General features: G+C 46.7%; 1 protein-coding gene across 1 annotated transcript; it reads left to right on the forward strand.

The window, feature by feature from the left end:
* Nucleotides 1-55211: 55211 nt before the first annotated feature.
* NOL10 (nucleolar protein 10) lies at nucleotides 55212-218361 on the forward strand. The gene is made up of 21 exons (XM_063915418.1): nucleotides 55212-55437; nucleotides 74464-74509; nucleotides 74893-74991; nucleotides 85058-85135; nucleotides 95638-95675; nucleotides 116882-117018; nucleotides 119626-119691; nucleotides 119894-119954; nucleotides 120797-120882; nucleotides 122487-122565; nucleotides 130148-130297; nucleotides 131529-131595; nucleotides 132635-132687; nucleotides 178015-178141; nucleotides 180042-180121; nucleotides 180239-180337; nucleotides 181215-181301; nucleotides 182102-182272; nucleotides 182947-183194; nucleotides 209294-209396; nucleotides 217722-218361. Exons 1-21 carry the CDS (start codon nucleotides 55372-55374, stop codon nucleotides 217839-217841), a joined length of 2061 nt encoding a protein of 686 aa, XP_063771488.1. The 5' UTR covers nucleotides 55212-55371; the 3' UTR covers nucleotides 217842-218361.
* Nucleotides 218362-288358: the final 69997 nt, after the last annotated feature.

Below are 288358 nucleotides of genomic sequence, written 5' to 3' on the forward strand. Positions count from 1 at the left end.
AGGGCGGCGGCTTAGCGTTTGCACGGCTGCTAAAAACTGCTAGCGAGTGATCAACTCGGAATGACCACCCTTATGTTATACCTATGCCCCTAACCTGCAGCATGTCATTCACAGGGGTGGGGGTGCAGAAATGGCTACCTTGGCCAGCATTCACAAAATAGGGAGTGTGTTTGCCCTGCTTTTCTGGCATTGGCAAGCCCAGGGTCTGTGTGTTCCAATGCAGAATTACTGGCCTCAGCTACAAAGCTGAGATGGTTATTCTGAGTAGCCTTAGGCTCACTCAGATGGCCGATGCTGCGACCGATGGTTGCAATGGAAAACCAATGCACTCGCATCTTCGATGCCAGCAGGGGGCATCTTTTGTCCTCAGATGCCTTCTGTGGCATTACCATATTTTCCCTTGGACTCAGCAGCGATGCAAATCGCGTCCATTTCTGAATCAGGACTTATATCACCACCGCTCTATGCATATTGGCTGTGATACATATGTGGATGGAGGTGTTGAATTATGGATGTTGTTGAATTATTATTATTATTTTATTTATTTTGGGGGGGGGCGGTGCTCACCGAGGGGGGGGAACGCTCCCCAAAATTTCTCACACAGGTTGCTAGTAAACCTGGGGCTGGCCCTGCTACCATGTGTGTATGCAGGGCCATAGATAGCCTGCCAGGAGGCATGGGGATATGGCCATACCCCCTTTTAAAAAAAAACTTGAGAAAAGTATTATTATATGCACAGCGGAATGGTGACAACCTCCACAGGGGGTGCCATGCGCCCCTCAGCCAGGAACAGATTAAGGAGTTGGCCTGATCAGTGTGATCGCTAACCTCCCCTCCCCCTGCAGGCAAAGGAGAATGCTGCACCCAACTGCAGCAGAAGCCTCCCTAACCTACCACAGCAGCACACAGCAGCATGTGCTGGGCTGGAAAGAGAGGCTGCAGTGCTGCAACCTGACAGATAAAAGGGGGGACGGGACATGCACACTCAGTCCCCCACCGGGCCCCTCCAACAGGACTGGGTCCGGGTAGTAGTTAGTACCCTCTCCCTACCCTCTAGGCGCCACTGTGTGTAAGTTTTGTTATTGTTGTCATTGCATGCTACTGCCCTCTAGTAACAGCCTTTTGGAGCTCAGATAACAGGATAAGTGGACTGCAAAATGCAAAATTGTCTTATTGCAAGGAAGTAGGGAAAATGCCTCCCCCAGCTGTATTATCAGATCCCTTCCAGAAATATTTGCAGTTGCATGTAAAAATGTTATTAACAAATATTTTAGATTAAAAGAATATGACATTTAGGTGTAGCAATGCTTTAAATAATATTTCATACAGTCGTCATTGCATTAATTTGATAAAAACAATAATATAAAATAACAATAATAATAATAATAATAATAATAATAATAATCAGGTATGGGCAGGGGCGCCACAATATTTATAGGCTAATTTTATTTTGGCGCACATAAATTTCTAAATGGCATCCCCTCAGTGACATCACCAACCTGACAGAGATGTTTATATAGCTATAGATATCTATATCTATTGGGGAGGTACTGCGAGGGGGGAAGTAAAGGGTGAAGGGGGCGCCGAGGTGGCAGATGGGAGAACATATGAAGTGGGAGGTGAGAAGGGCTCAGAGATGGTCGCAGGCAGAGGTGGATTTAGACCTCATGGGGCCCTAAGCAAGATGTCGATTTACGCCCCCCCCCCTCCCTCAAACAATAAATAGCACTAAATTTTCATTCCTGATTTATGCCTCTTACATTATTTGTTGTTTTTCCTACTTATATTCTATTGCAATATATTACCTTCCCCCTTCACTGATTGTACCATGTCCCCTCACCTCTAACTTCCATTGTTACGCCACTCACTTAAAGCATTTCCCTCACTGAATGTAGCAGGTCCCCATACCGCATTATGGGAGTATTCAGCCAGCCCAGTGCTCCAGCATTTTTGACGGCGATCGCTGTCCCCTGGAAATGCCCTCCATACAGCTTTATCAGCGGGCTCCCCTGGGACCCACAGGGCCCCCTGAGACCCAAAGGGCTCTAAGCAGCAGCCTTGGTTGCCTTGTGGTAAATCCTCCTCTGGTCCCAGGGGAGGGGCCAGCCCACAGTAACTAGCCACACATTGTAGGGGCTGGAGCAGGGTGCAAGTCAGAGGAGGGCTCTGGAGGTGAGCAGAGAAGGTCTGTGGGGAGGATGGAGGTGGAGCAGCTGGACAGGGGATTATGTCCATCCTGACACTGCCCATGGTAAACCTAGATTTCAGCCGCACTGCACACCGCGACCAGTACACTGACTGGCACCTCTCAAATATTTTGTCAGTATCAGTCATACCCGATTAACAAAATAGCCCCCTGCCCAAAAAGGGGGCGTTACCACACACATGGGGAGGGGCATGCCCAGCATTCCCGGAGATGCAGGGCTAACCCCTTAGACTAGTCTGCCTGCATTGTCACAGTCAGCACCTGGCTCCCTGACACTGAGGAGGAGTCGGCATTTGGGTGTCACCCCTCACTTTTGCACTGGTTGAGCCTACTGGCTGAGCTTCTATTTGCTCAGATGTTAGGGCAAGCAGGCCAGTGAGTGGCAGTTCAGCTGAACACAAAGACAAACCACAAACTGCTCCTGTAGCCTCCAGTGTACTAGGCCTTATGTATTCCTGGAGTTGCCAGCTTGGATCTCGTGAGACCCACTGACATTAAAGATCATGCATTTATTGTGTTTTAGAGTTTGCCTACAGTATGAGGATGAAACCTATTGATAGCAATGATGCCATACCAACTTCCATCCATGGTCAGAAGCACCAGTATCTTTTAGGTGGTGCAGGTGAATGAAAGGGGATTAAAAAAGAGTGACCATATTATCCCTTTTACCGGGGACGCTCATGGATTACACAGGTTCTGTGGCTGATTAAAACCAGCTGAAATGTAGGCTTGAAGTCAGCCAGCCACAGAACCTGTGTAATCCATGAGCATCCCAGGTAAATGGGATAATATGGTCACTCTAATTAAAAGAGCATCCTTCAATGACCCCCACCCAGCCTGACAGGTGTAAGTGCTGTTTACATACCACATGTGTGATTCCAATGCATACTTGCTAACATTTGAATGGTGTTCTCTGGGAGATGCAGGGCATGTCACTGTGAATTGCATCATTGCGGCCCCTCCTGTGATTTGCGGCACTGTGCAGCAGGAGGGGGGACCCCTATGATACTACTCACTGAGGAAGTGGTGGATAGCCGAGAGGCTGGTCTACGTTCTCTGAAGTAAGGCAGAGCTTCCTGAAATTTGGGAATCTGCTAAACATAGACAATTATACAGCAGAAACACTGGCATTAACTTAATGCCAATGGCCAATCACCCTCAGAGCAAAGACAATCATACCCTGTTTACTAATCTTAGTTTTAGGGGTAATTCAGTTAGGTGTGATTATCTCGCACCCTCTTTATGCTGCACTTATGTTACCTTCGGACTTGCAAGTTTGTGTTTGCAGTCCCATAGGGACTATGACATTTTTTTTTTCAACATATTTTTATTGAAGCAATATATGTATTACATACAGAAACTTGCATGCTAGAACAGACATACATTAAAAAGGTATCTAGGACTTCCGGGTACGGCGCCGATGCGTGCAGCAGCAGCAGTGTGAGCTCCGTGTGCCGCCCCAGCCCGCGCTAGCCCTCACGCTGCACATAGCGACACAACCCGCTCCCGGACCCCTCACTTGCTTGTGAGAATACCTCTGGCACCTGATGGAACGCTTCCTGACCGCCCCAGAAGCGGCTAAACCCCTTAAACAACATTCTGCAAAAACGAAAGGGGATTCCAAGATGGCCGCCGGACAGCAGACACAGCCGCAGCAGCAGCCAGTACACACAGAACGTGAGTTACATTCCTCATCTGACTCCTCTGTGAACACAGTTCTCTCTGCACATGCTGTCCCCTCAACACAGAAGTCTAATAAGACCACAGAACAGACTGAGGGCCCCATTACATACTCTGACATGGTAAAGGCAATTCAGGACTCCATTAACCCTATCATGGAATCTCATGCTGCAAAAGTCACGCAGGCAGTACATGACATCAAATCACAGTTTAAACAGCTTTCCAAACGGGTGCAAGCTAATGAACAGCGCCTTGGGGAGACTTTTCATGACGTCGCTGATTTAAAGGAACAGTACGCCTTTCTTCAGAAATCCCATTACCAGCTTCTTAATAAGGTCGACGATCTCGAGAACAGATCACGTCGAAATAACCTAAGAGTGGTTGGGCTGCCTGAGGCACTTAAAGGGCCAGCACTCTTTTCCTTCATACAAGATACGCTGCCTGATCTGCTTGACATTCAAGATTCCTGCGCAGGTATGATTGTGGAGAGGGCCCATCGTATTGGTCCGGCAAGGTCTACACAGGATTCCCGACCCCCGGGCGTTATATTCCGTTGTTTGAATTACATCCATAAAGACACTATCTGGTCTGCGTCTCGACGTAAGCGGAATTTACAATGGAACGACGTGAGGATTTTTATCTTCCAAGATTATTCGGCAGAGGTGGCCAGGGCACGGCGTGAATTCACCCTACTTTGTTCCCGCCTAGTCAAAGCAAATAGAAAATTTGCTCTCATATACCCGGCCCGATTGCGTCTGTTCAAAGGATCTTCATTTACAGACTTCTCCACCGTGGCTGATGCGGAAGCATATATGTTGGAGGAGGAGAACGGCCGTTCTTCACTACACCGCCTTCAACGGACTCGACTTCTGATTGCTAACCACGGTTGCAAAATTCCTTAGCGTGGTTCTATCCTCCTTTAATGGCGATTACTTTATTGCTCCGATAAACCTGTTTATGTTATAGCCGTTACTCACTAGAGGTTCTTGAAATTGATTGTGGGAGGAGGCGCCTCTCTTACCGATTTAATTGCTAGGTCGGGTGCCATGTCACCGTTTAACCCCATTCTGAATGGGATGCTCACTTTAAGGCGCCTTACAACCTAAAATTTTCCATATGTTGTTTTTAGTTATGTTTTGTTTATGCCATATATAAGCTATGCTTATTGTCTCACAGTACCAGGGCTGGGGCAAGCCTGGAGCTCTTATCTGGTTCTCCATTTGGCGAACTATAGGTTTATTTAAATTATTTTTGTGCCTGAAGTGCACTTTTGATGTTAACCTCTTGATCCACTTTTTCTGGATCCTCTGTTTTACTTTCCCCCACCTCCTTCACCCATTGTTCTCTCCTCTATGTGTCTTGTCCTGTTGCTTCTCAATGTCCAAGCTAGCAATGTATTTAGTAGATATGACAGTATTGGTTTAACTTATTGCCATGAATCATACCTCTTTTCAACAGTATTATGACCAGTTTAAAAATTGGCACATATAATGTAGGTGGTTTCCACTCCCCCATAAAGAGGAAGAAAATCCTACTTTACTTGTCTAAACTGCATGTAGATGTTGCATTTCTTCAGGAGTCTCATCTCCTTCCCCCTGAGATTGACAAACTCAACTGCCTGGGCTGGAGAGTCTTGGCGTCCGCCCCATTTACTACCAAGGCCCGTGGGGTTCTCATTTTGATTAGACGCTCAGTCCAAGTAGACCTTCATTCCTCCCAATCTGATCCCGGAGGCAGATTCCTCATTGTAGACGTCACTCTAGAGGACTCACGTTTTCTCTTGTGTCATGTATACGCCCCCAATATTGATCCCCAACCCTTCTTTCTGTCCATTGCCGCTAAACTGCACCCACACTCACATAAACAGGTGGTACTAGCAGGTGACTTTAACTCCACTGTATCCAACGCTCTTGATAGAAATACCAAATCCAGATCTACCCGGTATACCCCCAAATATGGTTTACCATATTTAATGTCACAGCTGCATTTGGTGGATGTGTGGCGGGCCTGTCATCCAGTTGACCGTGAATACACATGTTTATCGGCTGCTCATGGTACACTGTCGAGAATCGATTATTTGCTCATCTCGACTTCTATGTTCACCAGGGTGCAGACCTCTGAAATAGAACCGGTGTCCTTGTCGGACCATGCGGTCTGCTGGATGACTCTCGCCACCTTCCCCAATAGAGGTCCTGTCAGACAGTGGCGCTTTCCATCCCACTTGACCAATTCCATTCAATTTAGAAACATGCTGGAGGCATCATGGGCTGACTTTAAACATTGTAATGTAACCGCAGAGAATGAATCACCGCTCCTGTTCTGGCAAACGTCTAAGTCAGTACTAAGAGGCTCTATTATCTCCTTCACCTCCAAACATAAGAAAGACACACAAGCTCTGTATCTTGATGCTCAATCAAAACTCACTGACGCCTACCAAGCATTCACACAGTCCCCCACCCCAAGCTCCAGAAAACTCTACTATGAACAAAAATCCCTTTTTGACAAACTCTTATCTCAAACCGAATCTAAATTAACGTTTATGTCCCAATGTAGATTCCATAAATTTGGCAATCGATCTAGTCGTTTGCTTTCAAATCTCTTGAAAGGTCAACATCCCCCAACACTTATACATGCTTTAACCAAGGCAGACGGCACGGTGGTACATGATTGTGGCCAGGTGTCTGAGGTTCTGCAATCTTTTTATTCCTCATTATACTCTGAACCCTCTGTTGATCACCAACAACAACACTCTTTCTGGTCTTCCCTTACGCTCCCCTCTCTGCCCACTACCTCATCCCAACCCCTACTGAACCCCATTACTGAGGAGGAGGTGCTCCACGCGATTCAAGGTTTGAAACCAAACAAAACCCCTGGACCGGATGGTCTAACCAATGAATACTATAAAATATTGGCCCCTCAACTGGTCAAACCCCTTTGTGAACTATTCAACTTGTTGCTGTCTGGAACACCCCCTCCCCTATACTTCAATGCCGCGATCCTGAAAATTCTCCATAAACCAGGGAGAAACCCCCTGCTTTCCAGTTCATATAGACCTATATCCTTATTGAATACGGATTACAAGATATATACCAAGATCTTGGCAGACCGGGTAAAGCTTCTCTTGCCCTCTCTGATACAGGAGGACCAGACGGGATTTATCTGGGGGCGCCACTCCACGGTAAATGTGCGTAAGATACTGACTGTCATGCAGTGGTTGGAGACTTCAGGAGACCAGAACCCCTATGCCCTTCTCTCCCTTGATGCTGAGAAGGCTTTTGACCTAGTTACATGGGACCACCTTTTTGACACCATGCACAGGTTTGGGTTCCCAGAGGCCTTCATCCATGCAGTACGCCTTCTCTACCATGACTCTTCCTCTCAAATCCTCTCTAACAATTATATGTCCTCTCCCATCCCCCTCCATAGAGGGACCAGACAAGGATGCCCCCTTTCACCCCTTCTATTCGCTATAGCGATAGAACCTCTGGCCACTGCACTGCGCATGTCCCTAAAATATACGGGTATTGTCGTTGGGTCCACTGAAGTGAAACTCAGTCTATTTGCCGATGACATGCTTTTATTTATCTCTAAACCCCAATCCTCCATCCCTGCTATAAAGTGCATTATAGATCATTTTAGCTCCTTCTCGGGATTTCGTGTGAACTATGACAAGTCACGCCTCCTCCCTCTAGGCTCTGGTCATTCTGCAAACCTTCTATCCCCTACACTGACACAATTCACAATTTGCCGCTCTCCACTTAAATACCTAGGCATCATGATTCCCCATAGTCTAGACGCCCTATACTCTGCTAACTTCCACCAGATATACTCCTCGGCGGAGAAAATACTGAACGGATGGATGGATTTACCTCTGTCATTGTCTGGTAGGGTAGTGGTTATTAAAAGCTTCGTTTTTCCCAAATTATCCTATCTCCTCCAGATGCTTCCCCTGCAACTCTCCAAGTCAGATATCCAACGATTTGACTCCCTGTTTACAAGATTCATCTGGGCAAAAAAGAAATCTAGAGTATCACGCCAAGTTTTGCGACTGCCGAGACAGGAGGGTGGTTTTGGGATGCCGGACATCTCTGCTTTCTCAAATGCAGCCATGTATCGCTACATGGTAGATTGGTTCTCTGGTGGCTCTGTATATACCCTCCCGAACATAGAGGAACACCTCTTCCACCCTTTCTCCCCAGCTGCTCTCCTTCATGCACCTACCTCACTGATCCCTTCACATATAAAATCCAACATACTCTTTCAAGACACTTATAAAGCCTGGAAATCTATCAACAAGCGATTACACAAAAACTCATCTAACTCCCCATACACCACCTTTTGGGGCAACCCACAGTTTCCCCCTGGTTTGGACGGCTGTGCTTATCTGACGTGGAAAGAGAAGGGCATCTCGTGCATCCGAGATATCTTTGACCCTGGGGGCAGGATCCACTCTTTCTCTGCATTATCAGATAGATATGGTCTACCCAACTCCCAATTTTACATGTACCTCCAATCCCGTCATTTTGCACAGTCGTTACCACCTGGAATGGCCCTTGATACGGCCATTGACCCTCTTACCCCCCTTCTGCGTCTAAATCTGACCATAGGATATAGGCTGCGTAATTTATATTCCATCCTCATAGACTCAGGGAAAACACCCTTGCAAAGTGTTCTCCATTCACGCTGGAAGCGGGACATACCTGATTTCCTGGATATGTCGGTACTTATGTCTACACTGTCCCCCACATTTAAATATTTAAAGTCTGCAGCTTTTCAAGAGACTCACCTCAAATTCTTAAATAGAGCCTACATCTCCCCGAAACAGCATTCCTATTTCACCCTGGCCTCTACGGGTCGATGCTTTAAATGTGGGATGGCTGAGGCCACCTACTATCATAATTTCTGGGACTGCAGGAAAATAAGAAATTTCTGGAACAAGCTGATAAACCATATTAATGATATTTTTTCAATTCAAATTAACAAGCTCCCTACTGCATGTCTATTCTACTGCTTTTCAGATTGGGACTTAGGACCACACAAACAGAAGATTATACCTGCCCTGACCGTTATCCTTACTATCGCTAAAAAATGAATCCTCACCCATTGGTTGCACAGACAATCTCCGACTATTGCAGAAATGAGAGCCTCCCTACTAAATAACATATTCTATGAGTGACAGGCCCTAGTACCGGACATAGAGTCAGGGGCCCCTAGATTCTATGGGAAATGGGAAACTGTTATTCAAAGCTTTGATAACGCCACGCAACTCAGAATTCAGAAAATCTTTGGACCCACTACTTGGTATTTATATAGACAGCTTTGCTAAGGTAGAAACGTGTTGAACCGGTAAATACTATCTACTTCTCGCTGTCGACTGGACACATATCCAACCTATCAGTCTTATGGTATAAATATTTCTTTAGAGAATAATGAAGATGTATATTGTCCTGTTTTATGTCTTGTCCACCCCCCCCTTCCCTTTCTCCCCCCCCCCTCCTCTCTCTTTCTTCTCTTTTACCTTTCCTCTATAATTTGTACGATTTCAAATTTTTACTTACCCAATCTTCTTTACAAAATAGAAAATTGTTTGAAGAAGGGCTATTCTCTCTTTGTTTTATGCTTTCTTTCTCCTTGTCTGTAATGGGTCCCAGATGCTAAGAGGCTAACTGGTCAGATACTGAGATTTATTACATGTCTCTACTCTCGTTGGATTCCTTCGTGCTTATTGAATACTAAATTTTACACTTCACTGAGCAGGATGGTAATCCTAACCAATAGGAGAGAAATATATCCCATGGATACCACCTATTACCAATCTCTTATATGTACTATATGTAACTCTGCATGTATATTACTCATACCGAGACATTATTGTATGAACCTGACCTACCTCGCCTTTCAATATTTGTACCTTTCCACTGTGATTCCAGACTTGGAAGTTTGTATATCTATTTCTAACCTTCTTCAATAAACATTGTTTTGAAAAAAAAAAAAAAAAAAAGGTATCTACGAGATGTAGCATATCAAAGCATCGTTCATTTTGTGGTCAAAGAACAAATGTAGTACAAAAACAAAACAAAACAACAACAAAAAAAGAAAAAAAGGACCCGTGTCCGTGCACTATTTTCTCCTCCAGCCGTCCCCAGAGCCCAGAGTGATAATCAATGCTATAGTATAATCGGCGGGTCCCCTGTAGCCATTCTGGTTAGAAACCATTCCGTATTGGATAATGAGTTATGGAGCTGCATCCTAACCGCTATCAACAAGGTCGTTATATAGCTCTCCCAAACGGCAAAAAATCTCTGTACCTTAGTATCTTTTTCCAATAGGATTCCTATCCATTCCATGCTGAAGAGATAAAACAATTTGGCCTTAAATAGTGACAGGGTAGGTGGTTCTCTAGCGATCCATACTTGAAGAATAGCTTTTCTGGTTGCTATACTAACTGCAAGTAATAGTTTTCTACTACTTTGAGATAGACGTTGATCCGGTGAGAAAATACCAAAGAGCGCCCATTCCGGATATAATCTTCAATAGTTCACTAAATGAGCCACCAAATAGTTTCTTACGTCTATCCAGAACTTTCTAATTATAGGGCAGGACCATAGGCAATGATAGAGATCCGCCTGTGAAACCCCACACTTCCAACAAGCATGCGTATCAGCAAGTCCTATTATGTATCGTCTATGGGGCGACAGATAAGTTCTGTGTAAAATATTAAGGGACATTTCTTTATACCTAGAAGAGGGAAATAATTTACAAGCTTTAGTGTGAGCCGCAAGCAGGTCAGTTATCTCAATCTCAGGGAGACAATCCCTCCAGGCTATAATACCTCCCTGTCCCGTAGAATAGTCCAGGACGTTTAGAAAAAAACCATATGCAATCGAAATTGCTTTACGAACCCTAGGGGTTTGTTGCAGCATTTTATCTATTGGATTGTCCCAGTCCAGAGACGAGAAGCACCTAATAGTAGATGAAACGTAGTGTTGAGCTAACAGGAAGGCCACAGGATAGGCCAGCAAAACGGGGGAATCTGACGGTGGCCTCCTGGAATGTGAGCGGCCTCAAGCCCTGCATGTCCACCAGGTTACCAATCTTGGAAATACCCCCCCGCCCCCGCCAGATATCAAATGGATAGCGTGCCCTACCCTCTTGAAAGTCAGGGTTAGCCACGAACGGAAGGTGCAATGATTTGTGGAAATTTAGATTAGATTTGTGCCGCATATCCGTCCATAGCTTTCTAACGCTCCATAATAAAGGTATCCTCCTAAGCTCCCCCGCCACCTCCGGTGTGTGCAGATGTAGAAAGGTGACTAGGTCTCCCTCCTGTGTAAATTCCTTTTCTAGGTCAGTGTTCGTGTAATTGTTATCATTGTGCAACCAGTCATGTAAGTACCGTAGTTGAGCAGCCTGTGAGTACCAAAGAATATTAGGAAAATTAATGCCTCCATTCCCCTTAGTTTGCTGCAACTTAATCAATGCTATATGTGGTTTTTTCCCCAGCCAAACAAATCGTCTAAAAAGAAAATTAAGACGTTGAACATCTTTTGGCAAAAGTATATGTGGCATGGCTTGAATAAAATACATTAGACGGGGGAATGATATCATCTTAATCAAGCTAACTCTCCCCAGATATGATAAAGGCATAGATTTCCAGGAATCGAGTTCAGCTTCAATTTTTTGGATGACCGAGGAGAAATTTAGGGTATACAATCGCTCCGGCTGTCTCGATATCCGAATCCCCAGATAAGTTAGGTGATCCGAGCTCCACTGTAGCGGCAATCCCCCCACTCCGTCCCTCAAAAATGAACCACCCCCCAGTCTAAGTGCCACGGACTTCGACCAGTTAACATTAAAACCCGAAACACGCCCGTAAGCCTGCAGTATATTGGATATGTGGGTCAAGGAAGTCTCAGGATTTGAAACATAGAGCAGTAGGTCGTCGGCAAATGCTGTAAGCTTAAGTTCACTGCGGCCTATTTGAATTCCATGAAACTGAGTGTCAGATAGCAGTAAACGATGGAGGGGATCTATGGCTAAATTGAACAGCAGGGGAGACAAGGGGCAACCCTGTCGCGTACCACGATGCATAACAACAGGATCGCTAGTATAGCCATTAATCAAGAGGGTAGTGGAAGGGGAATTATATAAATAACGAATAGTATCAATAAAGTCTCGGTGGAATAATCTATGTTCTAAGACCTTGAACAGATGTGGCCAAAGCACCGTGTCGAAGGCCTTAGTAGTGTCCAGACTGAGGAGTACATTTCTGGACCGGGGCGATTGAGCAGAGGCTATGGTCGCGGCAACAGTGGCCCGAATCCCCTTAACTGAGTGCACATTGCGAACGAAGCCAAGCTGGTGATTAGTTAGAGCGTGGGGGAGAATTGTCTGTAGTCGATCAGCCAGGATTTTGGTAAATAGCTTTATATCAGTGTTCAATAACGCAATGGGCCTATAAGAGGTCACCAGTTGCGGATCTTGAGTGGGTTTAGGAAATAAAACAGTATGGGCTGTTGTGAAATGGTGGAAGGGGGTACGGTTATGTAGTAGGTAATTAAATAATTCGAGCAAGGTCGGAATCACATGAGGTTGAAGGATTTTATAAAACTCATTGGAGAGGCCATCAGGTCCCGCCGATTTATGTAGCTGGAGTTTGGATATAGCGGAGATTAGTTCCTCCTCAGTAATAGCAGACACCAGTAAGTCAGAATGTGCATTCGTTATGGGAGGCAGTATCGTATCAGGCAGAAGTGCTGTATGGGCAGTCTCACTGAAAGGAAGATCAGAATATAGGTCAGTGAAGTAAGACTCAAAGTGTTTCACAACAGAAGGGGAATTAGTGAGGAGTTGCCCCGAGCCCCTATGTTTAATAGCAGTTATGAATTTACGAGACATTCTCTTCCTAGCCATATTCGCTAATAAACGACCAGATTTGTTTCCCCATTGATAATACTTATGAGAGGAAAATACCAGGTCACGCCGTGCTTGCGTTAGCAAATGGTCATTCAATAATTGCTTGGCCTGTAAGTAGAGTTGCAGAGAGTCCTCAGTCTGCAGAGTGAGGTGTTGTTGCAGTGCAGTAGTTAACTCCGAATGTAAAGTGGTATAAGCCGCCAAATTTTTCTTTTTCAATCTATGAACGTATTCAATAATTTGGCCCCGAAGAACCGCCTTTGCCGCACCCCATAAAGTAGTAGGGCGGTCCCAGTATTCTAGGTTATCATCTAAATAGTTGGCCCAATTAGTTACCAAAAACTTCCTAAAATCATCACAATTATAAAGGTAACTCGGAAATCTCCAAGTCCTGGAGCCCCCGGATTGAAGAGTCCTTTCCAACATCAGTGTCACCGGAGCATGGTCTGATATCAAAATGTTGTGAATGTCAGCATTGGTGACCTGAGTGACTAAAGAGTCTGCAACAAAAATCAAATCAATCCTGGACCAGGATCGATGAACCCCCGAAAGAAAAGTGAACGACCTGTCAGAGGGGTTGAGAAGACGCCAGACGTCAGTAAGCTGGAGAGAGATCTTGAAGGTTTGAAGATGGGTCCAGCGAGGAGAATGTGAGTTACGAGGGACAGGACTTTTATCTACACTGGGGTCCTCAACTGTGGCCCTCATTCCGAGTTGTTCGCTCGCAAGCTGCTTTTAGCAGCATTGCACACGCTAAGCCGCCGCCTACTGGGAGTGAATCTTAGCTTAGCAAAATTGCGAACGAAAGATTCTCAAAATTGCGAATAGAAATTTCTTAGCAGTTTCTGAGTAGCGCGGGACTTACTCTGCCACTGCGATCAGTTCAGTCAGTTTCGTTCCTGGTTTGACGTCACAAACACACCCAGCGTTCGCCCAGACACTCCCCCGTTTCTCCAGCCACTCCCGCGTTTTTCCCAGAAACGGCAGCGTTTTTTCACACACTCCCATAAAACGGACAGTTTCCGCCCAGAAACACCCACTTCCTGTCAATCACATTACGATCACCAGAACGAAGAAAAAACCTCGTAATGCCATGAGTAAAATACCAAACTTCCTAGCAAATTTACTTGGCGCAGTCGCAGTGCGAACATTGCGCATGCGCAATTAGCGGAAAATCGCTGCGATGCGAAGAAAATTACCGAGCGAACAACTCGGAATGAGGGCCCGTGTTCCAATCCCCCCCCCCCACTATCAATTGAAAGTTGTCGTGGAGCAGTAGTATAGAATTTAATTCCCGGAGAAATGCAGCGGTCTCGACATTGAGTGCATAGGCATTTACCATCGTGTACTTCGTACCCCAAATCTCCACATCCAAAATTAAATAACGTTCCTCAGGGTCAGCTACCGAATTCAGAACGGTGTATTGTAGAGTCTTGTTAAACAGGATCACTACCCCCCTCGTCTTCCTTGAGTTATCCGCAGAGATACAGTCAGCTAACCAAGGCGCGCGAAGAGCAGAGGAGGAGCCCGATATCCAGTGAGTTTCCTGGAGGAATATAATTTGAGGTTTAAACCGCTTTAAATGTGTGACGACTCTTTTACGTTTAACAGGGGAGTTAAGGCCGCCCACATTCCAGGATATAATCTTAAAACATGTATCCAACGCAGAGGCAGCCATGCCTGAGGCAGTCATGAGTCTATTAACCTACTCCCACCCGAGGGTGACCATTCAAAACAAACATTTCTTCACAAAGTCGCCCACCTCCGTCCCAGCTAGCGGAGAGGGTCAACCAAAGTTCAACTATATCATAGAGCTCTGCGGCAGATCCGGTGAAGGAGGCACGGCACGGGTAAAACAAAAAATATAAAAAAGAAAAGAAAAAAAACACACATTGCTTCACATAATGTTTTTCACTTTTTCCAAACCAAAAGTAGCAACAACGCAAGTGCTAGACCAACCGGTAGCACTGGCGAGGAACACAACAATATTAAATGTTGTCAAAGTCGAAAAATATCCTCTTACATATGCCTTGTACTAACCCCTCATGCACATGCCCGCTGCACGTGCATGCACCCTGCCGTGCGTGCACATATCCGCAAATTGCGTAAGATCGCTCCGGCGATCACGCGCGGTATATGTGCATTTACGGTAGAGTTTGTGAGCGTCTAGCGGGCGACTCGATCATAACATATTTTACCCACATAGCGTGTTTTATAGTGAATATTCCCCTTAACAATGTTAGAAAGTATGTTTAGTGTAAACGGTTCTTGGACAGAGAAATTCCTCTTTGCATGATAGGAAGGGTCAGATAAAGGTAGAACGGTGGTGTTTAGTATCCAGCTGTAGAGTATTTTATTAGTAACATTTCGGTGTTGGTTAGGAAGAGATTGCTCGCTCCTGCGCATAGTTATGTACAAAAGTAGTTTATAGATATTTACTGTATTTGCTGTTCATTACCCATGCGGCGGGAATCCTAAGGATACCTCCCACCTGAGCAGTTGGAGAAAGGCACAGCCCACCTGTTCGAACCCACCTATGACCTTTTGTTTTAATGCAGAGACACATTCCTGTATCCAATGAACCATAAGATTATAGGGACCATTGTATTGTTACTGTATGTTGTGTATATAAAGACCACCATTGCCTGTCCAGTCACTCACTCTCTCTGCAAGGTTTTCATATTGAAGGCTGAGGGCTGGATTCAGGACGCGCCTGCGAATCATTCCCACGTGTGTAACTTCTCTGTAGCCATTTTGTTATCCTTTCTGTTTGCCATTTGTTCTCATTGTGTACACATTCTGTTTTCTTGTATTTGCGATCGTTCGCTATTGTTCATATTTTTCTCGTTATTCTGTTTAGATTTTATGTTAGTTTTGTAGTGTATAAGCTGTACTGTTTTTCCCCTTTTTACTCAAATAGAATCATCCACTGGGTGTTAGAGCCCAAGTGGTTTTTGTATCCTAACCAGGTCTTGTGTTTTCAATAGTTACTGTAAAGGGTTTACTGAGCGTCTCAATCGTTCAATCAGTGTCTCATATTATCAAGGTTGACAAACATTACATCGTTATATTTCATTGCCAAGGTTTAAAGTGTAAAGCGTACCCTTAAGGTGTGTTGTTACTAAGGGTTACTGTGTAACATTCTGTGAGCGTGCATGTCGCTCCTGCGTCGCACCCACGGCCTAGCGTCCGCTACGCTAGGTGCGTACCCTTACGGTACACAGTGCGCCAATAGCGTACTTAGTCCATAATAGAATATAGCTTAATGTTTTTAGGTAATAACTGACTTTATCAATTGGGGGCATCGTCCGGGCCTCCTCATATCTGCAGCCAAGCGGAACCAGGCAGACTTTATCCATCAGCAAAGGGCGGGAAGGTAGTATCCCCTGTTAGCCGTTTGGTGGTTGGGGATACGGTAAGTGCTGATTAGATAAGCGTCTGCTCCGCTTGGTTTGTAGGGATGCTGGTGGGATCCGGAACCAAAAGGTAAGAACGTTAAGCTATTGTCTTTTCTTAAATCTGTTTAAATTTCTGTATTGGTGAAAATTGCGCACGCAACACACGCACACACTTGTATTTCCATTTGCGTATTTTCACATATCTGCCTTTCTGTTTGCCATTCGCATTGATCACGTGCTGAGAAAATTTGTTGCTATTTAGTTAAAAGTAAAAGTAATACTTAAGGGAGTAATTATAAGACACGCACGCAGCCTGACCCAGTTATAAAGGTTATACAGGAGATACTGTGTGGTGTTTGGTAAATGATTATAGTTAAATATCGTTTACATTTAGAGAAGCGTGTTATTTGTGTTACTGCTGACGTATCCGGCCTGTGTACATGTGTCTCTGACCGAGTGCGAGACAGCGTACGCAACGCGTGGTTTTTGTAGGAATTCGCTGAGAAGGCAATACCTGCAAAGAATGGGGGCCAGTTGCTCAAGTAAGGGACGATCAACCAAGGTTTAGGTTGATATTATTCCGCGGCCAGTCGGGTCAGCGAGGTACGTAATGTGTGAGAAATATGGATCACACGCAGAGGTTTTATGCAATGAATGGGAACGTATGACTGTGAACGATGGGGAAAAGTTCCCCAGGGTAGGCAGTTTTAATCCTGAGGTTTTGCAAAATTTAAGGAGAAGGATATGTCTAATAAAGTCCGGCAAGCAACGGATTAGACATTATGATTATTTACAGTTATGGCAACAGGAAGGCGAGATACAAAGGGGATTAGCTCAAGCAGCTAGTTCCCATCTTAGCAGGAAACTGATGGCAACTGGAGAAACAATGGCTACAGAGAATGGCATACTGGGATATGATGATAATAGGGCACTTAGTAAATGTAATAATGATGATAATAGTAAGCGTAATAAATGTAATAATGATAGAAGTAAAACTGATAAATGTACAAATTCTAACCCGTGCAAGTTGCACCCCATGTTAAACTTCCCTCAGGATTACAAGCAAGAAAGTGAGCCCAGCACGATGTTGGCACTTTTTCCAGCAGCCATCATACGAGACACCCAGGTGGGCACGGCCCAATCGGTAAAGGCAGTAGTCAAGCCCTCTTACGGAGGGTCAGGTGAGGTCGTGTCCACAGGTAAGTACGGTATTGTATGTTATGCACAGACAATTGCACCTCACATTGTAGAGTATAGAGAAGTAGCGGTTTCTGTATTAATGGATGGTTTAAAGGAAGTGTTGAGAACAAGGGTACAGACCACTCAACCCAACTGGAGAGGTATGTCGATGGCTGCTTTGAGAGAGACCGCTATTGAGCATGATCGGAACATCGTAAGACACAGGGAGTCACAGGGCGGTAAGCAAATGACAATAAGTAGACAGGCCCTGACAATGAAGCCACATCAGCTTAAGCCCCAGACCCCTGTGGGTAAGTCAAATGTGATAAAATGTTATAACTTGCAGAGGGAAGGGCATTATGCACGGAATTGTATGTTTAGAGACCCACATAAGGTATATAAACTAGTGATGAGCGGGTTCGGTTCCTCGGAATCCGAACCCGCCCGAACTTCAGGTTTTTTTACACGGGGCCGAGCGACTCGGTTCTTCCCGCCTTGCTCGGTTAACCTGAGCGCGCCCGAACGTCATCATCCCGCTGTCGGATTCTCGTGAGGCTCGGATTCTATCGCGAGACTCGGATTCTATATAAGGAGCCGCGCGTCGCCGCCATTTTCACACGTGCATTGAGATTGATAGGGAGAGGACGTGGCTGGCGTCCTCTCCGTTTAGACTAGAGTACTAGAGAGAGACACTAATTTTGGGGAGCATATTATTAGGAGGAGTACTACTTGCTGCTGATAGTGTGACCAGTGACCACCAGTTTAATTAATCCGTTCTCTGCCTGAAAAAAAACGATACACAGTGTGACACAGTCACATACCATATCTGTGCTCAGCCCAGTGTGCTGCATCATATGTAATACTGTATATCATTATCTGACTGTGCTGAGTGCTCACTGCTCACACAGCTTAATTGTGGGGGAGACTGGGGAGCAGTTATAGCAGGAGTACATATTTTAAGTACAGTGCACACTTTTGCTGCCAGAGTGCCACTGCCAGTGTGACTGACCAGTGACCACTGACCACCAGTATTGTGATTGTCTGCTGACCACAAGTATATTGTGATTGTCTGCCTGAAAAAGTTAAACACTCGTCGTGTGGTGTTTTTATAAACGCATTCTGCAGACAGTGTCCAGCAGGTCCGTCATTACATAATATATACCTGTCCGGCTGCAGTACTAGTGTGATATATATATATATATATATATATATATATATTTTAATTTTATCTCATTATCATCCAGTCTATATTAGCAGCAGACACAGTACGGTAGTCCACGGCTGTAGGTACCTCTGTGTCGGCAGTCGCTCGTCCATCCATAATTGTATACCACCTACCCGTGTTTTTTTTTTTTTCTATCTTCTTGATACTAGTAGCTTACTTTAGGAGTCTGCAGTGCTGAGTCTGACAGACAGTGTCCAGCAGGTCCGTCATTACATAATATATACCTGTCCGGCTGCAGTACTAGTGTGATATATATATATATATTTTAATTTTATCTCATTATCATCCAGTCTATATTAGCAGCAGACACAGTACGGTAGTCCACGGCTGTAGCTACCTCTGTGTCGGCAGTCGCTCGTCCATCCATAATTGTATACCACCTACCCGTGGTTTTTTTTATTTTTCTATCTTCTTGATACTAGTAGCTTACTTTAGGAGTCTGCAGTGCTGAGTCTGACAGACAGTGTCCAGCAGGTCCGTCATTACATAATATATACCTGTCCGGCTGCAGTACTAGTGTGATATATATATATATTTTAATTTTATCTCATTATCATCCAGTCTATATTAGCAGCAGACACAGTACGGTAGTCCACGGCTGTAGCTACCTCTGTGTCGGCAGTCGCTCGTCCATCCATAATTGTATACCACCTACCCGTGGTTTTTTTTTTTTCTATCTTCTTGATACTAGTAGCTTACTTTAGGAGTCTGCAGTGCTGAGTCTGACAGACAGTGTCCAGCAGGTCCGTCATTACATAATATATACCTGTCCGGCTGCAGTACTAGTGTGATATATATATATATTTTAATTTTATCTCATTATCATCCAGTCTATATTAGCAGCAGACACAGTACGGTAGTCCACGGCTGTAGCTACCTCTGTGTTGGCAGTCGCTCGTCCATCCATAATTGTATACCACCTACCCGTGGGTTTTTTTTTTCTATCTTCTTGATACTAGTAGCTTACTTTAGGAGTCTGCAGTGCTGAGTCTGACAGACAGTGTCCAGCAGGTCCGTCATTACATAATATATACCTGTCCGGCTGCAGTACTAGTGTGATATATATATATATTTTAATTTTATCTCATTATCATCCAGTCTATATTAGCAGCAGACACAGTACGGTAGTCCACGGCTGTAGCTACCTCTGTGTCGGCAGTCGCTCATCATCCATAAGTATACTAGTATCCATCCATCTCCATTGTTTACCTGAGGTGCCTTTTAGTTGTGCCTATTAAAATATGGAGAACAAAAATGTTGAGGTTCCAAAAATAGGGAAAGATCAAGATCGACTTCCACCTCGTGCTGAAGCTGCTGCCACTAGTCATGGCCGAGACGATGAAATGCCATCAACGTCGTCTCCCAAGGCCGATGCCCAATGTCATAGTACAGAGCATGTAAAAACCAAAACACCAAATATCAGTAAAAAAAGGACTCAAAAATCTAAAATAAAATTGTCGGAGGAGAAGCGTAAACTTGCCAATATGCCATTTACCACACGGAGTGGCAAGGAACGGCTGAGGCCCTGGCCTATGTTCATGGCTAGTGGTTCAGCTTCACATGAGGATGGAAGCACTCAGCCTCTCGCTAGAAAAATGAAAAGACTCAAGCTGGCAAAAGCACAGCAAAGAACTGTGCGTTCTTCGAAATCCCAAATCCACAAGGAGAGTCCAATTGTGTCGGTTGCGATGCCTGACCTTCCCAACACTGGACGTGAAGAGCATGCGCCTTCCACCATTTGCACGCAATTCTGACGAGTCCTCTCCTGCCTGGGATTCCTCCGATGCATCCTTGCGTGTAACGCCTACTGCTGCTGGCGCTGCTGTTGTTGCTGCTGGGAGTCGATGGTCATCCCAGAGGGGAAGTCGTAAGACCACTTTTACTACTTCCACCAAGCAATTGACTGTCCAACAGTCCTTTGCGAGGAAGATGAAATATCACAGCAGTCATCCTGCTGCAAAGCGGATAACTGAGGCCTTGGCATCCTGGGTGGTGAGAAACGTGGTTCCGGTATCCATCGTTACTGCAGAGCCAACTAGAGACTTGTTGGAGGTACTGTGTCCCCGGTACCAAATACCATCTAGGTTCCATTTCTCTAGGCAGGCTATACCGAAAATGTACACAGACCTCAGAAAAAGAGTCACCAGTGTCCTAAAAAATGCAGCTGTACCCAATGTCCACTTAACCACGGACATGTGGACAAGTGGAGCAGGGCAGGGTCAGGACTATATGACTGTGACAGCCCACAGGGTAGATGTATGGACTCCCGCCGCAAGAACAGCAGCGGCGGCACCAGTAGCAGCATCTCGCAAACGCCAACTCTTTCCTAGGCAGGCTACGCTTTGTATCACCGCTTTCCAGAATACGCACACAGCTGAAAACCTCTTACGGCAACTGAGGAAGATCATCGCGGAATGGCTTACCCCAATTGGACTCTCCTGTGGATTTGTGGCATCGGACAACGCCAGCAATATTGTGTGTGCATTAAATATGGGCAAATTCCAGCACGTCCCATGTTTTGCACATACCTTGAATTTGGTGGTGCAGAATTATTTAAAAAACGAGAGGGGCGTGCAAGAGATGCTGTCGGTGGCCAGAAGAATTGCGGGACACTTTCGGCGTACAGGCACCACGTACAGAAGACTGGAGCACCACCAAAAACGCCTGAACCTGCCCTGCCATCATCTGAAGCAAGAAGTTGTAACGAGGTGGAATTCAACCCTATATATGCTTCAGAGGTTGGAGGAGCAGCAAAAGGCCATTCAAGCCTATACAATTGAGCACGATATAGGAGGTGGAATGCACCTGTCTCAAGCGCAGTGGAGAATGATTTCAACGTTGTGCAAGGTTCTGCTGCCCTTTGAACTTGCCACACGTGAAGTCAGTTCAGACACTGCCAGCCTGAGTCAGGTCATTCCCCTCATCAGGCTTTTGCAGAAGAAGCTGGAGACATTGAAGGAGGAGCTAACACAGAGCGATTCCGCTAGGCATGTGGGACTTGTGGATGGAGCCCTTAATTCGCTTAACAAGGATTCACGGGTGGTCAATCTGTTGAAATCAGAGCACTACATTTTGGCCACCGTGCTCGATCCTAGATTTAAAACCTACCTTGGATCTCTCTTTCCGGCACACACAAGTCTGCTGGGGTTCAAAGACCTGCTGGTGAGAAAATTGTCAAGTCAAGCGGAACACGTCCTGTCAACATCTCCTCCTTCACATTCTCCCGCAACTGGGGGTGCGAGGAAAAGGCTCAGAATTCCGAGCCCACCCGCTGGCGGTGATGCAGGGCAGTCTGGAGCGACTGCTGATGCTGACATCTGGTCCGGACTGAAGGACCTGACAACGATTACGGACATGTCGTCTACTGGCACTGCATATGATTCTCTCCCCATTGAAAGAATGGTGGAGGATTATATGAGTGACCGCATCCAAGTAGGCACGTCAGACAGTCCGTACTTATACTGGCAGGAAAAAGAGGCAATTTGGAGGCCCTTGCACAAACTGGCTTTATTCTACCTAAGTTGCCCTCCCACAAGTGTGTACTCCGAAAGAGTGTTTAGTGCCGCCGCTCACCTTGTCAGCAATCGGCGTACGAGGTTACTTCCAGAAAATGTGGAGAAGATGATGTTCATTAAAATGAATTATAATCAATTCCTCCGTGGAGACATTGACCAGCAGCAATTGCCTCCACAAAGTACACAGGGAGCTGAGATGGTGGATTCCAGTGGGGACGAATTGATAATCTGTGAGGAGCGGGATGTACACGGTGATATATCGGAGGATGATGATGAGGTGGACATCTTGCCTCTGTAGAGCCAGTTTGTGCAAGGAGAGATTAATTGCTTCTTTTTCGGTGGGGGTCCAAACCAACCCGTCATTTCAGTCACAGTCGTGTGGCAGACCCTGTCACTGAAATGATGGGTTGGTTAAAGTGTGCATGTCCTGTTTATACAACATAAGGGTGGGTGGGAGGGCCCAAGGACAATTCCATCTTGCACCTCTTTTTTCTTTCATTTTTCTTTGCGTCATGTGCTGTTTGGGGAGTGTTTTTTTGGAAGGGCCATCCTGCGTGACACTGCAGTGCCACTCCTAGATGGGCCAGGTGTTTGTGTCGGCCACTAGGGTTGCTTAGCTTACTCACACAGCTACCTCATTGCGCCTCTTTTTTTCTTTGCGTCATGTGCTGTTTGGGGAGTGTTTTTTGGAAGGGCCATCCTGCGTGACACTGCAGTGCCACTCCTAGATGGGCCAGGTGTTTGTGTCGACCACTAGGGTCGCTTAGCTTACTCACACAGCTACCTCATTGCGCCTCTTTTTTTCTTTGCGTCATGTGCTGTTTGGGGAGTGTTTTTTGGAAGGGCCATCCTGCGTGACACTGCAGTGCCACTCCTAGATGGGCCAGGTGTTTGTGTCGGCCACTAGGGTAGCTTAGCTTACTCACACAGCTACCTCATTGCGCCTCTTTTTTTCTTTGCGTCATGTGCTGTTTGGGGAGTGTTTTTTGGAAGGGCCATCCTGCGTGACACTGCAGTGCCACTCCTAGATGGGCCAGGTGTTTGTGTCGGCCACTAGGGTCGCTTAGCTTAGTCATCCAGCGACCTCGGTGCAAATTTTAGGACTAAAAATAATATTGTGAGGTGTGAGGTGTTCAGAATAGACTGAAAATGAGTGGAAATTATGGTTTTTGAGGTTAATAATACTTTGGGATCAAAATGACCCCCAAATTCTATGATTTAAGCTGTTTTTTAGGGTTTTTTGAAAAAAACACCCGAATCCAAAACACACCCGAATCCGACAAAAAAAATTCGGTGAGGTTTTGCCAAAACGCGGTCGAACCCAAAACACGGCCGCGGAACCGAACCCAAAACCAAAACACAAAACCCGAAAAATTTCAAGTGCACATCTCTAATATAAACCCCCTAGACAACGACATAACGCACGTAATTGTAATCAGGGATCATATAGGAAAAATGTTGGGCCGCACCTGTAATTTGCAGCCAGTGAAGTTGATTATTAGCCTTGATAGTAAGCCTGAGGTTACAGTCGATGTAATTGGTAGGTCATTCCTTGTAGACACAAGGGCGGCCAGGTAAACTCTGTGATTTATCTTTAAATATTTCCTTTTCATCTCTGACGTTCACCAGACAGCTCAAAAGTCACATGTCTACTTGGTCTTTGCAGAAGTCTACCCAACTCCAGTATGTCTTACCAGCATCCTTGTGCCTGGCCACGCACAGAGGGTGGAAATGCTGGTGGGGGAGACTGTGCAGAGATACCGATGGACATGTTGGGGTGACAGCCTGATGGTGAATGGAAATCTGACAATGTTTCTTTTCTATTGTTCTCTCTCTTTGTTCTTTCATGTTTTACGGATGGTATGTCACACAACAGTTAGACAAATGGTAATGCAAGATTTATGCTCCTTACAGAAAGATCGCTGAGTCGGAAAGAATATCGTATCACTGGAGTGTTCGTTTTGGGAAGACTGAGAGACAGCACTGTTGAGACGACATCTGAGCAAGAAGAACAACAAGACTATAGGACAATTATCGTAACATTTTTCTTTCCCTTCAATTAGTTTCGGTACCCCCATTAAAACTTTCTCTTTTCTCCTCCTGTAAGATGGACTCGCCCCAAGAGACTGCAGTCCGTGTTTTCCTGTTGACCCTGTTGTTGACCAGAGCAGTCTGTTTCAGTGAGAGTACCAGTGAGGTCGAGAAAGGATCTGGAATGGGTTCTGATGATCAGGATGGATTCGTAGAATTCCAAGAGCAACACAATCACCGAGCAAAGGCGAGTATCAGAAAACGATCTGGTAGCCATGACACTAACAGACATTGTGAAGGATTGTTAGCTGAAGAGAATTGTATATGTAGAAATTGTGACAACATAGTTGAGGACGGGTGCATCCAGAGATGTCAGTCCAGCATTAATATCAATATGGACCGTCATCCATTGAGTGACTATCACTCATTATTGGGTAAGGTTTTAAACCAAACGGAATGCTGTGTGTGCTCACAAGTACCTCACGGTCATAGAAAGTCAGGACTAGTGCCATACTCTTTAACGATAGATGAGGTACTTGAATTAAGGGATGGGAGACCGGTGGACAAGAAATTTAATATTTCTAGGCCTCCTAGTTTGAAGCTCCACCAATATCATGTGGATAGGTCCCTAATATGTTTTAACATTTCCAACCCCCGAAAGCCGGGAAATTGGGAAGTGACATGGAACAACCGAACCATGACATTCTCACACAGAGCCGATAGAATGCCCATTGACTCAGAGCTTATACACTAAATAGCCAACAGTGGAAGATATTTCCAATATAGGTACACTCTAGGAAGTAGGCCCATGCGAGTTGGAGAAGTATCACCAGGATACTGTGCGCATATCATACAACCTGATACGTGTACTAGTCAGATGAGAGAATTAGGGATAAGATTTTTCACCTGGAAGGTTTGTAATATGGTGATGTCATATTCTGTCCCATATGTCCTCCCCGATGATGCATATTTCATATGTGGGAGGAAGGCGTATAAGTGGCTTGCCCCAAACTCAGAGGGATTGTGTTACATTGGAAGAGTGTTACCGGAAGTAATGACCATTACCCATGATAGAATGAAAGACGTTCACCGCAATGCTCAAGCTCCTTACACTCACACCCATTACGAACACATTGTAAAGAGACACCTTATAGATAGGACAGAGCATGCTGCCTCTGATTTGATCCACGAATCCACCGGGATCCAACTTCTGCTCGCGCTAGATATCACCCGTACCGCCAGAGGAGTTATAAATTTTAGGTATATTACCGCGCTAGCGAACCTGATAGACAATATCACCGAGATGTATGATGACACCTTTAGATATACTGGGAGAGAATTGCAAGCTTACAAAACGGAACTGATTCAGCACAGGATGGTTCTCAATTACATCACAGCAGTGACAGGAGGGTATTGTGTCACCCTAGCAACTCAGTATGGTGTAAAGTGTTGTACGTATATCACAAACAGCACTGAGGACCCAACCGAGGTCATAGATCAAAAGATGGACGATATCTTGCAATTGAAATGGGAGTTCCGAAGGAGACACAACCTTACCCTTGCTTCTGTGGGTAATGAACTGACCGGCTGGGTATCATGGTTGAACCCACGCAATTGGTTCTCAGGTTTAGGAGAATGGGCTCAAAATGTTATCGTTGCTGTAGGGAAATTCCTCTTATGTATCCTAGGAGTTGTCATAATGATTGGATTGATATTCAGATGTGTTTGAATTTTAATGTATTGCAAGCGTAGTACCAAATTGATGAGTTTGAGGAGCGAGGGCATTGTAACAACAACTAGTTTAATTTATGACCCAGCAATCGAGACGATGTTGTGATAAAACGTGATTCCACGGTCCGTTTCTTTCACCCGTTTCTCCTTTGTTTTCCTCCAAGGTAAAAAGACACCGACCCGGAAGAAGATTTTGATGACCCATTATACAGACCATTGATGAACTTTGTCACAGCCATTTGATGAACTGTTAGAGACTGTCATTTTTATGGACACTTGAAGAGCTTTGCTTGCCACTCAGCAAAGATACAGTTATCCGGACAAGACTTCGACAAGACATCAACAAGACATCAACAAGACTCCAACAGACGCCCAAGGACGACCACACATATATATTCATACAAATGCATTTATAACGCATGTTTCTTATCTTCATCTCTTCTATCTTCAGGTAGTGGCACACATAGTCGACAGGTGATATAGACACACATATTAGCACTCACATACTTTCCCCCTTCATGTATCATCAACTAATGTGCACCCCATTTGTTGGAACTAAAAGCCGAAAAGAGCTCGGTAGAGTTTGTTAGCCCACTTACAGACCCTTAATACGGGATAAGAAGGATTCAATGTATACTTCGCAATACCTCGAAGCTTATTTTTAGAACATGTACGGCACAATGATACATGACCCCTCAGACATGGATTTCATACATACATGCTTTTTACTATCTCACTAGGTCATACATTTCCCACCTTCTCCTCTCCTCCCTACTCCCAATCATAGGAAGGTATTTCATGGTAATATATTTTTCTGCTTAATTGTTTAGATAGTGGCAGTTATTGTTGACTGCCAAAGGGTGGACTGTCAAAGTCGAAAAATATCCTCTTACATATGCCTCGTAATAACCCCTCATGCACATGCCCGCTGCACGTGCATGCACCCTGCCGTGCGTGCACATATCCGCAAATTGCGTTAGATCGCTCCGGCGATCACGCGCGGTATATGCGCATTTATGGTAGAGTTTGTGAGCGTCTAGCGGGTGACTCGATCATAACATATTTTACCCACATAGTGTGTTTTATAGTGAATATTCCCCTTAACAATGTTAGAAAGTATGTTTAGTGTAAACGGTTCTTGGACAGAGAAATTCCTCTTTGCATGATAGGAAGGGTCAGATAAAGGTAGAACGGTGGTGTTTAGAATCCAGTTGTAGAGTATTTTATTAGTAACATTTCGGTGTTGGTTAGGAAGAGATTGCTCGCTCCTGTGCATAGTTATGTACAAAAGTAGTTTATAGATATTTACTGTATTTGCTGTTCATTACCCATGCAGCGGGAATCCTAAGGATACCTCCCACCTGAGCAGTTGGAGAAAGGCACAGCCCACCTGTTCGAACCCACCTATGACCTTTTGTTATAATGCAGAGACACATTCCTGTGTCCAATGAACCATAAGATTATAGGGACCATTGTATTGTTACTGTATGTTGTGTATATAAAGACCACCATTGCCTGTCCAGTCACTCACTCTCTCTGCAAGGTTTTCATATTGAAGGCTGAGGGCTGGATTCAGGACGCGCCTGCGAATCATTCCCACGTGTGTAAGTTCTCTGTAGCCATTTTGTTATCCTTTCTGTTTGCCATTTGTTCTCATTGTGTACACATTCTGTTTTCTTGTATTTGCGATCGTTCGCTATTGTTCATATTTTTCTCGTTATTCTGTTTAGATTTTATGTTAGTTTTGTAGTGTATAAGCTGTACTGTTTTTCCCCTTTTTACTCAAATAGAATCATCCACTGTGTGTTAGAGCCCAAGTGGTTTTTGTATCCTAACCAGGTCTTGTGTTTTCAATAGTTACTGTAAAGGGTTTACTGAGCGTCTTAATCGTTCAATCAGTGTCTCATATTATCAAGGTTAACAAACATTACATCGTTATATTTCATTGCCAAGGTTTAAAGTGTAAAGCGTACCCTTAAGGTGTGTTGTTACTAAGGGTTACTGTGTAACATTCTGTGAGCGTGCGTGTCGCTCGTGCGTCGCGCCCATGGCCTAGCGTCCGCTACGCTTGGTGCGTACCCTTACGGTACACAGTGCGCCAATAGCGTACTTATTTCATAATAGAATATAGCTTAATGTTTTTAGGTAATAACTGACTTTATCAATGTGACATTTATGCTTAAGCTGCGTAGCATAGAGCGGGACCTATGGTCCCTGAATTGTGGAAAATAAACCAACCTAAGGCAGTAAACACGTAGTAGCCTCATAGCTATTGTTTGTATTATGGGTTCCCAGGATTCAACATACGTGTAAGGGGGATTTGGCAGTATCAGGATCAGCAAATAGTAGTGTGCGACCATTGTCATGGATACGCAATTTAGCCGGATACATCAGCGCAAACCTAGTATTACTCTCATGGAGCAATTTGCAAACGTCAGGGAACTCTCTCCTCTTTTGCGCAACAGAGGCAGAGAAATCCTGAAAAAGCAAAATACGTTTGCCGTTCACTAGTAATTGCGGGAGTTTGCGGTAGGAGCGTAAAAGATGTTCCATCATGCGAAAATCCATGAATTTCGCAATGACTGGTCTCGGTTTCACATCAGCATCAGGGCGAGTAGGCCCAATTCTATGTGCCCTTTCAATATGTGGCAGAAGTGGGGAATCAGTGATATCGAGAGCTAAGAATAGGTCATGTATTATAAAATCTGACAACTGTCCGTCCCTGATCGTTTCGGGGATACCCACAAAGCGTAAATTCGATCTCATGTCCCTGTTCTCAAGATCATCTATTTTCGCCTGCAAAGCTTTATGGGATGAATCCTGGGAGTCAGTGGAACGTTGGAGGGTGTGTACCTGGTCCTCCCCGTCACTAACCCTTTGCTCTAAAGAGGTTATCCGTGAGGTATTGTGATCAATCTTTGCAAGTGTGGAATCTAGTAGTGTTTGTATCTGTTCCAACCTCTTATCAATTAAAGGGATATTTTCAAGTTTCTTGTCAATTTGGGGCATGAGGAGTCGCGAGAGCTCCTGTGCCATATGCAATAATGAGGGCTGATCAGGCATGGCCTCTGTCTCGAGGCTGGTCCCGGGAACTGCCCACAGCTAGGGGGGAGGGGGGGTTGGGTTTCCCCGTCGTGTTTTTATTCTTACTCATTCTTGTATTCACAGAGGATTGGGAGGGTCTAACCGCTGTAGTCTTATGGACGTACTTGTCCATCCCCCGGTCGCTAGACCGCTATATATAAGAGTTGGAGGGCCTGTATATAAACACACAATGGTTTATGATAATAAAACACCTCACGTAAGAGCATGAGTCGGAAGATATGTCAAAGCCACTCAGCAAAAATAAAAAAAGTAAAACATCAATTCACATAGTATGCATATAAAGGCACGTCATACCCATGACGTCTCGTGGCCGCCAGGCGAAGGCACCACCCAGGGCAGAACAACAGCTTGCTAAGTATAAAAAATCTTGTGAAAATAAACATTGATTGCACAAGACAAACAACTGTATCAGTGCGAGAAGGAAAATAACAACATTTATCTGAACATTCTGCTAGTAGTTAATCACTAATTGATATTATAACCTAGCAGAGAATTGAACACTGAAACATCTCAAACCTCGACTGGTGCACAGATCTGATCCCTGTGAGGCAGGGTAAAATAGTTGTGCCGGCTATAGCAGTATAGGTGGGCAATCAGGAGAGGAGAGAGGAGAGCCAGAGGTAAGAGAAGGAGGCAAACAGGAGGAAAAATAAATTTGTAGATAAGAAACAGGAGAGAGAGAGGCAGAGTCCAGGCTGGTTATAAGAAAGAGAGAGTCACAGTGGTGCTCCTGGAGTGGTGCAGTCCCATCCGCAGGGCCTAGCAGTCAGTGATCCGGAGTCTGCCTGGTGTCATAGAGTCACTGCAGCATACATTAAACCATCTACTGTGGCAGAGAGTGAGTAAAGACGGTCCCCACGTACGGGTTGCAGTCACTCCAGGAGAGCTGCGGCACCAACCTCACCACGCCACCTCAGGAATCCGGAATGGTGTATCGCCCACTTCAGCAGTCCCCTGCCGCCACGCAGAACCAGCAGAGAGTTAGGCGTTTCCGGCAGACGAGCCATCACCACAAAGGCCTCAGGTGTCAGGGCCACAGGGCGTGGGGAAGAAGGGGACAAATAGGGGGCCAAGGGTAACGTTAGGGACTCAGCAGCCACCGCCCACGAGAGTAAAGGATGGAAGCCTCTCACCACCTTCATGAACCCTCAGCTCACAGTGCTGAGTACAATGGAGTCAGATGGAGTCCGGGGTCTTTCAGCGTCACTCACCCAGGGTCAGTCTCGTCCGCCGCACCGCTCACCCCGCCGGAGATCTTCACACAGCCAGACGGGTATAGATATAGGGAGCCGGGTTACAAGCAGGGACCACAGCGGCAGAGGTCGTCTCTCCTCCGGCGCTGTGTCGCAGCCAGCAGCAGGAAGCACGCTATGTCCCCGCGGCGGTCAGCCGGATGGTCACAGGGGAGCCGGAGCTGCGAGGGTGTTGTACCGCTCCACTTAGCCATCCAATACAGGGAACACTACCAAGGGGCGACAGGTAAGGGGGGATCCCCACGAGGGTAAGCAACGCAGAGGCTGGAAAGATAGGCTCGGGGTCAGTCAGCCCGTTTTCGCGCCGAGTGCACGGCGGTCATGAAGACCATCTCGTTGAGGGCCGGCTACCAGGGGCATACAGTCTCGCTTTGGTACTTGCAGGGTATCCCCAGGTGTAGTATGATGTGGGGAACAATCCTGAGAGCCTCCCAGGAAAATATAGTGGAGATATCAGGAGGATGTCCGTGAATTAGTAGCCTGCAAGACGGAGCTCATCTAAAAAGCAGCCATGCTGGATGGCCCGCCCACCAGAAGTCGGGACTATGAAATTTAAATGAAACTCCCTTCATGCGCTTAATAAATCCCTGCCGCACTGGTTCATATACAAATAAAATTAAAAAAACATGTCGGTAGTAAATAATAGGAAACTTTCAAATAAAGAAACCTACTCGCCTTTACGTAAAGAGCCAATAGAACAGATAAAAAAGAATGGTGGACAGATATGTTGATAAGGGTGTTTTAACTGAGAAAGGAAAGGATTTCATTAAGGTATTGGAGCCCATGACCCCTATTATATATGGACTATCTTAAGTCTATAAGGTCCTCCCTTAAGACCGATTGTGGCAGGGGTGGGATCTATCACATCTAATCTATCTCAAATGATAAACTATTGTTTGCAACCCCTAGCAGTAAGGGTAAAGCATATCTAAAGGATACAACTGACATCATCACAAAATTAGATGACGTCACATGGGAGAAAGATGCTTTGCTAGTTACAGTAGATGTGAGGTCTCTGTACACTATAACTGAACAGGAAAGACACATGGATGCCATAAACCATTTTCTTGCATGTAAACAATCTAAAAGATTTTATCTTAGAGTGTATCAGATTCATACTAAAAATTATTTATTTTTTAAGGATGAATTTTATTTACAGTGCTCTGGAACGGCGATGGGTACAAAGTTCGCCCCCAGTGTCACAAACTTATTCATGAGTTTCTGGGAGAAGTTTACTATCTAGCAAAAACAGGGGGTGAACCTCGTAACCTACTGCCATTACATACATGATAGAGGGGGGATTAAATGGCACTTGCCCTCCTTTTGTAATCAGTTTAATCTTAATGATATTGGTATTAAATTGACCTTTGTTATTAGTGATACTGATATAAACTTCCTGGACTTGACTGCATATATACAAAATGATACTATTAATGCTAATAATGATCAAATGCCCAGTGATAGAAATGTTTATTATGATGAGTAGTAACATCACCCCAGTTGGCCAGGGAGCCAGTTCCATAGGATTAAGAGGAACTGCACCAGTGAGGCAAGTCCAGGAGGCAAAGGATCAATTTGTTAATAAAGGGTATAATAACAAAGATTTAGATAATACTTTGGAAATTGTAAAACAAAACAAGAAGATCTTTTAGTCACCAAACACAAGAAGCAAAGTAAAGATTTTTCTTGTTCATTTGTTACTACATATAATAGTAGATACAAAGACATCAATAATATTCTAAAAAAACTTTGGAATATTTTGATGTCAAATTCTATACTTAATAATATTCTTCACAAGAGACCCACAGTGATCTAAAAAGGCCCCCAATTTACCTTATTCTTTAGGGCTTACAGTCATTAGGTCAACATGCATTAGTTCGACATGGTCACTAGGTCGACGTAGTCAGTAGGTCGACATGTACTAGGTCGACATGGAAAAAGCTCGACATGAGTTTTTCACATTTTTTTTTATTTCTTAAAAAACTTTTTCATACTTTACGATCCACGTGGCTACGATTGGGAATGGTAACCTGTGCCAAGCACAGCAAGCCATGCGAGGGGACACGGTGCACTAATTCGGGTTCCCCGTCACTTTATGTAGAAAACGACACCAAAAAAAAGAAGAAGAAAAAAACTCATGTCGACCTTTTTTCATGTCGACCTAGTACATGTCGACATAATGACCATGTCGACCGAATGCATGTTGACCAATAGTGGTCAACCTAAAGACTGTCGACCTAAATCTTGTTGACCTAATGACCCATTCTTTAGTTAGAAGTAGAGATGTGCACTTGAAATTTTTCGGGTTTTGTGTTTTGGTTTTGGGTTCGGTTCCGCGGCCGTGTTTTGGGTTCGACCGCGTTTTGGCAAAACCTCACCGAATTTTTTTTGTCGGATTCGGGTGTGTTTTGGATTCGGGTGTTTTTTTCAAAAAACACTAAAAAAAAGCTTAAATCATAGAATTTGGGGGTCATTTTGATCCCAAAGTATTATTAACCTCAAAAACCATAATTTCCACTCATTTTCAGTCTATTCTGAATACCTCACACCTCACAATATTATTTTTAGTCCTAAAATTTGCACCGAGGTCGCTGGATGACTAAGCTAAGCGACCCTAGTGGCCGACACAAACACCTGGCCCATCTAGGAGTGGCACTGCAGTGTCACGCAGGATGTCCCTTCCAAAAAACACTCCCCAAACAGCACATGACGCAAAGAAGAAAAAAAGAGGCACAATGAGGTAGCTGTGTGAGTAAGCTAAGCGACCCTAGTGGCCGACACAAACACCTGGCCCATCTAGGAGTGGCACTGCAGTGTCACGCAGGATGTCCCTTCCAAAAAACACTCCCCAAACAGCACATGACGCAAAGAAGAAAAAAAGAGGCGCAATGAGGTAGCTGTGTGAGTAAGCTAAGCGACTCTAGTGGCCGACACAAACACCTGGCCCATCTAGGAGTGGCACTGCAGTGTCACGCAGGATGTCCCTTCCAAAAACCCTCCCCAAACAGCACATGACGCAAAGAAAAAAAGAGGCGCAATGAGGTAGCTGTGTGAGTAAGATAAGCGACCCTAGTGGCCGACACAAACACCGGGCCCATCTAGGAGTGGCACTGCAGTGTCTCACGCAGGATGTCCCTTCCAAAAAACCCTCCCCAAACAGCACATGACGCAAAGAAAAAAAGAGGCGCAATGAGGTAGCTGTGTGAGTAAGATAAGCGACCCTAGTGGCCGACACAAACACCTGGCCCATCTAGGAGTGGCACTGCAGTGTCACGCAGGATGTCCCTTCCAAAAAACCCTCCCCAAACAGCACATGACGCAAAGAAAAAAAGAGGCGCAATGAGGTAGCTGTGTGAGTAAGCTAAGCGACCCTAGTGGCCGACACAAACACCTGGCCCATCTAGGAGTGGCACTGCAGTGTCACGCAGGATGTCCCTTCCAAAAAACACTCCCCAAACAGCACATGACGCAAAGAAGAAAAAAAGAGGCGCAATGAGGTAGCTGTGTGAGTAAGCTAAGCGACCCTAGTGGCCGACACAAACACCTGGCCCATCTAGGAGTGGCACTGCAGTGTCACGCAGGATGTCCCTACCAAAAAACCCTTTCCTAAACAGCACATGACGCAAGGAAAAAAAGAGGCGCAATGAGGTAGCTGTGTGAGTAAGATAAGCGACCCTAGTGGCCGACACAAACACCGGGCCCATCTAGGAGTGGCACTGCAGTGTCTCACGCAGGATGTCCCTTCCAAAAACACCTCCCCAAACAGCACATGACGCAAAGAAAAAAAGAGGCGCAATGAGGTAGCTGTGTGCGTAAGATAAGCGACCCTAGTGGCCGACACAAACACCGGGCCCATCTAGGAGTGGCACTGCAGTGTCTCACGCAGGATGTCCCTTAAAAAAAACCCTCCCCAAACAGCACATGACGCAAAGAAAAAAAGAGGCGCAATGAGGTAGCTGTGTGAGTAAGATAAGCGACCCTAGTGGCCGACACAAACACCGGGCCCATCTAGGAGTGGCACTGCAGTGTCACGCAGGATGGCCCTTCCAAAAAACACTCCCCAAACAGCACATGATGCAAATAAAAATGAAAGAAAAAAGAGGTGCAAGATGGAATTGTCCTTGGGCCCTCCCACCCACCCTTATGTTGTATAAACAGGACATGCACACTTTAACCAACCCATCATTTCAGTGACAGGGTCTGCCACACGACTGTGACTGAAATGACGGGTTGGTTTGGACCCCCACCAAAAAAGAAGCAATTAATCTCTCCTTGCACAAACTGGCTCTACAGAGGCAAGATGTCCACCTCATCATCATCCTCCGATATATCACCGTGTACATCCCCCTCCTCACAGATTATCAATTCGTCCCCACTGGAATCCACCATCTCAGCTCCCTGTGTACTTTGTGGAGGCAATTGCTGCTGGTCAATGTCTCCACGGAGGAATTGATTATAATTCATTTTAATGAACATCATCTTCTCCACATTTTCTGGATGTAACCTCGTACGCCGATTGCTGACAAGGTGAGCGGCGGCACTAAACACTCTTTCGGAGTACACACTTGTGGGAGGGCAACTTAGGTAGAATAAAGCCAGTTTGTGCAAGGGCCTCCAAATTGCCTCTTTTTCCTGCCAGTATAAGTACGGACTGTGTGACGTGCCTACTTGGATGCGGTCACTCATATAATCCTCCACCATTCTTTCAATGGTGAGAGAATCATATGCAGTGACAGTAGACGACATGTCCGTAATCGTTGTCAGGTCCTTCAGTCCGGACCAGATGTCAGCATCAGCAGTCGCTCCAGACTGCCCTGCATCACCGCCAACGGGTGGGCTCGGAATTCTGAGCCTTTTCCTCGCACCCCCAGTTGCGGGAGAATGTGAAGGAGGAGATGTTGACAGGTCGCGTTCCGCTTGACTTGACAATTTTCTCACCAGCAGGTTTTTGAACCCCAGCAGACTTGTGTCTGCCGGAAAGAGAGATCCAAGGTAGGCTTTAAATCTAGGATCGAGCATGGTGGCCAAAATGTAGTGCTCTGATTTCAACAGATTGACCACCCGTGAATCCTTGTTAAGCGAATTAAGGGCTCCATCCACAAGTCCCACATGCCTAGCGGAATCGCTCTGTGTTAGCTCCTCCTTCAATGTCTCCAGCTTCTTCTGCAAAAGCCTGATGAGGGGAATGACCTGACTCAGGCTGGCAGTGTCTGAACTGACTTCACGTGTGGCAAGTTCAAAGGGCATCAGAACCTTGCACAACGTTGAAATCATTCTCCACTGCGCTTGAGACAGGTGCATTCCACCTCCTATATCGTGCTGAATTGTATAGGCTTGAATGGCCTTTTGCTGCTCCTCCAACCTCTGAAGCATATAGAGGGTTGAATTCCACCTCGTTACCACTTCTTGCTTCAGATGATGGCAGGGCAGGTTCAGTTGTTTTTGGTGGTGCTCCAGTCTTCTGTACGTGGTGCCTGTACGCCGAAAGTGTCCCGCAATTCTTCTGGCCACCGACAGCATCTCTTGCACACCCCTGTCGTTTTTTAAAAAATTCTGCACCACCAAATTCAAGGTATGTGCAAAACATGGGACGTGCTGGAATTTGCCCATATTTAATGCACACACAATATTGCTGGCGTTGTCCGATGCCACAAATCCACAGGAGAGTCCAATTGGGGTAAGCCATTCCGCGATGATCTTCCTCAGTTGCCGTAAGAGGTTTTCAGCTGTGTGCGTATTCTGGAAAGCGGTGATACAAAGCGTAGCCTGCCTAGGAAAGAGTTGGCGTTTGCGAGATGCTGCTACTGGTGCCGCCGCTGCTGTTCTTGCGGCGGGAGTCCATACATCTACCCAGTGGGCTGTCACAGTCATATAGTCCTGACCCTGCCCTGCTCCACTTGTCCACATGTCCGTGGTTAAGTGGACATTGGGTACAACTGCATTTTTTAGGACACTGGTGAGTCTTTTTCTGACGTCCGTGTACATTCTCGGTATCGCCTGCCTAGAGAAGTGGAACCTAGATGGTATTTGGTAACGGGGGCACACTGCCTCAATAAATTGTCTAGTTCCCTGTGAACTAACGGCGGATACCGGACGCACGTCTAACACCAACATAGTTGTCAAGGCCTCAGTTATCCGCTTTGCAGCAGGATGACTGCTGTGATATTTCATCTTCCTCGCAAAGGACTGTTGGACAGTCAATTGCTTACTGGAAGTAGTACAAGTGGTCTTCCGACTTCCCCTCTGGGATGACGATCGACTCCCAGCAGCAACAACAGCAGCGCCAGCAGCAGTAGGCATTACACTCAAGGATGCATCGGAGGAATCCCAGGCAGGAGAGGACTCGTCAGAATTGCCAGTGACATGGCCTGCAGGACTATTGGCATTCCTGGGTAAGGAGGAAATTGACACTGAGGGAGTTGGTGGGGTGGTTTGCGTGAGCTTGGTTACAAGAGGAAGGGATTTACTGGTCAGTGGACTGCTTCCGCTGTCACCCAAAGTTTTTGAACTTGTCACTGACTTATTATGAATGCGCTGCAGGTGACGTATAAGGGAGGATGTTCCGAGGTGGTTAACGTCCTTACCCCTACTTATTACAGCTTGACAAAGGCAACACACGGCTTGACACCTGTTGTCCGCATTTCTGTTGAAATACTTCCACACCGAAGAGCTGATTTTTTGGGTATTTTCACCAGGCATGTCAATGGCCATATTCCTCCCACGGACAACAGGTGTCTCCCCGGGTGCCTGACTTAAACAAACCACCTCACCATCAGAATCATCCTGGTCAATTTCCTCCCCAGCCCCAGCAACACCCATATCCTCCTCATCCTGGTGTACTTCAACACTGACATCTTCAATCTGACTATCAGGAACTGGACTGCGGGTGCTCCTTCCAGCACTTGCAGGGGGCGTGCAAATGGTGGAAGGCGCATGCTCTTCACGTCCAGTGTTGGGAAGGTCAGGCATCGCAACCGACACAATTGGACTCTCCTTGTGGATTTGGGATTTCGAAGAACGCACAGTTCTTTGCTGTGCTTTTGCCAGCTTGAGTCTTTTCATTTTTCTAGCGAGAGGCTGAGTGCTTCCATCCTCATGTGAAGCTGAACCACTAGCCATGAACATAGGCCAGGGCCTCAGCCGTTCCTTGCCACTCCGTGTGGTAAATGGCATATTGGCAAGTTTACGCTTCTCCTCCGACAATTTTATTTTAGGTTTTGGAGTCCTTTTTTTACTGATATTTGGTGTTTTGGATTTTACATGCTCTGTACTATGACATTGGGCATCGGCCTTGGCAGACGACGTTGCTGGCATTTCATCATCTCGGCCATGACTAGTGGCAGCAGCTTCAGCACGAGGTGGAAGTGGATCTTGATCTTTCCCTAATTTTGGAACCTCAACATTTTTGTTCTCCATATTTTAATAGGGACAACTAAAAGGCACCTCAGGTAAACAATGGAGATGGATGGATACTAGTATACTTATGGATGGACTGCCGAGTGCCGACACAGAGGTAGCTACAGCCGTGGACTACCGTACTGTGTCTGCTGCTAATATAGACTGGATGATAATGAGATGAAATCAATATATATGTATATATAATATCACTAGTACTGCAGCCGGACAGGTATATATTATATATTTATTATGTAATGACTGATGACGGACCTGCTGGACACTGTCAGCTCAGCAGCACCGCAGACTGCTACAGTAAGCTACTATAGTAGTATGTATAAAGAAGAAAGAAAAAAACAACAACCACGGGTAGGTGGTATACAATTATGGATGGACTGCCGAGTGCCGACACAGAGGTAGCTACAGCCGTGGACTAACGTACTGTGTCTGCTGATAATATAGACTGGATGATAATGAGATGAAATCAATATATATGTATATATAATATCACTAGTACTGCAGCCGGACAGGTATATATTATATATTTATTATGTAATGACTGATGACGGACCTGCTGGACACTGTCAGCTCAGCAGCACCGCAGACTGCTACAGTAAGCTACTATAGTAGTATGTATAAAGAAGAAAGAAAAAAACAACAACCACGGGTAGGTGGTATACAATTATGGATGGACTGCCGAGTGCCGACACAGAGGTAGCTACAGCCGTGGACTACCGTACTGTGTCTGCTGCTAATATAGACTGGATGATAATGAGATGAAATCAATATATATGTATATATAATATCACTAGTACTGCAGCCGGACAGGTATATATGATATATTTATTATGTAATGACTGATGACGGACCTGCTGGACACTGTCAGCTCAGCAGCACCGCAGACTGCTACAGTAAGCTACTATAGTAGTATGTATAAAGAAGAAAGAAAAAAACAACAACCACGGGTAGGTGGTATACAATTATGGATGGACTGCCGAGTGCCGACACAGAGGTAGCTACAGCCGTGGACTAACGTACTGTGTCTGCTGCTAATATAGACTGGATGATAATGAGATGAAATCAATATATATGTATATATAATATCACTAGTACTGCAGCCGGACAGGTATATATTATATATTTATTATGTAATGACTGATGACGGACCTGCTGGACACTGTCAGCTCAGCAGCACCGCAGACTGCTACAGTAAGCTACTATAGTAGTATGTATAAAGAAGAAAGAAAAAAACAACAACCACGGGTAGGTGGTATACAATTATGGATGGACTGCCGAGTGCCGACACAGAGGTAGCTACAGCCGTGGACTACCGTACTGTGTCTGCTGCTAATATAGACTGGATGATAATGAGATGAAATCAATATATATGTATATATAATATCACTAGTACTGCAGCCGGACAGGTATATATTATATATTTATTATGTAATGACTGATGACGGACCTGCTGGACACTGTCAGCTCAGCAGCACCGCAGACTGCTACAGTAAGCTACTATAGTAGTATGTATAAAGAAGAAAGAAAAAAACAACAACCACGGGTAGGTGGTATACAATTATGGATGGACTGCCGAGTGCCGACACAGAGGTAGCTACAGCCGTGGACTAACGTACTGTGTCTGCTGATAATATAGACTGGATGATAATGAGATGAAATCAATATATATGTATATATAATATCACTAGTACTGCAGCCGGACAGGTATATATTATATATTTATTATGTAATGACTGATGACGGACCTGCTGGACACTGTCAGCTCAGCAGCACCGCAGACTGCTACAGTAAGCTACTATAGTAGTATGTATAAAGAAGAAAGAAAAAAACAACAACCACGGGTAGGTGGTATACAATTATGGATGGACTGCCGAGTGCCGACACAGAGGTAGCTACAGCCGTGGACTACTGTACTGTGTCTGCTGCTAATATAGACTGGATGATAATGAGATGAAATCAATATATATGTATATATAATATCACTAGTACTGCAGCCGGACAGGTATATATTATATTTTTATTATGTAATGACTGATGACGGACCTGCTGGACACTGTCAGCTCAGCAGCACCGCAGACTGCTACAGTAAGCTACTATAGTAGTATGTATAAAGAAGAAAGAAAAAAACAACAACCACGGGTAGGTGGTATACAATTATGGATGGACTGCCGAGTGCCGACACAGAGGTAGCTACAGCCGTGGACTAACGTACTGTGTCTGCTGCTAATATAGACTGGATGATAATGAGATGAAATCAATATATATGTATATATAATATCACTAGTACTGCAGCCGGACAGGTATATATTATATATTTATTATGTAATGACTGATGACGGACCTGCTGGACACTGTCAGCTCAGCAGCACCGCAGACTGCTACAGTAAGCTACTATAGTAGTATGTATAAAGAAGAAAGAAAAAAACAACAACCACGGGTAGGTGGTATACAATTATGGATGGACTGCCGAGTGCCGACACAGAGGTAGCTACAGCCGTGGACTAACGTACTGTGTCTGCTGCTAATATAGACTGGATGATAATGAGATGAAATCAATATATATGTATATATAATATCACTAGTACTGCAGCCGGACAGGTATATATTATATATTTATTATGTAATGACTGATGACGGACCTGCTGGACACTGTCAGCTCAGCAGCACCGCAGACTGCTACAGTAAGCTACTATAGTAGTATGTATAAAGAAGAAAGAAAAAAACAACAACCACGGGTAGGTGGTATACAATTATGGATGGACTGCCGAGTGCCGACACAGAGGTAGCTACAGCCGTGGACTAACGTACTGTGTCTGCTGCTAATATAGACTGGATGATAATGAGATGAAATCAATATATATGTATATATAATATCACTAGTACTGCAGCCGGACAGGTATATATTATATATTTATTATGTAATGACTGATGACGGACCTGCTGGACACTGTCAGCTCAGCAGCACCGCAGACTGCTACAGTAAGCTACTATAGTAGTAATTATAAAGAAGAAAGAAAAAAACAACAACCACGGGTAGGTGGTATACAATTATGGATGGACTGCCGAGTGCCAACACAGAGGTAGCTACAGCCGTGGACTAACGTACTGTGTCTGCTGATAATATAGACTGGATGATAATGAGATGAAATCAATATATATGTATATATAATATCACTAGTACTGCAGCCGGACAGGTATATATTATATATTTATTATGTAATGACTGATGACGGACCTGCTGGACACTGTCAGCTCAGCAGCACCGCAGACTGCTACAGTAAGCTACTATAGTAGTATGTATAAAGAAGAAAGAAAAAAACAACAACCACGGGTAGGTGGTATACAATTATGGATGGACTGCCGAGTGCCGACACAGAGGTAGCTACAGCCGTGGACTAACGTACTGTCTGCTGCTAATATAGACTGGATGATAATGAGATGAAATCAATATATATGTATATATAATATCACTAGTACTGCAGCCGGACAGGTATATATTATATATTTATTATGTAATGACTGATGACGGACCTGCTGGACACTGTCAGCTCAGCAGCACCGCAGACTGCTACAGTAAGCTACTATAGTAGTATGTATAAAGAAGAAAGAAAAAAACAACAACCACGGGTAGGTGGTATACAATTATGGATGGACTGCCGAGTGCCGGCACAGAGGTAGCTACAGCCGTGGACTAACGTACTGTGTCTGCTGCTAATATAGACTGGATGATAATGAGATGAAATCAATATATATGTATATATAATATCACTAGTACTGCAGCCGGACAGGTATATATTATATATTTATTATGTAATGACTGATGACGGACCTGCTGGACACTGTCAGCTCAGCAGCACCGCAGACTGCTACAGTAAGCTACTATAGTAGTATGTATAAAGAAGAAAGAAAAAAACAACAACCACGGGTAGGTGGTATACAATTATGGATGGACTGCCGAATGCCGACACAGAGGTAGCTACAGCCGTGGACTAACGTACTGTGTCTGCTGCTAATATAGACTGGATGATAATGAGATGAAATCAATATATATGTATATATAATATCACTAGTACTGCAGCCGGACAGGTATATATTATATATTTATTATGTAATGACTGATGACGGACCTGCTGGACACTGTCAGCTCAGCAGCACCGCAGACTGCTACAGTAAGCTACTATAGTAGTATGTATAAAGAAGAAAAAAACAACAACCACGGGTAGGTGCTAGGTGGTATACAATATTATATATATATATTATATACAATTATATATATATATATATAATATATATTAAACTCATAAACTGGTGGTGATTTATTAAACTGGTTGTCAGGTCACTGGTCACACTATCAGCAACTTGCAAGTAGTACTCCTGAGTCCTAAGCAGACAATCACAATATATATTATACTGGTGGTCAGTGTGGTCACAAACAATGGCAGTGTGGCTGGCACTCTGGCAGCAAAAGTGTGCACTGTACGTTATATGTACTCCTGAGTCCTGAGTCCTGCTCTCAGACTCTAACTGCTCCCCACTGTCAGTGTCTCCCCCACAAGTCAGATAATACAGTCACACTATCTCTCTCTAACACTTCAGCAAGTACTAGTAGTAGTAGTACTCCTCCTAATGCTCCCCAAATTACTACTGTGTCTCTCTCTGTCTCACTCTCTTCTCGAATCTCTATAAACGGAGAGGACGCCAGACACGTCCTCTCCCTATGAATCTCAATGCACGTGTGAAAAATGGCGGCGACGCGCGGCTCCTTATATAGAATCCGAGTCTCGCGATAGAATCCGAGCCTCGCGAGAATCCGACAGCGTGATGATGACGTTCGGGCGCGCTCGGGTTAACCGAGCAAGGCGGGAAGATCCGAGTCGCTCGGACCCGTGTAAAAAAACATGAAGTTCGGGCGGGTTCGGATTCCGAGGAACCGAACCCGCTCATCTCTAGTTAGAAGTGCAATTCCTCCTAAAAATTGAGCATTTAATCATGTAAAATCTAAAGGTTTTATTGTGGCCTGTGTATTGGCTTGAGTCAGAGGTTCTCAAACTTTTTTGAATCACAGCACCCTAGAGCATCAGAAACTTTTTCACGGCACCCCTAAGCCAAAAGTTTCTTACTGAGGAGTTTAGAAAAAATATATAAAATTAAATAAATTACGTTTATAACTTTATATGTCACCTTAGGGTCAGTTTTGTGGTGAGGGACAAGATTTGCTTCTGTTTGTCCACATATTTTATGATTGTCCGCCACCGGCACTGGTTTTGCCTATTGCATTGACCATAAATAATTTGAATTAGTCTTGGACCACCATTCCAAGACACCCCTGCAAGTGTCCCGAGGCACACAGTTTGAGAACCACTGGCTTGAGGAATTGCAAGAACACTGAAGGAAACAAAATAGAAACATTTGTATCATGTGTATCGGGCAAAGAATATACATATAACAGTAAGAATGTTATCTGTTTACTTTAGTGCAAATGCAAAAAAAAAAACCAATATACAGGAAAAACTAGTAGGGCTTTTAAGATCTGTATGGGTAAGCATTATTGGTTGTCAATGCATTTCTAATATTCCGTAAGGCACTTACGGAATATTATAAATGCATCTGACAACCACTGCAGGTCTGCTCACTTTAAAAACCAACATGCATGTTCTGTTAAAGATCTAATCAATTTTAAAATAATAGACCATGTTAAAGGAAATTAGTGGAAGAATAATGTGGAGATTGCCTTAGCCCAGACAGAGTTGCAGTGGATGTGTGAGGGCCCCATACACTAGGCCGATTATGCCCGATTTCAGCCCAATTCGGGCATTCGGCCTGATATATTGGGTGAAATCAGGCATTTTCGGGGTGCTTTTCCCCCGATCCGATGCGCGTTTCCGTGAGGAACGGATCGGATCCCCCTAGATCCGACATATCACGAGTGCTGCACTCGTGATATGTCGGATCCTGCAGTAAATAAATAGGAAGGATAGTAAAATATACATTGTATGCAAAAAAAACCTGCATATGATATATCTAATACTATCTTACCAACGGGGAGGCTGTCGGGAGGTTGGACGAAATCTTATACGACATGACGGACCGTCATGTCGTATAAGTGTATGGGGCCCTTAAGGGACTCAATTGTGTTTTTGAGCTCAAGTGGTTCATGTGATTATATTAATATGTATATGCAAACATTTTGTATTTAAATCTTATGGAATTCTAGTGTATTTTTAAATGAAATTTGTATGTGTATACAGCTTTAAGTAGTCCAGGAATGTGCATTAGTTGACGATACCTGTGTCAAAGTCGAAAAATATTGTAATGCATGCCCCACGTACTAACCCCATGCACATGCCCGCTGCGCGTGCATTCAGTTCTCCGTGCGTGCACATATCCGCAATTTGCGTAGGATCGCTCCGGCGATCATGCGCGTGATATGGGTATTTACGGCGGAGTTTGTGAGCGCGTAGAGGGTTATTAGAACATTACATATTCAACCCAAATAGTGCATTTTGTACCCATAGTTCCCTTGCACCACGTCAGCGAGTATTAATAGTTTAAACAGTTCCTGGACTAAGAGATTCGCCTTTGCATGATAGGAAGGGTCAGATAAAGGTTGGAAGGTGATATCTAGTATCCAGCTGTAGGGTATTTTGAGGGTAACATTCCGGTGTTGGTTAGAGAAAGATTGCATGTTCCAGCGTATAGTTATGTGCAGAAGTAGAATATAGATATTAACTGTATTTACTGTATATTATGTATGCGGCAGGAATCCAGAGGATACCACCCACAAGAGCAGTTGGGGAAAGACATCGCCCATCTATTCAAATCCACCTATGACCTCTTCTGTTATGTAAGGACACATCCCTGTGTCCAATGGACAATGAGATTACAGTGACCATTGTATTGTGTATGCATGTTGTGTATAAAAAGCCCATTGTTGCCTGGCCGGTCAGAAGACTCTGAACGCTTTCTATCTGACTAGCGGAGGACCGGCCGGGTTGCGCTTGCGAACATTCTCACGTATGTACATTCTCTGTAGCCATTATTCTGTTTAGATTTATCTTGTTAGCCTGTAGTGTATGATTTGTACTGTTTACCTTTTGGAATTAATCCACTGTGGCCTTAGAACCCTGTGGTTTCAACTACAAATCAGTGTTGTGTCTTCACTTTCCTGCAAGGGTTTTAGAGGGTATTTATCTGTATAAGGTGTATAAGTATTGATAAGGTGTACGCACTGCGGGTACTTTATATCGTCAGCGCTACTTAAGGTTTAAGGTATAACATCGTTGCAGTACTTTGCTGTTAAGGGTTTAAAGTGTGATCTTATTACATTGTATCATTAACAAGGTTTAAAGGTTATCAATTGTGTGTGCGCACGCTGTGTGTACTCTGTACACTCAGCGCGGCGTGTGTACGCCAAGTACGTACCACGTGCAGGACTCTGTACGCAAATAGCGTACAAAGTGTGTAGTACGTGTATTCAGTCTAGCGGCCGTAGCGACTCCACGGTAATAGTGTATCTAAAGGTATAGCTTTTCGGTCTAAGATAATATCGACATTATCACCTGTAATATGCATACCAAATTTCTGGAGCTTTAAAAGTGACCACATGACCACATTCACCTATGCCTTGCAAAGATCCATTTGGGGTCGAAACGTGTCAGTAGATCTGGGTGGACGTGGTCACTTCTTTTAAAAAAAATGTTATGGACCTATTGGGATTTGATCCTCCACAAAGTCGGTACCTGGGAAGGAAGCGGCAATTGCAAGTGACATTCTTATCTGCACCGAAAGCACCTGTATCTCATAAACTGCAGTGTATCCACGCTGTTCATTTTGGGCACTGTATAAAGAGGAGGCAATGGCAGTGTCACTGATCATATTGCTAAAGTTTTGCTGCATATTCTAATTACGAGCATGGCCTTTGCTGCATGAATAGAAAAAGAACAGCAGATAGTGCTAAGACTCTGGGGAATTAAGCCAGCTCCAGCATAGAGTGAGGCAGAGTTTTCCCTATTAGTACAATTGCAGATTCTTGGCTTCTGGAGGTCTGGTAAGCATATAATATCTTAGCGCTCTTTATTGCCTATCGGAAGGATCATTCCTGTTTTGTTTGACAATTTGTATGTGCTTTGGAACTTGGGATACATTTTTTTTATTTAATTATACATCTGGCAGTATACATTTATCCTTGGGCCAATACTTGTGGTGGATTATTTAATCCGATGATATCCATGAATTAAATGTATTATATTTAAAGGATTGAAGTCTAAACATTAGTCCCAGTGTCTAAAAACATCATATTATATACTACTTACAAGTCCCATAGGGCTAAAGCTAAAATGTATGATTCCAATCCATGAGGGGGGCGAGCTCCGATGATTTTTCTGTGTTTACATGCCGGTGCAACAGCAACTTGCCCACCTCGCATGCAGGGGTGACCTAATTGAATTCACCCCATAATGTCATGCTTTGCTTTTGTTTAATATATTTTTTTGTTAACAAAAGGACAGATCACAAGTATTGATATGGAAATTAGATTTAGAATTATTTATTTATTTATTAATAAATTTATTTTACAATACACAGTTATATGAGTCCTGGCCCCAGTGGAGTATACAATCTATATTCCCTACCACATGTACACCAATAAACTTACCTGTATGTTTTTTTGTTTAGTTTTTGTTGTAGGAGGAAACCCATGCAAACTCAGTGAAAACATACAACACAGACAGGGCATTGGAAGGAATCGAACCCAAGACCTCAGTGCTGACAGACAGCAAGCTAGTTATTGCACCATTATGCTGCCCCAATGAGATGCTATATACTGTATGTTGTAGGTGCACTACAACTCTTCTGAAGCTCTAGGCTGCCCTTAATTCCACCCGTGCATTTGCCACAAGGCAGCCGGGCTTCCTCTCAACATTTTAGATGTTGGGACAAAAGGGTGTGGCTTATTAGATCTACTGTACACTAAAATGGTCTACAGTCAATAGGTAGACCACTAATGGTCGACATGCATTAGGTTACCAGGGTCAAAAGGTCAACATGGAATAGATAGACAGTAGAAAAGTTGACAGAGTCATACGGTAGACAGAGTCAAAAGGCCGACATGGAAGTGGGCGACACAAATAAGTCGACACTATTTATTTAGTTTTTTGGGTGATGTTTTGACGCTTTTCTGCCACAAGAAAGCCCCATTAGTGTACCGCGTTGGCTCGCCATGCTTCTCTACTGCTGCACTCCGCATGGTTTACTATTCCCAGTTGTAGTCAGTGTCGATGGTAAAGTATGAAAAAGTTGAAAAAAAAAACAGGATTTTAATACCTACCGGTAAATCCTTTTCTCCTAGTCAGTAGAGGATGCGGGGGTCCACTTCAGTACCATGGGCGTATAGACGGTTCCGCAGGAGCCATGGGCACTTTAAGACTTTTTCAGAGTGTGAACTGGCTCCTCCCTCTATGCCCCTCCTCCAGACCTCAGTATAGGAACTGTGCCCAGGGAGACGGACATTTCGAGGAAAGGATTTACTTTTAAGTTAATGGTGAGATTTATAACAGCTCACACTTCAACCATGCCGCACAACATGGCATTCAACATCACACATGCCAATAGGCATGAACTATTGCAGCAACATGCTGAAATTAATTGTAACACACTTGTGTAACTACAACGAAATAACAACTGCAGGTGAAGTACGCACTGGGTTGGGTGCCCAGCATCCTCTACGGACTAGGAGAAAAGGATTTACCGGTAGGTATTAAAATCCTGTTTTCTCATACGTCCTAGAGGATGCTGGGGTCCACTTCAGTACCATGGGGTTATACCAAAGCTCCAGTACGGGCAGGAGAGTGCGGATGACCCTGCAGCACCGATTGACCAAACTTTAGGTCTCCATCGGCCAAGGTGTCAAACTTGTAAAAGCAAACGTGTTTGTCCCTGACCAAGTAGCTGCTCGGCAAAGTTGTAAAGCCGAAACCCCCCGGGCAGCCGCCCAGGATGAGCCCACCTTCCTAGTAGAATGGGCTTTTATCGAAGTTGGTAACGGCAATCCTGCCGTGGAATGAGCGTGCTGAATCGTACCTCTGATCCAGCGCGCAATAGTCTGCTTAGAAGCAGGACACCCAATCTTGTTGGGAGCATACAGGACCAACAGAGCCTCTGTTTTCCGTATCCGAGCTGTTCTTGCGACATAAATTTTCAAAGCTTTGACCACATCCAGAGACTTTGACACAGCGAAGGTGTCAGTAGCCACTGGCACCACAATAGGTTGGTTTATATGGAAAGAAGAAACCACCTTAGGCAGAAAATGCTGACGAGTTCTTAACTCTGCCCTATCTTCATGGAAGATCAAGTAAGGGCTCTTGTAAGTCAAGGCCCCTAACTCAGACACCCTTCTTGTGGATGCCAAGGCCAACAGCATGACCACTTTCCAAGTGAGAAACTTCAATTCTATCTCCTGGAGAGGTTCAAACCAATCCGATTGAAGGAACTGCAACACTACTGTAAGATCCCATGGTGCCACAGGAGGCACAAATGGAGGTTGGATGTGCAGAACCCCCTTCACAAAGGTCTGAACTTCTGGAAGGGAGGCCAATTGCTTCTGAAAGAAAACGGACAATGCCAAAATCTGGACCTTGACTGACCCCAATCGTAGGCCCGCTTCCACACCCGCCTGGAGAAAATGGAGAACACATCCTAACTGAAACTCCTCCGTTGGAGCCTTCTTGGATTCACACCAAGACACATATTTTCTCCAAATACGGTGGTAATGTTTAGACGTTACCCCTTTCCTGGCCTGAATCAGAGTCGGAATTACTTCTTTGGGAATATCCTTTCGGGCTAGGATCCGGCGCTCAACAGCCATGCCGTCAAACGTAGCCACGGTAAGTCTTGATATACGCACAGCCCCTGCTGGAGCAGGTCCTCGCGAAGAGGAAGAGTCCGAGGATCTTCTATGAGCAGCTCCTGAAGATCTGGATACCAAGCCCTCCTTGGCCAGTCCGGGACAACGAGGATCGCTCGAACCCTTGTTCTTCTTATGATCTTGAGAACTTTTGGTATTAGTGGAAGAGGAGGGAAGACATACACCGACCGAAACACCCACTGGGTCACTAGTGCATCCACTGCTATTGCTTGAAGGTCTCTCGACCTGGAACAGTATCTCTGAAGCTTCTTGTTGAGATGAGTTGCCATCATGTCTACTTGAGGAACTCCCCAAAGACCTGTCACCTCTGCAAAGACTTCTTGGTGGAGGCCCCATTCTCATGGATGGAGATCGTTTCTGCTGAGGAAGTCCGCTTCCCAGTTGTCCACTCCCGGAATGAAAATTGCCGACAGAGCTCTTGCATGTCTTTCTGCCCAGAGGAGGATCTTTGTCACCTCTGCCATCGCCGCTCTGGTTTTCGTTCCGCCCTGACAGTTTATGTACGCGACTGCTGTTACATTGTCCGACTGGATCTGTACGGGTTGATCTTGAAGAAGATGTACCGCTTGTAGAAGGCCATTGTAAATGGCTCTCAACTCCAGAACGACTATGTGAAGACAAGCTTCTTGACTTGACCATCTTCCTTGGAAGCTTTCCCCCTGTGTGACTGCTTCCCAGCCTCGGAGACTTGGATCTGTGGTTACTAGGACCCAGTCCTGAATCCCGAACCTGCGTCCCTATAGTAGGTGAGAACTGTGTAGCCACCACAGGAGCGAAATTCTGGCTTTGGATGACAGGATTATCCTCTGGTGCATGTGTAGGTGGGATCTGGACCACTTGTCCAACAGGTCCCACTGGAATACTCTGGCATGGAATCGGCCAAACTGTATGGCCTCGTAGGTCGCTACCATCTTTCCCAACAACCAAATGCATTGATGGATCGACACTTTTGTTGGTTTCAGAATTTGTTTGACCATTCTCTGGATTTCCAGAGCCTTTTCTACTGGAAGAAATACCCTCTGTACTTCTATGTCCATTACCATCCCCAGAAAAGACAATCTTGTCGTCGGTTCCAACTGTGACTTTGGAAAATTTATGATCCAACCGTGTTGTTGAAGTACTGTCAGGGAGAGTGCAATGTTCTGCACCAACCTTTCCCTGGACCTCGCTTTTATCAGGAGATCGTCCAGGTAAGGAATTATATTTACTCCTTTCTGTCGAAGGAGGACCATCATCTCCGCCATCACCTTGGTGAACACCCTCGGTGCCGTGGAGAGTCCAAACGGCAACGTCTGAAATTGGTAATGACAGCCCTGTATCGCGAACCTCAGATAAGCTTGATGTGTAGGATAAATTGGAACATGTAAGTAGGCATCATTTATGTCCACTGACACCATGAAGTCCCCTTCCTCCAGACTGGAAATCACTGCCCTCAGAGACTCCATCTTGAACTTGAACCTTTGCAGGTAGAGATTCAGAGTTTTCAGGTTTTGAATCGGTCTGACCGAGCCGCCCGGCTTCGGAACGACGAATAGGCTTGAATAAAACCCTTCTCCTTGTTGTAACAAGGGAACCAGGACAATAACTTGATCCTGACACAATTTTTGTATTGCTGCCGCTATCACTTCCCTGTCTGGGATAGAAGCTGGTAAGGCCGATTTGAAAAATCGGCATGGTGGAATGTCTTGAAACTCCAGTTTGTACCCGTGGGACACTATTTGTAAGACCCACGGGACCCGATTTGAACCCAGACCTGATTGAACCCAGACCTGACTGAAGAGTTTCAGACGTGCCCCCACCTGAGCGGACTCCCGCAAGGGAGTCCCAGCGTCATGCTGCAGATTTGGCAGAAGCAGAAGTTAATTTCTGCTCCTGTGATCCTCTAGACGCTGCAGACTTTTTTCCTTTTCCCCTTCCTTTACCCGCAAAGAAAGGGGAACCTTTACCCTTTTTGTATTTATTGGGCCGAAAGGACTGCATCTGAGAGTGATGTGTCTTTTTCGTCGACGCAGGAGCATTAGGCAAGAATGTCGACTTACCTGCGGTAGCCGCAGAAACTAACGCATCCAGCCCATCTCCAAACAAGGCCTCACCCTTATACGGGATTTCTTTTGGAATCTGTGTCAGCATTCCATTGGCGAATCCACAATGCCCTCCGTGCTGAGACTGCCATGGTTGCGGCTCTTGATCCCAAGAGACCAATATCTTTCATGGCCTCTAGCATGTATGCAGCAGCGTCTTTGATATGACCTAACGTTAGGAGTATCTCGTCTCTATCTATTGTGTCAGTGTCTGATGACAAGTTTTCTGACCACTTTTCAATAGCACTACTCACCCATGCACAGGCAATGGTAGGCCTGAGTAGTGTCCCATTGGCCACATAAATAGATTTCAACGTATTCTCCAACTTGCGGTCTGCCGGCTCTTTCAGTGAAGCCGTCCCAGGCGCAGGGAGAATCACCTTTTTTGTTAACCGTGACAGGGCACTGTCTAAAACAGGGGGTGACTCCCACCTTTTCCTGTCCTCTGCAGGGAAAGGGTAAGCTACCTGAATTCTTTTGGGAATCTGAAATTTATTTTCAGGATTTGTCCAGACTCAGTGGCGCACGCAGGGGGGGTTTACGAGCACCCAGAAACCCCCCTCACTAAAAAAAAATATTCTTTTTTTTAGTTTTTTGTACTGCATGACTATTATTATGCCTGCTGTCTTCCTGGTGGTACTTATAAGTACTTACAAAAAGTTTACTTTACTTTAATTATAGTACATATATATCCATGTGCATACATATATACACATGTATATACATACATATAAACACACACACATATGATATATATACATGTGTGTATATATATGTGTACTGTATATATATGCATGTTTAATATGCTATGTATATGTGTATATATATATATATATATATAGAGAGAGAGAGAGAGAGAGAGAGAGAGAGAGAGAGAGAGAGAGAGAGGTGTATATACAGTATATATATGTGTGTAGATATATATATCAGTGACGTGCGGTGAGGTTAATGGCTGGGGAGGCAGTGGCTAGCATCAGATCCAGATTTATACATACATATATACAGGGGCGAATTGGGATCGAATACCAGCGGGGGGAAATTTATGGTAGCAGCCCTAATAGTGATGGGGTCTGTGTTAGGGGAGTGGAGTCTGTGAAGTGGGCTGGATTACTGCTTAGAAGGCTTAATTAAATGAATGTAAGGAAGGTGCGCGCAGGATTTTTTTGGGGGGCGTGGCTTCGTGGGGAAATGGCGTGGCCACATAATAGTGCACGGTACACACTTTGCGCCAGATAGAGCACTTTATACACATTGCACCAGGTAAAGCACGTTATACACTTTACGTCAGGCAGAGCACATTATACACATTGATCCAGGTATACACACAGGGGTCAGTGCCACCACACACGCACACAGGTCAGTGCCACCCTACACACACACACAGAGGTCACCTACACACAAACTCAGGGGTCAGTGCCAGCCCCCCCCCCCCCCCACACACACACACACGTCAGTGACAGCCTACAAACACACACACACACACACACACACACACACACACACACACGCACGCACACACACACACACACACACACACACACACAGGTCAGTGATAGTCTACACACATACACACACAGTATAAGTGGACATGTAATGAGAGAGCTGAGCCTAGGCATTGCCCCACGTCAGCCAGGTACCTGCTGGACTTCTTTTCCCCCATCTTTCGCTGGCAGTGACGGTGTTCACTCCTCTCACTCCCCTGCTGGAGAGACTGAGCTCGGCGGCGGACAGGCGACTCGGGTCTGCGGGCCTCTCTCCTGGCATACGGCCAGGCTTGCTCTGCTAGCTGCAGCAACTTCTTCCTACCCGTATGCGGGGCCCAGCGGTGCAGTGAGAGACAGGCAGCTTCATCCCCTGTCAAAGGTGTGCGCTACTATAACAGCGGGTACAGCGGGTACGGAGCTCCGGTCTCACTTCCTGGATGGTCACATGACATGAGGTCTCCAATTATAGCTCAAGCTCCTGTGAGGCATGCCTCACTTTGCTCTTTTTTAAGTGGTGTGATTGGCCCCTGCGAAACCCCGCCTCACTCTACAGGCAGCGCTGCAGCAGTCCCCAACCATGAAAAGTGAGGCAGCGCTGATGATGCCTCACGTCTCATTTCTCCCTTCAGTTCCAGGGAGATACGTACATCTGGAGAGTTTTAACTAAATAAATGATTACTTTAATACAAAGAAGATGTTTATAAGTTATAAATATCATCTTTGTATTATTGTAATCATTTTTATAGTTAAAACTCTAGAGTATTGACAGGGAGTATGACAGGTGAGGCTCTGCCTCCCCTGCCTCCCCTGACTGCACGTCCCTGATATATATATATATATATATATATATATGTATACATACATACACACATACACACTAGTTTTACGGACCCATCATATACTGGGTCACCTCAGTCCATACCCCCGTGCTTGGCTCCTCCCAGTTCTGGAAACCCCCCCCCCCATGCAAATCCTGCGTTTGCCACTGAGACTCCCTCAAAGAGACTGTTCAGCTCATGAGATGGAGGAAAAGTTACATTAATTTTCTTTTCTTTACAAAAGTAAGCCTTCTCCTGTGGTAAAGGAGGGGCCTCCATAACTTCTAACACATCCTTTATAGCAACAATCATATATTGAATGTTTTTTTGCTAACTTTGGATCTATTCCCCTAGAATCACTAGTGTTGACACAGGAATCAGAGTCCGTGTCGGTATCAGTCTGTACAACTTGTGTAAATTACCTTTTATGTGACCCAGAGGGGTCCCCTGTGGATGAAAAGGCAGAACTATTAAAAATCACATCTTCCACTGATTTTCTCCAGTTTTCTGCATGAGACTCAGACTTATCCAATCTCTTACTGATATGATTCACACTATCACGTAATTTTTTCACCAGTTCAGGCTCGCGGTGTGCCGGCAGCGCCACCACATTACAACTCTGTGTCCCTAAAATGGCTCCCTCAGGGGAAGAGCTCCCTGCCTCAGACATGTCACACACGTGCACAATCACACCACAGACACTCCGGGGCTTAATGGGTACAGACCCACAGTAAAGTCTGTCAGAAGGACACAGAAAGGAATTGCCAGTTCACAACTCAGCGTCAAAAGAAAAAATCCCTGTGTCGCGTACTTTGTACACAGAGACAAAAATCCCTGTGTCGCGTACTTTGTACACAGAGACAAAATCCCTGTGTCATGTACTTTGTACACAGAGATCTTCAAGCGCTTTCTATTATGAATAATAGGTTTTAGCACTGAATATTACACTCCTTCCCCCCTTTTTTGCACCCTGATACTTGATTCAGAAGTGGAGAGGAGGATCAGCGTTTCTTTCCCTGCAGCTGCTGGGAGAAAATGGCACTGAGCAGTGTGCTGGTTGCCTGAAGAAGAAGCCCCGCCTCCTGTAATGGCGCGTTTTTCCTCAGCTTTAGAATAGATATTTATACTGGCGGGGATGTAGGATAGTGTAAATACAAAGTATGCTACCTTCTGCAAGTGAGAGAAGGTTTCATGCTGCCCAGGGCACCCCCCCCCCCCCCGCGCCCTGCCGTGCAGTGCATGTTCGCACAGCATTCCCGCTCGCTGCGCGGTACCTTGAGCCGTCACGATGACCGGAGATCCCTCTCTGCAGATCTCCGGTAATAATACTCACGCGTCTTCTGACTTCTGGCTGTTAGGGGGGTGACGGCGTGCTGTGGGAGTGATCGCGTAGCCGCAGCTAGTGTTCAGTTCCCTTCAGGAGCTAATGGTGTCCTCTCTGCAAGAAGAGAGCCATGAAACTCTTTAGGAAGTTGGTTCCTACTTCTTCCCCCTAAGTCCCACGAAGCAGGGAGACTGTTGGCAGCAGTTCTCCCTGAAAATACAAAACCTAACATAAAGTCTTTCAGTGAAACTCAGTAGAGCTCCACTGGAGTGCGACCAGTCTGCCTGGGCACATTTTCTAAACTGAGGTCTGGAGGAGGGGCATAGAGGGAGGAGCCAGTTCACACTCTGAAAAAGTCTTAAAGTACCCATGGCTCCTGCGGAACCGTCAATACCCCCATGGTACTGAAGTGGACCCCAGCATCCTCTAGAACGTATGAGAAAAATAAAAATACATTTAATAAAGAGTCGACCATATGTGTTTCGACCATTCCCATGCCGACCTTTTTAACTGTCTACCTTTTACATGACGATCTTTTGACCATGTTGATTTTTTGGCCCTGTTGACCTAATGCATGTTGACCATTAGTGGTTGACCTTTTTATAGACCGGATACCGTAGGGAAGCAAGCATAGATTATAATGCATCATACAAAATAAGCGGATTTATACTATTAGTAAATATTTAAAAACAGGACCATTTCAAGGGAAAATAATGCTCAGAAACACATCTTGAAATCTTGGGACTGTCTTCTGAAATCTGTATTAGCGATACATGAAAATGTCTTTCAGTGATTCCAACCACAACATGGCGCATGTGTCGAATTGAACTTCTTCCAGCCAAAACAAGGCGAATTCGTGACCACATTGATAGCGCAGCCAACCACAAGATGGCGCTGCCAGCCAACCACAAGATGGCGCTGCCAGCCAACCACAAGATGGCGCTGCCAGCCAAGCTGAACCTCCGTTTCCTGCTTTACATCCATGTGTGCGAACGTGTTAGGAGGAATATCCGGACAGGGCAGATAGTGATTCGTAACGTGCGTTCCTCCTCCGTCTAATGTTTGCCCGGTAGCTCCCGGTTCCCACAGTCATGCAGGTCTCTAACGTCAATGACGTGAGGATCTACGATCTGAGCTGCGGAAAATCCCTGCCCGAGGTAAGGGGCTGCCACACCATACTTACCTCACCACCACTATGCCATGGGTATAAGGGGCTGCTATCTACATTTACTCCACCATCATGCAAGGGAAGTAAGGGGCTGTCTCACCACAATTACCCCAACACTGCCATGTCGGGGTATAAATGAGCACCATTTCACACATACCCCACCACCATGCATGGATTAAGGGACTGCCTAACCACAGTTAGCCCAACACTGCCATGCCAAGAGTTTGCGATCTGCCACACCACACTTACCCAAACACCACCACCAAGCCAGGATTATAAGGGGCTGCCATATAACACATACCCCACCACCATGCCAGGGTTATAAGGGAAGCCATCCCATACATACTCCACCACACCTGACCATGGTATAAGGGGCTATAACCAACACAATTACCACATTACCCCCATGCCAAAGGTATAAGGGGACATCGCTAACATTCTACATTGACAGGGTGTAACCAAAACACTTACCCCACCACAATGACAGGGGTATAAGGGTCTGCCCCACCATTATTACCCAGCCACAACCATTCCAAGGGTATAAAGAGGCTGTAACGAACACACACCACCACCACCAGGCTAGTGTTGTAATAACCAACCCCCATGCCAAGGGTACAAGGATAAGGGGTTGTTAACAACAGCCCTACACTTGGCTCACCCCCCCCTCCCCTTATGGCAGAGTTATAATAGGTTGTACCAAAACGCTTACCCACCACTCATATACCAGGAGTTCAAGGGACTGTACCACCACATTTACCACATTACCCCAATGCCAGAGGTAGAAGTGACTTTACCACCGTGCTTACCTCATTACCCCAATGCCAGATGTAGCTATGACTGTACCACCATGCTTACCTCATTACCCTAGTGTCAGAGGTATAAGTGACTGTACAACCATGCTTACCTCATTACCCCAATGCCAGATGTAGATGTGACTGTACCACCATGCTTACCCCAATGCCAGATGTAGATGTGACTGTACCACCATGCTTACCCCAATGCCAGATGTAGATGTGATTGTACCACCATGCCTACCTCATTACCCCAATGCCAGAGATAGAAGTGACTGTACCACCATGTTTACCTCTTACCCCAATGCCAGAGGTAGAAGTGACTGTACCATCATGCTTACATCATCACCCCAATACCAGAGATAGAAGTGACTGTACTACCACACTTAACCCCATCTCTTTCATGATGGGTTTAAAGGGCAACCATTCTTACCTCATCTCTCTAATCCCAGGCATATGTGGCTGTATGTAAAGCTTAATTTGCAGTTTGAATTGGGCAGCGATCATGTGCCTGTATGTACCTAATAGGAAATGCGTTGTTGGGACCAATAATAGGATTTTAATTACCTACTGGTAAATCCTTTTCTCGTAGTCCATAAGGGATATTGGGGAGACTTAGTACGATGGGGTATAGACGGGGTCCAAAGGAGCCGGTGCACTTTAAATTTATTCACTTGGTGTGCTGGCGCCTTCCCTCTATGCCCCCTCCCACAGGCAGTTATAGGTAAAACAGTGCCCGCAGGAGAAAGGACATATATGAGAGAATGAACATAATAACAAAGAGTGGTGAGATTTATATACCAGCACACCACGAACATACAACAACCAGCAATGTCTGGTAACAATAACAGCAACAGCTGAACAGGTAACCATAGAAAAGAGAACCTGCAGAAAAGTCAACGCACCAAGGCGGGCGCCCAATATCCCTTATTGACTACGAGAAAAGGATTTACCGGTAGGTAATTAAAATCCTATTTTCTCTGACGTCCTAGTGGATGCTGGGACTCCGTCAGGACCATGGGGAACAGCGGCTCCGCAGGAGACGGGGCACAAAATTTAAAAGTTTGACCACTAGGTGGTGTGTACTGGCTCCTCCCCCTATGACCCTCCTCCAAGCCTCAGTTAGGTTTTTGTGCCCGTCCGAGCAGGGTGCAATCTAGGTGGCTCTCCTAAAGAGCTGCTTAGAAAAAGTTTGTTAGGTTTTTTATTTTCAGTGAGTCCTGCTGGCAACAGGCTCACTGCAACGAGGGACTTAGGGGAGAAGAAGTGAACTCACCTGCGTGCAGGATGGATTTGCTTCTTAGGCTACTGGACACTAGCTCCAGAGGGACGATCACAGGTACAGCCTGGATGGGTCACCGGAGCCGCGCCGCCGACCCCCTTGCAGATGCCGAATAGAGAAGAGGTCCAGAAACCGGCGGCAGAAGACGTCTCAGTCTTCATGAGGTAGCGCACAGCACTGCAGCTGTGCGCCATTGCTCTCCGCACACTTCACACCAGCGGTCACTGAGGGTGCAGGGCGCTGGGGGGGGCGCCCTGGGCAGCAATGTAATATACCTATTCTGGCTAAAATATATCACATATAGCCCCTGGGGCTATATGGATGTATTTAACCCCTGCCAGGTTCCAAAAAAACCGGGAGAAGAAGCCCGCCGAAAAGGGGGCGGGGCCTATTCTCCTCAGCACACAACGCCATTTTCCTGCCCAGCTCCGCTGCGAGGAAGGCTCCCAGGACTCTCCCCTGCACTGCACTACAGAAACAGGGTAAAAACAGAGAGGGGGGGCACTTATTGGCGATATTTATAATATTTGAGCTGCTATAAAGGGAACACACTTATTAAGGTTGTCCCTATATATATTTATAGCGCTTGGGTGTGTGCTGGCAAACTCTCCCTCTGTCTCCCCAAAGGGCTAGTGGGGTCCTGTCTTCTATCAGAGCATTCCCTGTGTGTCTGCTGTGTGTCGGTACGTGTGTGTCGACATGTATGAGGACGATGTTGGCGTGGAGGCGGAGCAATTGCCTGTAATGGTGATGTCACCCCCTAGGGAGTCGACACCAGAATGGATGGCTTTGTTTATGGAATTACGGGATAGTGTCAGCACGCTACAAAAGTCGGTTGACGACATGAGACAGCCGGCAAACCAGTTAGTACCTGTCCAGGCGTCTCAGACACCGTCAGGGGCTGTAAAACGCCCTTTACCTCAGTCGGTCGACACAGACCCAGACACTGACACTGAATCCAGTGTCGACGGTGAAGAAACAAACGTATTTTCCAGTAGGGCCACACGTTATATGATCACGGCAATGAAGGAGGCTTTGCATATCTCTGATACTGCAAGTACCACAAAAAGGGGTATTATGTGGGGTGTGAAAAAACTACCGATAGTTTTTCCTGAATCAGAGGAACTGAATGAAGTGTGTGATGAAGCGTGGGTTACCCCAGATAGAAAACTGCTAATTTCAAAGAAGTTATTGGCATTATACCCTTTCCCGCCAGAGGTTAGGGCGCGCTGGGAAACACCTCCTAGGGTGGATAAGGCGCTCACACGCTTATCAAAGCAAGTGGCGTTACCGTCTCCTGATACGGCCGCCCTCAAGGATCCAGCTGATAGGAGGCTGGAGAATACATTAAAAAGTATATACACACATACGGGTGTTATACTGAGACCAGCAATCGCCTCAGCCTGGATGTGCAGTGCTGGCGTGGCTTGGTCGGAGATGCACAGAGAGATATTTGCACTCTGGCATCAAGAGTAAGTGCGATGTCCATATCTGCCAGAAGAAGTTTATGGACGCGCCAGTGGTCAGGTGATGCGGATTCCAAACGACATATGGAAGTATTGCCGTATAAGGGGGAGGAATTATTTGGGGTCGGTCTATCGGATCTGGTGGCCACGGCAACGGCCGGAAAATCCACCTTTTTACCCCAGGTCACCTCCCAGCAGAAAAAGCCGCAGTCCTTTCGTTCCTATAAGAACAAACGAGCAAAAGGACATTCCTATTTGCCCCGAGGCAAAGGAAAGGGTAAGAGACTGCAACAAGCAGCTCCTTCCCAGGAGCAGAAGCCCTCCCCGGCTTCTATAAAGGCGTCAGCATGACGCTGGGACCTTACAAGCAGACTCAGGGGCGGTGGGGGGTCGCCTCAAACATTTCAGCGCACAGTGGGCTCACTCGCAGGTGGACCCCTGGATCCTGCAGGTAGTATCTCAGGGTTACAGGTTGGAATTCGAGAAGTCCCCTCCTCGCCGTTTCCTAAAGTCTGCTTTGCCAACGTCTCCCTCCGACAGGGCGACGGTATTGGAGGCCATTCACAAGCTGTATTCTCAGCAGGTGATAGTCAAGGTACCCCTCCTACAACAGGGACAGGGGTATTACTCCACGCTATTTGTGGTACCGAAGCCGGACGGCTCGGTAAGACCGATTCTAAATCTAAAATCTCTGAACCTGTACATACAAAAATTCAAGTTCAAGATGGAGTCACTCAGAGCAGTGATAGCGAATCTGGAAGAAGGGGATTTTATGGTGTCCTTGGACATCAAGGATGCTTACCTTCATGTTCCAATTTGTCCTTCACACCAAGGGTACCTCAGGTTCGTGGTCCAAAACTGTCATTATCAGTTTCAGACGCTGCCGTTTGGATTGTCCACGGCACCCCGGGTCTTTACCAAGGTAATGGCCGAAATGATGATCCTTCTTCGAAGAGAAGGCGTCTTAATTATCCCTTACTTGGACGATCTCCTGATAAGGGCAAGATCCGGAGAACAGCTGGAGGTCGGAGTAGCACTAACCCAAGTAGTGCTCCAACAACACGGGTGGATTCTGAATTTTCCAAAATCCCAACTGATCCCGACGACACGTCTGTTGTTCCTAGGGATGATTCTAGACACTGTTCAGAAAAAGGTATTTCTTCCGGAGGAGAAAGCCAGGGAGTTATCCGATCTAGTCAGGAACCTCCTAAAACCAGGAAAAGTATCTGTGCATCAATGCACAAGAGTCCTGGGAAAAATGGTAGCTTCTTACGAAGCGATTCCATTCGGCAGATTCCATGCACGAACTTTTCAGTGGGATCTGCTGGACAAATGGTCCGGATCGCATCTACAGATGCATCAGCGGATAAAATTGTCCACAAGGACAAGAGTGTCTCTGCTATGGTGGTTGCAGAGTGCTCATCTGTTAGAGGGCCGCAGATTCGGCATACAGAACTGGGTCCTAGTGACCACGGATGCCAGCCTGAGAGGCTGGGGAGCGGTCACACAGGGAAGAAACTTCCAGGGCGTGTGGTCAAGCCTGGAGACGTCTCTTCACATAAATATACTGGAGCTAAGAGCAATCTACAATGCTCTAAGCCTGGCAAAACCTCTGCTTCAGGGTCAGCCGGTGTTGATTCAGTCGGACAACATCACGGCAGTCGCCCACGTAAACAGACAGGGCGGCACGAGAAGCAGGAGGGCAATGGCAGAAGCTGCAAGGATTCTCCGCTGGGCGGAAAATCATGTGTTAGCACTGTCAGCTGTGTTCATCCCGGGAGTGGACAACTGGGAAGCAGACTTCCTCAGCAGACACGATCTGCACCCGGGAAAGTGGGGACTTCATCCAGAAGTCTTCCACATGATTGTGGTCCATTGGGAAAGACCAATGGTGGACATGATGGCGTCCCGCCTCAACAAAAAACTGGACAGGTATTGCGCCAGGTCAAGAGACCCTCAGGCAATAGCTGTAGACGCTCTGGTAACACCATGGGTGTACCAGTCAGTGTATGTGTTTCCTCCTCTGCCTCTCATACCAAAAGTACTGAGAATTATACGGCAAAGGGGAGTAAGAACGATACTCGTGGCTCCGGATTGGCCAAGAAGAACTTGGTACCCGGAACTTCAAGAGATGCTCACGGAAGATCCGTGGCCTCTACCTCTAAGACGGGACCTGCTTCAGGGACCGTGTCTATTCCAAGACTTACCGCGGCTGCGTTTGACGGCATGGCGGTTGAACGCCGAATCCTAAGGGAAAAAGGCATTCCGGAAGAGGTCATCCCTACCCTGGTAAAAGCCAGGAAGGAGGTGACTGCACAACATTATCACCGCATTTGGAGAAAATATGTTGCGTGGTGTGAGGCCAGGAAGGCCCCGACGGAGGAATTTCAACTGGGTCGATTCCTACATTTCCTGCAAACAGGATTGTCTATGGGCCTCAAATTAGGGTCCATTAAGGTTCAAATTTCGGCCCTGTCGATTTTCTTCCAGAAAGAATTGGCTTCAGTTCCTGAAGTCCAGACTTTTGTAAAAGGAGTACTACATATACAGCCCCCGGTTGTGCCCCCAGTGGCACCGTGGGATCTTAATGTAGTTTTGGATTTTCTCAAATCCCATTGGTTTGAGCCACTCAAATCGGTGGATTTGAAATATCTTACATGGAAAGTAACCATGCTACTGGCCCTGGCTTCAGCCAGGAGAGTGTCAGAATTGGCGGCTTTATCGTATAAAAGCCCATATCTGATTTTCCATTCGGACAGGGCAGAACTGCGGACGCGTCCTCACTTTCTGCCTAAGGTGGTTTCAGCGTTTCACCTGAACCAGCCTATTGTGGTGCCTGCGGCTACTAGCGATTTGGAGGATTCCAAGTTGCTGGACGTTGTCAGAGCATTGAAAATATATATTTCAAGGACGGCTGGAGTCAGAAAATCTGACTCGCTGTTTATACTGTATGCACCCAACAAGCTGGGTGCTCCTGCTTCTAAGCAGACGATTGCTCGTTGGATTTGTAGCACAATTCAACTTGCACATTCTGTGGCAGGCCTGCCACAGCCTAAATCTGTCAAGGCCCATTCCACAAGAAAGGTGGGCTCATCTTGGGCGGCTGCCCGAGGGGTCTCGGCATTACAACTCTGCCGAGCAGCTACGTGGTCAGGGGAGAACACGTTTGTAAAATTCTACAAATTTGATACCCTGGCTAAGGAGGACCTGGAGTTCTCTCATTCGGTGCTGCAGAGTCATCCGCACTCTCCCGCCCGTTTGGGAGCTTTGGTATAATCCCCATGGTCCTGACGGAGTCCCAGCATCCACTAGGACGTCAGAGAAAATAAGATTTTACTTACCGATAAATCTATTTCTCGTAGTCCGTAGTGGATGCTGGGCGCCCATCCCAAGTGCGGATTGTCTGCAATACTTGTACATAGTAATTGTTACAAAAAAATCGGGTTGTTATTGTTGTGAGCCGTCTGTTCAGAGGCTCCTACGTTTGTCATACTGTTAACTGGGTTCAGATCACAAGTTGTACGGTGTGATTGGTGTGGCTGGTATGAGTCTTACCCGGGATTCAAAATCCTTCCTTATTGTGTACGCTCGTCCGGGCACAGTATCCTAACTGAGGCTTGGAGGAGGGTCATAGGGGGAGGAGCCAGTACACACCACCTAGTGGTCAAACTTTTAAATTTTGTGCCCTGTCTCCTGCGGAGCCGCTGTTCCCCATGGTCCTGACGGAGTCCCAGCATCCACTACGGACTACGAGAAATAGATTTATCGGTAAGTAAAATCTTATTTTTTCTAGCATCCATAAGGGATATTGGGGAGACTTAGTACGATGGGGTATAGACGGGGTCCAAAGGAGCCGGTGCACTTTAAATTTCTTCACTTGGTGTGCTGGCGCCTTCCCTCTATGCCCACTCCCACAGGCCGTTATAGGTAAAACGGTGCCCGCAGGAGAAAGGACATATATGAGAGAATGAACATAATAACAAAGAGTGGTGAGATTTATATACCAGGCCAGCACACCACGAACATACAACAACCAGCAATGTCTGGTAACAATAACAGCAACAGCTGAACAGGTAACCATAGAAAAGAGAACCTGCAGAAAAGTCAACGCACCAAGGCGGGCGCCCAATATCCCTTATTGACTACGAGAAAAGGATTTACCGGTAGGTAATTAAAATCCTATTTTTTCTAGCATCCATAAGGGATATTGGGGAGACTTCGTACGATGGGGACGTCCCAAAGCTTCCAGAACGGGCGGGAATGTGCGGAGACTGCTGCAGCACCGCCTGCCCAAACTGGGTTTCCTCTTTGGCCAGGGTATCAAACTTGTAGAACTTAACAAAAGTGTTTGTCTTACGTCCTAGAGGATGCTGGGGAGTCCAAAAGGACCATGGGGTATAGACGGGATCCGCAGGAGATATGGGCACACTAAAAAGACTTTGACTGGGTGTGAACTGGCTCCTCCCTCTATGCCCCTCCCCCAGACCTCAGTTAGATACTGTGGCCAGGACTGACTGGACACACACTAGGGGAGCTCTCCTGAGTTTTTCTAGAAAATACTTTTATTAGGTTTTTTATTTTCAGGGAGACCTGCTGGCTACAGGCTCCCTGCATCGTGGGAGTGAGGGGAGAGAAGTCAGACCTACTTCTTCTTAGTTAAGGACTCTGCTTCTTAGGCTACTGGACACCATTAGCTCCAGAGGGTTCGATCACTTGGTGCGCCTAGCTGCTTGTTCCCGGAGCCGCGCCGTCACCCCCCTCACAGAAGCCAGAAGAAAGAAGCCGGGTGAGTATTAGAAGAACAGAAGACATCAGACGGCAGTAACGGTAAAGCGCAGCGGTAGCGCTGCGCTCCATGCTCTGACCACACTTCACCAACGGCACTTACAAGGTGCAGGGCGTTGATGGGGAGCGCCCTGGGCAGCAGTTACTGGGGTCAGATTGGACTGGCAGAAGGCATATTCAGTGCCCGGGCACCGTATACTATACCCCCGCCAGTATAAAAAATTAAAATGTTAGCGGGACTACAGTGCGCCGGGAAGGGGCGGGGCTTAGCCTCACAGCTCACCAGCGCCATTTTCTCTCTCTCCACAGCCGCTGCAGAGACGCTGGCCCGGACCTCCAAGCTCCTTCCAAGTAAAAGGGAGCAAAACGGTTGGGGGGGGGGGGGGGGGCGCCCAGGCAAGTTGGTGCTTTTTTATTATTATAGGTCAGCGCTAACAACATATATTATTGCTTGTAGTATATGGGCACTGGGGTGTGAGCTGGCATACTCCCTCTGTGTTTCTCTCTCCGGGCTTCCCTGTGGGTCTGTCCCCTTGATTTGGCCAGTTTGAGTGTAGGTGTGGTACTGCGTGTCGGCATGTCTGAGGCTGAGTATTCCTCCCCGGAGGAAGTTACTGGGGGCGCAGAAAAGGAGTTGGGAATGACTCTGTCGGCACAGCCGACTGCTGATTGGGTGACTATGTTGAGTACACTGAATGCAAATGTGGCTTTATTGCCTAAGAGGCTGGATAAATCTGATTCTCAGACACAAGCCTGGAGGAAATCCATGGAGGACGCTTTGGCTCAGGGTCACAAAAACGTTCATTTACCCAGATGGTAGATACAGATACCGACACGGACTCTGATTCCGATGTCGATTTCAATGAAGCTACTTTACACCCAAGGGTAGTTAAGAGTATTCAGTACATGATTGTGGCTATTAAAGATGTTTTACATATCTCTGACGAACCTGCTGTTCAGGACACAAGGGTTTGCTTATTTAAAGGGAAAAAGTCTGAGGTGAAGTTTCCCCCCTCTCATGAAATGAATGCTCTTTGTGAAAAGACTTGGGAGTCGCCGGACAAGAGGTGGCAGATTCCCAAGAGAATTTTTATGGCATATCCTTTCCTCTCTGATGACAGGGAGAAATGGTAGTCATCTCCCAATGTCGACAAGGCTCTACCCCGATTGTCCAAGAAAGTGGCGCTTCCGTCCCCTAACACAGCTGCTCTCAAGGATCCGGCGGATCGCAAGCTGGAGACGACATTGAAGGCCATTTTCGTTAATACTGGTGCATTGCTCAGACCTGCTGTGGCATTGGTATGGGTGAGTAGTGCTATTGCTAAGTGGGCTGATAATTCGGCTTCTGATATGGATACCCTTGATAAGGATAGCATTCTTTTGACTCTTGGTTATATCAAGGACGCTGCAGATTACCTAAAGGACGCGCGAGGGATGTTGGCCTCTTGGGATCAAGAGCCAATGCCATGGCGGTCTCGGCCAGGAGGGCGCTGTGGATTCATCAATGGAGTGCTGATGCCGACTCCAAGAAAAATATGGAAGCTCTCCCCTTTAAAGGTAGTGCCTTGTTTGGTGACGGCCTTGCTGACCTGGTGTCTACTGCGGGTAAGTCATCTTTTCGTCCTTATGTTCCCACACAACAGAAAAAGACGCCCCATCAGCAGATGCAGTCCTTTCAGCCTAATAAATACAAAAGAGGAAAGGGCTCGTCCTTCTTCGCTTCAAAGGGTAGAGGAAATGGAAAGAAGTCGACTGCAGTGTCAGGCACCCAGGACCAAAAGTCCTCCCCCGCCTCTACCAAGTCCACCGCATGGCGCTGGGGCTCCCCTGCGGGAGTCCGTGCCGGTGGGGGGCCGTCTCCGATTCTTCAGTCAGGTCTGGTTTCAATCGGCCCTGGATCCTTGGGTTTTAGACATAGTGTCCCAAGGGTACAAACTGGAGTTTCAGGAGATGCCCCCCGCCGCTTTTTCAAGTCGGCCCTTCCAGTTTCTCTTCCAGAAAGAGTAGTAGTAAATGCTGCGATACAAAAGCTCTGTCAACAGAGGGTCGTTGTGCCGGTTCCCCCGTCCCAGCGGGGGGAAGGGTTCTATTCGAGCCTCTTTGTGGTACCTAAGCCGGATGGCTCGGTCAGACCGATTCTGAACCTAAAATCCCTCAATCCATAATTGAAAACTTTCAAATTCAAGATGGAATCTCTTCGAGCAGTGATCTCCAGCCTAGAAGGGGGGGATTTTATGGTGTCAGTCGACATAAAGGATGCCTACTTACACATCTCGATATATCCTCCTCAGGCCTTCCTGAGATTTGCGGTTGCCGTTTGGGCTTTCCACGGTCCCGAGGGTTTTCACCAAGGTTATGGCGGAAATTATGGTACTCCTTCGCAAGCAAGGGGTCACAATTATCCCGTACTTGGACGATCTCCTGATAAAGGCGAGGTCAAAGGAACAATTGCTGAGGAATGTGGAACTTTCCCTGTCGGTTCTGCAACATCACGGTTGGATTCTGAATTTGCCAAAGTCTCAGTTGATTCCGATAACTCGGCTGCCCTTCCTGGGCATGATCCTAGACACGGAACTACAGAGAGTGTTTCTTCCGGAGGACAAAGCTCTGGAAATACAGACCATGGTCAAGGAGCTTCTGAGACCGACAAGAGTGTCGATTCATCAATGCACTCGAGTGCTAGGGAAGATGGTTGCGGCTTACGAAGCCATTCCGTTTGGCAGGTTTCATGCCCGGGTGTTTCAGTGGGATCTGCTGAACAAATGGTCTGGGTCTCACCTGCACATGCACCGGAAAATAAGCCTATCTTCCAGGGCCCGGATTTCTCTCCTGTGGTGGCTGCAAGGCTCTCCCCTTCTAGAGGGACGCCGATTCGGAATCCAGGACTGGGTCCTGCTGACCACAGATGCAAGTCTCTGAGGCTGGGGCGCAGTCACGCAGGAAAGAAGTTTCCAGGGAAAATGGTCAAGCCAGGAATCTTGTCTCCACATAAATGTTCTCGAGTTAAGAGCCATTTACAACGGCCTCCTGCAAGCGAAAAACCTTCTTCAGGGTCTCCCTGTTCTGATCCAGTCGGACAACATAACAACGGTGGCGTACGTAAACCGCCAAGGCGGAATAAGGAGCAGGGCGGCAATGGCGGAAGCCACAAGAATTCTCCGCTGGGCGGAACAGCATGTGAGCGCTCTGTCAGCAGTCTTCCTCCCGGGCGTGGACAACTGGGAAGCAGACTCAGCAGACACGACCTCCATCCAGGAGAATGGGCTCTTCATCAAGAGGTATTTGCAGAAGTGACAAGGCATTGGGGAATTCCTCTGATAGACATGATGGCGTCTCGCCTCAACAAGAAGCTTCCGAAGTATTGTTCAAGGGACCCCCAAGCCTGTGCGGTGGACGCCCTGGTAACTCCGTGGGTGTTTCAGTCGGTGTATGTGTTCCCTCCGCTTCCTCTCATTCCAAAGGTGTTGAGGATCATAAGACGAACAAGGGTTCAGGCTATACTCGTCGCTCCAGATTGGCCACGGAGGGCCTGGTATCCGGATCTTTGGGAATTACTAGTGGAAGATCCCTGGCCGCTTCCTCTAAGAGAGGACCTGTTACTGCAGGGGTCCTGCGTGTTTCTGGACTTACCGCGGCTGCGTTTGACGGCGTGGAAGTTGAACGCCAATCCTAGCTCGGAAGGGTATTCCCGGGGAGGTCATCCCCACTCTCCTTACGGCTAGGAAGGAGGTCACGGCGAAACATTATCACTGTATTTGGAGAAAGTATGTGTCGTGGTGTGAAACCAAAGCAGCTCCTCCAGGGGGGGTTTCACTTGGGTCGTTTCCTCCATTTTTTGCAGGCAGGCGTGGATGCAGGCCTGAAATTGGGTTCCATCAAAGTACAGATTTCGGCTTTATCTATTTTCTTTCAAAAGGAATTGGCCTCCTTCCTGAGGTTCAGACTTTCGTGAAGGGAGTGCTGCATATCCATCCTCCATTTGTGCCACCCGTGGCGCCGTGGGATCTTGAAGTGGTGTTGCAGTTTCTTATGTCTCACTGGTTTGAACCTTTGCGTAAGGTGGAGTTAAAGTTTCTCACTTGGAAAGTGGTCATGCTTTTGGCTTTGGCGTCTGCCAGACGAGTGTCAGAGTTGGCAGCTTTGTCTCACAAGAGCCCATATTTGATTTTTCATGTGGATAGAGCGGAATTGAGGACTCGTCAACAATTTCTGTCGAAGGTGGTTTCTTCGTTTCACATAAATCAACCTATTGTGGTACCTGTGGCAACGGAGGCTGTGGCAGTCCCAAAATCTCTTGATGTTGTAAGAGCTTTGAAAATTTATGTCGCCAGAACGGCTCTTATTAGGAAAACAGAGGCTCTGTTTGTCCTGTATGCTTCCAACAAGATTGGAAATCCTGCTTCTAAGCAGACTATTGCACGCTGGATTTGTAATACGATTCAGCACGCTCATTCTTCGGCTGGGCTACCGTTGCCGAAGTCAGTAAAGGCCCATTCTACCAGGAAGGTGGGCTCATCTTGGGCGGCTGCCCGAGGGGTCTTGGCACTTCAACTTTGCCAAGCAGCTACATGGTCGGGTTCAAACACTTTTGCTAAGTTCTACAAGTTTGATACCCTGGCTGATGAGGACCTCATGTTTGCTCAATCGGTGCTGCAGAGTCGTCCGCACTCTCCCGCCCGGTCTGGAGCTTTGGTATAGACCCCATGGTCCTTTTGGAGTCCCCAGCATCCTCTAGGACGTAAGAGAAAATAGGATTTTAATACCTACCGGTAAATCCTTTTCTCCTAGTCCGTAGAGGATGCTGGGCGCCCATCCCAGTGCGGACAGTTCCTTGCAGTTGTATTGTTACTGGTTATTTTCGGTTACACGAGGTTTGTGTATCTGTTATATTCAGCTTGTTGCTGTTGTTAGTTCATACTGTTATCTGGTTTCCTGCTGATCCAGTTGTTCGGTGTGTTTATGGTGTGGGATGGTATGTTTCTTGCCCTTAATTTAAAAAAAATCCTTTCCCCGAAATGTCCGTCTCTCCTGGGCACAGTTCCTATAACTGAGGTCTGGGGGAGGGGCATAGAGGGAGGAGCCAGTTCACACCCAGTCAAAGTCTTTTTAGTGTGCCCATGTCTCCTGCGGATCCCGTCTATACCCCATAGTCCTTTTGGAGTCCCCAGCATCCTCTACGGACTAGGATAAAAGGATTTACCGGTAGGTATTAAAATCCTATTTTTTTCCCCGACCAGGTAGCAGCTTGGCATAGTTGCAAGGCCGAGACTCCTCGGGCAGCCGCCCAGAAAGAGCCAACCAACCTTGTAGAATGGGCCTTCAGAGACTTAGGAACCGGTAAGGCTGCCGAGACATAGGCCTGTTGGGTAGTAAGCCTAAGCCAACGAGCATTGGACTGCTTTGAGGCAGGACAAACCTTTTTCTGTGCATCATAGAGCACGAACAAGGATTCCGTCTTTCTGATCCGAGTCGTTTTCTTGACATAGATCTCCAAGGCTCGCACAGCATCCAATGCCTCCGCAGGAGCAGAAGCGTCAGAACTTGACGGAACCACAATAGGTTGATTCAGGTGAAACGCAGAGACAACCTTCGGCAGGAACTGCTATTTTGTCCTGAACTCCGCTCTGTCCTCGTAAAAGACCAGATACGAACTTTTACATGATAAGGCCCCCAATTCTGAGACAGGTCTAGCAGAAGCCAGGCCAGTAACATCACCGTCTTCCACGTGAGGTACTTGTCTTCTACCGTCATCAGAGGTTCAAACCAGGATGATTGTAGAAATTCCAACACCACATTCAAATTCCAGGGTGCTGTAGGTAGCACAAAAGGAGGTACCCCTTGCAAGAAGGTCTGAACTTCTGGCAACAGTACTAATTTTTTCTGGGGAAAAATGGAGAGAGCTGAAATCTGGATCTTAACGGAACCCAGACGTAAGCCCTTATTAACACCAGCCTGCAGGAAACGTAAGAAACGTCCCAAGTGGAACTCTGCAGGTGGATATGTGCGTTCCTCGCACTAGGAGACATATCTTCTCCAGATATGATGATAGTGTTTTAACGTCACAGGTTTCCTGGCCTTAACCATGGTAGCAATAATTTTTTGGGAAAGGCACTTGTGAGCTAGGATGTTTCGCTCGACCTCCATGCCGTCAAACGTAGTCGCCATAAGTCCGGGTAGATGAACGGACCTTGTTGAAGAAGATCGCTTCTTAGTGGTAGAGGCAAAGGGTCTTCGACGGACATGTCCAGAAGATCCGTGTACCACGCCCTCCGAGGCCAATCTGGGGCAATCAGAATTGCCTGGATTCCTGATTCGCTTGAGCACCCTTGGGAGCAACAGAATCGGAGGAAACAGGTAGACCAGCCGGTAAGGCCAAGGCGACGTCAGTGCATCCACTGCCCTTGTCTGAGGGTCCCTGGTTCGTGAGCAATACCAGTGAAGCTTCTTGTTGAGACGAGAATACGTCATGTCTATTTGTGGGCAGCCCCATCGGTCGATGATCTGCTGAAACACCTGATGATTGCTGACATTGCGCTTGCATTTCTTTCCGCCCAGAGGAGTAGCTTTTAGGGAGGCTAATCCCGAGCCATTTTTTCAATCCCGGGTATCTGGATTGAAAATTGGTTAATCCCGGGATTCCTGGGATACCCAGGATTGGCTTTTATCTATGTGGCCTCGCCCTACACACACAACTCACCGTATACCACGGTGGGAAACTTCATATTCTCTCCCCTAGCGGTGGCTGACGGCACAGCGGGACCTCTCGCTGCACGTCACGCTTCGCTGGGGAGCCGGAAGGAGGAAGCTGGGTGCGTCTGAGTGTCCTGAGGACGCTCAACGCTGATCCCTCAATCCCGTGATTGATTCCCGTCCGTTTTTGACCCGGGATTCCGCCGAGCCCGGGATTGGCCTCCCTAGTATCTTTGACACCTCTCGCATGCAGGCTCTGCTTTTTGTCCCTCCTTGCCGATTGATGTACGCCACTGCTGTGGCGTTGTCCGACTGTACTTGGATCGCGTGATCCATGAGCAGAGGAGAGGCCTGAAGCAGAGCATTGTAGATCGACCAAAGTTCCAGAATGTTGGTAGAAAGGAGGGCTTCATGGGCTGACCACCTGCCCTGGAACTGCTCCTCTTGGGTGACAGCTCCCCACCCTCTCAGATTCGCATCAGTCGTGAGGAGGATCCAATCCTGAATCCCGAAACTCCGGCCTTCCAGGAGATTGGAGGACTGCAGCCACCATAGGAGGGAAATCCTAGCCTGAGGTGAGAGACGTATCATCCGGTGCATCTGTAGATGTGATCCGGATCACTTGCTCAGGAGTTCTAATTGAAATGTTCTGGCATAGAACCTCCCATATTGGATCGCCTCGTATGAGGCAACCATCTTTCCCAACAATCTTATGCAAAGATGGACGGACACTCGAGTAGGTCGGAGCACCATGCGGACCATCTCCTGAAGTGTTTTCGCCTTGTCCTCTGGTAGAAACACTTTCTGGGCCACAGTATCCTTTAACATCCCCAGGAACAGGTGCAGTTGAGTTGGCTCCAGGTGGGACTTCTGTAAATTTAGAGTCCACCCATGGTGTGACAGAAGTTGGATAGTGCGGTCGATATGGAGCAATAAAAGCTCCCTGGATCTTGCTTTTATCAGAAGATCATCCATGTAAAGGACAACATTGGCCCCCTGGACCTGGAGCTGGAGCATCATCTCCGCCTTCACCTTTGTGAATACCCTCGGAGCTGTGGACAGGCCGAAGGGCAGTGCCTGGAACTGGTAGTGGTCGTCCAGCAGGGCAAACCTCTGATGTGGTGGCGAAATAGGAATATGAAAGTAGGCGTCCTTGATATCCAAGGAAACCATGAATTCCTGTTCTTCCAGGCCCGCAATCACTGCTCTCAAGGATTCCATTTTGAACTTGAAAACCTTTAGGTAAGGGTTCGAGGACTTTAGATTCAAAATGGGCCTTACCGAACCGTCCGTCTTTGTGGTACCAAACAGGTTGGAGAAATGATCCCTGCCTCGTTGTGGTATCGGTACTGGAATAATGACGTGGGACTGGACCAACTTTTGGATGGACTGTTGCAACGTGACTTGCGTAACCTCCAAAGCTGGTAAGCTTGATTTGAAAAAGCGTTGGGGAGGATCACCGTCGAACTCCAGCTTGTGGCTCTGAGAAATGAGGTCCCTGACCCAGATATCCTGGCAGGAAACCTCCCAGACGCTGCAGAAGTGATGCAGTCGAGCTCCCACCTCGAGATCCCCGTCATGCTGAGGACTTAGTGGAAGCAGAACTGGTGCTCTGTTCCTGAGAACCGGTATTTGCAGGTCTTTTTGTCTTACCTCTGGTGCCTCTAGTCGCATTGGAGGCACCCCTGGCCCTAGATCGAGATCTGTTAGACCGAAAGGACTGAACAGATGGCCGGTAGGAACATCTAACCGGCGGGGCCCCAGAGAGGAGAAACGTAGGTTTCCTGCAGTGACTTTGGAAATCCACGTATCCAACTCAACCCCAAAGAGCCAATCCTCAGAAAAGGGGAGAGATTCCACACTGCGCTTGGATTCTGTGTCTGCTATCCACTGACGCAACCACAAGGCCCTGCGCGCCAACACTGCCATGGCAGACGTCAGAGCATTAATATTGCCCATTTCCTTGAGCAAGTCACGCAGGACGCGTGCAGTGTCCTGAATGTGCTTCAGGAGAATCACTGTAGTGACCAGAGGCATATCCCCGGAGATGCTCTCTTGAATCTGAGTAGACCACGTATGAATGGCATGGGTCATCCAGCAACCCGCTATGACCGGCCTTTGCGATACACCTGCTGCTGTGTAGATAGACTTTAGTGTAGTCTCTATCTTTCTGTCTCCAGGGTGCTTTATGGTAAAGGAGCCCGGGGCAGGCAGCACCACCTTTTTTGACAGTTGAGAGACTGAGACGTCAACTCCCGAGGGCTCTTCCCAGAATTTCTTACCTTCAGGAGCAAATGGGAAAGTGTGCAAAAATCTTTTTGACACTTGGTATTTTTTGTCTGGATTTTTCCAGGCTAACTTAAACAGGTCATCTAACTGTGCAGAATTAGGGAAAGTGACATTAGGCTTGTTTTGTGTAAAGAAAAACTACTGCTGTGAGGCAGAGTCCTTTAACATGTCACTTATAGCCAGAGTGAGGGGTTCAGTACCCTGAGCGGAAGCGGAATCCCCACTAACGGGATCCAAGTCATCCCCATCCTCCTGTATTTCCTCATCTGAATCAGAGAGTAGAGCAGGTAAACCACGCTTTTGTGGTCCTGAGTAAGAGAGGGGGGGCTGTGTAACATCTGTGGTAGCAGCTAAGTCTGCAACAGCCTGTTATAGCAGCTGAGTTTTCTGAACATTAGCAGTGAGTTGTGATGACATATCAGACATCATAGTCTTAAGAGTCCCTAACCAAGATGGCTCTGGTCCCTCTCCTCCAGCCCTTCACTGAGCTGTGAAGATTGGCTGCATTGTTCACATGAAACAGAATCAGATAAGGGAGAGAATCTGGTGTGGCATACACTGCATAGTTTCTGTTTACCCATGTTTACAGTAGTCACAATGACCTACACACAGACAGTAATACTTAGCAAGCCTGCCCTTACTGTATGTGAGAGGAGACACAGAGAGAGAGAGAGAAGGCCAGCACACCCCAGCTATACAGCCCCAGTGAGGCTGTCAGCTTACTATATCACAGTGAAAGACTTATGATTTCTGTCCTGTAGAGGACACAGATTGGGTACAATAGCGGATCTCCCCCTTTGCTACACCCTGTACCAGTTTTCCAGCGTGTCTTGTGAGTCAAGAGGAGCTGTGTGAGCCTGCTGCTGCTGCATTATGCAGAGGAAGATGCCAAAATGCCGCTGGTCCTGCTCTGAGGTAGCTCCGCCCCCCCCAATGGCGCCAGAGCTATAGAGATTTTATTATTGGCAATGTCTCCTAGTTTGCTTAAAAACATTACACAAGTGCTAGTTTAAGCCACTGCTAGCCAGTTTACAAGGGGGGCTCTAGCGGGTCCCCCACAGAAGGGTCCCGTATGCCGAGCCCACGTTTAGCCGCACTATGAACCGGGGGACCCCCCTAGCGGGGCCTCTTGGCTTGTACTCACCACAGTCGTCACCTTCAGGCATTTGTTAGGGGTGTGTGGCGTGCTGCGATTGCGACAGCTAAGGCGCAGTGCCCTGCTGCACAAACAACCTCTTAGGACGGTGTTCCTGCAGCGGGGAAGCGGCTCTGACACCTCGCAAGGCCGGTGACCGTACCCCCTAACTTCCACGGTGCAGGTATGCTGTTGCCCAAACAGCATAGCGAAAATAACAAAAGTTTAAAAGAAATTGAAGAAAAATCTCTGGAGCTGCAGACATGTGCATTCTCTCCTGAGGGCACTTTTTTCTAAACTGCCTGTGGGAGGGGGCATAGAGGGGAGGAGCCAGCACACCCAGTGAAGAAATTTAAATTGCCCCGGCTCCTTTGGACCCCGTCTATACCCCATCATACTAAGTCTCCCCAATATCCCTTATGGATGCTAGAGAAATATAAAATATTTTTTGATAAACATACTATGATGCTAAATTGTACATAGATTTACAGTACTGTAGATTTAAATGCTAAATTCTTGTTGAAATAACTTTTAACCATCAGTTACTGATGCTCATTTGTTTTTGTTTTTATCCTAGTGGCTTTCTGATCGCAAGAAGAGGGCACTACAGAAAAAAGATGTGGGTAAGTGCTGAACTCTGCAAATAGCCATCACTCCTGTAGCTGTAAATGGTGTATGCCTATAGTGCCTCACTAAGACATATACCATAGGTGTATGCATGCAGTGCCTCACTAACACATATGTCATGTGTGTATGCATGAAGTGCCTCACTAGCACATGTTATGGGTGTATGCATGCAGTGCCTCACTAACACATATGTCATGGGTGTATGCATGCAGTGCCTCACTAACACACATCATGGGTGTGTGCTTACAGTGCCTCACTAACACATTTGTCATAGGAGGTGTATGCTTACCGTGCCTCATTAACACATACAATATGTCATAGGTGTATGCTTACCGTGCCTCACTAACACATGTCTTAAATCTTCTTTGTTGGTGTACAGATGTTCGGAAGAGGATTGAACTTATCCAGGACTTTGAAATGCCCACAGTCAGCACGAACCTCAAAATCTCCCGGGATGGGCAGTACATTATGGCAACTGGTGAGCGTGCTTCCAGTACTATAATGCTGTAAGCGAGCTCAAGCTCATAATAGAGGGACCTTAATAATATCCGAAGGTGGCCTACTGAGATGATCTCTTCATTAGGAGCCAAACACATTACTGACCCATAAATGCACCCTGTCCATTCACTATCAGTCAGTGAGATCAGATTGTAATTCAACCTTCCCTTCACTAGGTACCAGTGACATCTCTGGGCCCGTAATGCAGCCTGTTCATTCACTAGATACTCGTAATATCACTGAGACCTTAAGGCTCTCCCTTCACTTGTTACCCGTGACGCCACTGAGACATTAATGCAGCCTGTCCTTTCACTTTCTACCAATAACATCTCTGAGGCAGTAATGCAACCAGTGCATTCACTAAGTACCAGTGACATCACTGACACAATAATGCAGCCTGTCCCTTCATTAGGCAATAGTGACATCACTGACACAATAATGTAGCCTGTCCCATCTCTAGGCTCCAGTGACATCACTGACACAATAATGCAGCCTGTCCCATCTCTAGGCACCAGTGACATCCCTGAAACAGTATTGTAACCTGTCCCATCTCTAGACTCCAGTGACATCACTGACACAATAATGTAGCCTGTCCCATCTCTAGGCTCCAGTGACATTACTGAAGCAGTAATGCAGCCTGTCTCATCTCTACGCTCCAGTGACATCACTGAAACAGTAATGCACAAATAGAAATGGTTACCACCCTGATTCTCAGGCGCTTTTAAAAGAGCCCAGTGATGTTCAGTCTCTCAAAGTCTTTGGAAAATATTCAACCTTTTAAAATGAAAAAAAGGGCACCAACATAGCGTAATCCTGTTATGACAATTGATTTAAATGTATGTAGGGGGAGGTCCAGACTCGTACCCAAAATGGTGGTCTACCGTAGTAGACAAATGCGCATTAAAGAGAGCGGATCACCAAGGTGACACCTTGAAAAAGATAACGCCTAGTTATCGAAACGCGTTGGTGGAGGTAGCAGGGGACAAGTGGAGCTCTCACTTGGCTGTTTATGACGACTCCTGGGGACGCCTGGTTGTTTTCTCATATAACAAACGCTGTTGTCTACTATTACTGGTAGACCATCTTGTCTGGTGAGAACCCATCTGTCAAAGGGGTTTTTTCATTTTTATATATGTTGTATGTGGAAATAAATTTTTAAATGGTATAACGCTATTTGAGATCCATTTTATCCACATGTTATCACGGTTGATGAAATAAGGAGGATATCCATAAGAACTATAGCAAGTACGGTTGGTGATCCGCTCTCTTTAATGCGCATTTGTCTACTACGGTAGACTGCCCCATCTCTAGGCTCCAGTGACATCACTGAGACAATAATGCAGCCTGTCCCATCTCTAGGCTCCAGTGACATCACTGACACAATAATGCAGCCTGTCCCATCTCTAGGCTCCAGTGACATCACTGACACAATAATGCAGCCTGTCCCATCTCTAGGCACCAGTTAGATCACTGAGACAATAATGTAGCCTGTCCCATCTCTAGGCACCAGTTACATCACTGAGACAATAATGTAGCCTGTCCCATCTCTAGGCTCCAGTGACATCACTGACAAAATAATGCAACCTGTCCCAACTCTAGGCTCCAGCGACATCACTGAAACCGTAATGCAGCCTGTCCCATCTTTAGGCTCCAGTGATATCGCTGAGACAATAATGCAGTCTGTCCCATCTCTACGCTCCAGTGACATCACTGAAACAGTAATGCAGCCTGCCCCATCTCTAGGCTCCAGTGACATCACTGAGACAATAATGTAGCCTGTCCCATCTCTAGGCACCAGTGACATCACTGAGACAATAATGCAGCCTGTCCCATCTCTAGGCTTCAGTGACATCACTGACACAATAATGCAGCCTGTCCCATCTCTAGGCACCAGTGACATCATTGAGACAATAATGCAACCTTTCCCAACTCTAGGCTCCAGTGACATCACTGAAACCGTAATGCAGCCTGTCCCATCTCTAGGCTCCAGTGACATCGCTGAGACAATAATGTAGCCTGTCCCATCTCTAGGCTCCAGTGACATCACTGAAACAGTAGTGCAGCCTGTCCCATCTCTAGGCTCCAGTGACATCACTGACACAATAATGTAGCCTGTACCATCTCTAGGCTCCAGTGACATTACTGAAACAGTAATGCAGCCTGTCCCATCTCTACGCTCCAGTGACATCACTGAAACAGTAATGCAGCCTGCCCCATCTCTAGGCTCCAGTGACATCACTGAGACAATAATGCAGCCTGTCCCATCTATAGGCTCCAGTGACATCACTGAGACAATAATGTAGCCTGTCCCATCTCTAGGCTCCAGTGACATCACTGAAACAGTAATGCAGCCTGTCCCATCTCTAGGCTCCAGTGACATCACTGACACAATAATGCAGCCTGTCCCATCTCTAGGCACCAGTGACATCACTGAGACAATAATGTAGCCTGTCCCAACTCTTGGCTCCAGTAACATCACTGACACAATAATGCAGCCTGTCCCATCTTTAGGCTCCAGTGACATCACTGAGACAATAATGTAGCCTGTCCCATCTCTAGGCTCCAGTGACATCACTGAAACAGTAATGCAGCCTGTCCCATCTCTGCGCTCCAGTGACATCACTGAAACAGTAATGCAGTCTGCCCCATCTCTAGGCCCCAGTGACATCACTGAGACAATAATGCAGCCTGTCCCAACTCTAGGCTCCAGCGACATCACTGAAACCGTAATGCAGCCTGTCCCATCTCTAGGCTCCAGTGACATCGCTGAGACAATAATGTAGCCTGTCCCATCTCTAGGCTCCAGTGACATCACTGTAACAGTAGTGCAGCCTGTCCCATCTCTAGGCTCCAGTGACATCACTGACACAATAATGTAACCTGTCCTATCTATAGGCTCCAGTGACATTACTAAAACAGTAATGCAGCCTGTCCCATCTCTACGCTCCAGTGACATCACTGAAACAGTAATGCAGCCTGTCCCATCTCTAGGCTCCAGTGACATCACTGACACAATAATGCAGCCTGTCCCATCTCTAGGCACCAGTGACATCACTGAGACAATAATGTAGCCTGTCCCAACTCTAGGCTCCAGTGACATCACTGACACAATAATGCAGCCTGTCCCATCTCTAGGCACCAGTGACATCATTGATACAATAATGTAGCCTGTCCCATCTCTAGGCTCCAGTGACATCACTGAGACAATAATGTAGCCTGTCCCATCTCTAGGCTCCAGTGATATCACTGAAACAGTAATGCTGCCTGTCCCATCTCTACGCTCCAGTGACATCACTGAAACAGTAATGCAGTCTGCCCCATCTCTAGGCTCCAGTGACATCACTGACACAATAATGCAGCCTGTCCCATCTCTAGGCTCCAGTGACATCACTGACACAATAATGCAGCCTGTCCCATCTCTAGGCTCCAGTGAGATCACTGAAACAGTAATGCTGCCTGTCCCAACTCTAGGCTCCAGTGACATCACTGAAACAGTAATGCAGCCTGTCCCAACTCTAGGCTCCAGTGACATCACTGTGACAATATATACGTTATGGTAAGAACTTACCATTGATAACAGTATTTCTCCTAAGTCCACTGGTTTCACAGGATAACAATGGGATATGATGAAACGACAGCGGATTTGCACCAATCGGTCAAAGCTTTTCGGCCTCCCATCATGCAACGGGCCCGTCCATATATCCCCGCCTCCTAGCTCAGGCAAATCTGTTGTATTCCCAAAGCTCAAGGCAGGAGCATCATAGATAGCCCACTCTTCCGTACAAGAGTGAAGAGGTTAGTGAGTAAAAGGATCCTCAAATCGGGTGCGTCAGGGTGGGATCCCCGTGGAACCTGTGGACTTAGGAGAAATACTGTTATCAACGGTAAGTTCTTACCATAACGTATATTTCTCCGGCAGGGTCGTCAGGTTATCCTCAGGATAACTATGGGATTTCCCAAAGCAATTTTAGTGGTGGGGACGCTGCTGATTGCATAGCGGAATCCTTCGCCCGAATTCAGCGTCATGAGAGGCAAAGGTATCCATGGCATAATGTCTAATGAATGTGTTAATGGAAGACCATGTGGCTGCCTTACATACCTGTTCTGCTGAAGCATCACGTTGTGCTGCCCATGAAGGACCTACCTTACGAGTAGAGTGAGCAGAGACATTAACCGGAACAGGAAGATCAGCTTGAGAATATGCTTCTGAAATCGTCATCCGAAGCCACCTTGCTAGTGTCTGCTTATCAACAGGCCATCCTCTCTTGTGAAATCCGTAGAGAATAAAGAGAGAATCTGTCTTTCTGATGGCACTGGTACGATCCACGTAGATCCTTAAGGCACGGATCACGTCCGGTGATGTATCTCCCGCAGAAAGGTCCGGTTCCTGGAAAGCCAGGACTACAATTTCATCATTAAGGTGGAATTTAGACACCACCTTGGGAAGATACCCAGATCTAGTTCTGAAAACTGCTTTATCTGGATAAAAAAATCAGAAATGGGGAATGACATGACAATGCCCCTAGATCTGACACTGCTAGCTGACGCCATGGCCAGTAGAAAGAGAACTTTAGCTGTCAACCATTTAAGATCCACTTTATTAAGTGGTTCAAATGGGGCAACTTGAAGGGCCTTTAGGACTAAATTTAAGTCCCAAGGCACTGTAGGAGGAACAAAAGGAGGTTGAACGCGCAGCATTCCCTGGAACAAAGTACGCACATCCTGTAAGTTGGCAATTTTCTTTTGGAACCATACAGTCAATGCTGACACTTGCACTCTCAAGGAAGCCACCTTCAAACCTTTATCCATTCCTGCCTGAAGGAATGCTAAGACTCTTGAGACTCTGAAAGACTTGGGGTCCATTTTCCGTTCACTGCACCAATGAATATAGGTTTGCCATATTCTGTGATAAATGTGAGCTGAGGAAGGTTTCCTTGCTCTGAGCATTGTTTGTATTACCTGTTGTGAGAATCCTTTTGACTTCAGGATAGAGTTTTCAAGAGCCACTCCGTCAAAAACAGTCGATCCAGATATCTGTGATAACAAGAACCCTGCATCAGTAAATCTGGATGTTGAGGGAGCAGAAGTGGAGCATCCATTGACATTCTCTGCAGATCTGTGTACCAATGTCTTCTGGCCAAGCTGGAGCTTTTAGTATCACGGCACCCTTTCCTTGCTTTATCTTTCTCACCACCCTGGGTAATAGGTTGATTGGAGGAAACACATAAGCCAGATGAAAGGCCCATCTCACCGACAGGGCATCCACAAAGATTGCTCTGGGATCCTTTGTTCTTGACCCATATGCGAGAACTTTGTTGGTGTGACGGGACGCCATGAGATCTATCTCTGGCAACCCCCTTTTGTCTACTAGAGTCTGGAAGACCTCCGGGTGTAGAGCCCATTCGCTTGCCTGAATTGTGTGTCGACTGAGAGAATCCGCTTCCCATTTTAGGACTCCCAGAACGAACACTGCGGACAAGACTGGATGATGAAGTTCTGCCCACTTTATTATGTGACTTGCCTCCTTCATCGCTTTACGTCTGCAAGTTCCTCCCTGATTGTTGAGGTATGCTACTGCCGTCGCATTGCCTGAGCGGATCTGAACTGGTTTTCCCCGAAAAATGTCCTTTGCCTGAATCCATGCCATGTATATGGCCCGAAGTTCCAATATATGTATTGGCAGGCAACCTTCTTCCTTGGTCCATTTCCCCTGGAAACACAACCTTCCTGACACTGCTCCCCAGCCCTGGAGACTGGCATCCGTTGTCAGAATTTCCCAATCTGCTATCCAAAAGGGTCTCCCCTTGCCCTTGTCCAGATGGCATGCCTATAGCCACCAGGCTAATGACCTTCTTACTTCTATCGTAAGAACCATAGTCTGCGTTTTTATCGTCTGATGCAATCCATTCCATTTGGCAAGAATCAGATGCTGCAGAGGCCTCGAGTGGAACTGTGCATACTCCACCATATCGAATGTTGACACCATCAATCCCATCACACGCATTGATGCGTGAATGGATACCTTTTGACTGTGTAGCAAGTCCTAAATCCTTGACTGAACCTTGGATATCTTGTTCAGAGTTAAAATTACTCTCTGAAGACTTGAATCCAGTACAGCCCCCAAGTGAGTCATCCGTTGTGACTGAACCAGAGACTATTTTGCCCAATTTATGAACCACCTGTGGGGGAAGCTGCATGTAAGGGATAATCGTGTAACCTGTCTCTGGTACAGGAGTTGGAGGAATTATCCGTTCAGCTATACTGGATTATGTCTGTGCAAACATAGCCCAAGGTGTATCAACCTCCACGTGAATCTGCCTTGTATTTTTCAAGAGACCCTGGTGAAAGCTGAAACAATTTGCACACAAGCCATCCTGAACCAGATCCTGAGAGGATAACACAGCTTTGCAAGACAAACATGATTTGAGTGTTGGTGTTGCTGTGAGTGTATCTTACTCCTCTTTGCCGCTCTTAAACATGATAAATAATCAACACTTCCACAGTGTACTACACAATTTGTGACTGTAATCACTTTAAGCTTTTTAAAGTGACCTACAATCCGACCCTACCCATGCACCAGCATTGAGGATTGGAAAGGGACAGAATATATAGTAAAGTCGTCAATCACATTAGCAGTCAGTCACATGTTATACATTAGTATAATAGGCAATATGAGCACATCATCAACTACATTTCAAGTATGTAGGAGAACATATTACTGAGTCATGTTTAAACAGATCTACCATATTCAGACGCATAGCGAAAGAAACCACAGTAATAGTATACAGACTCATATGCAATAGGCGCTTATCTAACTATTCGTACTCAAAAAGGTAGAGGCTTAGTGCTGTATTACCCGTAATCAGTAGAGTGGGATACAGGGAGACTTGCCTCGCTTCCAGGACCGATCAATATGTTTGCGAACGCTAAGTTGATCCAGACGCTATTAGTGTACACTGCCGCTCCATGAACCTATAGTGAACACAGACGCACCCGTCACACAGCCGCCTATGCTGCAACTGGTTCCCCTTCGTGTACAGCGTCTGAGACGGAAGCTTGAAACTGGTCATGAACCGGGGGGAGGGGCGACCAGGAGAGCATCTGACTCCCCACTGCTGGCATCAACCCTGAGGATCGCGACCTCATACTATTGAAGCCTCTAATCCCTAAGGCCTAGTGCTGGTGCACCCGAGGTGGCAGCCGCGTCAGCGACTGTTTGGTAGTCTCCTCCCAAAACAATGCGGCTGTGTCCGTATTCCCCTTCTAAGCGGTACCGATGCCTTACCTTCTCCCCGTGCTCCGGCCACAGCCTGGTAACGTCTGCTGGACCTGCTAGTAAATCCGACACAGACGCCCGCCAAAACAGCACTATAATCGTGGGTAAGTGTCGCGGCCCGGCGAAGAGTTGCTGGAGCGACTCTTTGTAAGGTACGTATAAGACGCTTTTCAGAAAGATCACTCAAGAAAAAAATAGTAAGACTAAAAAATAAAATAAGAAAGCTTAGGGCTTCTAAAAACCAGCAGCCCTCTGACCATGGTCCGGCTCCTGCTGCACCAAACAAAAAACTGATTTGCCTGAGCCAGGAGGCGGGGATATTTGGACGGGCTCGTTGCATGCTGGGAGAATCCCTCTCAGGAGCATAATCAGTACTTAATTAGAGGGTATTTCCTGGGTCTCATCAAATGAATTTGTTTCAGAATTTGTGCCACACATTAATGTAGCCTGTTCCATCAATAGGTAGCAGTGACATCACTGACACCATGCAGCCTGTCCCATCAGTAGGTATGAGTGACATCACTGACACATTAATGCATCCTGTCCAATCGCTAGGTACCAGTGATGTCACTGACACCATGCAGCCTGCCCCTTCACTAGGTACCAGTGACATCACTGACACATTAATGCATCCTGTCCAGTCGCTAGGTACGTGACATCACTGACACCATGCAGCCACCTGTCCCTTCACTAGGTACCAGTGACATCGCTGAGACATAAATGCAGACGGTCACTTCACTAGGTACCAGTGACACCACTAACCCATTATTTCAGCTTGTCCATTTACTTTGTACCAATGACATCTCTGACACATTAATGCAGCCTGTCCCATCACTATGTACCAGTGACATTGCTGAGGCATTAATGCAGCCTGTCCTATCACTATTGTATGTACCGGTGACCTCACTGAGACCTTAATGCAGCCTATCCAATAACTAGTTACTACTAACATCACATTAATGCAGCCTGTCCCATCACTATGTACCGGTAACATCACGAACACATTAATACAGCCTGTCCCATCACTGACACATTAATGCAGCCTGTTCTCTCACTACGTACCGGTGACCTCACTGAGACCTTAATGCAGCCTATCCCATAACTAGTTACTAGTAACATCACGAACACATTAATGCAGCCTGTCCCATCACTGGGTACCAGTGACATCACTAACACATTAATGCAGCCTGTTCTCTCACTACGTACCGGTGACCTCACTGAGACCTTAATGCAGCCTATCCCATAACTAGTTACTAGTAACATCACATTAATGCAGCCTGTCCCATCACTAGGTACCAATGACATCAATAACACATTAATGCAGCCTGTTCTCTCACTACGTACCGGTGACCTCACTGAGACCTTAATGCAGCCTATCCCATAACTAGTTACTAGTAACATCACATTAATGCAGCCTGTCCCATCACTAGGTACCAGTGACATCACTAACACATTAATGCAGCCTGTTCTCTCACTACGTACCGGTGACCTCACTGAGACCTTAATGCAGCCTATCCCATAACTAGTTACTAGTAACATCACATAAATGCAGCCTGTCCCATCACTAGGTACCAGTGACATCATCACTAACGCATTAATGCAGCCTGTTCTCTCACTACGTACCGGTGACCTCACTGAGACCTTAATGCAGCCTATCCCATAACTAGTTACTAGTAACATCACATTAATGCAGCCTGTCCCATCACTAGGTACCAGTGACATCACTAACACATTAATGCAGCCTGTTCTCTCACTACGTTCCGGTGACCTCACTGAGACCTTAATGCAGCCTATCCCATAACTAGTTACTAGTAACATCACATTAATGCAGCCTGTCCCATCACTAGGTACCAGTGACATCACTAACACATTAATGCAGCCTGTTCTCTCACTACGTACCGGTGACCTCACTGAGACCTTAATGCAGCCTATCCCATAACTAGTTACTAGTAACATCACATTAATGCAGCCTGTCCCATCACTAGGTACCAGTGACATCAATAACACATTAATGCAGCCTGTTCTCTCACTACGTACCGGTGACCTCACTGAGACCTTAATGCAGCCTATCCCATAACTAGTTACTAGTAACATCACATTAATGCAGCCTGTCCCATCACTAGGTACCAGTGACATCACTAACACATTAATGCAGCCTGTTCTCTCACTACGTTCCGGTGACCTCACTGAGACCTTAATGCAGCCTATCCCATAACTAGTTACTAGTAACATCACATTAATGCAGCCTGTCCCATCACTAGGTACCAGTGACATCACTAACACATTAATGCAGCCTGTTCTCTCACTACGTACCGGTGACCTCACTGAGACCTTAATGCAGCCTATCCCATAACTAGTTACTAGTAACATCACATTAATGCAGCCTGTCCCATCACTAGGTACCAGTGACATCAATAACACATTAATGCAGCCTGTTCTCTCACTACGTACCGGTGACCTCACTGAGACCTTAATGCAGCCTATCCCATAACTAGTTACAAGTAACATCACATTAATGCAGCCTGTCCCATCACTAGGTACCAGTGACGTCACTAACACATTAATGCAGCCTGTTCTCTCACTACGTACCGGTGACCTCACTGAGACCTTAATGCAGCCTATCCCATAACTAGTTACTAGTAACATCACATTAATGCAGCCTGTCTCGTCAGTAGGCAGTTATTGTATGTGTTGAGGGGGTGCATCTGTTATCTGTCAGATGGCAGATTAATTATGTGGTCCTCTGTTGATAAAAGACATTGTCTTTCAGGTACATACAAGCCCCGTGTCCGTTGTTATGACACTTACCAGCTGTCTCTGAAGTTTGAGAGGTGCTTGGATTGTGAGGGTGAGTATCCATTTAAACTGATCAGACCCGTATGTGTCTTATCCTCTGCCCTGCTCAATGTATTACTCTCCCAGTTGGGATATTACATTCAATTGGTTAAATGAAGCATTCTACATATTCTGTATTCTTTATAAGATCATGCATAAGGCATTTGATATATGTAAGGTTAAGTATTTGTAACGTGTTTTATTTGACTTTATTACGTTTTTACTATGCTCCATTCCAGAAGAACCGTGTGGTTGAGAAGCAATAGTTATCCTGAAATTGCCCCATCTATGGGGCAGTTTCTGTGCAATTTTCAGTCCATCCCAGGTGAATGTTTGTGATTTATACAGTGATTCTACTTTCCTTCTTCGCCCTATCTGGGGGGCACTGCCAACTGTGAGTTTAGAGGAGATGCAGAGGAGTAGGAACTAAATAATGAAAACTATTTAGAGTTAAAACTCCACCCCCTGAAAGCATTCTCACCAGTAGCAGCATTATGTAGTGCCTAACGAAAGGCACAAAGATTTTAGGGTCGGAGTAGTTATTTCTAGGTTTTTTTTTCTTTTCGTATTCTACATTGCTTGAATCTCCCATCCATCTGGGAGCGTGGAAATTGCACAAGGATGCGTTCATCCTTTTTGTGGAACGCTGGGGTCTTCTGGACATCGCTCTCATGGCCTACAAACTGAACAAGAAGCTGCAGTGTTTGGGGCACAGTCCTGGGATCCTCAGACAGCCTTAGTGGACTCTCTGACTGCCCGGTGGTACTTTCTCCTGGTTTACCTGTGCCCGCCCATCTCCCTGCTGTTGTAGGTGATCCGGCACATAGAGAGAGAGAAGGCTCATGTTCTCCTCATCCCTCCAGACTGGCAGCGGAAGTCGTGGTACAGTATTTGGACCTTCTCACTCTGTTCGTTAAATCACCATGGTGGCTGCCACTGCGGGATGATCTGCTTAGTCAAGGGCTGTGCCTGTATCCAGATTTGCCACAGCTGACTTTGTCGGCATGGCACTTGAAATCAGGATTTTGCGGTCTAATGGGTTTTCTGTGGCTGTGACACAGGCTATGAATTTAGGGCAGCCATTTACCAGTGCGTGTGGAAAACTTATATTGCGTGGTGTGGGCTATGGGGAATCTCGGCTTCTCTGTTCTGATTGATGCCTTTCCTTTCCCTTTTACAGGCTAGGTGTCACGATTCGGGTAACTGGTCGTCATTTCTTACCGGTCAAGTGTCTGCTGAGGCTGGCTCTGCGTTCCAGGGTCGGGTCCCAGCTGTGTTGCTGATGTATATATTCTGCATCGCTTCACTGTTGGCTCGTAGCGCTGTTACAGTGCCCTTCTCAGTATACTTGTCAGGGCCCAGAATGGCGTTCTCATCCTGCCGCGACCGCCGCAGCTGTGCCTGTGCTTTCAGTGTGTAGAGAGCTGAGTGTGACGTCTCATGCTCACTGCGGTCTCTGTCACTGTCCCTGTGGCCTTGCTGCATGGATGAACAGGTGTGGCGTCTCCTGCCCGCCGCGATCTCCGTTGCCGCCGGTCCTGTGTCTTCAGTATGCAGAGAGCTGGGTATGACGTCTTCTGCCCACTGCGGTCTCTGCCGCTGTCCCTGTGGTCTGGCTGTGCAAATGGATAGTGTGGCGTCTCCTGCCTGCCGCGGCCTCCGCCGCCATTACTGTTGTTTTCCACATGGTTTTCCCAGTCTGACTTTCCCTCCAAGTGATAACATGGGCGCAGCCATGTTGGGTCTGGTCACATGTTGTTGTTTCCTCCAATCCACTGCGCTACAGAACTCTGACTAATTGGTGAACCAATGCCTGCATCCCAGCAGGTATAAATATCCTGTTTCAGAGCTGGAGGATTGTCAGTGCTTCAGTTGTCATCCCAGTGATACTAGTCTCTCCTCCTTGTGGTTGTTCCTGTCTTCAATACTCCACTAGAGACTCGCACCAGTTCTATTCCTCATGGTGCAGCCTACCTCCGCAGTGTCTCATCATTGCACCCTGCGTCTGGCAGATTACTAAACACCGGCTTCCAGCATACTAGCTTCCAGCGGTGCCCTGTCTCGGTTCTACATCGATGCCCTTCCATCGTTCTCCAGTAATCTGCGATCCCAAGCATCACCTGTATAGCACTCCAGCACTCCCACTACAGCTATGCAGTTGGACCAGTCCCATCTGGTAAAACCTGGCAGTTTTTATTTTTCATCCACTAGGGGTCACTGGAGTACTCTTGGGATATGGACGGCTTTAGCAGGACAGGCACTGAATATTTAAATTTAGTAACTCTCCTCCCCTCCATACTCCCAGAATACCTCAGTGTTTTTTCGGTGCTCACAGGAGTGACAAGCACGAGTGGTTCTTCCACACATACTTTGATTTTTAACTATTTTTTTCTTTTTTCAATTCAGCACATCCCTTCCTAGCTTAGCAAGAAGCTTGGTCCGGGATAGTGCACGCTGCAAGAAGCAGCTCCTGGCGTGTCGGCCCTCATTCAAGGAGCGCCCTCACGGCTACAAGCAGCTCACTCTCGGAGCTGCAGGAAGGCTGGACGGAGCTTACAACAGAAGCCCCGTCATGGCCGCACGTCTACAGGACTCAGGTATGCTGGGGACAGGGCGGTCAGCTCAAGCTGCCGCCCCGCTGTGTGGGGGGAACGAGCTTACTTGTATGCACTGCCGCCTGGCCGCCAGAGCCGCCCGCCGCCGATCAGAGCCGCGGGGCGCCACTCACAGCAGCCACACACAGCTCCCCGCATCGCAGTCCGTTCCGCCGCTCAGACCCCAGCCGCCGCTCATAGTTCTCTGCACGCCACTTCTCGGCTCCCGGCACCCGCAGCTCCCCGGCCGTTGATAGATGCAGGGAGCAGTGCGGGGGGGAAGAGTCTGAAGCCGTTGATTTCCAGACTGCAGACAGCGCTCACTGCTGCCGCGGTCTGTTCCCATACCAGGCAGCGCAGCTGCAGGGGGGGGGGGGGGGAGAGTATGCCCATAGCAGCAGCATAATATAGCAAAGCTGCATGGGTTTAAAGGGAGTTTTCAGATAGGCTGTTAAGCCTATATTAACAGGTTGTTAGGGGTTATAATTGTACCTGGGCACATAATTATACCCTGGACTGTTACTATGTCTGTAAGCATGGCATGCTTCCTGTTTCTCCTTCCAGAACGTTCCTGTCCTACAACACTACTCCACCGGATGGCGCAGGGGTGTTAGTGGGAATTTTGGATCAGGTTTCTTATAGTACTGGCCACGTGCTCTGCACTTCGGTCATATATAGACACACCTTAGTAATAATTTTACTGAGTCGTGCGAGCTGTCTGTCTTGTCTATTTGTGTTGTCTCTCTGCATAATGAGTAAGGCACCAGCAAAAACAAAAAAGCAGTTTCACTGCAATGTCTGTAAGAGTGTGTTACCGGATAGTTCTACCACATGCACAGTATGTTTTGTAAATTCAGCTACAAATACGATTTCTAGTCCGATTTCTAATCCGATTTCATCCCCAGATGCTCAGTGGGCAATATTAGCGGATATAATGGCTGGGTTGCAATCAGAATTGGCCGCAGCTCGCCACGAGCGGGAGGCGGCAAGATCCGAGTCTCGGGTGAGTCCGCCACAGATACCAGAAGGTTCTCAGCCTTTGCCAAGGTCCAAGTCCACTTCTGGTAGAAATAAATGAAAATGATCCTCTTATAATTTACCAGTTTCAGCTATGTTGCATTCTGACGATTCTATGCCAGACCTCACTGCGCAAGATGAGTATGAGGAGGGCGAATTGGACCAGCAGTCAGATAGTGAGGATATTGACAGCCCGGGCATTGATAATCTCATCGGGGCGGTGCGTCAGTCTCTGAAGTTTACAGAGACTGTAGAACCTCTGACAAATGATGAGGTGGTATTTACTAAACGACAGAGATCCTCCAGTGTGTTTTCATTTTTCGGAATCTCTTAATAAGATGTTAATAGAAACACGGAAGAATCCGGATAAACGGTTTTCTATACCTCACCGATTTAAGTCTAGTTACCCGTTTCCAGAGTCTGTGACATCTACGTGGGAGAATCCGCCAATGGTGGATTCGTCTGTGTCAAAACTTACTAAAAAATTAACCATTCCAGTACCAACTGCTACTACGCTTAAAGACCCTTCAGAGCGTAAACTAGAAGCTATGCTAAAGTCCATGTATACAGCAGCAGGAATGTTGCTTAGACCTGGTTTGGTTGGCATTTGGGTAACTAAGGCGCTAATTGTATGGATAACAGAACTCAAGTCTGCCCTACATGACGATCACCTTATTTATTATTTATTAACAGTTTCTTATATATATAAATTCCGTTGCGCTTTACAGTTTGAAATAACAATAACAAAATGGGTGATAACAAACAGTCATAGAGGTAGGAAGGCCCTGCTCGCAAGCTTACAATCTATAGGGAAATAGGCATGTCTACATAAGGAAAGGTGCTATCTATTGCATAGAATGAGAAGACGTGAGGATATGTGTGGACTGTACAGAGTGGATGCAATTTGATAGGAAGGTTTATGAAAGTTATGTGGGCGGTTCTGGAATTTGGTATGCTTGCCTGAAGAGGTGAGTTTTCACGGAACGCTTGAAGGTTTGGAGACTAGAGGAGAGTCTTATTGTGCGTGGTAGGGCATTCCACAGAGTGGGTGCAGCCCGATGAAAGTCCTGCAATCGTGAGTGGGAGCGAGTAATGAGTGTGGATGAGAGACGCAGGTCTTGTGAAGAGCGAAGAGGTCGGGTTGAGAGATATTTTGAGATAACCTTATATTTATCGCTGATCAAATCTGTGAAGCTGCTGATTATCTTTGTACAGCTTCTACTGACGTCTGTCAGGTGAGTTCTCGCCTTTCATCGTCACTGGTTACGGCACGACGAGCATTCTGGCTGCATTCTTGGCAGGCTGAGGCAGAGGTCAAGAGAGGAATAGAAGCGTTACCTTACGGTGGCGGGAAGTTGTTTGGTCCAGAATTGGACAAATGGATTTCTGAGGCCACGGGGGGGGGGGGGGTCTGTTTTCCTACCATTGTCTCCAACGGTACCTAGACGGAAATACTCTGGACCAGCGTTCAAATCCTTTAGACCTCAGCCCTTTCGAGGCCGTGGTAGAGGAACAACCACACCTGGTAGACGACCACCACCACCACCAGTCGTCGGGACGCTAAGGTCACTGACAAGCCAGTGGCATAACGGGCTCCCAGTCCATCTCGGATCTCCAGTTGTGGGGGCACGCCTTCAGACGTTCCATTTGGCGTGGTTCCAGACATCCACAGATGGGTGGATCTGCAATTTAGTGTTAAAAGGTTACAAAATAGAGTTGAACTGTTTCCCGCCACTGCGGTTTTTCAAGACAGGACTGCCTGTGTCGGTTGACAAGAGGGCGGTTCTGCAAATTGCCATTCAGTCTCTGCTGGATTCAGCAGTTTTGATTCCGGTCCTTGTTCACCAACAAGGTCAGGGTTATTATTCCAGTCTTTTTGTAGTACCAAAGCCGGATGGCTCGGTCAGGCCAATATTGAACCTAAAGGGGCTCAATCAGTACGTCACTTACTACAGATTCAAGATGGAATCCCTGCGGTCAGTAATTGAAGGTTTAGAGCGACAGGAATTCATGATTGCGCTGGATCTCAAGGATGCGTACTTACACATTCCAATTTGGCCACCTCATCAGAGGTTCTTACGGTTTGCGGTACGGCAAAACCATTACCAGTTTCAGGCTCTACCGTTTGGCCTCTCGTCAGCGCCTCGGGTATTCACCAAAGTGATGTCTGTGATGATAGCTCATCTCAGATCCCTGGGAGTGATAATAGTCCCGTACTTGGACGATCTACTCATCTAAGCTCTGTCTCAACAGATGCTCCTCCAACATGCGTTGCTAACATACAATGTGCTAGTTCAGCACGGTTGGATTGTCAACTTCAAGAAATCGAATCTGATTCCGACTTCAATTCCTAGGAATGATTCTCGATACGGTGAATCAAAGAATTTACCTACCAGAACAGAAAGTACAGAGTATTCGTCATCTGGTACAGTTAGTGCTCAAGCCACGCACATTCTCGGTACATTTGTGCATTCGACTGTTAGGGAAAAGGGTAGCGGCTTTCGAAGCGCTTCAGTTCGGAAGATTTCCCTCACGTCCTTTTTAACTGGATGTGCTCGCACAGTGGTCGGGCTCGCATCTGCAGATTCAACAGATGGTACGGTTGTCTCCACGGGCCAGAGTATCTCTACTCTGGTGGCTCAAAGTACACAATCTCACCGCAGGGAAAAGGTTCGGCGTCTGGAATTGGATAATTCTAACGACGGCCGCGAGTCTCAGAGGTTGGGGAGCTGTGGTTCAAAATTGCCAGCTCCAGGGTCTCTTGGCGGATCACGAAAGATTGCTGTCTATAAATGTCCTGGAACTCCGGGCAATTTACAATGCGCTACGACAAGCAGTGCACATGCTCCGGTCTCAGACTGTCCAGGTGCAGTCGGACAACGCGACGGCGGTCGCGTACATCAACAAACAAGTAGGAACGAGAAGCCACATGGCCATGCGGGAAGTAGCTCGAATCCTCAATTGGGCCAAGCATCACTAAGTGATATTGTCGGCAGTGTTCATTCCGGGAGTGGACAACTGGGAGGCGGATTATCTCAGCCGTCAGGATTTTCATCCAGGAGAATGGGCATTAAATCCAGAAGTGTTTCACATGTTGGTTCAGAGGTGGGGTTACCCACAAGTGGACCTGATGGCATCTCGCCACAATCACCAAACGCCCCAGTATTTGGCCAGAACGCGAGATCCAAAGGCAGTGGCAGTGGATGCTCTCACAATCGCGTGGCCGTACAGCCTCGTGTATCTGTTTCCACCGTTTCCGCTGCTCCCTCTGTTGCTGAAACGGATCAAACGAGAGTCCGCCACAGTCATACTAGTGGCGCCTCATTGGCCTCGGAGAGCATGGTTCTCAGATCTCCACGGTCTGCTCGCAGACGATCCTTGGCCACTCCCACTACGTCCGGACCTGTTACAACAGGGTCCGTTCCTTTACCCCCATTTAGCGCTGCTGCGTTTGACGGGGTTGCTGTTGAGATCGCCCTCTTAAGAAGAGAGGGTATTCCGGAATCTGTTATACCAACCATGTTACGTGCTAGGAATCCGTTTATGGCAGCTCTTTATCAAAGAATTTGGCGTGCCTATATCGGTTGGTGTGAAGCTCGGAAGTTTTCGACATAGTCTTTCAAGTTATCCCGTCTTTTGTTATTTCTCCAGACGGGGTTAGATGGAGGACTACGTTTGTCTAGACTAAAGGTGCAGGTTTCTGCCTTGTCAATTTACTTTCAAAGACGTTTGGCTCTTTTGGCGTCTGTACACACCTTCCTGCAAAGTGTCCTCAGAGTACAGCCTCCATTTATACCACCTACAGTGCCATGGGATTTGAATCTAGTTTTAGATTTTTTACAGTCTTCATATTTTGAACCCTTACAACAAGTGGAGGTTAAGTTTCTCACTTGGAAAACAATTTATCTCCTAGCCTTAGCTTCGGCAAGGCGTGTTTCAGATTTGGGTGCCTTGTCATGCAAGCCACCGTATTTGGTGTTTCATGATGACAGAGCGGAACTTCGGACGAATCCCGCTTTCTTGCCAATAGTAGTGTCATCTTTTCACATCAATCAACCAATAGTAGTTCCTGTGTTAACAGATGATTCAGGAACTTTGGATGTGGTACGCGCACTACGCGTTTATGTAGCCCGAACGTCTACAGTTTGTAAGACGGATACATTGTTTGTTCTCTATGATGCTGCCAAGATGGGTTGGCCAGCTTCCAAGCAGACCTTATCCAGATGGATTAAACTGACCATACGTCAGGCTTACCTTCATGCTAGGCTACAGCCGCCTACATCAGTAACAGCTCATTCCACACGTTCTGTGGGAACTTCATGGGCAGCTGGTCGTGGGGCTTCTACGACGCAGCTTTGCCATGCGGCTACATGGTCATCAGTGCACACGTTTGTGCGCTTTTACAAGTTTGATAGGTTTGCAGCATCAGCATCTAGCTTTGGCCGTCTAGTGTTACAGGTGCCAAACAGCTCTCCTGCCCAAGGGGGAAACTTTGGTACGTCCCAAGAGTACTCCAGTGACCTCTAGTGGATGAAAAAGAAAATTAGATTTTGGTACTTACCAGGTAAATCCTTTTCTTTGAATCCATAGGGGGCACTGGACGCCCACCCAGAGCAGTTTTACTTGTTTTGTGGTAAGTTCAGTGGATCTTATGGGAACACATTCTCACAGAAATGTTCAAAGGTTCAAGTTATATCAGTTATGGTGTCAACTGTTTAGTTGTCCGTTACGTTATGTGTCAACTTTATTGTTGTCCGTTATGTTACAATGTTATATGTAATTCTCCATTGTTCATCCTATCTATCGCTCCTGTTCGGCTCAGTAAAAAAACACTGAGGTATTCTGGGAGTATGGAGGGGAGGAGAGTTACTAAATTTAAATATTCAGTGCTTGTCCTGCTAAAGCCGTCCATATCCCAAGAGTACTCCAGTGCCCCCTATTGATTCAAAGAAAAGGATTTACCTGGTAAGTACCAAAATCCTATTATAACACAGTCACCAGCTTCTGCATCACCTCAGCTGGTCATTTCCGGTTTCCCAATCCGCTTCTGAGCGCATAGGTGTTGGTAAAGGACATACCACCTCCAAGTCCTTTAAAGACTGTCTCCTGTTTGTACCACACCTAGGATCTTCCTATTGCACTTCTAGGAACTGTGACTTGTTATTCCTTGTATACCATACTGCAAACTGCGTTCTTAATAAAACCCGTTGAACATAAGTTCAGTTGTTTAGGTCACGCCTTCGGGTACTGGTACTGTAGGTCCACACGCATGTCCAGGGGTCCTTTCTTACCTCCCAGGTTTAAGTACCCCTCAGCCCCTACAACTGAGGTTTTCCATAGTCTGCACCAGCCCTCAGTTGTGACACTAGGTTGTCTCAGGGTCTCATGCGTTCTTCGCTAAAGGGTCATATTTTGTCATTGTTCTTCCTGTTACAAAGGCGGATGTTTATGCAGGTAGTTCTGCATATACAAATGCTGTTTTTCCGCCTGTCCCGCCTTTGGATCTCAGTTTGGTATTTGCTGCCTCCTTTTGAGGCTCTGGAGTAAATTGTCCTGTGGTGGTTTACTTATTTCTGTTACCATTGCCTCCGCTCGGAGGGTCTGAGTTAGCGGCGCTGTCTGCTATTCCTCGTTTCATGATTTTGTACTCTAACCGAGTGGTACTCCGTATTCATCTATATTTCCAACCCAAAGTAGTTCTCCGTTTGAACCTGATTTAATATTGTGTTACTGGCTTGTTATCTATTGGATGCTGATAGCCCTCTGTTCTTCCTGTATATTATCCGGGCGTTGAAGGTTTATGTGGCCCGGACCGTGTACTTTTGGAAGTCAGACAGTCTGTTATCTTTGACGCTCGCCAGTGGGGCTGGCCTGCCTCTAAGTAGTCTGTGGCTATACACAACCCTCACATAGTTTTATGGTGTCTCAGCATTACTCTGAAATGGGGGTGGTATTCATGTGACCCGACCACCGGTCACATGTCCTGAACCAACATCCTGACCCCTCACTATCCCGACGGTCGGCAGGCTGACCAACAGGGACTATTTCCACTCGTGGGTGTCCATGATACCCATAGAGCGGGAATAGAATCCGGTCACCACCGAGCCCACAGCGGGGACTGCGCTCAGCGAGCCCTCAAGGGGCTTGCTGCACTCGCCCCTCCCCGCCGGGACCCCGGCGTCGGTATGCTGACCGGTGGTCTCCTGACCATACCACACCCCTGAAATGGAAGTGCGCAGGATGCCCCAATAATGTCTAAGAGAGAGGTGTTTTTTTTGTTTTCTTTTTCAATTTAATTTGTCAAACTTGCTGATTCTGAGTCGCACACAAGGTGGCTATAGTTTGGGATAGCCTGACTGCCTTACGCTAACTCTGTAACCTCAATTCTGCCTCCTCTTTGCGACTGTTAATCAGCTCCTTAGTCATCACAGCCAATCATAGTCATTAGGACATTCATGGAGAATGTCAGGTTTCTCTGTAGTAGAGATGATGCTCATAGGAGTCACGATCACACTCAGTATGTCGCTTTCCTAGAACATTTTTAAAATGAAGCAAATGTCTGTGTGGGCTGCTGTCGGCAACAGCAATTTCCTATGCAGTAACCTTTAGAATAATTCTCATGTATGTGGCACAGCTGATCGTGACTCTTGAGGGGAACTAGGGCACTCCGACCCCTCTGGTGCTCCTTTAGCCATCCAATTTCTTGTTATATATTGCAGGATGATAATAACATGACAGATTGTTCTATTGTATTTTAGTTAATAGTAAATAGCCCTGTGTGATTCAGGGGAGTAATCGCCTAAAATCCACATAGTAACAATTCGTCTCACATCTGCATGTTAGGTGTCCTGGGGCGATCAACTCTTTCTCTGATCTATTGTGTTTTTTTTTTTTTTTTTTGCAGTGGTTAAATTTGACATCTTATCCGAGGACTACTCCAAGGTACAGTACTGTGTTTAGTGTTCTATTGTTTTCTGTGACATTGTGAAAGGTACAGCATCAGTGATGTGTGTCCTGGAGACCTGCAGAGTACAGCTCTTACTTATTTCTTTCCTGTAAATGAGAATGGAAGTGTTGCCCATTATTTGTCAAAATGCATAAACAGCAGATTATTATACAGGTTGAGTATCCCATATCCATATATTCCGAAATACGGAATATTCCGAAATACGGACTTTTTTGAGTGAGAGTGAGATAGTAAAATCTTTGTTTTTTTATGTCTCAATGTACACAAACTTTGTTTAATACACAAAGTTATTAAAAATATTGTATTAAATGACCTTCAGGCTGTGTGAATAGGGTGTATATGAAACATAAATGAATTGTGTGAATGTACACACACTTTGTTTAATGCACAAAGTTCTAAAAAATATTGGCTAAAATGACCTTCAGGCTGTGTGTATAAGGTGTATATGTAACATAAATGCATTCTGTGCTTAGATTTAGGTCCCATCACCATGATATCTCACTATGGTATGCAATTATTCCAAAATACGGAAAAATCCCATATCCAAAGTACCTCTGGTCCCAAGCATTTTGGATAGGGGAGACTCAACCTGTAATGCATTTGGAACGGCCCCACCTTGTGCTGTTTCCAGGCCTCCCCTGTATTAAAGGCACCGCATGCTACACGTGACTGCAGTATTATGGCATTTGTCACGCATTTAGACAATATTGCCATCTAGCTATTCTGCTATTGTACTTTGCATACACAATGATACATTTCTCTAGCATCCATAAGGGATATTGGGGAAATCTAGTACGATGGGTTATAGTGCACTTTAAATTTCTTCTACTAGGTGTGCTGGCTCCTCCCCTCTATCCCCTCCCACAGGCAGGTTAGAAAAAAGTACCCTCAGGAGAGGATGCACATCTTTGAGCGCCAGAATTTCTTCAATTTCTTTGCTTTCTGTTTGTTATTTTCAGTATGCTGTTTGGGTAACAGCATACCTGCACCATGGAGTTTGGGGGGGGGGGGGGGGGGGGTCACCAGCCTTACGAGGTGCAGAGCCGCTTCCCCGCTGCAGGACCACCGTCCTGAGGGGGGGTTGTTCAGCGGGGCACTGCGCTTTGGCTGTCACAGCCGCAGCATGCTGCACACCCCTAAAGGTGGGTACACACTGGAAAGATATATCTGCAGATCAATTGATTTGCAGATATATCTATGGACGGATCGGGCAGTGTGCTGTGCATACACACTGCCCGATCCGTCGGGGACTGACGTCATGAACTGGGCGAGCGTGTACACATGCCCGCCCAGTTCAGCTGTCAATCACCGCCGGCCGCCGCAGCATGTGTACGGGCGGTCGGCCGACCGCCGTACACACACAGCGACGCGCCAATATATCGTTAGATATATTGGCCGTCGGCTGTGCTGCAGACGTATCGGCCGTACACACTGGCCGACAGACCCGCGATATATCGGCCGTTCAAGAGAACAGCCGATATATCGGCCAGTGTGTACAGGCCATAACGCTGCCTGAAGGTGACATCGGTGGTGAGTGCAAACCGGGGACCCCGCTAGGGGAGTACCCCGGTTCAAAGTGCGGCTGACCACAGGCGTGGCATACGGGACCCTCCCAGGGGGGTCCTGCTATGATCCCCCATGTGGAAACTGGCACAAACGCTTGACTATCACTTGTGAGGTTTTGCGCTAAAACTGAGACTTTGCCAGTATAATAATATTAGGTCCCATTGGAGGAGGTGGTCCCATTAGGCGCCATTGGAGGTGGTGGAGCTACCTCAGAGCGGGATCTGAGGCGTTTTGGCACACACAGCGCTTCCTGATCCTCAGCCACGCTGGATATCTGGTACAGGGTGTAGCAAAGGGGGAGAGCCGCTTGTGTACACTATATAAATCCTATTTAGGATAGAATTTGTTAGTGTTTACAGCAGAGGTTCCCAAACTGTATGCCGTGGCTCCCTGGGGTGCCTCGGGACACTTGCAGGGGTGCTCTGGGTTGGTGGTCCAGGACCAATTCAAATTATTCATGGTCAATATAATAGGCAAAACCAGTGCTGGTGGCTGCCAGTCATAAAATATGTGGCCAAACAGAAGCAAATCTTGTCCCTCGCCACACAACTGACCCTAAGGATGACATATAAACTCGATCTACTTCATGTAATATTTATTTCTAAATTTCTCAATCAGAAATTTTTGGCCTAGGGGTGCCGTGAAAAAAATTCTGATATTCTAGGGCGCCGTTATTTAAAAAAGTTTGGAAACCACTGGTTTACAGTATTATAGTGTGCTGGTGTCCTCTCTTTCTTTCTTTCTTTCTTTCTCTCTCTCTCTCTCTCTCTCCTCTCACATACAGTAGGGTGGCTTGCAATATCACTGTGTGTATGTTGTTGTGCTTACTGTGAAACATGGGTAAACACAAACTGTGCAGTGTATGTCACACCAGATTCTCTCCATTATCTACTGATTCTGTTTCATGTGAACAATGCAGTCATTCTTCACAAATCAATGAACGGTCTAGGGGAGAGGGTCCTGAGTCCCACTGGTTAGGGTCACTTAAAACTATGATGTCAGATATGTCATCCCAGCTCTCTGCTAATGTGCAGAAGACTCAGCTACTACAACAAGCTGTTGCAGATTTAGCTGCTAGGGCAGATGTACAGCCCCCCCTCCCTCATGCAGGTCCACAGAAGCGTGGGTTACCTGCTCTACTCTCCGATACAGATGAGGATATACAGGAGAATGAGGATGACCTAGATCCTGTTAGTGGGGATACTGATTCTGCTCAGGGTATTGAACCCCTAATTGTGGCTATACGGGACATATTAAAGCTCCCTCTAGAGGACGCTGCGTCACAGCAGTCATTTCTTTTTCATCCACTAGGGGTCACTGGAGTACTCTTGGGATATGGACGGGTGTTAGCAGGGATAGGCACATTTAAATATTTAAATTAGTAACTCTCCACCCCCTCCATACTCCCATTGAGACTTCAGTGTTTCTTTTTCATCCACTAGGGGTCACTGGAGTACTCTTGGGATATGGACGGCTTCCGTAGGAAACAGGGCACTGAATATTTAAATTTAGAACACTCCACCCTTCCATATCCCAGAGTACCTCAGTGTTTTTTCTGTGCTCGAAGTAGCAACAGGTCTGTGGCTTGGTCCACAATTCTTTTGAATATTTTTATTTTTTCATACACATCCCTTTCCCCCTTCCATAAGGCAGGGTCAGGGATAGTGCAAGCTGCTACTAGCAGCTGTGGCGTGTCGGTCCTCACTGAATGAGCACCCTCAAAGCCATACTGACTTCCTGCACAGGCTGGCCGGCGCTTGCAGAGAAGCCCCGTCGGAGCCTCACCACAGCAGCAGGAGTCACGGTATGTTGAACGGGGCGGTCAGCTCCCGCTGCCGCCCCGCTGTGTGGGGACATTGTTTTCTTTACGCTGATGGCGCCGGGATCCCTCTACAGACCGCCCACCCGCCGCCGCTGCTCCGGCCCCCACCGCTGCTCCGGCCGCTGCAAGACGCGCTCCCCGCTGTCGGTCCCAGCGCGTCCCGCTGGTGGCCCCACACGCTACTCGCTGCCCGCCCCGCACTGCATCCGCAACAGAGCATATAGGGGGGGGGCATTACAGAACTGCTAGCAGAGGGTGCAATCAGCGGCATGAGGGGGGATAACCTGCAGCAACAGCAGTATGCTAGGCTGCAGGGTTAATTACACAGGATTTTCATATAGATGTCAGTTTATATGCTTGTAACCTGCACTGTGATTATAAGTGTAAGCATGGCAGCCATTTTAACCATGCTTCCTGTGTCTTCCTGCTGTGATTCCAGAACGTTCCAGTACTACATCTCTACTCCACCGGAGGCGCAGGGGTGTTAGTGGGAATTTGGGATCACATTTCATAGTACTGGCCACGTGTACTGCACTTGGCCAGATATATATATAGAGACACCTTCGTACTATTTTACTGAGTCGGCCAAGTGTCTGTTTTTTTGTGTATTGTATTGTCTGTCGCCATAATGAGTAAGGCACCAGCAAAAATTAAAAAGCATCACTGCAAAGTCTGTAGCAGTGTGTTATCGGATGGATCTACCACATGTCCAGTATGTTTTGTGGATTCAGCTACAAATACAATTTCTGCTCCGGTGTTAAAGCCAGTTTCATCCCCGGACCCTCCATGGGAAATGCTAGCCACTGTACTGGCTGGGTTGCAATCAGAATTGACCGCCGCTCGACAAGAGCGGGAAGCGGCAAGATCTGAGTCTAGGGTGAGACCGCCAGACCTTCCGGAGGCATCTCAGCCTTGCGAAAAGGTCCAAATCCATTTTGGGTAGACAGGATAAATTTCATATGTCTTATGATTTACCAGTTTCTGCTATGTTGCATTCTGATGATTCCATGCCAGACCTCACGGCACAAGATGAGGGTGAGGAGGGCGAAGTGGAGTCAGATAGTGAGGATTTTAACAGCTCAGGTATTGATAATCTCATCAGAGCGGTGCGTCAGTCTCTCAAGTTTACAGAAACTGAGGAGCCCCTGACAAATGATCAGGTCGTATTTACTAAACGACAGAGAACTCCAATGTGTTTTCCTGTTTCGGAGTCTCTTAATAAGATGTTAGTAGAAACACGACAGACTCCAGATAAACGGTTTTCTATACCTCGCAGATTTAAGTCTAGTTACCCGTTTCCAGACTCGGTGACATGTACATGGGAGAATCCACCAATAGTTGATTCGTCAGTGTCGAAGCTTACAAAGAAATTAACCATACCAGTGCCAGCGGCTACTACGCTTAAAGACCCTTCAGATCGCAAACTAGAAACTATGCTAAAGTCCATGTATTTAGCAGCAGGAGTGCTGCTGAGACCTGGCTTGGTTGGTATCTGGGTCACTAAGGCGCTCATAGTATGGATAACAGAACTCAAGTCTGCCCTACATGACGAACACCTTATACTTCTTGCTGATCAAATGTGTGAGGCTGCGGAGTATCTCTGTACAGCTTCTACTGACGTCTGTCAGCTCACTTCTCGTATTTCATCGTCGCTAGTTACGGCACGACGAGCACTCTGGCTGCGTTCTTGGCAAGCGGAGGCAGAGGTCAAACGAGGTATAGAGGCGTTACCTTACGATGGCAAGAAGTTGTTTGGTCCTGAATTGGACACATGGATTTCTGAGGCTACGGGAGGAAAGTCGGTTTTCTTACCATTGCCTCCACCGGAGGCACTCTGGACCTTCGTTCAAATCCTTTAGACCTCAGTCCTTTCGCGGACGTGGCAGAGGAACAACCACGCCTGGTAGACGTGGATGTGGTTTCCAACATATCAACACAAGTCGTCAGGACGCTAAGGTTACCGACAAGCCAGTGGCATGACGGGCTACCAGCCCATCTCGGTTCTCCGATTGTGGGAGCACGCCTTCAGACGTTCCATTTGGCGTGGTTCCAGACATCCGCGGATGGGTGGATCCGCAATTTAGTGTTAAGAGGTTACAAAATAGAGTTCGACTGTCTTCCGCCACTGTGGTTTTTCAAGACAGGACTGCCTCTGTCGGACGACAAGAGGGCAGTTCTGCAAATTGCCATTCAGTCCCTACTGGATTCAGCAGTTTTGATTCCGGTCCCTGTACACCGTCAGGGTTATTATTCCAGTCTGTTTGTGGTACCGAAGCCGGATGGCTCAGTCAGGCCAATATTGAACTTAAAGGGTCTCAATCGGTACGTAACTTATTACAGATTCAAGATGGAATCTCTGCGCTCAGTGATTGCAAGTTTAGAGCCAAAGGAATCCATGATTGCGCTAGATCTCAAGGATGCGTACTTACACATTCCGATTTGGCAGCCTCATCACAGGTTCTTGCGGTTTGCAATGCGCCAAAACCATTACCAGTTTCAGGCTCTACCGTTTGGCCTATCGTCAGCGCCTCGGGTATTCACCAAAGTGATGTCTGTGACGATAGTTCATCTCAGATCCCTGGGAGCGACAATAGTTCCGTATTTAGACGATCTGCTCATCAAAGCCCCGTCTCAACAGATGCTTCTCCAACATGCGCTGCTAACGTACAATGTACTAGTTCACCACGGTTGGATTGTCAACTTCAAAAAATCACATCTCATTCCGTCTCAACGCCTTCAATTCCTAGGTATGATTCTCGATACGGTAAATCAAAGAATTTACCTACCACAACAGAAAGTACAGATTATTCGCCATCTAGTACAATTAGTGCTCAAGCCACGCACAGTCTCGGTACATTTGTGCATTCGCCTCTTAGGAACAATGGTGGCGGCTTTCGAAGCGCTTCAGTTCGGAAGATTTCACTCACGTCCTTTTCAACTGGATGTGCTCGCACAGTGGTCGGGCTCGCATCGGCAGATTCACCACAGGGTGAGGTTGTCACCAAGGGCAAGGGTGTCTCTACTCTGGTGGCTCAAGGAACACAATTTAACCGCAGGGAAACTATTCGGCGGCTGGAATTGGATAATTCTAACGACGGACGCGAGTCTCAGAGGTTGGGGAGCTGTAGTTCAAAATTGTCAACTCCAGGGTCTCTGGGCGGATCACAAAAGATTGCTGTCTATAAATGTCCTGGAACTCCGCGCAATTTACAATGCACTACGACAAGCAGTGCACATGCTTCGCTCTCAGACTGTCCAAGTGCAGTCAGACAACGCAACGGCAGTCGCATACATCAACAAACAAGGAGGAACAAGAAGCCGCATGGCAATGCTGGAAGTAGCTCGAATCCTCAATTGGGCAGAATATCACCAGGTGATATTCTCGGCAGTGTTCATTCCGGGAGTGTACAACTGGGAGGCGGATTATCTCAGCCGTCGGGATTTTCATCCAGGAGAATGGGCATTAAATCCAGAGGTGTTTCACATGTTGGTTCAGAGGTGGGGTTACCCTCAGGTGGACCTGATGGCGTCTCGCCACAATCACCAAACACTCCAGTATGTGTCCAGAACGAGAGATCCAAAGGCAGTGGCAGTGGATGCTCTCACAATCGCGTGGCCGTCTGTTTCCACCGTTTCCGCTGCTCCCTCTAGTGCTAAAACGGATCAAAAGAGAGTCAGGCCTTCGAGGCCTCATTGGCCTCGAAGAGCTTGGTTCTCGGATCTCCACGGACTACTCGCAGACGATCCTTGGCCGCTCCCTCTACGTCCGGACTTGTTACAACAGGGTCCGTTCCTTTACCCCGATTTAGCGTGGCTGCGTTTGACGGGGTGACTGTTGAGACCGCCCTCTTGAGAAGAGAGGTCATTCCGGAATCTGTTATACCAACCATGTTACGTGCTAGGAAGCCAGTTACGGCAGCTCATTATTACAGAATTTGGCGTGCCTATATAGGTTGGTGTGAAGCTCGGAAGTTTCCGACATCAGCTTTCAAGTTATCCCGTCTTTTGTTATTTCTCCAGACGGGGTTAGATGGAGGACTGCGTTTGTCTACACTAAAGGTGCAGGTATCTGCGTTGTCAATTTACTTTCAAAGACGATTGGCTCTATTGCCGTCGGTACACACTTTTCTGCAGGGTGTCCTCAGAGTACAGCCTCCATTCATTCCACCTACAGCGCCATGGGACTTGAATCTGGTTTTAGATTTCTTACAGTCTTCATATTTTGAACCCTTACAGCAAGTGGATATAAAGTTTCTCACTTGGAAAACAATTTTTCTTCTAGCCTTAGCTTCAGCAAGGCGTGTTTCAGATTTGGGTGCCTTGTCATGCAAGCCACTGTATTTGGTGTTTCATGATGACAGAGCGGAACTTCGGATGAATCCCGCTTTCTTACCAAAGGTAGTGTCATCTTTTCACATCAATCAACCAGTAGTAGTTCCTGTGTTAACAGCACATTCTGGAACTCTGGATGTGGTACGCGCTTTACGCGTTTATGTATCCCGGACGTCTACAGTTCGTAAGACGGATACGTTGTTTGTTCTCTATGATGCTGCCAAGATGGGTTGGCCAGCGTCTAAGCAGACCTTATCCAGATGGATAAAACTGACCATACGTCAGGCTTACCTTAATGCTAGGTTACAGCCGCCTACATCAGTAACAGCTCATTCCACACGTTCTGTGGGAACTTCATGGGCAGCTGGTCGTGGAGCTTCTACGACGCAGCTTTGCCGTGCGGCTACATGGTCTTCAGTGCACACGTTTGTGCGCTTTTACAAGTTTGATACGTTTGCGGCATCAGCATCTAGCTTTGGCCGCCTAGTGTTACAGGTGCCAAACAGTTCTCCCGCCCACGGGGGAAGCTTTGGTACGTCCCAAGAGTACTCCAGTGACCCCTAGTGGATGAAAAAGAAAATAGGATTTTGGTACTTACCAGGTAAATCCTTTTCTTTGAATCCATAGGGGGCACTGGACGCCCACCCAGAGCAGTTTTACCTGGTTAGTGGTAAGTTCAGGGGATCTTATGGTAACACACTCTCACCGACTGGTTCAAATTATCAAGTGCTGGTTATGGTGTCAACTGTTTAGTTGTCAGTAACGTTATGTGTCAACTTCATTGTTGTCTGTTATGTTATATGTAATACTCCATTGTCAACCTCTCTATAGCTCCTGTTCGGCTCAGTAAAAAACACTGAGGTTCTCTGGGATATGGAGGGGTGGAGTGTTCTAAATTTAAATATTCAGTGCCCTGTTTCCTACGGAAGCCGTCCATATCCCAAGAGTACTCCAGTGCCCCCTATGGATTCAAAGAAAAGGATTTACCTGGTAAGTACCAAAATCCTATTTTTTCTGTGCCTCAGTCGGGATGGTACAGGTGGACGATTCCTCCACAGATTACTTCTATTTTGGACTAGATTTTTAATTTTTCTTTTTGTTTTTACACTCCATCCCTTCCCAGCTTATTATGAATCTTGGGTCCGGGATTGTGGTGACTGCAGACTGCAGCAGATGACTTGTCGGTGCTCAGCAGAGGAGCCCCACCATAGACCACAAATCAGCAGAGCTGATTGCAGCCTGAGGCTGCATCAAGGAGCTGGACAGAGCTTGGAAGAGAAGCCTCCGTTGGATTCCGGTAATGAGCAGTTATGCAGCTCACACTGCCGCCGCTCCTTTGCATGGGGTGCGGGGCGGACAGCTCACGCTGCTGCCTGCCATGCGGGGATCCTGTAGTGCGCTGCTTATTGTGAATCCACAGCCCAGCCGCGGTCAGCCACGCTGCCGCCGCTGGGCGTCCTCCGCTTCCCGGGTCCCACTTGCGCTTTACCGCCAGCCAGACTATGCAGCCTGTAAGTACAGCCACGGACAGCTACATGGCTGCCGCGGCTCGCCTGTCCCTGCACTCCCGCCGCAGACAGCTCCTTGGCTGCTGTGGCTCTCCTCTCCCTGCACTACGGCCACAGACCTGCACTACGGCCGCAGACCGCTCCAGGGCTCCCGCGGCTTGCTTCTCCCGCCGCCCGCGTACAGCTCCATGGCTGCCACGGGTCATTCTATATGCATATGTGTGTATGTATGTGTATATATATATATATATATATATATATATATATATATATATATACAAAACATAGCAAAATGACAGCGCTCAGTAAAAATCAAATAAAATTGACATGGTGGTGCAGGGTCCTGGAAATTGATACAGACACTCACTTTTGCAAAAGAAAAGAAGAAAAGACCAGCACTCAGGTTTCGATTATGAAAAGAAAAAAGGGGTTTATTCCTTACAGAAGAAACATCTGGACATGATCCTAGTACTACAGCCCAAAGGGTAGTACTAGGATCATGTCCAGATGTTTCTTCTGTAAGGAATAAACCCCTTTTTTCTTTGCAAAAGTGTGTGTGTGTGTGTGTGTGTGTGTGTGTGTGTGTGTATAATGCAGAGTAGAACCGTCACTCAGTGCTGGAGTGGTTTTGGTGGGTGCCTTCAGTAGTGGTGATGATAGCAGATACAGAAGACTGGCACTCGCAGAATATAGTCAACACAGTTTTTTACTGAATTGCGTCCATAGTAAATATGCCTATAGCGGACAACGTTTTGGTGCTGCAAGCACCGTTTTCAAGGCAGGCATTAGTGGTACAAATAGACTTAGACAAAAAAAATAAAAATATATATATATATATATATATATATATATATATATATATATATATATATATATATATAACACTTAGCCATAAGCACATGGCAGGACACCATTTTAACATTACTTCCTGATTCTTCCTGCAAGAAGTTGCTGTCGACTACAACACTCGGCCACTGGAGGGTGCAGGGGTGTTAATGGGAATTTCTGTGAAACACATATGTACTAATTTTGTGTGTTTAAGGTGCACTGCATTTCTGACTTTTACACAATTTATTTCAATGACTCAGTCGTGGAACGTGTTTCACTGTTGTACTATCTGTCAATGTGAATGATAAGTAGAATAATGCAAAATTCTAAAAGCAGTTGTCTGCAAGATCTGTGACGGTGTGTTTTTAATGAATTTCCACTTGCACGATGTGTCTTGCAAACCAAATACGAACCTCTACCCTGATCCTCCTCGGGCACTGAGGTGTGATTACTGACTTAACTACAAAGTTGGCTGCTGCGCTAAAGATTGTGAGGCGGCTAGATCTCATGCTGGGTTAATACCGTCTGAGCTGCCAGAGTGGGCTCAGGATATGTGTAGGACGTTGTAGAGTTTACAAAAGTCCAGGTATGGCTCAGTCCTTAGGTCGTTTGTCTCAAAATTTATGGTTTCAACTGTGTCGCATTCTGACTATTCACTGACAAACCTGATATCTCAGCGGGAACATTACTGATAGCCTGGCCACTGATAATCTCAGCAGGGCAGTACGCCAGGTTCTAAATTTTACAGAGACTGAGAAATCTATTTGTAATGATGAAGTAGAGCACCTGGGTGTTTTTCAAGAATCAGTAATCCACATAAGCCAAGGCGGTTTATGTCTAACTACCTGTTTCCACAGTCTATCACAACTAACGCAGAAAATCCACTAACAGTGGATTCCTCGGTGTCAAAACCTTTAAAAAGGTTCACCATTCCAGTCCCAGCTGCAGCTATGCTTACAGAACCGTCAGAGCGTAAGCTAGAGGTTAGTCTAAAGTCAATGTATACATATACAGCAGTAGGGGTGTTGCCTAGTCCTGCTCTAGTAGAACTTTGAGTTAACAAGGCTGTCGTTGCATGGGCAACACAGCGCAAGTTGGGCGTACAGCAGGATCTTCTCTAAGTCCAGCTTATGCTTCTTTCTGGTCACATCTGGTAGACTGCTGAGTATTTAGGTACGGTTTCTATGGATGTCAGCCAGATTGTTCTCGCTTTTCAGCCTCACAAGTTGCTACCCGACGGACGCTTTGCCTGCGTTCTTGTTGGACAGAAGCAGAGTCCAAATGAGAAATGGAAACGTAGCCTTATACTGGCAATATGTTGTTTGGTCCTGAATGGAAATGATGGATTTCTCCGGCTACCGGGAAAAAAAGTCTGGTTTCCTGCCATTCCCGCACCAGTTCCTAAAAGGACCAGTGTTCAGATCTTTTATACCTCAGTCCTTTCAAGGCCGTGTTAGAGGAACAACCATACAGACTAGACGTGGTAGAGGACATGGTTTTCAACAAACCACTAACCATCGTCAGGACACCAACTCCGCTGACAGATATGAGCACTCCTTCAATTGTTTCATTTGGCGTGGTTTCAGACATCCACAGATGGGTGGATCCGCAATTTAGTGATCTAAGGTTTCAAGAAATAGTGCGATTGTCGTCCATCAATGCGGTTTTTCGAGACAGGCATGCCTCTATCAGAAAACAAAAAGGCGGTTCTGCAGACCGCGGTTCAATCTCTCGTGAATTCAGCAGTTTTTATTCAGGTTCCGGTTCACCAACAGGGTCAAGGTTATTATTCCAGTCTTTTGGTAGTACCAAACCCGGACGGCTCTGTCATGCTGATATTGAACCTGAAGGGGCTCAATCAGTACGTCACTTACTACAGATTCATGATGGAATCCCTGCGGACAGTGATTGCAGGTTTAGAGCCACAGGAATTCATGATTTCGCTGGATCTCAAGGATGCATACTTCCCATTTGGCCACCGCATCAGGCGTACTTAAGGTTTGCAGTACAACAAAGCCATTATCAATTTCAGGCATTACCGTTTGGCCTCTCATCAGCGTCTCGGGTATTCACAAGGCTGATGTCTGTGATGATAGCTCATCTCAGTTCCCTGGAAGTGATAATTGTTACGTTCTTAGACGACCTTCTCATCAAGGCTCCGTCTTAAAAAATACTCTTTCAGCATGCCTTACTAACGTACAATGTACTAGTTCAGCACGGTTGGTTGTCAACTTCAAGAAATCAAGCCTGGTACCGTGTCAAAGAATTCAGTTCCTAGGAATGATTCTGGATACGGTGAATCAGCGAATTTACCTGCCAGACCAGTATGCACAATGTATTCGTCATCTGGTACAGTTAGTGCTCAAACACGACCAGTCTCGGTGCACTTGTGCATTCGACTGTTAGGAAAGATGGTGGCGTCTTTCAAAGCACTCCAGTTCGGAAGATTTCTCTCACGGCCTTTTCTGCTAGATCTTCTAGCACAGTGGTCAGGCTCGCATCTTCAAATTTATCAGATGGTGCGGTTGTCTCCAAGGACCAGAGTATCACTACTCTGGTGGTTCCAAGTACAGCATCTCACCGCGGGAAAACGGTTCGGAGTCTGTAATTGGATAATGCTGACAACAGAAGCAAGTCTCAGAGGTTGGGGAGCTATGGTCCTACATCGTCAATTTCAGGGTTTCTGGTCAGACCGAGAAAGATTACTGCCAATAAATGTCCTGAAACTCAGGGCAATTTACAACGCGCTGCGACAGGCAGTGCACATGCTCCAGTCTCAGACTGTTCACGTTCAGTCAGACAACGCTCGCATACATCAACAAACAAGAAGGAACTCGAAGTCGTATGGCCATGTGAGAAGTTGCTCGAATCCTGAATTGGGCCGAACATTATCAAGTGATATTATTGGCAGTGTTCATTCCAGGAGTGGAGAACTGGGAGGCGGATTATCTCCGCCGTCAGGATTTTCATCCAGGAGAATGAGCATTAAATCCAGAAGTGTTCCAGATGTTGGTCCAGCGGTGGGGTTACCCACAGCTGGATCTAATGGCATCTCGCCAAAATTATCAAACACCCCAGTATGTGTCCAGAACACGAGCTCCAAAGGCAGTGGCAGTGGATGCTCTCACAATCGTGTGGCCGTACAGCCTTGTGTATCTGTTTCCACCATTTCCGCTGCTTCCTCGGTTGCTAAAGCGGATCAAGAGAGAGTCCACGACAGTCATACTAGTGGCACCTCATTGGCCTTGGAGAGCGTGGTTTTTGGATCTCTGCGGTCTACTCGCAGACGATCCATGCCGCTCCCGCTACGTCTGGACCTGCTGCAACAGGGTCCGTTCCTTTCCCCGATTTAGTGCAGCAGCGTTTGACGGGGTGGCTGTTGAAACTGCCCTCTTAAGACGAGAGGGCATTCCAGAATCTGTTATACCAACCATGTTACGTGCTAGAAAGTCAGTTATGGCAGCTCATTATCACAGGATTTGGCGTGCCTACATAGGGTGCTGTGAAGCTCTGAAGTTTCCGACACATCTTTCAAGTTATCCCGTCTTTTGCTATTTTTACAGACTGGGTTAGATGAGGACTACGTTTATCTACACTAAAGGTGCAGGTTTCTGCCTTGTCAATTTACTTTCAAAGGCGTTTGGCCCTTTTGCCAACAGTTTACACTTTCCTGCAAGGTGTCCTCAGAGTACAACCTCCATTTATACCACCTACAGCGTCATGGGACTTGAATCTGGTTTTAGATTTTTTTAGTCTTCAATTTTTTAAGCCTTACGACAAGTGGAGGTTAAGTTTCTAACTTGGAAAACAGTTTTTCTCCTAGCCTTAGCTTCAGCAAGGCGTGTTTCAGAATTGGGTGCCTTGTCATGCAAACCAACGTATTTAGTGTTTCATGATGATAGAGCGGAACTTCGGACGAATCCCGCTTGCCTACCAAAGGTGTTATCTCTTTTCTCTAACGTCCTAAGTGGATGCTGGGGACTCCGTCAGGACCATGGGGAATAGCGGCTCCGCAGGAGACAGGGCACAAAAATAAAGCTTTAGGATTAGGTGGTGTGTACTGGCTCCTCCCCCCATGACCCTCCTCCAAGCCTCAGTTAGGTTTTTGTGCCCGTCCGAGCAGGGTGCAATCTAGGTGGCTCTCCTAAAGAGCTGCTTAGAAAAAGTTTTTTAGGTTTTTTATTTTCAGTGAGTCCTGCTGGCAACAGGCTCACTGCATCGAGGGACTTAGGGGAGAGAATTTCAACTCACCTGCGTGCAGGATGGATTGGATTCTTAGGCTACTGGACACCATTAGCTCCAGAGGGAGTCGGAACACAGGTCTCACCCTGGGGTTCGTCCCGGAGCCGCGCCGCCGACCCCCCTTACAGATGCTGAAGATTGAAGGTCCGGAAACAGGCGGCAGAAGGCTCTTCAGTCTTCATGAAGGTAGCGCACAGCACTGCAGCTGTGCGCCATTGTTGTCACACACTTCACACCAAGCGGTCACGGAGGGTGCAGGGCGCTGCTGGGGGCGCCCTGGGCAGCAATATTTTAATACCTTATGGCAAAAGAATACATCACATATAGCCATTGAGGCTATATGTATGTATTTAACCCATGCCAGTTATCTAAAACTACGGGAGGAAAGCCCACCGAAATAGGGGGCGGGGCTTATTCTCCTCAGCACACAGCGCCATTTTCCTGCTCAGCTCCGCTGTGAGGAAGGCTCCCAGGACTCTCCCCTGCACTGCACTACAGAAACAGGGTAAAACAGAGAGGGGGGGCATTTTTTGGCGATATATTGGATATATTTAAGCTGCTATAAGGAACAACACTTATATAAGGTTGTTCCCATATATATTATAGCGCTTGGGTGTGTGCTGGCAAACTCTCCCTCTGTCTCCCCAAAGGGCTAGTGGGGTCCTGTCTTCGATAAGAGCATTCCCTGTGTGTCTGCTGTGTGTGTCGACATGTATGAGGACGATGTTGGCGTGGAGGCAGAGCAATTGCCGATAATGGTGATGTCACCCCCCAGGGAGTCGACACCGGAATGGATGGCTTTGTTTATGGAATTACGTGATAATGTCAGCACATTACAAAAATCAGTTGACGACATGAGACGGCCGGCAAACCAGTTAGTACCTGCCCAGGCGTCTCAGACACCGTCAGGGGCTGTAAAGCGCCCTTTACCTCAGTCGGTCGACACAGACCCAGACACAGACACTGAATCTAGTGTCGACGGTGATGAAACAAACGTATTTTCAAGTAGGGCCACACGTTATATGATCACGGCAATGAAGGAGGCTTTGCATATCTCTGATACTGCAAGTACCACAAAAAGGGGTATTATGTGGGGGTGAAAAAACTACCTGTAGTTTTTCCTGAATCAGAGGAATTAAATGATGTATGTGATGAAGCGTGGGTTAACCCAGATAGAAAAATGCTAATTTCAAAAAAGTTATTAGCATTATACCCTTTCCCGCCAGAGGTTAGGGCGCGCTGGGAAACACCCCCTAGGGTGGATAAGGCGCTCACACGCTTATCAAAACAAGTGGCGTTACCGTCTCCTGATACGGCCGCCCTCAGGGATCCAGCGGATAGGAGACTGGAAACTACCCTAAAAAGTATATACACACATACTGGTGTTATACTGCGACCAGCCATCGCCTCAGCCTGGATGTGCAGTGCTGGGGTCGTCTGGTTGGATTCCCTGACTGAAAATATTGATACCCTGGATAGGGACAGTATTTTATTGACTATAGAGCAATTAAAGGATGCTTTCCTTTATATGCGAGATGCGCAGAGAGATATTTGCACTCTGGCATCGAGAGTAAATGCGATGTCCATATCTGCCAGAAGGAGTTTATGGACGCGACAGTGGTCAGGTGATGCGGATTCCAAACGACATATGGAAGTATTGCCGTATAAAGGGGAGGAATTATTTGGCGTCGGTCTATCGGATCTGGTGGCCACGGCAACTGCCGGAAAATCCACTTTTTTACCTCAGACCCCCTCCCAACAGAAAAAGACACCGTCTTTTCAGCCGCAGTCCTTTCGGTCCTATAAGAACAAGCGGACAAAAGGACAGTCATATCTGCCTCGGGGCAGAGGAAGGGGTAAGAGAGGGCAGCAAGCAGCCCCTGCCCAGGAACAGAAGCCCTCCAAGGGTTCTGCAAAGCCCTCAGCATGACGCTGGGGCCTTACAAGCGGACTCAGGAGCGGTGGGGGGTCGACTCAAGAATTTCAGCGCACAGTGGGCTTGCTCACAGGTGGACCCCTGGATTCTGCAGGTAGTATCTCAGGGTTACAGGTTGGAATTCGAGAAGTCTCCCCCTCGCCGGTTCCTAAAGTCTGCTTTGCCAACGTCTCCCTCAGACAGGGCGACGGTATTGGAAGCCATTCACAAGCTGTTTTCTCAGCAGGTGATAGTCAAGGTACCCCTCCTACAACAGGGAAAGGGGTATTACTCCACGCTATTTGTGGTACCGAAGCCGGACGGCTCGGTAAGACCTATTCTAAATCTGAAATCTTTGAACCTGTACATACAAAAATTCAAGTTCAAGATGGAGTCACTCAGAGCAGTGATAGCGAATCTGGAAGAAGGGGACTTTATGGTGTCCCTGGACATAAAGGATGCTTACCTGCATGTCCCAATTTGCCCTTCACATCAAGGGTACCTCAGGTTCGTGGTGCAAAACTGTCATTATCAGTTTCAGACGCTGCCGTTTGGATTGTCCACGGCACCTCGGGTCTTTACCAAGGTAATGGCCGAAATGATGATCCTTCTACGAAGAAGAGGCGTATTAATTATCCCTTACTTGGACGATCTCCTGATAAGGGCAAGGTCCAGAGAACAGCTGGAAGACGGAGTAGCACTAACCCAACTAGTGCTGCAACAACACGGGTGGATTCTGAATTTTCCAAAATCTCAGTTGACCCCGACGACACGTCTGCTGTTCCTGGGAATGATTCCGGACACGGTTCAGAAAAAGGTGTTTCTTCCGGAGGAGAAAGCCAGGGAGTTATCCGAACTTGTCAGGAACCTCCTAAAACCAGGGACAGTGTCTGTGCATCAATGCACAAGAGTCCTGGGAAAGATGGTGGCTTCTTGCGAAGCGATTCCATTCGGCAGATTCCACGCACGAACTTTTCAGTGGGATCTGCTGGACAAATGGTCCGGATCGCATCTGCAGATGCATCAGCGGATAACCTTATCGCCACGGACAAGGGTGTCTCTTCTGTGGTGGTTGCAGAGTGCTCATCTGTTAGAGGGCCGCAGATTCGGCATACAGGACTGGGTCCTGGTGACCACGGATGCCAGTCTGAGAGGCTGGGGAGCGGTCACACAGGGAAGAAACTTCCAGGGAGTATGGTCAAGCCTGGAGATGTCTCTTCACATAAATATACTGGAGCTAAGAGCGATTTACAATGCTCTAAGTCTGGCAAAACCCCTGCTTCAGGGTCAGCCGGTGTTGATCCAGTTGGACAACATCACGGCAGTCGCCCACGTAAACAGACAGGGCGGCACAAGAAGCAGGACAGCAATGGCAGAAGCTGCAAGGATTCTTCGCTGGGCGGAAGATCATGTGATAGCACTGTCAGCAGTATTCATTCCGGGAGTGGACAACTGGGAAGCAGACTTCCTCAGCAGACACGATCTACACCCGGGAGAGTGGGGACTTCATCCAGAAGTCTTCCACATGATTGTGAACCGTTGGGAAAAACCAATGGTGGATATGATGGCGTCCCGCCTCAACAAAAAACTGGACAGGTATTGCGCCAGGTCAAGAGACCCTCAGGCAATAGCTGTGGACGCTCTGGTAACACCGTGGGTGTTCCAGTCAGTGTATGTGTTCCCTCCTCTGCCTCTCATACCAAAAGTACTGAGGATTATACGGCAAAAGGGAGTAAGAACGATACTAGTGGCTCCGGATTGGCCAAGAAGAACTTGGTACCCGGAACTTCAAGAGATGCTCACGGAGGATCCGTGGCCTCTACCTCTAAGACGGGACCTGCTTCAGCAGGGACCGTGTCTATTCCAAGACTTACCGCGGCTGCGTTTGACGGCATGGCGGTTGAACGCCGAATTCTAAGGGAAAAAGGCATTCCGGAAGAGGTCATTCCTACACTGGTAAAAGCCAGGAAGGAGGTGACTGCACAACATTATCACCGCATTTGGAGAAAATATGTTGCGTGGTGTGAGGCCAGGAAGGCCCCCACGGAGGAATTTCAACTGGGTCGATTCCTACATTTCCTGCAAACAGGATTGTCTATGGGCCTCAAATTGGGGTCCATTAAGGTTCAAATTTCGGCCCTGTCGATTTTCTTCCAGAAAGAATTGGCTTCAGTTCCTGAAGTCCAGACTTTTGTAAAAGGAGTACTACATATACAGCCCCCGGTTGTGCCCCCAGTGGCACCGTGGGATCTTAATGTAGTCTTGGATTTTCTCAAATCCCATTGGTTTGAGCCGCTCAAATCGGTGGAGTTGAAGTATCTTACATGGAAAGTAACCATGCTACTGGCCCTGGCTTCAGCCAGGAGAGTATCAGAATTGGCGGCTTTATCATATAAGAGCCCATATCTGATTTTCCATACGGACAGGGCAGAACTGCGGACGCGTCCTCATTTTCTGCCTAAGGTGGTGTCAGCGTTTCACCTGAACCAGCCTATTGTGGTGCCTGCGGCTACTAACGATTTGGAGGATTCCAAGTTGTTGGACGTGGTCCGGGCATTGAAAATATATATTTCAAGAACGGCGGGAGTCAGAAAGTCTGACTCACTGTTTATATTGTATGCACCCAACAAGATGGGTGCTCCTGCTTCTAAGCAGACGATTGCTCGTTGGATTTGTAGCACAATTCAACTTGCACATTCTGTGGCAGGCTTGCCACAACCTAAATCTGTCAAGGCCCATTCCACAAGGAAAGTGGGCTCATCCTGGGCGGCTGCCCGGGGGGTCTCGGCATTACAACTCTGCCGAGCTGCTACTTGGTCAGGGGCAAACACGTTTGCAAAATTCTACAAATTTGATGCCCTGGCTGAGGAGGACCTTGAGTTCTCTCATTCGGTGCTGCAGAGTCATCCGCACTCTCCCGCCCGTTTGGGAGCTTTGGTATAATCCCCATGGTCCTGACGGAGTCCCCAGCATCCACTTAGGACGTTAGAGAAAATAAGAATTTACTTACCGATAATTCTATTTCTCGTAGTCCGTAGTGGATGCTGGGCGCCCATCCCAAGTGCGGATTGTCTGCAATACTTGTACATAGTTATTGTTACAAACAAATTCGGGTTGTTATTGTTGTGAGCCGTCTGTTTAGAGGCTCCTACGTTTGTCATACTGTTAACTGGGTTCAGATCACAAGTTATACAGTGTGATTGGTGTGGCTGGTATGAGTCTTACCCGGGATTCAATATCCTTCCTTATTGTGTACGCTCGTCCGGGCACAGTATCCTAACTGAGGCTTGGAGGAGGGTCATGGGGGGAGGAGCCAGTACACACCACCTAATCCTAAAGCTTTATTTTTGTGCCCTGTCTCCTGCGGAGCCGCTATTCCCCATGGTCCTGACGGAGTCCCCAGCATCCACTACGGACTACGAGAAATAGAATTATCGGTAAGTAAATTCTTATTTTCACATCAATCAACCAACCGTAATTCCGGTATTATCAGAAAGTGCAGGAACTCCAGCTACTTTGGATGTGGTATGCGCACTACGAGTTTTTGTAGCCCAAACATCAACAGTACGTAAAATGGATACATTATTTGTTCTCTATGATGCAGTCAAGATGGGTTGGCTAGCTTCCAAGCAAACCTTGTCCAGATGGATTAAGCTGACCATACATCAGGCGTATATTCATGCTAGGCTACAACCGCCTACATCCGTTTCAGCTCATTCCACACGTTCTGTGGGAACTTCATGGGCAGAAGGTCGTGGAACTTCTACGACGCAACTTTGCCGTGCGGCAACATGGTCATCAGTGCACACGTTTGTGCGCTTTTACAAGTTTGATACATTTGCGGCATCAGCATCTAGCTTTGGCCGTCTAGTGTTACAGGTGCCAAACGGCTCTCCCGCCCAAGGGAGAAACTTTGGTACGTCCCAAGAGTACTCCAGTGACCCCTAGTGGATGAAAAAGTAAATAGGATTTTGGTACTTACCAGATAAATCCTTTTCTTTGAATCCACAGGGGGCACTGGATGCCCACCCAGAGCAGTTTCACCTGTCTTGTGGTAGGTTCAGTAGATCGTATGGTAACACATTCTCCCCGACTTTTTCAAGTGTAAAGGTTATTGTTATCTATTGTTGTGTCAACTGTTTAGTTGTCCGTTACACTATGTCAACTTTATTGTTGTACGTTATGTTATAATGTTATATGTAATTCTCCGTTGTTCATCCTCTCTATCGCTCCTGTTTGGCTCAGTAAAAACACTGAAGTCTCTATGGGCGTATGGAGGGTGTGGAGAGTTACTAATTTAAATGCACATGTGCATGAAAGACATGTAAGGTGCTGTAAAGGCTTTTTGTATTTCACAGCTCAACTTTCTTGGGTGATGATGACGACTAAAACACATACAGGGGCAGAAGTACTAAGCTTTGGAGAGTGAAAGTGGGGAGAGAGAGAAAGCACCAGCCAATCAACTCCTATCTGCCATGTTACAGGCTGTGTTTGAAAATAGACAGGAGCTGATAGGTTGGTACTTTCTCAGAGGCTTGGAGACTGGAGCATTGCCTTAACAGAAAACATCATGCAATCAAAACAGAGATGGATGGGCTCAAAAGTACTGGAAAGGAGCAGACTGGGGCCAATGAGGAGAGCACATTAATATACACTTCCTATCTGTGTGCAGAATTAGCTTTAATTCTAGACGTTCTGGAAGAGCCCATGGAACAGGTCTATAGATTGAGGCCTGCACTGTTTTCATTTTGTATGACGGATTTCCATGATCTACCCATCTATTCTGGTTTTAGTTAAAAAGTTGAATCCATACTGACAGTGTTTTTCTACTTAATTACAAAATCACTTTCTAGTATGACAAGTGTGTCATCAATTAAAGTGAGAAGCCAATTGTCCTGCTGCTACTGCAGCCTGGTCGATAAACCTGCGCACGTGTAGTTGTAACCCAGTGTCTTTATTGTGTTCCAGATTGTCTTCCTGCAGAGTGACAGATATGTAGAGTTCCACTCTCAGCACGGCCGCTACCACCGACTCAGGATACCCAAGTTCGGCAGAGATTTTGCCTATCACTATCCGTCCTGTGACCTGTATTTTGTTGGAGCAAGGTAATTCAGCTGATGTTGGGGCACTCGTGAAACATGAACCTAAATTATGTTGTATTTGCTCTTGTTATTGTATATTTTTGGACCTACTAATACATTTCAGCGTCATCTCTTACTGCCACCATATTGGAGGGGCAGCTTCAGCTTTTCCCAGGAGTGTGGCAGAAGGTAGATTATTCACTCCTTTTGTCTGATCATTACCAACTTCCAACTCTGTCCCAGCCACAGCTGATGGGCATGGGCAGGTCATAGGGGGATATCTATTGATATGGCCTCTACACTTAGGGTTCGTCCACAACATTCAGGATGCAGGGAGAGTTGAAAGATGGCCCTGCAGTGTTACTTCCTGCTTCAGTCATGGCTGTTATGCAGGCAGGGAGAGCTGAGTGGTGGCCCTGCAGTGTTACTTCCTTTTTCAGTCATTACTGTCATGCAGGCAGGGGGAGCTGAATGATGGCCCTGCAGTGTTACTTCCTGTTTCAGTCATTACTGTGATGCAGGGAGAGTTGAATGGTGGCCCTGCAGTGTTACTTCCTTTTTCAGTCATTACTGTCATCTAGGCAGGGAGAGCTGAATGATGGCCCTGTAGTGTTATTTCCTGCTTCAGTCATTACTGTGATTCAGGGAGAGCTGAATTGTGGCTCTGCAGTGTTACTTCCTACCTCAGTTATTACTGTAATGCAGACAGGGAGAGCTGAATGATGGCCCTGCAGTGTTACTTCCTGCTTCAGTCATTACTGTGATTCAGGGAGAGCTGAATTGTGGCTCTGCAGTGTTACTTCCTACCTCAGTTATTACTGTAATGCAGACAGGGAGAGCTGAATGGTGGCCCTGCAGTGTTCCTTCCTACCTCAGTTATTGCTGTAATGCAGACAGGGAGAGCTGAATGGTGTCCCTGCAGTGTTACTTCCTTCCTCAGTTATTGCTGTAATGCAGACAGGGAGAGCTGAATGGTAGCCCTGCAGTGTTACTTCCTACCTCAGTTATTGCTGTAATGCAGACAGGGAGAGCTGAATGGTGGCCCTGCAGTGTTCCTTCCTACCTCAGTTATTGCTGTAATGCAGACAGGGAGAGCTGAATGGTGGCCCTGCAGTGTTCCTTCCTACCTCAGTTATTACTGTAATGCAGACAGGGAGAGCTGAATGGTGGCCCTGCAGTGTTCCTTCCTACCTCAGTTATTGCTGTAATGCAGACAGGGAGAGCTGAATGGTGTCCCTGCAGTGTTACTTCCTTCCTCAGTTATTGCTGTAATGCAGACAGGGAGAGCTGAATGGTAGCCCTGCAGTGTTACTTCCTACCTCAGTTATTGCTGTAATGCAGACAGGGAGAGCTCAATGGTGGCCCTGCAGTGTTCCTTCCTACCTCAGTTATTGCTGTAATGCAGACAGGGAGAGCTGAATGGTGGCCCTGCAGTGTTACTTCCTGCTTCAGTCGTTACTGTGATGCAGGGAGAGCTGAATGGTGGCCCTGCAGTGTTCCTTCCTACCTCAGTTATTGCTGTAATGCAGACAGGGAGAGCTGAATGGTGGCCCTGTAGTGTTACTTTCTGCTTCAGTCGTTACTGTGATGCAGGGAGAGCTGAAAGTTCCTTAGCATTGTGGGACCTTCCAGCACATAGAGACCTATCAGCTTCCAGCAGCCTGTCACAGGTTCCTGTTGGCAGCGACTTAGTACTCCACCCTCCACAGGACACCTAGCAGTGCTGGTGACACAGACTAGACAGGCCTCAGGCATCACCCTCTGTGAGGGAGTAGGGCATGGAGGGATGTCCTTTGTGAGCCTTTGCCCTTGCTCTGTCTGGATTTCAACAAGTTTTTATTGTGTTTAATTTCTACCTGGTGACAAGATGCTTATTAACTTGCCACCCTGGTGCATGATGATGCGTATTATGTTTAGGCAGCATCTGAAGTTCTATGCCATTGCTAGTACATGTGTGTTTAGAAATGTAAGATCTTTTTTACCATTGTTTCAGTTGTTCTGTTTTTCACTATTCATCTGTGTGTTATTCTAAACGGACAGAGACACGCAGGTGTCGGGAGCTGGAGAGGAGGGAATGTACATCCATATGTAATAAATTGGGTATGCAGAGATGTTGTCATGGCTTATTCACTAATTCACTAGTTGGAAATATACTTCTTATGTATATTACAATAATGAAGACAGAACAATATCAATCATATTAATATTAAGCTACGTCTGCCCTATATATCCTTTTTCTTTTTTCCTGAACCTCTTTGGGATGCTAGCAAGGATAACATGTGAGGATAAACCCTGTATTTGCCACATTCAGGCATATGGAAGGAGGAGGGCAGGCAGTAATTGCAATATCACTAAAGAATCGTTTTTAGCTGAAAACCTTTCTGCTGCTTCTGTCAATATTCCAGAAAATAAAACGTGAATATTCGAGAAAAAGTGTGAAAAATGCTAAGAGGGGGAATCCAATGAGAGATAATGCCACATTAATTTATCTGGTACCCCAAGAGTCTCCAAAATGGCTGCTAAAAAGACTGGCACTCACTGCCAGCTTCCAATCCCATATTTAGTAATAACTGAAATGCTGTTCTCTAAATTTTAAATAGACCTTTATTATTGTATTTATTTATGTTACAGCTCTGATGTGTACCGGCTAAACCTAGAGCAAGGACGGTATCTGAACTCTCTTCAAACCGATGCCTCGTAAGTAAGACTGGTTTGTGCTGAAAGACTTGTATCTACCGTAACCACTAGGTGGTGCTAGATTGTCACTTAGCAGTAGATGTGTCCATGTTCCATGTCAGGAAACGTAATACTTTAGATGCACTTTATTAGTTTCATCCGTAGATGCAAATTGCAAGCAATTATCTATTTAACCATATTTTTGCAAACTGTTTACTTTCAGACAGATTAATGTTTGTGACATCAATCCCGCGCACCACTTATTTGCTGCTGGCACAGTTGAGGTAATATTTACGTACATTATTCTTCTAATATGGTATTCTACACATCTGCAGATAACCATTGACAGACCTCAAAGATTCAGAGAACATCCCTCTAAATATGGTGGATGGGCCGTAGTGTATCTTGGCTGTTCTTTAATCCTTATGTAAACATAAGAGGTGCGGCCATGCTGAGACATGTAGTGCCATGCAGTAAAAAGATACTGGTGCTTACTGTAAGAACAACATTAAACTCCACAAATAAGACTGAGTTTAACTAGGTTTGCCATTATTTCCATCTAATTTTTCACACAGGTTCTGTGGCTGATTAAAAGTAGGTGAAATGCAGGCTTGAATTTAGGCAGCCACAGAACCTGTGTACTTCATAGGTATCTAGGATTAAAGGGATATTATGGCAAGTCTAAGTATACAGTAACTGAAGTTCTTAGTGCGTATTTGGCCAGACATGAGAGCCCATCCACCCCGTCAAGGTGTACCCCATCAGATGGTCCCCTAACATTACTACTGATAACACATTATGTCAGATTATCAAGGACTTGCCATAATAGCGCCCCCTAATATGTAGACAGTAATGTAGGACCTGTGCTGATTACAGACACCTAAGGGGAGATGGGAGTGTGCTGGTACCAAACATATGGAAGCCTCTACCTTCGAGTGTACTTTATATAGACAAATGCAGGGGAGAGGGGAAGAAGCGATTCTGTCGTTACTAGCCAACTTGTCTCAAACTTTTGGGGCTCAATGTTGTAAACGCTTGCTTCTTTAATAAAACGGGCAGACTCGCAGAAAGTCCTGCATCTCCGTCAACTCGGAGGCTATTACATTTAGCCCATCGTCTTTTCCAGGGTAAGGTGGAATGCTGGGACCCCCGGACGAGAAGCCGCGTGGGGATACTGGACTGCGCCTTGGGCAGTATAACCGAAGAAACCGAGTAAGTTAAATTACCAAAAGAATTGCCTTTTATGTGACAGCCAAGGCATGGAAATCTGCAACGTTTATTGCTGTGCCTGTCACTGTACAGTCTCTGGCAACAACTGTGTTATTCCTTTATAACAAGATATTAATCCCGTTCATCTTATTCATTAATGACAGCATGTACTCATCCTATACATCCCCATAGTCTCCCAATTTTAACATTAATTAAAAATTCCATTTAGAAAGGAAAATTTAGACAGGTTCTGCAGTTGCCAAAAACATCAGACTTTATTCTGCTGCAAGAGTTTTACTGTGTTGGCCATAACCAGAATCTGTATGATTGGACACAGGCTCAGCAGTCTGCATGCTACTTATGTAGGGAATAGGTCCACCTTACAGCTACACTGCTTCCCCTCCCCCATTTCCTCTGTACTAGTGATCTCTGCGTGATAATAAACCACTGAGACTGTAAATACTGAGGGGGGTTGGCTTGCTGGTAAATGTCCCTAGTGGCTGAGCAGCTGTGTCGCATACTGGTGCTATAAGGAAACAGTGCTAGATTAACGACCTTAATAAATGATCAGAACTCAACCTGGTGGAACCGTGCAACATGGAGTGTGACCATGGCAATTGTATATTCTCCCAGTGCTTGCGTGGGGTTCCTCTGGGTACTTTGCTTTCCTGCCACAGTCCAAAATGATACTGGTAGATTAATTGGTTTCTGACATACAATGTGCCCTAGTGTGTAAATGTGTGCGTGTACATGTGTTTTGGGCAGACTAGATGGGCCAAGTGGTTCTTATCTGCTGTCACATTCTAGGTTTCTATGTTACACACTCCCTAGGTGCAGATATAATTAACCCTCTAGAAATAATTAGGGTTGTGTGTTATCTTATACACCTTAATGCTGGAGACGTTAGTAGTTTATTACAATGAAATTGTTTTAAAGAGATGTAGAACGTATGTTACTTCTCATGGACCTTAGACGTGGCAGCGCTGGCTATGGGAAGAAAATGCTCACGTCACACCACAGTTCTCCACCTAAATGTGTGTGACAACAGTTCGTATTTACTATGCCACTGTGTCAATATTTTTGGGTTTGTTTTTGAGGCTTGGCCTAGTTACATGGTCTATGATAACATTTGTGGATGTGAAATTTGTGCACAATGTATTCATTGCCTGTGGTATTACCATGCGAGAGATACTTTGTTTCTCCATGTATCTGGGTTGGGTATGGGTGCCTGGCACTTGGGGTCACTATACCGACACCGGGATCTCGTGGAGTAGAATGCAGGTGGGGGGCGAGCGCAATGAAGCCCTGTGGGCTCACTGGTGAGCTGCGCTCGCCACAGGTTGTATTCCCACTCTATGGATGTCGTGGACACCCACGAATGGGAATAATCCCTGTTAGTTGGCATGCAGATTGTCGGGATTTAGAGGGGTCAGTATGTAGCCGTCGGTATAGTGACCAGCAGTATATCCTGACCGCCAGTCACATAACTACATCCCGTGTATCCATATGTTTGCATTGTAATAAATGAAGCTAGTAGAAAGTTTATGTCCATGTTATTTCAGCAGGTACAACGCTTATGTTCTGTTTCTGTATTTACATTCATTTAGAATTGAGGGGTTACCGTCTGTTTCTGCCCTGAAGTTTAATGGACCTTTGCACATGGCAGTGGGCACGTCTACTGGACAGGTACAGATAGAACTTAAGATGCGTTTAAAGCAATGATTATTGTTGGTGGAGAATGCGATACCAGGCAGCATCTGTTATACAAGTTCTAAAACATCCACATTGCAACAAATGCAGCTTGATCACCTCAACAAAATGGTGATGGGAATGTCGCACTTCACTCTGTCACTGGCATATGAATTAGCGCAAGCACCAGTGAGAGTACCCGGCCTCTCTTACAATGAGCTGCTCCAACTGTGTTGGAGAGGCGTGTTATGGAACACTGCTTAATCTAGACTATAACATTAATAAAGTACAGCATACGCAAGCAATTCATTTTGTGCAGAGACAACTAACAGTCCTCCTCATACATAATAAACAGTATAACAGTACGGATGGTGTAATGGCTAGCATTACTGCCTCACGAGGTCATGGTTTCAATTCCCACCATGGCCCTAACTGTGTGGAGTTTGTATATTCTCCCCGTACTTGCGTGGGTTTCCTCCGGGTACTCCGGTTTCCTCCCACAATCCAAAAATATACTGGTAGGTTAATTGGCTCCCAAAAAAATAAATAAAAAATTAACCCTAGCATTAATGTGTGTGTGTACATGTGATAGGGAATATAGATTGTAAGCTCCACTGGGGTAGGGACAGATGTGAATGGGCAAAATATTCTCTGTAAAGCGCCGCGGAATATGTGTGCGCTATATAAATAACTGGTAGTAATAATAATAATAGCAGATGACTGCACCTGGAAATGTGCTTTATGTAGCTGTTCATATTAACGTCTGGAAATCTGTACGCAGTGAGATAAGAGTACAATCTCAAAGTCCAGCCCACTATCACTAGAACCACTGTCTTTATTAGTTTACCAATTATGCATTTCCATTTGTCTCCTAAAAGTTCAGTTTATGTCTAAAGTTCATAATGAGAGTGGGTCATTCTTATGCCCCTTTTCCACTAGCTCCAAAAACACGGGTAAATGCACGGGGGCGCGCATTTACCCGTGTTTTTTGAAAGTGGAAAAGGCGCCCCCCCCCCCGCAAAAACCCAGATCAAGTGACCCGTGAATCCTACCCGGGTAAATACCTGGGTAGGACATGGGAATGATCCAGGTAGGGTTGTAGTGTAAAAGGGAGCCGTGTCGATGCGACACGGCTCCTGTTTACACAGTATGGACGGGCGGTGCTGGGAGATAATGTGATCTCCCAGCGCCACCCCTGCCGCGTCACTAGCAGCGTCACCAGCCTGGCAATATGCCGGGTTGGTGAGCGCAGTGGAAAAGGGGGCTGAGCACGGGCCGCAGCCGGGTAGCACCCGTGTCAGGCTCCCGGCTGCGACCCGTGCTCGTAGGTGGAAAAGGGGGTATGATAATGGAAACGGGCATTCTAAAGTGAGAGGGGGTGGACTAGAATGTAACTTTTGTGTATGATGAGGATTCATGATAGGGACAGTCCTTAATGGCCTCTAATAACATTAAGGTCGGTCTCTATATCATAAATCCTTATCGTATGGACGATCAAAAGTTACGTTAAAGTCCCCCACTCAGTCTTTGGAATGACCCTTTCCATTACATTAAAATTCTTCAGTTTTTCTTAAAGAGTAAAATAAATGTTTCTCTATCGTCCTAAGTGGATGCTGGGGTTCCTGAAAGGACCATGGGGAATAGCGGCTCCGCAGGAGACAGGGCACAAAAAAGTAAAGCTTTACTAGGTCAGGTGGTGTGCACTGGCTCCTCCCCCCATGACCCTCCTCCAGACTCCAGTTAGATTTTGTGCCCGAACGAGAAGGGTGCAATCTAGGTGGCTCTCCTAAAGAGCTGCTTAGAGAAAGTTTAGTTTAGGTTTTTTTCTTTACAGTGAGTCCTGCTGGCAACAGGATCACTGCAACGTGGGACTTAGGGGGAAAGTAGTAAACTCACCTGCATGCAGAGTGGATTTGCTGCTTGGCTACTGGACACCATTAGCTCCAGAGGGATCGAACACAGGCCCAGCCGTGGAGTCCGGTCCCGGAGCCGCGCCGCCGACCCCCTTGCAGATGCTGAAGCGTGAAGAGGTCCGGAAACCGGCGGCTGAAGACTCCTCAGTCTTCATAAGGTAGCGCACAGCACTGCAGCTGTGCGCCATTTTCCTCTCAGCACACTTCACTGGGCAGTCACTGAGGGTGCAGAGCGCTGGGGGGGGGCGCTCTGAGAGGCAAATATAAACCTTATACAAGGCTAAAAATACCTCACATATAGCCCATAGGGGCTATATGGAGATATTTAACCCCTGCCTGACTGGAAAAATAGCGGGAGAAGAACCCGCCGAAAAAGGGGCGGGGCCTATCTCCTCAGCACACGGCGCCATTTTCTGTCACAGCTCCGCTGGTCAGAACGGCTCCCAGGTCTCTCCCCTGCACTGCACTACAGAAACAGGGTAAAACAGAGAGGGGGGGCACATTAATGGCTATATATATATATATTAAAGCAGCTATAAGGGAGCACTTAATATAAGGATATCCCTTGTATATATAGCGCTTTGTGGTGTGTGCTGGCAGACTCTCCCTCTGTCTCCCCAAAAGGGCTAGTGGGTCCTGTCTTCATTAGAGCATTCCCTGTGAGTTTGCGGTGTGTGTCGGTACGTGGTGTCGACATGTATGAGGACGATATTGGTGTGGAGGCGGAGCAATTGCCAAATATGCAGATGTCACCCCCCAGGGGGTCGACACCAGAATGGATGCCTTTATTTGTGGAATTACGTGATGGTTTATCTTCCCTTAAACAGTCAGTTGAGGACATGAGGCGGCCGGACAATCAATTAATGCCTGTCCAGGCGCCTCAAACACCGTCAGGGGCTGTAAAACGCCCTTTGCCTCAGTCGGTCGACACAGACCCAGACACGGGCACTGATTCCAGTGACGACGGTAGAAATTCAAACGTATTTTCCAGTAGGGCCACACGTTATATGATTTTGGCAATGAAGGAGACGTTACATTTAGCTGATACTACAGATACCGTAAAACAGGGTATTATGTATGGTGTGAAAAAACTACAAACAGTTTTTCCTGAATCAGAAGAATTAAATGACGTGTGTGATGAAGCGTGGGTTGCTCCTGATAAAAAGTTGATAATTTCAAAAAAGTTATTGGCATTATACCCTTTCCCGCCAGAGGTTAGGGCGCGCTGGGAAACACCCCCTAAGGTGGACAAGGCGCTCACACGCTTATCCAAACAAGTGGCGTTACCCTCTCCTGAGACGGCCGCACTTAAGGATCCATCAGATAGAAAGATGGAAGTTATTCAAAAGAATATATACACACATGCAGGTGTTATACTACGACCAGCTATAGCAACTGCCTGGATGTGCAGTGCTGGAGTAGTTTGGTCAGAATCCCTGATTGAAAATATTGATACCCTAGATAGGGACAATGTTTTACTGTCGTTAGAACAAATAAAGGATGCATTTATCTATATGCGTGATGCACAGAGGGATATTTGCACACTGGCATCTCGGGTGAGTGCTATGTCCATTTCAGCCAGAAGAGCCTTATGGACACGACAGTGGACAGGCGATGCGGATTCAAAACGTCACATGGAGGTTTTGCCGTATAAAGGGGAGGAGTTATTTGGAGTTGGTCTATCAGACTTGGTGGCCACGGCTACTGCCGGGAAATCCACTTTTTTACCTCAAGTCACTCCCCAACAGAGAAAGGCACCGACCTTTCAACCGCAGCCTTTTCGCTCCTACAAAAATAAGAGAGCAAAGGGCTTGTCGTACCTGCCACGAGGCAGAGGAAGAGGGAAGAGACACCAACAGGCAGCTCCTTCCCAGGAACAGAAGCCCTCCCCGGCTCCTGCAAAAACCTCAGCATGACGCTGGGGCCTCTCAAGCGGACTCGGGGACAGTGGGGGGCCGTCTCAAAAATTACAGCGCGCAGTGGGCTCACTCGCAGGTAGACCCCTGGATCCTGCAGATAATATCTCAGGGGTACAGGTTGGAATTAGAGACGGATCCTCCTCATCGTTTCCTGAAGTCTGCCTTACCAACCGTCTCTTCCGAAAGGGAGAGGGTGTTGGAAGCCATTCACAAGCTGTACGCTCAGCAGGTGATAGTCAAAGTACCCCTATTACAACAAGGAAAGGGGTATTATTCCACTCTATTTGTGGTACCGAAGCCGGATGGCTCGGTAAGGCCTATTCTAAATCTGAAGTCCTTGAACCTCTACATAAAAAAGTTCAAGTTCAAGATGGAGTCACTCAGAGCAGTGATAGCGAACCTGGAAGAAGGGGACTTTATGGTATCCTTGGACATCAAGGATGCGTATCTACACGTTCCGATTTACCCCGCACACCAGGGGTACCTCAGGTTCATTGTTCAAAACTGTCACTATCAGTTTCAGACGCTGCCGTTCGGATTGTCCACGGCGCCTCGGGTCTTTACCAAGGTAATGGCCGAGATGATGATTCTTCTTCGAAGAAAAGGCGTATTAGTTATCCCATACTTGGACGATCTCCTAATAAGGGCAAGGTCCAGAGAACAGCTGGAGACAGCTTTAGCACTATCTCAAGAGGTGCTAAGACAACACGGGTGGATTCTGAATATTCCAAAATCCCATTTAATCCCGACAACTCGTCTGCTGTTCCTAGGAATGATTCTGGACACGGTTCAGAAAAAGGTTTTCCTTCCAGAGGAAAAAGCCAAGGAGTTATCCGATCTGGTCAGGAACCTCCTAAAACCAGGAAAAGTGTCAGTACATCAATGCACAAGAGTCCTGGGAAAAATGGTGGCTTCTTACGAAGCAATTCCATTCGGCAGATTCCATGCAAGAATATTCCAAAGGGATCTGTTGGACAAATGGTCAGGGTCGCATCTGCAGATGCACCTGCGAATAACCCTGTCACCAAAGACAAGGGTGTCACTTCTGTGGTGGTTGCAGAAGGCTCACCTATTAGAAGGCCGCAGATTCGGCATTCAGGATTGGATCCTGGTGACCACGGACGCCAGCCTGAGAGGCTGGGGAGCAGTCACACAAGGAAGAAACTTCCAGGGAGTATGGACGAGTCTGGAAAAGTCTCTTCACATAAACATTCTGGAACTAAGAGCAATCTACAATGCTCTAAGCCAGGCGGAACTTCTCCTGCAAGGAAAGCCGGTGTTGATTCAGTCGGACAACATCACGGCGGTCGCCCATGTAAACAGGCAGGGCGGCACAAGAAGCAGGAGTGCAATGGCAGAAGCTGCCAAGATTCTTCGCTGGGCGGAGAATCACGTGATAGCACTGTCAGCAGTGTTCATCCCGGGCGTGGACAACTGGGAAGCAGACTTCCTCAGCAGACACGATCTTCATCCGGGAGAGTGGGGTCTACATCCAGAAGTCTTCAACATGTTAATAGACCATTGGGAAAGACCAATTGTAGACATGATGGCGTCTCGCCTCAACAAGAAACTGGACAAATATTGCGCCAGGTCAAGAGATCCACAGGCAATAGCTGTGGACGCACTGGTAACTCCTTGGGTGTACCAGTCAGTGTATGTGTTTCCTCCTCTGCCGCTCATACCAAAGGTATTGAAGATCATACGGCAAAGAAGAGTAAGAACAATACTAGTGGTTCCGGATTGGCCGAGAAGGACTTGGTATCCGGAACTTCAAGAGATGCTCACGGACGAACCGTGGCCTCTACCTCTGAGAAGGGACCTGCTACAGCAGGGTCCCTGTCTTTTTCAAGACTTACCGCGGCTGCGTTTGACGGCATGGCGGTTGAACGCCAGATCCTAAAAGGGAAAGGCATTCCAGAAGAAGTCATTCCTACCTTGATTAAGGCACGGAAGGAAGTCACCGTGAAACATTATCACCGCATTTGGCGAAAATATGTAGCGTGGTGCGAGGATCGGAGGGTTCCGACGGAGGAATTCCAACTGGGTCGTTTCCTACATTTCCTGCAATCAGGATTATCTATGGGTCTCAAATTGGGATCCATTAAGGTTCAAATTTCGGCCCTGTCAATATTCTTCCAAAAAGAATTGGCCTCTGTCCCTGAGGTCCAGACTTTTGTCAAGGGAGTACTGCATATACAGCCTCCTGTGGTGCCTCCGGTGGCACCGTGGGATCTAAATGTAGTTTTAGATTTCCTCAAATCCCATTGGTTTGAACCATTGAAAAAGGTGGATTTGAAATATCTCACATTGAAAGTGACTATGTTACTAGCCCTGGCCTCTGCCAGGAGAGTATCTGAATTGGCGGCTTTATCTTATAAAAGTCCTTATCTAATCTTCCATTCGGATAGGGCAGAACTGCGGACTCGTCCGCATTTTCTCCCTAAAGTGGTATCAGCATTTCATCTGAACCAACCTATTGTGGTGCCTGCGGCCACTAGCGACTTGGAGGACTCCAAGTTGTTGGACGTTGTCAGAGCCTTAAAAATATACATTGCAAGGACGGCTGGAGTCAGAAAATCTGACTCGCTGTTTATATTGTATGCACCCAACAAGTTGGGCGCACCTGCTTCTAAGCAGTCGATTGCTCGTTGGATTTGTAACACAATTCAACTTGCACATTCTGTGGCAGGCCTGCCACAGCCTAAAACTGTAAAAGCCCACTCCACAAGGAAGGTGGGCTCATCTTGGGCGGCTGCCCGAGGGGTCTCGGCATTACAACTCTGCCGAGCAGCTACGTGGTCGGGGGAGAACACGTTTGTAAAATTTTACAAATTTGATACCCTGGCAAAGGAGGACCTGGAGTTCTCTCATTCGGTGCTGCAGAGTCATCCGCACTCTCCCGCCCGTTTGGGAGCTTTGGTATAATCCCCATGGTCCTTTCAGGAACCCCAGCATCCACTTAGGACGATAGAGAAAATAAGAATTTACTTACCGATAATTCTATTTCTCGGAGTCCGTAGTGGATGCTGGGCGCCCATCCCAAGTGCGGATTATCTGCAATACTTGTACATAGTTATTGTTAACTAATTCGGGTTATTGTTAAGGAGCCATCTTTAAGAGGCCCTTTCTGTTGTCATACTGTTAACTGGGTTTAGATCACAAGTTGTACGGTGTGATTGGTGTGGCTGGTATGAGTCTTACCCGGGATTCAAAATGCCTCCCTTATTGTGTATGCTCGTCCGGGCACAGTACCTAACTGGAGTCTGGAGGAGGGTCATGGGGGGAGGAGCCAGTGCACACCACCTGACCTAGTAAAGCTTTACTTTTTTGTGCCCTGTCTCCTGCGGAGCCGCTATTCCCCATGGTCCTTTCAGGAACCCCAGCATCCACTACGGACTCCGAGAAATAGAATTATCGGTAAGTAAATTCTTATTTTTTGTGTAATTTATACCAAAATTAATGAATGAATATGGGGGCTTTTTAACTTTTTATAACGTGGAACTTTTTTTGCTTCTCTGTGCAAAGTACACCTAGCAATGCGTTTTGCTAAGATGCACCATAATATAAGAATAGGTCTAGCCCACAGAGCGGCCATAACATCTAGGCTGCTGTTACTTGTGTATATACTGTATATCTCTCTGCCCTGGCTGTGCATGTGTATCCCTGGAGAGAGAAGGAGTTATTTAAGAAACCGCTCTGTACTAGTTGCAGAGGTTAATAATTGTATTATGCTCTGCTCCTGTGCAGGTGCTAGTGTACGATCTCCGCTCCAGCCGACCACTGATTGTGAAGGATCACCAGTACGGTTTACCCATAAGATCTATACAGTTTCACAATCCTTTAGAGCTGATTATATCTGCTGACTCGCGAATCATAAAGATGTGGAACAAGGATAATGTAAGTGCACACGTAAACACCTGCATTTTTGTTTGCAAGCATAGTGTGTGGGAAAAATATAACACATAAGCATCTACCTTCAGTAAAGCCCCTTATTTCAGCTAGACATGGCTGACTATTTACAGAAATTAGTGAAATGTGCACAAGTGCAGTAATCCATAGCAACCGTTAAGTACGTTCAGTTTACACCAATTAAATGTAGCTATTGATTGGTTGCTGTAAGTGAGTCCACTTATGCACATTTACACCTTGTTGGCAAAGAAAGAGAAAAAAAAACACACGCAAAATTTACTTGCCATCACTCTTCAGCGTAGACCTGTACAATTGGTGCTGGTGTTTTGTAACGACAGGCAGAAAATGGTTAAATTGCTCTTTTGGGAGAGCCAACACTGTTAGTTCTCCCATCAGTGACTGCCTTAAGGACCTACAAAGTCCTTAGTGTTTTATTCCTAAATTTGCCTATTTGTTTCAATGTTATTCACTTTGTATAAAATGGTATTTTCTATATAACTCCTAAGAACAATATAACATGAACTTTCATCTTGGCTGCTGCAGCCCGAATGTCACATTTTTTGGGGTTGTGAAGCATTTAACTTTGGCACAAAAACACCACTAATCAAATGATAGGGGTTCTGATACTGAAAACAGACATTAAAAAGGTCGACGCACAAAAAAATTTGGGGTGGTGTTTTTAAACATTTTGTTTACCCCAATTTTTTGAAATTTGTCCCCTTGCGGGATTGCTTCGCTCGCCACAAGGTTAGTAACGGTGATAGTTTGTGACATGGATAGTAAATGCAGCAAAAGTTGTATAAATGTAAAAAGAAAAGAAAAAACCCTAAAAAACGTGTCGACCTTTTGACCCTGCCGACCTTTTGACCTATTGACTCTAGACTTCTTTAGTGGAGATCTATAGACCGGATACCAATGATAGGATGTTCATATTTGAGATTAGATGAGTTTACTTTTATTATTTTGAATTTTATTTTAGGCAGAAGCTTCAGGTTAATGCTTTGAGATAGAAGCTGGATTTAGGCAGTAGATGTGTACATTGTAGGAAAGCCCCAACCCTTACGTTGCCCACTAGTCATTGTATGCCTTCTCTATTGATCATGTTCTTCTTGCATTAGCTGGGCAGTATTTGTTTCCTTTGTTGCAAAGTGCAGTTGCAGAAGTATAATATAATGTTTTCAGTTTACTGGAAATAACAATTTACTTTTATTTTACATAGGGCAAAGTTTTTACGTCTATTGAACCTGAGGCAGATGTCAATGATGTATGCCTTTACCCTAATTCAGGTGAGAATCTGTTTTACATGTAGAAATAGAACGTACGTCTTAAGCCACTACAAACACTCTACCTCCCCTGTCTGCCTGCTGCTGCGCTCCACCTGCTGGCTGCACCACTCTGCGCTCCACCTCCTGCCTGCTGGCTGCACCACTCTGCGCTCCACCTCCTGCCTGCTGGCTGCACCACTCTGCGCTCCACCTCCTGCCTGCTGGCTGCACCATTCTGCTTTCCACCTCCTGCCTGCTGGCCGCACCACTCTGCGCTCCACCTCCTGCCTGCTGGCCACACCACTCTGCGCTCCACCTCCTGCCTGCTGGCCACACCACTCTGCGCTCTGCCTGCTGACCGCACCACCCTGCGCTTTACCTTCTGCCTGCTGGACCCACCACTCTGCGCTCCACATCCTGCCTGCTGGCCCCACCACTTTGCGCTCCACCTCCTGCCTGCTGGCCACATCACTCTCTGCTCCCCTACCTGCCTGCAGATGGCTGCTACATTCTCTGCTCCTCTAATTGCACACTGATAGTGACACACACTGCTCCCCTCCCTGCATACATAACAGCCTCTGCATTTCTTGCTCTTCCACCTGCACACCCTCTGCATCACACTCTACTCCTCCGCCTGCCTCCTAAACATGACACACTAATCCCCTGCCTCCCTCCTGATCACAACAATCTCTGCTCTCCAACTCCCTCCTGAACTAAGCACTCTGCTCCCTGCCTTCCCTATCTGTGCTCTGACAATAGCCGCTTTCCCTGCCAGCGTGTCAGCCACATGTCTGGCATATAGTTATTTAGAACCATTTATGCAAGTGTGATGGTAAATAATACTGAGACACAAAGTGTTCATCTATAATACACAGATGCATCCTTGCCTTTTGCACTGCACGTGTTCCTCAGTGCGTAGTATAGCTCCTGCTGGCAATTCTGATAGACCATTCACCCCAGATCATCTCTGTAGGCCGAACCTAGTCTCAGCCCCTGCAGAGCTGCCAGGCCTCTAGTGTGAGGTGAGGTTCTCATGTTCTGTGTTGTTGTGTGTCCTCAGGAATGCTGTTCACTGCTAATGAAACCCCTAAAATGAATGTCTACTATATCCCGGTAAGTTCATTCTGCAGGGATCTTGTTACTTGCCTGGACTAGCCCTCCGTTATAATGAATGAATGAGTTATTTTATGTGTATACCTATTACTGAATGCACAAATCAAGGAAACGGGCAGATAATAGCTCATGGGTAACTTTACAAGTAGCGTGTTCCATCTGGCAGCCCTGTTTGTCAGTGATGTATATTGTATTATTTAGAGATTTGCCAGTTTCCTAGATGGCACCTACTGCTTTAGTTGGGCGAGAACCTGCGGCGACGCACTAACCCATGCTGCAGGCGGGAACTTGGAGGAGCTGCCATGTTGCTTTCTCAGCAGCTATAGTATACTCTATGGGGGGATATTCAATTGTTTGAAAAGTCAGTTGGGTGTCTGTTTTTCCTATCTAATAGACTTTTCAAACATTTGAATTCCCCCCTATATGTGGGGATGTTGCAGGATTGTACCCATTTGTCCGCCTCCTGATTTGGGGAGGGTCAGTTTGTGGCAGTACTGGGCCCATACAGTGCATGTAAGGGTTAGCCAGCACACAGCCATTCCAGTGCCTGACTACTGGCAGCTCGGAGGCATTTTAACTAAATACACCTTTTCTCTACTGCCGTTGTCCTGTTATTTGCATGGTCTAGGAATCCTCAGAATGAGGGGACTTCTGCACTCCTCTGCCTTGTAATTCCATTGTGACTTAATGGTCCCACGTCTGTGGAAGTGTAGAAAGTAAAGTCCTTTGTGGGTTTGATGAGAGACTGTGTAACCAAGGGATGCCTCTCAAAATACATACTTTCCTCCCACTGCAAATCCTATTATAAATGCTGTCCCACAAGAAGTAATCTGGGCCCAGCTTTCCTATAACGACGCTGCGCTGTAATCCGTGAGTCACTTTCTATAAAACAGACTCCATCAAGCAGATGGAACAGTTGTTGTCAACGCTTGTCCTTACTGATGCCTGAGTACTGCTAGCACATGAGAAATTAGGCCGTTGCAGCCTAATCTCAAGGTTCTTTATTTCCATATGCTTCACATACTAGGTGAGTGCTGTGTAACCATGTGCCCTCACATTAGGAGGCTGATACTATATGTGGCAAGAAGATTGTGGTGTTGTTTTTTTAACTACACGCCTAAGTAACCCCCAAAAGCAGTAGTTCTCAACCTCTGTCCTCAAGGCACCCTAACAGTCCAGGGGGTGTATTCAATTATTGTCGGAAGCTGCCGTCTTGTCGGAAAGACGGCAGCTTCCGACAGAATTAGGTCGGAAGGGGTTCGGACCTATTCATTAGAGCCCCGTTTTTCCCGACAAATCGGGAAATCCGACTTGTCGGAAGCCTGTCAGAATACATGCAGATCGGCGACTTCTGCCGCCGAGCCGCGTGTATTGTTGGAAGCGCGGCCGAACCTGGCAGGTTTTAGCCCCGTTTCCGACAATGTCAATCCGACTTTATAAAAAGTCGGATTGGCAGTATCGGGAACGGGCCAAACCGATCGGATTTGGCCACGGCACTGAATACTGCTGTCAGATCCTTTCCGTTGGAAAGGATCTGACAGGTATTGAATATACCCCTAGGTCAGTGGTTCCCAAACTCTGTCCTCATGTACCCCCAACAGTTCATGTTTTCCAGGTCTCCTCACAGGATTGCAAGTGACATAATTTGCTCCACCTGTGGGTCTTTTATATTGTGTCAGTGAGTAGTGAATACACCTGTTCAACTGCTAGGTGACCTGGAAAACATGATCTGTTGGGGGTACTTGAGGACCGAGTTTGGGAACCACTGGCCTAGATTTTTAACGGTGTCCATGCTTGAGCACATTTGGCCTTTTTAATACCACATTCATTTAGATTAAAACATTGATGGTCATCCATTAAAACCTAGACTGTTCAGGTGCCTTGAAGACCGATCTTGGGAACCATTGCCATAATAAACATCAGTAAGGACAAAATTAGGCATTACTACTAAGCCAGAGGTTCTTAAGTGTGGTCATCAAGGCACACGCACGGGCCAGGTTTTAAGAATATCCATGGCAGAGCACAGATGGTTAAATCAAATTGAGCTGCTAATTAAGTCACTTATGTCCAAGCTTGGTTATTGTAAAACCTGGAATGTTAGTGTCTTAAGGACAGCGTTTGGGAACTTCTGTACTAAGCAAATATTAATCACGGTGATGTTCTAGATAGGTCACCTCGGTTCTATTTCCATGCGACTCCACAGGATTGGAAGCGGGGAGTCTGTAGATTCTAGTGGTAGCGCTAAAGAATGGAAAAAAAGTAAAACGCCAATGTTTAATACATGTATATAGCGCACATATTAGGCAATGCTTTATAAAGAATAGTTCTGTCATTCACATTTGTCCCTGCCGCTGTGGAGCTTACAATAAATAGCCTTTATCACCTGGACACAAGCATGCACAGTAGGATTAATTTTTTTTGTCAGAAGCCAATAAACCGACCAGTATGATTTTGGCGTTTGGGAGGAAAATGGAGTACCTGCAGAAAACCCACACACACACAGGGAAAACATGCAAACTCCACACATGTAGTGCTATGGTCAGGAATTGAACTCATGACCTCAGTGCTAGGAGGCAGTAACATAACCTGAGGACTTTATTAAGGTGTATATAATATCACATGTCAATAAACTTCACATGCTGCTTTTCCCCCATGTAACCTGCACTGTCTACTAACCTGCAACAGAGACAAATCCAGTTATTTCTGGTCCTAATCGGAAGCTTGTGAAAGGTTTGGGAAATACCTGCAATAAAACGTTTATTGTGCAGGTTGTGTTCTGGGTGTGTAAAGCATTCATAACAGGATACACTTTTAATCATTACAGAAGATGTGTATTAAAGTGATTCTGGATGCGACATGAAAGGGCATGTGTGAATGACGTTGATTGCCCTATGTTTAAGCTAGCCAACGTCAGCAAACTAGTTTAAACGACGCCCTTGGCATGCTGGAAATGAACTTCTTACCTGGAATTAAGTGATTTCCTTAGCAACGCTCTATCCTCAAGTTTTCTCCTAGCCAGTGTCATGTTTCAGATAGAAATTGTGCGACTAATTTTAATGAGCGGTTTACGTCAAGCAGCAATGTTTGTTTTCAACTGATATTATCTACACGATCCCAGCAGATACTCAGGTCATGTACGTATAAACTTACCATGCTTTCCATTTAAACCGGGACACTAATGAATTACACAGATTCTGTGGCTGGCTGACTTCAAGCCTACATGTCACCTGGTTGTAATCAGCCACAGAACCTGTGTAATCCATGAGCATCCCAGTGTAAAGGGATAAGTATGGAAAGCGTATGTATGTAGCATTAGTGCTTTCCAACCCCCCTCACCCAGACTGCTGGGGAAAGCTCTGAAGGAGTACCACCTTCTGCTTGCACAGTGGTGGCATCCATTTTGTGGGTTGAACGATTGTTTATGTGAATACAGCCACCACATAAATCATAGAGGGGTATATTCAATAAGAGTCGGGTCCATTCCGACATGCAGTTGTCAGAATGGACCCGACAACCCCTATTCAAAGAGCGGCCAAATCCGACTGTCGGATTTGGCTGTTCCCTGTGCCCTGTCCTGCCGCTGCTGTCAGCGGCTGCCGGGTATACTGACAGCAGCGTCGGCGGGAGCAGTGTGCGGCGGCCGGCGGGGGGAGCAGTGTGCGGCAGCCGGCGGGGGGAGCAGTGTGTGGCGGCCGGCGGGGGGGGAGCAGTGTGCGGCAGCCGGCGGGGGGAGCAGTGTGCGGCGGCCGGCGGGAGAGCTTCCAGCGGCAGCCGGAGCTTGCAGCGGGAGTGATCTGTGCGGCGGCGGAGGAGGCACTGCAGGTACTATCATCCCCGTAGCCTGCCACACTGCACCCCGTCTCCTCACCTCAGTCTGACTTGTTTTCAAGTTGGATTGAATTTGTCGGAAAGGGGGCCAAAACCTGTTGGATTTGGCCCCGTTTCCGACAGCAGCAGGTGGATCGGCAGGTATTCCGCCGTTCCACCTTCTTTCTGACAGCATTCCGACAAGTCGGGTTTCCCGACTTGTCGGAAAAAATGTGCCCCTATTGAATAGGTCGGAACCCCTTCCAACCTATTCCAGTCGGAAACTACCGTCTTTCCGACAAGACGGCAGTTTCCGACTCTTATTGAATATAGCCCTTAGGCTTACTTTAAGATTTAATCAGTGGGTTATTCAGGTTTGTTAGCAAACCAAAAAAGCATACTAATGGGCAAAACCATGCTGCACTTATTCATAAAGGGACTATTCTAGACTCCCTGTACTGTCTTTAGCTGTATGAAATTGCATGAGTAGGTATACAGTTGTATTCAGTGGAGATCTGGAAGACCTCCAGCCTGTTCTCTCTAGCAAGGGAATCGTGACGTGGATGGTTCTCCTGTAAGGTTGGATTTACTGGGCTGCTTTGAAGCTATAACATCAAAACGGTTTCTAAAATGTAATCTTGTCTAAACTGATTTATACATAATCCCTATTGGGGTTTTCTCTGACGTCCTAAGTGGATGCTGGGGACTCCGTCAGGACCATGGGGAATAGCGGCTCCGCAGGAGACAGGGCACAAAAGTAAAAGCTTTAGGATCAGGTGGTGTGCACTGGCTCCTCCCCCTATGACCCTCCTCCAAGCCTCAGTTAGATTTTTGTGCCCGGCCGAGAAGGGTGCAATCTAGGTGGCTCTCCTAAAGAGCTGCTTAGAGTAAAAGTTTTGTTAGGTTTTTTTATTTTCAGTGAGTCCTGCTGGCAACAGGCTCACTGCATCGAGGGACTTGGGGGAGAGAAGTGAACTCACCTGCGTGCAGGATGGATTGGCTTCTTAGGCTACTGGACACCATTAGCTCCAGAGGGAGTCGGAACACAGGTCTCACCCTGGGGTTCGTCCCGGAGCCGCGCCGCCGACCCCCTTGCAGATGCCGAAAAGTGAAGAGGTCCAGAAACCGGCGGCAGAAGACTTTTCAGTCTTCATAAGGTAGCGCACAGCACTGCAGCTGTGCGCCATTGTTGTCAGCACACTTCATAGCAGCGGTCACTGAGGGTGCAGGGCGCTGGGGGGGGCGCCCTGGGCAGCAATGATAGTACCTTATTCTGGCTAAAAATACATCACATATAGCCCCTGGGGGCTATATGGATGTATTTAACCCCTGCCAGGCCTCAGAAAAACGGGAGAAGAAGCCCGCCGAAAAGGGGGCGGGGCCTATTCTCCTCAGCACACAGCGCCATTTTCCCTCACAGAAATGCTGGTGGGAAGGCTCCCAGGCTCTCCCCTGCACTGCACTACAGAAACAGGGTTAAAACAGAGAGGGGGGGCACTTATTTGGCGATATGACTATATATATTAAAATGCTATAAGGGAAAAACACTTATATAAAGGTTGTCCCTGTATAATTATAGCGTTTTTGGTGTGTGCTGGCAAACTCTCCCTCTGTCTCCCCAAAGGGCTAGTGGGGTCCTGTCCTCTATCAGAGCATTCCCTGTGTGTGTGCTGTGTGTCGGTACGTGTGTGTCGACATGTATGAGGACGATGTTGGTGAGGAGGCGGAGCAATTGCCTGTAATGGTGATGTCACTCTCTAGGGAGTCGACACCGGAATGGATGGCTTATTTAAGGAATTACGTGATAATGTCAACACGCTGCAAGGTCGGTTGACGACATGAGACGGCCGGCAAACCAATTAGTACCTGTCCAGGCGTCTCAAACACCGTCAGGGGCGTTAAAACGTCCTTTTACCTCAGTCGGTCGACACAGACACAGACACGGACACTGACTCCAGTGTCGACGGTGAAGAAACAAACGTATTTTCCTTTAGGGCCACACGTTACTTGTTAAGGGCAATGAAGGAGATGTTACATATTTCTGATACTACAAGTACCACAAAAAAGGGTATTATGTGGAGTGTGAAAAAACTACATGTGGTTTTTCCTGAATCAGATAAATTAAATGAAGTGTGTGATGATGCGTGGGTTTCCCCCGATAGAAAATTATTGGCGGTATACCCTTTCCCGCCAGAAGTTATGGCGCGTTGGGAAACACCCCTTAGGGTGGATAAGGCGCTCACACGCTTATCAAAACAAGTGGCGTTACCGTCTCCAGATACGGCCGCCCTCAAGGAGCCAACTGATAGGAGGCTGGAAAATATCCTAAAAAGTATATACACACATACTGGTGTTATACTGCGACCAGCGATCGCCTCAGCCTGGATGGGCAGCGCTGGGGTGGCTTGGTCGGATTCCCTGACTGGAAATATTGATACCCTTGACAGGGACAGTATTTTATTGACTATAGAGCATTTAAAGGATGCATTTCTATATATGCGAGATGCACAGAGGGATATTTGCACTCTGGCATCAAGAGTAAGTGCGATGTCCATATCTGCCAGAAGATGTTTATGGACACGACAGTGGTCAGGTGATGCAGATTCCAAACGGCACATGGAAGTATTGCCGTATAAAGGGGAGGAGTTATTTGGGGTCGGTCCATCGGACCTGGTGGCCACGGCAACAGCTGGAAAATCCACCTTTTTTACCCCAAGTCACATCTCAGCAGAAAAAGACATCGTCTTTTCAGCCTCAGTCCTTTCGTCCCCATAAGGGCAAGCGGGCAAAAGGCCAGTCATATCTGCCCAGGGATAGAGGTAAGGGAAGAAGACTGCAGCAGGCAGCCCATTCCCAGGAACAGAAGCCTTCCACCGCTTCTGCCAAGTCCTCAGCATGACGCTGGGGCCGTACAAACAGGTGCGGTGGGGGGTCGTCTCAAGAGTTTCAGCACGCAGTGGGCTCACTCGCAAGTGGACCCCTGGATCCTACAAGTAGTATCCCAGGGGTACAGATTGGAAATTCGAGACGTCTCCCCCTCGCAGGTTCCTGAAGTTTGCTTTACCAACGTCTCCCCCCGACAGGGAGGCAGTATTGGAAACAATTCACAAGCTGTATTCCCAGCAGGTGATAATCAAAGTACCCCTCCTACAACAAGGAAAGGGGTATTATTCCACACTATATTGTGGTACTGAAGCCAGACGGCTCGGTGAGACCTATTCTAAATCTGAAATATTTGAACACTTACATACAAAGGTTCAAATCAAGATGGAGTCACTCAGAGCAGTGATAGCGAACCAGGAAGAAGGGGACTATATGGTGTCCCTGGACATCAAGGATGCTTACCTCCATGTCCCAATTTGCCCTTCTCACCAAGGGTACCTCAGGTTCGTGGTACAAAACTGTCACTATCAGTTTCAGACGCTGCCGTTTGGATTGTCCACGGCACCCCGGGTCTTTACCAAGGTAATGGCCGAAATGATGATTCTTCTTCAAAGAAAAGGCGTCTTAATTATCCCTTACTTGGACGATCTCCTGATAAGGGCAAGATCCAGTGAACAGTTGGAGGTCGGAGTAGCACTATCTCAAGTAGTTCTACGACAGCACGGGTGGATTCTAAATATTCCAAAATCGCAGCTGTCTCCGACGACACGTCTGCTGTTCCTAGGGATGATTCTGGACACAGTCCAGAAAATTGTGTTTCTCCCGGAGGAGAAAGCCAGGGAGTTATCCGAGCTAGTCAGGAACCTCCTAAAACCAGGAAAAGTGTCAGTGCATCATTGCACAAGGGTCCTGGGAAAAATGGTGGCTTCTTACGAAGCGATTCCATTCGGCAGATTTCACGCAAGAACTTTTCAGTGGGATCTGCTGGAAAAATGGTCCGGATCGCATCTTCAGATGCATCAGCGGATAACCCTGTCTCCAAGGACAAGGGTGTCTCTTCTGTGGTGGCTGCAGAGTGCTCATCTACTAAAGGGCCACAGATTCGGCATTCAGGACTGGGTCCTGGTGACCACGGATGCCAGCCTGAAAGGCTGGGGAGCAGTCACACAAGGAAAAAATTTCCAGGGAGTGTGATCAAGTCTGGAGACTTCTCTCCACATAAATATACTGGAGCTAAGAGCAATTTACAATGCTCTAAGCTTAGCAAGACCTCTGCTTCAAGGTCAGCCGGTATTGATCCAGTGGGACAACATCACGGCAGTCGCCCACGTAAACAGACAGGGCGGCACAAGAAGCAGGAGGACAATGGCAGAAACTGCAAGGATTCTTCGCTGGGTGGAAAATCATGTGATAGCACTGTCAGCAGTGTTCATTCCGGGAGTGGACAACTGGGAAGCAGACTTCCTCAGCACGACCTCCACCCGGGAGAGTGGGGACTTCATCGGGAAGTCTTCCACATGATTGTGAACCGTTGGGAAAGACCAAAGGTGGACATGATGGCGTCCCGCCTGAACAAAAAACTGGACAGGTATTGCGCCAGGTCAAGAGACCCTCAGGCAATAGCTGTGGACGTTCTGGTAACACCGTGGGTGTACCAGTCGGTGTATGTGTTCCCTCCTCTGCTTCTCATACCTAAGGTACTGAGAATTATAAGACGTAGAGGAGTAAGAACTATACTCGTGGCTCCGGATTGGCCAAGAAGGACTTGGTACCCGGAACGTCAAGAGATGCTCACAGAGGACTCATGGCCTCTGCCGCTAAGAAGGGACTTGCTTCAGCAAGTACCATGTCTGTTCCAAGACTTACCGCGGCTGCGTTTGACGGCATGGCGGTTGAACGCCGGATCCTAAGGGAAAAAGGCATTCCGGAAGAGGTCATTCCTACCCTGGTCAAAGCCAGGAAGGAGGTGACCGCACAACATTATCACCACATGTGGCGAAAATATGTTGCGTGGTGTGAGGCCAGGAAGGCCCCACGAAGAAATTTCAACTCGGTCGATTCCTGCATTTCCTGCAAACAGGAGTGTCTATGGGCCTCAAATTGGGGTCCATTAAGGTTCAAATTTCGGCCCTGTCGATTTTCTTCCAAAAAGAATTGGCTTCAGTTCCTGAAGTCCAGAAGTTTGTCAAGGGAGTACTGCATATACAACCCCCTTTTGTGCCTCCAGTGGCACTGTGGGATCTCAACGTAGTTCTGGGATTCCTCAAATCACATTGGTTTAAACCGCTCAAATCTGTGGATTTGAAATATCTCACATGGAAAGTGACCATGATGTTGGCCCTGGCCTCGGCCAGGCGAGTGTCAGAATTGGCGGCTTTGTCTCACAAAAGCCCATATCTGATTGTCCATTCGGACAGGGGCAGAGCTGCGGACTCGTCCCCAGTTTCTCCCTAAGGTGGTGTCAGCGTTTCACCTGAACCAGCTTATTGTGGTACCTGCGGCTACTAGGGACTTGGAGGACTCCAAGTTGCTAGATGTTGTCAGGGCCCTGAAAATATAGGTTTCCAGGACGGCTGGAGTCAGGAAAACTGACTTGCTGTTATCCTGTATGCACCCAACAAACTGGGTGCTCTTGCTTCTAAGCAGACGATTGCTAGTTGGATGTGTAGTACAATTCAGCTTGCACATTCTGTGGCAGGCCTGCCACAGCCAAAATATGTAAATGCCCATTCCACAAGGAAGGTGGGCTCATCTTGGGCGGCTGCCCGAGGGGTCTCGGCTTTACAACTTTGCCGAGCAGCTACTTGGTCAGGGGCACACCCTGGCTGAGGAGGACCTGGAGTTCTCTCACTCGGTGCTGCAGAGTCATCCGCACTCTCCCGCCCGTTTGGGAGCTTTGGTATAATCCCCATGGTCCTGACGGAGTCCCCAGCATCCACTTAGGACGTCAGAGAAAATAAGAATTTACTTACCGATAATTCTATTTCTCGTAGTCCGTAGTGGATGCTGGGCGCCCATCCCAAGTGCGGATTGTCTGCAATACTTGTACATAGTTATTGTTACAAAAATCGGGTTATTATTGTTGTGAGCCATCTTTTCAGAGGCTCCGCTGTTATCATGCTGTTAACTGGGTTCAGATCACAGGTTGTACAGTGTGATTGGTGTGGCTGGTATGAGTCTTACCCGGGATTCAAAATCCTTCCTTATTGTGTACGCTCGTCCGGGCACAGTATCCTAACTGAGGCTTGGAGGAGGGTCATAGGGGGAGGAGCCAGTGCACACCACCTGATCCTAAAGCTTTTACTTTTGTGCCCTGTCTCCTGCGGAGCCGCTATTCCCCATGGTCCTGACGGAGTCCCCAGCATCCACTACGGACTACGAGAAATAGAATTATCGGTAAGTAAATTCTTATTTTTACATATTGTGTATTAATATCTGTAATTGTGAGAGGTGCCTTCCTAGTAGACTGGGCACGAAGCTGTGGCGTCACAGGCTGGAAATGCTGTACAATAATAGTATGCCATGTGCTGCTTGCGTACAACAGGATGATGGACAAAAAACAGTCCTTGCAGTTGGAGGGAGGGGCAGACACCGGATCTCAATATTACTGTGACCCTTTTGTCTGGCATAGTCCTTGTTAATACCCTGAAGTGTTGGAGCCGCTGTGTTTGTATCTTGATGAGCTTTGGGCGTGCTCGGGAGGAAATAGGTCAATGTGTTAAAGATCTCACCTGCCTTATGCCTAATTCTGAGTGGAAACATGTGCATCCTACACCAGTCTAAACACGTTCAAGGAGAATGACAGCAACTAGAAAATCCGACCCAACGACAGGAAATCCTAGTGATTTCCTCCAGCCGCCTGTTCCAGCAGGGACCTAGCGTGCCACTTGTCTTGTGTTCTCCTTGTCCATAGCAAAAACATTTCACGCTATACAGTTAGGTCCATGTATATTTGAACACAATTTTTGTTATTGTAGCTGTTTACCAATACACATTCAAGTTACAGTTCTATAATGAATATGGTATTAAAGGGGCTAGATTTGGGATCCCAGTGGTCAGAATACCGACGCCGGGATCCTGACCGCCAGAATACCGACGCTGGGATCCCGACCGCCAGAATACCGGCAGGGGGGCGAGCGCAACGAGGCCCCTTGCGGGCTCGCCGCAGGGTCGCTGCAATCGCCATGCTGCGTTCTCGGTGGCTCACTGCGCTCTCCTCAGGTTCTCTTCCAACTCAATGGGTGCCAGCACTGCCGGCATTCTGGCAGTCGGGATCCCGGCATCTGTATTCTGACCGCCGGGATCCTGACTACATCCTGTATTAAAGTGCAGATTATCAGATTTAATTTGATGGTATTCACATCCAAAATGGAGGAAGGGTTTAGGAATTACAATTGTTCCATATGTAGCCCCCTCTTTTTCAAGGGACCAAAAGTAATTGGACATTTTACTCAAAGGATGTTTCATGGACAATTGTGGGCTATACCTTTGTTATTTCTTCATCAATTAAGCAGTCTAAAGGTATAGAGTTGATTCCAAGTATGGCATTTGCATTTGGAAGCTGTCAGAGGAGCTCCCCATGCAAGTGAATGTTCCTGTTCCTAAATAATTCATACAATATTCTTGTGCAGCCCTTTGAATTAAAGCTGAAAGTCAGCACTTAAATTCCATCTCCAGATTTAATTTCAAATCCATTGTGGTGGCAAACAGAGCCAAAACTATGTACAGTATATTGAAATTATCCAAATATATATGGACCTAACTAACTTTGTGTATTCAGTGTGAGACACGGGATGACGCTTTGTCATGTTCTTTATAAAAAAGGCAACCAACTCTGATGCGTCGAGTACATCTACCTCATCTACTGGCTGTGTCTGATATATTATCGCTGCTGCTCAGACCCAGAGTGCCGTCCCCTGTGTCATATCCTATGCATGTATAAGGTAAAGGCACCTGGGCAAGTTAAGGCTGCTCGAGTGAGTGCTGGACATTTTCAGATTTATATATCTATATCTATCCGTGTATATATATATATATATATATATATATATATATATATATAACCCCAGCACTGTCCCAGAGTCTATAGTGCATGCACAGATCTCAGGGAAAATGGCGCGGTGTCCACTTTCCAGTGATTTTCCTTACTGCACATGCGCCATACACTGGGAAAATGGCGCTGCATAATTTTTCCAGTGTTTTCTGCAGCGCTGCTGCTGCGCTGCGGGACTCCAGAAGGTAAGTATTAAAAATAACGGGTCAGGGTGTGCGGTGAGGGCTCCATACCCACTGCACCCATTATAAATATTATTAATATAATATTATAAATATGCCAGTGACGCTCTGCACGTCATGTGACTGGGAAGTTGGAATACCTGATCTAGGGTTGCTAAACCTCATGATGACTTTCATGTCCAAAACCGTAATTTCCATGCTGTACTAAGTGTTTCCCTTAATTCCATTTTCTATTTTTATTAATATTTTCTATTGATTACTACTTAATTTGTGCTCAGACGCAATTTTGAGACTTCTCTAGGCGTCATTCCCAGCCTGTCATAAGGTTTTCTGTGATAACTTTTTGACCAATTTTAGGTCATTATTTAGGGTGTTTTACTTTCTGGCAACACGTGCATAAAAAGCAACAAAATGGAAATCGGGAATTTAATTTCCTATATAGAGGCGCATTCACAGTACATTGCTCCTACAGTGTGACAGGAGCCTACTGGTTGTCTCTATCCCTGACCTTGCATCATTACACCATCCCAGTCACGTGCATTCCTGTCAGCACTCACACCGTTACATGATTAGACAGCTCACATGCCTCTTGTATGATCAGCCCACTCACTCTAAAATGCTCTGTGCTGCTATGAGTATTCTGATGATCTGATTGGATGTGATACAGGTTGCTCTGGTCCAACCCACTTCAAAATGAAGGACACTGGGACTAGGAGGAGATGTAGAACAGGTTGTTGCTCGAGTGGAGAATTCATATAAAATGCACCCTCATCCTGGTTACAGTGGAGAAACCTGCCCAGTACTACTACTGCTGTTACCAAGATCTTTCAGCGCACAGTCTCTTCATCCAGAGCATCGCTGCCTGTGGGACTGTCACGTGTGGAAGGAGGCAGTGTCTCATTGGCCCCATAGTTCAGCTAGTCATTCAGGGCTTTTACTTACAATTACCAAAAATACCTAGTCGATTTCAAATGTATGTAGTAGTATTATTTCTCAAAACCATATATGTATTGCACATGTTCTTGCTGCCCAATGCATGTCTGGTCAGACCTGCTTGGTAGAGTAGTTATTCTGTATTATAATGGTGGCACAGTCCCATTTCGTACTGGCAGCATCACTTGTAAGCTGTGCTTTGACTCCTGCTTAAGTAATGTGTGCTGCAATAAAAACCATGGAGGCAGCCATTTTGTAGAAACTGACATTGCCAAGTGTCCCAGTGACATCACTGCTTCTTATATAGGCAAAATCAATTAGTCAGCAGAGCTTTGTGTGATGTCGCACCACAGGATATTAAAGTAGGCAAATATCCCTTATTGTGGCTCGCATCCTGTAGGGGATAAGCAGGTTTTACCTATTGTAATATCCGGAAAAACACACAGCCACCCATTGCGCAGGCGTCATATTGAGCTTTGTAGCTAACTGAATATGCCCCACCATCTGCCTCTTCCTGGACAGTGGTTTAGCTCACAAAATGGCTGCCTTTACCAGTGCCTTGGGAATAGGTTTTCCCAGTGAAGCTATTCTAAAATGGCTGCCACCTCTGTGCACTCTTGATATTGATTTGCTCTCTGATCGGCCTCCTCATTTGAGAGCAGGAGGTATTAACTGCAAACACCATAACACTAACTGCAAACACTAATAAAAGCATAGGTCATTAACATTTGTATGAGGTGTGCAAAGCTTCCTACTTCATCCCTTATATGTCCGGCCTAGAACTGCCATTATCTGTTTTCCTTGCCGTGAATATTATAGTTTGTGTGTTTCTAGCCCTGCTATTGTATAAGTAGGATGTGCCTCAAGCATTGCTAGTCCCTACAAGTAGCAGGGCATAGACAGTAACACCTATTTCTCTGACGTCCTAAGTGGATGCTGGGACTCCGTAAGGACCATGGGGAATAGCGGCTCCGCAGGAGACTGGGCACAACTAAAGAAAGCTTTAGGACTACCTGGTGTGCACTGGCTCCTCCCACTATGACCCTCCTCCAGACCTCAGTTAGAATCTTGTGCCCGGCTGAGCTGGATGCACACTAGGGGCTCTCCTGAGCTCCTAGAAAGAAAGTATATTTAGGTTTTTTATTTTACAGTGAGATCTGCTGGCAACAGACTCACTGCAGCGAGGGACTAAGGGGAGAAGAAGCGAACCTACCTAACAGGTGGTAGTTTGGGCTTCTTAGGCTACTGGACACCATTAGCTCCAGAGGGATCGACCGCAGGACCCGACCTTGGTGTTCGTTCCCGGAGCCGCGCCGCCGGCCCCCTTACAGAGCCAGAAGCAAGAAGTGTTCCGGAAAATCGGCGGCAGAAGACTTCTGTCTTCAACAAGGTAGTGCACAGCACTGCAGCTGTGCGCCATTGCTCCTCATGCACACCTCACACTCCGGTCACTGATGGGTGCAGGGCGCTGGGGGGGGCGCCCTGAGGGCAATATAAGACACCTTGGCTGGCAAATCATCACAATATATAGTCCCAGGGTTATATATGTGATAAATTACCCCTGCCAGAATCCATAAAAAAGCGGGAGAAAAGTCCGCCAAAAAAGGGGCGGGGCTATCTCCCTCAGCACACTGGCGCCATTTTTTCTAAACAGTGCAGCTGGAAGACAGCTCCCCAGGCTCTCCCCTGTAGTTTTCAGGCTCAAAGGGTTAAAAAGAGAGGGGGGCACTAAATTTAGGCGCAATATATGTATACAAGCAGCTATTGGGGGAAAAATCACTCAGTTATAGTGTTAATCCCTGCATTATATAGCGCTCTGGTGTGTGCTGGCATACTCTCTCTCTGTCTCCCCAAAGGACTTTGTGGGGTCCTGTCCTCAGTCAGAGCATTCCCTGTGTGTGTGCGGTGTGTCGGTACGGCTGTGTCGACATGTTGGATGAGGAAGGTTACGTGGAGGCGGAGCAGAGGCCGATAAATGGGATGTCGCCCCCTGTGGGGCCGACACCAGAGTGGATGGATAGGTGGAAGGTATTAACCGACAATGTCAACTCCTTACATAAAAGGCTGGATGACATAACAGCTGTGGGACAGCCGGCTTCTCAGCCCGCGCCTGCCCAGGCGTCTCAAAGGCCATCAGGGGCTCAAAAAACGCCCGTTACCTCAGATGGCAGACACAGATGTCGACACGGAGTCTGACTCCAGTGTCGACGAGGTTGAGATATATACACAATCCACTAGGAACATCCGTTACATGATCTCGGCAATGAAAAATGTGTTACACATTTCTGACATGAACCCAAGTACCACATAAAAGGGGTTTTATTTTTGGGGAGAAAAAGCAGCCAGTGTTTTGTTCCCCTATCAGATGAGTGAATGAAGTGTGTAAAGAAGCGTGGGTTCCCCCTATAAGAAACTGGTAATTTCTAAACAGTTACTGATGGCGTACCCTTTCCCGCCAGAGGATAGGTCACGTTGGGAGATATCCCCTAGGGTGGATAAGGCGCTCACACGTTTGTCAAAAAAGGTGGCACCGCCGTCTTAGGATACGGCCACCTTGAAGGAGCCTGCTGATAAAAAGCAGGAGGCTATCCTGAAGTCTGTATATACACACTCAGGTTCTATACTGAGACCTGCATTTGCCTCAGCATAAATAGTGCTGCTGCAGCGTGGTCTGATACCCTGTCAGATAATATTAATACCCTAGACAGGGATAATATTTTGCTAACATAGAGCATTTTAAAGACGTCGTCTTATATATGAAGGATGCACAGAGGGATATTTGCCGGCTGGCATCCAGAATTAATGCAATGTCCATTCTGCCAGGAGGGTATTAGAAACCCGGCAGTGGACAGGTGATGCTGCCTTTAAAAGGCACATGGAGATTCTGCCTTATAAGGGTGAGGAATTGTTTGGGGATGGTCTCTGGGACCTCGTATCCACAGCAACAGCTGGGAAGAAAAAGTTTTACCTCAGGTTTCCTCACAAAAGCCTAAGAAAGCACCGTATTTTCAGGTACAGTCCTTTCGGCTTCAGAAAAGCAAGCGGGTCAAAGGCGCTTCCTTTCTGCACAGAGACAAGGGAAGAAGGAAAAAGCTGCACCAGACAGCCAGTTCCCAGGATCAAAAATCTTCCCCCGCTTCCTCTGAGCCCACCGCATGACGCTGGGGCTCCACAGGTGGAGACAGGTGCGGTGGGGGCGCGTCTCGGGAACTTCAAGGACCAGTGGGCTTGCCCACAGGTGGATCCCTAGGTTCTGCAAGTAGTATCACAGGGATACAGGCTGGAGTTCGAGGCGACTCCCCCTCGCCGTTACATCACATCAGCCTTGCCTGCTGCCCTCGGAGAAAGGTAGTACTGGCGGCAATTCACAAGCTGTACTCCCAGCAGGTGAAATCAAGGTACCCCTCCTTCAACAAGGCCGGGGTTACTATTCCAAAATGTTGTGGTACCGAAACCAGACGGTTCGGTGAGACCCATTCTAAAATTGAAATCCTTGAACACTTATATACGAAGGTTCAAGTTCAAAATGGAATCGCTCAGGGCGATTATTGCAAGCCTGGAGAATTTCATGGTATCACTGGACATCAAGGATGCTTACCTGCATGTCCCTATTTACCCTCTTCACCAGGAGTACCTCAAAATTGTGGTACAGGATTGTCATTACCAATTCCAGACGTTGCCGTTGGTCTGTCCCCGGCACCGAGGTATTTACCAAGGTAATGGCCGAAATAATTATCCCGTACTTGGACGATCTCCTTATAAAGGCGAGGTCCAGGGAGCAGTTGTTCGTCGGAGTAGCACTATCTCGGGAAGTGCTACAACAGCACGGCTGGATTCTGAATATTCCAAAGTCGCAGCTGGTTCCTACGACGCGTCTACTGTTCCTGGGTATGGTTCTGGACACAGAACAGGATAAAAAGGGTTTCTCCCTGAGGAGAAGTCCAAGGAGTGGTCGTCTCTAGACAGAGACCTCCTAATACAAATACAGGTGTCGGTGCATCAATGCACGCGAGCCCTGGGAAAGATGGTAGCTTCTTACGAAGAAATTCCATTCGCTAGGTCCCATGCAAGAATCTTTCAGTGGGATCTGTTGGACAAGTGGTCCGGGTCGCATCTTCAGATGCATCGGCGGATAACCCTGTCTCCAGGGGCCAGGGTGTCGCTGTTGTGGTGGCTGCAGAGTGCTCATCTTCTAGGGGGCCGCAGATTCGGCATACAGGACTGGGTCCTGGTGACCACGGATGCCAGCCTTCGAGGCTGGGGGGCAGTCACACAGGGAAGAAACTTCCAAGGCTATGGAAAAGTCAGGAGACTTCCCTACACATAAATATTATGGGACTAAGGGCCATTCACAATGCCCTAAGTCAGGCTAGACCCCTGCTTCAACACCGGCCGGTGCTGATCCAGTCAGACAACATCACGGCGGTCGCTCATGTAAACCGACAGGGCGGCACAAGAAGCAGGATGGCGATGGCAGAAGCCACAAGGATTCTCCGATGGGCGGAAAATCATGTGTTAGCACTGTCAGCAGTGTTCATTCCCGGAGTGGACAACTGAGAAGCAGACTTTCTCAGAAAACACGACTTCCACCCGGGAGAGTGGGGACTTCATCCAGAAGACTTCCAACTGATTGTACACCGTTGGGAAAGGCCACAGGTGGACATGATGGCGTCCCGCCTCAACAAAAAGCTACAAAGATATTGCGCCAGGTCAAGGGACCCTCAGGCAATAGCTGTGGACGCTCTGGTAACACCGTGGGTGTACCAGTCGGTGTATGTGTTCCCTTCTCTGCATCTCATACCCAGGGTAATGAGAATAATAAGAAGGAGAGGAGTAAGAACTATACTCATTGTTCCGGGTTGGCCAGGAAGAGCTTGGTACCCAGAACTCCAAGAAATGATCTCAGAGGACCCATGGCCTCTGCCGCTCAGACAGGACCTGCTGCAGCAGGGGGCCTGTCTGTTCCAAGACGTACCGCGGCTGCGTTTGACGGCATGGCGGATTAACGCCGGATCCTGAAGGAAAAGGGCATTCCGGAGGAAGTTATCCCTACGCTATTTAAAGCTAGGAAAGAAGTGAACGCAAACCATTATCACCGCATATGGCGGAAATATGTTGCGTGCTGTGAGGCCAGTAAGGCCCCAAAGGAGGAATTTCAGCTAGGTCGATTTCTGCACTTCCTACAGTCAGAGGTGACTATGGGCCTAAAATTGGGTTCCATTAAGGTCCAGATTTCGGCTCTATCGATTTTCTTCCAAAATAGAACTGGCTCCACTGCCTGAAGTTCAGACTTTTGTTAAGGGAGTGCTGCATAGTCAGCCCCCGTTTGTGCCTCCAGTGGCACCGTGGGATCTCAACGTGGTGTTGGATTTCCTGAAGTCGCATTGGGTTGAGCCACTTAAATCCGTGGAGCTACAATACCTCACGTGGAAAGTGGTCATGCTGTGGGCCTTGGCGTCGGCCAGGCATGTATCAGAATTGGCGGCTTTGTCATACAAAAGCCCTTATCTGTATTTTATATGGATAAGGCGGAATTGAGGACTCGTTCCCAATTCCTTCCTAAGGTGGTATCAGTTTTTCATGTGAACCAACCTATTGTGGTGCCTGCGGCTACTTGGGACTTGGAGGATTCCAAGTTACTGGACGTAGTCAGGGCCCTGAAATGTATATGTTTCCAGGACGGCTGGAGTCAGGAAAACTGACTCGCTATTTATCCTGTATGCACCCAACAAGCTGGGTGCTCCTGCTTCTAAGCAGACTATTGCTCGCTGGATCTGTAGCACGATTCAACTTGCACATTCTGCGGCTGGACTGCCGCACCCTAAATCTGTAAAAGCCCATTCCACGAAGAAAGTGGGCTCTTCTTGGGCGGCTGCCCGAGGGGTCTCGGCTTTACAACTTTGCCGAGCTGTTACTTGGTCGGGTTCAAACATTTTTGCAAGAGTCTACAAGTTTGATACCCTGGCTGAGGAGGACCTAGAGTTTGCTCATTCGGTGCTGCAGAGTCATCCGCACTCTCCCGCCCGTTTGGGAGCTTTGGTATAATCCCCATGGTCCTTACGGAGTCCCAGCATCCACTTAGGACGTCAGAGAAAATACGATTTTACTCACCGGTAAATCTATTTCTCGTAGTCCGTAGTGGATGCTGGGCGCCCATCCCAAGTGCGGATTGTCTGCAATACTTGTTTGTGGTTATTGCCTAACTAAAGGGTTATTGTTGAGCCATCTGTTGAGAGGCTCAGTTATATATCATACTGTTAACTGGGTATAGTATCACGAGTTGTACGGTGTGATTGGTGTGGCTGGTATGAGTCTTACCCGGGATTCAAAATCCTTCCTTATTGTGTCAGCTCTTCCGGGCACAGTGTCCTAACTGAGGTCTGGAGGAGGGGCATAGAGGGAGGAGCCAGTGCACACCAGGTAGTCCTAAAGCTTTCTTTAGTTGTGCCCAGTCTCCTGCGGAGCCGCTATTCCCCATGGTCCTTACGGAGTCCCAGCATCCACTACGGACTACGAGAAATAGATTTACCGGTGAGTAAAATCTTATTTACTTACATACTGTTTATTACATCGTCATGCTTGTTTACTAAAGCAGAAGTAAATATACTGTATTTTCTCTATGTTGTGAGTTTTGAGGTTTTTTTTGTTTTTTTCCCCTCTTACATCCTATAGGATGATGGAGTCCATTTTAGTACCATAGGGGGGTATAGACGGGTCCACTAGGAGCCATTGGCACTTTCAGAGATTAATAGTGTGGGCTGGTTCCTCCCTCTATGCCCCTCCTACCAGACTCGGTTTAGAAAATGTGCCCGGAGGAGCCGGTCACAGCTTGGGGAGCTCCATAGGAGTTTTTCTAGTTTTGTTGTTTTTATTAGAGTTAGGCACAGGGAGGCTGCTGGCAACAGCCTCCCTGCTTCGTGGGACTTAGGGGGGGAGTAGTGTCCAAGCCTGAGAGGTTAATGGCCACTTTCTCCTTCATCCACTAGGGGCCACTGGAGCGCAGTTTCAATGGGGAAATAGTAGGCAGTAATTGGGAGCTGGCACTTTAAAACTCTAATACTGTGGCTAGCTCCTCCCCTACTATCTCCCCTCCAAGCCAGTCTTAGTTAGTGCCCGAGGTGAGCTGGTCACTTGGGTTTTATCTGAAGAATTTTTTTTCTTTTTTCTTTATTATTTTAATTTTTCTTTCTCACACACACAGACTGGCAGCTCTGCCACTGCCAGTCTGCACCGCGGGAGCTGCCGGCGGGTTCCCATCGCAGCTGCGTGCGGCTCGGGATGGGCCCCGGCTGAGGGAGACACTGAGCTCTCCTGAGCTGGCCGGACACCGCTGCGTGCGGCGCGTGTCGGGGCCGCTCCACCAGCAGAAGATTCCGGCAGCATGGCAGTGGTGAGTATCAGTGGCCGGACACCGCTGCGTGCGGCGTGTGTCGGGGCCACTCCACCACAAGAAAAGGTGAGTGTGTGCTATCCTCACCCTACCCCCCCTCCCCTCTTCCCCCCAGGCTCTCTGCAGGGTTGAGATCACAGGGTGGCAGAGGGGTTTGAATAAAGTTACAGTGAATGATTTTATTATTTATTTATTGTAGATGGGACAATAAGGAGAAAAGAAGACTCTTTTGTGGGCGCACTCTTAACTTTACATGAATATAGGAATTAGTCAAAATAGATTAAAAATTAAAATTTTAATAATTCAACAGAATTAAGATGATCAGTGGTTCATAAAGAAAATAATGGACAAAAAGATAATAATGTATTCAAATAGCACAGAGTGTTGATACAAGATGGAAACTGAATTCCGGCTGACGGAAGAGATTCTGAATGTTTGTAAACAAATAGTTTAAATTTTAGATGGTACGTTCTACTGATAAACAAAACACTGTTTTATGTTCCCTGTCAGGGTATAATTAATACAAATAATACAGTCTGGATACTGGTTATACTTATAGGTAGTATAAGGGTGGAAAGTAAGATGGTAGTGTAAATCTTCTGTCAGTGTTAGACACTGTGTATGCTAAACCAATAAGCTCTACTAAACTGAGTATTCCTCAATGGAATACACGCAGCCCGCCCGCCCGCTCGCTCGCTCGCCCCCCCCTCCCCCCTCGGATCCCCGCCAGCGCAGCTCACAGAGCCGCTACGGGGATCCGACAAAAGGCACATAGCAGACTTTGAATCTGGCGCCTTTGCGGAGGGGGGCGGAGCTTAGTCCCGCTCTGCACCGCCGGAAGTAGCGCATGCTGGCGGCCATTTTTTTTTTAAGCAGAGCGGGACGGAGGAGCGGACACAGTGAGGCTGTTACAGTGGGGAAGGGGGGCACTGGGGGACACCTAAATCATCCTGCAAGCCTGTCACTGCACAGTATCATGCAGGATAGATCAGGCTGCTGTGGCTGCTTTTTTCCCTGCTTTCCCCCCTCCCTCCCTTTCTGCCTAGTGCTGTTTTCCTGTGGGGGAGGGTCACAGTGTTAGGTGCTGCCATGGCCAATAAAGGCTCCAAGGCAACACAAAAGCAGGGTCAGATTTTATGTGAGGAGTCACAGACATCTGCTCAGCCCTCCTCAGAACCCTAGAGCGCCCCGACATGGACGACACAACTCACAGAGGTTATGTCCCTGCTGACTGGGGAACTTAAAGCCTCTCGGGAAGATAGGGAGGCGGCCCGGTTCCGACAGCTTGTCCCGGTACCGGAGCCAGAACCTGCATGGGCTGTCTCATTGGCAAAGTCAGTGGAAGGGCTTTCTAGGGCTATGATCCCTTCCCAAGCCCCGTCCTTTAGCCCCCCTCAACAGGCTTCTAAAAAGAGATTGCTAGCCTCTGTGTTGCAGGACTTTGACGATGATATGCCTCAATTAGATGAGGCGGGGTTAGATGTACAGGATATACAGGATGTTGATATACAGGATACTGATGAGGATCAGGTATACGGAGACTCTGAACCAGTAGCTCAGGGTATAGAGGCTCTTATTACTGCTATTCGCTCAGTATTACAGGTGGAGGAGACTGGGCAGGACGCCTTACGCCCTTCAAGGTTTGGCACCAACCAATGCCTGCCAGTGACTTTTCCAGTTTCGGAGGAGCTGGATGCGCTCATAACGGCAGCCTGGAAACATCCAGACGCAAAATTTCAGGTATCAAGAAAACTGTTGTCTTCTTATCCTTTTCCCGCAGATAGCAGGACATGTTATGAGACCTCTCCGATGGTGGATCCTTTGGTATCTCATCTGTCCAAAAAGACGGTCCTACCAGTTCCGGGTGCAACTTCGCTTAAGGAGGCGTCAGATAGGAAGTTGGAATCTACCTTAAAGAATATTTACTCTGCGGCAGGGGTATTACATCGCCCGGCGCAGGTAGGTTGTTGGGTCAACAAGGCGATCGAAGCTTGGGCGGAGCATTTGTCCTCTGGAATTCGTGACGAATTGCCGGCGGATCAATTGATAGAGTTGGCGGAACACATCCGTGAATCAGCCCTTTATCTTTGCGAAGCGTCCAAGGACATAGGTATTCTCGGAGCTAGAATTTCCACTTTAGCAATTGCGGCCCGCAGAGCTCTCTGGCTCCGGCAGTGGCAGGCGGATACGGAATCCAAAAGGGCGGCAGAAGCGTTGCCCTTTACGGGTGAGTTTCTGTTTGGTAAGGATCTGGATGCCTGGATCTCTCAGGCCACCGGAGGTAAGTCGACTTATCTTCCTTCTGCTGCTCCAGCCACTCGCAGGCCATATAGGGGTCCCTCTTTTCGATCCTTTCGTGCCCCTTCCAGGTTTCGAGGCCAGGCCAGGGGTGGAGCTTCTACCTTCCGTGGCCGTAGAGGTTCCGCAACCTCAGCCCAGTCAGAGGTTAAGTCCTCTACCACTAACACCGCATGACGGGCTTCTCTCCCACCTGGGAGATCACAGGGTGGGTGCTCGTCTGTGGGATTTCAAGGAGGTCTGGATACAGTCCTGCCCAGACGCTTGGGTCCGGGATCTAATCACTTGCGGTTACAAGCTCGATTTTCAGGAACAACCGCCCCAGCGGTTTTTTACCACGGGTTTGCCAGTTTCCGACAACCAAGGAGTTGCCTTACAGGCAGCGGTCCAGAGGCTTCTATCCGCAAGGGTGGTGTTCCCTGTTCCCTCTCATCATCGGAAACAGGGCTATTACTCAGGCCTGTTTCTGGTACTGAAGCCGGATGGCTCGGTCAGGCCAATCCTGAACTTGAAAGATCTCAATCCGTATTTGAAGGTATTCAAGTTCAAGATGGAGTCCCTCCAGTCTGTTATTGCGGGGTTGGAAAAAAACGAGTTTCTGGCATCCTTAGACATCAAGGATGCATACTTACATGTTCCCATTTGGCCTCCTCATCAGGCTTTTCTCTGGTTCGCAATACAGGACGCTCATTTACAGTTCCAGGCCCTTCCTTTCGGTCTCTCTTCTGCTCCCAGAGTGTTCACAAAGGTCATGGCGGTCATGATGGCCCTACTTCGGAAGCAGGGTGTGACAATTGTTCCCTATCTGGACGATCTGCTAATAAAAGCAAGCTCAGCAGAACGGTTACTTCAGAATATCTGGATCACACAGTACCTTCTGATTCGACACGGGTGGATCCTGAATTTCCCGAAGTCTCACTTATGCCCCTCACAACGGCTGTTGTTTCTGGGGATGATTCTCGACACAGTCCGTCAGAGGGTTTTCCTTCCGCAGGACAAGATACTGTCTCTGCAGACACTGGTAAGATCGGTTCTTCTACACCGTCGGGTGTCAGTGTATCTGTGCATTCGCCTTCTGGGAAAGATGGTAGCAGCGTTCGAAGCTCTTCCGTACGGTCGCTTCCACTCTCGACCGTTTCAGCTGTGTCTTCTACATCAGTGGTCAGGATCTCATCTGTTCCTTCATCAGCGGCTGACGCTATCTCCAAAGGCACGGTCGTCGCTGCTCTGGTGGCTCCAGTCGACACATCTGTTGGAAGGAAGACGGTTCGGTATATGGGATTGGACTCTCCTCACCACGGTCGCCAGTCTGCGAGGTTGGGGGGCAGTGACCCTGGAACATCGGTTTCAGGGGCGCTGGTCAATCCACGAATCCGCTCTCCCCATAAACATTCTCGAGCTAAGGGCGGTGTACAACGCCCTGCTTCAGGCACATCACCTACTGCGCGGTCGAGCGGTCAGAGTTCAGTCCGACAACACCACGACGGTAGCGTACATCAACCGTCAGGGCGGCACTCGCAGCCATGCGGCGATGAGGGAGGTCACCAACATCCTTCTCTGGGCGGAGAAGTATGCTCTGTCCTTGTCGGCAATATTCATTCCGAGAGTGGACAGTTGGGAAGCCGATTATCTAAGCCGCCAGGACATGCACCCGGGAGAGTGGTCACTACATCCCCAGGTGTTCTGGCAACTGGTACGCCGGTGGGGAAAACCACAGATCAACCTCATGGCTTCCCGCCGGAACCATCAGTTGCCTCTTTATTACTCTCGGACAAGGGACCCGGCGGCGGCGGGCGTGGATGCCCTCACGGCTCCTTGGAATTTCCGGTTCGTTTACCTCTTTCCTCCTTTCCCGCTGTTGCCGAGGGTTCTGCAACACATCAAGAGAGAAGACGCTCTGGTCCTCCTGGTGGCTCCGGATTGGCCACGCAGGGTTTGGTACTCCACCCTACACCTGTTGTCAGTGGCCGAGCCTTGGCCCCTGCCACTACGAGACGACCTTCTACAACAGGGTCCTTTTCTTTATCCAGACTTACGCAGGCTACGTTTGACGGCGTGGCTGTTGAGAAAGCCATCTTGAAAAGGAAGGGGATTCCTCGTACAGTTATACCTACTATGCTTCGGGCTAGAAAGTCAGTCACATCTTCTCACTACTACCGCATTTGGAAGGCTTATGTAGCCTGGTGTGAACGTCGATAATTTTCTCCTTACGTGTATAGCTTAGCCCGTCTTCTCCGTTTTTTGCAGGCGGGTTTTTCAGTAGGCCTAAGACTGGGTTCACTAAAGGTGCAGGTCTCTGCTCTTTCGGTTTTCTTCCAGAAAAAGTTAGCCTTGCTGCCTGAGGTTCAGACTTTCTTTTAAGGGGTTCTTCGAATACAGCCTCCCTTCCGTCCTCCGACAGCGCAATGGGACCTCAGTCTGGTCCTGTCTTTTCTGCAGTCTTCATTGTTTGAGCCCCTGGAATCAGTAGAGATAAAATATCTCACCTGGAAGGTGGTTCTTCTCCTGGCGCTGGCTTCAGCTAGACGGGTGTCGGAACTTGGGGCTCTCTCTTGTAGGTCTCCTTACCTGGTGTTTCATGCGGATAGGGCCGAGCTTCGTACTCGTATGTCCTTTCTACCTAAGGTGGTGTCTGATTTTCACATCAATCAGCCGCTTGTGGTCCCGGCCCTCTCGGGGGACTCTCCGGATTCGAGATCATTGGACGTTGTCAGGGCGCTCAAGATCTATGTGGATAGGACTTCAGCTATTCGGAAGTCAGATTCATTATTTGTTCTATACGATGCTGCCCGCCGTGGTTGGCCGGCTTCTAAGCAGACCTTGTCTCGATGGATTCGACTGACCATCAGACAAGCTTATTTGGCAGCTTCTCGGGAACCTCCATCTTCCATTTTAGCGCACTCCACGCGCTCTGTGGGACCTTCGTGGGCGGCTGCCCGTGGGGTCTCCATGACTACTTTATGTCGGGCGGCTACTTGGTCGGGCCGACATACGTTTGTCAAATTCTACAAGTTTGTCACTTTTGCAGCCTCGGCATCTCAGTTTGGCCGAGCGGTTTTACAGGACTCTCAGCGCTCTCCCACCCGTTTTGGGAGCTCTGGGACGTCCCCATTGTAACTGCGCTCCAGTGGCCCCTAGTGGATGAAGGAGAAATCAGGATTGTGGTACTTACCGATAAATCCCTTTCTCCGATTCCACAGGGGCCACTGGACGCCCGCCCAGCGCTGTTTCCTCCTTGTTTTTTGCTTAACGGTTTGCAGATCAATATATGACTGCTTGTTGAGTTCAGGTTAGCCTGTTTTTTGTTAGGTTCTGTTCCAGGTTTGGTTTGTGTTATCCTGGTTTACAGGGCGTCATTAACCTCCTCTACCTTAAGGTTTGTTTATTACAGCTCTCCTCGGGCACAGTTTTACGTAGACTGGCTTGGAGGGGAGATAGTAGGGGAGGAGCTAGCCACAGTATTAGAGTTTTAAAGTGCCAGCTCCCAATTACTGCCTACTATTTCCCCATTGTAACTGCGCTCCAGTGGCCCCTGTGGAATCGGAGAAAGGGATTTATCGGTAAGTACCAAAATCCTGATATCTCCGCTGACAGGACACTGAGCTCCTGAGGGTGGTGATCGTTAGCCGCCCCAGGCGACCGCTCACTCCCGCAGCATGCCGCCACCCCCTAACAGAGCCAGAAAATTCCGGTGGCGAGTGAGTCACCGGCGCCCCAGCAAGCGGGGAGCCGGTGTGAGGATGGCAACAGGGTGGGAGCGCAGTACTGACTGTGCTCCGGAGGCTCAGCGGTACACAGTGCGGCGCTATAGGGGGCGCCCTGAGCCGGCGCCTATACACTACACTGGTCACCAAGGCTGTCAGGGACCTCTGTAACATTGCCAGCACCATTCCTTAGGCCAGTATAAAGATGTGAAGTGCGGGAAGCAGCGCCATGTTCAGGGGGCGGAGCTTCTCAGAGCGGACCCAGCAGCGTTCGGCGCCATTTTCCTGCCTGCAGATCCAACTACAGAGACGCTGACAGGGAGTGCTGCCCCTCCATGCAATTCCAGCTTTCCTGTGTGGTACCGGGGGTTGTAGAAGGGGAGGGGGGGGGGGGGGGGGGGAGGCTGTGTAATTACTGTGTAGTCTATTAAGGTACACAGTCAGCGCCAGGTAGTTGTATTATATCTACCTAGGGAAGCGCTGTGTGTGTGCTGGCTCCAAGCTCTGTGTTTCTCTGTGGCATACTTGGGGGGAAACTGTGTCTGACATTTCTCTAACGTCCTAGTGGATGCTGGGGACTCCGAAAGGACCATGGGGAATAGCGGCTCCGCAGGAGACTGGGCACAAAGTAAAAGCTTTAGGACTAGCTGGTGTGCACTGGCTCCTCCCCCTATGACCCTCCTCCAAGCCTCAGTTAGATTTTGTGCCCAAACGAGAAGGGTGCAATCTAGGTGGCTCTCCTGAGCTGCTTAGAGTAAAAGTTTAAATAGGTTTTTTATTTTCAGTGAGACCTGCTGGCAACAGGCTCACTGCATCGAGGGACTTAGGGGAGAGAAACGAACTCACCTGCGTGCAGAGTGGATTGGGTTTCTTAGGCTACTGGACATTAGCTCCAGAGGGACGATCACAGGCCCAGCCATGGATGGGTCCCGGAGCCGCGCCGCCGGCCCCCTTACAGATGCTGAAGCAAGAAGAGGTCCATAAATCGGCGGCAGAAGACTTTCCTGTCTTCATAAGGTAGCGCACAGCACTGCAGCTGTGCGCCATTGCTCTCAGCACACTTCACACTCCGGTCACTGAGGGTACAGGACGCTGGGGGGGGGCGTCCTGGGAAGCAATGAATTTACCTTAGTTGGCGAAAAATACATCACATATAGCTCCTGGGCTATATGGATGTATTCAACCCCTGCCAGTTTTCATGTAAAAAGCGGGAGAAGAGCCCGCCGTGAAGGGGGCGGGGCCTATCTCCTCAGCACACAGCGCCATTTTTCCCACACAGCTCCGCTGGTAGGAAGGCTCCCAGAATCTCCCCTGCATCCTGCAACTACAGAAACAGGGTAAAAAAGAGAGGGGGGCACTTATTTGGCAAAATAACAGATATAAGCAGCTATAAGGGATAGACACTTATTGTAAGGTTGTCCCTATACATATATAGCGCTCTGGTGTGTGCTGGCAAACTCTCCCTCTGTCTCCCCAAAGGGCTAAGTGGGTCCTGTCCTCTATCAGAGCATTCCCTGTGTGTGTGCTGGGTGTCGGTACGTGTGTGTCGACATGTATGAGGAGGAAAATGATGTGGAGGCGGAGCAGAGTGTCTGTAACAGTGATGTCACCACCTAGGGGGTCGACACCTGAGTGGATGTACTGTTGAAAATTACGTGACAGTGTCAGCTCTATATAAAAAAACAGTGGTTGACATGAGACAGCCGGCTACTCAGCTTGTGCCTGTCCAGACGTCTCATAGGCCGTCAGACAGATGGCAGATACAGACGCCGACACGGATACTGACTCCTGTGTCGATGGTGAAGAGACAACCGTGATTTCCAGTAGGGCCACACGTTACATGATTGAGACAATGGAAAATGTTTTATACATTTCTGATAATACGAGTACCACCAAAAAAAGGGGTATTATGTTCGGTGAGGGAAAAACTACCTGTAGTTTTCCTGAATCTGAGAAATAAAATGTGTGATGATGCGTGGGTTTCCCCCCGATAACAATTAATAATTTCTTAAAAAGTATTGGCTGCATACCCTTTCCCGCCAGAGGTTAGGATGCATTGGGAAACACCCCCTAGGGGGGATAAGGCGCTCACACGCTTGTAAGAACAAGGGCTCTACCCTCTCATGAGATGGCCGCCGTTAAGGATCCTGCTGATAGAAAGCAGGAGGGTATCCAAAAAAAGGTATTTACACACATACTGGTGTTATACTGCGACCAGCTATCGCCTCAGCCTGGAGGTGCAGTGCTGGGTTGGCATGGTCGGATTCCCTGACTGGAAATATTGATATCCTAGATAAGGATAGTATATTATTGCCTATAGAGCATTTAAAAGATGCATTTCTATATATGCATGATGCACAGCGGAATAATTGCCGACTGGCATCAAGTATAAGTGCGTTGTCCAATTCTACCAGTAAAATGGTCAGGTGATGCGGATTCCAAACGTCATTTGGAAGTATTGCCTTTGAAAGGGGACATTTGGGGTCGGTCTTTTAGACCTGGTGGCCACGGCAACAGCTGGGAAATCCACGTTTGTACCCCAGGTCGCCTCTCAAAATAAGACGCCGTATTATCAGGCGCAGTCCTTTGTTGGCAAGCGGACAAAAGGTTCCTCTTTTCTGCTCGTGACAGAGGGAGAGGAAAAAGGCTGCAGAGATCAGCCAGTTCCCAGGAACAGAAACCCTTTCCAGCCTCTGCCAAGCCCTCAGTATGACGCTAGGGCTTTACAAGCTCAGGCACGGTGGGGGCCCGTTCTCAATGAATTTCAGTGCGCAGTGGGCTCACTCGCAAGTAGACCCCTGGATCCTTCAGGTAATATCTCAGGGGTACATATTGGAATTCGAGACGTCTCCCCCTCGCCGTTTCCAAAAGTCGACTTTACCGACGTCTCCCTCTGACAGGGAGGCAGTTTTGGAAGCCATTCACAAGCTGTATTCCCAGCAGGTGATAATCAAGGTACCCCTCCTGCAACAGGGAACGGGGTATTATTCCACACTATTGTGGTACCGAAGCCAGACGGCTCGGTGAGACCGATTCTAAAATCTAAAATCTTTGAACACTTACATACAGAGGTTCAAATTCAAGATTGAGTCACTCAGAGCAGTGATTGCGAACCTGGAAGAAGGGGACTACATGATGTCTCGGGACATCAAGGATGCTTACCTTCATGTCAAAATTTACCCTTCTCACCAAGGGTACCTCAGGTTTATGGTACAGAACTGTCACTATCAGTTCAGACGCTGCCGTAGGGATGGTCCACGGCACCCCGGGTCTTTACCAAGGTAATGGCCGAAATGATTATGTTCCTTCGAAGGAAGGGAATTTTAGTTATCCCTTACTTGGACGATTCCCTGATAAGGGTAAGATCCAGGGAACAGTTGGAGGTCGGTGTAGCACTATCTCAGATAGTGTTGCGGCAGCACGATTGGATTCTCAATATTCCAAAATCGCAGCTGGTTCCGTCGACGTGTCTTCTGTTCCTAGGGATGATCCTGGACACAGTCCAGAAAAAGGTGTTTCTCCCGGAGGAGAAAGCCAGGGAGTTATCCGAGCTAGTCAGGAACCTCCTCAAACCGAGCCAAGTCTCAGTGCATCAATGCACAAGGGTTCTGGGTAAATGGGGGCTTCCTACGAAGCAATCCCATTCGGCAGATTCCACGCAAGAACTTTCCAGTGGGACCTGCTGGACAAATGGTCCGGGTCGCATCTTCAGATGCATCAGCGGATAACCCTGTCACCAAGGACAAGGGTGTCCCTCCTGTGGTGGTTGCAGAGTGCTCATCTTCTAGAGGGCCGCAGATTCGGCATTCAGGACTGGGTCCTGGTAACCACGGATGCCAGCCTGCGAGGCTGGGGAGCAGTCACACAGGGAAGGAATATCCAGGACTTATGGTCAAGCCTGGAGACATCACTTCACATAAATATCCTGAAGCTAAGGGACATTTACAATGCTCTAAGCTTAGCAAGACCTTTGCTTCAAGGACAGCCGGTGTTGATCCAGTCGGACAACATCACGGCAGTCACCCACGTAAACAGACAGGGTGGCACAAGAAGCAGAAGGGCAATGACAGAAGCTGCAAGGATTCTTCGCTGGGCGGAAAATCATGGGGATAGCACTGTCAGCAGTATTCATTCCGGGAGTGGACAACTGGGAAGCAGACTTCCTCAGCACGACCTCCACCCGGGGAGAGTGGGGACTTCACCCAGAAGTCTTCCACAGGATTATAAACCGTTGGGAAAAACTCGACAGGTATTGCGCCAGGTCCAGGGACCCTCAGGCAATAGCTGTTGACGCTCTGGTAACACCGTGGGTGTACCAGTCAGTGTATGTGTTTCCTCCTCTGCCTCTCATACCCAAGGTACTGAGATTGATAAGATGGTGAGGAGTAAGCACTATATTCGTGGCTCCGGATTGGCCAAGAAGGACTTGGTAACCGGAACTTCAAGAGATGCTCACGGAGGATCCGTGGCCTCTACCTCTAAGAAGGGACCTGCTCCAGCAAGGACCCTGTCTGTTCCAAGACTTACCGCGGCGGCGTTTGACGGCATGGCGGTTGAACGCCGGATCCTGAAGGAAAAAGGGCATTCCGGATGAAGTCATCCCTATCCTGATCAAAGCCAGGAAGGATGTAACCGCAAAAACATTATCACCACAATTGGCGAAATATGTTGCGTGGTGCGAGGCCAGTAAGGCCCGACGGTGGAAATTCGACTGGGTCGATTCCTACATTTCCTGCAAACAGGAGTGTCTATGGGCCTGAAATTGGGGTCCATTAAGGTTCAAATTTCGGCCCTGTCAATTTTCTTCCAAAAAGAACTAGCTTCAGTCCCTGAAGTTCAGACGTTTGTAAAAGGGGTACTGCATATACAGCCTCCTTTTGTGCCTCCAGTGGCACTTGGGATCTCAATGTAGTTTTTTTTTGGATTCCAAAAGTCACATTGGTTTGAACCACTTAAATCTGTGGAGTTAAAATATCTCACATGGAAAGTGGTCATGCTGTTGGCCCTGGCCTGGGCCAGGCGCGTGTCAGAATTGGCGGCTTTATCCTGTAAAAGCCCTTATCTGATTTTCCATACGGACAGGGCGGAATTGAAGACTCGTCCTCAATTTCTCCCTAAGGTGTTTTCAGCATTTCACTTAAACCAACCTATTGTGGTGCCTGCGGCTACTAGGGACTTGGAGGATTCCAAGTTGCTGGACGTAGTCAGGGCCCTGAAAATATATGTTTCCAGGACGGCTGGAGTCAGAAAATCTGACTCGCTGTTTATCCTGTATGCACCCAACAAGCTGGGTGCTCCTGCTTCTAAGCAGACGATTGCTCGTTGGATTTGTAGTACAATTCAGCTTGCACATTCTGTGGCAGGCCTGCCACAGCCAAAATCTGTAAAAGCCCATTCCACACGGAAAGTGGGCTCATCTTGGGCGGCTGCCCGAGGGGTCTCGGCTTTACAACTTTGCCGAGCAGCTACTTGGTCAGGGGCAAACACGTTTGCTAAATTCTACAAATTTGATACCCTGGCTGAGGAGGACCTGGAGTTCTCTCATTCGGTGCTGCAGAGTCATCCGCACTCTCCCGCCCGTTTGGGAGCTTTGGTATAATCCCCATGGTCCTTTCGGAGTCCCCAGCATCCACTAGGACGTTAGAGAAAATAAGAATTTACTTACCGATAATTCTATTTCTCATAGTCCGTAGTGGATGCTGGGCGCCCATCCCAAGTGCGGATTGTCTGCATTACTTGTACATAGTTATTGTTACAAAAATCGGGTTATTGTTGTTGTGAGCCATCTTTTCAGAGGCTCCTTCTGTTATCATGCTGTTAACTGGGTTCAGATCACAAGTTGTACGGTGTGATTGGTGTGGCTGGTAATGAGTCTTACCCGGGATTCAAAATCCTTCCTTATTGTGTACGCTCGTCCGGGCACAGTATCCTAACTGAGGCTTGGAGGAGGGTCATAGGGGGAGGAGCCAGTGCACACCAGCTAGTCCTAAAGCTTTTACTTTGTGCCCAGTCTCCTGCGGAGCCGCTATTCCCCATGGTCCTTTCGGAGTCCCCAGCATCCACTACGGACTATGAGAAATAGAATTATCGGTAAGTAAATTCTTATTTTTCCTGTGTGTAAAACAATGATAAAAGGGAGAGTCCCATGCGCTTGTAGCAGCTAGTAATATAATTACTTCAAGAGGTATCCTTAACCCCTCACCAATAGTTAGTGGAGGAGGGAATCCGGCTGGTGAGGACGTTTACCAATTGCACTGACGGCATACCCGGGACCGCCAGATATAATTTAAAGAGCGCACTTGAACTGTTTATATTACAGTTCCAATCTATTTGGTAATTATCCCTTTATCACCTGCCTGGGAAAGCCTCCTTATAAATTGATGTATGCCTTGCACTGCACTTTATGAATTTTGCTGAATGTTGTACCTATTGTAATATTGCATCTTTTAATTTTATTTTTATTGTACCGTTTGTTCACCTATGTGCATTAAAATTGTGTTACACTATATGCACTTTTTTCTTTTTCCATACTCCCATTTGAATACGGGACGGTACATGAGAACTAATTGGACAAGCGCTGGTTAAGTTATTACTTCATTTTTCTCTATATTTTCCTGTGTGTGTGTGTGTGGGTGTATGTTTTCTCACATAGCCATGTCAAGGTCTTATGCTGCAGAGGACATTTCTTCTCCAGAGGAATCAGTTCCACATACCCAGGAATGTAATGTCTTGTCTCAGATTCCCATTACTGAGCCGCAATGGCTAACTTATATTAAGGAAATGATCTCTCAGATATCTACTAGGGTAGCTCATACTTAGATTGAAACTCACGTTTTATAGAATTCTATGGCTGTCTGGTCAGGTTCTGTTCCAATTTCTTCCAAATCCTCTAACATATACCCACAGAAACGTGCTCTTGCCCAGATTATGCAATATGACACGGATACCGACTCTGACACAGTAGACGGTGATGGGGATGTGCTAAGGGGGGCGGCATCCCTGGTAAAGGGGGTGCAGCTCATGATTGAGGCCATGAGAGATGTGTTAAACATTGCGGACACACCACCTGAGCAGGTTGAGGAGGCTTACTTCACCGATAATAAGAAAGCCTCGCTAACCTTCCCTGCGTCAAAAGATTTAAACACTTTATTTGAAATAGCCTGGGAAACCCCGGAGAAAAAATTCCAGATCCCCAAAAGGGTTCTGGTTGCTTTTTCCTTCCCTGAGAAGGATAGAAAAAAATGGGAAAACCCACCCATAGTTGACGCATCTGTGTCCAGACTGTCAAAAAAGGTGGTTTTACCTGTCCCTGGATCTACTGCGTTAAAAGAACCGGCTGTTCGGAAGATTGACACTACGCTCAACTCCATATGCACTGGTTCAGGGGTGGCGTTTTAAGGCCTACTATTGCCTGTGCATGGATTTGTAAAGCTATAGTAAGGTGGTCAAGCACGTTTCTAGAGGATTTAGATACAATGGATAAAAGTGACATTGAACTGTTTTTACGTAATATACAGGATTCTGCGGGGTTTATGGTGGAGTCCATGAAGGACCTGGGTACGCTGAATGCAAGGATATCTTCTATGTCGGTCTCAGCTCGCAGGGGACTCTGGCTACGCCAATAGTCTGCAGACGCGGAATCCAGGAGAAGTGTGGCGAACCTACCCTACACAGGTCAGGCTCTATTTGGGGAAGCGTTGGATGCGTGGATTTCCACAGCAACCGTGGGTAAGTCACCTTTTCTTCCCTCAGCTACACCTTCTACGAAGAAACCCTTTTCTTCATCTGCATCGCAGTCCTTTCGGACTGCTAAGACAAAAAAGTCCAAACCTGCTACCGCTTTCTTTAGAGGTTGACATGCAAAATCCAAAAAACCTGCACCTGCAGGCTCCCAGGACCAGAAACCTGCTTCTGGCACCTCAAAATCCTCAGCATGACGGTGGACTCCGAAGCCTGGAAGACGGGCTGGTGGGTGCCGAGACTAAGACGTTTCAGCCACGTCTGGGTGTCGTCCGGCCTGGATCCCTGGGTACAGGATATTGTGTCCCAGGGGTACAGACTGGAGTTTCAAGAACTTCCGCCTCACTGATTCTTCAAATCAGGCTTGCCAGCTTTACTGGGAGACAGGGCTATCCTACAGGAAGCCATCCAAAAATTGGAAAAGTCACAGGTCATTGTCCCAGTTCCACCTCGTATGCAAAACAAGGGTTATTATTCGAACCTTTTCGTGGTACTGATACCGGATGGTTCGGTCAGACCGATTTTGAACTTGAAATCATTAAACTCTTACCTGAGGGAGTTCAAATTCAAAATGGAATCTCTGAGAGCGGTGGTCTCAGGGCTGGAGGAGGGAGAGTTTCTGGTGTCCTTGGACATCAAGGATGCATACCTCCACATTCCGATTTGGCCGCCGCATCAGGCTTATCTCAGATTTGCACTGTTAGACAGTCACTATCAGTTCCAGGCACTGCCATTTGGTCTCTCCACGGCACCGAGGGTGTTCACCAAGGTGATGGCAGAGATGATGGTTCTCCTCCGCAGACGGGGAGTAAACATAATTCCATATCTGGACGATGTGCTGATAAAGGCATCGTCCAGGGAGACGACGTTACAGTCCATAGCTCTCACGTCTCATCTGCTCAGAGAACATGGTTGGATACTAAACTTTCCAAAGTCACATTTGGAGCCGACAAGGAGATTGTCTTTCCTAGGGATGATCCTCGACACGGACGTGTAGAGGGTGTTTCTGCCGTTGGAGAAAGCGTTGGTGATACAGTCAATGGTCCGGGATGTCTTGAAGCCTGCCCGGGTATTGGTTCATCAGTGCATTCGCCTTCTGGGGAAGATGGTTGCCTCCTACGAGGCTCTACATTATGGAAGATTTCATGCTCGGTCATTCCAACTGGATCTCTTAGACAGGTGGTCGGGATCTCACCTACACATGCACGTCTGTCGCCGAAAGCGAGGATTTCACTCCTCTGGTGGCTGCAACTGCCTCACCTTCTGGAGGGCCGCAGGTTCGGGGTTCAGAACTGGATCCTTCTAACCACGGATGCAAGTCTCGAAGGTTGGGGCGCAGTCACCCAAGGGGTAACGTTCCAAGGAAGGTGGTCAAGTCAGGAATTCCTTCTTCCAATAAACATCCTGGAACTAAGAGCCGTGTATAATGGTCTTCTACAAGCAGCAAACCTTCTGCAGGATCAGGCTATTCAAGTGCAGTCGGACAATGTAACGACGGTGGCCTACATAAACCGACAGGGCGGAACGAAGAGCAGAGCTGCAATGTCAGAGGTGACAAGAATCCTCCTCTGGGCAGAAAGGCACACGGTGGCGCTGTCAGCAATCTTCATTCCGGGAGTGGACAACTAGGAAGCGGACTTCCTCAGCTGGCACGATCTCCATCCAGGACAGTGGGGTCTTCATCCGGAGGTGTTCACAGAAGTGACAAGTCTTTGGGGTGTACCTCAAATAGACATGATGGCCTCCAGTCTCAACGGAGGTACTGTTCCAGAGTGAGGGCCCCACAACCAGTGTCGGTGGACGCCCTGGTAACTCCGTGGGTGTTCAAGTCAGTGTATGTGTTCCCTCTACTTCCACTCATCCCAAGGATTCTAAAGCTTGTAAAAAGAATAAGAGTTCAGGCGATCCTCATTGCTCCGGACTGGCCTAGGAGGGCTTATACGCGGATCTTCTGGAGTTATTACTGGAAGATCCGAGGCCTCTTCCTCTTCGAGAGGACCTTCTGCAACAGGGGCTGTTCGCTTATCAAGACTTACCGCGGCTACGTTTGACGGCATGCAGGTTGAAAGCGAGATCTTAGCTCGGAAAGGGATTCCAAGCAAAGTTATTCCTACCCTGATACAGGCTAGGAAGGGAGTGTCACTGACCTGGTTTGGGAGTGTTGTGGACTCGGGGCTTCTTCCGATGACCGGGAAGGGGAACCGCTACTGGGTCGCAGTAGAGATGGCCGGATGTAGGTCTTCCTCATGCAGGATTAAGACGGCAAGCAGGAAGCACAGAGGAATTCTTGAAGGTCTCCTGAAAGACAAGACTTGTAGAAATACTGAAGGCTGAGGTACTGAGATATTGAAGGCACTGTGGTGTTGGAGACACTGTGGTGCTGGGAGTACAGGGAGTGCTGGGAGGCACTCGGAGGCACGAGGGTGCTTGGAGGCACGAGGGTGCTTGGAGGCACGAGGTGCTTGGAGGCACGGAGGTGCTTGGAGGCACGGAGGTGTTTAGAGGCACGAGGTGTTTGGAGGCACGAGGTGTTTGGAGGCACGGAGGTGCTTAGAGGCACGGAGGTGCTTGGAGGCACGAGGTGCTTGGAGGCAGGGAGGTGCTTGGAGGCAGGGAGGTGCTTGGAGGCACGAGGTAATTGGAGGCACGAGGTAATTGGAGGCACGGAGGTGCTTGGAGGCACGGAGGTGCTTGGAGGCACGGAGGTGTTTGGAGGCACGAGGTGTTTGGAGGCACGGAGGTGCTTAGAGGCACGGAGGTGCTTGGAGGCATGAGGTGCTTGGAGGCAGGGAGGTGCTTGGAGGCAGGGAGGTGCTTGGAGGCAGGGAGGTGTTTGGAGGCACAGAGGTGCTTGGAGGCACAGAGGTGTTTGGAGGCACAGAGGTGTTTGGAGGCACGAGGTGCTTGGAGGTACGGAGGTGCTTGGAGGCACGGTGGTACTTGGAGGCACGGAGGTACTTGGAGGCACAGAGGTACTTGGAGGCACGGGGTGCTTGGAGGCACGGAGGTACTTGGAGGTACAGGATGCTTGGAGGCACAGGATGCTTGGAGGAACAGGAGATCACAGGGACGAGGGAGCTCTGGAATCACAGCTTCCGCAGGAGAAACGAAGATACTCAGGCACCGGATCTCTGCCTGGTGTCTGGTTTTAAATCCCCCGCCCTAGCCTGATTGGCGGAGCAGGCAGGTGACGTCAGACCTGCTCCGCCTCCTTGCCCTCGCTCATGATGGCGGCGTCCTTGCTTCCGGGAAGCCGCCGGAGGGACGCGCCGACCCGCCGCCGAAGACCGCCAGGAGAAGAGAGGTGCCGGGCAGACCAGGCCACCCGCAGGGACAAGCGCGGTCGCCGCTGCCCGAGGTGCGTGACAGTACCCCCTCCTCCAGGAGTGGCCCCTGGACACTTCCCGGGCTTAGTCGGATGTCTGGAGTGGAAGATCCGAACCAGACGAGGAGCCGTTACTTCAGTAGCCTCAATCCAACTTCTCTCCTCAGGACCATAACCCTTCCAGTCCACCAAGTACTGTAATTTTTTATGAAGATAACGAGAGTCAAGAATAGCTTTGATTTCAAACTCCGCTCCAGCTTCTGCCACTACAGACGTTGGCCTAGGGAATGCTGAGTGGAACCGATTCAGAATGAGGGGACGGAGTAGAGAAACATGAAAGGCGTTAGGTATTCGAAGATGGGCAGGCAAACCCAGTTTACAGACCACAGGATTTAAGACTTGTAGCACCGGATAAGGACCGATGAACCTTGGAGCGAATTTCATGGTGGGCACCTTCAACCGGAGATTACGTGTGGACAGCCATACCCTGTCCCCAACTTTATATTGAGGTGCGGCTCGCCGTTTCTTATCTGCGAAGAACTTGTACCGGACAGAAACCTTCTTAAGATTAGCATGAACCTTTCTCCAAATTTGTCCAAAGTGTTGTAGAGTGGACGCTACAGCAGGAACCTCTACTATCGGAAGGCTTGGAAATTCTGGAACACGGGGATGGAACCCGTAGTTGACGAAGAATGGTGATTCCCCAGTGGAAGAATGAAACAAATGGTTATGGGCAAACTCCGCCCAAGGCAACAACTCCACCCAGTTGTCCTGTGAAGGAGAGAGATACAAACGAAGAAAAGTCTCTAGATCTTGATTGACTCGTTCCGTTTGACCATTTGTTTGGGGATGATAAGCGGACGAAAACTTAAGTTTAATTTGTAGGGTTGAACAGAGGGCTTTCCAAAACCTGGCGGTGAACTGTACTCCACGGTCAGAAACAATCTCTTGTGGCAACCCATGCAAACGAAAATGTTCTCGGATAAACAGTAGAGCCAGTTTCGGAGCTGTCGGGAGACCAGTCAAAGGCACAAAGTGTGCCATCTTCGAAAAACGGTCAATGATAACCCAAACGGTGTTGCAACCCTTGGAACAGGGCAAGTCTGTGATGAAGTCCATGGAAATGTGAGTCCAGGGTCTCACAGGGATAGGCAGAGGACGAAGTAACCCTGCAGGAGACAGACGAGGAGATTTATGTTGTGTACATTGGGGACAAGAATTAACGCAATCTTGTACATCCTTCCTCATGGTGTTCCACCAGTAAGACCTTTGCAGAAACTTGTACATCTTCTGGGCACCGGGATGACCGGAAAACTTGGAGTTATGAACCCACAGTAGTATTCCTGGCCGGAATCTAGCTGGTACGGACATTCTTCCAGGAGGAGGAGCTGGAGTAGTTAAAGCAGCAGAGACAGAAACTGGATTCAGAATTAAACCCCGCTCAGGAGGTTCATCCTCGTCTGTGGAAACTTGTGAACGGGAAAGCGCATCTGCTTTAATATTGAGAGTCCCGGCCCGGTACTTGATAATGAACGAGAATCGGGAAAAGAAAAGTGCCCATCTCGCCTGGCGAGGATTCAAGCATTGTGCGGATTTGATGTACAGCAAATTCTTGTGATCCGTGTAGATGGTAAACACATGTTTAGCCCCTTCCAGAAGATATCTCCATTCTTCCAAGGCAGATTTGATAGCCAAGAGTTCCTGGTCTCCAATAGTGTAATTTCGTTCGGCCGGAGAGAATTTACGAGAATGGAAGCCACACGGATGTAATTTCTTATCAGAGGAGTACTGGGAGAGAACAGCCCCAACCCCGACTGAAGATGCATCAACTTCTAAGAAGAAGGGTTCATCGAAATTTGGTTGTTGGAGAACTGGAGCCGTCATGAAAGCTAACTTTAAGTGAGAAAAAGCTACAATGGCTTCCGGAGGCCACAAACTTGGATTAGAACCCTTCCTCGTCAGGGCGGTAATGGGCGCAACAATGGTGGAGAAACCCTTAATGAATTTCCTGTAGTAGTTCGCAAAGCCCAGGAACCTTTGTATTGCTTTCAAAGAAAGAGGCTGAGTCCAGTCACGAATGGCAGACAGCTTTTCCGGATCCATGCGAAGCTCCGTCCCCGAGATGATATAACCGAGGAACGGAATAGATGTTACTTCAAAGGTACATTTGGAAAGTTTGGCATAGAGATGATTCTCTCGTAAACGGTGGAGCACCTCTTTGACTTGAGTCCTGTGTTCGACAAGATTCTTGGAAAAGATCAGTATATCGTCCAAATATACCACAACACTCTGATACAGCATGTCACGAAAGATTTCATTGACGAATCCCTGGAAAACCGCGGGAGCATTACTAAGACCAAACGGCATCACCAAGTATTCGTAATGCCCATCTCGGGTATTAAAGGCAGTCTTCCATTCATCCCCCTCTCGGATGCGTATAAGATTATAAGCTCCCCTCAAGTCGAGTTTGGAAAAAATGCGGGCACCACGAACCCTATCAAATAATTCTGTGATTAGTGGCAAGGGGTATTTATTCTTAATAGTAATGTCGTTTAAGCCGCGGTAGTCGATGCATGGTCTCAACCCCCCGTCTTTTTTCTTCACGAAAAAGAAGCCCGCACCAGCAGGGGAGGAAGAGGGGCGAATAAATCCCTTGAGCATATTGGACTTAATATACTCCGACATGGCTTGAGTCTCGGGAAGAGACAGAGGATATGTGCGACCACGGGGTGGCGTCTTCCCTGGGACAAGGTCAATAGGGCAGTCCCAAGGCCTGTGAGGTGGTAACAGGTCAGCAGCTTGTTCCGAAAATACGTCCTTGTACCCTTGATATGCCTCCGGAATGTGCTCTTCATCCGTTTTGGAGGTGACACGGAGCGGACAAACAGGAGTAAGACAATTAGTGTGACAAAAGGAACTCCAGGACAGAATTTGTGACGACTTCCAGTCGATGTGGGGATTATGACTTTTTAGCCAAGGCATTCCAAGAACCAGATCATGGGGCATTTCTGGGATTACCAAGAGTTCCAAATCTTCCTGATGTAGAGCCCCGACCTGCAGCTTAACTGGCCCCGTGCGCCACATTATAAGACCTTTGGAAATTCTAGTCCCGTTGATAGCCGTCAGTGAAATTGGCCGCTCGATAGGCCGTAACTTTAAACCCAAGAACCCTGGGCACAGAAGGAAGAAATGAAGTTCCCTGCAGCTCCGGAATCCAATAGGGCTTCACAAGACTTGGAGACTAAATCGGAGACTAGAGTTACTGGAAGCAAACAGTCCGAAGTTGGAGAAGCTTTTGTCGTAACCCCCAGCTTGACTCCTCCGGAACAAGCTAGGCCTGCCCGTTTCCCGGACGAGATTTACAAGATTTAAGAAAATGATCCGCGGCTCCACAGTAAAGGCAGAGTTTACCCTCACGACGACGCTGTCGTTCTTCCGGAGACAGTCGGGATCGGTTAATTTGCATGGGCTCATCTGAGCTAGGTGAGGCCACCGGTCTAGGAGTAGGATTCCGGAACCTGGAACGATCCGGACGGCTACGTTCTCTTCTACGCTCCTGCATCCGAAGATCCACCTTGACGCAAAGAGAAATCAGATCTTCTAATGGATCCGGCAGATCTCTGGTAACCAGCTCATCTTTCAGCCGGTCGGAAAGACCGTTCCAGAAGGCAGCTCTCAGAGCGTCATTATTCCAGCGTAGTTCGGAAGCAATGGTCTGGAAATGAACCACGTACTGACCCACGGAACGGGCGCCCTGTCGAACACGGAGCAAGTCGGAAGAAGCAGTGGTCATTCTGCCGGGTTCGTCGAAAATCCTTCGAAAGGACGAGATGAAGTTGGTATAGTTGGAAACCATGGGATCAGATCGTTCCCATAATGGAGAAACCCAATCCAAAGCAGAACCTTCCAACAGAGAAATAATATATGCTACCTTGGACCGGTCTGTAGGAAAGTTGTGTGCAAGTAGCTCGAAATGTACCTCGCATTGGTTCAAGAAACCACGACAATTTTTAGGATTCCCATTATAGCGGGACGGAGTAGGCAGCTGAAGGCGTGGAGTGATACCGGCCGATGGTTGAACATTGCTGGCAACGGCAACTGGTGCGACTACTGGAACAGGTGCCGGAATTACTGAGGCTAGAGACGCCTGAATCTGATCCAGACGCCCGGACAACTGCTGGAGGTACTGCATCACCTGGCCTTGTGCCGCTTCCTGACTTTGTACTCGAGAAGCCAGGTTCTGGATGGCACTTGAGTCCGTGTTCCGATTCCCCGGGTCCATGGGGCCTGAGTATACTGTCACTGACCTGGTTTGGGAGTGTTGTGGACTCGGGGCTTCTTCCGATGACCGGGAAGGGGAACCGCTACTGGGTCGCAGTAGAGATGGCCGGATGTAGGTCTTCCTCATGCAGGATTAAGACGGCAAGCAGGAAGCACAGAGGAATTCTTGAAGGTCTCCTGAAAGACAAGACTTGTAGAAATACTGAAGGCTGAGGTACTGAGATATTGAAGGCACTGTGGTGTTGGAGACACTGTGGTGCTTGGGAGTACAGGGAGTGCTGGGAGGCACTCGGAGGCACGAGGGTGCTTGGAGGCACGAGGGTGCTTGGAGGCACGGAGGTGCTTGGAGGCACGGAGGTGCTTGGAGGCACGGAGGTGCTTGGAGGCACGGAGGTGTTTAGAGGCACGAGGTGTTTGGAGGCACGAGGTGTTTGGAGGCACGGAGGTGCTTAGAGGCACGAGGTGCTTGGAGGCAGAGAGGTGCTTGGAGGCAGAGAGGTGCTTGGAGGCAGGGAGGTGCTTGGAGGCAGGGAGGTGCTTGGAGGCAGGGAGGTGCTTGGAGGCACGGAGGTGTTTGGAGGCACGAGGTGTTTGGAGGCACGGAGGTGCTTAGAGGCACGGAGGTGCTTGGAGGCAGGGAGGTGCTTGGAGGCAGGGAGGTGCTTGGAGGCACAGAGGTGCTTGGAGGCACAGAGGTGCTTGGAGGCACCAAGGTGTTTGGAGGCACGAGGTGCTTGGAGGTACGGAGGTACTTGGAGGCACGGTGGTACTTGGAGGCACGGAGGTACTTGGAGGCACAGAGGTACTTGGAGGCACGGGGTGCTTGGAGGCACGGAGGTACTTGGAGGTACAGGATGCTTGGAGGCACAGGATGCTTGGAGGCACAGGATGCTTGGAGGAACAGGAGATCACAGGGACGAGGGAGCTCTGGAATCACAGCTTCCGCAGGAGAAACGAAGATACTCAGGCACCGGATCTCTGCCTGGTGTCTGGTTTTAAATCCCCCGCCCTAGCCTGATTGGCGGAGCAGGCAGGTGACGTCAGACCTGCTCCGCCTCCTTGCCCTCGCTCATGATGGCGGCGTCCTTGCTTCCGGGAAGCCGCCGGAGGGACGCGCCGACCCGCCGCCGAAGACCGCCATGAGAAGAGAGGTGCCGGGCAGACCAGGCCACCCGCAGGGACAAGCGCGGTCGCCGCTGCCCGAGGTGCGTGACAGGGAGTAACAATGTAAAAAGTTATATCATATGCGCTAAAACACTTGATGGGTATACAGACAAAATTTCAGACCGGTTTGTTTCCAAATGTTCCAAAGATCGCAGTTTCAATAGGATTTCTCCATAAATAGGTACATGTGGAGAAAAAACAAAATAAAGATCTCCAATGTGTAGTAGTTCCTTTCAAAATATGAGAAATGATGTGGCGTGACTATGGGGTATCGAGTATCCACTCCTTTGTGTCTTTATGTGGTGTTATGGGACCACCCGGATAGTGTCTTGATCAAAAACCACAAAATGCTCACTTTCTTGCTTACTTTAGAATGCGTGAACGAACTCCTATAAAGGTTTCTTTCAACTTCTCCAAAGAAAACCCCCTTCACTGGGTAACTTGCTTTTATAAATGTTTCTCCAGATGATGGTATGTATAGGAGAAGAGAAAAAATACCAATGTGTAGTGGTTCTCTTGAACCATATATAGTAGGTGGGTGAGGTATATGAGTTATAATATAACCCTTTTTCCTTTGTGTCTAATGAAATATTCAGGGACCACCCGAAATGTGTGAAGGGTCACCAATACAAAATGCTTACTATTGCTTACATCAACACAGGTAGATATATACATATAAAGGTATCTTTCAGACTTGTGTAGAACCCCCAAAATCTTGATTTTTCTAACATAACATGCTTACACGTATGCTTACTTGAAGTGTGCAGGGTATGTTCCTATAGCGGTTTCTTTCAATCGCCTCCGTATGGTATCTCCACCAAAAAAGGCCGTTTTATGATAAAAAAACGGATTTTTATTGTATACAAAATACAGATTTAAAACATGTAAAACAAAAAACAAAAAATCCTATAAAATGAGAGCGAGGGTCACCTTAATTAGGCAGATGTAGTAATCCCAGTGGAAGGTAGGAAACACAATAGGGCCCAAATGCTCTCACCAATTCCACTGGGTGCCACAAAAAAGGAAGGTTACCAAGTTCTCACAAAAAGCATGCCACCAACGCGTTTCGACTACTTAAGTCTTCCTCAGGGTGATGTTCCTCAGGGAAACATAAAACGGCTTTTTTTGGTGGAGATACCATACGGAGGCGATTGAAAGAAACCGCTTTGCTGAGCGGCTACTTGGTCTGGGTCGAACACGTTTGCTAAGTTCTACAAGTTCACTTGGTCTGGGTCGAACACGTTTGCTAAGTTCTACAAGTTCGATACTTTGGCCTCTGAGGACCTACAGTTTGGTCAAGCAGTTCTGCAGGAGTCATCCCCATGGTACTAACATGGACCCCAGCATCCTCTAGGACGTAAGAGAAAATAGGATTTTAATTACCTACCGGTAAATCCTTTTCTCATAGTCCGTAGAGGATGCTGGGCGCCCGCCCAGCGCTTCGTTATCCTGCAAGGGTTACTTGGTTCGGTACTTCTTTGTTTCTTAGTTAAGTACTGCGTTTTTACTGGGTTCAGTAATGTTTCAGCCATTGCTGAGTTTCAGGCTAGTTAGCTTGGTTTCCCTTGTTTGTGTGAGCTGGTATGAATCCTGCCACTATCTGTGTATAATCCTTCTCTCAAAGTTCTCCGTCTCCTCGGGCACAGTTTCTAGACTGAGTCTGGTAGGAGGGGCATAGAGGGAGGAACCAGCCCACACTATTAAACTCTTAAAGTGCCAATGGCTCCTAGTGGACCCTTCTATACCCCTATGATACTAAAATGGACCCCAGCATCCTCTACGGACTACGAGAAAATGATTTACCGGTAGGTAATTAAAATCCTATTTTTTGGGTGGGTTGGGGGGGGGGGGGGGGGGGAGTTAGTTGGGTTTTCTATTTGTAACTTTTTTATTTTAAAGACGTTTTGTTAATGATTTATCAAACTTTTTCTGAGCCAAAGGGAGAAAGTCCTTTTTTTTTTTCCATGTGCGTAAAAACAACTTGTAGCTCATCTTGCCACATAGCAATCAGATCACAGGTGTACTGTAGAAGCTAATGAAAACCAACTTCCTCGGCCGCTTTTAGATAACGGTCCCAAATCCTGCATGGACTGGTTAGTCAGGTTTTGTCCTATATAGACAGACAGACAGACCGACCGACCAAACTGGTCCCCAAGCAACCGACGATTCAGACCAACATTTGATTGGGATCTATTTGATGTTGTTCGGCTATGGTGGAAAATATATTTAGATTGTTAGTCCTTACACTTTGGACCCAACGTGTGGGTCTGCACTTTGATGGACAGTAAAAAAAAAAAAAGAATTAATGGATTCGAATAATAGTGTGAACTTAATATATGTTATTATTCCCCTGTTTGTGTTGTGTACCTGTGTGGTATGTATTCTCAGTCACTGTATTGAATTGCATAACACTGAGCTAGGGGTTAGAATACTTTGGGCACATAACTGTATATGGGGGAGATTTATCAAGTACCGACCAATAAGCTTCAATCTCTCCAAGATTTGATAAATTTCCCCTGGTATGTCCTGCGTCTTGATGCACAAACATGGCTGTACTGTGGTTTCAGGCGCTGGGCCCTGCTCCCAGGTGGTGCTCCTTCTTGGACAATCTGACTGAGGAGTTGGAGGAAAACCCGGAGAGCACGGTGTACGATGACTACAAATTTGTCACGAAGAAAGATCTGGATGACCTTGGTGAGTAATATCTACCGTGTGATGTAATGGCACATGGAGAACACCCAGCACACTTCTACAAAGTGCTTCCATCTGCGTTTATATAATCGTGTGGTTTTCCTCCCCCGTAGCTTTTTAGAAAAGTACATTTATAGTTCCTCAGTACAGAGCTGGCGTTTCAAGGGGACTAAGAGAGATCCAGGCTTCAGCGCCAAAGTAGGCCCATCTTCCTAACCTATATTAGTTTACCCATTCTGATTATATAACATTGTACAGCACATTTAAATATTTGTGTTTCCCAAACACTTCAGAAAATAAATTTAAATAAAATGATTTAATAGGGAACCGGTTTAAAGATAATAGAATATTGCACCATATTAGACACTGATAAAATTGCTGATTAATACATTAAAGAAAAAAAAAGAAAGCATATCCTTCCATCAAGAGTCCTTAATATGGCTCATTGATTAGAGATCGTGTCTGTATAAAGTGAGATTGTAAGTAAGGGTTATGATGTAGATGACCCCATAGGACAGCTGTAACATTGATCTGGCTAATGCAAAGATTTGATTATGGAGCATAAACAATTGTGAGCAAGGTTGAGGAAAGTTCCACTAGAAACCATGTAGAAAGTTACACTCCTAGTGATAGCGTAGTGACTGCACCGCCTCCACAAGACTGCGTGCTATGCCAGTCTAGGCTCCCTGAGAGAGGAGTTACAGATGTGTCCTTGTTTACTGTTGCTTCAGTTGCACCAAATAGCCCCTCTCCGGGTGCCAGGTGCCATGGAGCAGATGTAAGAAATTGTTGATATGGGAGAGAAGTGGTATCAGTGCACGTCCCCCATGTATAACAGCGACAGTGTGCGCTACATGACGGGTGCTATGCCAGGTGTCATTGCCCATGCACCACAGCCAGGGACATCGCTGGCTGTGGCGGCACCGGGCTGCATGTGAGATCTCGCGAGACTTGCAAGATCTCGAACACGCCTAGTGAGCCAGCCAAGGGTGATAAACAGCGCATCTGCACGAATTTTCACTAGCCCCCCCAATATGTGCTGGTAACATACATTTACCACCATGTGGCTTGGCTGCGCTGAGTGTCTGTTTTCACTCTATAGGTGGTATTCAATTGTTTGAAAAGTCGGTTGGGTGTCTGTTTTTTCCTGTCTATTAGATATGTGGGTCTTATTCGCATAATTAAAGCTAGTAGCAACAAAACCACTTTTCTAGTGTACACTGATAAATGGGGTGTGGAACGTTTGTACAGCTGTGTGTAACGGAATCTGAATCTGCTTTGATGCAGCGTCCGCGGCTTTTCTTCACACCAAGTTCCGCTGTGCTTCATATGTGACTTTGTACCTATGACGTGTAAATCCAATTCATGTGCAGCTAAAGTGGCAGCCTGGTTCCTGTGGTACACTGAGCGGCTTATCGCTGTATCTGCAATGCAAGTAAGGCGCAAAATGTAACAAAAAGTTTGATACGCAACTCCTCTCAGTTGTGCCTGGCATCTCGTGCCATATGGCGCCCAGTAAGTAAGGACACATCGTAATCTGTGGTGAGGCACCAGAGTAGTGGGAGTGAGGCGCCTCCTCCTGGATGGGCAAGTAGATTCCGCATTGCAGTACAGAGTGCGCTCTCCTAACTGGCTGCTACTTCTGTGTCCCCCTGTTAGTGTCACATCGCGCCCACATCACTGCCATATTGAAGGCTCTCGCAGCAGTGCAGCCAGCTCCATCTCTCTCTCCCTTCTAGACTCAGAAGCAACAATATACTGAGATTTTTTTTTTTTTATAATAATTACATGAAAAAGCATTATACAATTAGCACAATGAGCTGTACACTGCATAAGAGGTGTGCATTATAATCCATCACCTTAATCATCCTTATGTCTTATGTTTTCATTCTTCACTAAACAGGTCTGTCCCACCTGGTTGGATCTCCCATGCTTCGGGCTTACATGCATGGCTATTTTATTGATATCCGGTTGTATCACAAGGTAATGGAAATGTTTACAGTCTCCGTATATGCACAAGTGACTTGGAGAAAGGGAGATGGCTGGAGGAATTGCTTTGCTGGATACATTACATTGGTTCTGTATATTTTGCCTCCTCAGGTGAAAGCCATGGTCAACCCATTTGCCTATGAAGAATACAAAAGGGAGAAGATCAGGCAAAAGATTGAAGAGACCCGGGCTCAGCGTGTGCAGATTAGGGTAAGTTCACAGGCCGTTGTAACACACCTACCTGCAAAGTACAGCGACATCACAGGCAATGGCTTCCCAGCTGTGCTGTTACAGGGTGTAATAATCCAGGCCATTGCTTTGGGGAGTGGTTTGTATCATCCAGCTGATCGTGCCTTAAGCTTTATCCCTAACATTGCTTCCAAGACGCCAAACATCTCAGTGGCTAAGGCCACATCTGTGGCTTCTGGCTTCAATCCCAGTGGCTGCGGCTTGTGAGATTGAACAAAAACTATTTGTACTGCGCTCCAAGGGGATGGGCGTTCATTCATCACGTAGCCAGTGATGATGTATCAACATGTTTGAATGTCGACATTTCGCTCTGGTGGCTCAGTGGTGACCAATCTTTTCTGGGAGGCAGCAGCGGTTCCTTCTGCATATTCTGGGTCCCAATGGACATGTGACTGTCACTTCAGGGTCATACCTCCAAATCGCCAGCGGTCTGGTAGCTCTTTGACCACTATCCTCAACCATAATCCCTACCCCTAATCCTCCCATCTGCAGCCTAACCCTAATGTAGACATTCTGACGATATAGACATTGTGGTATTGACATTTTGACAGTTGTTGTTTTTTCTTTTTTGACACATCCCACCCCAAGTCCTTTCTTCTAAATTGGCTGGCAGCATTGTGTCAGCGTTGTATGTGATATCTATAAAAAAAGGGTAATCATGTGCAGTATGTGCTGACTAGTACTCTGAGGAGTTTGGGAAAAGAGGGTACTTCTGTTTTACAACCATCATTCGGAAATGTTTGTGAAGAACACAATGTTTTACCCCCATGTGGTAGTGACCCTTCTGCCAATAATAATTCACTGTGTGCCTCTTCTCCCTCTTCCCTTTCTGTTTCAGAAACTGCCAAAGGTGAACAAAGAGCTTGCTTTCAAACTGTTAGAAGAAGAGGAGGAGGAGCGGCCTCTGCAAAAGAAAAAGCAGAAGGTGAGTCTCACTCTGGAATATATGATATGATAGTCACACGTGGCTGTGCTAAGAGTTAGGTAGTTCGTAGCAGTGGTGTGGTAGGTAGAATACTGCAGCAATAAGATACGTTACAAATCTATTCTAGTTTCTTTGTTAATAAAGAAGTAGAAACTCCTCACCCCACTCTCTCCATCAAAGTACAGTTTTGCCTTAGGCCATCACAACCTATCTGTTTTCAGTGTCTTAAGGGGGGTACTCACGGGAGAGATGTGTGCTGAGCGATCTTAACACAGACCGCTCAGCACACATCTCTCTCCCCGCTCAGCACAGCGCGATGTGCTAAGCGAGGGGGAAAGCCGCGGGGGGCCGCTCACTTCACACAACGGTGAAGTGAGCGACCCGCTAGATTGAGCCTGCATGCAGCTCAATCTAGCATCGGCGATAGCGATGCGCGGGGCCGCGCATCGCTATCGCTGGAGGGCATACACACGGCAGATCCGTGCTTAAAATCTAAGCAATCTAGCAAGATTGCTTAGATTTTAAGCACGGATCTCTCCGTGTGTACCCCCCTTAAGGCCCTCTAGACTTGTCAAAGCTTATTACTGGGCCTTTGCTGTTGTTACTACAATGAGTCCTTCTTGTGCCCAATACATTACTTTTAAAAGATGCTTTCAATTTTAATTTGTAACCTGTAGCTAGTAAAAATCACAAGTCTGGGGTCTAGACAGCCAAGGACTTAAATTCTTCCTTTTGAAGACTGATGCCTATTTATATGACTGGAAACTAAAATCTGCTTTGTTTTTCCTCTTTTTCTCCAGAAAATGCCGAACATTCTCAATGATGACCGATTCAAGGTCATGTTTGAGAATCCTGACTTCCAGGTGGATGAGCAGAGTGAGGAGTTCAGGCTGTTGAACCCTCTCGTGTCTAAAATCACCCAGAAGAGAAGGAAGAAGCTGAAGAACATGGAGATGCTGCAGGCCAAGGAGGTACAGAACCAAGTACAGGGTCTCTATCCGTGCAGTCACACTTGGCAAAAGTATCATGCTAGCTTCACTTGTATTGCATTTGTTAATATGGAAAACCAAAGGGATAGTTGCCTTTAACTGATCATGGTGTCAGATGGCTCAATGGTCCAACATCACACTGCCCCTTAAAGTAGACCCAGCAGGTGTCAGGACCTTCACCTTGTAATCTTAACGTTCATTCAAATGTGAAGTTCAAGGGGACAGGGCATCAGCCCCTGCTTGAAACCGATTGCATGATAAGAGGAGATAGGAGTTGCCACATTGGAACCATTAGAGGGATTTGGAACCCTGGTTGACTGCCGTAGGATTGTCCAAGCTATGAAGCTATGTGTACACTGCAGTTTCACCCAAAGTACATGTTTTAGTTTTGTGTAAAGTTATATTTTCAATCTACAGTGTTCAAAAAGTTTTTATTTTACGAGCATTGTCCGATCATTGCTGTGTGTTGTCATATGAAATAATATGTCCAAATTACCCTCCAGACCCCACTGCAAATGTCTATTACACAGGTGTCCTTTCCTTTTGTCCCATAGCAGATAAGGGATTAAATGTATCTGTCCTGTTTGGAAGTAAAGAGTGTTATAAATAGACTAAAATCTGCTTGTTTGTCATTTTATTTCTAATTCTGTCCCCAGGAGGAAGAGGAAGAGCCAGAAGGAAGACCGAGTGATGCAGAGAGCTCTGAAACGTCCGATGATGAAAAGGAATGGGTCGAAGAGGTCAGGAAACAGCGCAAGCTCTTACGCCAAGAGGAAAGAACCAGGTGGCAGGAAAGGGAGAAGGAGGACCAGCAAACGATTCTCAAGCCTCAGTTCTATGAGATAAAAGCTGGCGAGGAGTTCCGCAGCTTCCAGGATGCAGGCAAGAAGCAAAAGTTGATGAGGTAGGTGTGAGGATGTGACAAGTGGTTGTATAAACGAATTTAACTTGTTGTCTTCTACAACACCTGCTGACCTCCAATACATCTGGAGACCCACCTAGAATACTTGGTGTATATAGGATATATAATATTGATCTAGTAGTCCGTGTATATTAGTAGTTATGCCAATATTAGACTGGATATGCAGTTTAGTTCTCCTAGGAATCTCTCTACAAAATACTAACTGTATGGAAGTTAGATAGGTCAGTGATGAAGTTATCAACAAAAGGAAACACATTTACCGCAGCGAATTGATTCGCCGGGGGCTATTCAATTAGCTCTGATACCCGGCACTTATCAGGGATTATGCTTTGGGTGCGTCAGGCATGATAAGCAGCCCTTAAAACCTGCGATAACACATGGGTCCAGATACTTATTCTGTATCCCATGGGTTGTCCTACGAAAACGAGAGATTTTCTCCCAAAATAACCAGGCTTTAATTGAATAGCCCGATAATGACCATCAATCAAAAATCCCTCCCATTTTATTTATTTTTTCGGGGAGAAAATAATTGGGCTGATTAACCCCTTATGTCTACATTGAGCACATAGACAGTGATGAAATGTTGACATGTTAAAATGTCAACATATTGTCCATGGAGGTCCAGTGGTGACTTACCTGTTACCGACAGTCTTCCCTGTCCTGGTGGTCATGTGATCATCACTTACAGCTCAGACCTCCAATTCTCTGGGGTTCAACTGAGTATTTCTCCCTAATCCCTACAGCTAACTCTCCCACTCGCATCCTAACCCCGAAGATCAACATTCTGACAATGTCGGCACTTCACCTATTAACATTCTGACAATGTTGATATGTGGCCTGTCAACATTTAGGTGTTTACATGGTCATTGATGACCTTTTGACTATATCCTGACCATTGTGCTCCTGTACTTCCTGTGACAATATCTGCAAATTGAGTTTTCTAACTTTTGCAAGCCTGTTTGATCATCGGTTGATACAAGTCTGCATTTTCCTTTCTGTTATTAACAGAAATACACTCAAATTGTGGATAACCATTGGGTAATTTTAATTAGAACGCATTTGTGAAAACTGAGCAACTGTTGTAGAGATGGTTCAAAGCCACTGAATACAAGTTACAGGTTGAGGCTCCCATGTCTGAAATGCTTGGGACCAGAAGTATTTTGGATATCGGAGCTTTCTGTATTATGGAATATTTGCACACCATGATGAGATATCTTGGGGATGGGACCCAAGTCTAAACACGAAATGCAATTGTTTCATATACCTTATACACATAGCCTGAAGGTAATTTTACACAACATTTCTCTAACATCCTAGGGTATAATGGGATGGTCCAGTATCATGGGGTATAGATGGGGTCCATTGGAGCCTTGGCACTTTAAATTTCTTCAGTGTGCTGACTACTCCCCTCTATGCCCCTCCCGCAGACCCAGTTTTGAAAAATGTGCCATTTTGTGCATGAAACCATCAGAAAGTAACACTGAACCATCAGAAAGTAACAGTGTCACTATCTCACTGGAGAGTCCATCTACAGTAGAAGTCTGACACTTCTTAAGAAACATTTTCAAAGTCTGTAAATCCTCCCCCTTCAATAGTCCCCTCCCTGTAGGTAATGTGTGACCAGTATTTCTCTCAGATAAAAGGGACGTGGCTGATTATTTGGATATGGAGGATTTCTCATACTTTGGCATAGGGTTATTCTGCACCAGATCAACACAGGTTTCAGACTGACCGTAGGTTGATATGTTTTGAAGATCTATGCCTTTTTAAAGCTGCAATTATTTCACAAAAAATTGCTATTCATTTTTTTTCTAATTACACTTAAAAGCTCACTAAGTTGAGCTAGTGAGGTTGGCAAGGTCTCATTTTAAACCCTTTTTATAAGGTTTTATATGACCTATAATACAGCAGTATGTTTCCATATAAGTTAAAAATTTCAAAAACAAAATTTAGATTTTCTCAAAAAGGCAATATTTAATTTTTTTATTTTATTTTACATCTCAAAAATTGTTCATACCGTTAAGAAATCTCCAAAGTTTTATTATGGGATCACATGCTATAAGAGCTTTCATTTTTGAGTGGTTCATGAAAATTGTATTTAAAATTCAACAAACAATATTTTTTCCAGTTCACTGCATTAGAGCACAGGTTCTCAAACTCTGTCCTCAGAACCCCACACGGTTCATGTTTTGCAGGTCTCACAGAATCGCAAGTGAAATAATTACCTCCACCTGTGGACCTTTTAAAATGTGTCAGGGAGTAATAAATGCACCTGCTGGATTACCTGGAAAACGTTGACTGGGGTCCTGAGGACCGAGTTTGAGAACCTGTGCATTAGAGGAATGCCCCTTCCTCTTCAGGTGTGTTTGGTAGATGAGATTCTACAGATAGCGCCTGATCCCACTTCTGTTCAGGCGCGCAAACTTAACTGAAAGATACTCCATGAAGAAATAACTTCAGTTGTGTTGAATGGGCTCGACTTTTACATTTTCCTGGTCCACTACGAATGGTCAAGGGACAGGATAGGTTTAGGTGGGCTTTAAATAGTGAAGAAAAGCTCATTGGTCTCGAAGTTAAGTCCACCCAAACCTAACCTGTCCCTGAACCATTTATCACATTTGATAAAGCGGAGTGTTTAATTACAGAGGCGTATCAGACTGGGAGAGTGTGTGCTGGGAGCAGGAAGGAACAGCAACTTGGACAGTGGGTGCTGGGAGGGAGAGTCACAGCAGACTGGGAGCAACACTGTACTCACAAGAGAGAGCCTCAGTCACCCGGCTATCATTGGACCAGGGCTCAAACTACTGCACAATTCTCCCATCTGTGCTGTATTACAAGGGAAAAACAAAAACTAAGCTAGGATTTCAGCTTCAATGGGCTCTGCTGAAGGCCTGGGAAGTATAATCTGAGTCTATCAGTACTCTCAAGTCCCTACCTCTGTCAGGGGATGTCTCATTTGGACCAGAGCTGGCCAAGATTATTAGGCAGACTATGGAGGGAAAGATGTACTTTCTGACCATTAATGTTTCAACGTTCTAAGGGGGTTCAGTGTGCAGAAGTCAATCCCGCCCCCCTCCTGTTGTTCTCTGCCCGCCCCACTCCCGTGCTTCCTTATAACTGTATTAGATAAACATATTGCAACGCTTTAGAGCATGTTTTAATATGCCTTTTATATTTAGCTGTGGTAACCAGAGTAGCATTGTTTTCCTGTTACACTGTGATAATAACTCTCTCACAAAGCTGCATGTAGCACTTTGACGGACTCACTGTGTGGCATGTCATGTTACACTAACTGAATACGTTCAGCTCTATAATGTTAACGCCCAGTCTGCTGAGCCAGCTTTAAGTGTTATAAAATGCAGCACAGGTGCCACAAATCCCATATAGTGCTGTCTGTTGCTGCTGACTCCGTGTCAGCCGCAGTCCTGCTGACCGACCATAAACTCTCCTAGAAGTGACTGAGACAGCTGATATGTGGGGAAACATGTCCGTGCAGGAACCTCAGTGCTTTTGGGAAATGCTGGGAGAATAATGGTCCAGTGGCAAATTAAAGCAAAACTGTACCCTTTGTACATAAAGTAGATGGTAAATTATAGGCTGCAAAGTCTTCTTTTTTATGTTTAAATCAAACAGCAGTATAGTATTATATTTAACGTCTTATATTTATATTTAACGTCTTGCACCTCCTTTTTATTTTTTGTTGCATTTTAAAACCTTTTTATACAGCAACAACGTATTATGCAGTGTGTTACAGAGATTAGTTATTCACATCAGCCACTACTAGAATGTTATTTGAGGGGGGAGAAATCCAGAGCACACATAGGAAAGCCAAACAAACATGGGGGATACAGACATACTGTGTGCCACACAGATAATGCCATGGTTACAGTGGAACCCATGAGGCAAGTATGCTAACCACTGTGCCACCCAAGTATGAGGCCAGTATGCTAGCCACTGTGCCACACAAGTATGAGGGAAGTATGCTAACCACTGTGCCACCCAATTATGAAGGCAGTATGCTAACTACTATGCCACCCGGGTGTGGTATGGTATGCCGGCGGCCGGGCTCCCGGCGACCAGCATACCGGCGCCGGAAGGCTGACCGCCGGCATACCGACAGTGTGACGAGCGCAAATAAGCCCCTTGCGGGCTTGCTGCGCTCGCCACGCTGCGGGCACGGTGGCGCGCTATGCGCTCCACGCTATTTATTCTCCCTCAAGGGGGGTCGTGGACCCCCACGAGGGAGAAAAACTATCGGGATTCCGGCGCCGGTATACTGTTCGCCGGATCCCGACATTCGGCAACCTGAAGACCACCCGTGCCACCCAATGTGTTAACAGTAAACTATCCTCCCACTAGCAGCTTCCGTATGTTGCTGACGAGAACTTTTGGTCACTGCCTGATCGATGCCTGTCGTATTATCCGTGTGCTCTGCATACAGTTAGCAGGGTCTGTCTACACTTTCCCGACTATTTGGGTACAAGCCGTAAACAGAATTAAAAAATAAATGATTAAATAAAATGTTTATATTATGCACAGTATTAAAGTCCTTCAGGTTATCCATCTCCAATATAATAGCCCAGATCTGTGACTCTGTGCCTGTGTGTATAACGCTGGGCGTGGCTAGGAGCTCTCATTGGGTTAACAGCAGGTCTATCACACCCAGTCCACATCTGATTGGCCGAGAAACGCCCTCCCACACCGGTTACATCCAATGGGTGGCTCTGCTGTGTGTTCCCAGAGCAGGATTAATAATGGGGCTGATGGAGCTGCAGCTCCAGGTCCACACCCCAAAATAGGCCCACTGCATCTGCAGCAACATACCCTACAACAATTTACACATAAAAATCGGTACAAATTTGAAAGGGGTGCGTGGTCACGGGTACAGTGGCGTAACCACACCCCTTTTCCTATACTTTCAATGGAAGTTTGGAGAGCCAAAAATCAGACCAGAAAAAAAAAGGTACTGCACCTGCCAAAAAGGTACAGTTGGAGGGTATGCCACTGCATTTGCAGCAAGTCTCTGCGCTGTAGATAGGGGGAAAAAAATCCTTTTACTGCAGCATCCTATATCCTGCTGCCAGTCCGCCTGCCCCCTCCGGCATAAACAGTCCCCACTACCTAGCCGCAGCGCAGGTGGAACAAAAGCTGCTACGGCCACCGGCATAGATGTGTATGAAAACAGGAAAGCAGCGCAGCGGAAGGCTTTCATAGCCCTCACTGATCTGCAGACTCTCGGAGCCTCCTCTGCGCGTGATGTCACAGAAGTGCCTCCCTGCCACAGCCGCGCCCAGATCCCCAGAGGCCATGACTCCGCAACACAGCACCTGGGCTAATGGCCTGGAAGCCCCGAGATGGCTAATGTAACGGATAGAGTGGTTGATATCGCGGAGGGTAATGTCTGGACGCTGAAGCAATGTAAAAGGTGACAGTGCTGTGCAGTGCAGTGTCACTGACACTGCACAGCACTCTCACCTTTTACATTGATTCAGCGAGTCAGTCAGTTCTGCCAGCCAGTCACTATTGTTAGCGCCGGTGTCCCAACGCGCCGCATTACAGGGAAGTAGACACACTAAATAAACTACACCTCCCAGCAGCCCTTAGCACCAAAACGTTCCTGCCCTAAGGCCTGCTGGGTGCTGTAGTTTATTGAGAGCATCTTATTTCTTGTAATGTGGCGCGTTCGGAAACCAGTGCTAACAATAGTGACTGACTGCTTGGCTGCTGTGCGAGTCTCCGGGAGAGTCACTGCCAAAGGGAGGACAGCAGCTTAGCTGCTTCCAGGAGGAGAAGCAGGAGAAGCATTACCCGCCCCTCCCCCACCCGCAGCACCCACCCCCACCCACCGCACCCATCCCTCCCCCACCTGCTGCACCCCTGCACCCGCAGTGGCTCTGGACCCCCACCCGCAGCACTCACGCACCAGCCCCTCCTCCACCCACGGCACCTCCGCACCAGCCCCTCCTCCACCCACGGCACCTCCCCCACCTTCGTTCGGGTTCTCGGCTGTCGGGATTCCGGAGCCGGGATGGTTACCCAATTTGAGATGCCGTTGTTGGTATTCTGAATAGTATCGGATTCTGGTGTGTGTATTCTGACTACCGGGATCCCGACAGCCGGGATCCTTACCGGATCCCGTTTTCACTATTGTGTAGTGACCTTGAAAGAAACTGAGGTATGTATATGATCTCTGTGACATTAGGGAGAGAAGCAATAAAGGACAGACCAGAAGCTTGACAGACTGTGCACTGAAAGTTGGTGTTTTGATCATGCTTCTGCGGAACTTGACTTCACCCAAGTTATGTAACGGAACAATTCTCCTTTTCAATTCCAGCAACTGCAGTTTCCTGTGAGCATCTGCTTCGGTATGGTGATCAACAAGTCACCGAAGCAAACGCTCAGGGCTGCAAGCGTAGATCTCAGGACCAGCTGCTTCTCCCATGGGCAGCTCTACGTGGCTTGTTCACGAGTTAGTAGCCACAAGCATCTTTTTTTGTTAATCCCTGAAAGAAAAACTGTAAATTATTGTTTACAAAGCAATTTTGTGATCAATATGTACTATATAAAATATGCATCACTACTGTCTTTGTAAAATTAAATTTCGCTAAGCAATAACAAACATCCACGCGAACGAAGCCACGAGCAAACACTAGTTGTATATTAAAATGGTTCAATCTAAACAATTTTGTAGTGTTTAAAATCTTAAGACCTCAAGTTATGCATTATCATAATATGACGGCTGCTTTTTCTGACTCATTGTCCTTCCGTTTGTTTTGCCAATGTCGGAACATCTCGACCTTGAATTTTTTTTTTATTGCTATTTTGTTACTCGGTTGTAGAGTCTAACTAGCGAAATGCTAAAAGGGAAAAAAAAAATCTGTTCTTGGAAAATTCAATTTATGTTTTTTGCTAAGCACCAGGTCGCTCATTAAAGTACGGTCCACACCATAATTATCAAAAAAGGACAGATGGGAAACAAATGAGTGTGTGCTGCAGATATAGCATCACAATACTGTAATATTGCCGGTCATTAACCCTTACAACGTCAATGGTTAAATTTCAGCTTCTCAGGTCAATCGCAGAAGACTGCAGACCATTTAGATAATGTTGAAACCTCCAGTCTTTGCTTTCTAAATGTGGAGAGGAGGAGGCGGCGGCGCTAAATCTGTTTAAGCGTTTTGCCCCCTAAACTTCGTCATCGTTATACATCTTGAGCGTATTGAAGACTTGAAGTAGGAAGACCACATAGTTTAAAAATAACACAATCTAAAATGTTCTTTCATTGTATGATTATGGTACTTATTAGCTGAGCTCAGCTCTTATTAGGCTGCCGAAGAAGCGGACAGACTGTGCTCACTGTCCTTTCACTTGTAATGAATAATGTCTGAGTGATCTGGAACCGGCCGGCAGGAGAGCGGATGTGTATGTGTGTTGCAGCTGAAATCCATTCTCATAGTGAGAGTGGGCAAACGGGAATTCTTTATGATAAAAAGCAGTTCATAAATGATTAAGAGAGGAAAAGAAGATGATGGCCAGAGCGGACACTGACAAAAGAGCAGTGCAGAGGGCAGACGGATGAAAACAAAAACCCTTTTTACTGACAAATAACCAAAACTTAATATGATGAGAGGACGTCAGCTATTTGAGTTTTTTTTTTTCCTCTTAGGAATTATTAGCTTTGAGTCATACTTTATAAAAAAAATTAAAAATAAATAAATATTTTACGTATGTTCATCCACTGCATTTATCTCTGTCGTTTCAAGTCTTAGTTGACACGAACAACAGATGCAGTAACTAAACAGTATGGGGCATATTCATTTAGCCGCGTGGCTTACTGCTGGCTTGTAGCAGTGCCAGGTGCTATTCAGTTGCAGCCCATGGTGAGCCTGCAGACTCCATCTACCAAGGATTTCTGTTCACACCCTCCTGAGGTGCAGAAATCTGCTGCGAGTAGAATCTGTGGGTAAACATGCATTAGCTGTGTACTTACAGTTGGAGGAATTGGGCTTAAACTTGAGTAACTCCGGATGTTAAAGCTCGAGCTATCCTCCAATGCCCCTTAGTGTCTGTTACAGTTGTATACTTTGTCATTGTATTGGGAGACATTGGCGATGTCTATACTCCATACCTGCAGGGACTCTAGTTGAAGTGCCCTGCAGGGTGGGACCTTATTTGTTGTCAGGCAGCATTCGTTTTCTTTCTAATCAACAGATGGGATAAGGTTTGACGGTAAAGAACCTCCGTTGAGACAGCTCTTCTTCATATGGGATTAGATGGTGCAGACAACTGACATCCAACTACGGGGTTGGGGAGAGGTCACGCTTCAGGCTCATTTGCAGCTTCTTTGGAACCAAGAATTTTAATCTGTGTACAAGAGCTAAGGGCATCTCTTGAGAGGAAAGGAAGGATAAACAAAGTCAGACAATACCATGACAGTGGCATGCCTAAAGCACAGGGGGCAACAAGGAATCACATGTTTTTTTTTCAACAGACAGGTGGGTCTTAATCCTTGGAATAGACCCTTCACCCAGCACTCTGTCTTCAGCTGGTGGAAAGGTGGGCTCAACCAGACATGGACCTGAGCTGAACTGCAATGCCCAGTTTTTGTGCCAGGACTTGGGTTCTGAGGGCGTTTCTGCTCTATACCACGTTGGCACTATTGGACTTTAGTCTCATTTACGTTACTGACCTGCATTGACAATGCTTGCAAGGGTACAAGAGGAATTAAAAAGTGAAGCAACAAACTGGCCACATAGGGAGTGGTACAACGACTTTCTCAATATGGCTGAGTCTCTGCCTGGTGTTGAATGTCTAACAGCATCCTTCTTTGGATCCACTTGAGACATGGAGTTCCTCACTTCCATGTTTTTATTTTGGCAATCTACTGCTTGGGGAGTTATATGTTTTGTAAGTCTCCTTTTATACTTTCTATGAGCTCCAGGTTGTCCTCTGGACCAGGCCTACTTTTCAGTGGTCTCTCAGTTTAGTCAATATAGCGATTGCAACTTTAGGCCATCTTAGTCTGTTTTCATTTGTTGTATTTGGTCAGGCTTTGAGGACTTATGTTCAGGGTACAAATGATGTCTGCAAGACTAACTGTAGGATATCTTAGTTCTGTATGATAGTCAGAAAATGGGTTGGCCAGCCTTTATTCAGTCCATGGTACTAGGTGCATCTTCGGGCTTACAGAGGGACTGGGCAGCCTGTTCCTGAAAATCTCAAGGCACATTCTACCAGATCAATATGCGCCTCTTGGCAGTATTGCATTGGGCCCCAGCTGGCCAGCTGTTAAGGGCTACACCTCATTGTCTGATGTACATTTACAAAATTCTAAAGGTTTCCAGAGTTTGTATCTCTGGATGCCAGTTTTGTAAGGAAGGTGCTGTGCACAGTTTCCGCTGAACGTATCCAACCTTAGATTCTGCTTTATGACATTCACAGTGACTCAAGTGTCCTCCAATAGGATGAAAAAGCCGATTTTTAGACTTACTGTAAGTTAAATCCTTTTTCTTTGAGTCCATTGAGGTACACTGAGCACTATGTTACTGTTCTCTATGTGTTTGTTTGATCTAGAAGGCGGATGTTCTGTTCCTGTTCCTTGTTTGTTTTTATCTCCTGACATTTGGGGCCTGCTTAAACAGAACTAGAGTGCTTGAAGGCTCAGTGTGAACGGTGGAGGAGTTACAGTTCCCACATTCCTGGTTCCACCATTATACCCCAATATATGATGTCTACCTAGACCAGTACTCTTTAAATTTATGAAAATACATTTAAATGTGTATTAAAATCTTCTTTTGTATTCCTAAATCTCCTTTTGATGCTGGGCATATTCTGGTAGCTGCGAATACTCTTACTTAAGTATTAGTGAGAGCGTAAACAGGCCATGTACTGTCTGTAGCATACTGAAGTGTAACAGCCAGCTATGTCAGTTCATTGGCTGTGAATGATTACACGAGCTCTGTGTTCATTAAAGGCTGTGCTAATAGCAATAGCTCCCTAGAAGGTACAGAACAGATAAACTGTAAGAAGTTGGTGCACCCTGGGCAAAGGTCCATTATGTTGGACATTCCTTTTCCCTGTACCTATCGGCTAGCGAGCAGTAATCCCATAACTAGATGAAAGATAGTGTTGCAAGGCAAAATATATATATTTTTTTCTTTTTTTTTCTTCTTTTTTTTTCTTTTTCTTCCATCTTTGATCTGTACAGTTATAATTTTTTTGTAACCATTTAGTTATGAATAGCGGTATGTTAGAGCTGTAGCCTTTAAGGTTTACTGTTAGAACTTGGGTCTTGTTCTGTTTGGGCTTAGATCCTGGAAAATTTGGATCTTGGCTCTCAGTAAATGGTAGGGTTAAAGGTATGGTTGCAAGGGCAATAGATTAGTAGTATCCTGTATAGGTTATTTTTTTTTCTTTTCTTTTTTTAACCCAAGAATGAAGCAGGTAGATTTTTTATTTTCCTCTTACGTCCTAGAGGATGCTGGGGTCCACATTAGTACCATGGGGTATAGACGGGTCCACTATTTGAAAAATTCTGGGAAACCCCGGGGGGAAAAATCCAGATCCCCAAGAGGGTTCTGGTTGCTTTTCCCTTCCCTGAGGAGGATAGATAAAGATGGGAAAACCCACCCATAGTTGACACATCTGTCTCCAGACTGCCAAAAAAGGTGGTTTTACCTGTCCCTGGATCTACCGCGTTAAAAGAACCAGCTGATCGTAAGATTGACTCTACGCTCAAATCCATATACACTGCTTCAGGGGTGGCATTAAGGCCTACTATTGCCTATGCATGGATCTCAAAAGCTATAGTTAAGTGGTCAGGCACGTTACTAGAAGATTTAGATACAATGGATAGAAGTGACATACAGGATTCTGCGGGGTTCATGGTGGAATCCATGAAGGACCTGGGTACGCTGAATGCACGGCTATCTTCCATGTCTGTCTCAGCTCGCATGGGGACTCTGGCTACGCCAATGGTCGGCAGACGCGGAATCCAGGAGAAGTGTGGAGAACCTACCCTACACAGGTCAGGCTCTATTTGGGGAAGCTTTGGATGCATGGATTTGGAGGTCGAGAGACCCGCAAGCAGTGGCGGTGGACGCTCTGGTGTCTCCGTGGGTGTTCCAGTCGGTGTACATGCTTCCTCCACTTCCACTCATTCCAATGATTCTAAAGCTCATAAGGAGAACAAGAGTTCAGGCAATACTCATTGCTCCAGACTGGCCAAGAAGGGCTTGGTACGCAGATCTTCTGGGGCTACTGCTGGAAGATCCGAGGCCTCTTCCTCTTCGGGAAGACCTGTTACAACAGGGGCCGTTCGCTTATCAAGACTTACCGATGCTACGTTTGACGGCATGGAGGTTGAATGCCAGATATTTGCCCGGAAAGGCATTCTGAACAAGGTTATTCCTACCCTGATACAGGCTAGGAAAGGAGTAACGTCTAAACATTACCATCGCATTTGGAAAAAGTATGTATCTTGATGTGAATCCAAGAAGTTTCCTACGGTGGAGTTTCAACTGGGACGGTTTCTCCTCTTCCTGCAAACAGGTGTGGATATGGGCCTGAGGTTGGGATCCGTAAAGGTCCTGATTTCAGCCTTATCCATTTTCTTCCAGAAACAGCTGGCTTCCCTCCCTGAGGTTCAGACTTTTTTGAAAGGGGTTCTGCACATCCTGCCTCCCTTTGTGCCACCTACGGCACCCTGGGATCTTAACGTGGTCTTATAGTTCCTCTAATCTAAATGGTTCAAGCCTCTACAGGAGGTTGAGGTCAAGTTTCTCACGTGGAAGGCTGTCACTTTGTGGCCTTTGTTTCGGCTCGTCATGTGTCTGAGTTGGGGGCTTTGTCTTGTAAAAGCCCCTATTTAAACTTCCATGAAGATAGAGCTGAGCTCCGGACACATCAGCAGTTCCTTCCAAAGGTTGTGTCAGCTTTTCATATCAACCATCCTATTGTGATGCCAGTTGCTACTGACTCCTCAATTCCGTCAAAGCCCTTGGATGTTGTAAGTGCTCTGAAAATCTATGTGAAGAGGACTGCTCGTCACAGAAAATCGGACTCTGTTTGTCCTGTATGATCCCAAGAAACTTGGGTGTCCTGCTTCTAAGCAGACGATCTCTCGCTGGATCAGGTTCACTATCCAGCATGCGTATTCTACGGCAGGACTGCCGTGTCCAAAATCTGTTAATGGCCCACTCTAATCGTAAGGTGGGTACTTCTTGGCCGGCTGCCCGGGGTGTCTCGGCTTTACAGCTTTTCCGAGTGGCTACTTGGTCTGGGTCGAACACGTTTGCAAAATTCTACAGGTTCGATACTTTGGCCTCTGAAGACCTTAAGTTTGGTCAATCAGTTCTGCAGGAGCCTCCGCGCTCTCCCTCCCGTTCTGGAAGCTTTGGTACATCCCCATGGTACTAATGTGGACCCCAGCATCCTCTAGGACGTAAGAGAAAATAGGATTTTAATTACCTACTGGTAAAGGCCAGCGCTTCGTTATCCTGCAGTGGTTACTTAATTCAGTACTGCTTTGTTCTTAGTTAAGTACTGCGTTATTACTTGGTTCAGTAATGTTATTCAGCTGTTGCTGACTTTTCAAGCTAGTTAGCTTGTTTGCCTTGTATGTGTGAGCTGGTATGAATCTCGCCACTATCTGTGTAAATTCCTTCTCTCGAAGTTGTCCGTCTCCTCGGGCACAGTTTCTAGACTGAGTCTGGTAGGAGGGGCATAGAGGGAGGAGCCAGCCCACACTATCAAAGTCTTAAAGTGCCAGTGGCTCCTAGTGGACCCGTCTATACCCCATGGTACTAATGTGGACCCCAGCATCCTCTACTGACTGCGAGAAAAGGATTTACCGGTAGGTAATTAAAATACTATTTATTTTTCTCTAACGTCCTTGAGGATGCTGGGACTCCGTAAGGACCATGGGAAATAGACGGGCTCCGCAGGAGATAGGGCACTTTAAGAAAGCTTTTGACTCTGGGTGTGCACTGGCTCCTCCCTCTATGCCCCTCCTCCAGACCTCAGTTTTACAATGTGCCCAGAGCAAGATGGGTGCACTGCAGAGAGCTCTCCAGAGTTCTCTGCCTAGAAGCATTTTTGTTTGGATTTTTTTTTCTACCTTTTACTACTTTTTCACAGGGAGCACTGCTGGCAATAGGCTCCCTTTATCGAGGGACTGAGGAGAGAGGAGCAGACCTTCTTGTCAAAGATAGGCTCTGCTTCCTCGGCTACTGGACACCATTAGCTCCAGAGGGGGTGAACGCAGGTTCTTACTGGGCATCCACCCCCCGGAGCCGCGCCGCCATTCTCCTCACAGAGCTAGAAGTACAGAAGACAGAAGTCGTCAGGCGGCAGAAGCCTTCAGCTTCACTGAGGTAACGCACAGCACTGCAGCTGTGCGTCATTGCTCCCATACACCTCACATACTCCGGTCACTGTAAGGGTGCAGGGCGCAAGGGGGGGCGCCGTGGGCAGCAATATAAACCTCTGCATGGTAAAAAGACTATATACATGTACAGGTGGGCTCTGTACATGTATATAAAAGAGCCCCCGCCATATTTTACTAAGTTTGAGCGGGACAGAAGCCCGCCGCCGAGGGGGCGGGGCTTCTCCCTCAGCACTCACCAGCGCTATTTTTCTCCACAGCACTGCTGAGAGGAAGCTCCCCGGACTCTCCCCTGCTTACACACGGTGAAAGGGTGCTTAAAAGAGAGGTGGGGCACATAATTGGCGGTTTACATATTATACAGCGCTGCTGGGGAAAAACATTTTGTGTTGGTCTCCAGGGTTATTGCGCTGGGGGGGGTGCTGGCATACTCTCTCTCTGTCTCTCCAAAGGGCCTTGACAGGGATACTGTCTTCAGGAAAGGGGTTCCCTGTGTGCGTGTGTGTGAAGTGTGTCGGTACGCGTGTGTCGACATGTTTGACGAGGAAGGCTCGCTTAATGTGGAGGGGGAGTGCTTGAATGTCAGGTCGCCGTCGGCAACGCCGACACTGGAATGGGTGGATATGCTGAATGTCTTGAATGCAAATGTCAATCTATTGCATAAAAGATTAGACAAGGCAGAAGCTAGGGATCAGTCAGGTAGCCAGTCCATGCCTGTCCCTGGGGCGCCAGGTCCTTCGGGGTCTCAGAAGCGCACCATATCCCAGATCGATGACACAGGTACCGACACAGATACTGACTCTAGTGTCGACTATGAAGATGCAAAATTACAGCCAAAGGTGGCTAAGGGTATACGGTACATGATTATTGCCATTAAAGAGGTTTTGCATATTACTGAGGAACCCCCTGTCCCTGACACGAGGGTACACATGTATAAAGGGAAAAAAGCCTGAAGTCACTTTTCCATCCTCATTTGAATTAAGTGACTTGTGCGAAAAGGCTTGGGAATCTCCGGATAGGAGACCACAAGTTCCCAAAAGGATTCTCATGGCGTATCCTTTTCCACAAACTGATAGGATACGCTGGGAATCTTCGCCAAAAGTTGACAAGGCGCTGACACGTTTGTCCAAAAAGGTGGCACTGCCTTCTCAGGATACTGCTTCCCTCAAGGAACCTGCTGATCGCAGGCAGGAAATTACCTTAAAGCACATTTACAATCATTCCGGTACTATTGCTCGACATGCTATGGCGTCGGCCTGGGTTTGTAGTGCGGTTGTGGCATGGGCAGATTCCTTATCTACGGAAATTGACACCTTAGATAGGGACGTCATTCAAATGACCATAGAGCATATCAGAGATGCTGCCTTGTATATGAGGGATGCTCAGAGAGACATTTGTTTATTAAGCTCCAGAATAAATGCTATGTCTATTTCTGCTAGGCGGCTCTTGTGGACCCGACAGTGGACGGGAGATGCCGATTCAAAGCGGCATATGGAGTCCTTGCCTTACAAAGGGGTGGAGTTGTTTGGAGACGGCCTCTCGGATCTTGTCTCTACGGTTACGGCTGGTAAGTCGAATTTCTTACCTTATGTCCCCCCGCAGCATACAAAAAAGGCACCTCATTATCAAATGCAGTCCTTTCGTTCCAATAAAAACAAGAAGGTACGTGGATCATCCTTTGTTGCCAGAGGGAAAGGCAGGGGAAAAAAGCTGCACACAGCTAGTTCCCAAGAGCAGAAGTCCTCCCCTGCGTCTGCAAAGTCCACCGCATGACGCTGGGGCTTTCCGAGGGAAGACAGATCTGGTAGGGGCTCGTCTTCGATTTTTCAGCCAAGTCTGGGTTCACTCGCAGGTGGATCCCTGGGCCTTAGAGATTGTTTCTCAGGGATACAGGCTGGAATTCGAAGACTTGCCTCCTCGACGATTTTTCAAATCGGCTCTGCCGGCTTCCCCGTCAGAGAGGGAGCTAGTGTTGGCAGCAATCCAAAAATTGTTTATTCAACAGGTGATTGTCACGGTTCCTCATCTCCAGCAAGGAGAGGGATATTACTCAACCCTGTTTGTGGTCCCGAAACCGGACGGTTCAGTCAGACCCATTTTAAACCTGAAATCTCTGAACCTGTACTTGAATAGGTTTAAGTTCAAAATGGAATCACTCAGGGCGGTCATCGCCAGCCTGGAGGGGGGGGGATTGGATGGTGTCCCTGGACATAAAGGATGCTTACCTTCATGTTCCGATATTCCCCCCGCATCAGGCGTTCCTGAGATTTGCAGTGCAGGACTGTCACTACCAATTTCAGACGTTGCCGTTTGGGCTTTCCACGGCTTCGAGAATTTTCACCAAGGTAATGGCGGAAATGATGGTGCTCCTGCGCAGGCAGGGGGTCACAATTATCCCATACTTGGACGATCTCCTCATAAAGGCGAGATCTCGGGAGAGGTTGCTGGACAGCGTGTCTCTGTCCATGAAGACGTTGCAGATACACGGCTGGATTCTCAATATACCGAAGTCCCAGCTAGTCCCTACAACGCGTCTGACCTTTTTGGGGCTGATTCTAGACACAGACCAGAAAAAGGTTTTTCTTCTGATCGAAAAGGTTCAGGAACTCATAGCCATGGTCAGGAACCTATTAAAACCAAAAAAAGGTTTCAGTGCATCATTGCACGCGGGTCCTGGGGAAGATGGTGGCTTCCTACGAGGCCATCCCTTTCGGCAGGTTCCATGCGAGGACTTTTCAATGGGACCTCTTGGACAAGTGGTCCGGGTCCCATTTACAAATGCATCAAAGGATCACCCTGTCTCCCAGGTCCAGGGTATCTCTCCTGTGGTGGCTGAACAGTACTCACCTACTAGAAGGTCGCTGATTCGGCATTCAGGACTGGGTCCTGGTGACCACGGACGCAAGCCTCCGAGGCTGGGGAGCAGTGACACTGGGAAGAAATTTCCAAGGTCTCTGGTCATGCCTAGAGTCTTGTCTCCACATCAACGTCCTGGAGTTGAGGGCCATATACAACGCCCTGCGTCAAGCGGAGGAATTGCTTCGGAGAAAAACGGTTCTGATTCAGTCAGACAATGTCACGGCAGTGGCTCATATAAACCGCCAAGGCGGAACAAGGAGCAGAATGGCCATGGCAGAAGCGACCAGGATTCTACGCTGGGCGGAAGGCCATGTAAGCGCGCTGTCAGCGGGGTTCATCCCGGGGGTGGACAACTGGGAGGCGGACTTCCTCAGCAGGCACGACCTGCATCCGGGAGAGTGGGGACTTCATCAAGAAGTCTTCGCACAGATCACGGATCGTTGGGGACTGCCTCAAATCGACATGATGGCATCCCGTCTCAACAAAAAGCTAAAGCAGTATTGCGCCAGGTCAAGGGACCCTCAGGCGGTAGCGGTAGACGCTCTGGTGACACCTTGGGTGTTCAGATCGGTCTATGTGTTTCCTCCTCTTCCTCTCATACCCAAGGTGTTGAGAATAATACGAAGAAGCAGGGTCAGAACAATACTCATTGTTCCGGATTGGCCACGGAGGACTTGGTATCCGGAGCTGCAAGAGTTGCTCGCAGGGGATCCGTGGCCTCTTCCTCTAAGGCAGGACCTGCTGCAGCAGGGGCCCTGTCTGCTCCAAGACTTACCGCGGCTGCGTTTGACGGCATGGCGGTTGAACGCCGGATCCTAGCGGAAAAAGGGATTCCGGAGGAAGTCATTCCTACCCTGATCAAGGCTAGGAAAGACGTGACGTTAAAACATTATCACCGTATATGGCGGAAATATGTTTCTTGGTGTGAGGCCAGAGCTGCTCCTACGGAGGAGTTCCATTTGGGCCGTCTACTTCACTTCCTTCAAACAGGAGTGACTTTGGGCCTAAAATTAGGGTCCATAAAGGTCCAGATTTCGGCCTTATCCATTTTCTTTCAAAGAGAATTGGCCTCTATTCCTGAAGTACAGACCTTTGTGACGGTAGTGCTGCATATTCAGCCTCCCTTTGTGCCTCCGGTGGCGCCTTGGGATCTTAACGTGGTGTTACGTTTCCTCAAGTCACATTGGTTTGAACCACTCAAAACTGTGGAGTTGAAATACCTCACGTGGAAAGTGGTCATGTTGTTGGCGTAAGCTTCGGCAAGACGCGTTTCCGAATTGGCGGCTTTATCACATAAAAGCCCATACTTGGTTTTTCACGTGGATAGGGCAGAGTTGAGGACTCGCACTCACTTTCTGCCAAAAGTGGTCTCATCTTTTCATGTGAACCAACCTATTGTCGTGCCTGTGGCTACACGGGACTTGGAGGATTCCGAGTCCCTGGATGTAGTCAGGGCTTTGAAGATTTATGTGACCAGAACGGCTAGAATCAGGAAGACTGAAGCTTTGTTCATTCTGTATGCGGCCAAGGTTGGCGCTCCTGCTTCAAAGCAGACTATTGCTCGCTGGATCTGTAACACGATTCAGCAGGCGCATTCTACGGCAGGATTGCCGTTACCGAAATCGGTTAAGGCCCACTCCACTAGGAAAGTGGGCTCTTCTTGGGCGGCTGCCTGAGGGGTCTCGGCATTACACTTGTGCCGAGCAACTACTTGGTCGGGGACAAAAACCTTTGCAAAGTTCTATAAGTTTGATACCCTGGCTGAGGAGGACCTCCTGTTTGCTCAATTGGTGCTGCAGAGTCATCCGCACTTTCCCGCCCATTTGGGAGCTTTGGTATAATCCCCATCGTCCTTACGGAGTCCCAGCATCCTCAAGGACGTTAGAGAAAATAAGATTTTACTTACCGGTAAATCTATTTCTCGTAGTCCGTAGAGGATGCTGGGCGCCCGTCCCAAGTGCAGACTTCTTCTGCAAGACTTGTATATAGTTATTGCTTACATAAGGGTTATGTTATAGTTTTTCGGTGGAACAGTGGCTATGTTGTTGTTCATACTGTTAACTGGGTAAGTTTATCACAAGTTATACGGTGTGATTGGTGTGGCTGGTATGAATTTCGCCCTTAGATTTACAAAAATCCTTCCTCGTACTGTCCATCTCCTCTGGGCACAGTTTCCCTAACTGTGGTCTGGAGGAGGGGCATAGAGGGAGGAGCCAGTGCACACCCAGAGTCAAAAGCTTTCTTTAAAGTGCCCTATCTCCTGCGGAGCCCGTCTATTCCCCATGGTCCTTGCGGAGTCCCAGCATCCTCTACGGACTACGAGAAATAGATTTACCGGTAAGTAAAATCTTATTTTTTTAACCTTTGATCTGTACAATTATTATTTTTTTGTTACCATTTAGTTATGAATAGCGGTATGTTAGCGCTGTAGTCTTTAAAGTTTACTGTTAGAACTTGGGTTTTGTTCTGTTTGGACTTAGATCCTGGAATATTTGGATCTTGGCTCTCAGTAAATGGTAGGGTTAAAGGTTTGCTTGCAAAGGCAATAGATTAGTATCCTGTCTAGGTTATTTTTTTTTTTCTACTTTTTATTTTTTTTTTAACCCAAGAATGAAGCAGGTAGATTTTTTTTTTTATTCCCCCCCCTTTATTCACTTAACACCCAAGTATCAATAACATCAAGGGTCCAACGTCCAGGACTTTTGTCATTAAGGAGTTTACCCAAACCAGAATCTTTTCCCACACCTTTAGGGCAGTGCATGATACAGATGGTAAAGCGACATCACAGCGCAATATCGTTGCCCCGCCCCTAAGTAGTACTCGGCAAACGCACACAGCACATTACTGCATAGTATGCCTACCAAGCTGCCCAGTCATAAGCTGTGCCTGTGTTAGAAATGCTCTTTCCTCCTTACATGGCAGCCTTTCTGCAAAGGAGCGAATGGGCACTGGGGACTTATTAGCTAAGCATAAGAGCTCCAGTTACTTTATGTGTAATTCAATTACATAATCCATCCCATTTGATATACAGTTCTAGACAAAAGATCAGTCACCTACATATCACTGGAAAGGACCTTTAACAATGTAGGGTCCACAGCACTGTGCTGCTTACACAAAAATAGGTTGTCAGCAAGAAACCTGTCTGCAGTCTCATCACAAAACACAGCGTACAAAGCAGTACTTGGATTAACCAGAAGGGTGTTAGGACATATTGCTGTGGACTAATGAGAAACTTTTTGAAATAACGTAAAATTTGGAGAAAACATTTCACTATTAATGCATTTAATTGTAGGTCATGTGGTCTCTGGCAGTGCCCCCAGCTTGCTAACGTATACTTTTTGCTTATGCTGGGCATACTATATACAATTATTTGGCTGATCCGCCCGATATAGTCAGATTGCCCAGGTAATTTTACAGGGTATTTGCAGAATCTATACAAAAATATCGAACGGTTGGACATGCCGGATCCTCCAGCATATTCATCCGATGCAATATTTTGAAGTGTCAAGTCGGCTGCTCTGGCCAGTGTATTAAGTGCCACGGCCAACAGACTCATATTACCCCTGTTCCACCACAGCGGAGGAATGGGGAAATGTCTCCACCCCAGGGGAGGAACTCCGATATCATGTGGTCATACATGTGAGAGATCTCTGTGTATAGCAGTGATATCTGATGGGTGTCAGGCTGTCCGATAACATCTGTCTGACAGGCATATTATGTGACCCTGTTTGCCCAGCATTACACACAACTAAAGATTAAACTTTTTGTTGCAATTTTGTAACATGTTATATATTCTGTGGGATATAGCCATGTACTATGTATAGCCTACTAAATGAATACAGAACGGAGCATTAGACCTCCAGAAATGTCAGTTCCTTTAATACATGTTCTGTATTTATAGTTCTATACAGTAGGAACACTGCACCTTGTAACGTAAGCATTTTGTGTTCCGTGGGGGAGGTGGACCTAAGCACAGTTATCATTGCAGGATCTCCAGCAAACAGGACCGCATACATCAGCTACTAATAATAATGCGTAAGTCATTGGATCAGCCCAATATGGGATGCAGTCAATTTACCTACAATCAAAATCCCGACAACCATTGACCGATGGTCAAAATACCGATATTTAATATACAGACAAGGTCAAAATACCGACATTTAAAATACAGACAAGGTCAAAATACCGACATTTAAAATACTGACAAGGTCAAAATACCGACATTTAAAATGTCGACAGGTCAAGAAGTCGACATGAGTTTTTTCATTGGAACCGACTTCTTCATACTCTACCATCCCAGTGGACCTGGATGGGGAATATAATAGTGTACCGAGCGCAACGAGGCACCATGCCCGAAGCATGGCGAGCGCAGTGAGCCATGCGAGGGGACGCGAGACACTTCGACATACACACAAAAAAAACAATGAAAAACGTCTGGTGATTTTTTGACCTGTCGACATTTTAAATGTCGGAATTTTGACCTTGTCGGTATTATGACCTTGTCTGGATTTTGACCATCGGTCAATTGTTGTCGGGATTTTGATTGTAGGTATTTAATACTGATCCCACCCCCCCACCCAATACAGAAGGTGACCGTTTTATGGCTGATTTGATCGAGAACATGTACGTTGCCAGCCTGGATCTGTACAGGTAATGTTGTTGTGTCTCGTGCATCAGTCTGGGGTTTTGTACATCTTGAACGGACAGACCGTATGTTACCTTGGCCAGCAAAATTGTGCTCTTGAGGACAGAGTTGGCTCCTAGATTTCTTTTGTGATTTTTGTATTATTTTGGACAGTATTATGTTTGTCGAACACCTTCTAAAACCTACAACTCTTGTCGAGCATACACACATTGTAAATGTCCTTTACTACATCGGCATTTCCTCGGTGTGGTGTCTAGACAGCACCGTCCTTCCAAGTTTTTAGCGGTTACCAACTTTATGTCACAAGCAATCACAGTGAAGAATAACTGGTCGCCAGCCACTTTCTCACCACAGCTTTCAAAGAAGGAGATCTCCAGACTGGGAGTGACTGATCTCCTGCCATAGTCCGGAGGCTTAAGCAGCGCACACAGGAGAGGTTTATACAGGGATTTACCAGGAAAATCTGAGCTCTGGGCAAAGTGGCAGAAAATCCAGATCAAACCAATTGTCTTGAAACAGCAGAAATGGGAGAGGAAGTCAGATATGTAGTGTCGTCCCCACAATATAATAATAATTCTTAGTAAGCAGAAACCTTGTCTCGAAAAATCAGATCCTAGTTTATTCATTTTTTATGTTTTAAACATAGTCTCATTTTAAAGGTCAGTTCCTACCACAAATGGAAATAAGAATTAGGGTGAAGTTATATACTAATTAAAGTACTAACTGGACATTTCAGTTAGGTGGGAGGTTTCATCGGAACCTTAAAGGCTAACATGTCCTGCTTGCTTGTTTTAGATTGCACACCATAGAGGTGTGAGTAGACTGCAAGTGAGAGTTGTGTACAGTAATGGCTGGTAAATGGGGGTGATCTTTAAGAAACCTGTGGTTATAATAGTTTGTGCTGCACCATTAAAAGAATTAGGGGACACGCCAGGTAGATAAGGAAGCGTTTCTGTTTTATTTTTCTATTGCTTGAAGTAGCAGTCTAACATAGGTTTTTTTCTTTTAATGGTAAATTAAGTACCTCTTTAAGCACAAGTTAGTTAGGAATCTCTGTAAGCTGTCCTACAAATACTTAGCTCCTTTACAAAAATCTCTATAGAGGTTGTACAGTATGACTGCCTGTTACACTGACACTGGCTCACACCTGCCGGTGTGTAATGTGACGGCAGAGAGTACGGGGAAGGATTTTTACAGCACATAGAGCAGACCAAACAAAGAGCAGCGTTCCAAAGCCTCTCTGTGCACAACATCTTGTGCCATTTGCCTGTGGTTGCTGTGGCAATGCAAAGTTACTAGCAACCTGGAGAAACAAACCAAGGAAAATGGTAAATACTATCATTCATGATTTACTTTTATGTACTCCCTGAAATTTATTTGAAAAATGTAATTTGCTACTACCTCCAGTTATAGGGATGACGTGTTTTCACTGTACATAAGGCTTGACACCTGATATGTCACATCTTTTGTTCATTTTCACTGGAACGTAATAAATCAGAACACAGACCGCCGTAATGCCGAAGGTGAGTATCGGGTTAGTGCCCGGGGGGAGGGTTAGGCACTAGAAGAGGGGGGTTTAGTGTTAGGTATTTGGGGGGGGGGGGGTAGCCGTAGCTGCCACACCCCAAGGGTTAGTCCTAGCCCCCCCCCCCCTCCTTGATTAGTCCTAGCCGCCCCCCACAAGGGTTAGGGTAGGGGACAGGAGAGGGGTAAAATACCCCTGTCCAGTGTCTGGATCCTCAGTGTCTGGGTGCTGTGGCAGGTCATGTGACTGCCGGCATCCGACCGTCGGTATTTCATGCCGAATCCCCTTGCTTTATGTAGTATTTATGACCATGTCATGTGTACTTGTGTTCATCTTGTGTCACTCTTCGGGGAGGGAATATATTATAGTGCATAGGCTGCATACAGAGATCGGACCAGATTTACCTCACTTCCACTAGACTGCTGCTCATTAAAGAGATGCAGGGCTTACCAGATGGTTCTTCATCAGTAATAAAATACTAATAAAATAAAAAAATAATCAACTTGCTTCTTGTATTCATAATTCCAGATTCACCTTATTGAGTAGATTTGGACATAGGGATCAGTCTGCAGGAAAACAAATGCCAGTGCGGTTTGTAAACCAGTAAAACCCAATAGCTGCCTTCCCAAATGTAAGAAGAGGCTGATGCCCTTGAGTGTTCTGAGAAATGGGCAGATAACCATGGGTGCCAAAAGGCAGTGATGTATAATGTGGTTCTGGTCTGCAAGCTGGTATGTTGGAACATGGAAGTTCAGCTGAGGAACGGTCTGTGCCAGGTGTATTACAGAGTCCCTGGTGGTCATGTGGGCTAGTCCAAAATATTTGTCATGTACTGTGGATTATCTAGCAAAATACAAGTTGTGTTATTTGTGTACAGCTGTTTTAGGCTTTCGCTCACTCCCTGCTGCTTTATCCAATAGATGTGATGGAACTTGTTCCATCCAAAGGAAGTACCAGTCTAACTGTAAAGACTTGGCTGAAAAGCACAGAAAGATCTGATCCAGTACCATGAGAGGTCAAGAAAGATATAACTTTGTAATAGCTAAAGTTATGCATGTACCGGGCTATACAGCTTTACATCGTTATTGTTGTTTTTATGTTACTAGTAGTTGTTTTGTTTTTTTTGTATTTATGCAGGAGTACAGCAGTAGGTAGCCAGCACAGTTGTATTATATGATGGAGTATAATATATTGCAAGCTGTCCTTTATGTGGTGTAATAGTCAATAGAGCACTTATGTTTGGTTACAGGATACAATAGCAATGATTCTATAGTACCTTCCCTGCAATGACTGTAGCGTTCTCTTGTCTGTGATTTAATGCTCTGTTTTCCCATACTATGTCAGCCTGGTGTCTAATTGCAGGCTTATTTGTCACAGGCTGCTTCTCGTTTGCTGTGCCGGGTAATGACGGTGCCTCATTAGTGGAATAGCTAAAACATTACATAAGACTTTATTCTGATCTAGGACATTTGTCTAATCGCCGGACAATCGTTCCATGAAAACAGTCTCCCTTCCAAAGAATCAAAATTAAAATTCTGAACAAACTTAATGAGTGACGTGCAGAGTCATTATGCTGTGCTGTGGTCGTATTATGTTGCGTGTTCATTGCTTCACTAAATGGGGGCTATGTTTAGCACAACACTCACCAGATGCATTCAGGATTATTTTGGATTTTATTTATTTTTATCTTCTCGACTTGCAATTTTTGTGTTTGAGGTTTAACCCGTTATGAACTTACTTCATGACCTGTTTGTTCGTTTTATCCTTTACTAGCCTTTGCACATAGATAGGTAAACAGTTGCACACAGTAAACTAAATAATTGTATTCTTATTTTATGTTTAAAGTGTATTAAATGCATTTTATTTACAAAACAACTGATATAACCAAACACATAAACATAATGCATTATCCCACACACTCAATACATCCCACATCACCTGCTCATTCCTCACTGGGACAGCAAATGAACTGTAGTCACATATATATGAACTGAAAACCCTGTAATATTACCACGTGGACAAATCCATGGGACTGACCAGTGTTTGCGAACCAGAAAACCTGGCGTTGGATTTCGCCATGGAGTCTACACCTTTGTTGGAGTTGCCTGGACAGCCTCTGCTCCTATTTATGTACTGTATCGAAGGATATCCATTGATCCCTAATATTGGATCCAAGGATTTCCAGTGTTGTACTGTGTCCTTATTTGCATAAATAATAAAAAGCAAAGAACAAATGGATTTAAGGTTTAAAGAAGCAATAATCCCCAATAGGCACATTTTGAGACACCTTTTAATCCTGGGGAAACCAAGGTAATCCGTTTATTATTACCTGTCCCATAAAGTTATTATTACCTGTCCAAAGTCACAATCTTGGAGCAGGCCCGGAACACTTGTAGATACAATCCAACAAAATGAAATTTGTATACCATAGGTCAGTAGGATTTGATTCCATGTTATGGAGACATTAATGGTGTGGTGGATGCCCTATGACAGTGTCCTATGAATAGTCTTGTGCTGTATCCGTGCATTTATGATTCAGAGGGTACACAAGGCCAAGCAGCCGTCTCTCAGTTCTCCTCTACAAGAGGAGATGTATTTCAGTCTTTTACTTGGACTGCTTTCAGGCCAGCTATGTAGGGAGTAAGAGGGCCGTAGGCAGACTGGGGCAGATGTATTAAGCCTGGAGAAGACGGGCAGAATGGGGCAGATGTATTAAGCCTGGAGAAGACTGGCAGACTGGGGCAGATGCATTAAGCCTGGAGAAGACTGGCAGACTGGGGCAGATGTATTAAGCCTGGAGAAGACTGGCAGACTGGGGCAGATGTATTAAGCCTGGAGAAGTGATAAAGCAGTGATAAGTGGAAGGTGATAACACACCAGCCAATCAGCTCCTAACTGTCAATTTACATATTGGAGCTGATTGGTGCAGTATCACCTTGCACTTATCACTTCTTTATTATTTCTCCATGCTTAATACATCTGCCTTACTGGTTGCTTGAAGTAGGTCTTCTGAGAGCAGTTAGTCCATGTGGGCTCTGCAGAGAGGTACATTTTGCCATACGTAGGGGTTGATGAAATGGCTGCAAGGTCTCACTAGTAACATGTCACCTTGTTGCCATGTGAGGCAGCAGAGATTTAGGGGTATATTCAATTAAAGTCGGATCCATTCCGACATGCATTTGTCGTAATGGAGCCGACAAGCACTATTCAAATGAGCGGCCAAATCAGATTGTCAGATTATATGTTTTATATATGTATGTATATATATGTATGTATATATAGATATATGTATATGTGTGTGTGTGTGTGTGTGTGTGTGTGTGTATATATATATATATATATATATATATGTGTGTGTATATATATGTATATAATATATCTGTGTAGATTGGCACTCTGGGTTCATTAGTGCAACTTCCGGGGTGCCCTCCTGGAATTAATACATGTGTCCATGTCCGAAATTACAGACGAGGCGGCACTCCATCGGTCTTATTTATTGCTCCATAGGTCAACGTTTCAAGGCTGTGCAGACTTTTCGTCAGGGGGTATATATATATATATATATATATATATATATATATATACACACATATATACACACACGTGTCCATGTTGAGTGAATACAGCAAGTTATACACTGTCTTTACGTTTTTGTTTCCTTTCTTAAGGAAAACACTTGAAGACCGATTGAAAGTTGAGGAGAAACTCGGCACGCTCAATGTGTCTGACACGGCAGTGGGCAGCAAACAGTTAACGTTCACGTTGAAGAAGGTAAGAGAGCGGTATATCGGAGCAATGCACCACTATCTCATTTATGCTGATGGCACCAGTAATATTGACATGACGTGTTCTGGGAAGGTGCGATGTCTCAGTCTGGTCCTCACATCCTGCTGTGTATTTCTGCTCATAAAGGAGGAGAAATTATCTTCTATGGGAAAAGTCAAAGTATAATCCTGTTACAGAAAAATGAAAATTGGTTCCTAAAGTTCCCCAATGAGCAATTGGAAAACAAGTAAATAGATGAGGAAATAATCTAAACAATCAACATTTATAAGTGAAAAAGCATGACAGCCCCGACAAAGAGCAATATATATTAATATATAATAACGTAACGTGGGCCATACATCTAAAAGCCGGTTAGACACTAGAGCAATCTCAGTCCAGTATGTAGTTTCTGCCCGAATTTGGACTCCATCAGAAAGACAGGACTGACAGCCAACGCAAAGAAATGTTGCTTAGTAATACGAGAGGTTAAATACTTGGGGTTTACCAAAGGTAGAGGGCTGATTAAGCCTCAACTGAATAAAACTGAGGCTATACAAGACTGGCCCCACATGGTAAATGAAAACAGGTGAGAGCCTTTTTGGGGATCACCGGGTATTACAGACGGTTTGCCACCACTGCAGTTCCTTCATCAGACCTTACCAAAGGTGAACAATCAAATATGGTGAAATAGAACTCTGAGGCAGAAAAGCATTTCAGGCATTAAAAGTGGCGTTATGTACACATCCGCTGTTGATAACACTGGACTTTTCTAAAGAATTTGTGGTTCTTCACAGACGCCTCAGAGGTAGGGGTAGGTGCAGTGTTGTCCCAAAATAGAGATTGAGAGGAGCACCCTATTATTTATTTGAGTAGAAAACTGAATGAACATGAAGAGAGGTACGCTATTGTTGAAAAAGAGGCTTTGGCCATTAAGTGGGCATTAGACCCATTTAGGTATTAACATTTGGGCAAACTGTTTAAACTAGTGACGGATCATACTCCATTAAAATGGATGTCTGTAAACAAAGGGCAGAATGACAGTTACAAGGCAGTTTTTATCCTTGCAAGAGTTTAAGTGTACTGTAGAACATAGACTCGGGGCACAACTAGCCAATGCGGATGTATTGTCTCGTATCTTCTGTTTAGGGGCAACAAGTGTTCTGCCCCTAGGTCAAAACAGAGGGGGGGGGGGGCAGGGGGTGACCACTGGAATAGTGGTGAAAGGCAGGTATATTTGCCCCACGTTTCTAACCTATGTGTTTTAAAGCACCAGGAATGTTGTGTTGGTTCTGCTGAGAGCTTTTGGCTTTTGCTTTAGCTTTTGGCTTAAAGCCGGAAAGGGTTCCTGGGGCTGGATGAAAGAAGAGAGTCTCTCAATTAGTCTCTCACACTGCTTGGGGAAAAGATAGATTATGGAGTCTCTGTGAGAGATACCTACTCTTGAAATCCAGTGATCTGTCCCTGATAAAGAAAACTTCGTGTTTTTTTATTTTTTTATTTTTTAGTGAGTTAGGAACTATTCTGTGTATAGTTTGCGCCGGACAGCAAGGTATTTATGTATTTAGTGAATGGACCTGGCTTATGCTGGGTCCCCTCATCTGAACCAGCTGCTAAACTTATCTCATGTTCCTGGTCGTCTTCTAAAGGTAGTCTCTCCCAGCACTGGGTGGAGTTGTGCACCTCCCAGCTCCCAATGTGCATGCTGATGACTGGACATAGCTTAGTTAATTTTATATAGATACAGTTGTGCTCATAAGTTTACATACCCTAGCAGAATTTGTGATTTTCTGGCCATTTGTCAGAGAATATGAATGATAACTCACAAACTTTTCTTCCACTCATGGTTAGTGGTTGGGTGAAGCTATTTATTGTCAAACAGCTGTGTTTACTCTTTTTAAATCATAATGACAACAGAAACTACCCAAATGACCCTGATCAAAAGTTTACATACCCCAGTTAATACAGTGTATTGCCCCCTTTAACATCAATGACAGCTTGAAGTCTTTTGTAGTTGTTGTGGATGAGGCTCTTTATTTTCTCAGCTGCCATTTCTTCTTGGCAAAAAGCCTCCAGTTCCTGTAAATTCTTGGGCTGTCTTGCATGAACTGCACGTTTACGATCTCCCCAGAGTGGCTCAATGATATTGCGGTCAGGAGACTGAGATGGCCACTCCAGAACCTTCACTTTATTCTGCTGTAGCCAATGACAAGTCGACTTGGCCATGTGTTTTGGATCATTGTCATGTTGGAACGTCCAAGTGCGTCCCATGCGCAGCTTCCGGGCTGATGAGTGCAAATTTTCCTCTGGTATTTTCTGGTAACATGCTGCATTCATCTTGCCATCAATTTTGACCAAGTTTCCAGTGCCTTTGTAGCTCACACATCCCCAAAACATCAGCGATCCACCTCCGTGTTTCGGGATTCCGACCGGCGGCATTTAGTACTGATCCCATTGGTGTACCTTTCATCATGGGCCTTGTTGACTCCTCTCCAAATGTAACGTTTATGGTTGTGGCCAAAAAGTTCAATTTTGGTTTCATCACTCCAAATGACTTTGTTCCAGAAGTTTTGAGGCTTGTCTCTGTGCTGTTTGGAGTATTGTAAGCGGGATGCTTTGTGTCATTTGCATAGTAATGGCTTTCTTCTGGCGACTCGACCATGCAGCCCATTTTTCTTCAAATGCATCCTTATTGTGCATCTTCAAACAACCACACCACTTTTTTTTCCAGAGAGTCCTGTATTTCAGCTGAAGTTATTTGTGGACTTTTCTTTGCATCCCGAACAATTTTTGTGGCAGTGGTGGCTGAAATTTTTGTTGGTCTACCTGAACGTGATTTGGTTTCCACAGAATCCCTCATTTTCCACTTCTTAATTAGAGTTTGAACACTGCTGATTGGCATTCTCAATTGCTTGGATATCTTTGTATATCCCTTTCCTGTTTTATACAGTTCAATTACCTTTTCCCGCAGATCCTTTGACAATTCTTTTGCTTTCCCCATGACTCAGAATCTAGACACGTCAGTGCAGCACTGGATGAAAGATGCAAGGGTCTTTCAGGAGTCCAGAAACTCACTGACCTTTTATACACACACACTGATTACAAGCAAACAGATCACAGGTGAGGATGGTTACCTTTAGTAGCCATTCAAACCCGTTTGTGTCAACTTGTGTGCATGTTATCAGGCCAAAATCTCCAGGGTATGTAAACCTTTGATCAGGGTCATTTGGGTAGTTTCTGTTGTCATTATGATTTAAAAAGAGTAAACACATTTATTTGACAATAAATGGCTTCACCCAACCACTAACCATGAGCGAAAGAAAAGTTTGTGAGATATCATTCATATTCTCTGACAAATGGCCAGAAAATCACAAATTCTGCTAGGGTATGTAAACTTATGAGCACAACTCCATAGACATTTAATGTCTATACTGTAATGCTGTGTTTTGGAGCACTCAGGAAAAGGTCACCCCTTTTTGCAGATTTGTGTACTAGCTTGTATGATAGTCTGCACACACTCATATAGTACACTAGTACAGCATTACATGATTTCCCATGCTTGGTTAACCAGTATGCGACACTATGTAACAAGGCTTGTTCTCTGATTATGTAAGCGATGTCCGGCCCTGCCTCTCGGAGCGGTGTAAGGTTTAGGAGCACGTCCATTCATCCTCCCATCTCTCATCCACTGACACATTGCACTGACGAAGCATTGCCCGTCGTATATTTAGCATTGCAGGGAATTTGATCATGCAGAACTTTTTTTTGGGCAGCGTTGCCCGTGATGATCTGGGTGAGAGCCAGCCATCTCCCAACAGTTGTCATGTTACCCAAGTAACATACTTCTCATATATCTTGTCATTTATGTCATATATTCTATTGCTAAAGACTAAAGGAGGAAAAATCTGGCAGAAAACCTACCTGCAGATTTATTCCATTATATGATCAGTCTGTCGCTAAGGTGGGTGATTTCAGAAACTCAATTGGGAAACCTGCTATATTCCAGAAATAGAACTCTGGTCTTGGGTCCCGCATAGGAGACAACAGACTGAAAATAATTAGTCCCTGTATATAAAGGGATGATATTTCTGAAAGCAGCTACATAGAGGACTATTGAATACTGTAATGCTGAAACACTCTGTGATATATTGTTCGTTCAGCTGATGATGACTATATCGTTAGTGCGTCGGCTCCTGTGTACAGCTGCTATGTCTGTGAGCGACATCATTCACAGACACATCGTGCCGGCCCTGCAGCACGGCCGATGCCGATATATCATGCATGATCCACCTACAATGACATCACAACTGGATGGGCACATTTAAATGCCTACCCAGTTGTGATGTCTTGTAAGACATACAGGCCGCCTAATTGGTAAGTGTGTATAGGTTACTGGAACAGTTGGTCGACCGGTAGGTCACTCAGGTTTGTACCCAGCTTAAGAGTATCTGCCAATCAGATTTTACCATTTTTTTTCAAACTTAACCATCTATGGCAGGGGTGGCCAACCAGTCAGAGGCAAAGAGCCAGAAAAGATCTGTAGTCAAGGGCAAGAGCCAGTATCATACGCGCGTCTAAGGCGCGCGTGCAAAAATGGGGGCGTGGTTTCACAAAGCCACACCCCATTGTGTGCGCACACCTTTCGTTATGACGTTTGTAGGAGTATGACCTTGTGTCATAACTCCGTTTTTAGTCATGTTGTACAGTGCCACATATATATAATGCCCCAGTACAGTGCCACATACATATAAAAATGTCAAAAAATGGGTGCCTAAACACTGCCAGATACATATATGCCTCACAGTGCAAGATACATATATGCCTCACAGTGCCAGATACATATGTCCCCCCAGTGCCAGATATACATGTCCCCCCAGTGCCAGATATACATGTCCCCCCAGTACCAGATATACATTTCCCCCCAGTACCAGATATGCCACAGTGCCAGATATACATGTCCCCACACAGTGCCAGCTCTGCCCCCAGTGCCAGATATACATGTCCCCCCAGTGCCAGATATACATGTCCCCCCTGTGCCAGCTATGCCCCCAGTGCCAGATATATATGCCCCCACAGTGCCAGCTATGCCCCTAGTGCCAGATATATATGTCCCCACAGTGCCAGATATGCCCCCCAGTGCCAGATATATATGTCCCCACAGTGCCAGATATAAATGTCCCCACAGTGCCAGATATGCCCCACAGTGCCAGATATATATGTCCCCACAGTGCCAGATATATATGTCAGATATATATGTCCCCACAGTGCCAGATATATATGTCCCCACAGTGCCAGATATAAATGTCCCCACAGTGCCAGATATGCCCCCCAGTGCCAGATATATATGTCCCCACAGTGCCAGATATATATGTCCCCACAGTGCCAGATATATATGTCCCCACAGTGCCAGATATATATGTCCCCACAGTGCCAGATATAAATGTCCCCACAGTGCGAGCTATGCCCCCCAGTGCCAGATATACATGTCTCCCCAGTGCCAGCTATGACCCCCAGTGCCAGATATACATGTCTCCCCAGTGCCAGCAATGCCCCCAGTGTCAGAAATACATGTCCCCACAGTGCCAGCAATGCCCCCAGTGCCAGATATACATGACCCCCCCTTCCCCCGTGCTGCTCACCGCGCTGCTGCTATCTGTGAGGGGAGGAGAGCGCAGCGTGCACCTCTCCTACCCCTGTGTCTCTCTTCAACTCAGCGCCGGTCCGTGAGCCAATCAGAGCTCGCGCACCGGCAGCTGCCGGACTGCGAGCTCTGATTGGCTCACGCACTGGTGCTGTGAGCAGCACGGGGGAAGGGGTGCCCAGGGAAACGGTGGGCAGGAGCCGGCTGAGCCGCATGCGGCTCGAAAGCCGCGGGTTGGCCACCCCTGATCTGTGGGTTGGAAATATTATCACACTCTTTGAAAATAAAACAAAAAATAGTTTTGACCAATTGTTAAAGAACCTTCTGTTGTGAAGCATGTACCATGAGTGCTTGTTGCGTTACAATTGGAAATCCATTTTTTTGACTGTATAAAAATTTGTTACTTTTTGTGATTTATTTTTCCCCCCCCGTAATTGTATTAAGATGAAAGGAGGAGGGCTTATGGTGTCCGGGAGAGCAAATGTTTCACGTGGATGTTATGTGTCTATGGCAACTGTGACAGCTGCACATGTCCCCTACCACTATAGGAGGATGGCCAAACATGGAGTGGAATATATAAGGAAACTGACTTTTATATTTCAGTGGGAGTTAGACCTATGTACTCACTAACTCCTACTTATATCCAATTCTCTGCATCTGACACATATTTAATAATTCTTCATATTACAGGCATGTGACATACAATACAGATATTGGTTTTGTAATACTGGTGGCATGTACGTTTGCAATTCTTTAAGAAGGAAATTTCAGTAAAGAAGTCTAAGGGCCGTATTCAATAGCTGTCGGAAGCTGCCGTCTTGTCGGAAAGACGGCAGCTTCCGACAGATTTCTGTCAAAAGGGGTTCCGACCTATTCGATTTGGCCAGTTTTTTTCTGACAAGTCGGGAATCTCCGACTTGTTGGAAAACACGTGGATCGGCGGAATAGGCGCCGATCCGCGTGCTTCTGTAGGAAATGGGGCCAAATCCAACAGGTTTTGGCCCCCTTTCCAACAATCTCAATCCGACTTTAAAAAAAAGTCGGATTGAGCAGTGCTTCCCCCCCGGCCAGGCTTCTCAATCCCGGCAGTGCCACCGACAGCGCACCCGGCAGCTGCCGACAGCAGCAGCAGGACAGGACACCGGGAACGTCCAAATCTGACTGTCAGATTCGGCCGTTCATTGAATAGCCCTTGTCGGATCCATTCCGACAAATGCATGTCGGAATGGATCACACACTTATTGAATATACACCATAGGGCCATATTCAATAGCTGTCGGAAAGGTGGCAGCTTCCGACAGATTTCTGTCAGAATGGGTTCCGACCTATTCAAAGAGTGCAGTTTTTTTTCCGACAAGTTTGGAATTCCCGACTTGTCAGAAAACGTGGATCAGCGGAATAGGCGCCGATCCGTGTGCTTCTGTCGGCAATGGGGCCAAATAAGACAGGCTTTGACCCCCTTTCTGACAATCTCAATCCGACTTTAAAAAAAAGTCAGATTGAGCAGGGCGTCCCCCTGGCCAGACTCCTCACTCCCGGCAGCGCCTCCCGCAGCCGCCGAAGAAATGTGTGTCCCCCCTCCCCCCCCCCCCCTTCCCCCCGTCACCGCTGACCGCAGCAGAAGGACAGGCCACCAGGAACGGCCGAAACCGACAGTTGGATTTGGCCGTTCATTGAATAGCTCTTGTCGGATCCATTTCGACAAATGCATGTCGGAAGGGATCTGACACATATTGAATATACTCCTAAGTGTTTACTTTAAGGCAGAGTTTCCTGAACTCCACCATTACAGTCCAGGTTTCAAGGATATCCATGCTTGAGCACAGGTGACCTCAGTCAATTTGATTTAACTATCTGGACTCAAGCTTGGATATCCTTAAAACCTGAACTGTAATGGATGCGTTTGGGGACTCTGTCTTAAGGTATACCTGTCATCTGCATGTACGATAGGCAGCCATTTTGCCAATTCAGTCAATGTTGATGTGAATGCAGCCTATCCACGATCCACTCGTACCCTTCTCTGAGGCACTTTAGTGGGTCAAGTTCAAGCCTGTCAGCCCACAAAATGGCTACCTCCATAGGCAATGGGTGCACTTTAGCAGTTTTATTATGTGCATTTTACACAATGAGGTTCTAGTGACATACTTTGACCATAACAAGTTGATGCACAACTGGTATAGCTTATGAATGAGTTTCATGTATTTCTAAAACAAGTATAAAGGGCAAAGGAGCTTAATGGTTCCCTTGCAAAGTAATATTACTTCTTTGTAATTCTGTCACTGAATCTACTTACTGACGCAAGCCAGGTGCTATTCCCTTATGATAGATGCTAATATATTTATGACCTCTATGCTCATCTTTAAAACGTTTGTATTGTAAGGAATACTGCATGCCCTGCTGTAAGTTATTATGGATATCAGAAGTCACCACAGAGCTGTCTACTCATGACTTCTAGATGGTCACAGAATTTCACAGTGGCTTTCAATATCCTGCTAATTTACAGTAGCGGCACATTGTCCCATATATAGTAGTGTTCACATGGGAATCACAGAGGGTACAAGATGGTTGTATGTGAAGTGGGTGGTGACATGCAGAATATGCATTATTTTGCTTGTTCTTTGGGGGAAGGGGGCATGGTGCTTCTGTGTTCATTTATCTTGACTAAAACTGTTTTTTATTGCTTTACCCCACAGTCTGAGCAGCAGAAGAAGCGACAAGAAGCTGAGAAACAACATAAAGAGGAGAGGAAAAAACTGCGACGCTCAGCGGGACATTTACGGAGCAAGCCTGCTAAGGGACGACCATTCCGTTAAGAGGCTGGACATTTTCTGGATAGATTGCCAAAGAACTCCCAACTTGAAAATGAATGTTTTTTTTCTTTTTATAGCAACCAATGGCATACTATGACAACCCAAGCCATGCAAGACTTCAACTGTGTGTTTTCACAAGTTGGGATGTAGTTGCTGTACCGGCGGTTGGGATACCGACACAGGAATCCCGAAGGCTTACAGTGCCGGCAATCAGGGGCTATTCCCACTCGTGGGTGTCCACGACACCCATACAGTGGGAATAGAACCTGTGGCGAGCGCAGCAAGCCCGCAAGGGGCTCCATTGCGCTCGCCCACCCGGCAGCATTCTAGCGGCCGGGATCCCGTGGTTCGGATGCTGATCACCGGGATTCCGACCGCTGGCATTACAGTCCCAACTCAACAAATGACCCTTTATTATCATCTGCCATATAAGTCAGACCCGCCTTGTGTGCCTATCACCATAAATGACTCTGTGGGTGTCATCAGTGCATATAAATAAAGCGTCATTTGATGTTTTTTAGTACTGACGGTGTAATAATCCCTATTTATTGTATCCGTATTGATCCAGAACGTTTTTCATGCTACATTAACACACCGGTTATTCCATATACAATTTGAGTCTCTCTTTATTAGTAGAGTTGACAATATACTTACACAGATCAGCCATAAGGTTAAAACCACCCGCTTCATATTGTGTAGGCCCCGCTCATGCTGGCAAAACAGGTCCAACCCGTTGAGTCATGGACACCACAAGCAAAGCCGGATTAAGGCTCCAGTGGGCCTGGGGCACTTAAGACAAGAGGGGCCCTACAAACTAAAAAAAGTATAGATGATGGATACACCAAAGGACCCTCTATATGGACTGAGGTGATTCTCTATACAGACTTATGGGGAGTATCACACTTACATTAAAAGGGGCTCATATGGATATGACTAATGTGAGCTGCCCGTACTAGTTACTGCAGTGCCCCATGCTTCTGTAAAATGGTTGTGTAAGTACAACAGCAGCAGCACTGTAAGACGCACTGCAGGAGATTTCTTGTCCTTTCTCTCCCGGCAAGCAGCTGCAGGGAAGCCATAGACAGCTGGGAGAAATGTCTGGATTTGGCTTGTGCTGACAGAGAATTCCATGCAGGGCAGAGTTAATGAAAAAAGCAGGAGAGAGGGGAGCTGTGCAGCGATGTGCTATGCGGCGGAGTGCGGGCAGTGGCTGGTGATCCACGGCTGTCTGAACACCGCAGCCCAAGAGAAACGAAGGCGGAGCTAATAGCTAAGCCAGCCGTCAGCCACCCCTCTGCAGAGGACAGTGAAAAAGGCAGGACTGGGAGGCGTGGCTAACCTGAGCGTAATAGAGTACCTCCGGTCCTTTGCATGGTTATTACTGTTATTTCTCTGACGTCCTAGTGGATGCTGGGAACTCCGTAAGGACCATGGGGAATAGACGGGCTCCGCAGGAGACTGGGCACTCTAAGAAAGAATTAGGACTACTGGTAAAAACTACTAACTTCTGCCAAATCCACCTGAAACTTTGCTGCTCCAGATTATATATGATGGAGATAAATTATACAGGTTTTTTCAATTGAATACCCAGGCCCATTTCAGTAAGGTGGATGCCTCCAATATACTAGGTGCCATGAATGGAGGTATATTTTCTCTGACGTCCTAGTGGATGCTAGGAACTCCGTAAGAACCATGGGGAATAGTGGGCTCCGAAGGAGACTGGGCACTCTAAGAAAGCTTTAGGACTACCTGGTGTGCACTGGCTCCTCCCTCTATGCCCCTCCTCCAGACCTCAGTTAGAATCTGTGCCCGGCTCGAGCTGGTTGCACACTAGGGGCTTTCCTGAGCTTCTAGAAAATAAAGTATTTATTAGGTTTTTTTATTTTCAGTGAGATCTGCTGGCAACAGACTCACTGCTACGAGGGACTTAGGGGAGAGAAGCGAACCTACCTGCTTGCAGCTAGCTTAAGCTTCTAGGCTACTGGACACCATTAGCTCCAGAGGGATCGAACACAGGCCCAGCCTCGGTCGTCCGGTCCCGGAGCCGCTCCGCCGTCCCCCTTGCAGAGCCAGAAGCAAGAAGAACGTCCTGGAAATCGGCGGCTGAAGACTCCGGTCTTCATTAAGGTAGCGCACAGCACTGCAGCTGTGCGCCATTGCTCCCTATGCACACCACATACTCCGGTCACTGATGGGTGCAGGGCGCTGGGGGGGGGCGCCCTGGGCTGCAATTAGAGTACCTTAAATTGGCAAAACAACACATAATATAGTCTAATAAACTATATATGTGTAAAAATCCCCTGCCATAATATTAATAAAAGAGCGGGAGAAGCCCGCCGAAAAGGGGGCGGGGCTATCTCCCTCAGCACACTGGCGCCATTTCCTCTTCACAGCTCCGCTGGAAGACAGCTCCCCAGGCTCTCCCCTGCAGTTTCCAGGCTCAAAGGGTAAAAAAGAGAGGGGGGGGCGCACTAAATTTAGGCGCAAACTGTATTGTATAGCTGCTATAGGGAAAATCACTTTGTGTAGTATAAAGCCCTGTTTATATAGCGCTGTGGTGTGTGCTGGCATACTCTCTCTCTGTCTCCCCAAAGGACTTTGTGGGGTCCTGTCCTCAGTCAGAGCATTCCCTGTGTGTGTGCGGTGTGTCGGTACGGTTGTGTCGACATGTTTGATGAGGAGGCTTATGTGGAGGCGGAGCAGGTGCCGATAAATGTGATGTCACCCCCTGCGGGGTCGACACCAGAGTGGATGGATATGTGGTAGGTTTTACACGACAGTGTCAACTCCTTACATAAAAGGTTCGATGACATAACAGCTGTGGGACAGCCGGCTTCTCAGCCAGTGCCTGCCCAGGCGTCTCAAAGGCCATCAGGGGCTCAAAAACGCCCGCTACCTCAGATGGCTGACACAGATGTCGACACGGAGTCTGACTCCAGTGTCGATGACGACGAGACTAATGTACATTCCACTAGGGCCATCCGTTGTATGATTACGGCAATGAAAAATGTGTTGCACATTTCTGACATTAACCCAGGTACCACTAAAAAGGGTATTATGTTTGGGGAGAAAAAGCAACCAGTGGTTTTTCCCCCATCAGATGAGTTGAATGACGTGTGTGAAGAAGCGTGGGCTTCCCCTGATAAAAAAAACTAGTGATTTCTAAAAAGTTACTGATGGCGTACCCTTTCCCGCCAGAGGACAGGGTACGTTGGGAGACATCCCAGAGGGTGGATAAAGCGCTCACACGCTTGTCAAAAAAGGTGGCACTACCGTCTCAGGATACGGCCGCCTTAAAGGAGCCTGCGGATAGAAAGCAGGAGGCTATCCTGAAGTCTGTGTATACACACTCAGGTACTATACTGAGACCTGCTATTGCTTCAGCATGGATGTGCAGTGCTGCAGCAGCGTGGTCTGATTCCCTGTCTGATAACATTGATTCCCTTGACAGGGACACTATATTGCTAACCATAGAGCATATTAAAGACGTAGTCTTCTATATGAGAGATGCACAGAGGGATATTTGCCGGCTGGCATCTAGAATTAATGCAATGTCCATTTCTGCCAGGAGAGTATTATGGACTCGGCAGTGGACAGGTGATGCGGATTCTAAAAGGCACATGGAGGTTTTGCCTTACAAGGGTGAGGAATTGTTTGGGGATGGTCTCTCGGACCTCGTTTCCACAGCAACAGCTGGGAAGTCGACATTTTTACCTCAGGTTCCCTCACAGCCTAAGAAAGCACCGTATTATCAGGTACAGTCCTTTCGGCCCCAGAAAGGCAAGCGGGTTAAAGGCGCGTCCTTTCTGCCCAGAGGCAGGGGTAGAGGGAAAAAGCTGCACCATACAGCCAGTTCCCAAGAACAAAAATCCTCCCCTGCTTCCACTAAATCCACTGCATGACGCTGGGGCTCCACTGGTGGAGCCAGGTGCGGTGGGGGCCCGTCTCCGGAACTTCAGCGACCGGTGGGTTCGCTCACCGTTGGATCCCTGGGTTCTACAAGTGGTATTTTAGGGATACTAGCTGGAATTCGAGATGTCTCCCCCTCGCCGTTACCTCAAATCAGCCTTGCCAGCTACTCCCCCGGACAGGGAGGTAGTGCTGGCGGCAATTCACAAGCTGTACCTCCAGCAGGTGATAATAAAAGTTCCCCTCCTTCAACAGGGACGGGGTTACTATTCCACAATGTTTGTGGTACCGAAACCAGACGGTTCGGTGAGACCCATTCTAAATTTGAAATCCTTGAACACTTATATAAGGAAGTTCAAGTTCAAAATGGAATCGCTCAGGGCGGTTATTGCAAGCCTGGAAGAAGGGGATTACATGGTATCACTGGACATCAAGGATGCTTACCTGCATGTCCCCATTTACCCACCTCACCAGGTGTACCTCCGTTTTGTGGTACAGGACTGCCATTACCAATTCCAGACGTTGCCGTTTGGTCTGTCCACGGCACCGAGGGTATTTACCAAGGTAATGGCCGAAATGATGATACTCCTTCGAAAGAAGGGAGTTATAATTATCCCATACTTGGACGATCTCCTTATAAAGGCGAGGTCCAGGGAGCAGTTGTTGGAAGTGCTACAACAGCACGGCTGGATTCTGAATAATCCAAAGTCGCAGCTGGTTCCTACGACGCGTCTGCTGTTCCTGGGTATGATTCTGGACACAGAACTGAAGAAGGTGTTTCTCCCGGAGGAGAAGGCCAAGGAGTTGTCACCTTTGGTCAGAGACCTCCTGAAACCAAAACAGGTGTCTGTGCATCATTGCACGCGAGTCCTGGGTACCATTCGGCAGGTACCATGCAAGGATCTTTCAGTGGGATCTGTTAGACAAGTGGTCCGGATCGCATCTTCAGATGCATCGGCTGATCACCCTGTCCCCGAGTAATAAAAGATGATTTGCATATCACTGATGACTCATGTCCCTGACACAAGGGTACACATGTTTAAGGGGAAGAAAGCTGAGGTAAATTTCCCTCCTCTCATGAGGAAAAAGGGCGGGAATCTCCAGACAAGAAACTGCAGCTTCCCACAAGGAATTCTCAGGCAGTATCCTTTCCCCACTAGGGCCAGGATGTGATGGGAATCTTCCCCTAGGGTGTCACGTTTGCCCAGACGGTAGCACTAGCTGTTCTCAGGGATCCTGCAGATAGCGTGCACATTGTAGTACACTACTCAGACCGGCGATTGTGTCGGCATGGGTTTATAGCGCTGTGGCAGCGTGGACAGGTACCTTATCAGCAGAGATTGAGACCCTAGTATGCATATAGATATATATATATGTATATATAGAGATATATATATATATATATTAAAGATGCTGTCTTAAGAGATATGTGTATATATATATATATATATATATATATATATATATATATATATATATAAAACATGCCCAAAGAGACATGAGTATACTGGGTCCTAGAGTCAAAGCTATGTCGATTTCTGCTTGACGTGTCCTGTAGAATATGCAATGGACAGCTGATGCCGACTTAAGAGGAATATGGAAGGCTGAGGATTGTGTGGAGAAGGGTTCTCGGACCTGGTCTCCACAACTATAGCTGGTAATTCTGATATTTGCCTTATATTCCTGCACAGCCTAGGAAAGCACGACATTATCAAATGCAGCCTTTCAAATAAAGAAACAAGAAAGTCCGAGGTGCGTCCTTTCTTGGCAGGAGGGAAATGTCCTGGAAGACTGATGCCTGTGATCACGAGACAGGGATCCCTGAACTCGTGCCAGAGCTGATTCATCTTCAGGTCTCTGGAGGATTTCCTCTAGATGCCTGTGAGAAGGTTTATCTGTTACACAGCAGCACTTAGTGACACTGCACTTTGTCTCTCCACTGCCTCATAAGTCGTTTTACTACGGATTAAGAAGACCTCGTAAAATACAGAGACTGCAGATGGACAACACGCAGCTTCATATACAAAGTGCAGTACAAGATGCCCTGGTTTTGTCCTGTCGCTTATAGATCAGTGATATGCTTATCAGCCACACATCACTCATCCCAAAGTGCCTCTGCACACTCCCCACAAAAAAAAAATTCCCACATGCGCTAAGATGCCCACATGCCACAAAGTGCCCCCACGTGCCTCTCAGAACGTACCTTTCCTCAATGCCCGCCTAACCCTTCCCACAGCCTAAACCTAACCCCCCCACCCCCCCAGCAGCCTAACCTGAACCCCCCTGTCCCCGTGGTGTCTTAACCTAACTCCTCCTTCCTGACGCTTAAACCTACTCCATCCCCCATAAGGGCCCTACACATATAAAGATCCACCGCCGAGCTGCCCGACGGCGGATATGGCCGACGGGCGTCCCAGCGGCGGGGGGGAGTGAAGTTTCTTCACTCCCCCCGTCACCCGGCTCCATTGAAGTGCAGGCAAATATGGACGAGATCGTCCATATTGGCCTGCATGCACAGCCGACGGGGCACAAGCGATGAACGAGCGCGGGGCCGTGCATCGCTGGAGCCTCCACACTCAAAGATATGAACATTATCTCGTTCAATAATGAACGAGATCGTTCATATCTTTGAGGAATATCGGCCAGTGTGTAGGGCCTATTACTCGGAACACTTTACCCGCTCCAGCCATGCAGTTGGATGGCATAGTTGGCGTTCAACAAAGCTACAAAGAGCCATTTGCCCTGACATTTAAATGCAATTAGTGGCTACAAGAAAATGAGGGCTACTAGGATGTTTCTGATGTCTCTTCACCGCAGCAATGTTAACACAGAATCTAATCAATTAGATAAGGCAATCCCCATTCTTGTTCTGTCGCATTTCTTCATTGCAGTATTGCATGTGTTGTGATAAATCCCACCCATCTATATTACAGTGGTTCTCAAATGAGGTGCAGATCTATTAACCTGGAGAAGGGATAACGCAGTGATAAGCGCAAGGTGTTAACGAACCAGCTAATCATTACGGATTTGTAAGTAGCTGACTGGCTGGTGCGTTATCACCTTGCACTTATCACTGCTTTATCACTTCTTTATTCCATCTGCAGGCTTAATACATCTGCCCCCAAATGTCTCCAGGAAACCAAACAGTTCATGTTTTCCAGGTCACCTGTGGATCTTTAAAATGTGTTGGTAGTAGACCTGTGCCCAGCTAGGTGGTCTGGAAAACGTCTCTATTAAATCCCTTCCTCTAAACTAGCTGCCGGGCATGTCAGATCTGCCCATATGTGTAGAGAAATGTATGGCCAAATCTGAAAATGACAGCCTATATGTGCGTGGGCAGCCATATACGATGGGGCTTCATTTGTGTTGCATGCACGGTTACATGTGGCTATCACTCAATCCAGTGGCGTGCGGTCAGGTCGATGGCTGGTGAGGCACTGCAGCCATAATGTCCGTTGAGTGTCGGCACAGATGCCTACTGCTGCTGAGCCAATGCATGCTACTGCCGCTGCTAATGGCCGCCGCCCCATTGTGGAGTCCCCCTGTTTATGCATTACGGTAGGTAGAGTCCTCTTTTTATACATTACGGCAGGCACAGTCCCTCTTTTATACACATTACAGCAGGAGAGTCCCCCTTTTTACACATTACGGCAGGCACAGTCCCCCTTTTATACACATTACAGCAGGAGGATTCTGGAATATCGGTCTTCTCCCTGGCCACCTGCAATACAGGCTGTGCATTGTATCCCCATACTGCAGAGCTGAGCTGAGATAGGAAACATCCTTACATCCCAATGTATGTTGTCACAGAAGATGTTACAACGTCTCATCCTTTCCAATGCCTCTGCCAAACTGATGGTAGCCTTGACTATAACATCCTGCAGATGTCTGAGAATGAGTTTCCCTGGTGTGTCCATTGACGTTCGCACAAAATAGAATTATATTTTTAGGATACGCACAAAGCAAATTATTTTTGCTCTCATTATAATCCACACAACATTATCCAATATGTCCATACATGGAATCAGGCTGCATTGTCCGTAAAGGGATGCAATCAATTTGCCGGCTGTCAGGATCCTGGTGGTCAGGATACCGACGCTGGAATCTGACAGCCAACAATGCCGACAGCCGGAATCCCGGCGCACAGTGGCTATTCCCACTCGTGGGTGTCCACAACACCCATAGAGTGAGAATAGAACCTGTTGTGAGCGTAACAAGGGGACTCTTAGCGCTCACCACGCTGCTGGCAGTCTGGCGGGCGGGATGCCGCTGTCGGGATCTTGACACCGCCAGTAAATAGTATGTAACCCGTCTGTAAATTTACTGAATGTAGTTGAAAATATGGATTTATCTTATAGTGAGCTGTTTTCAGTCATCTTCAGCAATGATGTAGTGAAAAAACCTAACACTTTGAACCAGCACTTCTCCACCAATGAGAAGAGACAATGAAATCGTGACACACAGATAACAAGGTACAAATATAATTTATTCAGTAACAACAAGTCAATATTAAAACTATTCCTGAATTAAAAGGCAATGTTTTTTCTTTTTGTCCAACCTAGCTCTATCCCCCACGCAATACACAAGCCACACCCCTTCCCTGAGTGTCCCATTGGTTATTGACATCCATGTTCCCACACCTCATTCCCTGATTGGCCTGCTGCCCACAGTAGGTTAAAAACATCTATGGATCCCATTAACGGTTTCATGCCATCAGTATGTATGAATATGTATTAAACTTTTTTATTTCTTTTTTTTTTTTGTGTGTGTGCGGAGATTTGAGGGGCATATCAGTAGCATAGTGAGAGATTAATAGCATGCGCTTTGCCCGCATGCCAGGATAGCTACACTTCTGGGTACACAATGGTGCATGAGGGGGTGGGGGATTGATAAACTGGGGGCCCTGCCTTTTTAATTTGAACTGGAAAACATAATTTCTGATGGAATCCCTGGACAACAATTTTGGGTACTGGGCTGTGCTGGCACCTGTAGCAGTGTATTTATTCAATATTTCTCTTACGTCCTAGAGGATGCTGGGGACTCCGTAAGGACCATGGGGTATAGACGCGCTCCGCAGGAGATAGGGCACCTAAAAGAACTTTGACTATGGGTGTGCACTGGCTCCTCCCTCTATGCCCCTCCTCCAGACCTCAGTTAGATTCTGTGCCCAGAGGAGAAAGGGTACAATGCAGAGAGCTCTCCAGAGTTTGCTGTTTTAAAGAATTTTGTTAGATTTTTTTATTTTCAGGGAGTCCTGTTGGCAACAGGCTCCCTGCATCGTGGGACTGAGGAGAGAGAAACAGAGCTGGCTTGTCAAGTTGGGCACTGCTTCTAGGCTACTGGACACCATTAGCTCCAGAGGGAGTCGGAACACAGGTCTCACCTGGGGTTCGTCCCGGAGCCGCGCCGCCGTCCTCCTCACAGATGCCGAAGATAGAAGCCGGGTGAGTATTGAGGAAAAGACTTCAGGCGGCAGAAGACATCAGATCTTCATGAGGTAAGCGCGCAGCGGTAAGCTGCGCGCCATTGCTCCCAGTCACACACACACAAGAGGCACTGTAGGGTTCAGGGGGGGGGCTGCATGAGAAAACGCTAGCTCCCTGTTCTCTCCCCTGTTGAGCTTCACAGGCTGGAAAAAAGAGGAGGGGGGCACATTGGCGACGCAGTGAGTGGAGATTAACATTATAAATATATAAAAGCGCTATCTGGTCATATATTCCAGTGTTTGGGCGCTGGGTGTGTGCTGGCATTCTTTCTCTCCGTCTCCCCTAAGGGCCTGGTTGGAGTTTTGTCCCCTTATAGGTAACCCCCTGTGTGTGTGGGGTGTTGGTAAGTGTGTGTCGACATGTCTGAAGCGGAAGGCTTCTCCAAGGAGGAGGTGGAGCAAATGAGTGGTGTGTCCCCGTCGCTGGTGCCGACTCAGGATTGGATGAGCATGTGGCATAGGTTAAATGCAAGTGTGACAGCTTTACATGAAAGGCTTGATAAGGCTGAATTAAGGGGAACATCAGGGGGTCAATCCTCGGATTGGACCGATTCACAGGGCCCGTCGGGGTCTCAAAAACGTCCCTTAACACAAGACACTACTACCGACACGGACTCTGATTCCAGTGTCGACTATGACGAAGTAAAATTGCACCCTAGGGTGACTAAAACCATTCAGTGTATGATTGTGGCTATTAGGGATGTCTTGCATATTGAGGATGAACCCTCGGTCCCACGACACAAGGGTACACATGTTTAAGGAAAAGAAACAGATTATTAATTTTCCCACATCTCATGAATTAAATGAATTCTTTATAAAAGCTTGGGAGACTCCGGAGAAGAGGCCGCAGATCCCCAAAAGAATTTATATGGCATACCCCTTCTCTGAACAGGACAGGGAGATTTGGGAATCACCTCCCACTGTGGACAAGGCCCTGACGCGCTTGTCCAAGAAGGTGGCGCTACCGTCTCCTGACACAGCGGCCCTTAAGGACCCTGCAGATCGCAGGCAAGAAACTACCTTAAAGTGTATTTATTCTCATACGGGTGCTGTACTACGACCGACGATTGCGTCGGCATGGGTGTGTAGCGCGGTTGCAGCTTGGACAGATGAGCTGACAGATAATTTTGAAAATATGGATGAGGATACTATATTCTTAACTCTAGCCCATATAAAAGACGCAGTCTTATTTATGAGGGATGCTCAAAGAGACATTGGATTGCTGGCTTCTAGGGCCAATGCCATGTCGATCTCAGCGAGACGATCCTTATGGACTCGCCAATGGACGGGTGATGCGGATTCCAAAAAGCATATGGAAGTACTACCCTATAAGGGTGATGTATTGTTTGGGGATGGGCTGACGGACCTGGTTTCCACAGCTACAGCAGGTAAATCAAATTTTTTACCATATATTCCCCAACAGCAAAAGAAAATGCCACCCTATCAGATGCAATCCTTTCGGTAGCACAAGTTCAGAAGAGGTCGGGGATCCTCCTTCCTTGCCAGAGGTAAGGGCAGAGGCAAAAGAGCACCTGCTTCGGCAGGCGCCCAGGAACAAAAGTCCTCCCCGGCTACTCCAAAACCCACAGCATGACGCCGGGACTCCCCTGAGGGAGTCCGCACCGGTGGGCGCACTTCTTCGACTTTTCAGCCAGGTCTGGGTCAGCTCAGGCCTGAATCCCTGGGTGTTAGAAATAGTTTCCCAGGGTTACAAACTGGAATTCGAAGAGGTGCCCCCGCGCCGATTTTTCAAGTCGGCCTTACCAGCTTCCACGTCGGAACAGGATGTAGTGTTAGCTGCAATTCAAACGCTGTGTCTACAGCAAGTGATAATCAGGGTTCCCATGAACCAGCAGGGAAGAGGTTACTACTCAACCCTCTTTGTGGTCCCGAAACCGGACGGTTCGGTCAGACCTATATTGAATCTGAAATCCCTAAACCTGTACATAAAAATATTCAAATTCAAAATGGAATCGCTCAGAGCGATAATAGCCAATATGGAGGAGGGGGAGTTTATGTTGTCTCTGGACATAAAGGATGCGTACCTTCATGTCCCCATATATCCCCCCCATCAAGAATTCCTGAGATTCGCTGTACAGGATTGTCATTACCAATGTCAGACGTTGCCGTTTGGACTTTCCACGACCCCGAGGATTTTCACCAAGATAATGGCGGAAATGATGGTGGTCCTGCGCAAGCATGGAGTCACAATTATCCCATACTTGGACGATCTCCTGATAAAAGCGAGATCAAGGGAGAAATTGCTGAGCAGTGTGGCGCTCTCTCTGAGAGTGCTCCAGAAACACGGTTGGATTCTAAATCTACCGAAGTCACAGTTGATTCCGACAACTCGACTACCGTTCCTAGGTATGATACTGGATACGGAACAAATGAAGGTCTTCCTTCCAATGGAGAAAGCCCAGGACATCCAGAACATGGTCAGAGACCTGCTGAAACCGAAAAGGGTGTCTGTTCACCAGTGCACTCGCGTTCTGGGAAAGATGGCGGCGGCCTACGAGGCCATTCCATTCGGAAGGTTCCATGCAAGGACTTTTCAATGGGACCTTCTGGACAAGTGGTCCGGGTCCCATCTACACTTACATCGAAAAATTACTCTGTCCCCAGGGGCCAGGGTGTCTCTCCTGTGGTGGTTGCAAAGTGCTCACCTACTGGAGGGTCGTAAGATTCGGAATTTAGGATTGGATCCTGGTTACCACGGACGCGAGCCTCCGAGGATGGGGAGCAGTCACACAAGGAAGAAATTTTCAGGGACTTTGGTCAGACCAGGAGTCATGTCTACACATCAATGTGTTGGAACTCAGGGCCATGTACAACGGCCTTCGACAAGCGGAGAGTCTTCTTCGAAACCTACCGGTTCTGATTCAGTCAGACAATGTCACAGCAGTGGCTCATGTGAACCGCCAAGGCGGGACAAGAAGCAGAGTCGCGATGGCGGAAGCCACCAGGATTCTTCGCTGGGCGGAAAATCACGTGAGCGCTTTGTCGGCTGTCTTCATTCCGGGAGTGGACAACTGGGAAGCAGACTTCCTCAGCAGACACGATCTCCATCCAGGAGAGTGGGGACTTCATCATGAAGTCTTTGCAGACATAATACGTCTTTGGGGAACTCCTCAAATAGACATGATGGCGTCACGCCTCAACAAAAAACTTCGGAGGTATTGTGCCAGGTCTCGGGACCCTCAGGCAGTAGCAGTAGACGCTCTGATAACACCGTGGGTGTTCAAATTGGTCTACGTGTTTCCTCCTCTTCCTCTCATTACAAAAGTGTTGAGGATCATAAGACGAAGAAGAGTACAGACGATACTCGTTGTCCCAGACTGGCCTCGAAGGGCCTGGTACTCAGATCTACAAGAGATGCTCACAGGAGATCCCTGGCCTCTTCCACTGAGGGAAGACCTGTTGCAACAGGGGCCCTGTGTATTTCAAGACTTACCGCGGTTACATTTGACGGCATGGCGGTTGAACGCCGAATCCTAGCAAAAAAGGGGATTCCGGAAGAGGTCATCTCTACTTTAATAAAGGCTAGGAAGGAGGTGACGGTTAAGCATTATCACCGTATCTGGCGAAAGTATGTGTCTTGGTGTGAGACCAAGAATGCACCTACGGAAGATTTTCATCTGGGTCGTTTTCTCCACTTTCTACAAACAGGAGTGGATATGGGCCTGAAATTAGGCTCTGTTAAGGTTCAGATTTCGTCCCTCTCGATTTTCTTTCAGAAGGAATTGGCTTCTCTTCCAGAAGTCCAGACGTTTGTAAAGGGAGTGCTGCACATCCAGCCCCCTTTTGTGCCTCCAGTGGCACCATGGGACCTGAACGTGGTGTTGCAGTTCCTAAAATCACACTGGTTTGAACCGCTTAACAAGGTTGAGTTGAAATTTCTTACTTGGAAGGTGGTCATGTTGTTGGCCTTGGCATCGGCAAGGCGAGTATCAGAATTGGCGGCTTTGTCACACAAAAGCCCCTACTTGATTTTTCATGTGGATCGAGCTGAATTGAGGACACGTCCGCAATTTTTGCCTAAGGTGGTTTCTTCATTCCATGTGAATCAACCTATTGTGGTGCCTGTGGCTACAAGTGACCTGGAGGATTCCAGATCCCTGGACGTAGTCAGGGCCTTAAAGATTTATGTAGCCAGGACGGCTAGAATTAGGAAAACAGAGATCCTGTTTGTCCTGTATGCGGCCAATAAGATTGGCGCACCTGCTTCGAAGCAGACTATTGCTCGCTGGATCTGTAATACGATTCAGCAGGCTCACTCTACGGCTGGATTGCCGGTACCAAATTCGGTTAAGGCCTATTCCACTAGGAAGGTGGGCTCTTCTTGGGCGGCTGCCCGAGGCGTCTCGGCATTACAACTTTGCCGAGCGGCGACTTAGTCGGGGTCAAACACTTTTGCTAAATTCTACAAGTTTGATACCCTGGCTGATGAGGACCTAGCGTTTGCTCAGTCGGTGCTGCGGAGTCACACACACTCTCCCGCCCGATTGGATGCTTTGGTATAAACCCCATGGTCCTTACGGAGTCCCCAGCATCCTCTAGGACGTAAGAGAAAATAAGATTTTAAACCTACCGGTAAATCTATTTCTCCTAGTCCATAGAGGATGCTGGGCGTCCGTCCCAGTGCGGAAACTCTGCAAGACTTGTATATAGTTGTTGATTACATAAGGGTTATGTTACAGTTGGAATCGGTCTTGGACCGTTGCTGTTTTTTGTTCATACGGTTAACTGGTTATGTATGTTCCAGGTTACATGGTATGATTGGTGTGGGCTGGTATGAATCTTGCCCTTGGATTTCCAAATCCTGCCTTGTAGTGTCCATCTCCTCTGGGCACAGTTCTCTAACTGAGGTCTGGAGGAGGGGCATAGAGGGAGGAGCCAGTGCACACCCATAGTCAAAGTTCTTTTAGGTGCCCTATCTCCTGCGGAGCCCGTCTATACCCCATGGTCCTTATGGAGTCCCCAGCATCCTCTACGGACTAGGAGAAATAGATTTACCGGTAGGTTTAAAATCTTATTTACCAAACCATTACTCTGTACCCACTGTTATAAGGGTATGGGATGAGCACCATTGCTACTGGCACTAGGGCTGGGTATACCTGGATGAGAGATGTATATATGGTTTTTTTTTAGGAACTCAACCTTCTAGGGAAGCCAGCCCTGGCGCCAATGAGCCTGGGTCTGTTTGGAATCATGGTGGGGTGGCTCCCACACTGCGGGTGTCCCTCTATGTGTTCACAAGCCCTGTCTCTCCCCCAATTCCACATCCTTTTTGTGTCGACAATTGTTGTGTTGACCTTTTGAACCTGTTGACCTCTTGTACCTGTTGACCATAAACACAGTCGATCTGTTGACCTGTTGCATGTCGACCATATAAGGTTAACCTGTTGACTGCCTAACTAGACACTGTCTATCTATACATAGGAACCCCATGAACAGACCCTAAGTCAGTAATGAGGGACTGCACTACGGCCTAGTCAGGCTGAATGCAACAATACAGGATATCTACAATTTTCATGTTGGGTGGTCTCTGGTTAGGTAAAGTAAGAATAACTTACCTGCTTCTCCCGCACTCCCAGGTCATTTGTACCCACTCCTCCCCTCTCAGCACCTCTATAAGTGCTGTCAAAAACATCTTTATGATATAATACAGGGCTGTTCCTGTACTTCATGAAGCTTCTATAGATTGCTGCTATAGAATGCAGGGTTCTATAGTAACAGTATACATGGATTCATTATGATATCCCGGCTGTCAGGATCCCAGCGATCAGGAGACCGACGCAGGGATCCCGACATCCAGAATACCGGCGGTGAGCGCAGCATTTTCCCTCCCTGGATCACTGTGCTCGCCACACTTTGGGCCCGGTGGTGACCGAAGGTTATATTCCCCCTAGAGTGGCGGTGTGGACCACCATCTGAGTGGGGATTCCGGGCAGCGGTTGGGATTCCAACCGACGGTATTTCACTGGGTGTCGGGATTCCGGCGTCGGTCTCCTGACCGCCAGAATCCTGGCAGCCGACAACTTGAATGCCTCCCTCTCACATCAGTCATGCTTCTTTCTTGTTCATTTGAATATAATATCTCAATATCTGTAATATCCCAGTGTGTTATAAAGAATTGATGCATAACCATCAGGGCTTGGTGGATCCTGGAGAGGTGGTGGAACTCATTTACCCCACCACGTCCCGAGGGGCGAGTATTCAAAAAAATGGGTGTAGCTGCACCCATTATATTTAAGCCCACAGAAGTGCCACTTGTACACAAAATGCCCACAGTAGTAGTGCCGCTTATATACAGAATGCCCACAGTAGTAGTGCCGCTTATATACAGAATGCCCACAGTAGAATGCCCACAGTCCCTTACAGATAATGCCCATAATAGTAGTGCTGCTTATGCACATAATGCCCACAGTAGTGCCCATTATACACATCTCTACCTCTGTCACTCCAGCAGTTCACCGCCTGTGTCCCTCCAGTAGCTTTATGAGGATCGCCTGAACTCTTATTATTTTTATTAGCTTGAGAATCCATGGGATGAGTGGAAGTGGAGGGAACACTTACACTGACTGGAACACCCACGGAGGTGGTGGAACTAGTTCCCCCTACCATTACAGGTGGTGGAACTCAGTTCCACCTCGTCCCCCCCCCACTTTAACCCTCTGATAACCTTTATGTAATCAAAGGGTTAACTGCAAACAGTCCTCAAGTTCAAACCATATGGTAAATTGCTAATCCCCACCATATGTTATTGTGTCCTTTGTAAATTTACCGTATCAAATCACACAGCCAGTAATATTGCTTTCTGAATTGTTACGTTCCTTTTCCTTCCGTGATTCAGGATCACACCCTGGAAACAAAATGGAAATTAAAATGCCAGACACATCCGCTGCAGCTGTTTGGAAAATGTTTCCTATTTACACATTTGGGTGTGATAATGGGAAAAGGGAGTTCTTATAAAGGTTAGCTAAGTGACCTATTGGGATTCAGACATACATTGCTGCATGGCACTATACTGAGGAATTACAAGTGGAATATATAATCTCCACACCTATATGACTTTGATTTACTGGCTTCTCTGTGCCCTCATACAACTTTTACACCACTCTGTCTTTCTAGCTAGGGGTTTATGTCATCAGGCACAGTCTAGGAATAGATTAAAAATCAGTTAAATAGTATTAAATGGTACTAATTAATTAATGTGCGCCGAGGGGGAGGGGGGGGGCAAATTTCCAAGGCTTGTTGGATGGGCCCGGGTCAGTTACCAAGGGGGACATTGTCCGCCTGTTCGGTCACTGGTGTGCACTGTGCGGCTGCTAAGTGGGAGGGGTAAAACTATTTTTACATTTTAAAGGGCCACACCTTCCCGGGATGTATCCCAACTCAACCCCCCCCACACCCCCCTGCAGTACCTGGCCCGTGACACCACACACACACACACACACACACGCACACCCCCCCCCCCCCCCCCTCCCTACTGTTGTAAAGTTCTAGAACACAGCCATTTTTTTACCAGTTTTTGTTTAGATAATTTCAAGCCTAGTGAATAACTCCAAACTGTATAAAGGGAAACAGTAAACTGCTAGACTTTTGACAAAAAATAGTTTTGGTTAATAAAATGTACATTTCAGCGTTATATTTAAAAAAATGGGTTGCGGTAGCCAGCGGTGACGCATGCGCGGTTACACTCTCATGATGTTTTTTGCAAAAAAAATCCATGAGTGGTTCAGGCAGAGGATTATCAGGGATGGAGCTACATCCCTATGATGTATTCAGTTATTGCACTGCAAATATGGGGAATTTTATCACATTCCATCCGCATCTGAGATATGGATTGTGGTACATATGCCCCTCAGTGCGGGGAGTTTATTTACTAAACAGCAGCTTGTAAAAGCTGTTACTTCCTCGCGTCTTTAAAAGGGCAATGCTTTTACTAGCAAAACACCCCATATTTGGGGATACAAGCATTTCCCTATTACATTTCGCACTTAACCATGCCTGGAAGCAGCGTCTTTTACCAGCCAGTGATTACTAAATAAACCTATGACACCAAGGGGTAAATTTACTAACAATCGTCTTTGCCCGAGATTGCATTCTCAGGAGAGTTTAGCCAGTTTTTCAAACACGGGAGTAAAATTACGATTTGAACTGCAAAAACACGTCCGAATCTGCAAACAGAAGTCAATACACCATCGAACCAACTCACAAGTACTTTCACTACAAAAGAATATGACATGGAAATTTACTAAGAATCATGGCCCTCATTCCGAGTTGTTCGCTCTCTAGCTGCTTTTAGCAGCATTGCAAACGCTAGGCCGCCGCCCTCTGGGAGTGTATCTTAGCTTAGCAGAATAGCGAACGAAAGATTAGCAGAACTGCTACTAAATAATTCCTTGCAGTTTCTGAGTAGCTCCAGACCTACTCACAGATTGCAATCAGCTCAGTCCATTTAGTTCCTGGTTAGACATCACATACACGCCCTGCGTTCGGCCAGCCACTCCCCCGTTTCTCCAGACACTCCCGCGTTTTTCCCTGACACGCCTGCGTTTTTTTGCACACTCCCAGAAAACGCTCAGTTACCACCCAGAAATGCCCCTTTCCTGTCAATCATTCACCGATCAGCAGTGCGACTGAAAAACGCCGCAGAATCCACAGCAAATCTGCTACGTTTTTAGTTAAATAACTAAGCGCATGCGCCCTGCGTGCCTTGCGCATGCACAATTAGCAACAAATCGCAGCATAGCGAAAATCGGCAACGAGCGAACAACTCGGAATGACCCCCCATGTGTATAAACTTGGGGCACACTGGGGACAAAAAACTCTTTTCAAATAGACGTCCCTGTGAGCAGCGTGTTTTGTGAAGCATGCACTAATCAGTGTGAGCTGTCTAGTGCTTCTGTGAGAATAGAAAGAAGGATCATTTTGCTTTATAGTGGTGCACATATCTACAAATAATAAAATATAACCTTTAATTCATAATATATTAAAAGAGGTATTATCGAAATATAAAATTAAGAATGAAGAGAGTGAGTTCAGACAAGAAGTGATTAAAATTAGGAACTCCTGCGCATCAGTAGTCCACTGATCTCATAAACCAGAGGTTCTCAAACTCGGTCCTCGGGAGCCCACACAGTGCATGTTTTGCAGGTAACCCAGCAGGTGCACAGGTGTATTAATTACTCACTGACACATTTTAAAAGGTCCACAGGTGCAGCTAATTATTTCACTAGTGATTCTGTGAGGAGACCTGCAAAACATGCACTGTGTGGGCCCCCGAGGACCGAGTTTGAGAACCTCTGTCATAAACTGTCTACAATAAAGTACTGTATATCTGTGCAATTGTGTCTTGTCTCTTGTGTCAGTGCATGCGTTGTATGGCTTATGTGATATTCTGTCTAGTGCCTACAGACTACGGATAACTTAGATGTCCCAATTAATTCCGGTGGTTAGTATCAGTCTTATATCAGCCACTAATATTATTTATCAAAGCCTCTCAGGATTACAATATGCGGCGGAACAGAACAGTATATCCAGCGGGGTCACTGTCTCCTCACAGTTATGACGCTACCCGACTTGCTGTAGCCGTGTTAGTGCATCAGTATGTCCTCCTCACACTTGGCAGTGTCTATTCTATGCTAATAAATGGCGTAAATGATTCCTATTCTGTGTCAATCCCTTATGTCGGTATAGTTTATGCCTATACAACATTTCATATCACTCCCTCTCAGAGTATCAGTTTATTGTTATCAATATTTTCAAACACATGGGTGATAGATTGATTGTTGAACCTTTATCTATTGCAGTATCTGAGTACGAGTTTTATTTATTCTTGTTTATCAATTATTCATGCAGATGCATATATCTCCCTCACTTTATTCTGTGATACATATGCTGTCTGTATTAGCTACGGCAGCTCGTAGAGGTTCATCTTATACGCCATGCATTATAACAATATCTAGCAAACTGTTATTGCTTCTGTGACACAGTGTAACTGTTTCTCTAATTGAGACAGTCTGGCAAAAGACGAAATAGTTAAAATAATTAAAAAAAAATGCTTATACAAGTCTTAGTACATAGGGGGCGATTCAGACCTGATCGCTGGGCTGCTAGATTTGTTGTCCTGCAATCAGATAGTCGCCGCCCAAGGGAGTGTATATTTGCCCGTGCAAGTGTGTGATCACATGTGTATGCCGTGCTAAAAATATCCCTCAGTCAGCGGACAGCTGCAAATCCGTTCGTACCTCACTCACCATCAAATGTTTTTTTTTTCCAGTGTGTGCAGTCTGTGTGCAGCCCAGGAACTAACTCCTACAGTGCGATGAGAACAGGCTGATCGGGTCCGGACCTGACGTCACACACCCTCCCTGAAAACGCTTGGGAACGTCTGCGTTTTTCCAAACGCTCCTAAAAAACGGACAGTTACCACCCATGAAAACGGCCTCTTCCTGTCAGTCAGCATGCGAACGGCTGTGTGATTGAAATTTCCGCACCATCCTGTCGCTGTTCGGCGATGCCTGCTGTTGTTTGACGACACGTGCGCATTGTGGTGCATACGCATGCGCAGTCTATCGATAATCACCCGCTGTGAGAAAACGCACAGCAGCGATCAGGTCTGAATCGGGCCCATAGACCGCAATGTCGTTTACTTAACCTATGTAATAATTTACTAAAATAAACCGAATCCTAGTACTGTGCCAGACTCTCTTGGATCTACAGGATAATGAACAATGGGCCTTATTCAGCATCAGTTGCAGTTTTGCTAACTTGCGATTGCATGCTGGGGGCCACCCAGCACAGGGCAAAGCCGCCCAGCATGCTAATAGCAGCCAGCGATGCGATCATAAGTTAATTGCAATCACATCACTAAATAAGAGAAGCTCTCATGCCTCTGCCCCGAACCCTCCCACGTTTCCAATGCTACGTAACCGCAATGCAGCCCCCGCAGTGCTGTGTTACCGCCCCCGACCTTCCTGCAAATAATTCTTATTATTATATACTGCATAAATAGAAGAAGTCAGTGCACTAGATCAGCATACTATTTATTTATTAACAGTTATTTATATAGCGCACACATATTTACTAAGCTCCCGATTTTGACCGATTTGGTGTTTTTTGTTCAAAGTGTCATCTCGGGAATTTACTAAACTGAAATCTCGGCAGTGATGAGGGCATTCGTATTTTTTTTACGGCTGTGTTGTAAAAATACGAATGAATACACCATCGGTCAAACGCGGCTGTTTAGGTATAGAACTCGGTCATTTACTATGCATTCGTATTTGAAATCTCTACCGTGAAAGAGCATTTGCGGTCGTAAATACAATTCGTAAAAAAACACGGGAAAAAAGTAGACCTGCTTTTGAGAAGCGTGTTTACATGTGTTCCGACTTCATCATTAATCACACCTGCATTTTTGGGCCTTTAAAAGGTGGGCTAGCACATTTGGCAAATCAATCACTCTGAAATGGCTGCTGCCGTGTGTAGCAGTGAATTTGGTTTTGCTGTGGGATTCCTGAGACTGCTCCATGAGGCTACAAGAAACCAGGGCCAGGAAACTGAACATGGTCAGCAGGATGTACAGGTGCCGCGGAGGCTGCGCAGGCCTCGGTTTTTTAGGGGGTGTTTGAACTTAAACGCATTGGCCGATGACCAGGTCATACAGATAGAAAACCAGCAATTTGAAACTCTGTCATATACCACAAGCGCTAAGATCAATTATCACCATAACGTCCCTTTAAGACTGAGTGATGAATCCTTTCCTCTCAGACGTCTCTCCCATTCAGGTAGACAACATAGGATTCCCAAATGTCGATGTCATAAAAAAGAAGAAGTAGACAACCAATGTGTAGTACGTAATATCACAACCTATTATTGTACATATGCTGTCTTTAGATGGATGAAGTTAATTCAGAGCGTACCCCACTCACACTAAAAGTGGAAGTATGAAACGTATCAAGGTTTCTTTTATGACGGTGCCCTTTATTCATTCATATCGCAGCCAATGTATTGAAGATAGGGTCACACTTAAAACTCTAGGTTAATTATGATGATTCTCTGTGACAGACAAGTGATGCGTACCCCAACACTCACGCTCTAAAGGTGGGCTGTAAGCATGTAAAGGTATCTTTCTCTCCTTTTGGGATAATCCAAAGAAAATGCGTACCAAAACTCACAGTGTGGGGAGCTGTATGACTCCTATCAAGGTATCTTTCAATTTTCGTATGTAGATAACCACTGGAAACTTCTAGTGTAGTCTCCCGGCGTGAGTCATAAAGAAATGGAAATAAACCAATGTGTGACAACACCGCATGTGTCAAACACTTAAAGTATGCTACAATTTTCTTCCTAGTTAAATATTCACAGGTTTCAGACACACTTCAGTAGGTATAAGTTAATGCGTACCCAAACACTCACACTTCAAAGGTGGGTGATAACCACATAAAGGTATCTTTTATTTTTCCCCGAGTGATAGATGGTAGTTATTGTTGTGTACCCCAACTCACAGTTTAGTATGTTTGGAAGACTCCTATCAAGGTATCTTTAAGCTTCAAATGGCCAATGCCGCTTGTGTATTCGAGTCATGCAGTTTTCCGTTCACCCCCAAAAAAATTAAACAAATGCTCTTACCACAATGAGTAAAAGAAGGGGGTGACAGATTTTATTTAACAATACATACTATAAAAATATATGCCAGAGCAATCCTGCACGGTAGTGCACAAGGTAAAGACCAAATATATAAAACTGGCAAGGAGAGATGACCGACTCTTGCAGAAAAAAGTCTTTCCTTAAAAATTAAACAGCAAAAATATAAATAAAAAAAACGGATAAAAACAGCTACTTACACTCCTGTTAATCGACGCGTTTCAGCCCACATCTGGGCCTTTATCAATATGTACATCTTGATAAAGGCCCAGATGTGGGCTGAAACGCGTCGATTAACAGGAGTGTAAGTAGCTGTTTTTATCCGTTTTTTTAATTTATATTTTTGCTGTTTAATTTTTAAGAAAAGACTTTTTTCTGCAAGAGTCGGTCATCTCTCCTTGCCAGTTTTATATATTTGGTCTTTACCTTGTGCACTACCGTGCAGGATTGCTCTGGCATATATTTTTATAGTATGTATTGTTAAATAAAATCTGTCACCCCCTTCTTTTACTCATTGTGGTAAGAGCATTTGTTTAATTTTTTTGGGGGTGAACGGAAAACTGCATGACTCGAATACACAAGCGGCATTGGCCATTTGAAGCTTAAAGATACCTTGATAGGAGTCTTCCAAACATACTAAACTGTGAGTTGGGGTACGCAACAATAACTACCATCTATCACTCGGGGAAAAATAAAAGATACCTTTATGTGGTTATCACCCACCTTTGAAGTGTGAGTGTTTGGGTACGCATTAACTTATACCTACTGAAGTGTGTCTGAAACCTGTGAATATTTAACTAGGAAGAAAATTGTAGCATACTTTAAGTGTTTGACACATGCGGTGTTGTCACACATTGGTTTATTTCCATTTCTTTATGACTCACGCCGGGAGACTACACTAGAAGTTTCCAGTGGTTATCTACATACGAAAATTGAAAGATACCTTGATAGGAGTCATACAGCTCCCCACACTGTGAGTTTTGGTACGCATTTTCTTTGGATTATCCCAAAAGGAGAGAAAGATACCTTTACATGCTTACAGCCCACCTTTAGAGCGTGAGTGTTGGGGTACGCATCACTTGTCTGTCACAGAGAATCATCATAATTAACCTAGAGTTTTAAGTGTGACCCTATCTTCAATACATTGGCTGCGATATGAATGAATAAAGGGCACCGTCATAAAAGAAACCTTGATACGTTTCATACTTCCACTTTTAGTGTGAGTGGGGTACGCTCTGAATTAACTTCATCCATCTAAAGACAGCATATGTACAATAATAGGTTGTGATATTACGTACTACACATTGGTTGTCTACTTCTTCTTTTTTATGACATCGACATTTGGGAATCCTATGTTGTCTACCTGAATGGGAGAGACGTCTGAGAGGAAAGGATTCATCACTCAGTCTTAAAGGGACGTTATGGTGATAATTGATCTTAGCGCTTGTGGTATATGACAGAGTTTCAAATTGCTGGTTTTCTATTTTCTTGATTTAAATGTGGTGACATTTACTCTGAAATCTGTTACACCTGAGCAGCTTAGCGCCAGTTAGGACCACCCCGACACACTCTGTTTCTATATTAGGTCATACAGATGTTCAGGCTAAATAGGACCAACATTTTTCCGTCTGTATGACCTAATCAAACTGGACCTAGACCCTGAGACAGCACGCTCTCACTCTGTCTCAGGCCTGCACAAACTCCTGGCTGTGTTGCACTTTATGGCTACTGGCAGTTTTCAGGCTGTGACAGGCCATGTAATAGGAATCTCACAGCCCACCTTTTCAAAATATTTAAATCAGGTGATGCAAACCATACATTCTCCTCTATGCCCCATTTCTGTATTGTGTAATGTGAATTTATAACAGTATATTTGAACAAAGTGCTTAAGACACTCACCTTATATTTTTGACTGTACACTCAGGGTTTGGATGCATTTGAACCCCACATAGATGCCTCTATCTGCTTCCCTACCCAGGAGTCTCAGTGGCATGCAGTCAAGGTAGCTTTCTATGAGCTTGCTGGCATGCCAAATGTGCTGGCTGCCATAGATTGCACACACGTTGAGCTGAGACCACCTAGGGGCAGGCAATATATTTATATAAATAGACATTTTGCCAATCAACTAATGTCCAGGTGGTTTGTGATGCAAATCTCAAAATTATGAGTGTTGTTGCGGGTTACCCTGGCGGCTGCCATGACTCCTTCATCCTCAGTCAGTCATCCCTCTTTGACTGAGGCTGGAGAAATGCCGGATGGCTGGTTGCTGGGTATGTACCAAGTATTTGTGTTTAATTTTGTGCTTACCTCAACCTGCACATTATGTTAGCACTGTGTTTGTGCATCAATATTTTACAATGCTGCTAATCTCTGTTTTTCAGGTGATGGGGGTTATGGCTGCTACTCTTGGCTTCTGATTCCATTGTCCGCCCCTGATTCCCCTGCTTAACACAATTACAATCATGCACATAAGTCTACGCGGAATGTGATAGAACGATGTTTTGGTTACTGAAATCAAGGTTTCGGTGTCTGGATAAGTCTGCCGGGCTTTTGTTGTATAGTCCCTTAAAGGTGACTAGGATTGTGTTCTGCTGCTGTTTTCTTCATAACATGTGTTTGCAGCAACATCTGCCACATGATGATGATGATGAAGAAAACAGTCAGCAAGCAGAGGAGTTAGAAACATCTGGCGACACCGTGAGTACAGATATAGGGAGGCAGGTAAGGCAAGATCTGATTTTGGCACATTTTAGCGGTAAGTAAATTTGCCTGTCTGCTTTGAATATGAACAATTAAGGCACACCAATGTATTTTCTGTAGTAATAAGGCTCTTGCTCCCTCTTGAGCTAGTCAGCTGAGTGTTGTTTATTTGCTTGATATGTGTTTATGTCTAACTGTTGGGTATCAGTTACTTAGCTATTTGTATGGCGTTTTTGGTTAGTAATTATGTGTTTATAATGTTAAAAGTTTATTTTTCACATTCAAAGGTAATGTTTGCCACAATACTACATAATAATTTAGTATGCACTAACATCCATTATTGTTTAGCCTATTGTTTGTGTTTGTTGTGTGTCGACTTTCTTCTAAAGCTGTGTTTGAAATATGTTACCTCATTATCACAACATAATGGACATTGAGTAATGTGTGCCAATTAGCCAAACATACATTGACTAACACCAACCTTACAAAATTGTTTACACATAATTATGGCTGTGATGTGGTAAACGTTCATGTTACTAATGATGCTAGAATATTCCCAACACATGTGAGTGTTAACTCTAAGAATTTTCCTCTTACACTGACAGTTTTTGCACATAACACATTGCACATCAATCAGTTTTCACATTTATTACTGTACAACATGTGTTTTCATTAAAAATAACTGCTACTGTGTAGACCTAGTTTTGTCAACAATGTGTCTCCAGCAGCAGGGTGGCCTATTTCTTAGTCTGTTCTTTGGTGGCTGACGTGGGTTTGGTTTGGGCAGTGGAGCGGGTTCGGCTTGATCTTCGAACTGGTGATGAAATTGGGGTCTGTGTAGGTGTGTTGGTCCCTGAGCTGGAACCTTGTTGGTGTTGTGCCAACAAATTAATATTTTGACTGAGGTTAGCCAGGGTTGCCGTAAGTTGTGTTGTGGCTGTTGTGTTGTTGTCTATGATGCGAGACATAGTTTCTGATATAATTTGATTACTTTGAATTAACTGAATGAGGGCCTGTTGATGGCGGTGTTGCTCATCCATTATGCGCTGAAAGGTAACAATATGTTCGCTGTTATCTGCTCTCATATGCTCCATACTGTTTGCGACTCTGCATAGCTGGACATTGAGCCTGCTTGTGTTTCTACACAGTCTCTGGAGATGATGGGGCAGACAGGCTAGGTATTGGGTGTGTGCGTAGGCAATCAATATTCTGTGCCTGTTGTTGGTTCCATGTTACCCAAAATGATGGTTCAGGTTGTTGCGGGGGGGTTGTTTGGCTCAATTGTGGGTGTGGTGACATTTGAGGTGGCGGGGTACTTTCCTGAGGCGTGCTTGGTTGGTTAACGTCTATTGCTTGCAGATGGAGGGTGTATGTTTCCTCTTCAGATTCCTGCTGGGCTTCCGGGGGCATGATGTCTGGTTCTGTATGGGGTTTAAGGGGACAACATTTGAGTGTATTCGAAAATTATGCTGGTTTTCATATTTAGTTTAACTTTCTAGACTTGTTTGTCAATCATTTTTCTAAAGCAAATTAGGATGTTCACCAAGACTCGTATACACAATCTAAAAGGCCAATTATGTTGGTTTTTATGTTGAAAAAAATGACTTCAAAACAAAAGTGGACACATGTTTGACAAATACCACACTTACGAAACAAACACACAGAGGTATAAAGTTTACACCATGAAAAAAAGTGATTTGTCACCCGCCATATCGTACTTGCATTAAAATATCAAACAGTAAATGACAATATGAATTCTGTCACCATTGTGAAAGGGTGTGAATCTACCTGAAGCTCAATATTTTACTATTCAAATAAATAATGACAACACAATACTACTGTAAGGCGCAAGAGAACATTCTAAATTGCCAAAACTTTTTTATTAGTTTTTTGTTTTTAACAATTTGCAAGCCATGTGCTTGCTGCTGTGGATAAGTACTAGGATTATTTAATTTTTTGGCTGATGTGTAATTTGTGTTTTGTGTTTACTCACCAGACAGCTGAGGGGAATGTGGTCCCGGTGATTGAGTACTCTCCAAAATGTGTACTGGTGGCTGAGGCAACACAGTTAAAATATACAACGTGGGGGTGTGCTTAATGCTGGTGTTGGTGCGACATCAGGATGACGTCTCTTGCTAGGCCTGCTCGTGTGGCTGCCAGACCCCTGTGAAGGATGTCTTTGTGGACTGTGATGCGATGTTGAAGTTCCTATGGATTAATGCAAACATTAGATTATTTTGAATTTTTGTGGTGGCCACATTAACAGGTGTCATTTTTGCGTTACCTGTATCGCCAGCATCTACAGCTCTTGACAGTGTTGCTTGTGTTCTGGAAGTGGTGGCTTGCTTTCGTACTGTAAAAATGATACATTGGTGTTTATGACCTTTAATTACAGTGTGTACTTTTGTAAGCAGCAACATTTAGTGATGTGGACATATGATTACCATTATGGGTACACAGGGCCGGTGCAAGGTCTCTATGTATCCTAGGCAAATCTCCAGCCTAGCACCCCCTAACCTGCAAACGCCCACCCCCTTTCGGCGGGGTAATGCAGGTGGCCACTAGGTGGACTAGGGTATATTGCATTATTACCCATATACAGAAAGTAGAAACAACACTCATGAACTTTTAAAGTGAAAAAATAAGAATTTACTCACCGGTAATTCTATTTCTCGTAGTCCGTAGTGGATGCTGGGACTCCGTAAGGACCATGGGGAATAGCGGCTCCGCAGGAGACTGGGCACAACTATAAAGAAAGCTTTAGACTACTGGTGTGCACTGGCTCCTCCCACTATGACCCTCCTCCAGACTTCAGTTAGGATACTGTGCCCGGAAGAGCTGACACAATAAGGAAGGATTTTGAATCCCGGGTAAGACTCATACCAGCCACACCAATCACACAGTATAACTCGTGATACAATACCCAGTTAACAGTATGATAACAACTGAGCCTCTCAACAGATGGCTCAACAATAACCCTTTAGTTAAACAATAACTATATACAAGTATTGCAGACAATCCGCACTTGGGATGGGCGCCCAGCATCCACTACGGACTACGAGAAATAGAATTACCGGTGAGTAAATTCTTATTTTCTCTGACGTCCTAAGTGGATGCTGGGACTCCGTAAGGACCATGGGGATTATACCAAAGCTCCCAAACGGGCGGGAGAGTGCGGATGACTCTGCAGCACCGAATGGGCAAACTCTAGGTCCTCCTCAGCCAGGGTGTCAAACTTGTAGAATTTTGCAAATGTGTTTGACCCCGACCAAGTAGCTGCTCGGCAAAGTTGTAGAGCCGAGACACCTCGGGCAGCCGCCCAAGAAGAGCCCACCTTCCTCGTGGAATGGGCTTTCACTGATTTAGGATGCGGCAGTCCAGCCGCAGAATGTGCAAGCTGAATCGTCCTACAGATCCAGCGAGCAATAGTCTGCTTTGAAGCAGGTGCACCCAACTTGTTGGGCGCATACAGGATAAATAGCGAGTCAGTCTTTCTGACTCCAGCTGTCCTGGAAACATAGACTTTCAGGGCCCTGACTACGTCCAACAACTTGGAAGCCTCCAAGTCTTTAGTAGCCGCAGGCACCACGATAGGTTGGCTCAGATGAAAAGCTGATACCACTTTAGGGAGAAACTGGGGACAAGTCCTCAATTCTGCCCTATCCATATGGAAAATCAGATAAGGGCTTTTACATGACAAAGCCGCCAATTCTGACACACGCCTGGCCGAAGCCAAGGCCAACAACATGACCACTTTCCACGTGAGATATTTCAAATCCACGTTTTTTAGTGGCTCAAACCAATGTGACTTTAGGAAATCCAACACTACGTTGAGATCCCAAGGTGCCACTGGAGGCACAAAAGGGGGCTGAAGATGCAGCACTCCCTTAACAAAAGTCTGAACTTCAGGTAGTGAAGCCAGTTCTCTCTGGAAGAAAATCGATAGAGCCGAAATCTGGACCTTAATGGAACCCAATTTTAGGCCCATAGTCACCCCTGACTGCAGGAAGTGCAGAAATCGACCTAGCTGAAATTCCTCCATTGGGGCCTTCCTGGCCTCACACCACGCAACATATTTTCGCCAAATGCGGTGATAATGGTTTGCGGTAACTTTTTTCCTAGCTTTAATCAGCGTAGGAATTACTTCCTCCGGAATGCCCTTTTCCTTCAGGATCCGGTGTTCAACCGCCATGCCGTCAAACGCAGCCGCGGTAAGTCTTGGAACAGACAGGGCCTCTGCTGTAGCAGGTCCTGTCTGAGTGGCAGAGGCCATGGGTCCTCTGAGATCATTTCTTGAAGTTCCGGGTACCAAGCTCTTCTTGGCCAATCCAGAACAATGAGTATAGTTCTTACTCCTCTTCTCCTTATTATCCTCAGTACCTTTGGTATGAGAGGAACAGGAGGGAACACATAAACCGACCGGTATACCCACGGTGTCACTAGAGCGTCCACAGCTATCGCCTGAGGGTCTCTCGACCTGGCGCAATATCTTTCTAGCTTTTTGTTTAGGTGGGACGCCATCATGTCCACCTGTGGCCTTTCCCAACGGTTTACAATCATTTGGAAGACTTCTGGATGAAGTCCCCACTCTCCCGGGTGGAGGTCGTGCCTGCTGAGGAAGTCTGCTTCCCAGTTGTCCACTCCCAGAATGAACACTGCTGACAGTGCTAACACATGATATTCCGCCCATCGGAGAATCCTTGTGGCTTCTGCCATTGCCGTCCTGCTTCTCGTGCCGCCCTGTCGGTTTACATGGGCGACCGCCGTGATGTTGTCTGACTGGATCAGTACCGGCTGGTTTTGAAGCAGGGGTTTTGCCTGACTTAGGGCATTGTAAATGGCCCTCAGTTCCAGAATATTTATGTGCAGGGAAGTTTCCTGACTTGACCATAGTCCTTGGAAGTTTCTTCCCTGTGTGACTGCCCCCCAGCCTCGAAGGCTGGCATCCGTGGTCACCAGGACCCAGTCCTGTATGCCGAATCTGCGGCCCTCTTGAAGATGAGCACTCTGCAGCCACCACAGCAGAGACACCCTGGTCCTTGGAGACAGGGTTATCAGCCGATGCATCTGAAGATGCGATCCGGACCACTTGTCCAATAGGTCCCACTGAAAGGTTCTTGCATGGAACCTGCCGAATGGAATTGCTTCGTAGGAAGCTACCATCTTTCCCAGGATCCGCGTGCAGTGATGCACCGGCACCTGTTTTGGTTTTAGGAGGCCTCTGACTAGAGATGACAGCTCCTTGGCCTTCTCCTCCGGGAGAAACACTTTTTTCTGTTCTGTGTCCAGAACCATCCCCAGGAACAGTAGACGTGTCGTAGGGATCAGCTGTGACTTTGGATATTTAGAACCCAGCCGTGCTGTTGTAGCACCTCCCGAGATAGTGCTACCCCGACCAACAACTGCTCCCTGGACCTCGCCTTTATCAGGAGATCGTCCAAGTACGGGATAATTAAAACTCCCTTCTTTCGAAGGAGTATCATCATTTCGGCCATTACCTTGGTAAAGACCCTCGGAGCCGTGGATAAACCGAACGGCAACGTCTGGAATTGGTAATGACAATCCTGTACCACAAATCTGAGGTACTCCTGGTGAGGATGGTAAATGGGGACATGCAGGTAAGCATCCTTGATGTCCAGTGATACCATGTAATCCCCCTCGTCCAGGCTTGCAATAATCGCCCTGAGCGATTCCATCTTGAACTTGAATTTTTTTATATATGTGTTCAAGGATTTCAAATTTAAAATGGGTCTCACCGAACCGTCCGGTTTCGGTACCACAAACATTGTGGAATAGTAACCCCGTCCTTGTTGAAGTAGGGGCACCTTTACTATCACCTGTTGTGAATACAGCTTGTGAATTGCCTGTAACACTGCCTCCCTGCCTGAGGGAGTGGTCGGAAAGGCAGATTTGAGGAAACGGCGGGGGGGAGACGTCTCGAATTCCAGCTTGTACCCCTGAGATACTATTTGAAAGATCCAGGGATCCACCCGTGAGCGAGCCCACTGATTGCTGAAATATTTGAGACGGGCCCCCACCGTACCTGGCTCCGCCTGTGGAGCCCCAGCGTCATGCTGTGGACTTAGAGGAAGCGGGGGAGGACTTTTGCTCCTGGGAACTGGCTGTATGCTGCAGCTTTTTCCCCCTACCTCTGCCTCTGGGCAGAAAGGACGCGCCCTTAACCCGCTTGCCCCTATTGGGCCGAAAGGACTGTACCTGATAATACGGTGCTTTCTTTGGCTGTGAGGGAACATGGGGTAAAAATGTAGACTTCCCAGCTGTTGCTGTGGAAACGAGGTCCGAGAGACCATCCCCGAACAACTCCTCACCCTTATAAGGCAGAACTTCCATGTGCCTTTTGGAATCTGCATCTCCTGTCCACTGCCGAGTCCATAACCCTCTCCTGGCAGAAATGGACATTGCACTAATTTTGGATGCCAGCCGGCAAATATCCCTCTGTGCATCCCTCATGTATAAAAGTGCGTCTTTAATATGCTCTACAGTTAGCAATATAGTGTCCCTGTCTAGGGTATCAATATTTTCCGACAGGGAATCTGACCACGCAGCTGCAGCACTGCACATCCATGCTGACGCAATAGCTGGCCTCAGTATAACACCTGTGTGTGTATATATAGACTTCAGGATAGCCTCCTGCTTTCTATCAGCAGATTCCTTCAGGGCGGCCGTATCCGGAGACGGTAGTGCCATCTTCTTTGACAAGCGTGTGAGCGCTTTATCCACCCTAGGGGATGTTTCCCAGCGTGACCTATCCTCTGGCGGGAAAGGGTACGCCATTAGTAACCTCTTAGAAATTACCAGTTTCTTATCAGGAGAAGCCCACGCTTCTTCACACACGTCATTTAACTCCTCAGATGGAGGAAAAGCTACTGGTAGTTTTTTCTCTCCAAACATAATACCCTTTTTTGTGGTACCGGGGGTAACATCAGAAATGTGCAACACATTTTTCATTGCCTCAATCATGTAACGTGTGGCCCTATTGGAAGTTACATTAGTCTCATCGTCGTCGACACTGGAGTCAGTATCCGTGTCGACATCTGTGTCTGCCATCTGAGGTAGCGGGCGTTTTAGAGCCCCTGATGGCTTTTGAGACGCCTGGGCAGGCACAGGCTGAGAAGCCGGCTGTCCCATAGTAGGTATGTCGTCAAACCTTTTATGCAAGGAGTCGACACTGTCGCGTAATTCCTTCCACAGAACCATCCACTCAGGTGTCGACCCCGCAGGGGGTGACATCACATTTACAGGCATTTGCTCCGCCTCCACATAAGCCTCCTCATCAAACATGTCGACACAGCCGTACCGACACACCGCATACACACAGGGAATGCTCTGACAGAGGACAGGACCCCACAAAGCCCTTTGGGGAGACAGAGAGAGAGTATGCCAGCACACACCAGAGCGCTATATAATACAGGGACTAACTGAATTATATCCCCTTATAGCTGCTATATATATATATACTGCGCCTAAATTTAGTGCCCCCCCCCCTCTCTTTTTTACCCTTCTGTAGCTTGTAGACTGCAGGGGAGAGCCAGGGAGCTTCCTTCCAGCGGAGCTGTGAGGGAAAAATGGTGCCAGTGTGCTGAGGGAGTTAGCCCCGCCCCTTTTTCGGCTGACTTCTCCCGCGTTTTTGAAACTCTGGCAGGGGTATTAATTTACACCTATATAGCCTCTGGGACTATATATGGTGTATATTTGCCAGCCAAGGTGTGTAATATTGCCCTCAGGGCGCCCCCTCCCAGCGCCCTGCACCCATCAGTGACCGGAGTGTGAGGTGTACATGAGGAGCAATGGCGCACAGCTGCAGTGCTGTGCGCTACCTTGGTGAAGACCGAAGTCTTCTGCCGCCGATTTTCCGGACCTCTTCATGTTTCCGGCTCTGTAAGGGGGACGGCGGCGCGGCTCCGGGAACGAACATCAAGGTCGGGTCTTGCGGTCGATCCCTCTGGAGCTAATGGTGTCCAGTAGCCTAAGAAGCCCAAACTACCACCTGTTAGGTAGGTTCGCTTCTTCTCCCCTTAGTCCCTCGCTGCAGTGAGTCTTTTGCCAGCAGATCTCACTGTAAAATAAAAAACCTAAAATATACTTTCTTTCTAGGAGCTCAGGAGAGCCCCTAGTGTGCATCCAGCTCAGCCGGGCACAAGATTCTAACTGAAGTCTGGAGGAGGGTCATAGTGGGAGGAGCCAGTGCACACCAGTAGTCTAAAGCTTTCTTTATAGTTGTGCCCAGTCTCCTGCGGAGCCGCTATTCCCCATGGTCCTTACGGAGTCCCAGCATCCACTTAGGACGTCAGAGAAAGTATATTTTCGGGACTTTGTTCACAATATACAGTACTTTTACCTTCAAATCCTTGAGTGATGACCGTTCTTGCTGCCTATGTATACATGCTAGCTGACATGTTGGCAATTGTATAGGACACTGAGGCCAATTTACATTTTTTTGCCGAGTTCTATCTATCTATCTATCTATCTATCTATCTATCTATCTATCTATCTATCTATCCTGTATACCAGGGGTGGGCAATTATTTCAGCTGAGGGGCCACTTGACATTTCCTGTCAGTATCCGAGGGCCACATACAAAATAGCAGCTCGCCCCACTTGCCAAAAATATAGGGACGTGGCTTCATGTGGAAGGGGTGTGGGCAAAAAATAATATAGATTCATATTAGGCTGCTCAATAGTCTCCATTATTCAAATTGCGCCACACAGTAGCGCCACTTACACACATTACACCAGGTAGAGCCCCTTTTACACACATTACGGCAGGTAGAGAGCCTTTTTACACATTAACATTTTATTTAGGATAATTATTGTGCAGCAAGCAAATTATCCAGTGTCTTATGGCCCCTGGGGAAAGGTGTGACACGGTGACAGAACACGGTGGGGGTGACACAGTGACAGAACACGGGGGGGTGACATAGTGACAGAACATGGGGGTGACATGGTGACAGAACACGGGAGGGGTTGGTACAGCGAGAGCTAAAGATCTCTCCCCCAAACCTAAAAACAGTCTGACGTCACTGCCCGCACACACAAATATATGCACACTATCACACACACACACACACTTTCTTTCACTTTTCCCTCTTTCAATTTTCCCATTTACTTACTGATCTGGCTGGCAGTGGCAGGAAGGATGGATCTGTAGCAGTCTGGCTCTTGTCCAGTGTAGCCCCGCCCCCTGAGGTCCCGTGTAGCCCCGCCCCCTCGCCGACACGTAGCCCCGCCCCCTTCTCGGCTGAACACAGCCGTTGTCACTGGGGACTCTGGAGGAGGCTGCTACAACGCAGCAGCAGGGGAGAGAGGCGCCGCTGGCAGCTTGGAGGTACTGCAGTGCAGAGCAATGACAAGCTGCTCAGCCGGTCGGGCCGCTTGTCATTGCTCGCTGGTGGGAGGCAGTGGGCCGGGCAGGATCGGTTTGCGGGCCGCATCCGGCCCGCGGGCCGTATTTTGCCCACCCCTACTGTATACACTGCATTTGTATATGGGGTCTGGTGGGATATTTAATTGTATGTGTATACATACAGTATTATATACATATATACATATATTTGTATGGTCCTTATTGTGTTCCATCCCCCCATCTGTAAGTTGATTACTGACCTCCCCTCCTCCATTTGTACTGTATTGTACCCCTGTGCCTGTGTTTCCCTATTATGCTGTTTACAAGTGCAAACCACCCACCAGGCTGTAAGATGTCTGTGGTCCTGTAGAAATCCCCATGGGTTACGTACCTAATAGTTGTTTCCTTGTTTTCCCTCACAATTGGTATGGCTCCTCTTAAAGCTGGCAGCAGCATTAAAGCGACGCTGCAGGTACAGACAGACATGTAGTCAGGTGCTGCTTGCTGCTAGAGAGTCGGGATCAGGACTATGAGCAGCGGCCGTGGGGGCGCCCCTTGTGGAGCCATAGTTACATCCACCTCCTATGTGCCTTCATATGACATGATGTTACACTTGTTAGCACGTAGGAAGCGCTGAGGCACTCTGTGGTACAGCCTGATAGCGCCGGCTGCACCTGATTAGACCCAAAGCAGCAGCCAGTGCAGTGTAAGGAGGAGGCCGCACACAGAGTCATCCTTCAGTTTTTTGCTAGATGAATTTAGTGGCGCCCTCCAGGAGCCGGCGCCCCTAGGCAGCCGCCTAAAGCTGCCTAATGGTAGAGCCGGCCCTGTGGGTACAGTTTGTAACAATAAATTTAGAAACAATGGGTTGCTTCATTTTTTGTAAACAGGCTAATGAGGTTCCATTTTCAAAGACAAACACATAGCCAAGTAGTCTAATTTTCCATGGCCAACAGCTGAATATACACACATGTATTACCATATATTTTAAATTATTACATTAATGCAGGCATTCCCAACCACGGTCCTCAAGGCACACCAACAGTGCAGGTTTTAGTGATATCCAGGCTGCAGCACAGATGGTTAAATCAAAATAACTGAGCTACTAATTAAGTCACCTGTGCTGAAGCCTGGATATCACTAAAACCTGCACTTTTGGTGTGCCTTGAGGACCGTGGTTGGGAATGCCTGCATTAATGAGTAAATTTAAAAAAAAAAAATTTAAAAATCCAGAAAATTAGAAAATTAAAAAACAAACAAACATACAATACTTAGCCATCTACACTAACATATTGGCCACAAAGACAAGTAAAATACAGCAGACATTAAACAAAAAAACAAAAACAAAAAAACCCATTACTACCTAACACCTCACTATACAAACACAAAATATTTTAAATACAAACACAAATATATCATCAATTTAGAACATAAAAATATATTAACAATACGATATCATTTAAAAAAAATAATTTATACATAAACACATATGCAGATATAACAGATTGGTAAAAAAACCTCATAATCATGCCTAGGACGATCCGAATCCCGCACATTAGTCGCACCAACAACCTCATGCGGAATAAGGGTCCGCACAGGTTCCTCCCACTCCCGATAAGACGCTATAAAGGGATGTCCACCCCCTGTTTGCCTGGCTGACTTAGCTTCCTTTGCCATCTTGGCCTTGACACGGCGCTTGATGTCGTAGAATCTCTTCCGACACGTGTCCTCGGTCCTCTTCACCACACCCTCACTGTTTACTGCCGCTACTACCTTCCCCCACAGAACAGTTTTCCTGCGCGAAGGCACCTTGGCCGCATCACGGCCAAACAGCTGACGATGATGGCGCATCAACTCATGCACCAAAGCCATATTTTCCGCATAGCTAAATTTAACATTTCTGCCCGTCTTGGTAGTGGTGCGTGGCTGCGGAGCAACACCACCATCACTGTCACTATCACTCGAGGCCACAGCAGCAACCTAACCCTCCTCCACCTCACTAACCTCCTCAACCTCACTCACCTCCTCCACCTCACTCACCTCCTCCCTCTCACTCACCTCCTCCCTCTCACTCACCTCTGACTGGGACATAATAATGACAAACAACATATAACACTAATAAAAAAAAAACACAAAACACACTCCTCCACTACCACTGCACACCAACCACACACACACACACACACACACACACACACACACACACACACACACACGACACTCACAGACAAACAATGACAATAGACTGAAAGTAAAATGCACAAACACTAAAAATGACACAAACTTTAAAGAGACTACACAACAATTACCACAAGACTACTTACACACACAATACAGCACTCAACAATCACAAGAAACCTCCAAAACCGACCAACAAATCACCAACTCCAAAACACCAAATTCCTCTCACCTCTCCACTAGCTAAACCCACGAGGTGCGGCTGGTTGGGGGCGTTTTTATACTAATGAGCACAGACACTCCTCCATGACAAACACAGCCAATCACGGACGAGTTACGAAAACGAAAGTAAGAAAATAACGCGGCCGGGAAGGGTCAAAAACACTGCCGTGGGAATTAAAGATACGAATTCGTAAAAAGCCCAACAAAATACGGCCGCAAAAACAAGAGTCGGCCGCTATCACATAAAATATATTACGAATGACATCGACATCGGAAAATACGAAAACACAAATTACGAACGCTTAGTAAATGAGTCGTAAAAAAAACAAAAAGTTGCAAATTCACACTACCGATGTCAGTCGTGTTTCAACTTCAAACAAATTCTGAACATTACGAATCTTAGTAAATATACCCCATATTCTGCAGCGCTTTACAGAGAATATTTGCCCATTCACATCGGTCCCTGCCCAAGTGGAGCTTACAATCTATATTCCCTATCACATGTAGACGCACACACATTCATGCTAGGGTTAATTTTGTTGGTAGCCAATTAACCTACCAGTATATTTTTGGATTGTGTGAGGAAACCGGAGTACCCGGAGGAAACCCACGCAAGTACTGGGAGAATATACAAACTCCACACAGTTAGAGCCAGGGTGGGAATTGAACCCATGACCTCAGTGCTGAGAGGCAGTAATTCTAACCATTACACCATCCATACTGCCCTGCTTATAAAAAGTTCTTGTGGAACTAACAGTCCCAGAATGACTTGCTTGTAACACAGAAGCCGGTCTCACAGATCTAAGTGAACACCACAGCCAATCTGCATGCACAGTTAAGCTCCATGAATTGCGTTTTTCCAAACACTCCCAAAAAACAGTCAGTTGCCACCCACAAACGCCCTCTTTCTGTCAATCTGCTTGCGATTGGCTGTGCGAATGGAATCGTCGCTAGAAACAGTGCTAAACAATGATGATCTTTGTACCTGTACACCGCGCGTTCGCATTGCAGCCCATACGCATGCGTAGTTTGGCCATTTTTTTTAAATGATCGCTACGCAGCGAACAACGGCCGCTAGCAATCAACTCGGAATGAGGGCCAATATCCTGAATCCACGTCTCAGGTAGCAATATCTCTAAAAAGTTAGAAGAACAAGGGGGCACCTCAGAGTCCATTAAAAGACAATTTTAATATAGTCATGAAAACAGGTGAAAGGCTTGTGTACCAAAGGTGGTGGTCGAAACATCACGGGTTCAACAGCATAAAACACCATACATATCATAGACAGTGCAGTGGTCTCTGTCACATCAGACCAGGAATACGCCAGGTCACGCCCCTACATGTTTTATCATCCACACTTCATCAGAGGGCTCTAACGAAGTCAAAAGTTGTACATTTTTGCTTACTTTATTACTTTAATACTATCTATCTATCTATCTATCTATCTATCTATCTATCTATCTATCTATCTATCTATCTATTGACGTGTCTATACTGGGGTGACCTCTCCGCACCCATGTTTTATTAATTGCCTTCCGGTGTCCCCCGTCAGAGCTGATGCGTTAAAAGATTGCCGGAAAAATGGCTGCCGTGCAAGTGTTGTAGGGTTTTAGTCTCCAGTACATGGTGGGTGCCATGTTTCCGGAGACCTGCGCATGTGTGAGGAGGGGGCCCACCTGAAATCTGCGGGTGTCTGGAACAACACTCTTGGTACCACCCAAAATTTTGCTGTGGGTAGTCTGATTTCACCCTACACTGCGGTCAGTGGCTTCTTACATGCGTTATTGATATGGCACTTCTCTGACGTAGTTACGGCAAATGGCCCATGCAGACGTTGTTTGTGTTATAATGCCAATATAGGATGTTATGGTTTTATGCTTATTGATTATGCCTTTGGGACAAGAGCTATCATCAGCCATCAGAGCGTTTTGGGGTTCGTTCAGATCTGATCGCTGCTGTGCATTTTTGTACAGCCATCGATCAGGTGCTAACTGCGCATTACGTATGCACCGCAATGCGCACACGCGTGTCGGACAACAACAAAGGGCATCGCTGGTCAGCGGCTGGACGGTGTGACAAATCCGATTGCACTGGCGTTCGCAAGGTGATTGACAGGAGGAAGCCGTTTGTGCGAAATATCTGGACATTTACTGGGAGTGTCTGGAAAAACTCAGGTGTGCCCAAGCGTTTTCAGGGAGGGTGTGTGACGTCAGCTCCGGCTCCAACCAGCCTGATGTGATCGCACTGTAGAAGTAAGTCCTGGGCTGCGCAGAGACTGCACAAAGTATTTTAGCAGCTCGACGTACACATGGGATTGCACACTTGCACGGCGAATATACACTCCTCCTGGAGGCAGCGACTACCTGAATGCAGGACAGCAAAATGATCAGCCCAGCGATCAGATCTGAATTACCCTCTTAGCACTGTTCCATCCTTAAACAATTATTTCATTAAATTCCGATTCTAATAAAATAATCAGATTATTATAGCCAAAACTGTATTTGATCATTCAGCTCCAGCACACTTCCCCTGCCCCTGGTTGGAAAGGGAAAGCTCAGTTATTGCAGTATGTGGCGTCTCTGGCTGTAGCGATAGGTGACCACTGCTGTTTTGCCTTGAATTTACAACCTTCGCTGTTTTGCTTTATCCAGGCTGAGAAAATATGTCTGTGTTTTCACACTTCACAGACAGACTATTGTCACTTTCAGCATAATTACGCCAGCAAAAAAAAAAAAAAAAAAAAGGCTTCTATCGACTCTAGAGCTTAATATCGAAAGGCGCTTCTGATTAAAGATACGTCTGTAAGGAGTCTAATTAGGTCTGTCAGAAATGTTTTATATTCCACATTGTTTTGCTTTGGTACAAAGATACGTTGGCGCCTCTCGTCTGGGTACTTACACTCTACTGCAAACAGGACGTTTCTTCTTATCTCAAGAATCTGCCTGGGCGCTGCACGATTCAAAAATAAAATGATAATTTGCTGTCTACGGTTTGTTAATGCTTGGCTGACACTGTTGTTCTAGCACCTTAGAAAGGGGCTTCCCTGTGATAACACTTTGTAGATACAAAAACAATCAAGACTGGGTCTTTGGAAATTCCTTACACTGTAACCTACCATACTGGTTAGCGGAGCTTTGATCTTGGGCCTGGAAGAAATATATTCCTTGAAAGGGGCAAAGTTGTTATAAATGCATCAAAGCAGACATGTGAAATCCGCAGAGCTTGTCCGCCTGGGTGTTTGATTGGCAGAAACACAGATGTATTTTTTACTCAAACAACAGATTAAATTATACTAAAATGTTTAAAATATTAAAATAGAGTTAAAATGCAAGCACACCGTGCTTAATGGTTAGGTTAAAGAAAATCGTCCGTAACTGCTCTCACATTAAGTGCGCAGTATTAAATCCGTCTATTCGCAGTATGCAGAGATGGCGCATCTTTCCTACACATCAGCGTCCTCTCCATGCGTGTAGTTTAATAGTCATCACCAGGGCTGCCACCAGGGGGGGACTGCCGGGAGTATAATCCCGGGCCCGGACAGAGAAGGGTGCCTGCTGAGCTTGCATGGAGAAAAGACACAGCATTCTTCTAGAAGACCCTGGCGACAGCTGCAGATCTTATTAATCTCAGCCACGGCTATTCCCTCTCTATTCCCCTGCTCTGGCTGGTATGTCTAACATAATGTGTTGTCGCGTGTTGTGAGGAATGCAGCCGGACAGACTCCCCGCTCACCAGCTGTTCGATAATGCCATCGCAGCAGCCCGCCCCTTGTCTAGTGATGGGGCGAATATTCACAGGCCGGGTGTATATGTTTTACAGAACAAGTGAATATTGCTCTCTGCTCTGCCCATACGTGGTCCCCTGTCTATGTTTACGCTCTGCAGCAGCAGAAGCAATTTATATATGGTGGGATAACTACAAGTCTCAGCCTGGTCATACTCTGGTTGTCAGGGCAGGCTGAATCATGTAGTTCCACAGCAGCCTATCCCTGTTGTATAAAATGGAGGTTAATGTGTATTCATAGTATCCACAGTAATGTACAGCCTGATAATTACCGAGTATTGTGTCTCACCACAATTGCCCACATATGGTGGAATTAGCTCTCTCCAAGGCCTGCACACTCTGCACCTGTAGTGGAGGTTTATAATTCCCTGCTTTCTAAATTGCACAGCTGCAGCTGGAGAAACAGGGATCCAGGTTTTCCAGCTCACCCAGAGACAGCAGGAAGTCAGGTGCAAGAGAGGAGTTTAAAAATCCAATTTACACACAATGCATTGCACTGATGCCTGTTAGAGGCCAGTGAGCAGGGCTGAGTTTATAGTGCAAGGGACTGTGGACATTGGCCGTGCCAGGAGAGCATGGCATATGTAGCTGCAACCCACTGCAGCAGAATGACTAGTGATCACGGGAAGTGCTAGGACTTTTTATGTTCATTTGTTTCATTTTTCTGTATGTACCTGTGTGACCAGGCTTGGTCACACAGGCCTGTGTATGTTGTGCTACAGTGTCTGATGCCAGTAAAGACACGGTGGTTGTAACTCGAAAACCTGCCTACGAGTCCTTATTTACAATACCCGTGTTACAAGATATATAGCTATATAGATATATATCTCTATATAAATGCGAAAGCCCTTATTCACTCACTCACTGACTGATTACTAAGGGGTATATGCAATTGCGGTCGAATTCCGGCTGGAATTCGACCGTTTTTTAATTCGACACAATTCAACAGTCAGACACCCTCCCGCCTGCACCCGAATTCGACATATTCACTAAAAAACGGATTCGACAGTCCCACTGTCAAAAAACGGACCAATTGACGATAGTGTGCGTCCTGGATTCGACTTCATGGACGGCACAAAAGTGTTTAAAAAACCCTGAGCCGGTCCTGGTTGTAAAAATACGGGGGGGGGAAATGACAGGGGATCCCCCGTATTTTAACAACCAGCACCGGACTCTGCGTCTGGTCCTGGTCCAAAAAATACGGGGGACAAAACACGTAGGGGGTCCCCCATATTTTTAACACCAGCACCGGGCTCCACTAGCTAGTGAGATAATGCCACAGCCGGGGACACTTTTATACCGGGCCCTGCGGCCGTGGCATTAAATCCCCAACTAGTCACCCCTGGCCGGGGTACCCTGGAGGAGTGGGGACCCCTTAAATCAAGGGGTCCCCCCCTCCAGCCACCCAAGGGCCAGGGGTAAAGCCCGAGGCTGTCCCCCCCATCCAAGGGCGGCGGATGGGGGGCTGATAGCCAAGTGTCAAAAAAAAGAATATTGTTTTTTGTAGCAGAGCTACAAGTCCCAGCAAGCCTCCCCCGCAAGCTGGTACTTGGAGAACCACAAGTACCAGCATGCGAGGGGGGGGAACAGGCCCGCTGGTACCTGTGGTTCTACTGCAAAAAAAATACCCAAATAAAAACAGTACACACACACCGTGATAGTATAACTTTATTACATACATGCGCACCGACACACACATACTTACCTATGTTGACACGAGGCTCGGTCCTCTTCACCAGTAGAATCCATGGGTTACCTGTAAATAAAATTATACTCACAAAAATCCTGTGTAGATCTGTCCTCTTCTGCTTGTAATCCACGTACTTGGCAAAATAATAAAACGCAAAACCCGATCCTTGCACTGAAAGGGGTCCCATGTTTACACATGGGACCCCTTTCCCCGACTGGCGGGACCCCCCGTGACTGCTGTCAAAGCTGTCGAGGCTGGTTATGTTTAGGAGGGGGGACCCCACGCATTTTTTTCAGGATTTTTAACCCATTCCCACCCCTTCCCACAGAAAAATATGCTCTGATCTCTCCATATTATTTTAGTCAGTAAAAAAAAAAAAATATATTCTTTTAAAAAATCTATTGAATAATACTTGTGGCTCCTAAATAGACAAACCAAGTAGATAATCTCTTCTAATAGATATGCTATTAGCAATAAAAAAAAACACAAAAAAAACATGTTTTTTAAATTTTTTATTAGATCACGCCAGCAAAATGAGGCGGACTGAAATTGACGAAATGACTGTCGAAAAGTACTGTTGTCGAATCGACATTCTTCAATTTAATATACTTTTGTCGAAAAGCCGCATTTTTACCATTGCAGACATGTCGAATTTGACAAATGTCGAATTGCAAAAAGTCTAATCTGAAACGGCCGTTTTTTTGTCAAAAGGTACTGTATTGCATTGTCGAATCAGTTTTTTTTTTTGTTGAAAATGCCCCGTTTTTCGACATTTGCGGCAATTCGACCGCAATTGCATATAGCCCTAAATCTCTTACTTCCCGCCATGTTAGGAAGCTAAAATTTAACATATGTATCCTGCAGGTGGGAAATAGGAAAACTATGTAATTAGAATTTTAATAAACCTCCCCTAAAGGGGATGAAAAGGGGGTTGATATAATGACGTCATTACCGATGCTATCCGGTGCAGTGGGAAAACATGCAAGATACATCCTGGAAACTGGCGTACATTCAACTATACTTATCTACTCTCCTGGATCAGTAGGGAGGCTCTAAAAAATCAGGTGGCACTCCTGGCCACCCGGAAAAGAAGACAAGTTTCCTGGAGTTGGTCAGCTGCCCACACACCTCCCGCTCCCACCTCATCCGACTGCTTGTAGACCAAAAGGGGATGTGGCAATGATGCCAATCACACTGAATTGCTCCATCGTAGCCCCGCCCCTCGCTTAACATGCCAGTAATTTGGGCATTTTAAAGCAGGAGGCAGGGCTTTGATGACGCGATTGCATCTACATATCACCACACCATCCACACATGCCAATGGCGTGCACCTAGTTGAGCTGACCTCCTGGAGGCAGCCAGAAAAGGAGTGTAGAGCCAATGGTCTGCATGTCACCACACAGAGTTCCTAGCCTCGCAGTCCCTCCTTATGTTGGTCAGCTGCGTAAACTGAGGCTTACTGAGCTGTTTGTCTGTGGTGTTGGATCCCAGCTTGCAACATCAGTTCCAGTGCTGGGATCGCAGCTACATGCAGGAATTGTATCTTCTACTGTGATGTCTCCTCAGGGCCGGCGCCACCACTAGGCAGCTTTAGGCAGCTGCCTATGGGCGCCGGCCACTAGAGGGCGGTGCTGCACGCTGCCAGTGAAAGAATACTTCCTTACCCTTAGCTCAGCTGAGTTTCACGGCTCAGCAGGGATGCTGCACCGCCCTCCCGCATGTTACCCACGCCCCCACGATTGGATCTCCCTCTCCCTCCCCCCGCTCCCCGCGATTGCATCCGTCACCTTACCAGCTCCTCTCTTCATGCTGTTAGCGGAAGTTTTTTGCGGTCGAGCGAGGTGTGTGAGGGCGCGGTCTGCGCATGTCTGCCTTCGCTGCTGCTGCCTCCCTGGCTCTCCCAGGTCCCGGAGGGCAGAAAATGTTTGTGGTGGAGCGCCGTGTGTGAGGCCGCGATCCACGCATGTCTGCCTCCGCTGCTGTTGCCTCCCCGGCTCTCCCAGGTCCCGGACTCTTCCTATGTGTGTGGAGTGACTGGCTGCGGTCTGTCTGCTCAGCCTACGTGGGCCGTGGCTGTTTAATATCTCAAGCTGGGTGAGTGCTGTGGAGGTGGTGGGGGATTGCAGTCGAAAGGGTTAAAGAAATTGGCTCGCTGTGTAACAGGGCCATTATGTCTGTCATGTATATAAGGGATTGTAATAATGTGGGGCATATGTGTCATGGTGCGTTCACACTGGCCGATATATAGCTGGTCTGTCGGCTAGTGTGTACGAGCGATATCTCCGTGAACGTTGTCGTTCACAGACATATCGCGTCGGCGCTGCAGCACAGCCGACGGACAATATATCTAGTGATATATTGGCGCATCGCTGTGTGTGCAGGCAGTCAGACAACCGCCCATACACATGCTGCAACAGCTGGAGGTGATTGACCGCTGAACTGGGCGGGTGCATGTAAATGCCCGCCCAGTTTGTGACGTCAGTGCCAACGGATCAGGCAGTGTGTATGCTCAACACACTGCCCGGTCCATCCGCAGATATACCTGCAGATCAACTGATCTACAGATATATCTACCAGTGCGTACCCAGCATTAGGGCCATTATGTCTGTCATGTATTAGGGCATTTAATAATGTGGGGCAATATGTCTGTCATTATGTGTACACAGGCCCAGCGAAGGGGGGACAAAGGGGACACTTGTAACAGGCTCTGAGATTCCGAGGGGCCCTGGACCCTCATGAATCTCAGGAGTCCAGTTCTTGTGTCCCCTTGCCTGTGCTGCACTTCAGCGATTCATGTTGGTCACTGTGCTGCATGCTGGCTGCACACAGCAGGCGGAGCTCGAACTGCTAGCTGCACCAGCTGAGCCCCTTTCCTGTCCTCGGCAGCCCCAAGGAGCTACGAAATGCTGGTATCCCAATGGGGGTTAAAGAGGGGATGCCCTCTCTGCCTGGAGACTACAAGAGCCTGTTGGACAGGGTGTCTCCACTGACGCACATGGCAGTTGGAGCCGTGGTAGGGATCCTAGAGCTGTTAGATCCTGGAACAAGGTCGTAGCTACCATAGGTGCAGGGAGTGCAGCTGTTATGGGGCCCAGAGCTAAAAGGGGCCACCTTCCCTGTCACAGTTACATGTGTTGTATATATTTTTCACCATTGGGTGATACATAGGTGTCCTTAAAAAAAGTTGCCTTTGGGTCTGCAATATATCTTGGTATACCCTGAACCCCTTCAATATGTTGCTATGGGGCCCACAAAGTTCTGGCTACGACCCTGTCCTGGAGCCTGTACCCAGTGGACTTTGTCAAGGTATGGAGAGGGCAAGTCTGTGCAATGGCAGGTGTGATGGCGCTCTGCTTGGAGAGCAGTGTGGCTGCAATACGGCATTGTAGCAACGAGGATGAAGTTACGTGTATTTACACAGGACATTTTTAAAACATCAATCACACAAATTACCTTTTTTTTTTGCAATCGTATAATAATATTTCTGTATGGATTGTAGCCTTTAGCTATCTATTGCTGATATATATAGTGGATAATACAGTTACCTGCTTACTGTATTAGTAGTGAGTGAGCAGATATGGCATGTATAAAGGCAGAGCACTAGTATACAGATTGCACATCTGAGGGGAATGCTAATATCTTAATAACACGTGGCGCAGCCACATATCCTGAGTAAAACAATCAATGCTTACTATCTTTCAACCATTTAGACAGTGAAGTCTGCACTAATGTATTCTTTCTTTATAAAGATATTGTTCTGAAAAAATTGAAACAAGCAGACACAGTGCAGACTGTTGGGATAAAGAATCATAGATGATTTATTGGTTCTATTCACATAAATAGTATTAAACACTGCATATCATCCTCAAATAGCATGCACATAGTCCAGATCCAAATGTACTTCTCAATGCACGGCGGCGATGCTTTTGCCTGCGCAGCCTAGGTGATATCATGCAGTTGCTGTGGCCCGCCCCAGCAACAGTTCAGACACGCCTGCGTTGTCCGGACCGCACCCCAACAACGGCATTCTACTGTGTGTATTATATGTCAGCGGCACTACTACTGTGTGTATTATATGTCAGCGGCACTACTACTGTGTGTATTGTATGTAAGCGGCACTACTACTATGTGTATTATATGTAAGCGGCACTACTACTGTGTGTATTATATGTAAGCGGCACTACTACTGTGTGTATTATATGTAAGCGGCACTACTACTGTGCGTATTATATGTAAGCGGCACTACTACTGTGTGTATTATATGTAAGCGGCACTACTACTGTGTGTATTATATGTAAGCGGCACTACTACTGTGTGTATTATATGTAAGCGGCACTACTACTGTGCGTATTATATGTAAGCGGCACTACTACTGTGTGTATTATATGTAAGCGGCACTACTACTGTGGGCATTATGTGTAAGTGCAGGGTTGGCTCTACCATTAGGCAGCTGCTTATGGTGCCAGTATCTGAGGGGGCTGCCCTGAGTCTGCTTATCACAAATTTAAGGATAACTCCGAGATATGCATCCCTGTAAAACTTAATTTAGACGGTAGCTGTTGAACTTCTAAGATGCTGCCTACATACTTTCATCTGACGGGCTGGAAAATGTGTACTGGTTTGTGGTTTTGGTCGGGGGGGGGGGGGGTTTAAAAGCAAGCTGAAGTTTTGCCTAGGGTTTCGAGAAACCTTGCACCGGCCCCGTGTCTCCTGCATGTTCCTTCTTCAAATCAAATGGTAATACAAAACTGCATACAAGTGACTTTGATTTTCTGTCCATCTCTGAATCAGACCCTAATTTACCTTACCTACACAAGTTAAGCTGTAGTTTATTCAGTGGTGGGCAGAATATAGCTGATTGGTGCCACATGGACTGTGCTCATGTACATATATTGCGGCCGGGAGAGATACAGAAAGTGCTGAAGGACACACAACAAGGCCATAGGGGGCGGAGTTTCAGGGGGAGGAGCCATCCGGGTCAGGCACAGCTAATCTCAATCTTTTACAGCGGTTGGCCCCTCCCCTGGGACCAGTCACGAATGAGCTGATTTTCTCGTCCAGGCTGGCCCCTCCTCTACTGTCACCCATCCTACTCCCTTCTCTGTACCAGATCACTTTCATCCTGACCTGCACCTGCCTCTTGTCACCTCTACAGTAAGTACAGTAAATTGGCTGTGGGGGAGATCTTCTTCAGTCTGGCATAAATTATGTGTGTTTATGTGACAAATTTCTACATTAGTCGTTACTCAAAGTAGGAACACTTAGATCCTGATTCTGGGCTGAATGTAGTGGGGATGTCGGATGCAGGGAAGCAATATATTTGGTCTCTGCATTCATCCCGATTTTCAGATTTAGATGCATGGTAGCAGAAATGTATTGGAAATGTATGGGGCATTCCTGGGCAGTGACAGAGGGGCAGTGCCATAAATAGACATTTTAGCGCTGTGTGCAAGAAACGGCATCGGCGCCCCCCACCTTCTGTAAAATAGGGGCAGTGCGTGCCGTAGGCGCGCAAAAAATATATAGGGGCGTGGCTTTATGGGGAAGGGGTGTGGCCGCAAAATAATACCAGTTCATATTACGGTGCACAGTAGCGCCATTACACCACTTAGAGCCCCTTTTTACACATTACAGCAGACAGAGTCCCCCTTTTTACACATTATGGCAGACAGTCCCCCTTTTTACACATTACGGCAGACAGCCCCCCTTTTTACACATTACGGCAGCCAGTCCCCCTTTTTACACATTATGGCAGACAGTCCCCCTTTTTACACATTATGGCAGACAGTCCCCCTTTTTACACATTACGGCAGACAGTCCCCCTTTTTACACATGAGGTAAATTACAGTGCGCTGCTGCGTCTCCCGAGTACCTCTCCCTCCTCCTCCCCTGCCCCCAGAGCTGCTCCTCTCCTCGCTCAGGCGGCTTGTAATAAGTCAGTTTGACTCATTACAATGCCGCTGAGTAAAGTCACGGGGATGCGGCCAGTTGCGCCCTCAGGGCGACTGCGCTGTGTGCCAGGCACACCTGGCACACGCTTAGTTACAGACCTGCCCCTGGGAGCCCTATCCTGCAGCACACAGCCACCCATTTATCGCCACACACATAACCCCTGGCCTTATCCCCTATAACTCCTGTCCCCCACATACACCCCATATTCTTCTAACCCCTCAAACCCCTCAGTCCTCCTGTCCCCCCCACATACACAGCCACACACCTGTTTGGTGGCCACCTCCATCTTCCAGTTTGGGCCGGAGCTCCCTCAGCAGCTGCGTGGCCCCCTCCAGCCTGGAGACTTCAGATAGCCGCTATGCAGCACAGTCATCTCCACACAGAAGGAGCTGGGCAGGACGTGGATGTAGCCATGGAGGGGAGCACAGTGGAGCTGGGGCTGAGACAGCCGCAGAGCAGGGAGCAGAGTAGCTCCCAGTCGGAGGTACTGCTGCTCACAGCGCCCATCTTCCTGCTGCAAGTGTGAGGTGCCGGGGATTGGTGTGATGTACCGGAGGTGTGTGAGGAGTACGGGGGAGCTGTGAGGAAGGAGTCGCACGGGCCTGCGGGTGGGGGCAGGCAATAATGCTGGCGGAGTCGCGCCGCGCGCTGCGGCTCAGTCCATAAGACGGAGGGGGCATTGCTCTCGGCTTCCTGCAGCTGTACTGTAAGCTCCGGCTTGGGGAGGAGGGGAGGCGGAGCCGATACTCAGGCACCAACGCTGTCTAGTATAGATTGCTGCTGGTTGCGCCCAAGGTCATCTTGCGAGGCACACAGCGCACATACCTAGTTACGGCCCTGCAGGGAGGTAATATGGTGACGGCTAATCAGGTACATGCAGATGTTGCATGTTATCGGAGTGCCACTGATAGTGGTTACATCAGGGCTGTTTATAGACAATTTGGATCACTGACTCTTTGCCAAGTCCAGAGGTTGCAGCATACTGTATACCACACAAGGATCACCTCCAGGATGTCTCTCTGAACTGGACATCATTTAATGATGGACAACTGTTTGTCCAGCATTTTATCCCATGTTACACTGCAGAATTAACCCATAATAGTTTGTGCAAAAGATGTGCTCTGGCTGACCTGCACTTTTAGTGCAACATGGCTAACTGTTAGTAAAGGAAATGCCGTAAAGTCTTTGGTCAGTGGCTGACATAAGATCTACTGGTGCCTCTGTGGTTGGCTGATCTGACAAGCCCAGGTGAACATGTAGCTCTTTTAGGGGGACATTTACTAAGCAGTGATAAGAGCAGAGAAGTGAGCCAGTGGAGAAGCTGCCCATGGCAACCAATCAGCAGCTCTGTATCAATTGACAGTATGCAAATTATAGATGATACTTCAGTGCTGATTGGTTGCCATGTGCAACTTCTCCACTGGCTCACTTCTCCGCTCTTATCACTGCTTAGTAAATGTCCCCTTTAGGGAGCTATGGATCTTATTCAAAGATGACCGCAGATCGCTGCATGTGCAGCAAGATCTGCATCCATCTTCTCACATGCTGGATGCTTTTTCAAGGCACTGTGTAGATAGTTTATGCATGTACTGTTACCAGGAATTCCACTAGCTGGTACCGGTATACATTTCCCATGTGGTCTGTCACCATCAGTTATAGTTGACACATTCACTTGTGTCACGTTTATCAATCACTTCCTGGATGTTCTAGCACAGCATCAGTGTGTTCCTGATTTAAAGCTGTTATCACTTCAGTAGATAAATCCATTGCTTGTATACTCCCCACACTAACACACCCTCACACCTACCCTACTCCCACCTATACTCCTCATACTACTGCACCCTCACACTTACCCTACTCCTACCTATATTACCCACACTATTGCACCCTTACACCTACCCTACTCCCACCTATACACCCCACACTAACACACCCTCACACCTACCCTACTCCCACCTATACTCCTCATACTACTGCACCCTCACACTTAGCCTACTCCTACCTATATTACCCACACTACTGCACCCTCACACCTACCCTACTCCCACCTATACACCCCACACTAACACACCCTCACACCTACCCTACTCCCACCTATACTCCCCATACTACTGCACCCTCACACCTACCCTGCTGCCACCTATACACCCCACACTAACACACCCTCACACCTACCCTACTCCCACCTATACTCCTCATACTACTGCACCCTCACACTTAGCCTACTCCTACCTATATTACCCACACTACTGCACCCTCACACCTAACCGACTCCCACCTATACACCCCACACTAACACACCCTCACACCTACCCTACTCCCACCTATACTCCTAATACTACTGCACCCTCTCACTAAGCCTACTGCTACCTATATTACCCACACTACTGCACCCTCACATCTACCCTACTCCCAACTATACACCCCACACTAACACACCCTCACACCTACCCTACTCCCACCTATACTCCCCATACTACTGCACCCTCACACCTGCCCTGCTGTCACCTATACACCTCACACTAACACACCCTAACACCTACCCTACCCCCACCTATAATCCCCATACTACTGCACCTTCACACCTACCCTGCTGCCACCTTTACTCCCCATACGACAGCACCCTCACACCTACCTACCCCAGCCTATACACCCCACACTACTGCACCCTCACACCTACCCTACTCCCACCTATACTATTCCCACACTAATACACTCTCATACCTACCCTACTCCCATCTATACTACTCCCACACTGATACATTCTCACACCTACCCTACTCCCACCTATACTCCCCATACTACTGCACCCTCACACCTACCCTGCTGCCACCTATACACCCCACACTAACACACTCTCATAATTACCCTACTCCCACCTATACTCCCCACACTAATACACTCTCATAATTACCCTACTCCCACCTATACTCCCCACACTAATACACTCTCATAATTACCCTACTCCCACCTATACTCCCCACATTTACAGTATACACTTTCACAATTACCCTACTCCCACCTATACTCCCCACACTAATGCACTCTTACACCTGTCAAAGTCGAAAAATATTGCAGTACACACATCACGTACAAACTACACACAGATGGCCTCCGCGCGTGTACTTGTACTGCCGTGCGTGCGCATATCCACAATTTGCATATGGTCGCTCCCGCGGTCCTGCACATTAGCGCGTGGTATGAGTATTTACGGTAGAGTTTGTGAACGCATGGAAGGCTATCAAAACACATTACATATTTAATCCAAATAGTGCACAATGTACACATAGTCTCCCTGCACAACATCAGAAAGTAACAGCAGTTTAAATGGTAACAGAACAAAGGGATTCACCTTTACAGGATAGGAGGGGACAGAACAAGGTTATAAGGTGGTGTTTGGTATCCAGCTGAAGGGTATTTTAAGGGTAACATTCCGGTGTTGGTTTGAGAAAGATTGCATGTTTCTGCGGATAGTTATGTGCAGGAGCAGAATATAGATATAAACTGTATTTACTGTACATTATGTATGTGGTGGGAATCCAGAGGAGACCACCCACAAGAGCAGTTGGAACAGACATCACCTACCCATTCAAACCGACCTATGACCTCTCCTGTACTGTAAATGACCATCCCTGTGTCCAATGGACAAAGAGATTACAGTATCCATTGTGTTATGTTTTGGATGAATTGTATAAAGAGAGCCTGCAGCAGGCCTGGTCAGACACAAGACTCACAAAGTTATCTATTAGATGACCGAGGACCGGACCGGGTAGCGCGGCAAATCCAATCACGTATGTACTATTGAATGTAGCCATTATTCTGTTGTATTGTATTGTTTATATTGTAACCCCCTTTCATCAATAATACGCTGTGGTGTCGGAACCCAGTGGTTTAACTACAGACTGGTGTCGTGTCTTTCTTTCCCTGCTAAGGTTTAAAGTGTAATAGCATCGCACTGCATTGCTGCATAAGATTTAAAGTGTATTCATTGGGTGTGTACGCGCTGTGTGTACTTTGTACCGTCAGCGCGGCGTTTGTACGCAAAGTCCATACACGGTACGGGACTCTGTACGCTAACAGCGTAAAAGGTGCGTAGAGTGTGTATTAAGTTTAGCGGCCGCAGCGGCTCCATGGTAAAGTGTATTTAAAGTGTGTAGAAGGTATAGCTTTTCATTCCTGTATATAAATCAGCATTCTCAATTGGGGGCTCCGTCCGGTTTTCCACATACTCACAGCCTAACAGGTTACAGCAGACTTAATCTATCAGCAAAAGGGTGGACAGAAAGTATCCTACGTATCCTTTTCCTGGTCGATGGATACACTGAAAACCCTACTTATTTGCTGATTAGATGGCGTCTGCTCTGTATGGTTTGTAGAGATGCTGGTAGAACCCGTAAAATAAACAGGAAAAAAGCTATTTTAAAATCTGTGACATTTTTTTTGGTGCCAAAAGCGTACACAGCACCCATACTCTTTGTATACCCTCACATTGTTGCCATAACATTCAGATTGCTAGATTCATTTAGACCTGTGGGGAAAGCGGAGATATTTGTTGCTATATAGTTAAAACTAAAATAAATATTTAAGGAAGTAAGAGTAAAGCACAAACGCAGTCTGGCCTAGTTGTAAAGGTTTATACAGAAAGAAACTGTGTTGTGTTTAGTGGGCAATAGTAGTTTTATTGCTCACATTTATAGAGTTCTATGATTTGTGCTATTGCGGACGTAAGGTTTTGTACACGTGTCTCGGACAAAGTACGGAACTGCACACGCGGCGTAAGAGAAACACACGGTCGCGTTTTTACGCAAATTGCGTAAGAGTATGGGCGCTAAGTACACATTACACAATAGTTCGTTTAGTTTAAAGGTGGGACAGTAGCCACGCTACAATAGCACAAAACTACCCGGTTTCTAAAAAAATTTAGTATAAAAACAAAAATTAGTATAAATAATTTTTATTTAAATTGCCTCTGGGGGTAAAGCTGCCAACCTGAATGAATCCAAATTTTCTGTACAGAAAAACAAAGTATATTTGAGTGAGCGAACGTAAGAGTGAACGTATTGAACTCCGGAAATCGGGTCCCGTGGTACATCAAGTAAGTAGAGGCTTGGTGGCGTGAGGCGACTGACTCACGTTAATATAGATTGAAATACGCAAATCGTGAGGTGATTTGCAAAGGAGCGTGATAGTGCATAAGTATTGCGAAGTATTGAAGTAAAAAGTTTTTTTGGGTATTACGCTCCGGGCTGAGGGTCGCAGTCTGTACATCGACCCGTGGTTGTACGGCAGATAGGTAACAAGTACCTATACGCTGTGCGATTGGACCGCGCATTTGTGGGTGCAATATATATAGTGCAACTGGATACCCCTTTACGAGCTTTTGAGTAAAATCGCGGTACCATTAGCGCTGTATAGAGCATACGCAAGTGTGATTTGTGTATAAGGTTATAGGGAGTTTTCGCTGGTCTCTCTCAGGAAAATCTCCAGCGGTGTATATTTACTGGAATAGGTAAGTCACTCCTAAACACTTCCAGTAAATAGAAACCAGATAGGGCCTCGCTGGGTACGCGGTGTTCACTATTGGAGTGAGTCGTGGTACTCAGTGGAGAAGGAGCGAGTGAAAGCGCTAGGTGTCTTTCACCGTTTATCTGCGGTGTGCATTGGGGATTGCGTTTATTGGCAAAAAGTCCGCGATGGGATCCAATTGCACAAGCAGTGGGCGTTCAGTAGCCAGGGTTCAGGCTGAAGAAGTGGGACCGAAAAGGTCAGATTTGCGATCGAGAGGGTCAGCAAGGTTTATTATGTGTGAAAAGTATGGTTCACACACGGAGGCTTTTTGCAATGAATGGGTATGTATGACTAACAAAGATAGGGAAACATTCCCTAGGGTGGGCAGCTTTGAACCAGAGGTATTACAGAACTTAAGGATAAGGATATGTCTGATAAAATCCAAGAAACAAAGGATTAGACATACAGATTGTTTAAATTTATGGCAACAGGAGGGGGATATGCAAAGGGAATTAGCTCGCGCAGCAGGTTCCAAACCTAGCGGGAAAACAATGGCAACCGCACCACCACCACCATATATTGTGGGGGAGAAAGTGGCTACAGACAATGGTACATTGGTACAGGATAGGAGAGTAATTGATAAACGTACTAACGCTAACCCTTGCCATTTGTATCCCATTTTAAGTTTTCCCCAGGACTGCGAGCAGGAAGATGAGCCCAGCACGATATCGGCACTCTCTCTAGCAGCCACCATACAAGACACTCAGGTGGGCACGGCCCAACCAACAAGAGCAGTAGTCAGGCCCCCTAGCGGAGGGATAAGTGAGGTCGTGTCCACAGGTAAGTACGGTACTGTACATTATGCAGAAACAATAGCTCCTCACATTGTAGAATCAAACCAGAATGATGTAATTGAATTAAATCCTGTCAGGGTGATTGCAGTCCCCAATGGGAAGACTGACGCTCAGGGAGTCACTCCCATCAGGAACATTGCCATGCATTGTCCTTGGTCCTGGGCAGAGTTAAGGTCAATTATGTCAGAATTTCCCGATCCCAGAAAAGATCTAGTCGCATGCCAGAGGTTCATTAAAGAGTTAGGTAATGCCAACGAACCCACGAACAAAGATTGGCGAATAGTGCTACGGGTATGTTTACCCTCAAATATTGACCCCACAAAATTCATAACCGATTGTAAGTTAGACGCAGAAGTACCTCTCACTGATGAATACAATCAGGAGAATGTACGGCAAATCAATCTGCAATTAGGAGTATATTTCCCTACTGTTGTCAAATGGAATAAAATCTTTTCCATAAGACAAAAGGAAGGTGAAACGGCATCCGAATATTTCCATTGAGCACTGCAGGAAATGTCTAGATACACTGGGATCGAGAACATAAAAGATAATGACCCTCATTCCGAGTTATTTGCTCGCAAGCTGCTTTTAGCAGCATTGCACACGCTAGGCCGCCGCCCTCTGGGAGTGTATCTTAGCTTAGCAGAATTGCGAACAAAAGATTCGCAGAATTGCGATAGAACTTTCTTAGCAGTTTCTGAGTAGCTCCAGACTTACTCAGCCATTGCGATCAGTTCAGTCAGTTTCGTTCCTGGTTTGACGTCACAAACACACCCAGCATTCGCCCAGACACTCCCCCGTTTCTTCAGACACTCCCGCGTTTTTCCAAGAAACGCCAGCGTTTTTTCGCACACGCCCAGAAAACGGACAGTTTCCGCCCAGAAACACCCACTTCCTGTCAATCACAGTACGATCACCAGAACGATGAAAATTCCTCGTTATGCCGTGAGTAAAACACCTAACTTATGTGTAAAATAACTAAGCGCATGCGCTCTGCGAACCTTGCGCATGCGCATTAAGCGACTAATCGCAATATAGCTAAAATCGGCAACGAGCGAACAACTCGGAATGACCACCTATGTGCATCACAGGGAGGTAGCTGTTACTGTATTAATGGACGGGTTAAAGGAGGCATTAAGAACAAGGGTACAGACCTCTCTACCAAACTGGAGAGGTATCTCGGTGGCTGCATTGAGAGAGTCCGCTGTCGAGCATGATAGGAACATCATTAAGCACAGGGAGTTACAGGGGGAAAGGCTGATGACAGTAAGTATAGACGCACTTACAAAAAAAGCCATATCAGCCGAAACCCCAGACCCCTGATGGTAAGTCACGTGTAGTAACATGCTATACTTGTCACAAGGTAGGACATTTTGCAAGGGACTGTAGGAATAAAGGTACACATAATGTATACCGACCCCCTAGACCAGGATATGAACCACACTACAATGCACATAATTGGGATCAGGGACCACCTAGGAGAAATTATGAGCCACATACATGGGAAACAAGGGGGTACCCACCAAGGATAGACTGGCAGGCCTTCGAAAATTCTCAGCTACCCCCCTCACATATTGTAGCTGCCAATGCGCTGCGGGAGGGTCTCACCACACAATAGGGGTTGGGCCACACCTGTAGTCTGCAGCCAGTGAACTTGATTGCTAGCCTTGGTAGTGAACCTGAGGTCACGGTTGATGTAGCTGGTGTACCATTACCTTTTCTTGTAGATACAGGGGCGGCCAGGTCAGTGTTAAATTCGACAGTAGGCATAAAAACCACGGGTAAAACAATTTCGGCAATGGGAGTAACAGGAACTGTGCAACAATACCCTTTCAGTAGACCTGCAGAGATTACGATAGGGCCCTTGCAAACCAAACATACTTTCCTGTTGGCTGCATCGGCTCCGACTAATCTACTCGGGAGAGATTTATTGTGTAAAATGCGGTGTGTCATATACTGTACTCCTGAGGGTGTCTTCTTGGATATACCTGGGAACCACGCTCAAGAAGTACAAGATATATTAGACACCCCTCAAAGGCTAATGTTGCATTCTACTGTTATAGACAAGTGTCCATCAAAGGTAGAGGAAATGATCTCACAAATACCGGGTTCCCTTTGGACCAAAGATGGACAAGACACTGGATTGATGGCGAATGTAGCTCCAGTAGTAGTGCAAGTAAAAGATGGTAGGATAGCTCCAAAAATCCCTCAGTATCCTCTGAAGCCCCAACAGGGCATCCTAGTCAGGTCGTCCAGCACTGCCAATAGTCCCATCTTCCCTGTGCAAAAGAATGGGGGGACGGGTTACAGGCTAGTGCAGGATCTAAGGGGGATATACAAGATAGTTGAGAGCCAATTCCCCGTAGTGCCCAATCCAGCTGTCATCCTCATGCAAATTCCCTCTACTGCAAAATTCTTCACTGTCATCGACCTCTGTTCTGCCTTCTTTTCTGTCCCTCTGCACCCTGACAGCCAATATCTTTTTGCTTTTACATACAGGGGAGTACAGTACACCTGGACTCGTCTTCCCCAAGGTGTCATTGACAGCCCGAGTATTTTCTCCCAGGCCTTGCATGACTGTTTACAATCCTTTCAACCTGAGAGTGGATCAGTACTAATAGAGTATGTCGATGACTTATTGTTGTGTTCTGACTCACTCGAATCGTCCTTGAAAGACACGAAACAGCTTCTGTTTCATCTTTCCCAAACGGGACACAATGTTTCAAAGGATAAGTTGCAGTTGTGCCAGACCAGGGTAAAATATTTGGGACATTGCTTGACTCAAGGACTTAGACACCTCACCACTGATAGAATACAGGCGATTCGCGACATGACTCTGCCACAAACGCAGCAACAGATCCGCACTTTCCTTGGAATGTGTGGGTACTGTCAAAACTGGATTCCAGGGTTCTCTATAATGGCTTTACCTTTGCAAGAAATGGTCTCTTCGAACAAACCAGAATGGGTCTCACACACAGATGAGTCCGAACTGGCATTTGAGAGACTCAAACAGTGCCTATCACAGGCACCTGCATTAGGTATGCCAGATTATGAGAAGCCCTTTGAATTATACGGTACAGAAAGTGCAGGGTGCGCGGCAGGAGTTTTAACCCAGAGACATGGTGATGCCAACAGGCCGGTAGCTTACTACAGTGCACAGTTGGACACCGTAGCGCGGTCTCTCCCCACATGCTTGCGAAGTGTTGCAGCGATAGCTTTGCTAGTAAGTAAAAGCGAGGACGTAGTGTTAGGACACAACCTGACCATCCATACACCTCATGCAGTATCAGCCTTACTGAACTCCGCCCAAACCAGACATGTCTCATCTGCTCGGTTTACAAAGTGGGAATTATCACAGATGGCCCCTGTAAACATCACCACTAAGAGATGCAGCTCACTAAATCCTGCAACTTACTTGCCAAGTGTGCCTGCACAGGCACAAAGGGTGGAGGATGAGAATGATGGTGAAGGAGGATTTAGTGTAGACACTGATAAGCATGATTGTATGGAACACCTGAATCAGACTTTCACTGCGAGGCCTGAAATCAGTGACAACCCACTGGAAGGCGTAGACTTTACCTTCTACACTGACGGTAGTTGCCACAGACAGACGGACTCAGGAGACCTGTGTACTGGATATGCAGTTGTAGACAACAGAGGTATCATAGAAGCTGAACCCCTGGGCCCACCGCACTCAGCACAAGTTGCTGAGTTGGTCACCCTAACCAGAGCGTGTGAATTGGCCAAGGGTAAGTCAGCTAATATATACACAGATTCTAGGTATGCCTTTGGAGTGGTGCATGATTTCGGGGCCCTATGGCGCCTCAGAAATGTCATGACGGCAGCTGGCACACCTGTAGCGCATGCGTCCCACATAAAAAGGCTTCTAACAGCGATACAGGAACCACAGTGGCTGTTATCAAGTGCAAAGCACATACTTACAACCAAGACCCAATTTCACTTGGTAACAGCCGGGCAGACGAAGCTGCTAAATCAGCAGCCAGCACCCCCATACAAACGAACATCACACCACTGATGACATTTAACACGATCAACACCCACCAATTAATTGAAATGCAAGATTTGTGTTCTTTACAGGAAAAGGCAGTCTGGAGGTCAAAGGGATATGGCCAGGAATCCTCAGGACTGTGGACAGGTGGACAAGGCAAGCCAGTGGCCCCCAGAGCATATCTTCCAAGCCTAGCTGAGGCGGCACACGGTCTGACTCATCTGGGTAAAGAGGGTATGTGTAAGCTGGTGAGAGCCTACTGGTGTGCGCCAGGATTCTCTTCTCATGCAGGTAAGAGAGCAATGACATGTTTTACTTGCTTGAGGAAGAATATTGGAAAGTCAATACCAACAGAGCCATCCCATATCCCTCCGACAGACGGACCTTTTCAGGTAATACAAATCGATTTCATACAGTTACCACCCTGTAGGAATTTAAAATATGTGTTAGTTTGTATTGATGTATTTTCCAACTGGGTGGAAGCGTTCCCTGCTGCCACAAATACTGCTATGTTCACTGCAAAGAAAATTGTGCAGGAATTTGTGTGTAGATATGGTATCCCTAGAATAATTGAAAGTGATAGGGGTACCCATTTTACAGGTGAAGTCTTTCAGGTCATGTGCAAGCTGATGGGAATTAATAGCAAGCTGCATACTCCGTACCGTCCACAGGCGAGTGCAAAGGTGGAGAGAGTGAATATCACTATTAAGAACAAGCTGAGCAAATTAATGGCTGAAACTGGATTGTCGTGGCCAGAAGCTTTGCCACTAGTGTTGTACAGCATCAGAACCACTCCCAGGTCTCCCCTTAACCTATCACCCTTTGAAATTCTTTTTGGTCGACAACCTCATGTAATGATAGACCCCCAGGATGATTTGAAATGTAATAATGAAGTGACTGTGAAATATTTGGTTGGGATGAGCCAGTAGCTGAGAAATCAACAAAGAAATTTAAAGCTGGTGATTCCTGACCTACCGAACAGTAATTGTCATGACATTGAACCTGGGGATTATGTGATGATTAGAAATTTCTTACGCTCAGGTTGCCTCATAGACAGGTGGGAAGGACCATATCAAGTCTTGTTAACCAGCCCAACAGCATTGAAGGTCGCCGAAAGAGAGACTTGGATCCACTCGTCCCACTGCAAGAAGGTCGCTGACCCGGAGAGAACTCGTGACAAAGAGCAGAGTGTAGAGAATCTCGTATCATTGGAGTGTCTGTTCCGGGAAAGTTGAGAGGCAGGACTGTTGAAAGGCATCTGAGCACAGAGAGTAACAAGAGCTAGAACGGTTGTCATACCACTTTCTTTTTTCACCTCCCCCTGCATTTTTCCTTTCTTTTCTCCTTCTTATTTTCCTCCTTTCCCCTAATGAAATGGATCGATCACAAGAGACTGCGTTTCGGGTTCTGTTAGTAATTCTGGTTTTCATAAGGAGAGTTTGTTTTGGTGAGGGTCCCAAAGAGGTCGAGCAGGGATCTGGAATGGGTTCTGATGGCAAGTATGAATTTGTAGGATCTCAGGATCAGCGCATCACTTTAGTAAAGGCTGGCATCAGTAAGCGCTCTGGTAGTCAGGGAGCTCGGAGGCACTGTGAGGGGTTATTGTCTGATGAATATTGTATTTGTAGGAATTGTGAGAATATTGTTGAGGATGGGTGCATCCAGAGATGTCAGTCCAACCTTAATATCGACATGGACCGTCATCCGTTGAGTGATTACCACTCACTAGTGGGTAAGGTCTTAAACCAGACAGAATGCTGGGTGTGCTCACAGGTACCTCAAGTTCAGAGCAAGTCAGGATTAGTACCGTACCCTTTAGCAATAGATGAGGAACTCGAATTACGGGGTGGGAGACCGGTGGACAAGAAATTCAATATTTCTAGGCCCCCTAGTTTGAAGCTCCACCAGTATCATGTAGACAGGTCCTTATTGTGTTTTAATATTTCCAATTACCGAAAACCGGGAAATTGGGAAGTGACGTGGAATAACCAGACAATGACCTTTTCACACAGAGCTGATAGGATACCCATAGACTCTGAACTTGTACGCCAAATAGCCAACAGTGGGAGGTATTTTCGGTATAGGTATACTCGTGGAAGCAAGACCATGTGGGTTGGAAAAGTATCGCCAGGGTATTGTGCTCATATCATCCAGCCCGATACTTGTACTGAGCAGATGACAGAACTGGGGATTGGTTTCTTCACTTGGAAAGTTTGTAATATGGTGATGTTATATTTTGTCCCCTATGTTCTCCCAGATGATGCCTATTTCATATGTGGGAGGAAGGCATACACGTGGCTTGCCCCGAGCTCAGAGGGATTGTGTTATATTGTGAGAGTACTGCCAGAGGTCATGACCATAACCCATGATAAGATGAAAGACGTTCACCGCAGTGCTCATGCTCCTTATACTCATACTCACTATGAACACATCATCAAGAGACACCTCATAGATAGGACAGAGCACGCAGCCTCTGATTTGATCCACGAATCCACCGGGATTCAATTCCTTCTCGCATTAGACATCACCCGTACTGCCAGAGGAATTATAAATTATAGGTATATCCATGCGCTAGCGAACTTGATAGATAATATCACTGAGATGTATGACGACACCTTCAGGTATACGGGAAGGGAGTTACAAGCTTACAAGACGGAACTGATTCAGCACAGGATGGTCCTTAATTATGTTACAGCCGTGATAGGTGGGTACTGTGTTACTCTGGCAACTCAATATGGTGTGAAGTGCTGTACGTATATTACGAACAGCACTGACGACCCCACGGAGATCATCGATCAAAAGATGGACGATATCTTGCAGTTGAAGTGGGAGTTCAGGAGGAAGCACAACCTTACCTTAGCGACTGTGAGTAATGAACTGACCGGCTGGGTCTCATGGTTGAACCCACGAAATTGGTTCTCAGGTTTAGGAGAATGGGCTCAAAATGTTATTATGAGTGTAGGGAAGCTTCTCCTTTGTATCCTGGGAGTCGTCATAATTATTGGTTCGATATTTAGGTGTGTTCGAATTCTGACGCGGCGCAAGCATGGCACAAAGTTGATGAGTCTAAGGAGCGAGGGCACTGTTATAGCAGCAGATTTAATTTATGACCCATCCATAGAGACAGTGTTATGATAAGGATTGCAAATGAATTTCATGGCCTATTTCTTTCACCCGTTTTTCTTTTGTTTCCCCCTCGGCCCAGATACATCCATCCAGAAAAGACATCAGCCCTACCCAAAATGTTTATGTGAATGTATTTTAGATATGTGTCTTATCTTCATCTCTGCAACCTCCAGTTAACAGCACACATAGTCGACAGGTGATATCCACATATACTAGCACTCACTTATGTTTCCCCCTCCATGTATCATCAATTAAATGTGCACCCCATTTGTTTTAACAAGAAGCTGAAAAAGAGCTCGGTAGTGTTTGTTGGCCCATTTACAGACCCTAGTTAATACAGGATGAAAAGGATTTAATGTATACTTCGCAATACCTTGAAGCTTATTCAGAACATATACGGCACGATGATACATGCCCCTCAGACATGGATTCATACATACATGCTTTCTACTATCCCACTAGGTCATACATTTCCCACCTACAACTCTCCCCCGACCATCCAAAACTTCTGTAGATATTGGGGTATATTTACTAAGCTGCCGATTTTGACCGATTTGGTGTTTTTTGTTCAAAGTGTCATCTCGGGAATTTACTAAACTCAAATCTCGGCAGTGATGAGGGCATTCGTATTTTTTTTACGGCTGTGTAGTAAAAATACGAATGAATACACCATCGGTCAAACGTGGCTGTTTAGGTATAGAACTCGGTCATTTACTATGCATTCGTATTTGAAATCTGTACCGTGAAAATGCATGTGCGGCCGTGAAAAAATACAAATCGTAAAAAAAGCCTAAAAAAAAGTAGACCTGCTTTTGAGAAGCGTGTTTACATGTGTTTCCAATTCTACATTACTCACACCTGAATTTTTTTACCTTTAAAAGGGACCCAAGAACATTTTTCACATCTCTCACTCTGAAATGGCTGCTGCCGTGTGTAGTACTGATTTCTTGTTTGCTGGGGGATACCTGAGACTGCTCCATGAGGCAACAATAAACCAGGGCCAGGAAAGTGAACATGGTCAGTAGGTTGTACAGGTTCCGCGGAGGCCTCGTTTTTTTTAGGGGGCGTTTAAACTTAAACGCATTGGCCAATGACCAGGTTATACAGATGTTCCGGCTAAATAGAAACAACATTTTCCGTCTGTATGACCTTGTCAAACTGGTCCTAGACCCTGAGACAGCACGCTCTCGCTCTGTCTCAGGCCTGCACAAACTCCTGGCTGTGTTGCACTTTATGGCTACTGGCAGCTTCCAGGCTGTGAATGGCGATGTAATTGGTATCTCACAGCCCACCTTTTCTAAATATTTAATTCAGGTGAGTTAAAACATACATACACGTCTATGTCTAAGTGGTGCTTCTGTTATGTAATATAACACAGTATAGTATTGATTACAGGTCATGACACTCACCTTATATTTTGTAATGTCCACTCAGGTTTTGGATGTCTTGGATCCCCACATAGATGCCTCTATCTGCTTCCCTACCCAGGAGTCGCAGTGGCATGCAGTCAGGGTAGCTTTCTATGAGCTTGCTGGCATGCCCAATGTGCTGGGTGCCATAGATTGCACACACGTTGAGCTGAGCCCACCTAGGGGCAGGCAATATATTTATACCAATAGCCATCTGGGCCAATCCACTAATGTCCAGGTGGTTTGTGATGCAAATTTAACAATTATGAGTGTTGTTGCGGGTTACCCTGGCGGCTGCCATGACTCCTTCATCCTCAGTCAGTCATCCCTCTATGATAAGTTTGAGGCCGGACAAATGCCTGATGGATGGCTGCTGGGTATGTTCCAAGTGTGTTGTGTGTATGTGTGGTAACTTCAACCTCCTTATTTTTTATTTTTTATTTCCCATAAACCACATGTCCTAATTTTGCCTATATCTGTCTTTCAGGTGATGGTGGTTATAGCTGCTACTCTTGGCTCCTTACTCCATTGTCCCAACCTGATTCTCCTGCTGAACACAATTATAATAATGCACATAAGTCCACGCGGAATGTGACAGAAAGATGTTTTGGGGTGCTGAAATCTAGGTTTCGGTGTCTGGATAAGTCTGCAGGGCTTTTGTGGTATAGTCCCTCAAAGGTGACTAGGATTGTGTTCTGCTGCTGTTTTCTTCATAACATGTGTTTGCGCCAACATCTGCCACATGTTGTTGATGAAGAAAACAGTCAGCAAGTAGGTGATTTAGAAACATCTGTCGACAGTGTGAGTACAGATGTAGGGAGGCAGGTAAGGCAAGAAGTGATTCTGCGTTTTTTTAACGGTAAGTATTATTTAGTCGTAAATAACCTTGCCTAACCACTATTATAAAATGTTTTATAGGTCTTAATTATGTTTGTGTTGCGTTATTGTTTGTTATTTCTCATGTTGTTTACAGTTAGGCAATAAAATTTATAACTTACACTGTAACTCATTAGCAAATTAAACAATACACATATTGCGTGTGAATAATTTATTACCTTGAACACAGGCATTTTAAGTGAAACAATTCCCAAAACATTATTTTTAAAGAACTATTTGCTGCATCCTTCATCATTTTTTTTTTTTGTGTGCTGGGTGCAGAGGATTGGCCTGGTTCGTTGGTCCGTGTTCTGCTGGAGCGTCTAACTGGGGAGGTAACTGGGGTCTGGCTTGGGGTGGTTGTTCCCGAGCTTGAGCTTAGTTGGTGTGATGCCAACACATTAAGGCTTTTGCTCAGGTTGTTTAGGCTTGCAGTGAGTTGTGTATTAGCGGCAGTGTTGTTGGCAATAATTCGGGAGAGGTTTTCGTTTATCATTTGGTTGTGTTGAATAATTTGAATGAGGGCTTGTTGCTGCCGCTGTTGGTCATCCATGATTCGTTGCAAATTGGCTTGCATTTGGCTGTTGTCTGCCCTCATCTGCTCCATTGAATTGGCAATTCTGCCAACCTGAACTATCAGTCTGCCTGAGTTCCGACTGAGTCTAGGCAGATAATGGGGCAGACTGGCAAGGTATTGGGTGTGGGTGTTCAGGCAGGCATAGTGTTGCGCCTGTTGTGTGGCCCAACTGCTCCAAAACTCTGGGGCCATTTGTTGCTGGGGTGGTGTTGGGCTCAATTGGGGGCTGTGGGATGTTTGGGGTGGTTGGGTTATGTCCTGCGGCGTGGTTGGGTGGGTAGGATCTATCGCTTGCAGGTGTAGTGTGTACGTATCCTGCAAGTACGATTCCTGCTGGCCATCCTCGGGCATGATGGTTGGTTCTGTATGGGGTTGAAGACAGCCACTATTTAGTCAATATTTTGCATTGGTCTTTTTATAGCTTTACGTCAACATGCATTACTTCTTAATATTCATGTTGGAAATTAAAAATAGATTGTGGCCTAAACTTAACTATGTAGCTCACCTTTTTGTAGAAATATGTGGCTTCTAACGTTCCCTACTCGGTTGAAAAATGTTTGAGGGAATTGTTGGACTCTGAGCCATAATTAATGTGCGAACACGAAGAACTCTAACAATTACAAATTACTACATTTACATATTGTGTATGAAGCTTCCTTTTGTAAAACACACACAATACAATAAATGTGTTGAGCAATACACTCATACATTGTTCAAGGCAGTCAGTGGTCTGGCCAAAACTTTAACAAATATAGTGCAAAAAAATGAAAACTTTAAAAATGGTTGAAAATGTCTTAAGGTGGCCTATGTTTAGAACTGGTGATGTTGGGCATGCAAAACAATTGGATTAGACTTAACATTTATGTAGCTGTTTCTAGCAAATAAAAAAAAAAAATTGGTTGCTATGGCCAACATCACATCTGAAAATGAAACAAAAAAATAACGTTACCCCCATGTGCTTGCTGTTGGTGATTATTACAAGGATGACTTTTTATTTGTAACACATTTTTTTTGGCTGTGCACAAACAGTGGGGCAGATGAATTAACCTGCAAATTAACAGTTAGGATCTGATTGGCTGCTGCCTTTATCACCTTGCACATATCACTGGTTTATCACTTCCTTATGCCTTCTCCAGGTTAATACATCTACCCCACTGTTTTTTAACTTATTTACAATTAATTTTTATGTTTACTCACCAGACAGCTGAGGGGATTGTGGATCCTCGCTTTGTGGACTGGCCAAAATGGCTTGTGGTGGCAGGGACGACACTGTAGAGATGCGCCGTTGTGGTGGTGAGGATGCTGCTGGAGATTCAGCCTCAAGACGGCGTCTCTTGGTAGGCACCCTATGGAGAGTATCCGAGCCCTGTGATGGGTGCCTTAGTGGAGAGGGGTTTGATGAAGAAGGACCTATGTGATAAGATAAACATTAACATTCTGCTTTTCTATGTGTTTACCGAATATGTGTATAGACTACATTCTTACCTGCATCGCCAGCATCTGCATCTCTTGGCAGTGTGGGTTGTGGCCTGGCTGTGCTGTGTCTCTTTCGTACTGTAGAAATATGAAGAATGTCCTTATGAACATACTATTATGTTTATGTTTATGCAAAATCCTTATTGTGATGTAAACATATGAGGAACCTGATGAGAAGTAAACAAAACTATGCTTATGCTTTTCTGCCTGACTTCATTGGGTGTGTATAGTTCAATTATGAAACAATTACACCAACCAATCCATACACAAAGGTGCACAATTCACAATATTATACTACTTAAAACTAGAGATGTGCACTTGAAATTTTTCGGGTTTTGTGTTTTGGTTTTGGGTTCAGTTCCGCGGCCGTGTTTTGGGTTCGACCGCGTTTTGGCAAAACCTCACCGAATTTTTTTTGTCGGATTCGGGTGTGTTTTGGATTCGGGTGTTTTTTTCAAAAAACACTAAAAAACAGCTTAAATCATAGAATTTGGGGGTCATTTTGATCCCATATTATTATTAACCTCAAAAACCATAATTTCCACTTATTTTCAGTCTATTCTGAATACCTCACACCTCACAATATTATTTTTAGTCCTAAAATTTGCACCGAGATCGCTGGATGACTAAGCTAAGCGACCCTAGTGGCCGACACAAACACCTGGCCCATCTAGGAGTGGCACTGCAGTGTCACGCAGGATGGCCCTTCCAAAAAACACTCCCCAAACAGTACATGACGCAAAGAAAAAAAGAGGCGCAATGAGGTAGCTGTGTGAGTAAGATAAGCGACCCTAGTGGCCGACACAAACACCTGGCCCATCTAGGAGTGGCACTGCAGTGTCACGCAGGATGGCCCTTCCAAAAAACACTCCCCAAACAGCACATGACGCAAAGAAAAAAAGAGGCGCAATGAGGTAGCTGTGTGAGTAAGATAAGCGACCCTAGTGGCCGACACAAACACCTGGCCCATCTAGGAGTGGCACTGCAGTGTCACGCAGGATGGCCCTTCCAAAAAACACTCCCCAAACAGCACATGACGCAAAGAAAAAAAGAGGCGCAATGAGGTAGCTGTGTGAGTAAGATAAGCGACCCTAGTGGCCGACACAAACACCTGGCCCATCTAGGAGTGGCACTGCAGTGTCACGCAGGATGGCCCTTCCAAAAAACACTCCCCAAACAGCACATGACGCAAAGAAAAAAAGAGGCGCAATGAGTTAGCTGTGTGAGTAAGATAAGCGACCCTAGTGGCCGACACAAACACCTGGCCCATCTAGGAGTGGCACTGCAGTGTCACACAGGATGGCCCTTCCAAAAAACACTCCCCAAACAGCACATGACGCAAAGAAAAAAAGAGGCGCAATGAGGTAGCTGTGTGAGTAAGATAAGCGACCCTAGTGGCCGACACAAACACCTGGCCCATCTAGGAGTGGCACTGCAGTGTCACGCAGGATGGCCCTTCCAAAAAACACTCCCCAAACAGCACATGACGCAAAGAAAAAAAGAGGCGCAATGAGGTAGCTGTGTGAGTAAGATAAGCGACCCTAGTGGCCGACACAAACACCTGGCCCATCTAGGAGTGGCACTGCAGTGTCACGCAGGATGGCCCTTCCAAAAAACACTCCCCAAACAGCACATGACGCAAAGAAAAAAAGAGGCGCAATGAGGTAGCTGTGTGAGTAAGATAAGCGACCCTAGTGGCCGACACAAACACCTGGCCCATCTAGGAGTGGCACTGCAGTGTCACGCAGGATGGCCCTTCCAAAAAACACTCCCCAAACAGCACATGACGCAAAGAAGAAAAAAAGAAAAAAGAGGTGCAAGATGGAATTGTCCTTGGGCCCTCCCACCCACCCTTATGTTGTATAAACAGGACATGCACACTTTAACCAACCCATCATTTCAGTGACAGGGTCTGCCACACGACTGTGACTGAAATGACGGGTTGGTTTGGACCCCCACCAAAAAAGAAGCAATTAATCTCTCCTTGCACAAACTGGCTCTACAGAGGCAAGATGTCCACCTCATCATCATCCTCCGATATATCACCGTGTACATCCCCCTCCTCACAGATTATCAATTCATCCCCACTGGAATCCACCATCTCAGCTCCCTGTGTACTTTGTGGAGGCAATTGCTGCTGGTCAATGTCTCCACAGAGAAATTGATTATAATTAATTTTAATGAACATCATCTTCTCCACATTTTCTGGATGTAACCTCGTACGCCGATTGCTGACAAGGTGAGCGGCGGCACTAAACACTCTTTCGGAGTACACACTTGTGGGAGGGCAACTTAGGTAGAATAAAGCCAGTTTGTGCAAGGGCCTCAAATTGCCTCTTTTTCCTGCCAGTATAAGTACGGACTGTGTGACGTGCCTACTTGGATGCGGTCACTCATATAATCCTCCACCATTCTTTCAATGGGGAGAGAATCATATGCAGTGACAGTAGACGACATGTCCGTAATCGTTGTCAGGTCCTTCAGTCCGGACCAGATGTCAGCATCAGCAGTCGCTCCAGACTGCCCTGCATCACCGCCAGCGGGTGGGCTCGGAATTCTGAGCCTTTTCCTCGCACCCCCAGTTGCGGGAGAATGTGAAGCAGGAGATGTTGACAGGTCGCGTTCCGCTTGACTTGACAATTTTCTCACCAGCAGGTCTTTGAACCCCAGCAGACTTGTGTCTGCCGGAAAGAGAGATCCAAGGTAGGTTTTAAATCTAGGATCGAGCACGGTGGCCAAAATGTAGTGCTCTGATTTCAACAGATTGACCACCCGTGAATCCTTGTTAAGCGAATTAAGGGCTCCATCCACAAGTCCCACATGCCTAGCGGAATCGCTCCGTGTTAGCTCCTCCTTCAATGTCTCCAGCTTCTTCTGCAAAAGCCTGATGAGGGGAATGACCTGACTCAGGCTGGCAGTGTCTGAACTGACTTCACGTGTGGCAAGTTCAAAGGGCAGCAGAACCTTGCACAACGTTGAAATCATTCTCCACTGCGCTTGAGACAGGTGCATTCCACCTCCTATATCGTGCTGAATTGTATAGGCTTGAATGGCCTTTTGCTGCTCCTCCAACCTCTGAAGCATATATAGGGTTGAATTCCACCTCGTTACCACTTCTTGCTTCAGATGATGGCAGGGCAGGTTCAGGCGTTTTTGGTGTTGCTCCAGTCTTCTGTACGTGGTGTCTGTACGCCGAAAGTGTCCCGCAATTCTTCTGGCCACCGACAGCATCTCTTGCACGCCACTGTCGTTTTTAAAAACATTCTGCACCACCAAATTCAAGGTATGTGCAAAACATGGGACGTGCTGGAATTTGCCCATATTTAATGCACACACAATATTGCTGGCGTTGTCCGATGCCACAAATCCACAGGAGAGTCCAATTGGGGTAAGCCATTCCGTGATGATCTTCCTCAGTTGCCGTAAGAGGTTTTCAGCTGTGTGCGTATTCTGGAAACCGGTGATACAAAGCGTAGCCTGCCTAGGAAAGAGTTGGCGTTTGCGAGATGCTGCTACTGGTGCCGCCGCTGCTGTTCTTGCGGCGGGAGTCCATACATCTACCCAGTGGGCTGTCACAGTCATATAGTCCTGACCCTGCCCTGCTCCACTTGTCCACATGTCCGTGGTTAAGTGGACATTGGGTACAACTGCATTTTTTAGGACACTGGTGAGTCTTTTTCTGACGTCCGTGTACATTCTCTGTATCGCCTGCCTAGAGAAGTGGAACCTAGATGGTATTTGGTAACGGGGGCACACTACCTCAAGAAATTGTCTAGTTCCCTGTGAACTAACGGCGGATACCGGACGCACGTCTAACACCAACATAGTTGTCAAGGCCTCAGTTATCCGCTTTGCACCAGGATGACTGCTGTGATATTTCATCTTCCTCGCAAAGGACTGTTGGACAGTCAATTGCTTGGTGGAAGTAGTAAAAGTGGTCTTACGATTTCCCCTCTGGGATGACCATCGACTCCCAGCAGCAACAACAGCAGCGCCAGCAGCAGTAGGCGTTACACTCAAGGATGCATCGGAGGAATCCCAGGCAGGAGAGGAATCGTCAGAATTGCCAGTGACATGGCCTGCAGGACTATTGGCATTCCTGGGGAAGGAGGAAATTGACACTGAGGGAGTTGGTGGGGTGGTTTGCGTGAGCTTGGTTACAAGAGGAAGGGATTTACTGGTCAGTGGACTGCTTCCGCTGTCGCCCAAAGTTTTTGAACTTGTCACTGACTTATTATGAATGCGCTGCAGGTGACGTATAAGGGAGGATGTTCTGAGGTGGTTAACGTCCTTACCCCTACTTATTACAGCTTGACAAAGGCAACACACGGCTTGACAAATGTTGTCCGCATTTCTGTTGAAATACTTCCACACCGAAGAGCTGATTTTTTTGGTATTTTCACCAGGCATGTCAACGGCCATATTCCTCCCACGGACAACAGGTGTCTCCCCGGGTGCCTGACTTAAACAAACCACCTCACCATCAGAATCCTCCTTGTCAATTTCCTCCCCAGCGCCAGCAACACCCATATCCTCCTCATCCTGGTGTACTTCAACACTGACATCTTCAATCTGACTATCAGGAACTGGACTGCGGGTGCTCCTTCCAGCACTTGCAGGGGGCGTGCAAATGGTGGAAGGCGCATGCTCTTCACGTCCAGTGTTGGGAAGGTCAGGCATCGCAACCGACACAATTGGACTCTCCTTGTGGATTTGGGATTTCGAAGAACGCACAGTTCTTTGCGGTGC

This window comes from Pseudophryne corroboree, chromosome 4 (assembly GCF_028390025.1).
Source record: "Pseudophryne corroboree isolate aPseCor3 chromosome 4, aPseCor3.hap2, whole genome shotgun sequence".
Lineage (NCBI taxonomy): Eukaryota > Metazoa > Chordata > Amphibia > Anura > Myobatrachidae > Pseudophryne > Pseudophryne corroboree.

Excerpts from the sequence above, each read along its gene's own strand:
- NOL10 (XM_063915418.1), top strand. The coding sequence starts at position 55,372 with ATGCAGGTCTCTAACGTCAATGACGTGAGGATCTACGATCTGAGCTGC. Across the intron at positions 131,596-132,634 it reads ATGCCTTTACCCTAATTCAG|GAATGCTGTTCACTGCTAAT; the intron begins GTGAGAATCTGT and ends GTGTGTCCTCAG. Across the intron at positions 182,273-182,946 it reads AGATGCTGCAGGCCAAGGAG|GAGGAAGAGGAAGAGCCAGA; the intron begins GTACAGAACCAA and ends TTCTGTCCCCAG.